At 43.2% G+C, this 288358-nt stretch overlaps 2 protein-coding genes, 3 long non-coding RNA genes and 1 pseudogene across 11 annotated transcripts; 3 read left to right on the top strand and 3 right to left on the bottom strand.

The window, feature by feature from the left end:
* Positions 1-11106: 11106 nt before the first annotated feature.
* On the bottom strand, positions 11107-127227 carry GALM (galactose mutarotase). Of its 3 annotated transcripts, none has more exons than XM_053890993.1 (7): positions 126626-127227; positions 55197-55351; positions 49665-49871; positions 43836-43917; positions 14377-14518; positions 12834-13008; positions 11107-12235 (listed from the first exon to the last, which is right to left on the bottom strand). In XM_053890993.1, the coding sequence occupies exons 1-7, from the start codon at positions 126636-126638 to the stop codon at positions 12158-12160; spliced, it is 852 nt and encodes a 283-aa protein (XP_053746968.1). In that variant the 5' UTR covers positions 126639-127227; the 3' UTR covers positions 11107-12157. The 3 variants fall into 3 exon arrangements, with proteins under 3 accessions (XP_053746968.1, XP_019302661.1, XP_019302670.1); XM_019447116.2 differs by lacking the exon at positions 126626-127227 and adding an exon at positions 64206-64631; XM_019447125.2 differs by lacking the exons at positions 11107-12235; positions 12834-13008; positions 14377-14518; positions 126626-127227 and adding exons at positions 35594-39043; positions 64206-64636.
* Positions 15366-36356, top strand: LOC109265686 (uncharacterized). Of its 2 annotated transcripts, XR_002079305.2 has the most exons (6): positions 15366-15937; positions 16129-16211; positions 20413-20918; positions 23571-23680; positions 33249-33372; positions 36088-36356. It is a non-coding gene; the product is annotated as an uncharacterized LOC109265686 (long non-coding RNA). The 2 variants fall into 2 exon arrangements; XR_002079309.2 differs by lacking the exon at positions 20413-20918.
* Positions 125888-163989, top strand: HNRNPLL (heterogeneous nuclear ribonucleoprotein L like). Of its 3 annotated transcripts, none has more exons than XM_053890991.1 (13): positions 125889-126448; positions 136524-136642; positions 141169-141406; positions 143275-143355; positions 144699-144800; positions 144886-144958; positions 149438-149509; positions 154478-154695; positions 157796-157917; positions 158395-158596; positions 159247-159304; positions 159395-159493; positions 162914-163989. In XM_053890991.1, the coding sequence occupies exons 1-13, from the start codon at positions 126257-126259 to the stop codon at positions 162967-162969; spliced, it is 1632 nt and encodes a 543-aa protein (XP_053746966.1). In that variant the 5' UTR covers positions 125889-126256; the 3' UTR covers positions 162970-163989. The 3 variants fall into 3 exon arrangements, with proteins under 3 accessions (XP_053746967.1, XP_053746966.1, XP_019302623.1); XM_019447078.2 differs by having other exon boundaries at positions 125890-126448; positions 143275-143360; positions 144704-144800; XM_053890992.1 differs by lacking the exon at positions 149438-149509 and having other exon boundaries at positions 125888-126448.
* On the top strand, positions 156888-156988 carry LOC128773726 (U6 spliceosomal RNA; annotated as a pseudogene).
* Positions 163990-250829: 86840 nt separating the features above from the next.
* On the bottom strand, positions 250830-270304 carry LOC109265704 (uncharacterized). Of its 2 annotated transcripts, none has more exons than XR_008418041.1 (3): positions 270240-270304; positions 256118-256315; positions 250830-251127 (listed from the first exon to the last, which is right to left on the bottom strand). It is a non-coding gene; the product is annotated as an uncharacterized LOC109265704 (long non-coding RNA). The 2 variants fall into 2 exon arrangements; XR_008418040.1 differs by lacking the exon at positions 270240-270304 and adding an exon at positions 256414-258272.
* LOC109265695 (uncharacterized) lies at positions 259081-262865 on the bottom strand. Its single transcript, XR_002079314.2, has 2 exons — positions 262726-262865; positions 259081-259364 (listed from the first exon to the last, which is right to left on the bottom strand). It is a non-coding gene; the product is annotated as an uncharacterized LOC109265695 (long non-coding RNA).
* Positions 270305-288358: the final 18054 nt, after the last annotated feature.

The raw sequence follows: 288358 nt of genomic DNA on the forward strand, positions 1-288358 counted from the left end.
ATTGTGATTGTCATCTTTGTGTAGCCTATCTTGAAGTCTAAAGGGGGATGGTGATTTCCAAGGTACGTGTAAAAGGAAGTGTAAGCTCTAAAACTGACAGGTTGGCAAAGAGTAATCAGAGTGGAGAGAAATAGCAAAGAATCAGATCTGGCTCTTAGCAACTGTTTGGAGACCTTTGGAAGGGAGGGTACAACGTAGTGGATGTATAAGTAATTGTATAGCTGGAAAGACCTGAAGTAAAGGTCAAAGTAACATACCAGGGGCCTGGCTGGTCTTGGAGTGTTTGGAAGGTGGTGAGAAGTGACAAACCAAAGACATGGAGTGAAGATGCTTAGGTTTCTGGTAAGCGGTAGTATTAAAGCTATTATATCCAGAACGATCTTGAAGGGAGGGTGGCAGGGAAACACCAGCAGGCAGTTTTAAAGCCTGATAGGTTTTTTTCCCCCCACACCTTACAGGTTTCCTGTTAACATTCTAGTAAAGATGTCGAAGGACATTTTGTGAGATCCACACAGCAATATAGTGCTGGTAACCCCATCTCACAGAGGAGGAAATGGGTTCAGTGAGATTGTTAATACCATTTACTGGTCTCCTATTAGAAGAAAGGAAATGTTTGAATCTTAATGTGTTGTTTCAAAGCCCTTGGTTTTCTTATCAATAAGGCACCTTATTGCTTTTTTAAAAAAAACCTTCTGGGAAAATCAGAAAATACAACCCATGATTCTACTCATTGTCGACTTGCTGATAACTTGGCTATTTTCTTTCCAGACCGCATGAGGCAAAGATGCCGGATAGAAGGATAACTGGAACGTGTGGAATGCAGTAGCCAATTAATTGTTGAAGCACTCTAGGCTGCTTCTTGAATCTAGTGCTGGTTCTTTTTCCCACAGGCCACTGGCCCAACTTACTTTCCATTTTATTTCATTTTTTGACTTGGTAATATATTCAAGGTGTATATAGTGAGAAGGCACCCTAACCCTGACTCAGCTGCCCAGTTACCTCCCCAAAGGCAACCATTGTTACCAATTAATATAGCCTGAGCAAATATGGACAGATTTTCTCCATTTCCCTTTTAACACAAAATAGATGCACCTTGTTTTCCCTCGTTTAACATTTTGGAGTTCTTCCATTATACGTAAAAATGGCACTCTTTTTATGTTGCATACTATTTAGTTCCTGGATGTTGCATAATTGACGCAGATAACTTGTGTGCCCCTTCAATGTGCCAGGTACTATTAGCCATGGAAAACAGATGAACAAAACCTTTATCTTCTGGAGCTTAAGTTCTGGAGAGACAAATGAACAAACAGGTGGGTAATAACTGATTCGGACAACAACGAGGTGGGGAGAGAAAGGGGGAATTGGTTGGTGTTGGGTAAAGGATGTCTACGGGAGGCCTCTGATAGTAACGTTTGCGCATGTGAGGGAGTAAGGCACGTCAGCTTGTGGAGATAGAGTGTTCTAGGCAGAGGGCATAGTAAGTGCGGAAACCCTGAAGTGGTTTGTGTTGGGTAAGGATGCCAGCATGGAGTGAACACTGGGAGAGAACAGGAAGGAATGGCATAGGAAGGGAGAGCGGTGTAGGATATAGATTATATAGGACCTGTGTACCTTGGAGAGGACTTGCTGCTTTTCCACTGAGTTTTTCAGCAAAGTAGCAGGAATTCGTTCCCTCTTAGTGGATGTGAGGGTTTCTGATTAACAGTAATAATGCTGTAGTGAATAGTACAATACATTGCACGTGTGACTATGTATTGGATAGACCCTAGAAGCTGAATTGCTGGGTCAAAGGATGTGTGTGTGTGTGTGTGTGTGTGTGTGTGTGTATATATATTGTTGTTGTTTAAAATTTTAACGTTTACTTAACTTTTGAGAGAGAGAGACAGCACGAGCAGGGGAGGGACAGAGAGAGGAGACATAATCCGAAGCGGACTCCAGACTCCAAGCTGTCAGCACAGAGCCCGATGTGGGGCTTGAGCCCACGAACCGTGAGATCATGACCTGAGCCAAAGTCGGATGCTTAGCGTCTGAGCCACCCAGGTGCTCCTGCATTTATATTTTTGCTAGGTATCGTTAGTCTGTCCTGGTGACAAGGTGAAGGAGTATCTTGTTTCTCTGTACCATTGCCTGCATGGTGCACATAGTGTAACCACGTGGTGGGATTTCAAGCTTTTTAATTTTACCAATCTGGTGTTGAAAAATGATGTCTCAGCATAGTTTTTGGTTTTTGTTTTAACTGTGGTAAAATGCATGTTTTCCCCCTATTCTGGAAAGTTTCCATGTATTCAAAAGTCTGGTTTAGGCTCCTTTGCTCTCAACACAGTGAACTTGCCTGTTTACTTCTCTATAGGTATGCCACCAAAAGGCTAATGGCGACAGCAGGTACCGGGCCTTGTTCTGTTTTCCTCACTGCCTAGTACTTAACACTTAAATATTTGATGAAGGAAAGTTAATGGGTGAATGAATCAATGAATTATGATCTGTTAAGCCGAGGATATAAAATTGGAACCTCCTCTCTTCTCTGAGACCTATAATCGCCATTTCAATTAAAAGCTCACATTTCCATTTAGCCACATCTAAGACTCCTGTCTGAGTCTGTCTGCGGAGGATCTAGATCCCTAGGCTGCTGTTTACAATGTCCAACTCTACTCTGCAACTCGATTGCAAGGTTTCTTTTCTCCTCATCTGGGTTCTCCTCATCAAGGAGTTCTGCTCCGAAAGGGTGTGGAAAATTTCTGTGCAGAAAGTTCTCTGCAGAGAAGGGTGGAGACTTACCTACCACCCCAAGAACTGGTGAGCTGGGGTGAGTCAGCCTATCCCAGGTAAGAAAGGTCACGTCATAAGACCAACAACAACCATTTCATCTATCAGCTGCCTAAGGTTATATCCTATCCAGCTCTGCAGGTCCCTTGGGTTGTCCTCAGTGACCAAAGCTTGCTTAAAGGTGTCTGGATGTGATCCTATACGAATGCACTGTTAAGTTTTTATTTTGGGATGTAGCAGATCTTCAAGAAATCTGGATTCCAGAAAATGAATTCTTTCAATGCCAAGGCTAAAAAATTCTGGCTGTAAAGCAAATACGTATGACAGAGATAAAGGTAGATGGGCTAGTTTATCTTGGCCATTGTCAGAAGAACCATCACCAGAGTTCCAGGGCTCTTATAATAAGAACATACTGCTTTCTTTAATGATGGCTGCACAATACTTTAATGTTTATATTCCTTCAGAGTGTAGGCTATTTATTTAGACCAGGATTCAGAAAATTGTGGCCCACAGGCCAGATCTGGCCCACTGCTTTTTTCATACAGCTAATGAGCTAAGATGGTTTCTACATTTTTGTGTGGTTGAAAAAAATTAAAAGTATAATAACACTTCATGACATGAAGATTATGTGAAATTCAAATTGCAGCATCTGTAAAGAATTATTGGAATGTGGCCAGGCTCATTTGTTTACCTATTGTTTCTTGACTTTTTGTGTTACAGTGGTAGAGGTGAGTAATTGTGACAAACTGGAAGTCCCAAAAGTTTAAAACATTTACTCTTTGACCATTTACAGAAAATGCCACCCCTGGTTTAGGTATTTATCTTTAGCTCTTCACCACCTTCAATATAATTATTTCTGCAGATCTTGGGTGCCATTACTGGTAGGGTTGCGATGGCCTTACCAAGACATACTTCTGGTCTAGGAAGATTGTTTCTCTGTGACTCATTCTTGAGGAGGTGCTTCATGAAGCTAAGGGGGCAAATTCTAGCTAAACATTTATGTACTTATAATATTGGTGAAAGCTTTTACTCTAGGGCAGTGTCTCATCCCTAGTTATGCATTAGGATCCCCCAGAAGCCTTCAAAACATTCCCGTGAAATCAAAATTGTTGAGAGTGATGCCTGAGCATCAATATTGTAACAATATTCCCTGGTGATTCTAACATATAGCCAGAATAGAAAACTATTGCTGTAGGGGTTAGTGATGCCCTCTCCTAGTTCACTAGTTACTGGACAGATTGGCCTGGCTTCTTGCTACTATAGCAAGAAAGTTTGCAAGGCTCTAATATGTATCATGTTTCTCTTTTCCTTTCTCAAAGCAAATGACCCTATGCTGGAATGGAACCTTTCTATAATGGCAGAAACGGCATTTTAATTTATGTAAATACCAGTAGAGGTCACTATGCTCAGAGAAATATTCATCTTAAAAAAAAAAAAAAAAGTAACATTCTCTTAACTGAAAACATTTCCTGTTTTCAGGAAATTTGAAGCAATATTTACTAGAACTATAGTTTTACCCAACACTAAGGCAACTCCAGGCATGGCCTCTGGTCATAATTACTGCTTCAAAGCATCTACAACTCTTCTAGCTGCATATGTAATGTTTATATTTGTTGTATCTTTCTGATGCGTTGATGCTTTTATTATGAAATACCTTTGTTTCTATGAATATTTCTTGTTTTAAAAGCTATTTTGTCTGATATTAGTAGAGCCACTCCAGCTCTCTATTGATTACTGTTTTGTATCCATGGTGGATCTTTTCCATCTACTTACTTTTAATTTTAAGCCTATTGGTGCATACAGTTTAAGCTCTGTCTTGCTTGTTAAATTCAGTCTGACAGAACTCTGCCTTTTGGGTTACTTAAGCCATCTATAGTTAATAGAATTATTGATATTTTTTTGTTTTCTTTTTTTTTTGTATTTCCTATTTTGTTTCTATATGTCTCCTGTCTTTTTCCTCCTCTTCCTCCTGTACCTGCATTCTTTTGCATTAAATATTTTTTTAGTGTATCATTTTAATCCCTTTTGATATTCTTTTTTACTATATTTGTGAGTTACTTCCATAGTTGTTATATCTTCATTTATCACAACCTACTTTAAATTAATATTCTGGCAAAATTCAGAAAGTTTGCTCCAATTTATTTCCTTTTCCTAGACTTCCTTCCCTTGTGCTGTATGTATTATAAGCTCAGTTATGCAATGTTATAAATTATTGCTTTATACAGTCTTAGGTCTTTATAGAAGAGTCGAGAAAATAAACACACCCAGTTTCGTTAACCCATATATTTATGCCATTTCTGATCGTTTCTTTCCAAGGATTCAAGTTGCTGTCTTAATTTGCTTTTGGCATGAAGGACTTCCTCCAGTATTTCTGATAAGGCAGGTCTGCTAGCAATGTTTTCATTTACTTTTGCTTTTGAAGAGTGGATTTGGGTGATACAAAATCCTTGGATTTTAAGCACTCTGTCATTCCGCTGCTTCCTGGACTCCCATTGTTTCAGATGAAGAGTCTGATGTTAATTGGTCCCCTGTAGTAATGAGTCATTTTTTTCTCTTGCTTTCAAATTTTCTCTTTGTTTTTTGGCATTCAACAGTTTAAATATTATGTATTTAGGTGGGGATCTCTTTGTATTTATCCCTCTTGGAGTTATTTGAGTTTTTGGAAGTATAGATTAATGGCTTTTGTCAACTTAGAGGTTTTTTTGCCATTGTTTTTTGAAATATTTTTCTGACCCTTTCTTTCCTCTCCTTCTTGGACTCATTACACATATGTTGGTGTGCTTGGTATGTCCCATAGGTCTCCAGGGTGCTGTTCTGTTTTTTTCAATCTCTTTTCTCTGTCCTTCAGATTGAATCATTTCTATTGATTTATCTTTAAGTTCACTTATTTTTTCTCCTGTCATCTATTGCCGAGCTTCTCTAGTGGACTTTTCATTTGTTATTGTACATTTCTTTTTTATTTTTTTTTTAACATTTATTTATTTTTTAGAGACAGAGAGAGCATGAGCAGGGGAGGGGCAGAGAGAGAGGGAGACACAGAATCTAAAGCAGGCTCCAGGCTCTGAACTGTCAGCACACAGCCCAATGTAGGGCTCCAACTCAGGAACCACGAGATCACGACCTGAGCCAAAGTTGGACGCTCAACTGAAGGATAATCTGTCTCTATTCAGTTTTTTGGTTATTTTTTAAGAAACTTTGTGTTTATTTTTAAGCTCAGTTTTCTAGGGGGTTGCCCTGTGTCTGCATAGCTTAGTGGTCAGCCAACCACCAGACAGGCACCTCAACCAGTCAGATTTCTGCCCTCTGCTGATCGATCTGTTTGTAGATGGGGAGTGACTTCAGTGTTTGGGGTGTTTTCAAGTCTGTCCTGGCTTTTACTTTTTGCTGAACCCCTTTTAAGTTCCTGTGCACATGAAAGCAGCCTCAGAGTTAGCCAGGAATATACAGCTTGGACCTCTCTGGTCTCTCCTCTGCATGTGTGCAGCTTTAGATCAGCCAGAAAGCTGCACGTTCCAACTAGATTGCAACCTCAGGGTTAGTAGAGCCACCAGGTGTCCCGCTTGCATAGCAATGTGGTCATTACTTCTATTGATAAAGCTATTATTGGATGTTGGTATCACCTGTCACTCCAAATTGAGTGAACCCCATCTTCAACCACAGGAACCTGCTGGTCTTCACGTTCTGTTTTGCCTGGACAGAACCTCCATAATGACTGAGCTGGGGGAGTAGGGAATGGTAACAGCCCTGGGTGAGAACGCCACAGTCTCCCACTGTTCCTCCACAAAGTTCAGCAATTTTCCAAACAAATACGTCTCAGATTGCTGTATGCTTTGGGCCAGTTTCCAGAGCACTAAAGTTGTTTTGCCACTTCCCCCCACCCCCCTTGGCATTATAGTTGCATTTTTGAGGAGAGGATTTGCTGACGTCTTTAACTTGGCTATAGCTGGAAGTGCTACCCAAAGCATCTGAGACTTGAATTATGATTGAGTAATGGGAGAAGTTGAAACTTGGAAAAGGATTGTACTCCTGTCATAACTGCCTACACAGCCCACTGCAAACTGGTGATCCAGTTCTTTAAGATGGTTATGACTGAGAATGGGAACTGGCCGGGGAACAGGGGGTATGTGCTGTTTCCTTTCTGTCTTCTGCTGGTAGTCCTGTATTTTCTCCTGTTCCACTTTTTGCAAACTATCCATGGATTCGTTGACATAACTTCCTTCAGTCCTTTGAGAGTGGACCATCATTGGTTACCGATAGTCACGATAGTCCAACCTCCACAGCAGGCCATCTTAGTTTATGTCTTTACAGCAACATTTGTGCAGGTGTTCAGTATTATTACCTCTTACCTTGTTAGGCAAAATGATTGGGAATTGGAAAAATGAAAATCCCACAGCGAATGATAAGAACTTATAAGTTCCATGAATTCGAAACAGGAATCCATAGATCATTGAACTGAAGTCAATGATATGCTCACCTGTGAAGGATCAAAACTGAAGAATAATTGTACTAGTCTGGTTGTGGGTAGTAGGGGGTATATGGTAAAGAAGGGATGGACTCCTGGGGGGCCTAGAGACTTTGCCTTTTCAACAAGGCTTTAATAATTGTGTGGTTATGTGGTGTTTTCATATTGAATAATACCATGTTTGTCTTCACCACCTCATATGAACTAAGTGTCCTGTTATTAGACAGTAAAGTTTTGTTTCTTGCTGACATCTTTAGTGAGTTCATAGAGACCTTGTCACACTCTACATGTCTCGTAACTATGTAGTAGGTCTTAGGGAAATCAAAGTTCTCTTTTCTATGTGTTTTTCATGAAAAGGGATAGATTGGTTGCTACCACAAAAGATCAATTTCTCTAAAATACTACTTTCATCAGATTTGTAGCTTGACATACTTAACCTTTTTATTGTCTTTCGTAAGCACAATTAATTACCAGTATCTTCTTCAACTGCCCTAAAGGTGCATATCCTTACTGGGGCTACGTAACTTTGTTTTTTAGTTTATTACTTTTTTAATGACTGGTAGATGTTACTTTATTTTTTCTTTGTAATTTATTTGTATGTTAAAAAATTTTTTTAATATTATTTTGAGAGAGAGAGAGAGCAGGAGCAGGGGAGGGGCGGAGAGAGGGAGACACGGAATCCAAAGCAGGCTCCAGGCTCTAAGCTGTCAGCACAGAGCCTGCTGAGGGGCTCGAACTCACGGACCGTGAGATCATGACCTGAGCCAAAGTCTGGCGCTTAACCGACTGAGCCACCCAGGTGCCCAATCTGTTTCTTTCTTTCTTTTTTTTTTTTTAATAATTTTAAGTTTATTTTGAGAGAGAGCATGAGCAGGGGAGAGGGAGAGAGAGAATCCCAAGCAGGATCTGTGCTATCCGCAGGGATCCTGATGCAGGGCTTGAACTCACGAGCCGCGAGATCATGACTTGAACCCAAATCAAGATTCAGTCACTTGACTGAGCCACCCAGGAGCCCCTGATCTCATCTCTTTTAATGGCCACATAGTATTCCATTGTATGGATTATTATTTATCCATTCTTGTATTGATGGGTGTTAGGTAGTTTAAAATTTTCCTTATTACCGATTAGATTGAGATAAACATCCTTGTCTGAATGTTTGTCTTTACAGATTTCTATAGAAAGGATTTCTTTTTTTGAGCAGGGCAAATCATAAAATTTTATTGAAAAACTTTTTTTTAAAAAAATTCTCAAGTTAGTTAACATACAGTGTAGTCTTGGCCTCAGGAGTAGAAGCCAGTGATTCATCATTTATATACGATACCCAGTGCTCATCCCAACCAGTGCCCTCCTGAATGGCCCATCCCCCATTTTCCCCACCCCCATCAACCCTCCGTTTGTTCTCTGTAAGTCTCTTATGGTTCGCCTCCCTGTTTTTATCTTGCTTTTCCTTCCTTTCCCCTATGATCATCTGTTAAGTTTCTCAGATTCCACATGAGTGAAATCATGTGAGGTCAGTCTTTCTCTGACCGATTTATATACAAAAGGTTTCTAAAAGTGGAATTACTAGATCGTGAGTTTTCCAAGTTTGCCAATATCGATAGATTCTGCCAAATTTCCCTCCAAAAAAGTTGCACTAATCTACATTACTACTAATGGTGATTGAGTAAAAATTCTCCATTTACCAGTACTGTATGTTATGAATCTTAGACTTTTCCCTCTGAACGGAAAAACTGGGGACTTTTTTTGGAGTGTGGTGCCAGCAGAGCATACACTGGCTTGCATTGTTACTTTTTCCAGCCAGTGACCTCTTGTGACCTCTTTTTTTTTTTTTTTACTTGAACTTTATTTTTTTAATTTTCTTTTTTATTTTATTTTATTTTTATTTTATTTTTTATTTTTCAAAATTTACATCCAAATTAGTTAGCATTTAGTGCAACAATGATTTCAGGAGTAGATTCCTTAGTGCCCCTTACCCATTTAGCCCATCCCACCTCCCACAACCCTTCCAGCAACCCTCAGTTTGTTCTCCATATTTATGAGTCTTCTGTTTTGTACCCCTCCCTGTTTTTATATTATTTTTGTTTCCCTTCCCTTATGTTCATCTGTTTTGTCTCTTAAAGTCCTCATATGAGGGAAGTCATATGATTTTTGTCTTTCTCTAATTTCACTTAGCATAATACCCTCCAGTTCCATCCACGTAGTTGCAAATGGCAGATTTCATTCTTTTTGATTGCCGAGTAATACTCCATGGTATATATATACCATATCTTTATCCATTCATCCATCAATGGACATTTGGGCTCTTTCCATACTTTGGCTATTGTTGATAGTGCTATAAACATGGGGATGCATGTGTCCCTTTGAAACAGCACACCTGTATCCCTTGGATAAATGCCTAGTAGTGCAATTGTTGGGTCATAGGGTAGTTCTATTTTTAGTTTTTGAGGAACCTCTATACTGTTTTCCAGAGTGGCTGCACAAGTTTGCATTCCCAAGTGACCTCTTATTTTTAATGGGGATTTTGCTACCTCATTACAGGTTGTAAGGGTCAGATGAAATAACTTCTTCAGACATACTTTGGGCAATCATAAAATGGCAGTCTCATCCATGAAGGAGGAGAATCCAGGTAAGATGGTAACAGGGTAAGGGGCACCTGGGTGGCTCAGTCAGTTAAGCGTCTGACTTTGGCTCAGGTCATGATCTCACAGCTCGTGAGTTCGAGCCCCACATCGGGCTCTGTGCTGACAGCTCAGATCCTGAGCCTGCTTCCGATTCTGTGTCCCCCTCTCTCTCTGCCCCTCCCTTGCTCATACTCTGTCTCTCAAAAAATGAACTAAGAAAAAAATTTTTTTAAAAGATGGTAACAGGGTAAGAACTCAATTGTCCAGAGGGTCCTAGAAGAAGGATGTGTGATGGAAAATAGGTTGTACAGGGCTCTAAACAGTAATATGGTGAGACCCCCCCCCCCCCCACTGCCTGCTCAAAGCCACTTGGGAAGAGAAACAGGACCACGGGTCCTGGGCCTCAGCATCTGTGGCTCAGGGCCCTGGCTGACTGAAGAATTTGCTGTTCACCTTTCAGGTCCTTTGTCACGGGCACAGGGAGGGCCTGTGGAAAAAGAAGTAGACTAGTGGCCAGTTTTAGTTCTAGCCCCGCGGACGTAGACGTACCTTCAAGATATCTCATGTCTAATCCCTTTGCCTCACCCAATCCCCAAAATTGGGTTGTTTGCCCATGTAGTAAACGCCAGCAGTAGAGACAGCGCTCAGGGTTTGGGCTGTCATGGTGCAATTCTACGTCATCTGTCGCTATCCGTCTCGTCTCCTCCAGAGAGACTGATATCCCTGAGGGAATACACTACATCTTTTTTTTTTTTTTAAACGTTTATTTATTTTTGAGACAGCACGAACGGGGGAGGGTGAGAGAGAGGGAGACACAGAATCTGAAACAGGCTCCAGGCTCTGAGCTGTCAGCACAGAGCCCGACGCAGGGCTCAAACTCATGGACCGCGAGATCATGACCTGAGCTGAAGTCGGCCGCTTGACCGACTCAGCCACCCAGGCGCCCCGGGAATACACTACATCTTAGACATTACTTCTTGAATTCCTTAAGACTCAGCAGAAAACTGTATACACAGTAGGTATCCAGAAAATTCGTGCTGAAATGCATTTAAAAAAATAAATGCTTCTTTTGGTTTATTGTTACTAAGGAAGTATGGGAAGCTCAGGAGGTGGCCAGTTAGGTGACTTTCTTCTAGGAAGGTGCTGGGGCTCATACTGGAAGAGCACAGTGGAATCCAGAACATACCCGACACTTGGTCAATTTCCCAAAGGTCCGTGTCTGACAGATTTAAAGATAAGCGAAGGCCTTGGGAGTCTTCCGAAGGTGCAAGTTCTGGTTTTATTTCAACTGGTTGCTAGCATATAATAGAAGATAGATTTCTTTAAAACTCTAAACCAACCACCAACCCCAACCCATCACTGATGATTCAATTGTTCAGGAAACAGGGGAGCTGCAGGCTCAACTGTGTAACACCAACGTCTTGTGCCAGGTGCACTCTACAGTCAGTCTTCAGGTAAGGCCCTCTTTCCACACGAACACAGCTCTTGTCTCCAGAGGCTTGCTTTCTTTCCCACGCCTTGCCTGGGCTGGGGCTTTCTCTACCCCAAAGGCAGAGATCAAAATTACAGATTTCTTCCTGGATATTTTGACCTGGCCCTTTGAGTCATATCCTTAGAAACAGCTAAACTCAGACTCAGACTAATGCTTCCCATAAGCGTGAATCTGGGAAGAAAGGCTGGTCCTAACAAAGGTCAGAACCCCCTGTGTCCACCAGCGATCCTGAGAGTGCTCTGGCAGACTGAAATGGAACCAAAGAGGGGGCTTGAATGTGGATACCTGATGTCACGTCTTGGCTAAAACTTCTGGTTGTGTGCCTTTATGAGGGTCATTTGCCCTCCCTAAGCCCCAGCTCCTTCACCCTCAATCATCTACCACCTTATCAGAGCTCTGTGGGAGCTCTGAATTGCTGCGCAGGGACGCGGTGGCCTGAGGTAGGGGAGGAGGACAAAGAAACGGAATGAGAGTAGGATCAAAGAAAAGAGGGGCAAAAAGGAGAGAAGAAAGCAGAAGGGTGGAGAGATGGGGCCAACACAGCAAGGGGCTGGGTGTCCCTTCCGGGTTAGGGTCAGGGCTTAGGCGAGAACCTTGGCGGTTGGATCCCCTAAACCACACAGAGGACAGAGCTGGTCATAGACTGAACCTGTAGCCAGTCACTGGGAAAGGAAATCAAGATCCAGACTAATTATTGTGAAGCTACCCTTTATATGATTTTGATTCACAGGATCACTTGTAAAGCCTCAATCTCCTCTCTGGACAGGAGATAGGCTGTTGAAGGGCCCCCAGCCTGGCCCTGGAGGTCTTTACACTTCCTTAAGCGACAGAAAACTTGAACCAAGTGGTGTGGTCATACTCCTCACCAGGCCTCAGCAGCACAGGAGGGAAGTGGGGCTGTGAAGGGAAAAACAATACAGGTTACACCTTGCCGGCTTGGGTCGTGCCCTCAACCATTCAGGATGGCTTCTGGACTGGTCTCTAGGCCAGCTCTGAGAACCAGTTGCCAATGTAACTGGTTTGCAGTGAGATAACTTGAGCCAGAATGAAAATCAACTACATTGCTGAGCACATGGTGCTGTAGCAGGACCTTGCTGTGTGGATTCACATTCTGGGGCAAGACTGCAAGACAGTCTTTTGAGCTGGTGCTTTGAAGAGCACTTTTCTAGGCAGTGGCTAGAAAAAGAAGCTACCAGTAAGCAAATAGGAAGAGAAGACAGAGAGAGCCATCTTAAAAGCGTGGTCGCAGAAGATAAGATTGAGAAGAGCAACGTTAAACTGAGTAAAGGCTTCGAAGGCAAAAAATAGAGGAGATTAAAAAAAAGTAAATGCTATGTTAGGAACTTGGCTCTGGGTTTCCTGTGTTTATCACGACTTGGAGAAGAGAACACATGTGGACTTTTGAGTCAGACAGACCTGACTTGAGGGTTGTGACCTGTGTCATACAGTGTGACCTTGGACACAACACCACTGAGAGGCTGGCCTGTAGCTTTACCTGATTGACTGCATCAGGCCAGCTCTGGGTCTCCAGGCAGAAGCCGGAGTGCTTGGGATAGACTGCTCCACTCTTGCCCTTCAGCGTGCCATCCAGGAAGTTGCCCGTGTAAAACTGGACCCCGGGCTGGGTGGTGTACACTTCCAGAACCCGCCCGCTTCCAGCATGATGGACCCTGGGGACAAAGCAAATCATAGAGGTACAAGGGCAGAAAAACTGGCCGGGACAGGTAGGAGCTGGGAAGCAGCCTCGAGACAGTAATCAGACCCAGTGACAGCAGGGACAAGATACATGGAGACAAAGATGGGAAGAGCATGATGGGAAATTCTCGCAGTCTCATGGGTGAGGCATGAGCAGGTGGTCCTAAGTAAGGATCCTCCAGTAGCAACTTCTCACTGTGATCTTGGCTTCTCTGAGGAAGGCTCACCCTGGCCAGACGTGTGTGTGTGTGTGTGTGTGTGTGTGTGTGTGTGTGTGCGCGCGTGCGCATGCGGGGGGCGGTCAGGCCGCAGAGACACAGTTGTCAGATTCCGGAGGAGCTTTCTCAGGAAGAGCTGATGCTCTCTGCTTGGCCTGGCAAAGCCACCAGCTGTGTCTTTTGAAAGAGAAGAGACGCTTGTCTAAATTAAACTGTCACCCTTCCCTGGGGCTAGAGCAGGCTGGGCTTTTTAGTCAGATCTCCCCCTGAGAACAGAGGTGCTGTCAGTTTCTGCTGGATTCACGGTTTCCTTTTTTAAAAAAACGAGGTAAAACATCCCAACAACGTAGTCAATCAAGAGGTTCTGGGAAGAGGAGGGCCAGGACTTGAATAATGGAGAGTAGGCAAGAGAGTGTCCTCCAGACTAGAGAGAGAAATGGGCCAGAGGAGAAGAGTGGACTCCATCTGGAAGAACACAGGGACTGGGGCTCTAAGGGAGAGAAGGCTTTTGAAGTTTCCATTAGAGTTGGAATCATATTCTCTGCCTTATTTAAAATCCATTTATTCTACAGACGTGCATTTGCTATTGCCACGCGTGGGGTGAGGTGCTCGGGCAGAGCTGGGGATGCACAGAGGTAGCAGGAGGAGCCGGGAGGTTAGCGGGGAGGAGAGAGTGCACACAAATGCCTCGCAGGCCAGGCTGCTGGCGGTGGGCGCCCTAGGAGAGGTGCAGCCTCTGACTTTCCATGCATCACAAACGGGGCTCCGGAAGGTCAAGGAAAGCAGAGCTGACTTCAGAGGAATTAGGGCTTCTAACAAAAGAGTGGGCCTGAAAGAACAGGCTCCGATGGGGAGAGAGGGAGCAAAGAGAGACAGGATGCCAGGTGGGAGCACAGGGTGGGCGGGGGAAGAGACAAGGCAGTGGTGGGGGAGGGGGGAGAGACGTTCGGTGGCGCTGCTCCGCGGAACAGGAGCTTTGAAAAGACGGGGATGTGGTTATATGGTCCCTGCAGCTATGGTCCCTGTAGCGTAGTAAATGCTATCAAGGTGGCCAGAGGAAAAACTCCTCACCTAGGAGGTGAGATCTCTTCCTCCCTACACAGGCAGTCAGGGAAAAGCACCTACCGTGCACAAAAGTGCTTGTCTTTAGATCCCTTCAGACAGAAATTGTGGTCAAAGCCGTGGATACGGAACTCCTGCAGGTGTTTTCCAAGCTCCACCGGCTTCCTCAGGTCAAAGGCAGTTCCTTGTACTGGAGCAACTTCTCCTGGAGGGAAGGGGCAGGTAGAAGGGCAGGGGGCTGGAGTACTCTGGCCAGGCTTTCTTGAAAGAGGACAGGGACTCGGTTTCAGGGCCTCACACCATGATCCAGGTGTTTCTGCATTTACTTAATTTTTTTTTTTTTTTTTTTTTTTTTACTTGCACAGTTGACACACAATATTGCGTTAGTTTCAGGTGTAAAATGTAGCGATTGAACCCCTCAATACATTATACTGTGCTCCCCGTGAGTCTAGCTATCATCTGTCACCATACAGAGCTGTTACAATACCACTGGCTCGATTCCTTAGGCTGTACCTTTTATTCCCGTGACTTATTCATTCCTTCCGTAGCTGGAAGCCCAATTTCCTTTCTTTAAAGGTTTTCTTTTCTCCTAGAGCTGTATCATGTATTTTAAAGGTGAATACAAATGCTCAGTTAGTTAACATAACTCTTTTTTTAGGGGTAGAATTACTTTTTCCTTTCATGTGGTCAGATGGGGAGGTTTTACGAACTTGGTTTCTACACTAGTTTCAGGGGAGAGAGGTAGCATGCAAAGTGGGTCTGAAATCTTAGGATGCTAAGAAAAATCAAGAACTTGTACCTTACCTTAAAAAGATTTAAACAAGTGAAAAGAGAACCAACTTTTAGCCACTCAAAGCATTTAGTTCTGCTTTCGTGTATTGCCAAATACTAAAAGAAACATTAATCTCCTATCTTTGGGTGAAAGTGGGCATCCTTTTTTTTTTTAATGTTTCTTTATTTTGACACACAGAGGGTGTGGGGGAAGGGCAAAGAGAGAGGGGGAGAGAGAGAGAGAGAGAGAGAGAGAGAGAGAGAGAGAGAGAACCCCAAGCAAGCTCCACACTGTCAATGCAGAGCCTGACAAGGGGCTCCATCTCACTGTGGATCTCACTGTGAGATCATGACCTGAGCCAAAATCAAGAGTTGGCCGCTTAACCGACTGAACCACCCAGTTGCCCCGAGGGCATCCTCTTCTTAAATTCAGAGCTGCTGTTCGGAAACATAGTCTTCCTGGTACATGAGGACTGGAGTCTGTAAGTTCACACAGAGCTGTGAGGATGCCTGGGGTCCAAAACACCCAAAGGGAACACAGAGGCCTGGCCAATGCCATTCTAGCATCTGGTGTCCATTGTTCAACCAAGGGAGTTTGGTTGAACAAAAGAATCCTCTCACCAGTCAGTGTTAGGAAAAATTAAGTAGCATTCTTTTTTAAATTTTTTTAATGTTTATTTTTTTGAGAGAGAGCACAAGCAGGGCAGGGGCAGAGAAAGAGGGAGACACAGAATCCGAAGCAGACTCCAGGCTCTGAGCTGTCAGCACAGAACCTGATGTGGGGCTCGAACCCACGAACCTCAAGATCATGGCCTGAGCCGAAATCGGACACTCAACTGACGGAGCCACCCAGGTACCCCAAGTAGCATTCTTTTTGAAGACATCCTTGAAAACCATCTCTTTCCTTTGCCTTGATTCTGCTTACATGAAAAAGAACTTTTGAATGGGGAATATTTGTACATGTAACCAATTTTAAAGGTAATGAAGTTAAAAGGTACAAAATACTATACAATGAAAAAAATCTCTTATCTTTGTTCCCTGAAGATCCAGTTTCCTCCAACAGAAGCAACCACCATTACTTGTTCCTCTCGCACCCTTCCGGAGAGAATACAAGGATATCCAAGCATGTAAGCGCACACCCATGCACACACACAGCAATATAGCCTGTTTCCACCTTAATCTTTCCACTCAATTTGTCTTCAAGGTTGTTACTAAATTTATTCCTACGTACTTCATTAGACAATTCTATGTGCCAATTCCTATTTCTATTTTTCCTATGATAATCTACTTACTATTTGTTTTCTGGTGTCATAATTGCAAATTTATATTTTTCTAGAAACTTATGCATCCCATCTATATTACTTCCATTTATTGGTAGAGTCGAGGAAGACAGTAACTTATGATCCTTTCAATTTCATCTCTCTGTGGTTAGTTGCTTATGCTCATTTCTTTTCTTTCCTTTTTTTTTATTTTTTTAACATTTATTTAATTTTGAGAGACAGAGACAGAGCACGAGTGGAGGAGGGGCAGAGAGAGAGGGAGACACAGAATCCGAAGCAGGCTCCAGGCTCTGAGCTGTCGGCACAGAGCCTGATGCGGGGCTTGAACTCACAAGCTATGAGATCATGACCTGAGCCGAAGTCGGATGCTTAACTGACTGAGCCACCCAGGCACCCTGCTTATGCTCATTTCTAACTTTGTGCATTGAATAGGTAGGCTGATGCTATATCTATTTTTGTGGGTTTTTCCCCCTTCCAATGAAGGAGCTCTTGGATTTATGTATTAGTACTACATTTTTCCTCCTCTTTTCAAAATTAGAATTTCTGCTTTTATTTGCATTAATTTTCATTTTGTTCTCTTGGGTTTATTTTGTTACTCTTTTTTTAATGTTTTATTTATTTTTTTTAATTTAATGTTTATTTATTTTTCAGAGATTAAGAGACAGCACAAGCAGGGGAAGGGAAGGGAGAGAGGGAGACACAGAATCCGAAGCAGGCTCCAGGCTCTGAGGTGTCAGCACAGAGCCTGACGCAAGGCTTGAACCCACGAATTATGAGATCATGACCTGAGTCAAAGTCAGAAGCCCAACCGACTGAGCCACCCAGGCACTCCTAATATTTTATTTATTTTTGAGAGGGGGGGGGGGGGGGAGAGAGAGAGAGAGAGAGAGAAGGGGAGGGGCAGAAAGAGGGAGACACAGAATCTGAAGCAGGCTCCAGGCTCTGAGCTGTCAGCACACAGCCTGACACAGGGTTTGAACCCATGAACCATGAGATCATGATCTGAGTTGAAGTTGGACACCTAACTAACTGAGCCACCCAGGTGACCCTGTTTTGTTATTCTTTTTCAAATATCTTGCATTAGATGCCTAATTCATTTATTTTCACATTTTTTGGATTAGTCAAAGTATTTTGTGCTTCAATGTTCTTCTGAGCAATAGGCTTGATATCACATGTAGGAGTTTCCGTTATATATAATAATAACACCATATTCTCATTTATTATATATTCTAATATGTATTAAGTAAATATTTCCATTATACTTAATTATGATATATTATTTACTTATTTTCTAGGTATTGCTAGTTTTAGGGTTTGAGTTCCCTTTTGATCCAAGAATTATTAAGAGTTAAAGCATTTCTAGGTCAAGCATTGGCTGTATTACTCGTATTTTGTGAAATTACCTGAGGTTTTCTTTACGGTCTCAGATATGGTGAATTTTTATTGTGAATTTCATCCTTTTTTTTTTTTAAGTTTATTTATTTATTTTGAGAGAGAGTGAAAGTCAGAGCAGGGGAGGGGCAGAGAGAGAGAGAGAATATCCCAAGCAGGCTCTGTGCTGTCAGCGCACAGCCTGATGTGGAGTTCAAGGTGCAGTTCATGCGAGGTCATGACCTGAGCCGAAATCAAGAGTCGGAGCCACCCAGGCACCTTGTGAATTCTGTCCTTTATCATTACAAAGTGTCTTGCTTTCTGTCCTGAGATCAGCCTTTACTGATGTTAAGACTGAGACCCCCTGCTTTCATTTGGCTTTTATTTGCTTGGTTTGCTTTTGAAATCTCATGTTTTCAACATTTCTGTACGACTTGGTTAATACACAGCCTTCCCTTGGGGTTTCCTTTGAGGTTCAATCTGAGAGACTATTGTTTAATAGAGGCGTTTTATGGCATTACTATGACATATACATGTTCTAAGTATTCTTAGTCTGTCATTACATTTTATGGTATGCTTTTTGTGTTCATGAATTCTAGTTGTTTACTTTTTGAAATCTTTTTACTATATGGTGTGTATATGTGTGTCTGTCTGATAAGTGAGACAGTTTGTAATTTTGTTTTAGTGGTAACATCTTTATAGAAGAAACTTCAATATAATATACGTAACCCTCTGTTTCTTAGAATTTGCTAAGCTTCTTCCTGTCTCTCTCCTCTTTGCTACCTGACTTGGGTTTCTGCATCTTTCAACTAAGAATCCAAGTAAAGTCACTTTGTTTCCCAGTAGATGGTGCTAGAGACACAATATAAAGAGCGTGCTTAAACCCTGATCACCTATTCATTTGGGAGAATGAATAGTTGTTTTTTTGGGTCCCTCAGGCCATAAGGCCGAATCCTGGATGATAGTGACCTACCTGTGTGCTACTGTCTTGTGAAGTTTGGGTGACCAACCACCTCTCACACCGATTTTTTTTTTTAATTTTTAATTTTTTTAATGTTTATTTTTGAGAAAGAGAGAGAAAGAGGGCCAGCAGGGGAGGGGCAGAGAGAGGACACACAGAATCTGAAACAGGCTCTAGGCTCTGAGCTGTCAGCACAGAGCCCAACATGGGGCTTGAACCTATGAACTGTGAGACCATGACCTGAGCCAAAGTCGGAGGCCCAACAACTGAGCCATGCAAGTGCCCCTCACACTGATTTTTAAAAAGGCAAAATGTTTCCTTATGAAAAACTTAGTCCAGGAAAAAGCAGCAGCTGTTTTCATGGGCTCAAGAAGACTGTAGTCTTACCAACTCATATTCTGAGTATTAATTTGTTATGCTTTCTTCCCTAACTTTATATGGTATTCACAGTATTTAGTTCCTTAAAGCCATACTTGACTCAAAATCTGACCCTTATGACAGTCCCAATGTAATATTGCACAAGTCAGTCAAGATTACTTATTTCTCTTGACTTCAAGGTAAAAATAAAGTCATGGAATGTTCATGAAGGAGGGTTCTAGGGTCTATTTCAGGTCTGTTTACCTGATACTGAGCAATCTACAAATCAATGTTAGCTTTTCTCTCTGTAAAATGAAGCTATTATTTGCTGCCTATATATGACATGGAAATACTCAACAAATGAAATACTTGAATGGTTTCAGGACAATGGCATAAATAAACAGGCCAAATTTGGGGATGCATCTATAACACAAAGGAGAGCCTAGAGAGGGGGTAAGACTTCGAGAATGGCAGAGAAGCCCTGACTTAAAACTGAGAAACTTCTAAATGAGATTTTTACTAAATGAGAAGAAACAAAGAGAAAGGGTTCCAATCTCTTTCCAGCCTCACGCTCTGACCTGTGGACCTCATGTATCTACTGATCAGGCACATGGAAAACTTTGGAATTTGTCCCCCAGATTCACGCCTTCTTTGGGACCTTTCTCACAGCTTCAATGTCCTCTGTGTCCCTGCTTCCCCCACATCCTGGCAAGTTGTTTAAGAATACTTACTCTCCAATGCCACTTCCTCTGTGAAGGATTGTAGCCTCCACAGCTAGAACTAATCTCCTTTTCTTTTCTTTTCTTCCCCCTTACCCCCCTGATTTCCTTTTCTACTTTGTTCCTATCACATTTTGAACATACTTTCTTCAAAACATTTGTTGTTGTTGTTTTTTTAAATTTTTTTTAATGTTTATTTATTTTTGAGACAGAGAGAGACAGAGCATGAATGGGGGAGGGGCAGAGAGAGAGGGAGACACAGAATCGGAAGCAGGCTCCAGGCTGTGAGCCATCAGCCCAGAGCCTGACGCGGGACTTGAACTCACGAACCGTGAGATCGTGACCTGAGCTGAAGTCGGACGCTCAACCGACTGAGTCACCCAGGCGCCCCAAACATTTGTTGTTTAAGACATAACCATAGGATTATATCAAGCTCCAAGAGGGTATGAATTGCGTCCTTTTTATCTTTGTACCTTCTGAGCATGAAGCGAGCCTTCACTTGATTGAAAGATGGATGGATGAATGAAGTAGAGGCAAAAAAAACAGGGCCAACTGTGAATGTCATAGCATCCTGTGACAAAGTCAGAAAGATCTAGAAAGGGCCTTAGGAATTATCTCATCCAGTCCCCTCGCTTTGCAGATGAGAAGCCTGGGACCCAGACGGCTAAAGGGACTTGCCCAAGGTGACACATCTCCATAGTGTCAAAGTCTCCAGGCCTCTCACCCCAGAGTGACTTGGTGACAGCCTTTTCCACCCCCAAGCCCTCAAGTGTTCGTGAGTTCTCAAAGAATTTGGAAAATCAATGTGCTGTTATTCTAATTTTGGTCTATCTGCATATGTGACTTTGTGCTTTGGTGCTAAGAATAGAAGACATCAAAATAGCGCTCTCAGCAACGCTGAGTGTACAGAAAATTGAAGCGGAAATGGAAAGGGTGCCCTCAGAGAGGATGTCACATCACCAGACTTTGGTTTTGAAGCCACCAGAAAGCAGAGAGAAGCTGTTTTTTTGAAGAGAATTTCTTCAGCTACTGAAGGTTGGCTGAGTGTGCATGAAGGCCTGAGCAGCAATGCCACATGCCTGGCAGATGATGGGCTCTGACCCAAAGATATGAGGTTACAGCTCTGGGGCAGACGAGCAGCCTGAGGTAGGTAGCATTTCTGCTTCCCCATTTCAAGGAAAGCCTGACTGCAGGCACCAGTGCAGACCCACCCGGGGTTACTGTCATGAATTTAGAGTGAGATCAGTCCCTGTAGGGTGGCAGCTATGGAGGGTGTGGTGGGGGGCAATGATCAGGGTTGGAAAAAAAACACACAAAAAACCAACCAACCAAACAAAAAATACTCAGGGTTGGGTTTGTTAGGAGAACAGACAGAAGAGGGAGACGGTGAGGGAGTGGAGGGCATATGCAAAGAGGTGATTCCAATGACAGACTTCTGATTTAAGTGGGTGGGGAAAGAGCTCATGAGCAGCTTAGGGGCAGTGAAAGGGTGGTAGGATCAAGGGGCTGCAGGTTCGTGTGGCATCAAAGAATTGTTGGGGCTGAAATAGACACCTTAGACAGGGACTATAGACGGCTACAATAAGAGGTGGTGATAAAGTCAAGGGTGTGACCCAATGACCACAGAAGTGAGTAACTGAGAAGGTTGGTGGACAAGATCATTGGAACAGAGGATGTCAAGAAGCTGAGAGATCAGAATATCAACAGCTTGGATAATGAAATAATTAAGGACTATGACAAGAGTGTGTTGGAGTGACAGTGAGCCAGGAATGAGGTGATGTCTGTAGATGACCTCAACAGATGTGTCACTCTGGCAACCACAGCTGCCCCATCCTTGCAAGAAGACGATGTAGACCTCATAATTGGAAACAGGACTCTCTAACATTGCAGATTTCCGTCACAGGTTGTTAAATCTTCCTCTCCCTATTGGCATTCCTGATAGAATTATAATTACCTGCCTTCTGGCAGCAAAGGAAAAACACACTGCCTTCATGAACTCCATCTGCCTTGATTCACATCTCTTATCTCACATAAGGGGTTTTTATACATATTCTATTATATAGACTTTGGCCTTTTCCCCATGACTGCTTGTGGCAGGTTGCCCTTTTCAAAGATGGCCACACCAGTATGTATCCCATTCCACAGGCTCTACTTATAATGTGATGCTGACATTCCATCACTGAGAGATGGAGTCTTTGTTCCCTCCCTTAAATTGGGAAGGACCTTTGTAACTGCTGCAACGAATAGGATGTGGCACAAGTGATACGATGGGATTTCAGGGCTCAGGTAATAAATACAAAGTGGTTTTGGCCTGGCCCTTGCTCTCTCAGGATATTTGCCCTTGGAAGTCAACTGCCATGTTATAAGGAAGCTCAAGTCACATTGAAAGGCCATCTGTGGGGTGTTCTGGCTAATAGCCCCAGCTAGGCCCCAAGGCAGGAGCCAGTATCAGCTGTCAGACATGTGAGTGAATGAGCCCCAGACATCACATCTAGAGACAAGATATGGCCTGTCTAAATTCCTGACCACGGACACAATGAAAGAAAATATATGAAGTGTAGAGTAATTTATTTATTTATTTATTTATTTATTTTTTTAATTTAACGTTTATTTATTTTTGAGACAGAGAGAGACAGAGCATGAACGGGGGAGGGGCAGAGAGAGAGGGAGACACAGAATCGGAAGCAGGCTCCAGGCTCCGAGCCATCAGCCCAGAGCCCGACGCGGGGCTCGAACTCACGGACCGCGAGATCGTGACCTGAGCTGAAGTCGGACGCCCAACCGACTGAGCCACCCAGGCGCCCCTAGAGTAATTTATTATATAGCAATAGACTGGTATACTGCCTTAGGATGTTTTCACCTCTTGGCACTTAACTAGTCTTGACAGAAGGTTAATGAAGCCCCCCCACCCCCACCCCCGTGCTTTTATTACATAGTCATAAGTGACTTTAATTGGTTCTTCCTTAAGAACACTAGTCCATGTGGGGGCACCTGGATGGCTCAGTTGGTTAAACGTCTGACTCTTGATTTCAGCTCAGGGCATGATCTCACGGTTCGTGGTTTCGAGCCCACATCTGCTATCAGCACAGAGCCTGCTTGGGATCCTCTCTCTGCCTCTCTCTCTGCTCCTCCCCTGCTCATGCTCTCTCTCTCTTTCTCTGTCAAAATAAATAAATAAACATTAAAAAAAAAAAAACACTAATCCTTGCAATTGCTTTTGAGTGGGGAAAAAACAAATACAAAGTTGTTAGTTCACGCATTTTTGAGCATCTTTTATGTACCAGGCATGAACTTGATCTCAGGGAGCCTAGAATCTGGTGAAGGAGACAGATAAAAAAATTAATACGGACAGGAGAGTATGACAAATGTGATGAGACTGGCATCCAATGGCCGCTGGCAGGGCAGGGAAAAGCAGTCCCCGGTGCAGCCATGGGGGGTCTGGAAAAGTTTTTCAAAGGTGGTGACAGGAGCCTAATCTTGAAGGATTAAGTTGGGACTGGCCCACTGGACAAGGTGCAGGGCAGAACAAGCATGGGAATGAAGTCCTCTCACCTGTGAAGTTGAGATCTAAAGTGTAGGCACAAGATGCATTTATATTACACATATCCCGTAGGTTCCCAACTCTGACTTAAGAAACAGAGTGTAGAAGGTGAATTAGTCCTTTGAACTCCCGATCAGACAGAGTCCAGTGAAATGGTTTCTGTAACATCTGGGCATGAACACTCTCTCAGTGTCTGAGGAAATTCACCTGGGGTGAATTTTAATTCAATGCTTTCAATTTCTCATCATCACAAATAGCTTGTTTCTCTGCCTGATGGCCCCAGTGCCCGACTCTCTGAGGAAACGAACAGATGGTCACCACAAGAGTCACTGAATCTCCACATTCATTCATTTTTTGGCGACCTTGGGTAAGTTTCTATGCCTCTGTAAGATTCAATTTCTTTACTTATAAAATGGAGCTAATAGTGGTATATACCTAAGACACGTATTGTGAGGTTTAATTGAGAGAAAGGTATGAAGGAAGTCCTATCTCTAGGGCAGAACCTGCACATAGTGCTCTCTGTTATTTACTTGCTCTCTCTCTCCAGAAACAGAGAAGAGAGAGAACAATGATTCATTATAGCATAAATCATTGATGCAAAAGGAAGGTGCATATCTGCCTCCGGGGAGCATTGCAATTTTCATTAAAAAAGGATTCAGGGTATTCACCACATCTATGTTTTTATATTAGCAAAAGATTGCAAGGAATCTAAAAGTTCAACATTAGAGAGTTGGTTGAATGTATGATACCTCCTACCAAAACAGCCCTCAAAATTAAAACTATAGAAGCATAGAGACATGGAAAGATAATTGCTATATACCAGTTAGTGAAAAAAGTTGCAAGCAGCATATAGAGTATGAGTTCATTGTAGACAAAAGGTATGTATGATGTGTATATTAATGGCTGGAAAAAGATATTTGTACTCGTTTTATCTGGGCTAGGCAATTATAGACAATTTTTAGTTTTTTATTTTTGCTTCTATTTTTAATTGTTCTACAATGAAAATATATTGCTCTTCTAAGGGAAAGTCCAATAAAAGTTATTTTTTTTTTTTGCAAAAAAATAAAAAAATAAAAAAAATAAAAAAGGATTCAGGGGTTTTTTGGTTTAGTTTTGTTTTTTGAAGCTTCCTCTCTCAGTGATTTTTAATCTAGAGCGGTACAGTCTTCAAAATGGTGTTTTTTTTTTTTTAATTTTTTTAAATGTTTATTTATTTTTGAGAGAGAGAGGGAGAGACAGAGTACGAGCAGGGGAGGGGCAGAGAGAGAGGGAGACACAGAATCTGAAGCAGGCTCCAGGATCAGCACCAAGCCTGACGCGGGGCTCTAACTCACTGACTGCAAGATCATGACCTGAGCCACAGTCGGACGCTCAACCGACAGCCACCCAGGCCCTCCTCAAACTGGTTTTTGAGTCACGTACTCCTTTGAGAATATCGTAAACGTTATGGGCTCTCTCTCTCTAGGAAAATGCATACATACATAAAGAATGTTCTCAGAACCTCTGAAGACCAGTCATTCAGGACTGGTTAAGAATCCCCGATATACGGGCTGGTGAATACATTCTGCCTAGACCCTACTCATCACCAAGCAAGTTGCCCTCTCATGATCTGATACTGAAATGCACATTTGGAATATTGTAGTCACATAACGTCAGGTCAAGAAATGTAGTCTGGGAGTCTACTGTCAAACTCTTCCTATAGCAATGTGACAAAGGCTTTGCATAATCCATCGGGACCTCCTTCTGGACTATTTATGATTCCTCCATATTCCTGCAGGATGTGCAATAAACTAACATGTGAAATACACAGGAGCTTGTCTTAATCTGAGCACATCAACAGCTTTCAGAAAGTGCAGGAAAGTGAAGCATCAGAGAAAGTGGAAATTGCCCCTAACGGCAGCTCAGAAAATGGGGCTATAATTAGGCAAATAGTGTCGCCCTGGGTTATATTGGGTATCAGGCTTCACGATCACCAATTACTGTTATCAACCTCCCAGGGGCATCTTGCTCACTTGTTTGGCAGTCAAACTCAATAGATGTTAGAATGGATTTTAAGAGTCAGGCAGCCTGGATTTAACTTCTTTGCTGTAAAAATTTGTGGAGGTTGCTTAGCTTCTCTGAACCTTGCTTTCCTCATCTGTAAAATGGGTATAAGAAGATTCTGACAAACATGGGATTCTGATAAACAAGATAAAAGTGCCCTGCATCCTACCCAGTCTGCAGGAAGTACTCAGTAACATAGCTGTTTTTACGGACAGTGGCCAGCGGTGATAACAGACAGCATAGCCAAGGGAAATTTGGCTCCAAACCCTGAATTCACCAATAACTTACCTGCTTAACTGTGTGCAGGTTAACTAACCTCTCCAAATGTCTGTTTCCTCAACTGAGGCATAACTGAAGCATTACACACCTATTTCAAAGGGCAGTTAAATGAGTGACGACGTGTACGTGCTTAGCTCAGTGGCTGGTACATATTAAACACGCAGAAATGGTGGCGATGGTGATGATAATGATAATAATAGTGGTTAACCCTTATGGAGCTCTTATGAAATGCCAGGACTTGATGCTCTACACACCTTACATGTATTACTGCATTTAATCTTCACCACCAACGAGGGAGGTCCAATTAGTACCTTTACACGTGAAGTCTGCAGAGGCTGAATAAATTGTCTAATGTCACAGAGCTGGATTTAAACCTAAACAGTCAGGGTTTGAGTTCATGCCTTTAACTACTTTGTTTTCCTGATTATAATGTGTCAAAATCAGTCTGTCTGTCTGTTTGTTTGTTTATTTATTTATTTATTTATATTTTTAAGAGCTATTTATTCATTTAAATAATCTCTACACTCAATGTGGGGCTTGAACTCAGGACCCTGAGAGCAAGAGTTGCATGTTCTACTGACTGAGCCAGCCAGGCACCCCAAAATTGGTCCTTTTAAACAGCACTTGTGTGTTCAATGTCACACCAACGACTCACGTCACCAAGGTCAGAGGCATTTTCTATTTCTGGCCGAAGCTCCCTCACCTGTGCCCATCACTTTTCATGGCATCCGGGGGCGTCCACTGCCCAAGAGCAGGTGCATTGCTAGGGCTGGAGGTTGATCTATGAGAACTAAGGCTACTACCTTCCCCAAATCCTCCTGGATCCACCGGGCTCAGTCTGCCAATGGTCCCTAACTCCTCTAGCCTGAGAGGACAGCCCATCTGCCTGACCACACAGAGAGAGAGTGTTCGGGGTTTGCTGGCTGATTTCAAAAGGGGAACATGTTGGAGCAGAAGAAGTTTCCTGCATGTTGTTTTGCTGCTTCACAGTAGCTTGGGCAGGCCCTAGCGACAGCGGCGTGATTAGGCAGCCCAGGCTCATGGTAGACCCATGGCTTCCTGCTGTCCTCCAAGCGCCATGAGGATCCCACTGTCATGGTTCACAGGAAGCCAAGGAGAGCACCAGGGAAGGTGGCTGGCATCCTGACACCGAAAAAGGTGGCAACTGAAGACAGTCAAATTACACTAACAGCCCGGGGTCAGAGAATAGAACCAGTAGAGAAGAGAGGAAAGAAATCAGTCCGGCCTTTCTGGTCAACTGGCAGAGTGGCAGGGCTAGGAAATGGCTTTATGTGGGGGATCTAGCCCCTGTGATCTCCATCAGTACTCCCTTTCTTGCAAATCACTCCAAAGAAACCTCCGATTTAAGTTTCAAGGCATGCCCCAATCTCCCTTCTAATGAGACCAGTGCCCCAGGCTCCCCCTGTGCAGAAATATTGACCACCACGACTGCTCAGCCTCCTGTGGTTTAGTCAGGACGTAGAAGGCCTGCGTTGGTACTAGTGGAGTCAGAAGGAAGGGAGCCTTGAAATGCAGGGCCAGCCTCCTAGGTCTCATTATCTGCAGGACATGGTCATTATCCTCTCTGGGATGTGTATTCTGCAGACCCTGCATTCGACTGGGTCTGTGCATCTGGCACTGCCTGGAGGGTCAGTTTCATAAACTATCCATTTAGGAGCTGCCCTCTCTCTGTTCTGGGGAGAATTCTGGAATGGAGACCTGGAAGGCAAGATGAGGCATGCTCACTCAGAGCCAAATACAGATATATTCGAATACAAATCACTCCCAGGCTGCCCCCTAGGCTTCTCTGACAGGGTTACAAGGCTGGTGGCTTGGGGAGCTTTGGGAGACGGAGACCTGCACTTCAGGGAACAGAAGCTGCAGGGAGTTGTCACGTGGTCTCTGATGTGTAGATGATCTAGATGAAGATATGGAAGGTATTCTCATTAGGACAGACAACACGAAGCTAGGAGGCAGACCCACTTGGGATAACAGAACCGGGAATCCAAAGTAGGGGTAAAGCACGGATTACAAGATGAAATTTGTGAATAACAGCAATAGATAGGGTTCTGCACTTGGGTCCAAAAAACCGAAAAACCAAAAAAAAAAAAAAAAAAACCACACCAAGAAACAAAAACAGAAACCAACTCTACCCTGGGCACAAAACATAATCTTCTGAGGTTCCATTTCCTTACTTGTAAAACCGGGACAACATAACCTTTATCGCGTGAAGTTGGCATGAGGATTAAAACGATTGCTGTGGGCAGGATGCCTGGATGGCTCAGTCATTAAGCATCTGACGTCGGCTCAGGTCATGATCTCACAGCTCATGAGCTCGAGCCCCGCTTTGGGTAAAACACGAGCCTCACTTCTCTCTCTCTCTCTCTGCCCCTTGCTCACTTGCACCCTCTCTCTCTGTCTCTCTCTCTCTGTCTCTCTCTCTCACACACACACACCAGTTATTGTGACCAAAGCCCTTAGCACAGGGATGATGATGATACTCATGATGGTGATAACTACCAACGACATGACTCTTCATTAAGTTCTTCACACCTAGGCAGTCTGGTTCCAGAGCATGTGTTCTTAGCTATCCTATTATACTAACTCTCATAAATGTTAAGTCTGATTACTACAATTATTACTGACTAGGGAGATGCAGCTGAGCCACAGCATGTATGCAAATGACTTTGAGGATGTGGTTGGCAATAAGTTCGACAGGAGTCACATAAAGAGTGTAATGAGGTGGTGACAGTTTTTGATTGCTGTTTGCAGTGTGGGCATCACAGGTGGAGAGGCCCTGGATGTGCAGAGGCAGAGGCAGAGGAGAAGGGCCAGAATGGCCAACTCATGGCATAAAAAGAACAGCTGTGCCTGAAGAAGAAATGACTTGGGGGCAACATGACGGCTACCTTCTAAGGCCTTGAGTCTGATCTATAGGGACCCAAGAAGTAGGCAAAGTGGGGTCAGATCTAGGTAGACGGATGCCAGCTCGATTTCAGGAAGGCCTTTCTGATGTGCTGGCGCAGGATGGACAGTGAACACCCTGACCCGGGCGCACCTGAGTGCCCGTGAGTACCACAGTCTGGGATCCAACTACTGGACAGAAGGTCTTTTCCAACTGTGACCTTCTGAGGCTGTAGGTCCATTGGCCCATGTGATGACCATAAGGAAGCAGGTTGTTTCCTTTAGGGACACACTGTGATCTCTGGTTATTTCCCTCCTCTTTTAAATCAAACTGCTAGCTTGTCTCTTCTAGGGATGCCATTGGCTGAGAGCAGCACTTTGCAGAATGACCCGTAGAAAGGCCTGGAGGTGGGAGGATAAAGTGGGGAAGGAGGATGGGGAGTGAAGGTAGCTCAGGGGCACCAGGAGGACAGGAGGGTTGTTGGGGCAGGAGAGGAGAAACGGGGGCCAAAAAAGGAAAAAGTAACTTGAGGCTACACAGATCTCTTTAGAGTCTTTTTTCTTTTAAAGTTCGTTTTATTTATTTTGAGAGAGACAGAGACAGAGACAGAGACAGTGTGAGTGGAGAGGGACAGAGAGAGAGAGAGAAAGAGAGAGAGAGAGAGAGAGAGAGAGAGAAAATCCTAAGCGGGCTCTGCACTGTCAGCACAGAGCCCGATGCGTGCCCCAGTCCTACGAACAGTGAGATCATGACCTGAGCCCTAACCAAGAGTCAGACATTTAACGGACTGAGCCACCCAGGTGCCTCTAGAGCCTTTTAAACAGCTATAGAAAGTGTGGACCCAGGGCCATCACGTGGGGCTTGTTAGAAACAGGACCCAGAGGTCCCACCTCTGACCCACTGAGTCAGAATCCGCCTAGCGACAAGCTTCCCAGGAGATCTCTGCGTGCATCAAAGGTGAAAGGCGCTGATGTGGAGAGCGTCTAAGGGAGACCCAGGCTCAGATGTGCTTACATTCATCTCAGTTTAAAAAAAAAAAAAAAGGTGGAGAGGAAGGCGGGGGCCATGGGAAGAGCGGGAGCCTGGTCTCCATGGGGACGGCCCAGCTGTGCTTGCAGCCCAGCTGCTCCAATTATGTCTGTTTCTTTATCTAGCCAGCCTCGGAACAGTCAGTCAAATCTGCATAAGGAAGCCCGGTAATGGGGCTCGTGGGCACAGGTACTCATCTGACACCTAATTAAGCCATCTTGGTATATCATCTCTACAATGCCTGTTATTATTTTAAGAAACAACATAAAGAGAATGATAATTAAAAGTAACACCCCGGGTGGGAATTTTGTCTCCATTCCAGTGGTTGGCAAGTAAAGCACCCTGGGTTTTTTTTTTGTTTTGTTTTTTTTCGGTTTTTTTTTGAGGTAACATTTCTATAAATTTTCATAGAGCACACAACCTCAAAGCTTGTCTCTGCTGCAGTTTCCCCCGATTTCTCTGCCAATGCTTTGGGTTTGTGGCTTCGTTCCACTGCTGTTTCCTTTCTTTTTTTTCTTCTCCTTTTCACTGAGCGTTTTCTGATTTTACTTGAACTTGCAATGGGGGAGGGGAGGGTGTATTGCTTCTGGATATTACATGTCATCTGAAGCATAAAATGCTAAACCCAGTTACATGTTGTTTTCAGGTGAGAAGGCAATTTTACACTTCACGGTTGGGCCCACACGAGGCATTTTCATGCAGGGAAATTTTCCATCCTAGACTCACATCAAGATGGCGCCCAGGGATTTGCTGCCAGTGGAAAGTTTGCCCACTGTCTATCTGCAGCCTTGGGCATTCTTGATAGACCTGTTCTCCAGAGTGCCGCTATCTACCCCTGGTCTTCAGGTTCCCCTGACATAGCGTCCATCAGGTCCCTGTGTCCTTTGCTACCTGCCTGGGTCCCGTGTCTACGACTTGAGCCACTTTGGTTAGTAACACTCTTACTGACCTGCCATACACCCTGTCCTCTTGTCCCTTGTACCAGACCAAACCCCACCTTTGGATCATCCCACAATCCACCTTCTCTGCTCCTGACGTGAATCTGGAGAAAACTCCCAGTAGCACCAACTGAGGCCACCACCGATTCCTGATCACAATCCTCACCTGGCATCCTTTGACAAACACTTTACTTGCCCTCAATCGTCTCCTTTGCCCCTAAAAACCCTCTTCCTTGACCCTGTATCTCCACCTCATGGAAACACCCCGTCTTCTTCCTTTCACAGATTTCTGAAAGTGTATCCAACACCAGCGGCTCCCATGAGCTCAGTAGGTAGCTTATACAGATTCCCAGGCCCCACACTAAAGCAAATCTCTGAGGTGGGGCCTGAGATTTGTATTCAAGAACGTTGTCTTCATTGGGAACTACTCATCGGCCTATACTCCCTGACTTTCCTTCCTCACTTTCAGTGGCTTCTCCAGCTGTCACAGCCTGGCTTCTACCCTCACCACTCTGTGAAACGAGGTCAGCAGGAACAGCCACGACAGCCCGCACACTCCCAGGTCTCCCCAGAGAGAGTACTCTCTGGAGTACTGATGTTCTTGGTCACTCCAAGACTTCCGGTCACCTCCTCTCTTCCTTTGCCTTCTACCTCTGACCATCTCCCTCAGCGCCTTTTGTGTATTTCTTGCACCTTAAATACTGGCGGTGTTTTCACAAGTGCATCTCGCGCTCCTTGTTGCTAGATCCTCAGAGACACTAAGAAACTTCTCGAAGCTCAAGGTGATCTTGAGAAAGCCTCCTCCTACCGTTGCCTCTTTCACTGTCCTAACTACCTTAGATTCTTCACTGCCTGTGAGCTTCTCAAGGGCAGAGACTGTTCAGTCATCTTTCCATGGTCAGTGCCTCAGGAAGCATGTAGCAATTAGGAGGCGCTCCATAAATGTTAGCTGAACTAAGTATAAGTCTGCTCCGAGTACTCGCGTGAATCAGCCTTGGGCCCATGGTGCGAAGCTCAAAGTTACCTCTCAGCCTCTTCAGAACGGGGTGACCTTGAAGGTATGAATTAGAGCCAGCCCCTGTCCAGACCTGGGGTGGGGAGGGGTGGGTGTTAAACAGCGGTTCTCCAAAGGTGGTAGTCAGAGCTCTAGCAAATAACATCTCTTCTGGCAAATTTACTTGTTGTTAGTCTCAAATGTTCATAGGAATGACATCATGCCTGGCCAAGTGCTAATTTCTAAGCTTTCTTCCTGCCAAATTTCCACCATGCTGGCTCATGCTTGCCAATCTCGTAGCAGTGATGTGTTTTCTAGCAGGGAACACAAGTATTGCTTTGGGAGTTATTCTGGAGCCTCATAAAACTGTTCTTGGGGCCCCTTTATAGGGAAGGATTCCATAATGCACCCGGTTGGAGAGTGTTATTGCTATCAGGAGAGGTCCTTACAGTTTCTGTAGTGAACATCCTTGAATACTGTCTAGGACGGACCTGTCATTGAAGAAACATCTCTAACTAACACCCCATAAGTTCCAATATCATGTTTCGGGTTTTTAGCGTCATTCAAACCCTTTCCTGAATAACACCAGTCTTATTTCTTTGAGCACGGGACCTGTACTATATTCATGGCTGTAGGTTCTCCACGCAAGCAGGGCGTATCTGTTTTGTTCAACATTGCTTCCCTGGGGCTGGCATAGCACCCGGCTATTGGTGTCAGTTGGTGATGGAGAACGGAAAAAGAAGAAACTTGGGGAGCAGACTCACAGCTGGAGGTGCTTGTCTCCAGAACTGTGGAGCTGAAGGTGACAACCAGGACACCATGCTCTGGCTTCCCACTTACGGTGAGGCCCAGGGTTCCTGCCTGCTCCTACCCTCCATGGACTGATGGCCAGGCCTGGAGTCTTGACGGCACCAAGGGCTGGTGGATATTGAAAGGCAAGTTCATTCATCTGGTCAGGCAGGAACTGGAAAGCTGCCCATCCAACCCTCACCCCTGGCTGCTGTTTCTCCTCCAGACGGAAACTTGGGGAAGTTTCTTTCCTTCTGGGTGTGCCGTCTCCTTCCTCTAGCTAATCTTCTAGTTTCCTTCCAAAACTGTATTGATGATGAATTAGCAAAATAAAAAAATTTAAAGCCACCCTGAAGATTACAAAAAGAAAAACATACTACTGCTAAATCTCTAAAACAATGGCTGTCTTTATATACAATGATACATAGTAGGATAACCATAAACTATCATTACCTTAAGAGAGGAGAGAAGACCAGACCCTCTGTGGACCAAGGTGATGTGATCAACTCATACAGGGTTTTACACAGAATTTCAGGGGCCCGTGAATCCCCTGAAGATCTCTCATCATCTTCCCAGACATACACGTATGGACCCTGGTTATGAATATCTAGGTTAGAGATTCCACGGGGTCTTTGACTCAGTGTTAGAAACTGACAGGACCTCAGAGTTCAAGTGATGTGACCCTCATCTGATGAGAGTTAGCAGATTAGGTATGAGGCCCAGAGAGTTTTCCTGGCTGACTCAAAGAGCGCACAGCTAGTGGACAGCAGAAGGGAGAACTTCACCTAGGTTTTCTGAATCCTGGTCACCCTGCAATATTGTGTTAATATGCTCTGTGGAAAACAAATGTCAAGAAGGGAGAAGAATGGAGAGAGACTGAGTATAGGGAAAGGAAGGAATATCTGTTCCTAGAATGTACAGACTGGCTATTACTGGGTTTCATTTTTGTATTTGGCAGAGTTTTCCAGCTTCGAGCCAAAGAGACCAAGCCTGAAGCTCCCTTCCAGCCCCCCTACTTCAGACCTGTAACTGAATCCTGATAGGTCATCTCAGGCAGACCGGTGAAGGGGAAGATAAGAAAGGTGAGCTCTGGGCATGTGGTCAGCTCTACACAGTGTCTGTCATTGCAAAAACCCTGGAATAAAAAGAATCTATTGTTTCCAGGAAATGGGGAAAAGATTTCTAAGGAGAAAAGTGTAGCCTTGAGGAAAGAGTAGGGGTTTATGTAGCAGAGAAGGGGGAGTTGGGTGGTCCCTGTGGGTGGGGGGGGGGTATGAGTGAGGCATGCTGGGAGATGGGTCTGGAAAGCAGCTGGCATGTGGTCCTGGAGCCACCTAAAAGGTTTTTAAGCTGTGGAGTATCAAAATAAGATTTGCATTTTAGATAGATAACTTTAGTAACCAGATGGAGGATAGATCTAAAGAGATTCACTCCCCACCCCCCCCCCCCACCCCCAGTTAGAGAGCTATTTTCCAGATTCATTTGTTCAGTCATCAATCCCAATTTGGTGAAACTCATAATATAAGCCAGGCACTGCTCTAGACAAGAAAAGTCAGTATAGTCAGGATAGTGACAATGGAAATAGAACCATATCATCAACAATACATATTGAGGAGACAGATTCCAGAAATAGTTAGAGGAGTGAAAAATCAGCAGGACCTGATGAGTAACAATGTTGGGGGGTAGAGGGGGGAGACTGTAAAGGAAAGAGGAAGAATACTGATGGGTGGTTGAAAGCAATATTATGGATTTTTAGGGCAGTGAATAATTTGTGTGCTATCGTAATGATGGAGAGATGTCATTATACATTTGTCCAAGAGTGACCCCAACTCTTCAAAGTTCAAACTATGAACTTTGGGTGATGATGATGTGTCAGGGTAGGGTCATCAGTTGTCACAAATGCTCCACTCTAGTGGGGGATGTTGAAAAAGGGGGGGTGCTGTGCATTTGTGGGGGCATGGAGATATATGGGAACTCTCCGTACCTTCTACTCAATTTTTCTGTGAACCTAAAAGTTCTCTAAAAAAACAAAAAGGTTTTATTTTAACAAATCGGCAGCACCCGATGAGTAATGATACTTGGGTGTGGGGAAGTAGCAGGAAAAGAAAGAAGACACATTCTGGTTCAGGTTTGAAACTAATATCACGTCCAACATTTTAGAGTCATATCAAATCTAAAGGAATTTTCTGTAAGAAGTCCAGAATGATTAAAACATGTAGATAAAAACAGTCTCCATTTGCACCATCTCGGAACCAGGAGGCTACTTTGGAATTCGTTATTTCTCCGGGGCAGCGGCTTAGCCCTGCCCTAGGGAAGTGATTATAAAATTGGCTGAATTGTCAGTTGAACCCCGAGAGGGTGAAATAAAACACAAAGGTTTTGCGGGCCTTTCTCCACAGCCTCATGGTAAGCCTTTCCTACCAGCATTCTAATTTTGTCAAAACGGGGTTGCTTTCATGTAATTTTAGAAGGCGCTTTCAAAAACCGAGAGCTGCAAGAACAGCAAGTGAACACAGATGGGCTGGGGGACAGAATGGGTTGGGTGAGTTTCTATAAAAATAAAAGGTATCTTTTCTCGAGAGAAAGAATAAGACAGAATTTTACTAATGTTACTTTAGAGGCAAAAGACCTAGTCAAAGCATTCTTTTTTTTTTTTTTTTTTTGCTTTCTTAATTCCTTATCTACTACTGCAAATAAAGAACAGCAAAATTAAAAGGGGGAAAAAAAAAAGCTCCGTGCTGCAAATGCCTATACAGACACATGCTTGGTTCTGCACAATGTTGTGTACATGATAATATCTTGCTGGGCAGGCTGTGCCCACACTGCCTCCAAGTCTCACGGTTCTGAAGACAAAAAGAGGCTGTGTAATATTTACAACCCTGGGAATGAATTAATCCCTCGAGAAACAGAAGGCCTGAATTTTCTCACCTGCTCGTATTTAGGGGGCTTAGTACCCGAGCAGGGCTCTGGGGACCAATTTCCTCTTGTCGCCACAGGACAGGACACTAGACTCAGGCCCCAAAGCTAAATGCCTGACGTGGCAGCCCAGAGATCTGGCACTGGAATGTTCTCTCTGTGGACATCGATCATACACTGGTCCTTCCTGGTAAATGTCTTCTAGAATTTCCACTTTTGGGAAACGACAGGGACAGTCCTGATAACAACAAATATAAACATACACTCAGGATATGTCCCAGGAACAGAGTGTGAGCCTATCCTAAGTAGTGCCAAATGCTTTACAGGGTGCAATTTTTTAAAAATTCTTTTTGTAATGTTTATTTATTTTTGAGAGAGAGAGAGAGAGAGAGAGAGAGACAGAGCATAAGCAGGGGAGGGGCAGAGAGAGAGCAAGACACCGAATCAGACCCCAGGCTCTGGGGTTTCAGCACAGAGCTCGACAGGGGGCTCGAACGCATGAACCGTGAGACTATGACCTGAGCCGAAGTCGGAGGCTCTACCGACTGAGCCACCCAGGCAGGCGCCCCCTTTTTTTTAAGTAGGGAAGAATAACTGCTCGGAAGAAGCAAAGCTAAATTAACTGCTGACGTGCAAACCCGGCCCGACAGCTTAGCTGCAGACTTTGCTCTTGGTCTATAGGTGAACCATCTCTGCAGAAGCCTTTCTGTTGGTGCAGCTGTGGCGTAAGAGAGGCACCTGTGCAGAAGGACGCCGTGCCCCAACCCCCACTGCCGACTCCAAAGTGCCCAGAACTACATCCAGAGCAGTAGCTTCAGAAGTTAGGTGTGGATTCTACTCTTTCATTCAAAATATTTTCTTCTTCTTTTTTTCTCCCCCAGAAGAAAAGCAAAGATGCTGGAGTCTTGCAGCCTAACAACACACGAGGGATATTGTTTGCCCGGAAGCCTCCAGGGATGGCAAAATGGCAGAAATTTCCAGTGGGGAAAATGTGGGGTGGGGGGTGGGGGTGCTAAATTATTTGAATGGGACCCTTTGAAGGCTTCTGCTACCCCTACACCTGCTGAGGCTTTCCACTGAGCTTTGGGAAAAGGCTAGCTTTTCATAGCAGAGTAGAGAAAGGGGGAGAATGAAGGAGGCACGTAATGCAGGCTGCTGTCTTCTGTGTTTTACTGACTGAAAGGGCTGAAGACATTTTATATGCTCCAAGTTGCCAACAGGAAGAAAGGGAGCTCGAGATTCTCAGAGGGCCCTGCCTGAGGTAGAGGTCTAAATGGAGGCTATATGTTTAAGACAAGGGGATTTCATGGTATGTGCTTGCTTTGGCTCCCTAAAAGTGTATGCCAAGGTATCCCTTTCCTTTCTGTGTGACAACGCCCGATCAGTAACAAACAAAATGGAGGATAAGACTCCACCCCTCCCCCAAACACACACAGGGGAAGGTCCCCTTTTACTGAGTACCTCGGCCACAGTATTACAACTGCTGTAAAAGAAGAGGTGCTACTTTCTCATGACAATGGGTTTTCCCTTCACCTGAAAAATTATTTACCGAATATCTATAACCAAGGTGGAAAATCACCCGCAAGGTTTAGACCTACATCAGCATTTCCCTCAAAAATAGTTTTTATAAAGGGCAAACAAAAAGAAGGAGTTGAAAAACAAACACGAGTATAAATTAATAGTCACAAAAGGAGGGGCTTGGGACTATCAAACACCCTTGTATCACAGAAAGACTCAAACTTAGAAGCAAACCTGGGGGACTTGGCACAAAGTCCAGAGGAGGCTGGATAAATGAAGGTCAGAAATCACAATTTGTCAGATGAAGCATTTGGGACAAACCCGCACAGAATTCAAAGAACGATCTGATAAAAAAACCTCACGGTTAAAATGTTGCTTCCTGAGCTTCCTCCTAATCCACCACCATAAGTTGGTCATGACAAGATTTTGCAGATGAGAAAACCAAGAACCAGAAGGACAAGAGACGTGTCGCCAAACAAGGTACTATGTTGCAACAGAGCAATGACCTCCGAGATTACTGAGGGGCACAGGGAATAATTCTGAGCTTTTTTTTTTTTTTAATTTTTTTTTTAACGTTTTATTTATTTTTGAGACAGGGAGAGACAGAGCATGAACAGGGGAGGGTCAGAGAGAGGGAGACACAGAATCTGAAACAGGCTGCAGGTTCTGAGCGGTCAGCACAGAGCCCAATGCGGGGCTCGAACTCACGGACCGCGAGATCACGACCTGAGCCGAAGTCGGCCGCTTAACCGACTGAGCCACCCAGGCGCCCCAATAATTCTGAGCTTTAAAATGGACTGTTCCTTTCCTACATTCCCTTCCTGGTCAGTCTAACATGGCCAGACACTTCTACTCAGGCTCTTTAGTCTCAGGAAAACCTCTTATGCCGGCATCTTTGTCTTCCCTCTGTCCCCCATTTTTCAATATACTTTGTTTTCTGTTTTCTATGCAGAAAAATCAAAATAAATTTAAGAGAAGGAGAAACAGGGAGGAAAAGAGAGAAGCTGTGAGACTACCTATATGAAAGGTAGACAGGAAATGAGAACACTCAACTGTCAGAACTTCTTTTTTTTCTTTTTGGCTTACTTCCCATTTCTTGACTACATGGTTATCTTGGCTATCTGTATAGTCAAGAAATTACTTTTCTTTCTTTCCTCTCCCCCCACCCCCCCGAAACCTTCTTGACATCTAACCACACTGTCGGGTCTGTAGAGTACAGGTCTAATTATAAGCAGGAATTTTAATACCAGTCTACCTAGGTTTGAATCCCAGCTTTCCACCACTTGTTAACTGCGTGATCCCCAGTTAAGTTACTTAAACTCCTTGTGCCACAGGGTCCATAGCTGTTAAATAAAAATTAACAGAACCTACCTTTTAGTATTCTGGCATGGATTATCATTTATAAAGTCTTCTCTGAAATACTAGCTATTATTATCATAAACCTTCACCTCCTCTCACAGATAGACAAACAGTATCTTCCCTTTTCTCAATTCAGCACAACCACCATCTCTAGATCCTGTATATCAATTACCCAAAACTCGTAACAGAACATGGCTGGTCTAACGGGTTTCTTGCAGCACGTCTCAAGGAAGTGGCCTTGTGGTTCAAGTCCACTTCTAGCTGAACATCCGGAAGTTTGAGACTGGACTCAGGTACACCTGTGAGTCTGCCCTGCGTGGAGCGGCCTTGAACTCCAGGCCAGCCGAGGGTCATCCAGAGCCACCCCAGGGATTGTAGCTGTACCAGAGCCTGGTGCAGATCAGACATGGCTCCAGCCAACCTCTCCAGGCCCATCGGTTTTCTGCTACCAAACACATGCCCCGAATGCTCCAGAAGCCCAGTGCTGGCCTGGGGGGTATTCCTGCTGTTTCCTGCTCTCCTTATTCTTATTCATCTCTATCCAGAACACCTTTCTTCTGGTTGCCTGGCAAATTTCCACTTGCCCTTTTGGGTTTTATTTAACTCTCATCTCCTCTATCCAGGGGTCCCCAGACAGTGCTTTCCCTCTATAACAAGTGTCCGAGTTCTACCTATCCTGATATTTTCCAGGTTAATGGATACTATTCTGGCTGACTCTCCACTAGGCTGTTGATTCCTGGCAAGCCCAGCAACATAGGGGAGGTACTTCCAAATGACCAAATGACTTTGGACTGGTCTCAGAATGAAGCCACATGCTCATGCACTTTTGGTCCGTGTTAAGAGTCCAATGAAATCTGGGCTCCTGGAGATTTGCTCTTGGCTGAAAGAGGGCCAGACATGTGAATTCTTCCATCATGGCAGTGCAGAGTGGGAGTTGCCACCCATTTTGGAAGGCAGTTCCTAAGGAAACATATACTTTGCTTATTTCTTATGGCATTTCTGAGGAAGGGGAAGAAGAAACACCCTATAATTTCAGTCGAAGTGTTTCTGGGAAAACAGACATAACCTATGTTGGGACTGGCTAGTGTATGGATAGGTAAAAGACTTATGGATTTTTTATGTGCTCTGAAGTTGTTGCAACTTATTTACTTTCATGATAGAGTTCTAATGGATTTGAAGGGTGGTAGAACTAGCAGTAAAATGTTATATTGAGAGCCTTGTAGAATCACAGAATGTAAGAGCTACAAGTGACCTTTCAGACTAATTGTTGGTTCTCAATCATGAGTCCATGGTAAAATTTTTACTGGTTCACAGAAAACTGAGACATATTTGGATAATCTACTATCACATTTCTTTTAAAAGCAAGACGAATTCAATGTAAAGTGTTGTTCTTTGTTCTGAGATTAAAATCTCCCCCCTTTTGTGGTGTTAAAATATTTTCTTTAATGGGACGCTTAGGTGGCTCAGCAGATTGAGGGTCTGACTCTTGATCTCTGATCTCAGCTCAGGTCATGATCCCAGGGTCGTGGGATCAAGCCCCATGTTGGGTTCCACACTGGAGCATGGAGCCTGCTTAAGATTCTCTCTCTCTCTCTCTCTCTCTCTCTCTCTCTCTCTCTCATTCTCTCTCCCTCCCTCCCTCTCCCTCTCCCTCTCTCTCTCTCTCCCCCCCACCTCTCTACCCTGCTCAAGCTAGTTCTCTCTCCAAAATAAATAATTAAATAATTAAAGTATTTTTCTTTATGAAAAGATGGTGATTATAAATGGCAACTTGGGTCTTAAAAAAATGAATTCAGTCTATTTCTTTTTTTTAAAGTAGGCTCCACACCCAACATGGGGCTCAAACTCATGACCCCAGGATTGAAGAGTCACGTGCTCTACCGACTCAGCCAGCCAGGCTCCCCTAGTCTATTTATTTCTGTTCCTCGTTATTACCCTGGTTAGTTTAATTTTTTTTAATTGAAATATAATATACATACATTCCCATTAGTTTTAATAGCCCTATATTTATGATTGCTTTCTAACTTGGCAAAACAAAAAGTTGGGCAACTCTACGTAAGTCTGTCAAATTATTTTCTAAAGAAAATTTACTGGTCCATAAAATTGGATTGAGTTCAATATCCCTCCTATTTGCAGAAAAGGAAATGAGGGTCTAAGGAAGTTGAATGTTAAAATGTTATGCATACATTGAAGGTCACCTAGCTAGTTAACAGCAGATTCAAGGCTACAGCCATGGTTTTTGCCTCCCAGAGCCCAGAGGGCCTGCAGCCGACCCAGCTTCACAGGTGTTCAAAATTAGTACAAAGTATAAAATTTGATCCTAAAACCACTCACAGTGCAGAACTGGGATGCACATGAGTTTTACGCGTTTCATTAGATTACACGTTAAGTTCTACTGGGCTTTGCCACAATGATCACTTACAATCACAACAAATAATCTTCCCACGGCATGAATTATGCATTTTTGTGATTTTCATCTGATCAAAACTCAATAGGACAATGTGAGGTTTTATAAATCTACACAAATAAATATGCACTTATGTCATCAGCTCCACCTGTAAGCTACTTAACTCATTTTCTTCTTTATCAGTCACAACAGAGTAGCCGCCATTTTCCCCTTACAGTTCACAACACACAGTTCCAATGTAATCAGGCTGCATCTAGGACAAGATGGACCAGTTTACTCAGCCTCACACTGAGTCATGTAAATATCAGAAGATGACACATGTTACCAACACAAACATAAGAGCCTTTAAAACCAGCCCCAGAGCTAGGAAAACCTTCAAAACTGCAATGCAAAAAAAAGTTTTGTAATGCATTTATCTTGATTTCTCATTATTATTCTAATTAATTTTATAGCCCCTGTATTTATGGGTTTCTAATTCCCGCTGTTAACTGAAGTTACCGTTTAGCATGCAGGCTCACATTCTTATTATTTTCCTCATAATAATTTTGAACTAGAGGCCATAAACACAGCCTCACTGTTTTAAAGAGAACAAAATAAAACAAAAGCCCTTACCTGTAAAGTAAGGCAGGTGTCCAGGAAAATTAAAGTCATATCTTACTTGGATCCCTGGACTATTTTTTTTTTTAAACTTCGAAATAATCTTAGACTTCAGCAAGGTCACAAAAATAGTACATCTCTGGGGGTGACTGGCTGGCTTAGTAAGTCAACAAAGTATGCAACTCAATCTCAGGGTTGTGAGTTCAAGCACCACATTGGGCATGGAGACTACTTAAAAAAAAAAGTACATCTCTGTATAACCGTCCTTTCCCTAATGTTAACATCATACACGACCATGGTATAATGATCACAACTAAGAAATTAACATTAGTACTATACTATTAACTGAACTACACATTTCACTAGAATTTCACCAGCGTTCCCACTAATGTCCTTTTTCTGACTCAGGGTCTAGTCTAGGATTCTCACATTCCACTTAGTTGTCCTATCTCCTTGGTCTATTCTGTGACCAATCTTCAGCCTTGCTTTGTCTTTCATGACCTTGACACCATTGAAGAATACGGATTAATTATTTTGCAGACTATCCCTCAAGTGGGTTCGTGTGATGCCTTCTGCTGAATGGAATGAGGTTAGGCATTTTTGACAGAATATCACACAATGTACTTTTTCAGTACATCATACGAGGAGGACACAATACATCTTATTACTGGTGATTTAAACTTGGTTATTTGGTTAAGATGGTGCCCTTGGCTTCAAACTGCTCCTATGCTATCATTCTACGTTCTTTATTAGCAGAAATGACAACCAAAATAGTAGCACACTTACACGGGGTGGGAACAGAGAGAAAGGCCTTCCTGACCTTCCACACGGAGCTGCCAGCAGATGGGCTTATGGAGGGCTGGAGCTCTGAACAGACGCCCCAGAGGATGGTACACAGGATGTTAATGCTCTGGCAAAGGGGCTCTGAGGCAACACCTCCAAGTTGCCATCAAGCAGGAGACCTTGGCCAGCCCAAGGCCAAGGCGGGCAGCCTTTCTTCCCAGGGGAATAAGGGCTGATGAGCAAGTGTTTGTGTATTTCTGGATTTCTGCTCTTCTTTTCTTTCATCCTCTACTTTTGTTTTCTTTCTTTCTTTTTAAAAATTTTTAATGTTTATTTTATTTTTGAGAGAGAGACAGAGCGCAAGCAAGGAAGGGGCAGAGAAGGAGACACAGAATCTGAAGCAGGCTCCAGGCTCCGAGCTGTCAGCACAGAGCCCAAGGCGAGGCTCGAACTCACAAACCATGAGATCATGGTCTGAGCTGAAGTCAGACGCTTAACCGACTGAGCCACCCAGGCGCCCCACTTTGGTTTTCTTTGACTAAGACTTCTACACTTACCTCATCTCTGATTTTAATGAAATCCCAATAAGAATATTTATCTACTGCTCTGGTGGTAATTACTTCAAGTGAATTTCCATAAGCTGACATGAATAGCAGCACCCCTGCCGGCCATCTTGCCATCATCCACCTGTCCCCTGGAGGCAGATGGCAGTGCACCTACAGTCTAGTACAAATCCATACCACCTAATCCTGGAGACTCCACAGGAACCAAGGTTCATTCGTTTTCTTTCTTTCTTTCTTTCTTTCTTTCTTTCTTTCTTTCTTTCTTTCTTTCTTTCTTTCTTTCTTTGTTTTTAATTGAGATATAATCCACATACCACAAAATTCACCCTTTTAACAAGTACACAATTCAGTAGTGTTTAGTATATTTACAATATTATCCCACCATCACCACTATGTAATTCCAGAATCTCTTCATCACTCCAAAAAGAAATCTTGTACCCACTGGCACTCCCCATACCCCTCTGTCCCCAGCCCCTGGCAACCCCCTAATCTACTTTCTATCTCTACGGATTTGCCTATTTGAACCAAGGCAGTTTTGATCCCAAATAATAATAACCAAGATGATCTCAATCCAGTTAACCTAGGAGATGCACACATACACCCATAAACTTTGATTCTGGCAACACCTCACCTTCCCTTTTGATACTTTAGACTCCCTATGCTACCCCATTCCCCCAACTGTGTCTCAGAGGTGACATATGCATTTGTCTTTCTCGGGGTAGAACGTTTCATCCTCCATCAAAAACCGCGTTGTGTTCTATCAGTGTCCTGCAGTGGTGAGGTAATGTTTAGGTAAATTTATCTCTGCTAAGGTGCTAAGAAGTACCAGATTTACATTTTAGCAGAGAACTTTTGCTGTCTAAGGCTCAGCCAGGATGGCCATATGACCCAGCTTGTTTAGAACTGTTCCAGGTGAGGGGAGCCTGGGTGGCTCAGTTGGTTAAGCATCCAACTTGGCTCAGGTCGTGATCTCACGGTTCGTGAGTTCGAGCCCCGCGTCAGGCTCTGTGCTGACAGATCAGAGCTTGGAGCCTGCTTCGGATTCTGTGTCTCCCTCTCTCTCTGCCCAGCCCCTGCTTGTGCTCTGTCTCTCTCTCTCTCTCTCTCTCTCACTCAAGAATAAATAAAACACTAAAAAAAAAAAAAAAAAAAAACCTTCCAGTTGATACCTGTTGCCCTGGCTTAATTATTAATAGCATCTCCTTTTCTTCTCAACAGTGTCCCGGTTTGTTTGTTTAATTATATGGTCCCCCAGCCACAACCAACATAAATGTCTAATCATGGTAATTATAGGCAATTTGGCAGGCCAACAGAGAAAATACATTTAGGTAAATGAAGTTTCGATGTTCCTCCAATCACACCCCAGCTCTGCATTGCCATAAAGATGTTTAAATTCACCAACCTGTAGGAATCAGGGTTTCATCTACAGGCAAAAAGGCATCAGCTTCTATAGTGACTTCATGGTCATAGATGTTTGGGGAACCCTGGGAAGGAAAGGTAGAGAAAGAAAAGAAGATTTAATGCTTAATCTTATTTTACTTTTTTTTAAAGACAGAGAGAGAGTGAGAGTGTGTGCGCAAGCAGGGGATGGGCAGAGAGAAAGCAAGAGACAATCCTAAACAGACTCCATGCTCAGAGCAGGAGGCCAACGTGGGGCTCAATCCCATGACCCCGGGATCATGACCTGAGCCGAAATCAAGTGTCAGACACTCAATCAACTGAGCCACCCAGGCGTGCCTATATTTTTTGCTTTTTAACTTCTCTTGCAGAAATGTTTGCAGGCATTGACAAGAATTTTAGAAATCCCACTTGACCTATGGTGATCATTAATACGTTCATTTAAGCATCGGCAGATAGGTCCTCGACAGAGCAATGGATACATTTGAAAGAAGTTTTCAAGCGTGACCCCAGCATGCATCTTCTTTTCTAAATGGAATTATGAACGTGAAAAGTCAGAGAGACATCACTGGTTTGAAAGACTTTTGGACTTTGGCTTATTAGCAGAGGGGTTTCTCCCACTCTCCTCACACATGACAGGCAAATAGAAGAGCAAGAGCTGTTGGCCCGGAACACACAATAACTGGTTGGCCTGGTATCACCTCCAGGCTTGCTAGAGGTGGGGTATCTGTCACCCTTCTCTGGCCCAGCTCCCACCCGGAGGACCCATCCTCTACCACATGACAGAAGCCTGGGAGTCAGAACTGGAGTTCCTGCTTTTGAGAGCTTGCCCATCTCTTCCATTAAAGATGCAGCTTGCCCTTGGGGCGCCTGGGTGGCTCAGTCAGTTAAGTGTCTGACTTGGGCTCAGGTGATCTCACGGTTCGTGGGTTCAAGCCCCACGTCGGGTTCTGCGCTGACAGCTCAGAGCCTGCAGCCTGCTTCAGATTCTGTGTCTCCCTCTCTCTCTGCCCCTCCCCTGCTCTCACTCTGTCTCTTTCAAAAATAAATAAATGTTAAAAAAAAATTTTTTTTTAAAAGATGCAGCTTGCCCTCCCCAGTGGGGTCAAAGATAGAGGGTCAGTAGTCAGAAGGCCTGTGGTCTATCTCCAGCTCTATTGAATGGCCCCAGGTAGAATCTCTTTCTCTTCTTTCTTTCTTTCTTTCTTTCTGCCTTCCTTCCTTTCCTTTCTTTCTCTTTCTTTCTTTCTTTCTTTTCCTTCTTTCTTTACAGAGCACAAGCAAGGGAGGAACAGAGAGAGAGGGAGAGAGAGAGAGAATCCCAAGCAGACTCCACACTGTCAGCATAGAGCTCAGTGTGGGGCTCAAACTTACAAACTGTGAGATCCTGACCTGTGCCGGAGTCAAGAGCCGGACGCTGAACCGACTGAGCCACCCAGGTGCTCCTAGAATCGCTTTTCCTTCAAGGTAAAACTGGGCCAGTAATGCCTCCACCTTTTCCAGGATTCTTGTGAAGAGGTTTAGTAAAGCCATGTTGTGCTCCTTGCAAATTGGAAAATACACGTATATGTTTCTGCTAAAAAGGATTATATTCTAATAGGAGTAAATTTTCAAGCTTCATAGCAGAAGACGTGGAAGGAGAACCAGGAGAGGGCTTTTGCTAAGTGAACGCTCAAAAATAAGCTAACCTAGTGGCTCCCAACTGGGGATGATTTTGCCATAGGGCAAAATCTGACGATGTCTGGAGACAGTTTTGATTGTCATAATTGGGGGTGGTAATGCTCCTGGCATCTAGTGGGAAGAGGCCAGCAATTCTGCTAAACACCCTACAATGCCCATCCCTGCAACAAAGAAATTATCTGACCCAATGTGTCCACATGCTCAGGTTGAGAAACCCCGAGCTAAGTCGCACTGAAAGCCCTGCTGGGTTCCTGAGAAGCAAGCAGAGGGAGGCGGAGCCCTGCGGGTTAACTGAAACAGATCCTCTAATCAGAAAGACTCAGGCCTCCACAATCAAATGGAGTCGTCCTGAGGAGAAATGCCAGGATCTTAGAGACCATAAGAATCGATGTCTAAACAGGCCAGAAATTGCTTTAATTGCACTCCGAGGAGGCTCTGGTTCTGAAGAACTGCCGTGGTCTTGTGTTCTCCCGGTGGGTACAGGCGGGCAGGGGTAGGAGTGGACGGGGGGCGGAGATAAGGCCAGGCCTCTGCCCACAGTCTCTTCCTTAGCCATTTGTTTGGTCCTGTTCTGACCTGAGAAGGCGGGTCCAGAATGGGAAGGGTCTGCACCACCACCTAGAGCAGCTCTGGACTAGAGGGGTCCCTCTCTTGCCCGGCTCCCCCTGCCGCTATCCTCTCACGCCTCGGTGGTACCACCAGCACCGAAGAGGCCTCGGGGTCTGAGGGGAGCGGAGATGAGGGAAGAGAACTGGGGACTGTTTCCTTGGTTCTATCTGCTCAGTGCTCCAGCGAAGGCTGAGGAATATTCCATTGTACGAATGTATCACAATCTGTTTATCCCTTCTCCTGTTGACAGACTTTTGCTTGTTTCCAGCTTTTTATTATGATGAATAATGCTGCTTAGGACTTTCCTTCTCTGTGTGTTTTTTAGCATTAGGGCAGGAAGCAAATGATTCCATCACATACCAAAATAAATTGCTAAGTCTAAGAGGCTAGGAAGAAGCCTGGCGGAGGGGGGAGAAGGAAAGGAACATTTATTAGACAGCCGCTCTCTTAACAGGCACTGGGTCACAAAGCAGCACCTACATTCCTTTATTAAAGGGAAGCATGCTTCATTTTATGATTCTTCTGACCTGGAATAATGCAATGACCCACTTCAGTGGAATATTACTGCTGGATTCATTTCCTTTCCAGGCTGATGAAAACCTGGCAAGAAATGCTGATCCACCAACAGATCCTGAGGCCCATCTTTGGGTTCAGTGTTGTTTTGGTTAACTTTGCTCAGCTGCTGCTAGCTCAGAACATTAACCATTTATAGAGCTCATTATGGCCTGCAGGGTTTTCTTTTTTTTTCCGTGCATTACCCCTACCACTGCCTTAATTCAGCTGTCATCACCTTTAGCAGGATATCCTGGACACTATCATACCACCCAAAAGTCATAGCAGCTCCTTTACGGACGCCCTCCTTTTTCTCTGGCAGAACCCTGCCTTGTTGATTCATCTTATGGTAGGCTGTATACTCAGGGAAAGGGCTCCCTCCCCAATCCCACCGGGCCAATCATGGTGGCCTAATTTTCTTGCTGGTGATTAGGTTAGGCAGGACATGGGACACACTTCTGGCCCATGAAATGTGAAGGAAAGTCTGCTGGGGAGCTTCTGGGGGAAGTTTTTTGTCTATTCTTTAAAATGGAGCATTAGAGATATGAAGAAAGGAATAGGTCCTTTTTTGTCTCTGGTGGTGACTATATGTAGAGGTGATTCCTGGGGCTATGGCAGCCATCTTGTGACCATAAAAGGATAAGCCTGAAGGCAAAAGCCAAAAACACTGAAGGAGCAGGGTGGAAAGGCGGAAGAACCGGGTCCTTGCTGACATACCTACCCAGTCATACTGGAACCACCGCTATTCTCATCTCAAATTCCCCGAGGCTGCTTTCATACCTCTTTGGGTAAAGTTTCAATTAAAAAACAAAAAACAAAAAACAAAACAAAACCAAACCACGTTTGCCCAGTTTTGGGTTAGATAAGGAAGGAACAACAACAACAAAAGCCCAACCAACCTGCAACCTATATACCTTTTCCACTCTTCGAGAACCAGTTCTCTCCTCCCTCCAGGTCTCCAACACTCAAACTTAGAAGTGATGAGTCAAAATTTGGCCCCAAGTAGCACAAACATACTGCTTATTAAATAACAAATAAACAAAACAAAAAGAAAATATATAAGATGAGCTGACCACTTTAAATGATCAAGTTTTGAGCTATTTCCCTGGGGACAGTTTAAGACATACAGTAGTGCTGGGGTGCCTGGGTGGCTCTGTCCATTGAGCGTCTGACTTCGGCTCAGGTCATGATCTCACGGTTCATGGGTTCCAGCTGACAGCTCCGAACCTGGAGCCTGCTTTAGATTTTGTGTGTGTCTCTCTCTCTGTTCCTTCCCCACTTGTGCTCTCTCTCTCTCTCTCTCTCTCTCTCTCTCTCAAAAATAAGTAAAAAAATGCTTTCCTGGGTAGGGTAAGAGATGATTTGAAGATGCAGAAGCCCTTTGACTCCAGGTCTCGTAAACAGCTACCCACTCTTGTTGTGATGCTCCCCAAAAGGCTGATGGCTCCCTCCTATCCTCAACCCTGAAGTTAGTGGCTATGGGTTCAAGCTGCACTCACTAAGACAGTATACAGAAGGGGGCTAACACTGAACACCCTTTTGGGTGGGGTCTGTGATCTCTGAGAGTCCTGCCACGTAAATGGAAAGAGTTTTAGTGAATGTTACATTCCCATTTTGTCTCCTTGATTGGAATACATTGGCAGGTGTAATATTTCATGCATAATTTCTTTCCTATCTCTGAATCTTTCTTTAGGCCACCTCCCACCCATTACAGAATAGGATGTCCTCAGTATACAAAAATGTGGAAAACAGTAAAAAACCACCATGATCTACTACCTATACAAACCCACTAATATTTTATTCTATTTCTGCCAGGTTCCTTTTGAGCTTATTATAAAAAGTTGGGTGTATAAGGGGCGCCCGGGTGGCTCGGTTGGTTAAGAGTCTGACTCCTGATCTCAGCTCAGGTCTTGATCTCAGGGTCATGAGTTCAAGCCCCAAATTGGCCTATTTAAAAAAAAAAAAAATTAGGGTCTTTATGCACATTATTGCAGAGGCGCATGGCTGGGCAGCTTTGGTTTTCGGTTTGTTTTTGAGATCTCAAGGAGCATGGCAGAAGTTTCTGAGGGTAAGGGATAGACAAGTTTATAATCCTCTTTATTTTTCAAGGGAGAACTTTGGAAATTACATAAGAACCAATTAATTCGTGCTATTTGAAAAGATCCTGGAAAAAAAAAAATCAGCACATCGTGCTATTTGAAAAGATCCTAGAAAAAAAAAAAATCAGCACATTGTCAGCAGACTCCTAAAAGAGTGTAAAAATGCTAGATATTACTAGTTGGCTGTGAACATCATCTTGTGGTAGGAAATCATGCCAAAGTGATTCAAGTAGAGTAGACAACAATGAGTTTTTCAGATGAAGAGGAAGCAATAGATATAGTCTACAGAGTTTAGCTAAACTTTTCCCTCTGCCTCATGTAACAGCCTCCTCAACAAACTAAAATACTACCATTAGTTGGGAATAAGGTAGTGTAGAGGGGATTACCTAAGAGGGGTGAGAGTGTCTCTATACCCCTCTTAGGGTGGGAAGTACAGCAGAGACATACGAATGTTGGTGGCATGCCTAAAGGGGCTGAGCCAGGCACATTTTTAAAGTCCCAAGGGTGGAAAGTGGAACTTAACTGGAAGTAATTTTTTGGGAGTAGGAGTGGAATGAGGGAGCAAATGTAAACTCATGTTACAGTTAGAAGAGAGGGAGTTCTTGAAACAGCTGGGTACTTGTCTGAACCTATGGGAAAGAGAGCGTTCTCTTAGTAACACAATGTACTCATTCCACCTTTCTCTGTAACTTCCATTTATTGAGCACCTACTATGAGTCAGCTGTTTTGCTAGGCATTTTTCCTCATCACCAGGTGACTCCATTGCCAGGCTAAGTCCATTCTGGGTGGGTCTATCCAGCTACTCCCCAGGTCATTCCACAAAGCACGTGGCAGGAGAGGAGAGGTAAGTCACATTTTATACTAAGCAGGAGAGCAGAGGTAAGTTCTCTTACCTGGCCTGCCAGGTTGAAATAAGAATGGTTGGTCAGATTGACCGGTGTGGTCTGACTGGCCTGAGCTCGGTAGTTGACCATAAGCTCCCCACCATCCAGTGTGTATGTCACCCAGACTTTCAACTCTCCAGGGTAACCTTCCTCACCATCTGGACTGATCCTCGAAAACTGGACACCATTTGACAGCACCTGAGGGGTCCAGACGACCTAGAAAAAAGTGTTTTCAAAGCTGTTAAGTCACTGCAATCTCCAGCTAAACGCCACATTTCAATATTTAAAGACAGTGATTCTAGGAAGAGAAATGGTTATATGATCTTTAAGATGTTGGAATAATAGCTTGGATTCTATTTTATTTTAGTTTAGTTTAGTTTATTTATTTATTTAGCTTGGATTTTAGTTGTTCTAAAATTTTGTTTTATACAGAAAAGTAGATTTTGAGAGAAAAAATTTTTTCTTTCTCTTTACCTACTCCCCTTCCCCATTCTCTTCCTCCTTAAATTGATATGTATGTGCCTATATTTTCTTCTTCCCCTTATTTAAAAGGTTATTTTTTTATCTTGGTGACCCATTCTGATAAATGTCATATAGCAATATCTGCTAATAGTATTAAAAAATGACCTTGGGACGCCTGGGTGGCTTGGTCGGTTGAGCGTCCGACTTTGGCTCAGGTCATGATCTCACGGTCCGTGAGTTTGAGCCCCGCGTCAGGCTCTGTGCTGACAGCTCAGAGTCTGGAGCCTGTTTCAGATTCTGTGTCTCCCTCTCTCTCTGCTCCTCCCCTGTTCATGCTCTGTCTCTCTCTGTCTCAAAAATGAATAAATGTTTAAAAAAAAAAATTTTTTTTTAAAAAATGACCTAAATAAGTCAGCTCCTCTGTCCCAGGGAAGTACTGTTTATGAATATTTATTAAAAAAAAAAAAAAGGGGGTGCACCTGGGTGGCTCAGTTGGGTAAGTGTCCAACTTCAGCTCAGGTCATGATCCCATAGTTCATGGGTTTGAGCCCCATGTTGGGCTCTGTGCTGACAGCTCGGAGCCTGGGGCCTGCTTTGTATTCTGTGTCTCCCTCTCTCTCTGCCCCTCCCCTGCTCACTCTCTGTCTCTCTTTCTCTCAAAAATAAACATTTAGAAAAGAAAAAAGAAAAAAAAAATTTATATAAAAAAAAAATGCTCCAAGATTCTCTATATTCCCTGGGCAGAGTTCCAAACAAATAAGAAGGTACTTGTTCTGTTAGAAAGAGTCTTACCCACAAGTCAGGAGTCCTGACTTGGGGACAAGGTTTGTTCCTAGCTCACTGTGTGATGGTGGGCAACCATTCCTGCCACAGAGGGCTTGAAAAAAGATCTTGAAGTTTTTTTCTCATTCTAGAAAATATGGTTCTAAGGGTGACAAGAAAAATATGAAGAAGGGGAGCCTGGGTGGCTCAGTCAGTTAAGCGTCCAACTTCTGCTCAGGTCACGATCTCACGGCTCATGGGTTCGAGCCCCGCATCAGGCTCCGTGCTGATGGTTCAGAGCCTGGAGCCTGCTTCAGATTCTGTGTCTCCCTCTCTCTCTGCCCCTCCCCTGCTTGCACTCTCTCTTTCTCTCTCTCTCAAAAATAAACATTTAAAAAAAAGAAAAATATGAAGAAAAGTTTTCCAGGAGTTTTTTGCTTTCGGAAATAGGAATCTGGCATTGACACAGTGATTCCCCTCTCCCTTGCCCTAGAGGCCTCAATATTACCTTTATGGAGGAGGGACAACCAGGATTTACTGAGTGCCCATGATGGGCCAAGACATTTTGCTAGAAACTTCACAGACACTATCTTATCTGTCTCAGAGCTGACTTAGGGTAGGCACCATGATCCTCACTTAGACTGAGAGAGCTGGGACTCAGAATACACTGCTTTCCCTAGCTTCTTTTGGCTAGGAAGACAGTGGATTTGAACTAAGTGGTCTGATCCTGAGCTTGTTTCCTTATTCTCTATCATCCGAGGACACAGTGTGCAGAGACCCCAGTCCCTTCATGGAGCCCTGGGGTCACTAGCCAAAAGGCCTTTTGTTGACATGAGATCTCCCTTTGTTCAGTGCTCACCAGCCACTGGTGCTTACACAAATCATTTTGTTTTGTTTTAAATTTTATTTACTTTGAAAGAGAGAGAGAGAGAGAGAGAGAGAGAGAGAGAGAGAATTCCAAGCAGGCTCCACCCTAGCAGTGTGGGGCTCGAACTCATGAATCACGAGATCACGACCTGAGCTGAAACCCAGAGTCGGAAGCTCAACTGACTGAGCCACCCAGGCGCCCCTACATAAATCATTGTGTAAGGTGAGGATTTGGTTGAATCAAACGAAATGACTGTCTTTGTAGGTCAACACAGTTGAACACTGGCAGTTTCAAATGGCTCCAACTGATACTATGACCCCATTTTACAGATGAGCAAATTGAGTTCAGTGGCATTACCTTGTCCACGCCTACCTCCCACATTCCAGGAGAGTTGAGTAGAATCCTTTCATACTTCATGCCCATTGTTTAGAGGGGGGAAAAAAACCCCACCTTGTTTAAAGTCATACGTGTCATTAGTGACATGACTAGGATTCTAACTCAGGCTTGGCAGTCTACCCCATTCCACATCTTCATTTCAATGTTTTGTTTGAATCTCCTTTTTTCAACAGAAGAGTTGAGGCCAAACACTGTCATTCCAAATAGACCTGAAAGATAATAATTCCTGAGGGCCACAGGAATGGCTCTGCCCACCCCCTCCTGGTGTGGCCGGCATTGCTCACTGCCGTTGAGTGAGCCCACATTTACCAGGAAGGGGAGTCCAGCAGGAGTGGAGGTCTCTGCGTTCACCTACGGTGAAAGCAGCTGGGATCTGAAACAAATTCACTGACCTTAGTAAAAAATTAATTTTACACCCTAGTTATCTCCCAGAAATGTTGAACTTTCAAGACACTTATAACATAAAGCTGGTTATATGCATGATTCAAAAAAGAAAAAAGAATCCCCCAAATGGAAAATTGTAGGAATAAAATATTTGAAATAAAATGTTCTTAATTTGCTACCTAGTTTTTGTCCTTCAGAGAAAGAACACAGTGGAAAGTTTTTTTCGTGGAAACCAGTATTATCAGATGAGTATAATTCTGTGGAAAATAAAATTCCTATTCATGGGAGAATATCCCAGAGCCTGAGGTTTCCACATTTCCTGAAAATTTCCATGTTTGCATATTTAGGCCTACTTATATACCATTTCTAATCCTGTTAGGTTACTCAAATTTCATCTTTTTTTAAAAAAATGTTTATTTTTTGAAAGAGAGAGAGAGAGCGAGTATGAGTGGGAGAGGGGCAGAGAGAGAGGAGGACAGAGGATCCGAAGCAGGCTCTGCACTGACAGCAAGGAGCCCTATGTGGGGCTCGAACATATGAACCATGACCTGAGCCAAGTTGGACACTTGACTGACTGAGCCACCCAGGCACCCGTCAAATTTCACCTTTAAAAAAAAATGTGTTGGGGCACCGGGGTGGCTCAGTCAGTTAAGCGTCTGACTTCAGCTCAGGTCATGATCTCGCGGTTTGTGAGTTCGAGCCCCGCGTCGGGCTCTGTGCTGACAGCTCAGAGCCTGGAGCCTGCTTCAGATTCTGTGTCTCTCCATCTCTCAGCCCCTCCCCTGCTCATGCTCTGTGTGTCTGTCTCTTAATAATAAATAAACGTTAAAAAAAAATTAAAAATAAGTAAAAAATTTAAAAAATGTGTTGAAATAAGTACAAGAAGACTTACCTATAAGCCAACAACTATTCAGTAATTGCTGAGATGAACTACACCCTGAAACAAAGCTCCTCTCATACTGTTCATGTTACTGTATGAAAGCTTACAGCTCAAAGGCTTTCAGTATCTCCACGATAACATTCCACGTCTTTCCCTACCTCTGTCTGGGCTTCGGCATCAACACAGCCATTATCTCCAGTATCTACTTACCAAACGAAATGCTATTCTTTCTTCAAGGGTGATTCAAATCCTGCCTCCCCAGTTACTATGTGTTTGTCCACACCCAGATCCTTTAGCGCACCACTGGCATCCATATTATGGGGCTTGTTGCCTATAACAGCTATTCATGTAAGGGTCTGGCTCCCTCACTCTACTGGAGTCTCAGGAACGCCCACCATATTATGTTCCCCACTTCACCGAAGGGGCTCAGTAGGCCCAGTGCACTGAAGGATATGTGTACTCACTATCTTGCTATGTTCTCATGGGGCACACATGTTAAGCAACCCCACAGAAAATACTACAGTGAAATAGAAGGGACAGGAACAAGCTAGAACAGGTGCTGTTCTGAGGCTCCTCTGAAGATCCCTGTTAGAACAGAGCTGGGCCCAACTTCCTCTGGAGGAAGCTCCATATGCCTTGTACCTGGCACATTCCAGAGACCCTCTGCCCTAGTATTGCAGGACAGAGGCTCTCTCTTGCCTTCATGCCTTCCTGGTGTGAGTGGTTCAATCATGGAGGAAAGGGGAACAGATGAGGCAATGTGGTTCTAGGCCACAAACAGGAAATTGGTGAAACGGGAAAGACAGTAACCAACTTCCTTCAGTGGGACAGGTGGCAGTAAGAGGCAGAAAAGGAGAAACTGTGACCTTTAACTGCCATACACGTTCCTGTGTTTTCTGGCTCTTCCCTGGGAAATAAACTGGGTGGTATAATTTACAGGAGAGTTAGCTACCAAAATTACCTCCCTGAAATTAGACTAGTTAGAGAGTCACTGGGGGGTAATCCGCAGACTCCCACACAGCCAGGAAGCAGGCCAGGCATTTCTACCTCAGGGAGAAGGTGTTTGACCAATTTGCTTTCCCAGCCTTATTTTTCCAGGGGTTCACTTAGGGAATAAGACTCTTAGTGTGGAAAGAGGTAACTGGGGAGAATCTGAGGTAATTTTGAGGCGTGAGGCACTTCGGTGGAAGGGTAGGCCTGGATGTGGCACCACACTGCCCAGGGAGGGGGTTGAGCGACAGTCTCAGGGGTGTGTGTTGGCCTGGGGGCACCTACAGCAGCTGTGGAGGACACCAGCGGGTTTGGTCTGGAAATGAGGGCTTCGGGTCAGGCAGCCCAAATCAGGAGTTATATGGCCTTTCATAGCCTCAGATTTCTCATTTGGTGAGAATACAGGGTTCTAGAAAGCATGGGAGAGAATAGGTGCAAAATGCCTTGTACAGTAAGTACAGTAAGGTAGGTATTATGTTTAAGCCACTTTTCTGTTGTGCCTAACGTCAACTGGACTTCCTGATCCAGACGCTGTGAGAAAGTCATTCTCCCTCTTTCCCAGGTCAAGGGCTGCCGCCCTTTCACTCAGGGACCCCTGCCTGTTCCGGTCAGATGAGCTACAGAAGGACGGGTCCTGGAACGGGGCCAGTGCCTTGACTGCCCTCGATCACTGGACCAGCCTCTTTCCCGTATCACCCATTTGCTGTAGGGCCGAGGGTCGAGCCTGGCAAATAGAAGGTATGTTTGAAGGGGCTTGTGAAGTTGCCAGGTGAGGACTGCGTCCATGCCCCTGACTCACCTTATCAAAGCCCCTGACTCCTCCATGCAGACTGTTGGGCCCATTGTTAACGGCCAGCTTATACTCCTTCCCGTCCACCGTGAATGTTCCTTTGGCAATTCGGTTGGCCACCCTGCCAACCACTGCTCCAAAGTAGGGCTGCTTTTGGAGGTACCCTGCAGGGACATGGGATGAGGGACATGGGATGAAAGTGTTTTTTAAAACTTCAAACCAAAGGTGAGGCTCACGGTGCTGCCCACCACTCTATTCATTCTTTTTCTTTTTCTTTTCTTTCTTTCTTTCTTTCTTTCTTTCTTTCTTTCTTTCTTTCTTTCTTTCTTTCTTTCTTTCTTTCCTCTCTTCTTTCTTTCTTTCTTTTCTTTCCTTCCTTCCTTCCTTCCTTCCTTCCTTCCTTCCTTCCTTCCTAGAGCACACAAGTAAGCAAGGGGCAGACAGAAAAAGAGAATCCCAGGAGAGGCAGAGAGAGAGAAATAGGGCTTGATCCAAGCAGGGCTCATGCTCACCCAATGTGGGACTTGAACTCATGAACCGTGAGATCATGACCTGAGCAGAGGTCAGATGCTTAACGACTGAGCCACCCAGGTACTCCCCCCACCCCTCACTTTCTTCTGAGAGAACCTGAAAGTAGTAATAATTTAGGCATATCCAAGCCCTCAGGGAAACACAGAAAAATGGCTGGCTTTACACACAAACTGTCCCCTTCCAAAAGTAATGCATGCTCCTTACAAACATTTTGAAAGAACTTTATAAAGCACAAAGAAATTAAAAAAAATTTTTTTTAATGTTTATTTATTTATTTTGAGAGAGAGAGAGAGAGAGTGCAAGGAGGAGTGGGACAGAGAGAGATTATCTCAAGCTGGTTCCATGCTGCCAGCACAGAGCCCGATGCGAGGCCTGAACCCACAACCTGTGAGATCATGACCTGAAGTCAAAAGTTGGACACTTGACCAACTGAGCCACCCAGGCACCCCAAAACACAAAGAAATTTAAATCATCCCAGTCTCGTCACTAGAGAGAACTACTGTTAATATTCTTATGTATATATCGCCATCTTTTATGGATATATGTGCTTTTCTTCTTCTCTTTATAAAAATGGAGTCTTAGTATACATGCTGCTTTGTAATCTGCTCTTTTCTAGGCCAACTTTTTAAAAAAGTTTAAAGAAAGCAAAAAAACCTCCCATTTGTTTTTCACTCAGAATTCACCCTCGGAATTCTATCCCCCTTTCTTATGGTTCTTTGCATCCATCCCATCTGTGTTGATACGAGAATATGCAATTCGAGCCTATGAACTATTTCTACCATGCCTGGAAGGGCTCTCAGGATATAGACTCTTAAGCATTCACCCAGGCTCCCGTTACTCAACTGGCTGGGCATGAGTGAAATATTAATCATTCTCTTCCAGGTCTTTCCTGGTTCACTCCCTTGCTAACCTGTAGGTCCTCAGAGTCCTACCCACGGACTATCATAACATCTCACACCACATTCTTCCTAAGACAGCCACTTTCTAACTACTCTACATCTAACTCATTTCATCTTCAGGATACTTCTATGAGGTAGACACCATTATTACCCTCATTTTACAGATGTGGAAACTGAGGACAGAAAAGTTGAGAAACTTGCCCCAAACACACAGATCGTTATCAAAAGAACCTGGATTTGAACATAGTCTGGCTCCTAAGTTTTTGTTCTTAATATTTATTTACCTTTGAGAGAGAGAGAGAGTGAGAGAGGAGCAGAGAGAGAGGGAGACACAGAATCCAAAGCAGGCCCCAGGCTCTGAGCTGTCAGCACAGAGCCTGACGCAGGGCTCGAACTCATGGACTCTGAGATCATGACCTGAGCCAAAAGTTGGGCGCTTAACCAACTGAGTCACCCAGGTGCCCCAAGGCAGGGTTTTTGTGTGTGTGTGTGTGTGTGTGTGTGTGTGTGTGTGTGTGTGTGTGTAACTAGACAAGATAATTCTAACCTTGCTGTGAAAAAGCAAAGGGCCAACATAGTTATAAAATTTTGAAGAAAACAAGATGAGTGATTTGCCTTATAAGATCCTAAGACTCACTAAGTTAAGGCAGTGTGGTGCTGGCCCAGAAAGATGAACAGACCAATGGAACAAAAGAGACAAACCCAGACAGGTCCTGTACCTATGAAGACCGATATGTGACAGACGTGACACACAGATCCGTGGAGAAAGAATGAAACCAAGAGTCAGACTCTTAACCGACTGAGCCACCCAGGAGCCCTGTGGGTTCTTGTTCTTAAGCATCACATTATTTGAAAAGCACAAGGCTTTCTGGTGAATTGTGCTTACTACCATCTCTTCGAATAGGCCAGGCTGACCTCTCTACCTGCTTCCCCCTCCCTCCCCTCCCTCCTCTCTGAAGCTACAGCTTTAAAACTCCTTATACCAGGTAACCAAAAGGAGTTCCAAAGGGCCAAACAACCTTCTTTGGTTTTGCTTCATCTACTTTTGTTTTATTTTTATTTTTTAAAGATTTTATTTTTAAGTAATCTCTACACCTTACAGGGGTCTTGAACTTACAACCCCGAGATCAAGAGTCACACGCTTTACCAGCTGAGCCAACCAGGAGCCTCTTGTTTCATTTTTAGTAGACTTTATTTTTTAGATCAGTTTTAGGTTTACAGTAAAATTAAGCAGAAGGTACAGATTTCCCAGATACCCTCTATCCTAACACATGCATAGCCTCTCCCATTATCAATACCACCCCCCACCATCTGAGAGACACATTTCTTTAAAAAAATTTTTTTTTGGTAATGTTTATTTATTTTGGGGAGACAGAGAGAGACAGAGAATGAGCAGCAAAGGCACAGAGAGAGAGGGGGGAGACACAGAATCCGAGGCAGGCTCCAGGCTCTGAGCTGTCAGCACAGAGCCCGACATGGGGCTTGAACCCACGAACCATAAGATCATGACCTGAGCCAAAGTCAGTCGCTCAACCGAATGAGCCACCCAGGCGCCCCGAGACACATTTCTAATAACTGATGAACTCACATTGACATATCATTATCACCGAAAGTCCACAGTTCAACAGGAAGGTTCACTCTTGGTGCACATTCTGAGGGTTTGGACAAATGAATAATGATATGTATCCATCATTATAATATCATTTTTTTACTGCCCTAAAAATCTTCTCTGCTCTGCCTATTCATCCCTCCCATCCCCTCAGCCCCTGGCAACCACAGATCTTTTTACTGTCCCCATAAATGTGCCTTTTTCAGAATGTCATAGTCGGCTTTGTATACTTTGTAGCCCTTTCCGATGGGCTTTCTTCACTGAGTAGTATGCATTTTAGGTTCCTCCCTGTCTTTTCATGGCTTGATGGCTCATTTCTTTTTAGCACTGAGTAATATTCCATTGCCTGGAGGTACCACAGTTCATTTGTCCTTTCCCCTACCAAAGGACAACTTGGTTGGTTGTTTTAGTAATTATGAACAATGCTGTGAGAAACACAGCTGTGTGTGCAGGTTTTGTGTGGACATAAGTTTTTAACTCCTTTGAGTAACTACCAAGAAGCATGACCACTTGATCATACGGTCAGAATATGTTTGGTTTTGTAAGAAGCAATCAAACTGTCTCCCAAAGTGGCGGCACCATCTTGCACTCCCGCCAGCAGTGAATGAGAGTTCCTGTTGCTCCGCTTCCTCATCAGCATTTGGTGATGTCAGTGTCCTGGATTTTGGCCATTCTGATAGGGCCTCACTATTGTTTTAATTTGTATTTCCTCGATGAGGTACAGTGTGGACCATTCATCTGCTTTTCAGGAGCTAAAACATGTGAAGAAAAGCAGAATTTTTGTTTAAAAATTATTTGGTTGTGTCTACTTTTGATTCCTACTCTGATCCATTCAACAAACGTACACGGAGTCCCCACTCTGCCAGCCACATGCTCGGCTGTGGAGACAGTGACAACTCCAACAGCAAAGCTGCTGGTTCCTGGGCTTACAAGAATTCCCTCAGAAGAGATGGCTTTCTGGCAACAGTAAACAGCCCACGGAGAGAAGCAGTACCTGCCAGTCCTTGGTTTAGATGAAGAGTTTTTAACACCAGAAACCGCTGCTCTCAACTGTCTCTGAAAAATGCTTCGGAACAAATGCATGTTATTTGTTGCAAAGATACTAATATCTTCATAAGTTACTAAGCTTTCATATCAAATCAGAATTACAAGAAGTGACATTCCCCAAATTCTGAATAGGACATGACTAAAACGCTTGTTTTCAAATGCAGAAAATACTGTTTTCCATAAAAAAGGGAAAAGTTTCTAGGTCAAGCCATGAATGATGATTTTTTTTTTTTCAATTGCTGATGGGGGGGTATAGGGTAGAGGAAAAGTCTGTCCCTTTTCTTGAGCAAAGGACTGGCCAGAGTATATTAATAAATCCTTAACCAGCCTTATGGACTTTTCCACTCCTCTAACGTCCCACGTACCCCAGCTATGCTATCCACCTCGTACCGCCCAAACTTCAGCCAGAGTGCCCTAAAAGCGTGAAATGAAAGTACCTACTATTTCCAATCTAAGCTTCTACAACCTGTTTTCGGAGGAAAGCAAACATTACTTTAATTGACAAGAACTTTAATTGCCCCCAATATTAAAAAAAAATTTCTTTTAAATATTTATTTTTGAGAGAGAGAGAGAGACAGAGACAGAGAGATAGAGCGCGAGCAGGGGAGGAGCAGAGAGAGAGGGAGACACAGAATCCGAAGCAGGCTCCAGGCTCTGAGCTGTCAGCATAGAGCCCGACGCGGGGCTTGAACCCACGAACCGTGAGATCATGACCTGAGCCCAAGTGGGCTGCTTAGCCGAATGAACATCCTCCTTTAAAAAAAATTTTTTTTTAATTTGTCCCCAATATTTTAAATATTTTCAAATAGCTGCTGGCTGTCCACATGGATCTTGATGCCCTTTTTTGCAGTATTAATCAAGCGAGGTAAAACACTCAAGTAGTGTGAAGGAAGACATTTGGGGGCAAGGGAAAGAAAGGCGATAAAAATGACGGATTGCTCGCTACAGTCAGACACCATCACAGGTGGCAGCACATTTAGTCTCATTATCCATTAGTTAAGGTGAAGAAACATGTCTGGAAAGTTAAATAACTTTAAGGGAGAAAGCAGAGATTGAAACCAGGAATCCCCAGTACTCCTACAAGGGCACTCAGGCATCTGCAAGCCTACACCGCGGTCTCTGAACCGGTCCCTTTTCCTCCACCCGCTATTGGCCAGGGTTTTCTAAAAGCACTAGGTCTATTTTTTCTATTTTTTCCATAGTGACTCCCATGGCCGTAAGAGCCGGGTGTTTGGTGGTAACTGGAGGGAAAATGAAGGGCAAGAGTGCACTGGTTGTGTGGGTAGGTTGTTTAAACCTGTGGCTTATAGGCAAATAGTCTCATCACAGATTTTGAAAGAAGTTATAATGACTGTAGGTGAGGCATGAAGAGGAAACGCATTTTTAAATATTTTAGGTACAAAAAATGGCAGAACAATTCATAGGAGGCATTAATGACTTCTCTAGGCTGTAACTAAAAGATCGTATGATTTACCTCTTTAGAATTCTACAGAAGAGAGCTCTCATTTTCCCAGGGAAAAACTGAACCAGTCTGACCTCCGGTCATGGCCATGATCCAAGCAGTTTATATAATCTATCTGGGAAACTGGAGATTGTTCACATCTAACCTGGCAGTTAAAAAGGACCACGTTTCATGGAATTATACATGCTTAGCTCCTCCCTGTGGTTTAAAATATTCTGGGGCATAGTAATGTCAAGATAACCCCTTATTCTGTCATGTCTTGTAGCTTTAAATGATTCACCTCAGTTTTGTTTACATAATACTTACACATTCAGATATTTGAAAAGAATAGACAGTGAAAATAAAGTCTCCTTCTTACCCCTGCACCCTGGCTATGCAGAGCCTCTCTTGAAGGCAATCGCTGCTGTCAATTCCCTTTTTTTTTTTTTTAAGATTTTATTTTTTTAAAAGTAATTTCTACACTCAACATGGGGTTCAAACAACCCCAAGATCAAGAGTTGCACGCTCCCCCAAGTGAGTCAACCGGGCGCCCCAATGTCACCAATTTCTTAACATGGGTTTTAATACACAAGAACTGATCAAAACTGTAGCAGAGCCCCATTTCACACTATTCTGACTGAGACAAGAATGCTCCCCGTTATGACATACATGAAGTCTTCTTTTATCTTTAGCAATATCTATCTTTGTAGAAAGAATCTACGAAAAAACTGAAAGACAGGCGTGTAGAAAAGGAACAAAGGAGCCGCTTCCAGGAGCCATGATGATGGCTGCACATATTAGAAAGTGTTACTTGATATTCCAAGGGCTTTTTTCCAACTTCTCCTCTTCTGAAAATAACTCACTTTCCTTCTAGAATAAATAATTCAATCATCTAAATTATAGCCTAGGAATGAGCACCTAGAATATTTTGGATGCTTTGATTCAACCTGGCATTATGTGAAGTCTGTGATGTATGCTAATAAGAAAATGCTATTTAACATTCTCAAGAGATGTTACTAAGATGGAGGGCAATAAAGCACACGTTAGATCACTACAATCCAAGGAGATCGATTTCTTTTTCTCCCTTTTAAGAACATTGGGGGATAATACTTTCCTCATCCAGACTGCCCCAAGAGGCACGGACTTATAGAGACAACTCCACCGTATTAATGCCCTCACAAAATCAACACTTCCATGCCTAATAAGACACCAGTGCTATGGCACTATTAGGTATTTACCCAAAGGATACAGAAATACAGATTCGAAGGGGCACATGCACCCCAATGTTTATAGCAGCACTGTCAACAATAGCCAAACTATGGAGAGAGCCCCAATGTCCATCTGATGAGCGGATGAAGATGTGGTCTATATACACAGTGGAACATTACTCAGCCATCAAAAAAATGAAATCTTGCCATTTGCGACAACATGGGTGGAACCAGAGTGTATTATGCTAAGTGAAGTAAGTCAGAGAAAGACAAATACCATACGGTTTCACTCAAGTGGATTTAAGAAACAAAACAGATGACACATGGGAAGGGGGAGAAGAGAAGAGAGGGAAACAAACCATAAGAGGCTTTTAAGGATTGAGAATAAACAGGGTTGATAGAGGGGAGGTGGGTGGGGAATGGGCTAGATGGGTGATGGGTACTAAGGAGGGCACTTGTGATGAGCAGTAGAGGTTGTATATAAGTGATGAATCGCTGAATTCTGCTCCTGAAACCAATATTGCACTGGATGTTAACTAACTAAAAAGAAAAAAAGAAACAAGAAAAGACAAGACACTGGTGCTTCCCAGCGGTCATGCCCTCAGGGCACACATTTCATAAGAATTCCACAAAGACACTTTGTATTTTAAACTCTATGTGACCCTTACATCTAAACGACCACTGATAAGGAGCGAGAGCAGTCATTGTGTGTGTGTGTGTGTGTGTGTGTGTGTGTGTGTGTGTAGAGGTGCAGAGGGAGGGCCATATGATAAGGCAGAGATGGAAATGAGGCGATAAAAGCAGAGGCTGACAGCTTAGCGTCTCCAAAGCTTTGCTGGCTCTGATATTCTAGGACGTAGGTCCAATTCTTCGACGCCACTGGGCAATTTTGCACCAGCCAAGTAATCTCTTTGTGATTCTGTGTCAGCCTGGAAAATAGTTATGGTACTCACAGAGAGAGAGGTGACTCAGCAAAATCATTCTAAAGAATCCTCTTTTGTCACTTGTCAACTCTTGCCTTGTGACTGAAGATCTGAACCCCCACCAAAGAAAACCAATACTCAGTTTTCTGTTAACTTCTAACCATGAGCCATGTTATGTATCTAAAGAACCAAACAGATAGAAGAAACACACACCTAAAGGAAAACCTCAAACCTCTTCTCTAGCAGGCTGTGCCCACGCCCCTACCACGGAGCAAAGCGTACTCATTTTCAAGCAGTTTCCTTTTGCCACCTTTATTTCAGACCTCACCTCCTGTCTAGCTACACAGTAGGGCCAAGATGGCACTGCAGACCCTTTCCTTTGCTGAGATCAAACTGCAACTGTAATTTTTTTTTTAATGCGACTATCTGGCTAATGTCTAACCCCCCAGCTAAAGTGCAAGCTCCATGAGGGTGAGGACCTTGTCTGTCTCGCTGAGTGAGTTGACTGAATGAACAGCTTGTGGATGCATGGATTAATTCATGATCCTAATTGCCCATGGAACCCCATAAAATAAAAGTTGGTCCTACTTGGGAGACCTCACTGCTAGACCATGAGTTGGTCTTCTGCTTGGTTGGTTCCCGAGCAGCCAGCCCGAGCTGGGCGCTTACACCAGACCGGGTGGCTAAGCCGTCTGTACCCACTGAGCCATGTCGAGGAGCATTTCTCAGACAACCAGGGCTCAAGGAGAATCTGATGAAGGAGAGAGGAAGTAGAGGAGACAGGTCTTAGATTGTCCTACAGAAAGAACACAAGGCAAGACCTGGAGCCACACCCCCTCTAGCCAGCTTTTTCCTCTCCTGCCCTGCATACCTGGCAGTTCAAAGATCGCTCCAGGGTTGCTGGGGTTTTATCTTACCCTGAACTATTTTTTTTTTAATGTTTAATTATTTTAGACAGAGGCAGAGAGAGAGAGAGAGAGAGAGAGAGAGAGAGAGAGAGAATCCGAAACAGGCTCCAGGCTCTGAGCTATGAACTCACGAAACTCTACATCATGACCTGAGCCGAAGTCAGAGGCTTAACCGACTGAGCCACCCGGGAGCCCCAGACCCTTAACTATTCTAAATTAAGGCAAAGCCTGAATGGACAACCAGAGACCAAGTCCTACAGCTGTTTCCATTCATGTGTCTTTTTCCGAACACAGGATGGAAACACAGTGGGTCTGCCGGTTGTAAGCACTCCTCGCGGTGATGAGGGTGACGAGCTCGGGTACTCGCCCTGGATCCTGGCCACCTCGGGGGCATATGCGGGAGGGCTGGGGACCCGGGGCCCGCCCGCAGCCCGGGACAGCATTCAACCCACCTTCCAACTCTGCAAAGCCGAGCACCACATCTGACGCCCTGCCCTGCCTGTCTTTGACCTCCAGGGCCGTAATGGTGCAGCCCCAGGAGATGATGTCCACTTTCAGCACGTCTGACTGCAGCTGGAACTTCTCCACTGTCCCTGCCCCTGAGGGCAGGTCTCCGAACACGGCTCTAGTCACCGAAACCATGGGGAAAGGGTGGGGGCGTGCAGCTACTCCCAGCCCTTCCGACTCTGCCTCCAAACCTGGAGCCGGAGAAGTTTACTGGAGAAGGGCGGGACACGGCCCAGACTCCTCCCCTTCCTTGCCTGGATTTGGGGAGTGACCGCTCCTGCAAAAAAATACCTTCTGGCGACTTTCTAAACCTTTCCTTTGCCTGAGGGCCACAGGAAGGCAAAATTTCCAAACGGGGTTTTCCTTTGCTAACTCTGGCTGCATTGCATGTTGGGAGTGGTAGTCTTTGGAAAGTGAAATTGCATTTTGGGGCCTGTAGTTTTCCTAAACCCAAATGCTGAATCTGCAGGATTGCGGGGGCGGGCGGGGTGGGGGGGTTTCTCCGGCTCCCGGTTCTCAACAGGCAGTGAGCTAGCAGTTCGTTAACTTTGGTGGCTGACTTTCAGATAAAATGCTGGAAGATGCAGAGCGCAGAGTTAGAGAAAGATGAATGTTGGGGGAGATTCTGGTTTTAAGTTAACTCGGATCCAGAGGAGAAAGAAATACAGAGATGATTTAGAGAAAGGCGTCTCTGCACACTGGATTCATTATATTTGTCCCACACAGTGAAAATTCTAGACATGTTTGTGCTGGAGCCACTGCCCAGAGGCTTTCCTGGCTGGTGGCCTGGAGTAGCAGCCTGGACAGGGTCAGGTGTAGTTACACGGAGGTGCTCAGAGGCAGCCTCTGACTTTCTTTTCCTCAGGGGACTGGGGAAGGGTCTTGAGGACATACCCCCATCTCGTTCCTGAAGTCCAGAGTTCCTTTAAAAAGGGATTGGGGGGGGGGGGGGGGGAGGGCCTGGGTGGCTCAGTCGGTTAAGCGTCCGACTTGGGCTCAGGTCACGATCTCGCTGTTGGTGGGTTCCGGTCCCGGTTTGGGCTCTGTGCTGACTGCTCAGAGCCTGGAGCCTGTTTCAGATTCTGTGTCTCCCTCTCTCTCTGACCCTCCCCCATTCGTGCTCTGTCTCTCTCTGTCTCAAAAATAAGTAAACGTTAAAAAAAAAATTAAAAACAAAAAAAGGGATTAAGGGGCGGTGGTGCCTGGGTGGCTCAGTCCGTTAAGTGTCCGACCAGCTGAGGTCATGATCTCACTGTTGGTGGGTTCCGGTCCCGGTCTGGGCTCTGTGCTGACAGCTCAGAGCCTGGAGCCTGCTTTGGATTCTGTGTCTCCCTCTCTCTCTGCCCCTCCCCACTCGCGCTCTGTCTCTCTCCCTCTCTCTCAAAAATACATAAACATAATTTTTTTAAAAAAAGGGATTAAGGGAGTATTTATTGAGGTCCCCCTAAATGTCACGTACTATACTTTTATTATTTCCTTTCCACAAGCAGAAAAAGGTTATAAGTAGGTACCGATGGGAGAGGAAAAGGCAAGCAGACCATTAAATAACTGTCATCCTTTCGAGTGCCTCAGAAGTGTGTGAGATTTTTCAAGAATATATATTTCCAGGCCCATCCCTGGAATTTCAGATTCTGTGAGTCTAGGGCAAGACTCAGGAATCTGTCTTTTTCACAGGTTTCCTGGGTGATTCTAATGCAGATTACCTGGGACCAGACTTTGAGAAGTACTGCTCAACGGTTGGGTGACTAATCTTAGATTTTTTTCCCTCCAAATAGACTCTGATGGCATAAGACTAAGATAGAGCTCCTAAAGGCCTTATAGGATTGCCAGATGAAATATAGGAGCCTGTGTACTTCTTTGCGAAATGTGTCAACTCTAGACAGTACTGGGCCCAGGAAGAGAGAGGATGCTGGAAGCCGGAAGTGTTTTACTTGATGGCCTTCATACTCCTCTGGGCTTGACACTGCTTTTGGTTCGGTTTCTAGGTACTTCAGAGGGGTTCCAACTGGACTGTGGTGGGTGCCAAAATGCATCTCTGATTAGGAAATTAGGAGAACTGGGATTGTGTTGCTGGAATCAGATGCGAATAAAACATAACTGCCTCTCAGCCCTTTCTGTCTGTCGTTTGAAGGAATACTTAGCATTCTTGCCACAAACCTCAATTCTCATTCATGAAGCAGGGGAACTGTGGTAGCAAAGGAAAAAGAGAGCTTGCAACAAACAGGCTTTAGTGAGGCGTCACACATGATAACAAAAAGACCCAAACAAGTCAAATTACAGCCTGCGCCACACTCACACAATAACCGATAGCACTCTTGCGTGCTGCTTCATCAGAAATTCTCATAAACTCTGCAATCCTCATCAACCCACCTAACATTTGCGGCTGATTCATATACAAGCCCTTTCGGCAATGCTGTGTTAGCACGGATGTCTCAGAACCTCTTCTTCTGTGGGCAGGAAGACGGCATTTTCTTTTCTCAGCCTCCAGTTCTCAATGTTCTGCCAAGCTCATGTTGTCACAGAAAGAGATGAATGCATTTGAACGGCCAAAGCCAAGTGTCACTAGGGGAGATGTTGTAGCTAGGCTTGGTGGAAAATGAAACATACCATGATGTCTCTCAAAGATGTAAGGAGTACATTTCATTTCATTTCCCTTTCACTTTTAAGGGCTGAACATATTGTCGTAAATAGGACTACCTTGTGCTAGGTCAGCCGTCGGGGTTGAACCTTGACTTTTCTTACCAAAATATCCTATTCTCCGAGTCCCACAGTGATGCTCTAAAGGAATATTTGTGCACTTGGGGCACCTGGCTGGCTCTGTCAGTAGAGCATGCAGCTCTTGATGTCAGGGTTGTGAGTTCAAGCCCCACGTTGGGTGTGGAGCCTACTTAAAAAAATAAGGTAATATATATAAAGGAATATTTGTGCACTTAAAAAGAACGGAGGAAGAAGCACCCTAAAGGGAAGGAAATATTCTCCATCTCCAAGGTTGGATTGGGTCAGAAGCCAGGTAGTGCCTTTGAAAATGAAACATCCTCAAATTTGAGGAAGTATTTCTTTTTATTTTGGGGATGAGAACTGGGGGTGAGGTCATGAGGTAAAGAGAGAAGGAATTGTGACATTGATGTCAAGAGACGTTACTTAAAGCGGCGCCTGGGTGGCTCAGCTGCCTAAGTGTCTGACTCTTCCGCGAGGGTCATGATCTCACAGTCTTGTGGCTCTGCTCGGTGCTGACAGCAGGGATCTGGCTTGGGATTCTCCCCCTCTCTCTGCACCTTCCCTGCTCACACTCTCTCTGTCTCTCTCCAAATAAATAAACAAAACAAAACCAAAACCAACAAACCAAAAAGAGGAGTTGCTTAAAGTGGGTACCTTTTCTTTCAACCTGAGGACTCAGGGTAGACAGGTAAAAAATGAGGTCAGTTTCTCTTCTCTACTGGAAGTTAGTCCCCAAAGCTGAGTGCGTGGGGAGCCAGGAATGAGGAGATCTGAGCCCTTAGACCCTGGACTCCACCTTCTCATTCTACAAAGACACTGCATGTGTACTATTCCTGGGATCTGTCAGATCTGGGGCCCATGGAGACGGCTCCAAAGCTTTAAGCTGTTGACAAGATGCCTAACTCTCTGAGCTGTAATAATAAAACCAACTCATGATATCTCACAGTTTGTCTATAAGGAGACCCAGAATAGATTCTCTTCTGTTGATAAGTTACCATCTTCCTGTTCTCTTTCTCATTGCTCTGAACTCGAATGGCATTTATTGTCAATTTGCTTCATTGGGTGCTCAACTATGCAATATCTTAGATGGTTCATTATCTGCTCAGGAGCACATTTTGTTGTTATTGTTTACTTAATGTTTGGCTCCCAAACTCCATGTTTTGACTCACAAATTTTTTGTGACGGAAACAACACTAGGTTTCAGAAGAAACCTGGGAGCCAGGGAAACCTGGAAGAACCTCTTCAAGTTGACAAGAGGCAGAATTCTTCATAGTTCAGGTCAACTCGATTTCATCAATAATTTTGGAGCAGCTGCTGGGGAAGGCATTATGGGTGCAGATGAGAAGCTGTTGAGAAAGATGGATTAAATTTTGCTGTATGACGTGCTCATTGGTCAAATATTTGAGGAGTATGTGCCAGGCACTGTGCTAAGCGCTGGCTGTACATTGATAAGTAAAACATGATCCTTGCCTTCAAGGAGCTTACAGCTTAATATGATATAATGCTCATCTCTGTCTTCCATAAAACCTGCAATAAAATCTCCAGAGTTCATTACCAGTCAATGCTGGGTGAAACAAAGCACTGGGATCGGCCTCGAAGTAGTTGTAATTTAAGGGTGGCCCAGAGATGTTCAGTCATACTGGGATTATTTTAGAATTTCCTAGAAGCAAGCACAGGAACTGGCAATTTTAGATGCTCAGTAAATAACTGTTGAATGAATACATGATACATTCATATTTACGATGCTGTAGTGGAGAATTGGCTCTGATATCAGAAAACCTGGGTCCGAAAGTCATCAGAACTTACTGGTCAGGCAATTTGTTCAACCACTCTGAACTTCAGTTTCCTCAACTATAAAATGGGAATAATATCACATGAATGGCCCATCCAATTATTATTAATTATTACTAGTAAATATAAAGTGCTAAGAATGAACTGGGCACCACGATAAGCACTCCTATGAGTCAGGCACCATTATCTGATACAGAAACTGAGACTTACCAAGGTTAAGCAACTTGTTCAAGGTCACATGGTTAGTAAGTCAGGAAATCAAGATTTGATCCTGGGCAGTTTGACTGCAGAGATAGGAGCATTTAACCACTTCCTTATATGCTGCCTGGTATTGTGGTCAATGGGGAACCTGGAGTCCAAAGCAGCCTGCAAATTTGAACACATTATGCCAGGGCAAAATGCTCATCTCCTAATTTTTATGGTAATTACAAGTTTAAAAAATTAGTTTCTGGAATTAGGTCACAATGGGCTCAAGACGGCATTGCGTTCACTTACTGTAAGTACAGAAGGGTCCAAGGAGAAGAACTAATCCTTGGCAGCCATACACTCTGGAAACGAGGCACCCATCACCTCCAGATCTATTATGTTGTCATTTGTTGATTTGTTATTATGTCTTCTGCCAAGAAAATGGAAGCTCCACGAGAGTGAGAACTTTCACTGCTATATTCTAGTAGCTAGAACAGAGCAGTGGATTGCTAAAAAATATCTGTTGATTGAGTGTTTGAATGCTGGAAAGGATGGGAAGCATCTCTCATACACAGCTGGTAGAAGTCTCAATTGCTAAAAACCACTTTGGAGGACAACTTGTCAATATGTAATCAAGTCTGTTTGCACAAAACTCAGAAACAGCCCATGACCCAGCAACTCCATTTCTTGGAATATACCCTGGATGATGTTTTGCATATGGACGTAAGAATATTTATAGCAGTATTATGTGTAAGAATCAAAATTTGGAATCAACCTAGAGTCCATCAATTGAAACATGGATAAAACAATTTTGGTATACGCATGTAATGCAATGTGACGTAACAGGAAAATAAATGCACTAGATACTCCATAGGTCCTCAGGCATAAATGTCATAATTATAATGTTAAGGAAGAAAAAAGCAGTGCAGAAGGATGCAAATATGTCATTTACATCAAATAATAAACCTTGCAAAGTAAACTAGATCTCCCTGAATTTAAGTCATTAGTCCAGGGTCATTTAGCCTGGGGGGTTATAGAGCTAGGATTTTAATCCACAGCACTTTCCACTGTATCATCCTGCCTCAGGTAAGCATTGATAGCCAGATATGTATTAGACCCCCATAGTGCTCTGGAAACCCTACTGACTGATCTTTCCTTAGTTTGAGTGAATGTTATTGCCAAGGGAGTGGCTTGGGGGGGATCTCTTTTCTCTGCCCTTCCCCCCATTTTGATATGAATAATAGATGTTTAATCAATTTCATGTAAAGCAGCTTCAAAACAAGTCCCTCATACATTCCCTTTGGCTCGATTGTGGCACCTATTTATAGAAATTCTAAAGCCACAACTGGCCTGAGCACATTCCTTGGTTTTATATAGACTGGATAAACACTTCTAGTTGTCCCTTGTGACAACAATACTTTCAAGAGTCAGAACTCTTTTAATTCCACAAGTTATAAATCAGCTCAAATTTGGCTTAGGCAATAAAGGGAAATTATTGGCTAACATAGTGAAAAGCCTGTGGACGAATCTCCCTTCAGGCATGGCTGGATCTGGGCTAAAACTACGTCAACAGAACTTGGTTTTTCTCTTCCTCTTGTTCGGTTTTCCACTGTGTTTGCCCTATTTTCAGACTGTTCTTTCTACCTATGATTTCTAGCACCTCCAGACTTACATTATCTTACAATAGCAGTCTCAAGACAAAGCAAGCTTCACATTCCCAACAGTATCAACAAAAGTCCCAGTGTTGAGTCTCACCCAGTCCTGTGCCTTCTGAACCAATTGCCTGGTGCTTGGTGTGGTTGAGTCAGCCTCACACAACACTATGGACTGGGGCGTGGGGAGGGGTGATTATCCAAGGGACAATCTAGATGCTATTCCCAAAGTGAGAATGGATGCTGACCAGGCTAAAACAAGATTTGCCCACCAAAAAGAGTAATGGGTAATTTCATTAGAGAATTGTGAATGTGTTAGAAATCAAAAATAAGAAATAAATGCACTGGGAATTCTTGTAGAGAGTTCAAGCATTTAGAATATTTGACACATCAAAGTACCTGCGTCTCACAAAGGGCTTTCAGCATTCTGTCAGTCGCTCGGTAGCAGGTGTTGCCACATCCTTGCTTCTATTCTTGTTTTATCTTTGTCGGCCTCGGTCTCCTAACTAATGTGGTAGTGACGCAAGCTTGCTTGAACCTTTCTCAACATCTTCAATTACCCTGCTGTTTTTCAAAGGACAAGAGCTGCCAACATTCGAGAAAGAATGTTAACTCGAATTCAGCCTAGCCTGAAGCAGATTCACCCCTGCCTTGTCTGAGAACAAGGCGGATCAGGGAATTGCTCTCCGAGTTCATCTGGACTCCATTCCTCATAATATGGAATCTTACATCAAAAAAGCATGGCTGAATATAATTCTTGGCAGAAAGTAACATTCAAGCACCTAAAACATCTACAAATTATCTTGCTCGAATAAATGTGGAGAATTTGCTCTTGTGAATTTGCCAACCTGATTAAGTAACCTTTGGTTTACTGCCTTCAGTATCTGCTAACCAGTCATAGTGTGATCTTCATTCTTCTATGACACTTGTTCGAGAGGTCCCAAGTAACATATACTTCTTATTTTTATAATTTCTTGCTTTTCAATGATCACATTTGGCTCAGCTTGAAAGATAAATTTCTCAAAAGATGTAATAAGCACTTTTTTTGTTTTGCCAAATCAGAACTTTGAAAAGTTACTCTTTGATTTGTTAGAATTAGGTTTGGCTGCCTATAACAGAGATCCAAAATAACAGTGGCTCAAGAGAGATGCAAGTTGATTTTTTCCCCTAAAAACAGTCCAGAGGTAGGGATGTCAGGATCTGGGATCGTACCCTACTTGCAAATTGATAAATTACTGTTTCATGGAGGCTGACAGAAGACACAGATTCCTGGGTCTGAGACAAAGGATTTCACCACTCACCGCATAGCAAGCAGCATGTGTATCCTGCTGGTGCTGGTTCCCTATGCCCTCCAAGACCCATGGAGGTTACAAGGAGGAACCAAGCTGGGCATGACACATACAGTGGGTTTGCATTACAACTGGGATCTACCACTTTTATAGTGAGTGGTAAGCAAGCCTGCTCTTTGTCTGGGAGAAGATGAATCTGCTCACTGGAAACTCAACCCCAAGAAATGGTTGCCTAAAGAGTGGTCAGGGCCTTGGATTCTTAGCATCCTCAAAAGGGGTGTTCAGGGATGCTCAAGGCCTTGGTGGATTGCTTCTCTCAACAGGTGGTCTGGGGTTAGTATGGCAGTTCTGCTCAATGTGGTCATCTGGCATGTAAGTTCCCTACAGCTTGTTGCTTCACTATCTGAAAGGTGTGGCCTGAAGTCCGCTTAGCCAAGGAGGTATGCCACCGTGTCCACATTTAGAGCAACAGGATGGAGGAGAGGAGGTGAGGACAGGGAATGTTGGAGAAGAGGCAGGCCTCTTGTATCCCCTTTGAGGATACATCCTGAAATTTCCATACGTTACTTCCCCTTATATCACATTGGCCAGAAGTTATTCACTTAATCATATCAGACTTCAGGGTAAGTTGGGAAATGTATAATCTTGTTTTCTAAAGGTTCTGTTAATGTAGTATAAAGGAGAAGATATTGGAGCAGTCTAGCACATTCTTTTCTAAAAGTTGATAATATTTCAATAAATATTTTCCAGGGACCTTGTAGGGTTGCTAAAGGTCACTTTGTGCCTCCCATTCTTTGCACACAGTGAAAATCTTGAGCCTGTGGTTTGGACGTGTGTTAGCCAGACAGCTGTGAGCACACACGGAGGATGGGACTACAGGTGTCAGGTACACTTCAGGTACTGCCCAAGGTGAGAACACAAAGGAGTCAGAGGAATTCCAGGGATCTGGAAGAAGACAGGGATATTAGTCCAGATGATGGTGCCTTTGTGAGCGTGGAGCTAAAATTCCAAGGATCAAAGTGACGAGGGCTGAAATAACTCTGCGTGGAGAGGTTCGTGTCCAGAGGGTGGGTGGTGCAGGGTGTGGTCTGTTGTGATGGTGATGAGTTTTTCCATGGAGGAAGAGCTCAAGCCACATAGGATTTCCCCTAGCCCTCCCAGAACTGGCTCCCCTGGAAGACGTGGAGAAGTCAAAGTTAGTCAGCCACATTACATGGGCTCTTTGTATCTTGAAACAGGACTCTGAGCCAAAGTTGGAGGGAGGGTTTTCAGGAGTCAGTGTTGACCCAGTGTAGTCACAGGAAGAATTTCCTGGGAGCAAGTGACTGGGCCACTACACCAAGTAGAACCCAGCTGAGGTCCCTGGGGATGACCTTGAAGCTGGCAGGTACTCTCCACTAGTTAATGGTGGCTCTGTGGTATAGCCCCCTAGTTCCTGGGGAGCTCTCTTTCATGGAAGACTTGAGCCTCTGCTCCAAGTAGAAGCACTTAGCTAGTTCATTCCACTTGGACTTTAGCACATAGGGCCTCTGTCATGTCCCTCAATTTTGTGCCACCTTTTACCAAATTGACCATGACTCCCTCCCTGCATGTGGGCAAGGCAATCATTGACCAGGTAACTTTGTCCTAACAGGGTCTTAGTAGAAGAAGTCTCGTCAAAATTTACCACATATTAAAAAAAAAAAAAAAAAAAAAGGTGAAGAATGAGGGCCCTCTGAATGGTTTCAGGTATGTCTAGGAGGTACATCAAGATGGGTGGCATTGACTGATAAAAGAGTAAGGCTTCTCTAGGAGGAGAGGGAAGACAAGGTAAGGAAGGGAGGAGAAAGATCCTAATGGCAAATACTGGAACAGCAGTGCAGCTGAGACCTCACACGTGAAGCCAGGATAGGAAAGCTTATCAGCAAAGCCTTCACCTGGACTCCTGGGGGCATATTCTGGTGGAAATGGCTGAGAGAATTGATTGTAGAAATTTGGGGGCATAAGGAAAGGCTTGATGACTGATAAATAGCCGAGAGGAACTAGGGCAAAGAATCTAGCTAGATGGGAAGGGTCTGGCAGACATGTGAACCTGGCTCAAAAAGTCAAGGGGCACATCAAAGTGGTGTCCAGCCAGAATCAAGGTGGTCAGTGAGTCCATAAAATGATTCCAGAAAATGGACTCGCACCCTGTTCTAGAGTGAGACCTTTCCCTGGCCTGTTGGAAATTGTCCACTGTCTGTGTTGTGGATTACAATCGGCAGGTCGGAAGCCTGGAGGGAAATTCGGCCCTCCTTAGAGTAGGTGTGAACAGGGAAAATTTAAGCCTCCCTTCTACTCGCCTTCAAAAGGCTCACGCTGAGGGGCGCCTGGGTGGCGCAGTCGGTTAAGCGTCCGACTTCAGCCAGGTCACGATCTCACGGTCCGTGAGTTCGAGCCCCGCATCAGGCTCTGGGCTGATGGCTCGGAGCCTGGAGCCTGTTTCCGATTCTGTGTCTCCCTCTCTCTCTGCCCCTCCCCCGTTCATGCTCTGTCTCTCTCTGTCCCAAAAATAAATAAACGTTGAAAAAAAAAAAATATTCAAAAGGCTCGCGCTGAATTTAGGTCAGAGAATTGCAACAGAATTGGCCATTTTTTCTGGGCTTAACCACATTCTATAAAGAAGTGTGGTTGTACAAGGGCCAGGTGAAGTCAGAAGATGAAATGTGACAGGGCCCCTGTGTGGTTTTTTCTGACACTTAATGTGTCATGTTTTTACATATACCAACCAATTCTATGACACCAATTGGGCGCCCAACGATTCAACTCAATTCTGACACCATTCACTTAGAGTTTGGGTCAGATCTCATGAGTCAAAGGGCTCAGACCCATAGGACTGCCTCCATGTCACACACCAGTCGCAAATGTGTACCCAGGCTACCCATACTTCTTCAAGCCTGACTATAAATGTGGGAGTTTTTGCGAGCCCCCTTCAGATTTGATAATGTGCTAGAATGACCCACAGAATTCAGGAAAACACTTTACTTAAGTTTACCAGTTCATTCTAAAGTTCCTTATAATTCAGGAACAACCAAGCAGAGGAAATGCATAGGACAAATTCTAGGGGGTAGGGGTGAGGGCTGGGGGTTGGCGCAGAACTTTCATGTTCTTTCCTGCTGTGCCATCAACCAAGTGCATGAATGTGTTCACCAACCTGGGGGCTCAATGAACCTCCCCTTTAGGGTTTTTATCAAGGTTTCACTAGGTAGGTATGGTTGATTAAACCTCTGGCCATTGATGATTGAACTCAATTCCTACCCTTCTCCCCTCCCAGGAGGTCGAGGGGTGGGGCTGACAATTCTAACCCTCTAATTACTTGGTTGATTTTTCTTGTGACCAGTTCTCGCCCTGAAGCTTTCTAGCCTCCTACCACAAGAGATTGTCTTATCAGCATAAAACACTCATCACTTAAGACACTCTTCTCACTTAAGAGAGAGTCCAAGGGCTTAGGGAGCTTTGTGCCAGGAACTGGAGACAAAGACCAAGTATTTTTTTTTTCAAGTCTTTTTTATTATCCCACAGCCCCCAAGTGGGCCCTACCACCCACTCTGTCTTCAGGGAGTAACCAGGTCAAGGAGGAGGAAACTTTGGTACACATTAGCATATTCTGGGGACCTTATTAAAAATATAGAGTCCTGGGTCTGACTCTCAGTGGCTCAGTGACTCTCAGTCACTGAGGAAGGGGCCTCCTGGGTATCTGTATTTTTAATAAACTCCCTAAATAATTCTATGCTCACTGGAATTTGAGTATCATGGAGCGAGGGTTTCCTTGAGTCGTCTCCCTCTCCTCCAATCATGCTGAGGGAAGAGCCCCAAGTCTGCCCTCAGGTTACAATCTTCCCCCGACTAAGGACAAGGAAGAATTACAGCTGAGTACAGAGGACCCCGAGGTGAGGCCAATCTTCAGGATCCTGGAGATTCTGCCTCAGGTTAGAATCAGAAATTCAGAAAAAGGAATCAGAATTAACACTGGGCAGTGCCTGCTGTGTGTCAGGCGGATGTGCATGCGAGTCTATCTGCCGGAGAGGTAATAATCCTTGTTATTCTCACGGTTGAGAAAATGGAGCCTTGGGGAAGACTATGGCTGAGGAGGCATGGTGGGTATTCAAATAAGGCCTGCCTAGCTCCACCCTCTAAGTCAAAATGGTGAGTAATGAAAAGGGAACGTGTGGAGCAGGGGTGGCTTGGTTGCGAGCTAGAGTCATGGCAGTACAGTACACGGTGTCAGTCACCCCACAATTACTGCTGTGGAAAGGGCAGCGCTGATAGGGCGGCTCTGCCCCACCCCGTGGGAAAGCTTCAGCCCATACATGTGACTTACTGAAGCGACTTACTTTCTCAGAGCCTTCCTGGGAAGTCACCATTCCTGCTGAATGTTTCCTGGGGTTTTACTGTTTTGTTTGTTGTGTTTGTTTCTTTGTGTGCTGGACTTGAATCCTTAGGGCAGAGCCCAGCCAACGGTTCTAGAAATTACCGGAGTCTCTCTGACATGAAGAGTGTGCCCTGGACGGTCCCATGGGTGGAAGGCTGCATGAGGCCTGCTGGGAAAGCAGCTCTTCTCTACAGGGTTGGTGTAGAGGCAGACAGGCTAAATATGAAAGGTGTCACCCTAGGCTTTAGGAGTTGGCCAAGGTCAAATCCAATAGTAACAGTGGGGAAACAAATAGGAGAAGGAATATAAAAATCGGCAGCCAGAGGGGCGCCTGGGTGGCTCGGTCGGTTAAGCGTCCAACCTCATCTCAGGTCATGATCTCATAGTTTGTGGGTTCGAGCCCCACATTGGGCTCTGTGCTACAGCTCAGAGCTTGGATGGAGTCTGCTTTGAATTCTGTGTCTCCCTCTCTCTCTGCCCCTCCCCCACTCATGCTCTGTCTCTCTCTTGCACTCTGTCTCTCTCTCTCAAAAATAAATAAACATTAATTTTTTTTTTTTTTAAACAGCAGCCAGAACTTTAAGAGCAGGTCAGAGGGAAGTGCACCAGGTGATGGGAAGAGGGTCAGGGATGAATCATCGAGTGAACGGCTTGGCCAATACCCCTGCACTGTCTTGTGGGGCCGGCATGGGAGCTTGGAGGAAATACGTGCACCCTGCTGGACTGTGTGCTTCTTCCACGGAGGTGCAATCCCAAGCAGGCTCTGCACTGTCAGTGCAGAGTTCAATGCAGGGCTCGAACCCACAAACTATGACATTATGACCTGAGCTGAAATCAAGACTGAGCCACCCAGGCGCCCTAAGCCCATTCTATTTCTTTAAGGCAGGAGGGGTTTCCTTTTCCAGGACCAGTCTCTAGTATGAAAGAACTGATGACAATGAATTAATAATCAAGGGCCATTTGATGAGCACAGATGGGGGCAAAGAGCTGGGGCAAAGAGTTACCTCTGGTGACCAGATGGCTGATGTCCCCCAGATTCAATGCCACCCATGGATAGCCCTGGATATAATCTGCCAACGTGGGTATGTTTGACTCTGCTTTCTTGGTGCTTCTGTACCACACCTGCATAATTTAACTTGTGTTACTACTGCGTCTTGCATAGAAGATGGATTTTCCGATTATTTTGTCCATAATTGCTCCGGGTTTCTCTGGAGCTCCTACCTACGTGGTTAGTTGTTGTTGGTGGTGGTGATTAGCTAAATGTCTAATTTGATTTAAAGCATGGTGGGGCACCTGGGTGGCTCAGTCACTTAAGCTTCCAATTTCAGCGTAGGTCATGATCTCGCGTTTCCTTGGTTTGAGCCCCGTGACGGGCTCTGTGCTGGTAGAGCAGAGCCTGGAGCCTACTTCAGATTCTGTGTCTCCCTCTCTCTGTCCCTCCCTAGCTTGCACTCTGTGTCTGTCTCTCTCAAAAATAAACATTAAAAAAAATTAAAAAAAAAAAAAAGCATGCTAATGCTGATAATTGGGTGGCTTTGGGTGGACTAGAAGATAGACTTGAGGCATATTAAAAATTTCAAGAGCTTATTTGAGTAAAAATCTACTCGGATGGGCAGCCCCAAACTGGAGGCGGTTAGGAGCAAGACTTTCCCAGAGAACAGGTGGAAGTGAAGTAAGGAAATTATTGATTGGCTATAGTCGAAAGCCAGTTGGCTGTGATTGGCCGTCCTTATGTTTCAGTTTCCTAACCTGGAGACATTTATAGGCTTAGATTTTGGTTCACTTACAGAGGCTGCCATTCAATTAGGGCCACCTCAGTGGCCTCCTTGCTTAACTAATTTAATAGGTATGTTAATATTGTAACATACCTATTACTACTGTAACTTCAGATAACCTCCCCCTTTGCCGGCTTCTTTCCCTAGTATGGTAAGCAGGTGTATGGAGAAGAGGGAGGGGTGCGGCTTAGGAGTCTGTCACAGCAGGAAAAGCCACCATCTCAGGCTGGGGGCCCTTTGCCTCCTCTGCTGCCTTGTCCACCTGTTTGCTACGTGCTGTGCTGGTTCCTAAGCTGCAGCCTCCGGCCGTTGACAGGTGGCCCTTTACACCCTTAGCAATGCCTCCTGGGAACACTGACCCCCCTCTCCCTTCCAGACTTTGCCTCCCCTCAGCTACCTCTGTGGACCCTCAGCCTCTGCTTTTTCCTCCATTGGATCCCTGCCCTGGGGGTCCACCGCAGACTCTTCAGGGGGTCTTTTCTTTATTCGGTTCCTAATCCTTTCTGAAGTAGTCTCCAGGTAGCCTCCCTACCTACGGCCCCCAATCTCTTTTTCTTTCTAAAACACCCACACGATGGGGCGCCTGGGTGGCTCAGTCGGTTAAGCGTCCGACTTCGGCGCAGGTCATGATCTCGCGGTCCTTGAGTTCGAGCCCCGCGTCGGGATCTGTGCTGACTGCTCAGAGCCTGGAGCCTGTTTCACATTCTGTGTCTCCCTCTCTCTGACCCTCCCCCGTTCATGCTCTGTCTCTCTCTGCCTCAAAAATAAATAAACGTTAAAAAAAAAAAAAATAAAACACCCACACGATCCTATCTCTCCCTGCCTTCAAAACCTCTAAGACCTTCTATATTCTGCAGGATAAAGTTGAAGAGACGTAGTCTGGTACTCAGGGCTCTAAAGGATTTGGTCTCATTCTGCTTGGTAACATCATCTCCCCTTCTCCAGCCTCACGCACCCATCTAGCACACCATGATCTTTCATGCCTCTGAGTGTGTGTATTCTGTCAGACTGGAACTTTCTTTTCTCTTCATTCTTTAGGGCCTCGCTAAAATGCTTCTCTGTGAAATGTTCTTTTCTTCATCTGTGCACAGATCTCTAGTATGGCACGTACCTTATTAGAACTATAAGGAAGGTAAAAAAAATAAAAATAAAAATAAAAAATAAAAAGTAAAAAATAAAAAAAAGAACTATAAGGAAGGTAAAATATTTTATTTTATTATTTTTTTAAATTTTATTTATTTTTGAAAGAGAGAGAGAGAGACAGACAGACACAGAGTGGGAGTAGGGGAGGGGCGGAGAGAGAGGGGGACACAGAATCCGAAGCAGTCTCCAGGCTCTGAGCTGTCAGCATAGAGCCTGATACGAGGCCTGGGCTCATGAACTGAGATCATGACCTGAGCCGAAGTTGGATGCTTAACCGACTGAGCTACCCAGGTGCCCCAGAAGATAAAATATTTTAAATTAAACCTTAAGGTTTAAGCAAAACGTGATTCTTCGATAAATTATAAAATAATTTGTACCCCAATTAATTATAAATGTTTTTTTCTGTGTATAAGAAGTATCACCTGGCCATTAAAAGAAAACCACTTCAGGGCGCCTGGGTGGCTCAGTCAGTTAAGCATCCGACTTCGGCTCAGGTCATGATCTCACGGTCCGTGAGTTCGAGCCCCACATCGGGCTCTCAGCTGTCAGCACAGAGCCCACTTCAGATTCTCTGTCTCCTTCTCTCTTTGCCCCTCTCCTGTGCACTCTCTCTCTGTCTCAAAAATAAACATTTAAAGAAAAAAACCACGTCGACACAGGCATATTTACATAATTTTTGAATAGGAAAGTCTCACAACTGGCTGGTCAGAAGTGCTTTTGGTTGCAAATCACACGACACCTGTTTGCAATAGCAAAAGCAACAGTAGGTTAGCACAAGAGGGTTTCCTTTTTCTCATAAAATGAGAAGTCCCAAACTGAGCAGTCCAGCACTGGTACAAGAGAAATGCTGACAAGGACCAAGGCTCTTTCAGTCTTTCCACCCCACCTGTCTTGGCTTATGGGCTTTTATCCTCATGCTTGTCACTCCGTGTCCCCGACTGGCTGTTCCACCTCCAGGCCTCCTGTTTGCTTTCTAGGCAGGAAGAAGAGGGAAAGGCCACAGGGATGAAAGGAGCACCGCCAGTTGCATCTGGAAAGGGAAACGTTCCTGGAAACCTTAGGTAAGAGAGTTCTATCTGCATTGCATCGGCCAGAACTGAACCATCTGTCCGCTCCTTACAGCAAAAATGCAAAATCGGGTATTTTGCTTCCTAGCGTCTTGTAGTAGGAAAAGGCAAGCGAAGAGGACCCTGTGAATGGCTTTGGGGCTAATTCTAGCGTCTGGCACGGGGCTACAGTATTCATGAGATAAATTGTAAGGAAGGATCATGTTGGGAAGTGGAGGGAGAGCGGGGTGGAAGGTTAGGATATATTGGACCCAAAATCTCTGGTGTGTATGGTGTATATTCACACCTGTGCAGCCACTGCCCAAATCTAAGGTTGGAACGTTTTCATCATCCCCAAACTAAACCCCGCCCCCTAGCACTCACTCTTACTCCTACTCCCAACCCCCTAGGACTAGGCAAGCATTATTTCACTCTCTGAGAACAAGTGTTTAAAAGGATGATTTTCTGGGGGTGCCTGAGTGACTTAGTTAGTTAAGCGTCCGACTTGCACTCAAGTCATGATCTTGGAGTTCGTGAGTTCGAACTCCACATCGCGCTCTCTGCTGTCTGCGTAGACCCAGCTTGGGATCCTCTGCCCCCTGTCTCTCTGCCCCTCCCCTGACTGTCTCTCTCAAAAATAAATTAACAATTAAAAAAATAAAAGGGTGATTTTCTGCTAGAAAGTCAGTAGAAAGCATTGTAAACATGAGCTTCCGGGTAGTTACATAGGCTTAAACATATCATGAAAGGCAATTCATCTGTGGTGGTAGAGTTTTTTGTGAAGGAAATGATTCAGTATCTCACTCGGTGAAAGCAGAATTTCTAAGCCCCTCATCCCTTTCCTCATTTTGTACGATAGATTATGCTGTTTTCTAAATCTTGTCTGTTTTATATTCCAAACTTTCTTACAGTAAGTGAGATGTTTAAAGACATAGAGTAGATATAAAGTTACAAACTCAAAATTCAAATTCAAAATCTCACTAGTGGGAAGGCTTTAATTAAAGAATACAGGGGTGGGGGGCCTGGATGGCTCAGTCGGTTAACCGTCTGACTCTTAGTTTTGGCTCAGGTCATTTTCTCACGGTTCGTGAGTTTGAGCCCCACATCTGGCTCTCTGCTGTCAGCACAGAGCCCGCTTCGGATCCTCTGTCCCCTCTTTGCCCCTCCCCCACTTGTGCTCTCTATCTCTTTCAAAATGAATGAACAAACTTAAAAAAAAAATGCAGGGGTGCCTGGGTGGCTCAGTTGGTTGAGCGACCAACTCTTGATTTTGACCCAGGTCATGATCCCAGGGTTGTGGGACTGAGCTCTGAGGGCTTTGCGCTGAGTGTGTGGCCTGCTTGAGATTCATTCTTTCTCTCTCTCTCTCTCTCTCTCTCCCTCCCTCCCTTTGCCCCTCCCCCACTCGCCCTCACTCTCCCGGACATTAAAAAAAAAAAAAAAAAAAAACCAACCCTCCCCCTCCCCCAAGGCCTGAAGAAGTCAAACAAGCTGCTAATTGATTGCGATAACTGGAGGCAGGTGCCGTTTCTTGTCTCCTGGAATGGGTGCAGCCTGTCCCACTTTAAATGCAAGAGATGATATCGTTTATCTACTGAAATGCAAACAAGCAAATGCACCTAAGACTCAAGAGTAATTGCTTTCATTCTTGTGTGCAGCATTCCCTCTAACCGTCTCGTATCTTGCTCTGCTTGGTACCTGTTGTATCTAGATGTGAGAGAAAACAGGAAATGAGGCAGGTAGTTAGCACAGGCAAACCACCATCACCTAGGGGTTCCAGGGTCAGGGCTTTCTTTTTTTCTTTCTTTTAAATTTTTTAAAATGTTTATTTATTTTTGAGAGAGAGAGAGAGAGCGCGCGCACGCATGCAAGTGGGGGAGGGACAGAGAGAGAGGGAGAGAGAATCCCAAGCAGGATCCACACTGTCAGCATGGAGCCTGATGAGGGGCTTGATCCCATGAACTGTGAGCTCATGACCTGGGCCAAAATCAAGAGTCGGATGTTTAACCCACCAAACCACCCAGTAGCCACTCCCTCCTTTTTTTTTTTTTAATTTTTAATGTTTATTTATTTTGGAAAGAGAGAGAAAGAGACAGAGTGAGAGTGGGGGAGGAGCAGAGAGAGAGGGAGACACAGAATCTGAAGCGGGCTCCAGGCTCTGAGCTGTCAGCACAGAGCCCGACATGGGTCTTGAACTCAAAAAATGGTGAGATCATGACCTGAGCTGAAGTCAGATGCCAAAACAACTGAGCCACCCAGGCACTTCCTGGGGTCAGGGCTTTCTGATCAGAGGTTTGAGGAGCTGTGGAGAAAACCAGAAAATTTGTGCCAGATAACACTGAAAAGAGAAAATCTGTGCAACAGAAGTGGGGGGAACATTTCCATGAGCCAGCTTTTGATATGGGGTTACATGTCGCTTAAAGCAGAGATCTTACCCCAGAGGACCGCGGATTTGAATGTTGTTCCTTTGGTTTCAAACACAATCAAACTACCTAGTTTCATTTCCTCTTAGTTATTTTATTTTATTTTATTTTATTTTATTTTATTTTATTTTATTTTATTTTATTTTATTTTATTTTATTTTATTTTTTACCCTTTATTACCATCATTATAGCAGAAAGACGTTTTGTACCAGTTTGCCACTAAAAGTGGTATATGGCTACATTAGCTTTATGCTTATTTTTATCTTATTTTCTGAGATTTAAATAAACCAACCGCTAAGTGGGTGCTTTAAAAACCAGTAATTTCATCTCTGAAGAAAAGATAACTCCCTATTTTAAAATCTTTTTTCCAATTTAACAAGTTTGGAAATGAGAAATATTTCCAGTTTCTAGAATTGCATGGGCTTCTCATTGTTTTTATTCTCTGCTATTTTTATTCTTTTGTTATTAAATTTTTGAAGCACGTAAAAAAAGGGTAGAGAATAATATAATAAATACTTAAATTTCAACTATTTCCTTAAGAAATAAAATGTGACAAATAAAATTGGACCTTCTGTATATCTTTTCCCTAGTGCATTCCCCATTTCTCCCCACAGGAAAAAAACTTTAAGATGTGTCTTTATAATTGTGGTACATACCCATGTAAACTTTGTTTAAAACAAGACAAAAGGCCCCAAATAGAGCTGTTGATGCTAATCCCCACATCATGAAACTGAGACAATTATAGTTTTGGCTGTCCTAGGAATGGAATCCTTTTTTTTTTTTTTTAAATTTTTTTTTTTTAACGTTTATTTATTTTTGAGACAGAGAGAGACAGAGCATGAACAGGGGAGGGGCAGAGAGAGAGGGAGACACAGAATCGGAAACAGGCTTCAGGCTCTGAGCTGTCAGCACAGAGCCCGATGCGGGGCTTGAACTCACAGACCGTGAGATCATGACCTGAGCCGAAGTCGGACGCTTAACCGACCGAGCCACCCAGGCGCCCCCCCTTTTTTTTTTTTTAAGTTTATTTCTTTTGAGAGAGAGAGTGTGTGTGCGTGGGGGCATGAGTCGGGGAGAGGGGCAGAGAGAGAGGGAGACAGAGAGGAAGAGAAAGAATCCCAAGCAGGCTCCATGCTGTCAGCGCAGAGCCCAAATTGGGGCTTGCTGCCACAAACCTGAAATCAAGAGCTGGGCGCTTAAGCAACTGAGCCACAGGCTTCCTTCTGTAACTTTTTGTGTGTTGAACTTCTATTAGTGGTTGAAGTGAAAATACGTATGTATTTATTTATTTATTTATTTCTTTTTTATTTTTTAAAAAAGTTTTTTAATGTTTATTTATTATTGAGAGACAGAGAGACACAGAGCACGAGCAGTGGAGGGGCAGAGAGAGAGAGAGACACAGAATCCGAAGCAGGCTCCAGGCTATGAGCTGTCAGCACAGAGCCCAACGCGGGGCTCGAACTCACAGACAGCGAGATCGTGACCTGAGCCAAAGTCGGTTGCTTAACCAACTGAGCCACCCAGGTGCCCCTGTATTTATTTTTTAAAAAAATAGGTATTTATTGTTGCAAGAAGAATATACTGCAATAATTGATGATTATAAGAGCTGTTAATTATATATAAAAAAGTAAGAACTTTTTAACAGTGAAGTAGGAAAGTGGGCAGCTAATACAAGTATTCAGTACATTTGCCAGACAATTTTAGGAAGAACAATAGATTTTTATCATGTCAATAAAGGGAAATCCACATAAAAATAATAATACAAGTCAGAATAATAGAGATTAGGCTATATCATAATTTTCATAATTGTACAACTGTTTGTATACTAGTATCTAAAACATTAACTAAAACAATCTTTAAGAACTCTATTTAATTTTTAGTTTTAAAATTCCATTTCGATCACGGATTGGTTAAGAAGGGTCATTGGGAGTATTTTTTTAATAATGAGGATAAATTTAAAGGAGAATGTCAATCTTGCCATCTCAAAATTTCACCAAGAGGGAAAACTCCAAAATCATGCACAATATTTATAATAAGTCATTTTGATTCAGACAGCACACAAAATTCAAAATATGAAGGAAAAAGTATTAGAGAAAAATTAGATGATCTCAGAATAGCTTGCTGTTCTGAGCTTAGATGAAAACATGTCTGTTAAACATCACACATAGTAGGGGCGCCTGGGTGGCTCAGTCGGCTAAGTGTCTGACTTTGGCTCAGGTCATGATCTCACAACTCAGGAGTTTAAGCCCCACGTCGGGCTTTGTGCTGACAGCTCAGAGCCTGGAGCCTGCTTTGGATTCTGTGTCTCCCTCTCTTTCCGCCCCTCCCCTGCTTGCACTCTGTCTCTCTCTCTCTTAAAAATAAACATAAAAAATTTTTTTTCAACATCACACGTAGTACAACAGTGGCCGCAGGAGCATGATATCACCTGACGGCACTACAGAAATGATTCTTTATGTAGTAGGATGTAATTGCTACTAAAATTAATGATCAAATAGCAATATTCTAATTATAATTTCAGATTCATTCTTGTGCCCCGGAAGCCATTCTTGGATGTTGACATTTGTCTTTGTCTTCAGCTAAATATTGATTTGAACCCATGGGCCCCACGCCAAAGTGCACGTTTGGGGCACCTCCATTCATGCTATATGTTTTAAATAGTCTTCTTCAACCTGATTTCTGACTCAACTCTATATTTGTGAGATTGGTTCATGTTGTGACATGTAATTCAAGTGATCCCATTTCACTAGAGCTGTGCAGGTTAGCACAAATTGTATGTCCAAATCATTTATCCCCGTTCCCGGGGATGGATGAATCTTGCTGCTTGCATTTGGATGCACACATATTGTCTTGTGATGGCTTCTCTAATATTTATACCTAGAAGTGGTAGTGACATGCTGGGTCAAAAGGTACTTTTTCTTTTTCTTTTTCTTTTTCTTTTTTTTCTTTCGTATGCTTTCTAAATCTTTATAAACTTGAAAGTGTACCTTTTGACTGATGACTCCCCAAGTCGCCACCTCTGATCTTGTCCTGTCTTCCGGGCATCAGGCTTCTATCTCCACCTGCCTCCTAATAAGTATTCTAATTAGAAGCTTGGATGTGAAGCTGCCATTGTATACTTGTCCTATTCAGGACAGAGCTCACGGTCTCCTCCCAGACTTTCTCCTTATAAAACACGTGTGGGGCACTTGGGTGGCTCAGTCGGTTAAGCGTCCAACTTTGGCTTAGGTCTCAACCTCACAGTTCCAGCCCTGTGTCAGGCTGTGTGCTGACAGCTCAGAGCCTGGAGCCTGCTTCAGATTCTGCGTCTCTCTCTCTCTCTCTCTGCCCCTCCCCCTGCTCACACTCTGTCTCTCTCTTCCTCAAAAATAAATAAACATTAAAAAAACATTAAAAAAAAACCCCACATGTGAGTGTCATAGTTACAAAAGCCTTAGGCGTACAAACTGTTCTTTACAAAATGTGATCATCTATTTAATGATCTAATTCTTTCTAATTCAGATGTATTTTCCTCTTGTAAAAACGTTTATATATCCATACACACACATAGACACAAACATATCAATTTTAAAACCTCATAAATACAAGATAGATAGACAGGCTGGCCTTTCCAGCGTTGCTCTAGAGCAGGGATGAGGAAATTTTTTTCTATAAAGGGCCAGATAGTAAATACTTCAGGCTTTACTGGGCCATATGGTATTCTTCACAGCTACTCATCTCTGCCATTGCAGTTCAAAACAGCCACAGAGACTATATGAACAGATAGGCGTGGCTGTGTTCTGATAAGACTTGGAAAAACAAGCAGTGGGCCGGATTTGGCTGATGAGTCATATTTGTGATCCTTTTCTAGAAGGTCCACAGTTATCACATAATAAATGATCATTTGCTTCCTGGACCACCCTATGTAGAACTGTGCATGTGAGAAGTATCTAGGCTGCAGTCTGCACATTAACAGTAAATTTGCTGAGGCTGATCCTGTGATTTAGTATTTGGGTATGGTAATTGAGATCATTTCGTGTTTTCTCTGCCTGTAACAGCTTTGTAAATGCTGTGTGTCTCTCCCAGTGAGCGCTCCCAATGGTCTTGTGTTATACTTCAGTATCAGCTACTCTGGACAGTCCTCTCCAGTCCTCTCCCAAAGCGAGTTTTTTTGTAAACTATGCAGCCTGTATCTTAAGTCGGATATTTCTTCACAAACATTCCACCTCAATTTGGCAAAAAACTGGCCGAGTCCTAAATTATGGATACAATTAGTTACGCACCATTTACTTCTTATGTGATTTTGGCAGATCGTGTAATTTTTCTGACTTTCTACTTGTAAAATGAGACTAATAAGACTCACCATGTAAGTTTTCTGCCATGATGAAGTGAGCCTATGTGTACAAGGGATCTCGTGGCCAGGCCCAGAGTTTGTGCTTACTAATAAATGATGATGAGAGTTATAGCAAACACTCACATCGCACTTGCTATGTACTATGTGCACTTGTTCACGTGCCCTGTGCCTGTAGTGACTTGAATAAACCTTACAATAATCCTACACATAGGTATCAATGGTTATCCCAATTTTATAGATGAGAAAGTGAGAGAAAAAGAGGTCGTATATCTTGGATGTAGCATAGCCTGGACTTAAAACAAGGCAGTCTTGCTCCAGAGTTGCCCTAATCATGTGGACCCCCCAAAAAGAGTTAAGAACACACTCTAATTTCTTGGTTGTTATACGGCTGCCCTGCATATCTTTGTCCACAAATTAGATTACTTCCTTAAGACTCTTGTATAGTGTCATTTATAATAGGAAATCAAAGTATGGAAGGAACCTTGTGATATGGAAGGGACCTCAAGAATTTGACACTATTTCAGTAATTCCAAGAGAGGAGAGGAAGGACCCCTCTGCATGAACTGCTGAAGACTCCTTATTTCACAGCTAAATAGCCTGGGAGTCCTTTCTGAAACATCAGGAAGGAGAGCAAGATAATTAAACTGATTCTGCATCATGAGCACTTCTGTGAAATAGTGTATGTGAGGTGTCGGATAACAAGGAAAGCATTGTGCACATATATTATGTTTTTATCATCGTGTCACTGTAGGCCACCTCCTTGTCTATAAACGGAACAAAGAGGGTCTAGGAGACAACTTTTCTCTTGCTTCCTTTTTCTTTGCATGTGGCTCAGGACCTATTAAGGGCAATTTGATACAGTGGTTGCCATGGTAAATACTTTTCATAAGAACCAAGTGATTGTTAGAAGCTCTTATAATTTATCATCGTTTCAGAGGGATTTGAATGTTCTCACTTTCTTCACTTATCTTCTTCATTTTATCTGCATCAGAATTTCTTTTTTGTTTTTAAAATTTTTTTAATGTTTATTTATTTTTGAGAGAGACAGAGACAGAATGCCAGTGGGTTAGGGGCAGAGAGAGAGGGAGACACAGAATCCGAACCAGGCTCCAGGCTCCGAGCTGCCAGCACAGAGCCCGACGCGGGGCTCGAACTCACGAGCTGTGAGATCATGACCTGAGCCGAAATTGGATGCTCAACCGACTGAGCCACCCAGGCGCCCCTACATCAGAATTTCTTTTTTAAATTTCTCTGGAAGAGACATACCTCAGTAAGGACTAAGATACAGTAACTATAGTGAAAATACATGGGTTTGTCCCCAAGAAAAATGGTCAATATGGTGTTAATGCTTTGGGAGCTTCAGGGGACTTACAGGACCTCACATTACAGTTGCTTTAAGCCAGGCAACAGATCTCAGTCTTCGACACTTGAGGAAAAAAGGGCAACTGAACCATTTCATCACAGAGGGAGCGTTTGTGAATGCTCACACTAAAAATGTGCTCAATGGTATCATAATGGAATCATACTTCATTCAGACTCTAAAAGACAAAATTTAAATACGGTCTTACAGCAGAAATGAGCTCTGCAGCTATGGTAACAGCATCTATTTCCAGGTGTCCTGGGGCTTACCCTGTTACTTGATACACGGTACGCAAAGATACCAAGATAACGAATGATCTCAAAAAGAAAAGGACTCTAACACAAAAATGACAGCAAGAGCTTGAGTTGATATAAACAGCATCGAGAAACAAGAGGTGGAGGATTTTTGTTGTAACCACACAGTCATGAAAATAGCCAACCCCACAGAGCCAAAAATGTTCCGGTGTATTTTAATCACAGGGTTGTAAGACTTGCCACATATCCTTCTAGGGAAACCTTTGCTCTTGTCTCTCAAAATCTAAGACTTCTTGCTTTCTAAGATGATATTGTGGAACATCTATTGTGGACTTACTCGGTTTTTCTTTCTTTTCTAGGATGCGTGATAATCCTGTCCATTAGTGAGTTCTCTGCACATATGTTGAACTCTCTTTGGTCTCCTCTCCCTCTTTCTGCTTCTCTTAGTTTCCTGTCCACTCTTCCCTCCCTCCCTCCCTTCCTCTCTCTTATTTTCATTTTTATTTTATTTATTTTTTTAATATGAAATTTATTGTCAAATTGGTTTCCATACAACACCCAGTGCTCATCTCAACAGGTGCCCTCCTCAGTGCCCATCACCCCAGTTCCCCTCCCTCCCACCCCCCATCAACCCTCAGTTTATTCTCAGTTTTCAAGAGTCTCTTATGGTTTGGCTCCCTCCCTCTCTAACTTTTTTTTTTTCCCTTCCCCTCTCCCATGGTCTTCTGTTAAGTTTCTCAGGATCCACATAAGAGTGAAAACATATGGTATCTGTCTTTCTCTGTATGGCTTATTTCACTTAGCATATCACTCTCCAGTTCCATCCACGTTGCTACAAAAGGCCATATTTCATTCTTTCTCAATGCCAAGTACTATTCCATTGTGTATATAAACAACAGTTTCTTTATCCATTCGTCAGTTGATGGACATATAGGCTCTTTCCATAATCTGACTATTGTTGAAAAGTGCTGCTATAAACACTGGGGTACAAGTGTCCCTGTGCATCAGCACTCCTGTGTCCCTTGGGTAAATTCCTAGCAGTGCTATTGCCGGGTCATAGAGTAGATCTATTTTTAATTTTTTGAGGAACCTCCACACTGTTTTCCAGAGCGGCTGCACCAGTTTGCATTCCTACATCTCTCTTATTTTTAGACCATTCCAAAGAAATCAGAGGCTCGGTATTGGAATAGGTACGGGTGAGCATGAGTGAGGAAGATGAAAGAAATGGAGAAGGTGTGTGTGAGGTCGAGTCATGTGGAAAACTCTGAATTATTCATTCTGATGTAATTTTTTTGCTCTCTCTGTTATCAGTAATAAGTGATGTAACTTTCAACTCTGTGTAACTATGTATTGGCATCTAGGTATTTCACACAGGTAACTTTTATATCCCTAATTAGCTTCTAGAAAACAGGGTCTGTTTTGAAACAGAAAGCTCCTTAGTCTTTCACTCTGGCATCTCTCCCCCGGGACCATCCAAGCCCACTTTTTATACTTGGCCTCAAAACTCATCTCCTCTGGGAAACTCTTACTGTTATACCCCCTTCTACTACCATCACCTCTATTTTTATTTTTAAGATTTTAAATAATTAAAAAATACAGCGGTGCCTGGGTGCTTCAGTCAGTTAAGCGTCCGACTCTTGATTTTGGCTCAGGTCGTGGTCTCAGGTTCGGGTTTGTGGGATTGAGCCCTGTGTTGGGCAGTCTGTTTGCGATTGTCTCTCTCTCTCTTTCTCTCTGCCTATCCCACGTGCACTCACTCTCTCTCTCTCAAAATAAATAAGTAAATTTAAAAAAATACAGCTAAGTACAAAATACAAAGCTGTCTCACCTCCCAGAATTGTGAGTTGTTAGCAGGTGGGCATTTTTGCTTTTTCACGTATACTTCCATGTATTTAATTTGAAGTACCTTTGATCCCCACCCGTCACCCCATTCCCATCTCGGCCTCACCCCTGCCACGACTGACCATACATTTGCTGTGAATCTTTCCACTTCATTTTTCACTTTCTGCTATTTCTTCCTTTCGTGTCATGAATGCTTTTCTTTCTTTCATTTTTCTTGGTTGCTCGAGGGCATTTGTTTTCTTGCTGTGGGATGCGGATGAGCCAAATGGCAGCTGTAACCCCCAGAGGCCGGACCTCTCTGCAGCTGGTGTGTGACTCCCCCAGGAGCCACCAGGTTTGGTGAGCAGTTTGCTCTTCCCTAAATATGGCCTGTCTTCCCCCGACTACCATTCTGCCTCTTGGCCCTTGGTACCAGATTCCTACAAGAGCTCAAATAAATGCATGATGCTGCACTTAACAACATCTGGGCCCTGTTTACTTGGGCTCTGTGACTAGAACTCCAACCTGGCTTTGATTTCCTAACTGATCTAGATTTGTATTTTTTTTTTTTTCTTGCTTGCCTGCTAGAAGTTCAAAACCAAAGATACAATCCCCCTGTATTAACAGCAAAGATCCTCATGGAATGGCTTCTGTGTATTCACTACATCATGACTTTGTTTTCTCACCATCATTTACCATTTGTCTCAATGTCTTTCATTTGTACACTTTTTTAAAAAATCCTGTATCATTTATGAATCTCTCTAAGATGCCCAACATTTTTTTTTTTTAAGTCAGGAGAATAAAAAGGAACAATCTGGGGGCGCCTGGGTGGCTCAGTCGGTTAAGCAGCCGACTTTGGCCTAGGTCATGATCTCGCGGTCCGTGAGTTTGAGCCCCGCGTCGGGCTCTGTCTGACAGCTCAGAGCCTGGAGCCTGTTTCAGATTCTGTGTCTCCCTCTCTCTGACCCTCCCCCGTTCATGCTTTGTCTCTCTCTGTCTCAAAAATAAATAAACGTTAAAAAAAAAAAAAAATAAGAAAAGGAACAATCTGCTATAGCGGGTAGGAGTTAGCATTGTTCCTGATCCAGGAAGACTCAGTGAGCTGACAAGTAACAGAAAAATAAAATGTATAATTAGAAGGGTTAATTATTTCTCATACCAGGGTACAATTAGGTGTGGCAGATAGTGTCATTTATTATTTTTCTATGAATGTTATGTGAGTTTCCTTTGCCTTGTAGTTAAATATGTTTTGAATGTATTAAATGAAATGGATGACATATGGTTTGGAAGCGTGGCTTGATCTTTCGCTTCAAAAAAAAAAAAAGAAAAAAGAGAAAATGTATATATTATCCGTTTAAATCTTGTCCCTCCTACTTTATTTGAAGGTAGAAATAATCAGGTTTCTTTTTCTCTGGCATTTTCGTGAACTGGGATTCACCTTAAGCAGGTGGCATATGTGACTAACCTGTGTACTATAATCAGGAATGCTGATACATCCCCCCCGTCCCCCACGTCCTAGGTTCCCCACCAGCCTCTTATAAGCTCTAAAATGTCAACGTCAGAGTTATGTTCCTTTTGGCCTTTAGAAGTCTTTTTTGAAATGTGAGTATCCCTTGGAAAAGTAAATCATCTTAATGAGGATTTGTTTGTAAGATGACATCTGGCCGGGAACAAGAGTTTGGAACAATATGAAACGGAAAAGTGGGAGGGGGTACTGGGAGCTATAATAGCAGCAGACGGAAACTTGCTTGTAAGTTTGTCTAGGATGATCCCCTAAGGTAACTGAGTACCCCTTTTTCATTACCCCCAGAATTTTAAGACTTCCTTCCATCCTTTCCTTCTTTCTTTCCTTCCCCAAATATGAAGTTCAAAGGGCTTTGTTCCATACAAAGAATTGTTATCAGAATTGACCAAAGAGGGGAAAGTAATTTATACCACATAGCAAATATCCCCTAAAGGAAATGTTCAGTAAATTGTTCCTCCAATGAGTCTCTGTGTTAGAATTTTTCCCTTCAGAAATTCTGATTTAAATTGTCCCATAGAAAATCAAATTATACATCTCTAGACTGTGGTTTCACAAGACTGTCAAATTTTCTAAAATGAGATTCCGCATCAGCAATGGTGGCACCAGTTTAAATAAATTCTTCTATGGGATTGTCAGCACAGCTGATAGGGTTCAGGGCAAAATTTCTGCCAAATTTTGTAAGATAACAATCAAGTACAGCATGACCTTAATAGATTCTTTTCTTATTTTAGCAAAACCACATTCTTCTCTGAGAAAGGTCAAACTCAGAGCAAGGATATAGCTGCTTCTTTATTGGTCTTTCATGAACTTGTCACTTGATATAGGTGCAGTCAGAACAAAAAGGGAATTTGCTTTATCTAGACACTTTACAATTTCATCTCAAAGTCCCTAATTCTCTGGGCCAATCTTTCGTGGGTTTATCTTGCTTTTTTTCCCCCTGATGAATAATGTGAAGTCTTACTACTTTGAAAAGTTACTGACTAATCCGAGATTTCAAATATAAATGTTTTTTCTTCCATATTGGGTGAAGAGCTTACTTAAAAGAAAAAAGAAAAAAAGGGCACCTGGGTGGCTCAGTCAGTGGAACATACGACTCTTGATCTCAGTGTGGTAAGTTCAAGCCTCACTGTGAGTGTAGAGCTTAAATTTTTTTTTCTTTGTATAACTGCAGATTTGTGCTTCCTTTTCAGGCTTCTAGAAAGCCCACATATTCATGGTTCCACCTGCTTCCTATGCTCTATCATGCATCACCTTTTCTCTCAATGTCTTTCCTGGAAACGTAGAATTTCCAATGTATTTATTGCCTCAGGGCTATAGATCATAAAATTGAGCCAGATTTTGCCAAGCAAAAGTCTTATATAGTTTTTTATAGTGCAGGTAGACCTCACTTTTGAAGATCCAAGTGCACATTTGGGCAGCAAAGATATGGTATCAGAGTGGGAGTTGGCCAGATTGAACTGTATTCAGTTTAGTCTTCAAGAAAGTGATAGCGATACCTGGAATTCTTTTTTTTTTTTAATATAATTTATTGTCACATTGGCTTACATACAACACCCAGTGCTCATCCTATACCTGGAATTCTGAGGAGACATTTATCACAGGGATATGCTGACCTCATTTTCAAAACACAGCCTAGAATTCTATCAAAACTCAGCACTAAGTCAAGCTTGAAAACACCCCATAAAAACAGAATGAAATGTATGGAGTCCACTTTCCCAAACTTTACAAAGTAACCCAAACCTCCACTGTTGCCAAATAACGCAGAGAGGTATGGGAAGTGGGGGAAGAAAAAGTCCCATGATGGGAGGCAGGAGCCTTGAACTGTCCTCTAACCAAGATGAATAGTTTAATGTGACCCCAAGCCTGTCACTTAAATGTTTTGTGTTAGTTGTTTCATCTTGGCAGACTAAAGGCAAAAGATTGGGTCAGATGACACTTGAGCCCTATTTTTTTTAAATTTTTTTTTTTTTAACGTTTATTTTTATTTTTGAGACAGAGAGAGACAGAGCATGAACAGGGGAGGAGCAGAGAGAGAGGGAGACACAGAATCCGAAACAGGCTCCAGGCTCTGAGCTGTCAGCACAGAGCCCGACGCGGGGCTCGAACTCACGGACCGTGAGATCATGACCTGAGCCGAAGTCAGACGCTTAACCGACCGAGCCACCCAGGTGCCCCACTTGAGCCCTATTTAAAAACTAATGATGCTTGGGGCACCTGGATGGCTCAGTCGGTTGGGTGTCCGACTTCGTCTCAGGTCATAATCTGGCAGTTTGTGAGTTTGAGCCCTGCATCGAGCCCTGTGCTGACAGCTCAGAACCTGGAGCCTGCTTCCGATTCTGTTTCCCTCTCACTGTCCCTCTCCTGTTTGTGCTCGGTTTCTGTCTCTCAAAAATAAATAAATATTAAGGAAAAAAAATTAAAAACTAATCATGTTCATTCTTTCAAAACAAAATAAGGCAAGAAAAATGCAGAAAAGGATAAAGACTACAGAGGTAACCCATGTAACGCATAATCCCACCTGCCCTGATAGATTAGTTAATGTTGACATAAAGAATGATTTCCTTTTACTCTGACCCCCCCCTTTTATTCACATAACTGAAACCATTGATATATACAGTTCTGTGTATACGCATTGCTTTTTGAAAAGTAGTGGTTCCAACATGTGTTGTCCTCCACAAAAGAAGGCTGGGGCAAATGGAAAAGCAGGGCATGTTCTTGGGTAGGAAGACCTAATGGTATAAATGCATTAGGGATTGGTAGTATCCATCAAAACTATAAATGGATATACATTTGGACCTAGCATTCTACTTTCCTTTTTATTTATTTATTTATTTATTTATTTGAGAGAGAGAGTGTGAGCGGGGGAGAGGGGCAGAGGGAGAGTGAGAAAATCTTAAGCAGGCTCCATGCTCAGCACAGAACCCAATGTGGGGCTCAATCCCATGACTCTGGGATCATGACCTGAGCAGAAATCACGAGTCAGACGCTCAACCGACCCAGCCACCCAGGTGCCCCTGCCAGCATTCTACTTTTAACAATGATTTCTAGAGATAAGATCTAAGAAATATTATTCATTGCAGCATTTTGTCATAATAGCAAAAAACTGGAAGCAACACACATGTCAATTAATATAGGTTTTATTAAATAATTTATGGCACAGCTACTTTGGAATACTCTACAGCTATCAAAAAGAATGAGTAAGTGCTTTTGGTCTTGATTTAGAAAGATCTTCATCAAGGTAGACTAAATGAAAAAAATCGAGCTCCTGAAAAAACGTGTGTAGTATTTCATTATGTGTGTAAAAAAGGAAAAGGACAACAATTGTCCTCTTTGACCAGGAACAATCCCCTGGAAGGCTAACCAAGAAACTACCGGTATTGATGAGCTGCGTTGGGGTTAGGGAACAGACTGGAACAGACTGGATCTGGGACAGAGCGGGAGGGAGACTTTCTACTGTGTATATTTTATACTTGTTCGGACAATGTGAATGTCTTATCTATTAACACTAATGTAAAATAGAAATGCAAAAGTGTTCTCCTTTGCTTACTAAGATGATGCTATTGATTTACCATAAGTAGGACTTTCATTTTTAGTTTAACAGTAATACATTTGCACTGAAACATGATGCCACATTTCTTCAATTCTAAGATGCATATTCTCCCATGTATTAACATTTTTCTGAAATGAGTAATTTCCCCTTCTTATTGCCCATAAATGTAGTACCATACTTTATTGTGCTATTTGGTGTTGTTGCTAGTTTTTTTTCCCCTTCATTTCTTCCCCAGGAATAAGTGTCTCACACTGTCTAATGGATTGGTAAGAAGTGTTCTGGTTTTTTTTTTTTTTTTAAGACTTTATTTTTCAAAAAAAAAATTGTTTTTTAAAACATTTATTCACCTTTGAGAGACAGAGACAGAGCATGAGCAGGGGAGGGACAGAGAGAGAGGGAGACACAGAATCAGAAGCAGGCTCCAGGTTCTGAGCTGTCAGCACAAAGCCCGATGTGGGACTTGAACCCACGAACTGCATAGACCATGACCGGAGCCGAAGTCGGATGCTCAACTGACTGAGCCACCCAGGCACCCCAAGACTTTATCCTTAAATAATCTCTACACCCACTATGGGGCTTGAACTCACAACCCCGAGATCAAGAGTGGCTCCACCAGCTGAGCCAGCCAGGCATCCCAAGAAATGCTCTGTTTTGTTTTGACAATTAGAAACAGTGCTGCAATGCTCCAGTATAGTGTGGAACTTATAAATAGAGGTTCTAGAATCACACTGCCTGGGTTTGGACTGGGCCCTAGTATCTCCAGCTGAGTAATCTGGGCAGTAACTTAGCTCAAGTCCCCTTATTTGTGGGACTGGGATTAATGACACCACCTATTCATACGGTTTAGCACCATACTTAGCATATGGCATAAGCATTCAGTAAATATTATCCTCTCTGTAACAAAAAATAATTGTTGATGTATAAGAATAAGGTCTATAGAACAGATTCCTGGAAGTGGTATTATTTAACCAAAGGGTACAAACACTTTAGGACTCTTGATAGGTATTGATAAATTGCTTTTCACAAATTTGTACTAATTTACCTGCCTATCAGCAGTACAGTGCCAAAAATGAATGTGGGTTTAATCTTTTTAAAAATTTAAGACATGAAAATATTAAGTTTTAATTTCTTTTTACTACTAGGTTGACGGAAATTTTTTTTTTTACTCTATATGTTTATCTTCTATTTATATTTATCTTGCTTGAATTTATCTATTCTCGACTTCTGTGCCATTTTCTAACATGGTCTTTGTATTTATCTGGTCAATTTATATGAGTTGTATACAGCACTGATAGTTTAATTCTGTATCATTTAGGCATTTTCTAATTGTTTCTAATTTAATTACTTTAAAAATGAATTCAAGTTACCTTTTAAATTAAAAATACGAAGATATTAAAACAAAAGAGCATATATATTTGTACAGTTTAAAGTTTAATAATAAATTGAACACCTCTGTACTCCCCACTCAGTGTAAGAAGGACCAACACTTTAGATGGCTGTGAGCAACTCCACAATCCTATTCTCCCCAAGCCCTGGGGGTGTGAAAGTTTGCATTTCATTTCCTGTTTTTAAAAATAATTTTACCAGATACTCATGTATCCCTAAATAATATACTGCTTGATTTTGCCTGTTTTCTTCTTTTTTTATTAAAAAAAATTTTTAATATAATTTATCGTCAAGTTAGCTAACATACAGTGTATACAGTGTGCTCTTGGCCTCGGGAGTAGATTCCCATGATTCATCACTTACAGTGCTCATCCCAACAAGTGCCCTCCTCAATGCCCATCTCCCATTTTTCCCACCTCCCTGGCACCCCACCCCCATCAACCCTCAGTTTGTTCTCTGTATTTAAGAGTCTCTTGTGGTTTGCCTCCCTCTCTGTAACTATTTTTCTTCCTTCCCTTCCCTGATGGTCTTCTGTTAAGTTTCTCAAATTCCACACATAAATGAAAATATATGATATTGTGTTTCTTTGATTGACTTGTTTTACTTAGCATAATACCCTCCAATTCCACCCACATTGTTGCAAATGGCAAGATTTCATTCTTTTTCATCACTGAGTAGTATTCCATCGTGTGTGTGTGTGTGTGTGTGTGTGTGTGTGTGTGTGTGTGTATACCACATCTTCTTTATCCATTCATCAGTTAATGGAAATTTGGGCTCTTTCCATCATTTGGCTATTGTTGATAGCCAAAATGTAGGAGTGCATTTATACGAAAGTTGAAAACAGGCAAAATCACTCTGGAAAATTGTGTGGAGGTTCCTCAAAATTAAAAATAGAATTTCCCCACAACCAATTTATAGCGCTGCTATAAACATTGGGGTACACGTGCCCCTATGAATCAGCACTCCTCTATCCTTTGCAGTAATTCCTACCAGTGCTATTGCTGGGTTGTAGAGTAATGCTAGTTTTAATTTTCTGAGGAAACTCCATACAATTTTCCAGAGTGATTTTGACTGTTTTCAACTTTCGTATAAATGCAATCCTACTGTGTGCATGTCTCTATGACCTGTCGTGGTGCTGGGTCTATTATATATCGGGTCTCCACTTGTAAACCTATTTCTGGGTTATCTAGTCTGTTCTGCTGGTCTATTGTCTCTGGGTTAATACCACAAAGTCTTCAATATTATAGCTTTATAATAGGTCTTAATATTCAGTAGGACAAACCTCTGCATCTGTGTTTCAGGAGTGTCTTGGCCATACTTGGCCCCTGCTCTTCCATCTACGTGCAAGAAGAGACTTGTAAAGTTCAATGGAAAAACCTATGATTCAGAATTGTACCGAATCTATAAATCACCTTGAGAGAATTGATAGCTTTATGATGTCTTGTTTATGAAAAAGACACGTGTTTCCATTTGTATTTGTGGTAGAGGCAGATTTTGCCATTTGTTTTTTCTGCGGACTTTCACTCACGGAGGTGAGGTCATGTTCTTTGGAACTTTGTGGAAATTCTCTGAGGCCTGGGTTTGAAGTGTGGTCCCAGCAAAGAGAAATTTTTTTTTGTACCTGCTAAACGCTTGGGAGTACTGGCAGTCTCGGACCACTTGAGCTAAGTTGTCAGATTGGGGGGTTTCAGGCCACAGAGGCAGGATGGATGCCCAGGATTTATGTGATAGTACCTGGTTTGTGGGTTTGGAGATCTTAGTGCTAAACCAGATGAGGATTTCCTCATCGCACTTCACTAGGTTAGTTTTTTTTTTTTTCCTTATGTCATCCATTTAGTGGGTTATCTTAGAGCATTCCAGTGTTGAGGGTTTCTGTTCTGATTTCCCATCTCATAAAAAACTCAGGCGTTTCTCCTGCAGCGCTCACACTCAAGAGGTTTATTAAAGCTCGAGTATTAGGTCACCAGGGATCAGCAGATGGCTCAGGGCAGACACTCACCACATAACTTCTCTGGCCCCCACGGATTTCCTTGGCATTCCAACCAGCTTGACCATGCATTTAGAAGAACTGCTTTTTTGTTTAATGTGTGTTTTTAAAAAAGAAATACTTTATCCAGCATTTTTAGGTGTTCTTTACTGGGAGAGTTACTCTGAATAGACAGGACGCTATCTGGCTAAAAAAGAAAGTCCATAATCACTTTTTGAATTTTCTTCTAAAATCTTAATGTTTTATGATGCTTTAACATTTTATTTATTTTTATTTTTTTGTGGTTTTATGGGTTTTCAAAAAAAATTTTTTTAATGTTTATTTTTGAAAGAGTGCTAGGTGGGAGGGGCCTTCTTTAGGCAATAGCACAAAGCCTGACATGAGGCTTGAACTCACAAACCATGAGATCCTGACCTGAGCCAAAGTCAGATGCTCAATGGACTGAGCCACCCGGGCGCTCCTGTAGTTTTTTGCTTTTATTATATTAACACAAATGTGTCATTCACCTAAGCTATGTGTCATTTTCTTCACTGCCTAGCCTGGCATTCGGAGTGGTGACTCTGATGGCCAACTGGGCTGCTCTTTCCACAATGGCTTTGAGGTTCTTGGAGGAGACACTGTGGGCAATCTCTGCACAATAAAATTTGTTGCACATCAGCAGCCCTTCAAGCTCCTTGACACTGTGGACTAGAAACTTCCGGAAGCCCCTGGGCAGTGTGTGCTTTGTTTTCTTGTTGTTCCCAATGCTTTGGCCTTTTTATTTTAATTTAACTTTTTTAAATGTTTATTTATTTTTGAGAGAGAGGGAGACAGAGTACAAGTGGGGGAGGGTCAGAGAGAGAGGGAGACACAGAATCTGAAGCAGGTTCCAGGCTCTGAGCTGTCAGCACCGAGCCCTACTTGGGGCTCAAACTCACAAACCGTGAGATCATCCCTGGAGCTGAAGTCAGATGCTTAACCCACTGAGCCACCCAGGCGCCCCTGCTTTGGCCTTTTAAATGATGAGATATTTGAGATACACAAAAGTATATGGAATATTGTAGTGAAACTTCATCCAGTTTAATAAATCAAGCGTTACTAAACATTGTTTGCTATGATTTTAGCAGTGTGGAATTCCCATAGGTAGTCACTTTCCTTCTTTCAGAATCACGTGGTAGTGAAGAACTCTGGCTCTGGAGTTACAGAGACCTGGTTCTAATCCGATCTGAAGCACTGGAGAATACACATTCTGCGAGTCTCCCCAGACCAAAGCCTCCTTTTCTGAGAACCACCCCCAGGAATGTACCCTATAATCATGTTTATACTGTGTGGTGGCCTGCCTGGACATATATGATTGGATCAGAGGAGGAAACAGGATTAATCAAATTCCCTCTCCAAATATTTAGGGCTGTTACCACCTGGATTTAAAACAAGCAAACTTGGAAGCTATGGTGGGTGGGTGGGGGCAACTATATTTGGCTCTGCACATATGGAGCAGAAGAGCCAATGCCCCCAGCATAGAAAAGAAGGAAACAGAAGGAAGAAGATGTGCAGAGAATGAAGCAAGAGACCTCGAGGACGAAAGATAGAAAGGAAGACACAGATGGACTTTTAACCACAAACATGAATTCTGGGAATTCACACTGTTCCCAGCAGATTTCGAATTCCTGATTCAAGTGCATCTTGATGCCTGATGTTCCTACCCTTGGGTTCCTGGTAACAGGAACTGTTCTTAAATCTCCTTTTTGTGTAGGAGGGGGAGCCGGATCAACTCAAACAGGTCTCTATTGCTTACAGTGTAAGAAAACCTGATTCTAACAATTATTTACCAGCTGTGTAACTTCAGGCAAGTTCTTTAACCTCCTGGCCTCGCTTTCCTCGTTGGTGAAATGGGACAGTAAGAGCACTTATCTGCCAGGGTTGCTGTAAGGATTATGTGAGTTAATAAATGTAAAGTGTTTGACACATGTGTTATGTTCTCAATACATTAGATGCTATTTTTATTACTGATTTTTTTTCCCAGTCAGGTTGTAACTATACCGAGTACAGGACACTCTGTGAAGCCACGGAGGAGGATTACGCAACACCACTATAACAGATTCAGAGCCACTCCCTGTCTTGTCACCCTCTGAAACAGAGATGTCTACCACCTAAGCACTTCCCTGAAAGTCTTGGGTCACAGAGAGACCAGAGTGAGGGCTGAGAACAGTGGCGGAGGAAGCAGACTGCTGCTGGCCCCTTGCCTTTTCAGGGAAATGGAAATCTGTGAGAGTCCTGAGGGAATTGTTAGCAGGAGGGAATGTTTAGCTTGATGGCTGCCAAAGTCTCAGAGGCTTGTTTCCTGGTTTTATTTATTTATTTTTGTTTAAAAAAATGTTTATTTTTTTAAAGAGAGAGAACGTGAGCTGGGGAAGGGGCAGAGAGAGAGAGAGAGGGAGAGAGAGAGAGAGAGAGAGAGAGAGAATTCCAAGCAAGCTGCATGCTGTCCACACAGAGCCCGACTCGGGGCTCAGTCCCACAAACTGTGACATCGTGACCTGAGCTGAAATCAAAATTCAGACACTTAACCTACTGAGCCACCCAGGCGTCCCACGTTGCTTTGTTTCAGTACAGCCCGATCCCGATTTGATGACGCTTGGTTTAGACTATTAATTGTTAAATATGGGTCATCAGGGTAATGATCATTGGTAAATTAGCAGATTGTGTTGCTGCTGACATCCGTTTCCCTAAGGAGACTCTCTATCTAGTTCACTGGCGGTTAGTGTGCCCATGTGGGACTGTTAACTACCAGCAACAACAACAACAACAACAAAGCAAAATGAGTCTTGAGAAAAGAGTTCTATCAGCACATCATTTTTAGGGTGTGCAATGAGATGATGACTTGCTATATGAATATACTGCTAAAGTGACTACCACAATGGGGTTAGTCAATACCTCTGTCGTCACCTCACAAAGTTACCTTTTTGGTTTTTTGGCAAGAACACTTAACATCTACTCTTTTAGCAACTTTCAAGTGTATAATACAGTATTGTTAACTAGAGTCACCAGTCACCATGCTGTACATTAGATGCTCAGAACTTATTCATCTTATCACTGGAAGTTTGTACCCTCTGATCAACATCCTCCTATTTCCCCACCTCCCAGCCCCTGGCAATCACTGCTCTACTCTCTTTCTAGCATTTAGGCTTCTTTAGATTCCACATCTTAGGGAAATCATATAGTATTTGTCTTTCTTTGTCTGATTTACTTCACATAGCGTAATGCCCTCAAGGTCCATCCATGTTGTGGCAAATGGCAGGACTTCCTTTTTCGTGGCTGGATAATATCGTGTGTGTGTGTGTGTGTGTGTGTGTGTGTGTTCTTTATCGATTCATCTGTGCACAGATGTTGTTTCCATCTCTTGGATATTGTGAGTAATGCTGCAGTGAACCCAGAAGTACAGATGTCTCTTTGAGATAGTGATTTTATTTCCTTCAGATGTAAACCCAGAAGTGGGATTGCTTGATCATATAGTAGTTCCAATTAAAAAAAAATTAATGTTCATTTATTTTTGAGAGAGAAAGAGAGACATAGAGAAGGAGGGAGAGAATGGAGCAGGGGAGGGGGAGAGAGGGAGACAGAATCCGGAGCAGATTCCAGGCTCTGAGCTGTCAGCAGAGAGAGCCCAATGTGGGGCTCGAACTCAAGAACCGTGAGACCATGACCTGAGCCGAAGTTGGATGCTTAACCAACTGAGCCACCCAAGCGCCCCGGGAGTTGTAATGTTTTGAGGAACCTCCAACTGTTTTTCCGTACTGGCTGTACCAATTCACATTCCTTCTGACAGTGCACAAAGCTTCCCTCCTTTTCTCCACACCTACATTAGCACTTATCTCTTGTGTTTTTGAAAACAGCCTTTCTACTCAGCCATCAGAAAGAATGAAATCTTGCCATTTGCGATGACAAGGATGGAGCTAGAGTGTATAATGCTAAGCGAAATAAGTCAATCAGATAAAGAACAAATACCATATGATTTCACTCATATGTGGAATTTAAGAAACAAAACAGATGAACATATGGGAAGGGAGGGGGGAGAAGGGAGAGGAAGAATCCACAAGAGACTCTTAATGATAGAAACAAACTGTGGGTTGATGGAGGGCAAGTGGGTGGGAGACGGGCTAGATGGGTGATGGGTACTAAGGCGGCACTTGTGATGAGCACTGGGCATTGTATGTAAGTGATGAACGACTGAATTCTCTTCCTGAAACCAATATTGCACTGTATGTTGACTAAAATTTAAATTAAAAAAAATTAAAAAAAGAAAAAGAAAATAGCCTTTCTAACAGATGTGAAGTGATATATATCTCACTATGGTTTTGATTTGCATTCCTTGATTAGCGATGTTGAGCATCTTTTCACATACCTGTTGGTCATTGCTACTGCCATTCCATAGATTGCTTTTTCATTTTGTTGATTGTTTCTTTTGCTGTGCAGAAGCTTTTTAGTTTGATGTAGTCCCACTGATTTATTTTTACTTTTGTTGTTTGTGCTCTTGGTATCATATCCAAAAAATCGCTGCCAAGAACAATGGCAAGGAACTTTTCCCCTATGTTTTTTTTTTTTAATTTATTTTTGAGAGAGGGACAGAGTGCAAGCTGGGAAGGGGCAGAGAGAGAAGGGGACACAGAGTCTGAAGCAGGCTCCAGGCTTTGAGCTGTCAGCACGGAGCCCGACACGGGACTCGAAACCATGAACCACGAGATCATGACCTGAGCCGAAGTCGGGCACTAACAGAGCCACCCAGGTGCACCTCCCCCTCCCCGTCCTGCTATGTTTTAATTCTAAGAGTTTTATAGTTTCAGGCCTTACCTTTAAGTCTTCAATCCATGTCAAGTTAATTTTTGTGAGTGGTGTAAGGGATCTGATTTCATTCATTTTCATGATTGGTTATCCAATTTTCCCAAAGCCATCTATTGAAGAGATGGTCCTCTCCCCAATGAGTGTTCTTGGCTCCCTTGTCAAATATTAGTTGGCCATTGATACATGGTTTTTTTCTGGGCTCTTGATTCTGTTCCATTAGTTTATGTGTCTATTTTTATGCCAGGACTATACTATTTGATTACTATACCTTTCTAACATAGTTTGAAATAAGGCAGGCATGATGCCTACAGCTTTGTTCTTCTTTCTCAGGATTGCTTTGGCTATTTGAGGTCTTTTGTGGTTCCATACAAATTTTAGGACTTTTTTTTCCTGTGACAAATGCCGAATGCCATTGGAATCTTGATAGGGATTGTACTGAATCTATAGATGGTTTTAGATAGTATGAACAATTTAATAATAATAGGTCTTCCAATCCATTAGCCCAGGACATCTTTCCACTTACGTGTGTCTTCTCAATTTCTTGCATCAAAGTCTTATAGATTCCATGTCCTCTTTTTTAAAAAAAATTTTTTTTAACGTTTATTTATTTTTGAGACAGAGCATGAATGGGGGAGGGTCAGAGAGAGAGGGAGACACAGAATCTGAAACAGGCTCCAGGCTCTGAGCTGTCAGCACAGAGCCCGACGCGGGGCTCGAACTCATGGACTGTGAGATCGTGACCTGAGCTGAAGCCGGTGCTCAACCGACTGAGCCACCCAGGCGCCCTTCCATGTCCTCTTTTGACACAAGGTAGTAACATTAAAAAAATCATAATTTGTGGGCGCCTGGGTGGCTCGGTCGGTTAAGCGTTCAACTTTGGCTCAGGTCATAATCTCATTGTTTGTGAGCCCTTATAGTTTTCACCTCCTTGGTTAAATTTATTCCAAAGTATTTCATTGTTTCTGATGCTATTGTAAAAGGGACTGTTGTCTAGATTTCTTTTTCAGATATTTCAGTGTTGGTGCATAGAAATACAACTGAGTTTTGTATGATTTTGTATTCTGAGCACATCACTTTTCAAAGGTTTGATACTTACCATTTAAAAACTGTATTTTGTGTCATGTATGATACATAAAATGTCCTTAAGTTGTTTTAAAATATGTTGCTATGACCATGTAAGTCTAGAAGTGTTCTCTGTTCTACAGAGTTCTCAGCTCCTCAGGAGATTAATTCAGAGGTTTACCTAGGCAAACTTGGGAATCAGTCTCTGGCACTAGGTTGTGGATGACAATAATTTTTAGCCTTCTTTTCTTAAAGCATAAAAAGTTCATAAACATCACTATGTAATGGTGATATAAATCAAAACTATTGAGGGAAAGTCACCCATAATTCCATCACCTTAACAAATTAACCATTTTTATTTTTCCATGTCGTCTATATATCTTTTAATGCTGACTAACATATCTCTTTAAATTACAAATTACTACTAATCCAAATGAAAGCTGCGTGAGCTATGAGAGATGCTTACAACGTATTTGAGGGATAGGACCACACAAGAGGTTTGATTCATCTGCCTTTAGAAACTTTTGACACAAGGTAGTAACACTAAAAAATCATAATTTGTGGGCACCTGGGTGGCTCAGTCAGTTAAGCGTTTGACTTTGGCTCAGGTTATGATCTCATGGTTTGTGGGCTCAAGCCCCACATCAGGCTCTGCACTGACAGCACGGAGTCTGCTTTGAATTCTCTCTCTCCCTGTCTCTCTTCCCCTTCCCCGCTCTCTCTCTTTCAAAATAATTAAACATAAAAAAATCATAATGTGTATACACATCTCCTCTCCTGCGCTAGATTATAATCTCAGAGAATGAATGAGGATCGTGGTTTTTGTTCACTATTGCACTTCCTGAAATACACAGTGTGTACCTTGTACATAAAGGACAATAGTAAATATTTGTTGAAAAGTGAGTGGGGCCCTCAAGATGGATGTGCAGCTACTGGAGACTGAGACCAGGAGGGGAAAGCAAAGTTTCCTGTTCTCTCAGTTTCTCCCTCGCTTGGCCAGTGACAGTCTTGCGCGAGAAGAGGGCCGAAGGGGTGGGTGTGGGGACACCACCGTGGATCTACTCAGTGTTAACTCTCTGGAGTCCCTGTCTACTCGCAGCTACCACAGGCTCTCATCTCCACTTAGCTAGAGACCAGAGAAAACCACTGGAGATCTTTGAGACACTCTTGTCTTCCATAGCAGCCAGAGATTCAAGAGGATTCATGAGGGCATAGCCAGAATAACAAATACACAGTCCCAGAAGAGGCACCCTAGGGAGTGCCCTGTGCAGTTATGGGCCTGAGGACACGATGTGAGTTGGAAATAGACAGTTGTGGGGTTTTTAAAAGTTGGTTTGTTTGTTTATTTATTTACTTATAGCATGAGCAGGGGAGGGGGAGAGAGAAAGGGAGAGAGAGAATCCCAAGTAGGCTCTGAGCTGTCAGCGCAGAGCCCAACATGGGGCTTAGGAATCCGTGAGATCATGACCTGAGCCAAAACCAAGAGTCGGGACACCTAATTGACAGAGTCACCCAGGGGCCCCTGGAAATAGACAGTTGTTAAACATGTAGCAGCACACCTGCGCCAGGACAAAGAGCCACACACGTGGAGATTTTTGTGACTAAAAACAAATAGACAAAGCCAGCAGCTTCATCAGTGATGGTTGCCTAATATCTCATATGGCCAGAGAGGAGGGAACATTTGCACTCAGAATTCATCATGTAGGGACAAGACCACGCCAGCCGTTCCCAGTAGAGACCAGCAAGGATCCCGGATACCACCTGGATCTGAGGTCCCTCTCCCCCACTACCTTGCCGTCCCCATCATTGAACCACTATCCTCAGGACATCACTGAACACCTACCCTGGTGACTGAATTATCCCAGAGACCACTCAAAAGCTAAGACAGAGAGACTTTGGATTGGCTAGTTCAACAAATTTCATATTGTAACCGAAGAAAGTAAAGCTTGACAAAGTCTCCTTGGCCAGTAGGAAATGAATTTCTATAGGAGTTGAGATCCTTGTATTTACTGAAAGAGGAGAAAGATTTTTTTTTTTTTCTACTGGTGAGAAATACTGGCCTAGACTAGAGGAGAGATACTTCCTGTAGACCTCATTGATTATGTGATCTTTGATCTTGATCTGATATACAATTAGGCTGAAAAAAATATATGTCAAACAGGATCTATTATTCTAAGTTCCAAAAATCATCATTAAATTAAAAAACAGTGTCTTGATAATAGTGCTGACAGGGGGTAGGCTAAGGTCAAGAACGTAGGCTGCGTCCATTACTTGGTGCATTTTAAAGATAGTGATTTTACATTTTACAGGCTATTTGGACCTGGCTACGTCAAAATGCTGTTTAAAAAGGCCCTGCTTCAGGGGCACCTGGGTGGCTTAGTCAGTTAGGCGTCCAACTTCTGCTCAGGTCATGATCTTATGGTTCGTGAGTTAGAACCCCGTATTGGGCTCTGTGCTGATAGCTGGGAGCCTGGAGCCTGCTTTAGATTCTCTGTCTCCCCCTCTCTCTGCCTCTATCTCTCTCTCAAAAATAAACATTTTTAAAAAATTTAAAAATGCCCTGCTTCAGACCCGTGTCTTGTCTGGTCTTCTAACCACAGTCTACTGTAACTGCTGTACATCCTTCTCCTTAACACTTCAGCCTAAAGAACACAGGAGTGGTTTCCTGGTGGCAGTGGTCACTAAGGATCTATTCATAAGCAACCAGCAGCAGTGGCAGGAGGAAAGGCTGTGCAATTTATTTTTCTTCATCACATTTTGGGGGGCATAAATTTTAAAAAGGCTAGTCATTCAGAGAGTTGTAGAAGGTGGATAATACTCTTTGCTGGCTGGACAATGTGAAAATACTGTAGTGCAGAATGGGAACTAGAAGACAATTCCATTTTTGTAAGAAGTCCCTCATATGCCTGAGATGTTACAGTTTTCTTCAAACAGTGGGAGGTGAGGGGTGTCTGGGTGGCTCAGTCAGTTGAGCATCTGACTCCGGCTCAGGTCATGATTTCATGGTCCGTGAGTTCAAGCCCCACGTGGGGCTCTGTGCTGACAGCTCAGAGCCTGGAGACTGCTTTGGATTCTGTGTCTCCCTCTCCTGCTCACACACTCTCTCTCTCATACAAATAAATAAACATTAAAAAAAAATTTTTTTTTTAAAGAGGCAGGAGGTGAGGTAGGGGACCAAGGAGTAAAGAGGAAGAGATTCATTCATTTCATCAATATTTATTGAACCCTACCATATTCCAGGTGCTGTTCAAAGCAAAGATCTTTGAACTTGGAGCTTGAGTTCCAGCAGCCTGTTGCTGAATTTTTAACTTCTCTTTATATGATAACGGCCTCGTTTTGTCACTTGCAACTGAATGTGATCCTAGTGATATGGGACTTTTCGGGCACAGTGGTGCTCACTCTGCTGATCAAACATCCTCAGAAGCAGTGACTGTAACTCGACTTTACTCTTTCCAGGGTCAAGGACTCTCTGGCTGCCATTTTCTGTTTGCTTGGGGATATTTCTTTCATATTCCAGGTTTTCCTCAAATGTCTGGCTTCCCTGGCTGGCCACTAATCTTTAAGACTGATTCATGAAAAAGCTCTTTGGGAGCTCCAGGTGCATTGACAAGGTTTATTGCCTGAAGAGCCTTGCTGTAGGGGCCCTGGGTCCAGAACCAGCCTTATTATTTGGGGACTCTCTAATGTCAGTGTCTGGAGGTCTTTCCTCTGGGACTGTCTAGTTTCTTCAGAGGAGAATCTCTAATTGAGTGCGTATGAGCAGGGGACAGGGACATACCTGACCTAAGCTAATAGGTCAGTGCTAACTTCTTACCTAATACTCCAGTTTTTAACTCAATGACTGGTCCTCACCCTGCATGTGGCTTAGTCTCCAAGTCCAGAGCTTCTTGGGTTAATTTTCCCAGAAGATAAACTTCCATTCTCCTGTGAGGTGGCATTTCTCTGGCTCCTTAGCGTTGAGAAGGGGACCTGGGACTAGAGGTCCAACCATTTTCCACATAGAGCTCACCAATCCTGTTACTTTTAGAGTCCACCTACACTTCTACCTTTTGTGGTCCAAGCACCGAGACTCTCAGTTTCTAGCTCATTATTCACTGGAAATCCCCCTCTGAGATGCTTGGATTTCAACTTCCTCTGTTCCATTGGGTTAGTTATTACTTCTTCATTCACTTTTCATCTTTTAGAAGCTTGTTGAATCGTCTTTGTTTCTGTTTCCTCTCCGATTTTTTCTTGTTGGGGCGAATACCTCTTTGCTGTGTTCTTTTACTGTTATTTTACTGGTGTTCGGGAGAAAGCACAGGTGTGTGGTCACACTAGAATGTTTTCCTTCATTTTCCCAATTGACCTCATTTTGAATCTCAGGAACTGCGATAGCAAATATCCTAATAACTGGCTGTAGGAAGGAAAGCCCCCGAGAATGGTTTAATGGGTCAGCACATCGTGGTAGGAGCTTGAATCACTTGTCAGTGAAAGAAACCCTACCTAAACAGGCCTAAGGAAAAGAATTTATTGGCTCATAAAAGTTGGGAGGTTCAGGGGGTTGAATGGACAATTTTGGTCTAAAAGAGAGATTCACGGAGGGCGCCTGGGTGGCTTAGTTAAGCGTCCACCTTCGGCTCAGATCTTGAGGTTTGTGAGTTCAAGCTCTGTATCAGGTTCTGTGCTGACAGCTCAGAGCCTGGAGCCTGCTTTGGATTCTGTGTCTCCCTCTCTCTCTGCCCCTCCCCCACTCTCTCTCTCTCTCTCTCTCTCTCTCTTAAAAATAAACATTAAAAAGTTTAAAAACAAAAGAGAAATTCATGGAGATAATCTATCATGTAGGAGGAAGAAAAGCTATCTCCATTAGCCAGTGAAGATAAAATAAGTTAAAGCAGTAAATTCAGGGCAAAATGAACATGTCAGCCAAAAGCTTTGGAGACAAAACAAGGAAAATGGGCAGGAACTGCAGAACATCTGTTTTTGTGAACACAAAGGCAAGAGGAGCCAAGCACACAGTGGGGATTGAACTTGGGATGGTTCAAGCTTCATTAAAGTTGTGATGTGCTCCTCTTTCTCCACAAGTGTTCTTTCTTTCTTTCTTTCTTTCTTTCTTTCTTTCTTTCTTTCTTTCTTTCTTTCTTTCTTTCTTTCTTTCTTTTTAAGTAATCTGTACACCCAACGTGGGGCTCAAACTCACAACTCCAAGATCAAGAGTCACGTGCTCTGTGGACTGAACCAGCCAGGCACCCCTACCCACAGGTCTTCTGACGATGGGACATCTTCTTTGTGATAATGACAAAGAGCACATGCAAAAAATTAAGTAACAATTAGCAGCAAAGCCACAGGTAGTGTAGCTAACTAAACCGTGGGAGACTATCTGGAGGGGAGTTTTGGAAGTGATTTGATCACACATAAAAGAATAATGTCATTAGGAAAATTATTTGTTTATAAAAAGTATTACCTAGATCCTGTGGGCTTGAGAGGGCTTCTAGATACTTCTAAACTGTTGTCTCTCTCCCTGACTTTGACCCAAGTGAATGAAAGTAAAGAAGCATGTGCTTGCACACTCTTACTGCCTCACCAGCTGCTTCATTGGCACCACTGCCCAGAAGCAAATCCTAGGAACCCAGGACTGGGAAGTGGTAGGAGTTTTTACTCTTGATGAGCCAGGGAAATTGATTTGGGATTGAAGTCATTGAGCCTCCTCCTCCAGAATGGATGGCAGGAGAAGCAAGGTGAGACATCACGAAGCTGGCTTCAGGCATAACTGGATCCAGTTCAAATGGTGTCATCAGGCCTGTTTCCTAGCTCTGCTTATCTCTTGCAATTTCATTCTGGGCTTCTTCAGCCCCAGATGACTATGCTCCCAGCTTAGCAGATCTAACGAAAAGGAGAATCTTTCCGAATAGTTCTGACCAAAAACTCCTGGAAGCAATTCTGATATGTTCTGCTGGGTTACATATACATCTCTGAAATGAGCAATGACACTGAAGAAACAAGGAACTCTGACTGGCCTGCCTTAGTCACTTGCACACTTCTGCGACGATGGCCATGTGAGTGAGAGTTCAGCCCCACCTAAGACACGGGAGTGGGTTCCTCCCAGGAAAGAAGAGTTCTGACATAAAGGGGAGGAATCAGACTGTTAAAAACAAGAGATGTCCATAACAGGTTCATTTGCCACTAATGGATTAGAATCTCGTCCTTGTGTGCTGACCAGCATGGCCCCTAATAGGGAGTATAGCACTCGAACATTCTAAGCTTTTGGAATGAAGATGGAACTGATTTATTCTGCATAATTTTCTTGAAAGATTTTTTTTAGTATATGTGCTGCTGAAGCGAGCACTTAAAAGGTTTTTTTAAAGTAATCTCTATACCCAGTGTGAGGCCCAAACTCACAAACCAGAGATCAACAGTCATGTGCCCTACCGACTGAGCCAGCCAGGCGCCCCTGTTCTACATAATTTTAAGTAAATTTTAATTTGGTGTGATGACCATAGCACCTGCAGAAATGATGCGATTACAGTCTCATTCTTTAGACTCCGTAAATACTAGCTTAAAAATCTGGTAGTTGTGGCGGCATTTGGGTGGCTCAGTCGGTTGAGTATCATGGCTCAGGCCATGATTTCATGGTTCACGAGTTTAAGCCGCATGTCAGGCTCTGTGCGGACAGCATTCAGATTCTATGCCTCCCTCGTTATTGGCCCCTTTCTCACTTGCACTCTGTCTCTCTCTCTCTCTCAAAAACAAATAAAAACATTAAAAAAATTTTTTTTTTAATCTGGTAATTGTGAACATGGAGACTGGCAGAGGCTAATAGCAGAGGAATAATTTGAGTAGGGGATGTGCCCCTATTGACTTGTCAATGCCCAGCCTGGCATTTCATTTCAATGTCCCCCTTTATCAAAAGTTTTCAGTCCCATTTATTGGAATTTTTTCCTCCACTAGAAAATAATTTAATGATTACCTTGTATGTAAATTATACCAAAAATAGCTACCTATGAGAAAAAATTACTTGCTTTACATTTTATTTATAGTCGACTTTTCTGAAATACAATTTTATAAAGTGAGGAGTACCTATGGAATATAAAATTGGGAATGAGTGGGGAATTTTTTTGTGGTAAACCAGCTGTAGTTGGAATGTTCTCACACCTGTTCAGCCCATGGAAACCAAAGAAGTCACATTAACAATACATGCCTATCTAAAAGACTTCAATAACTTTCCCCCATAAAATCTTCACTAATTAATTTGGGAGTTGTGAATGAGTTTCTTACATGTGCTTAGGAACAAATGTGCTCATGTTCCTGTGGTGGTCCATCTCCTGGTAGAAGTCCCTTCTTCAAAATCTATTTGAAGGAGGCACCCACCCTGTTGCTAGGACCTGCCATGTAAATTCTGCTTTTCTGCTGCTCTGACCTACAGGCACTTGGTAGGCATGATTTGCTCCATCCACTCAGAAATGAAGACAATGCCCTCAGCCCACTCTGTCCTTTCTTACCTGGGTCTCAAAACAGCACTGTGTGTGCCCAATCCAACGAAGTATGAGAAAGTTTCAGCTTCTTCTTCTTTTTTTAAAGTTTATTTATTTATTTTGAGACAGAGAGCACAGGTGCGGGAGGGGCAGAGAGAAGGAGAGAGAGAATCCCAAGCAGGCTCTGCACTGTCAGCACAGAGCCCAACACAGGGCTGGAAACTGTGAAGCGTGAGATCATGACCTGAGCTGAGACCGAGACTCAGACGCTTACGTGAGTGAGCCACCCAGGCACCCCATCAGCTTCTAATTCTAACACTTCTTTCTGCAAGGACCTAATGAGTCCATAGGAACAGGTAGGTTGGGGTGGAGTAGACGTGGAGAGGTGAGAAACCATGCCTTCCACTCTGCTCTCCCAGATTCTTGCTTGAAATCTTCTCTTTTCCTTTCTTTCTCAGCCTCCAAATTCTCCAAGGCTCCGAATGTAACTCACTGAATCAAGTGTCAAACACTCCTGTATTTGTTTATAGATTCAAATTTACATCGCAGAACAGGAGAAGGTGTGTATCAACTACCCACATCCCCACCTGTGCCAAAGCTTAGTAGGTCCACCGGATCACCTGCCTCTCAGACAGATTCCTTTTCAGAACCATGTCTTTGAGACTTGCAAAAATCATTTTAATCATCTGTACTAATGGAGCAAGGAAGAGAATGGCTGTATAAGTGTTGACAATGGTTTTTTTCTTTCCGAATCCTACAGTGTTAGAGTGGCCTACACTTTGTCCTATATTATACACTTGCCCTATTACTCAGCATATGTTCATAACTGAGGTTCTATTTCTTGTGTTCACATCCATTATATAAGACAAGTGCTGTAAAGTATTCTGCACATTAGATGCTGTAATCCCTAATACATTTTTTTTTTACATTGGGCATCGTCCAAATATTTTCAGTGAATTTCTTGTTGAAGCCAAACACAACATTAAGTTCTTACTCAAATCATAGGGATCAGTGATGAAATAATTCTCAATTCATTTTTTTTTCTTGCACAAAGTTTCTTTTGAAATCAGTGGGAATTTTGAACGTAGGCTAGCTCCAAGAAGCATTCTGCAGAATAAGAATCATTTCCAGTATTAATGGGTCATTGTGTCCTTTTGCATCTGAATCACCTATCAGTTTGGCTCCCTTAAAAATGATTTTGCAACCATCTGAGGAATTTCTTTTGATGATACGACTATAGTGGGAAGGTGAAAATTATCTCTTGCCGTTCGTAATGACATGGATGCAGCTAGAGAGTATGATGGTAATGAAATGTCAGTCAAAGACCAACACCGTATGATTCCACACATATGTGGAATTTAATAAACCAAACAAATGAGCAAAGAGGAAAAGAGAAACAAACCAAGGAAGAGAATTTTTTTTTTTTTAAACTATAGAGAACAAACTGATGGTTACCAGAGGGGAGGGGATGACAGGGTGGGTGAAATAGGTGATGGGGATTAAGAAGTGCACTTGTGATAAGCACAGGGGGATGTATGGAAGTGCTAAATCACTATATCGTACACCTGAAACTAATATAACACTGTATGTTAACTAACTGGAATTAAAATAAAAACTTTCAAAATTAACAACAAAAAAAGAAAATTTTCTCTAATAATGAAATGTATAATAATCTTTAAAGATTAAAACTCTTAAGAAGAGTTTGTGAATCATAACAGTGCTCAGTTTTATTTTAACCCTCTTAATATTTTTATTGCCAAAATATTAAAGAGAATGTTTAAAAGCTTCAATAATTTCATCACCCTGTTAAAGATGTCTTTTTAATTTTTCTTTAACATTTATTTATTTTAGAGAGACAGAACATGAGCAGGGGAGGGGCAGGGAGAGAGGGAGACACAGAATCCGAAGCAGTTTCCAGGCTCCAGGCTCCAAGCTATCAGCACAGAGCCCGACGCGGGGCTCAAACTCACGAACTGGGAGATCATGACCTGAGCAGAAGTTGGACGCTTGACTGACTGAGCCACCCAGGTGCCCCTAATTTTTCTTTAAAAAAATTTTTTTTGTTCATTTATTTTTTGAGAAAGAGAGAGAGTGGGAGGGGAGGGGCAAAAAGTGGGGAGACACAGAATCTGAAGCAGGCTCCAGGCTCTGAGCTGTCAGCACAGAGCCTGACATGGTGCTTGAACTCGCGAACCACGAGATCATGACCTGAGCCGAAGTCCGTCGCTTAACCAACTGAGCCACCCAGGAGCTCCATCTTTTTAATTTTTCTAAATTTCCTTCCACCTTTGTCCATAGGTGCCTATATTTTATATAACCACGATCACAGAATATGCACGATACACATAATTCATCTACTAAGGATTCTCAGCTAGGGGAGATTGTCCCCCAGGAGACAGTTGGGAAGGTCTGCAGACATTTTGATTGTCCCTGTTAGGGACAGGTCGGTGCTAGTGGCATCTAGTGAACAGGCTGTTCAACAAACATACTACAGTGTGTAGCTCCCTCTCAAAAAAAGAATTATCCAATCCAAAATGTCAATAGTACGGTAGTGCCAGGGTTGAGAAACCCTTGTATGCGCACACACACACACACACACACACACACACACATTATGCTTTTAACAACTATTAAATCCTTCTTTATTTTTACAAGTTTTTTATAATTTTCACTTATTTCATCCAGTTGACGATCACGATTTATGTAACGATTTCCCCACTCTTAGATATCACAACGTTATGAAAATTTTCATACAGATGGCTTCTGTATTAGTTTGAATTAATTTCTCATGAGTAAAATGACCTCAGTAAAGGGTATTATCGTTTTTAACGACTCTTAAACTTGGTAGGGGGACCTTATAAACATTAACTTTGGCAAAATACATTAATTATTATTATTAGTTTCTCAAAGCCAATTAAAATTTGCCTTTAACCAGTTTCTAATGCTGTAATTTTGTGCTGAGAGTTCTCTAGCAAGGTAACTCTAGTTTTTGTTTAATTTGACAAGGATACAAAGGCACTAACAAATTAATGAGTTGATGAATTAAAAAAATTTTTTTTAATGTTTATTTTTGAGAGAGAGAGAGTGCCAGCTGGGGAGGGGTAGAGAGAGGGGGGCAGAGGATCTGAGGTGGGCTCTGTGCCAACAGCAATGAGCCCGATGCGGGGCTCCGACTCACAAACCATGAGACCATGACCTGAACCAAAGTCAGACGCTCAACCAACTGAGCCACCCAGGTGCCTCAATTGATGAATTTTTAATAACTAGGAAATATGTGTATATGGCACAAAATTGTAAAGTGTAAAAGAATCTGTATTCTTTTTTTTTTTAATTTTTATTATTTTTTTTAATGTTTATTTTTGAGACAGAGAGAGACAGAACATGAATGGGGGAGGGGCAGAGAGAGAGGGAGACACAGAATCGGAAGCAGGCTCCAGGCTCTGAGCCATCAGCCCAGAGCCTGACGTGGGGCTCGAACTCACGAACCGTGAGATCGTGACCTGAGCTGAAGTCGGACGCTCAACCGACTGAGCCACCCAGGCACCCCTGTATTCTTTTAAGCTGTGGTTTCCAGCAATCCTGTATCCCTCCCTGGAGGGGCTAACATAGGTATGTTAGGTACAGGCTAGACACTGTCATTACCAAGAGATCCCAAACTAAGGCATAAAAGCAAAATAGAAGTTTGTCTTTCTCATGTAACAGTCTGGAAGTATGTGGTTCAGGCTGCGGAGTGGCTTTGCTCCATAAAAATCATCCAGGCACCTAGTGCCTTCGATCTTGCTGCTCTGCCATCTTTTATAGTGTTCTGCATGGTGAAAGCTAATTCAATCCCACATCTGCACTCCAGCAGGTGGGAAGGGAAAGAGAGAACATGGAGGCAAACAATATCTTTTTTAAGCAAATCATGCAGACAGAGAAGGGATTTAAGTTCCACCATCCTACCTACTCGTATTCCGCTGGCAAGAACGTTGTCACATGGCCACAGCCGGCTACAAAGGGGGCTGGGAATGCAGTCTTTACTGAGGTGGCTGTAGGTCCAGCTGAAAATGCAGAAGAGAATTGATGTTGTAGCTGTGGGTGTCTAAAAGTAAGAATCGATTCATTCCCAATGTGGCAATGATGTCAACTGGATTATGAATCACTGAATCTGTCTCAGGATTGAATTGTGGGGATGTCTGGCATGTCACAATTAGATCCCTTCAAAGAACCAGGAATACAGTAAACAGCAATCAATACAAGCCTGATTCTTCAGACCATTTCATTTCTAGATCATTTATCTTCTTTAACCCACTCTTCTCTGTCTTATATTTGAATTTCTAAGGCTGGGGCTTGGTAATCTGGAGGTCACTGGCAATCTTCCTTCCCCACAACAATACTGGGCAGACTTAATCTTTTGAAGCTGTGAACTGGGTGAAATTTATCTTTGGGGTTCTCAGCTCCTTGCCCTCCATCCCTGGGCCTACAACAGCCATGGTGCCCCAACCATTCAGGACCCCACACCACCGGTCTCGCAGGCTTGCTCTCCATGTAAGGCTATGACTACAAAATTCTCTCTTTTCTTTTCCTTTTTTTTTTTTTTAATTTTTTTTTTAACGTTTATTTATTTTTGAGACAGAGAGAGACAGAGCATGAACGGGGGAGGGGCAGAGAGAGAGGGAGTCACAGAATCTGAAACAGGCTGCAGGCTCTGAGCTGTCAGCACAGAGCCCGACGCGGGGCTTGAACTCATGGACGGTGAGATCATGACCTGAGCCGAAGTCGGACGCTTAACCGACCAAGCCACCCAGGCGCCCCTCTCTTTTCTTTTCTTACCCAACAACTACACTTTGAGGCGCTCCACTTCTAGCTGGTTGATAAGGCTGGGAGGTTGGGGACAGAGAAGGGATTTAAGGAGTGGTTGAAAGGTTGCTGCTTGTGAAAAAAACAACTCAATTTGACTCACTGAAACTGTTGCCTCACCTGGTTTGAAAGGATTAGAGTTTGTCTTACTGTCTGCAGGACACACACACACACACACACACACAGATTTTCTACGTCTAAATTGCAGATGTACACATTGGTATTTATGAAGAAACAGTTCCAAATATTGTTTTTATAAATTTCCCCTTCTTTTGTGCAAAAAACCATTGCACTCTAGAAATAATCAAGCAGATTGACTTTCTCTCCTCTCCCTACCGATGGTCATTTTGATGTCATTGGCAGAAGAGCTGAAGCCATCTTAAAGGCCTTGCTTGAGATAACATGATATACCAATACTATCTTTTCTCACTCTAAATCTTCATTATAAGAGTTGACTTGGTGATATGTAAGTTGACTACAGATATCTTTAGTTCTCTAAACTTGTTGCAAGAATAGTTGATATTTTTAAAAGATTCCAGAAAGAGCACATGAATTGGCCACTACTTGCGAAGACTCAGTAACTGACATGTTTATTCAAATAGTTCAATGCTTCCCACATCACAGTACAGGGAAAAAATATTGGTACTTGCATGGCACACTGAGGGAAGCTGGAGCCAACTGGCTTGGAGGCTGTGTGTGCCCGTGGCCTCACCTAGCTGTCCCAAGGGATGAAGGGAATCATCACCTCAGCACACCGCATTCACTGGGCAGCCTGGTGGAGGAGACGTATCTAACACGCTGCTATGCGAAATGTGGTCTTCAACATCAGCAGCAGCAGCAGCACCTGGAAGCTTGTTAGAAATGCAAAATTGTAGGCTCTATGCCAATTTACTGAGTCGGAATCTGCATTTTCATAAGATTCCCAGGTGATTTATATGCACATTGAAGTTTGAAAGCACCAATCTAAGAAAACAGATCGACTTCTTTAGGTGAGTGTGGAGGATAGGGAGGATTGCACCTGGCAGTCATTACATCCTCCTTCTCGCTTTGGAGTACGCTTCCTGTGCTGCAGTGGCTGATAAGGACAAATGACATCCTCCAGACTCTCTTGCAGCTATTATCATGGAAGTACTTAGGTTTCAACAATTAGCAGAGGCTTCCACGGAAGCCCTGGAAGGCTGCCTCTCCGCTGCCATGATCGTGGAGGCACTGTCTCTTCTGTATAGGTTCTAGCGTTCAGTCATTAGCTTTGTGACCATTGGGAAGCTTGGGGTGGGGCAGCCATTTCGCAGGTTCGGGTGATGGTTAGTATCGTAGGACTCTGGGGCTGGCTGTGGAAGTGGATTCTGGTGGCTGCCAGACAGTGGCCGTGTTGGTGCAGTTCTGCAGCTGTCAGGTCTGAGTGAGGGAGAGCACAGCTCTTTTGGTATCCTAGTTCTGAGGTGGGGTTTTGAGAATCATTCTAGTAATACTCTCCATTATTCTTAAAGTACTTTAATACCTCCAGCTTAAACTAACTGGAATGGATTCTGTTCTCTGAAACTAAACTTTGACTGATAAGAGTCTGTGTTTTCAGGATCATGCATGTATTCACTGATTTATTTAGCAAGTATTTATTGAGGGCCTTCTCTGAACAGGTATACACACACACACACACACACACACACACACACACATTATATGATTAAATGTTATATTCCTAAGAAAGTAGTTCCATCCAAATAGGGCAGAAAAATTAAAAGTTCCAATTCTAATCTAATCACTACAAAAAAATACTTCATATGTCCTCATTGTTATACTGGAAAGAAGATGGCAATTAATTTTTTTTTTTTAATTTTTTTTTTTTTTACGTTTATTTATTTTTGAGACAGAGAGAGGCAGAGCATGAACGGGGGAGGGGCAGAGAGAGAGGGAGACACAGAATCGGAAGCAGGCTCCAGGCTCTGAGCCATCAGCCCAGAGCCCGACGCGGGGCTCGAACTCACGGACCGCGAGATCGTGACCTGAGCCGAAGTCGGATGCTCAACCGACTGAGCCACCCAGGCGCCCCAAGAAGATGGCAATTTAGAGACAAAAGATTAACTTTTCTGAACTTTGCCACATGGAGATAGTAAGGACTTACCCTGTCTACCTCATAAAGTTTCCGTGAAAATCAAATAAGGCAAGATATATGAAACTGCTTCGGAAATATTAAAGTGCTATGTAGTGCTGGTTATTTTATTTGTAAGTAGTAATAATAGTAAATTTATCCTACAAACTTTTAGCTTTGGATGCTTATTTAAATTTTTTTTAACGTTTATTTATTTTTGAGACAGAGAGAGACAGAGCATGAACGGCGGAGGGTCAGAGAGAGGGAGACACAGAATCTGAAACAGGCCCCAGGCTCTGAGCTGTCAGCGCAGAGCCCGACGAGGGGCTTGAACTCACGGACCTCGAGATCATGACCTGAGCCGAAGTCGGCCGCTTAACCGACTGAGCCGCCCAGGCGCCCCTTGCTTTGGATGCTTATGATGGCACCTTTAAAGAAAACTATTTTTGCTTGCCTAATCCTTCTTTCGGTGCAAATTCTGATGTTCATGTAATGGCATTCTTAAAGATAAATCAGAGACTGACTGCTTTGTGAAAGGAATTTTCACTTTTGAAGAGGATTCACAATAGGAATTCTTTCATTAGATGTGTCTCATTTAATACAATTGGTTGATTTATGAATTTAAATTAAAAAATTTTTTTTCAATGTTTTATTTATTTTTGAGAGAGAGACAGAGCATGAGCCGGGGAGGGGCATAGAGAGAGGGAGACGCAGAATCCAAAGCAGCCTCCAGGATCCGAGCTGTCAGCACAGAGCCCAACGTGGGGCTCGAGCTCATGAACCGCAAGATCATGACCTGAGCCGAAGTCGGAAGCCCAACCGACTGAGCCACCCAGGCGCGCCTATGAATTTAAATCATACACATTTTGGTACATCCAGTGTACAAAATGAGCTTAGTTGGTTGAAAAATGTAATTATTATGATGATGATGATTATTTTATTTATTTTTGAGAGAGAGAGAGAGAGAGAATGAGCCGGGTAGGGGCAGAGAGAGAGGGAGAACAGGATCCGAAGCAGGCTCCAGGCTCTGAGCTGTCAGCACAGAGCCCAATGTGGGGCTTGAACTCACAAACCATGAGCCAAAGCCGGACGCTCCACCAACTGGGCCACCCAGACAGCCCTGTAATTCTATTTTTTAAGTGAGCTCATTTCAAATATGGGTGAGGAGCAAATCAAATTATAGATCAATCTTTGAGACATACGCATAGACATATCGTGCAAAGCTTCCATTCTTTGTTTTATGTCCGTTTTCTTGAGGTATGTGAAAGAGAAGCTTAATTCAGACCAATAAATGTCTGGTCAGTGCCTTCTCTGTACAACGTTGTAGGTGACGAAGACACAAAGATGAATGAGACAGTCATTGCCTATGCTACAGTCCAGTCCAGCATGTCAAAAGCAGCAGCCAGTCATACATGTGGGTATTGGTCACTTAAAATGTGGCCAGTGTGACTCAGAAACGGAATTTTACATTTTATTTAATTTTAACTAATTTAAATAATAGTAGCCATGTGTGACTAGTGGCCACTGTATTGAATGGCACAGGCCTAGCCAAACTCAGTAGCTGACTTGTGGTTAGGATGCATGGAAAAAACACTTTTCTTCTGTCTTAAAACAAAGGTGGTCTATTAATTTTCTGGTCTTAGGGGTGGTGGTGGGGAAAGTGCCACGATGGTTTGGGAAAGTACATAGTATCAAGGGAAACAGTTATACAATTCTGTTAAAAATCTATTCTATTTGATTCAAATGTCCCCTAACATATTCAGAATGCAACGATACCACCAGGCCAAAAAAGCTGAAGACAGCAAAAGTCAAAAAACAGGTCTAAGGGGCGCCTGAGTGGCTCAGTCAGTTAAGCATCCGACGTCGGCTCAGGTCATGATCTCATTGGTTCGTGGGTTCGAGCCCCATGTTGGGCTCTGTGCTGACAGCTCAGAGCCTGGAGCCTGTTTCAGATTCTGTGTCTCCCTCTGTCCCTCCCCTGCTTGTGCTCTGTCTCTCTCTCTCAAAAATAAATAAAAACATTAAAAAAAAAAAAGGCCTGAAAAACCTAGTTTATGTGTTATCTGTAGTATTCCTTGTCATTTTTAGAGTGGTCCCAGCATCAAAGATCAGGAAGGAAGAAGGAGTGAATTAGTAACTTACTTACTAAGGAAACTTCCCTGATGGGGTGAAGTGGGCCATTTCCAAGATATTTTTATTTTTCTCAAATTAAAAAAGACAGAAAAGAACCAAGAGCTCATACTTAACAACAAAAAGGCATTAAGAACTACTGATTACTACCAACTATTTCACATTCCACACAATTGGGAATCATCAGTAGCACCTAATACCCTTTTGTTAAGTGTTAGCAACTACGTGTTAATTTTGTTTTATCTATATTTTCATATGCAAGGTGAATTTGCTTTGACAGATTCTACTTACTCTCAACTGTGGATAGAAATGCCAGGATTTGACTCTTTTTACTTACGAAAATTATTTTTAAAGATGTGTAAAGCAGTCTCAATTCACAGGAGTTAGAAGTGGAAATAGTTTAAGTATTATTTCTAAGACTAAGTGGCTATAACAAGAATCTGAACTTTACCTATCATTATTTGGTATATGAGCTAGTTCTGTAAGGTTAATCTATTTTACTTTTGCTGACTTATCACAGATTGTTATTTATTTATTTATTTTTAAAGAGGCCAAACACGGTTGTAGTTCTAGCCCCAAAGGAGATGTGCATGATAATAGCAACTGAAAAAGAATACCACTGTGGTTACACTTGACTGCACAGTGAGCTAATAGTGCTCGGGGCACTTCCTGCGGGGTGCATCCTCTTGGAACAGTGGCTTCTTTTGACCCTAACACCCAAATGTGGATCAAATTAAAGGGACTAGCTTAGGTAACAGCACCACAGTGCCCTTTCTTGGGGATCTCTGTGAAACATGGCAGTGGTATCATCACAAACATATTCTGGATTTGACAAAGTTTCATGGGAACTAATTGATTTCATAGGAACTAATTGACTGGGATTCTCCCTCTTTCTCTGCCCCTCCCTGCTCATGTTCTCTCTGTCTCTCTCAGAATAAATAAATAAAACTTTAAAAACTTTTAAAAAATAGCAGCAATATTGAAAATTGAGTTTGGGCATGAAAAGTTCACAATTTGCATCTCTGGTTCAAATGATGTATCCATCAGAAGATTGTGATACTTTTCTCATGATTTTTGAGCCTTTTTCTATAGAAATTAAATTTATAAATGAACATTAAATTGGGGCATCTGGGTGGCTCAGTCAGTTAAGTGTCCGACTCTTGGTTTCAGCTCAGATCATGATCTCATGGCTCATGAGTTCAAACCCCAAGTTTGAGCCCTGTGTTGGGCTCTGCACTAAACAGCATGGAACCTGCTTGGGATTCTCTCTCTGTCCCTCCCCCCTTCACACACACACACACACACACACACACACACACACACACTCTCTCTCTCTCTCTCTCAAAATAAATAAACATTAAAAAAAAAAGATACTAAAACAGTGTATTATATTTGTAATTTCTTACGGAGGCGAATTGAATTTCCTTATACCAATGAAAATGGTGAAAATTATAATCTATTCACCTCTTTCTAGACATACAGCTGCATAAACCCTGGTAGAAATTAGCGAATAAGGGGCGCCTGGGTGGCTCAGTCGGTTAAGCATCTGACTTTGGCTCAGGTCATGATCTCGTGGTCCGTGAGTTTGAGCCCCGTGTCAGGCTCTGTGCTGACAGCTCAGAGCCTGGAGCCTGTTTCAGATTCTGTGTCTCCCTCTCTCTCTGACCCTCCCTCGTTCATGCTGTCTCTCCCTGTCTCAAAAATAAACGTTAAAAAAAAAAATTAAAAAAAAAAAAAGAAATTAGCGAATAAATTAGTATCATGATAAAGGACTATAAGATCTGTGTTCTGATGGCAGTAAAAAAAATGTAATAATTCAATCATTCTTCTTGATGAAGTATACTGGCTTTGGAATCAGATTGCTTGGGTTCTAATACCAGCTCTCTGGTTTACTTTGTCTCTAGGGCAGGTCCCTTAACCCTTCCTACACTGTTTTTTTTTTCTTTTAATCATACAATGGGCATAGCAATAATAATGCCTGTTAGAGGGCTTCTGTCAGAATTTGTTCACATGGCCCTTAACAGTGGTTCGCACAGTGCCTGGCACATTGTAAATGGCTGTAATTATTACTGCATGTATATTACATGTGCCTTGTTTCCTCGACTTGATTGCAAGCTTTGAGAAGGCAAAGACCATCTCATATAGTTTTCTGGTCCCTTCATCACCTGGCACAGTATCTTAAAAATTACATAGTCAGCATGGAGATTTAAAACTAAAGGGCAATTCGGGGTTAGATAAAGGACCTTGACTATCGATTTCCCCAGGGCTCCTCTGGACTTGTCTCTCACTGTAGTATAACCCCTGAATCCACTCTGAGTTGTGGCAATGGTAGTTCAAGGCTGCTTCTTACCCTAATCAACAGCGGCCAATCCAATCAAACATTTAGACAATCAGCCAAAAGACTGAAGCTATGTGTCCTGCAACAGAAATTCCAGAAAGTCATGGCATTTAGGAGCTGTTTCTGGGTTTCTTAGGCATTTCTGGCTACTGGACAGCAAGTAATTTCTTTATTTCATCTAAGTTAAACCATGCAGAGTATAATTTATGCCCTCCTTCTTTAGCTCTTCTCATGGTAGAATGATGAGCTAGCTAGCATTTTCCTTATCGAAGGACTTACTGTCACTGAACAACTCATCAGCAACAAGCTCACAGATAACCCATGGCCAACATACTGATCTATGTTTTTTAAACATGCTTTCTACATTTTTACTTCTTCAGTTTTTGTTTTGTTTTGTTTTTTTTACTTAACAGTTTGATGTGAGCTATTCATCAAAAGATGAAGTTTCATGCTGGTACATATTGATTCCTACCCTCTGTTAGTAAACAGTATAGCAACAAAGTTCAGTAAGGCTGGGTTTCCTTATGGATTGGTGTGAGACTTGCATATTAAGTTGGTATAATCTACGGGTTGGAGGTAGGTTTTGAGACTTTAAAACATTTTCACCATTACTATGAAATATTTGGAAAGTTTGTATAAGGCCTTCCTTCTGGCTCTTCTCATTCTTCGCAGTGCTCTGCCAATAATATTTCTGCTCTGTAGCTAGCACTGCAGCTCCCCCCTTTGATATTTCTTCTGTCCACTTCCATTCTATCTTAATTTAAAAAATACATTTCTAAAATTTTTTGTTGTTCTATTTTGTCAGTAGACACTTGCAACTGCGCACAAATCTGATTATAAGCTGTATGGTGCTGTGAAAAACTTGCAATTGTTTTCCAAAATGACAGGCAGTGTAAATTATAAAACATAAAATAGTATATGTTAAAGCATTGCCAGCAATAAATAAAAATGGCTTATTTGGAGGAAGTAACCTTGGAAATGAGAGAACTAGGCTGGAGGAGGAAACAATCCACATGGTTAGGAAAGGAAGAGCCACATTTAGGGGAGCATCTGAGGGACAAGGACAATGGAAACACTCAAGTGACTCCTGATCCTAGACAATCCTCCAAGGGTTAAGTCACAGAGGGCAGTTAGGTTGGGCTAGATTTTCCAGTTTCTCTCCTGAAAGATACTGGACCTTTATTTCCTAGGGATCACTCATTCAGCATTGCTGAGTACCTAACTTGTGCCAGGGGTCTGCACAGGAACTGGATTTGCAAAGATGAAAAGAGGAAAGTTCGTCTCCCAGCGTTTCTAGAACACTCTAGGAGGTTAGGTATAAAAGGGCCTTGTTGCAAAAAGAGAAAACAGCAACCAGAAGCTTGGAAGAATCCTCAGGGCTCCACAGAGGAAGTGAGCTGTGGCCTGAAGGGTTTTGATAGGCTTTTGTATGTATCTTTCAAGAATAAATGATAATGTGAAATAAACAGATCATCCCGAAAGGAAAGGGCTGGGAAGAAGCATGGCATATTATATGGGAGATTTAAAACATTTAACTGGAGCAGGAACTTATAGACCAGTCCCTTATAACTGTCAGGAAAGAAGGGTTTAGATGACAAATGAGTGTTAAGTGATCAAACTGACATTCACCCATGTGGAGCGTCTTCTTCTGACTGGCACCTTGCTAAATGGAAATGTGGGCTGCTGTTCTCGAATACCTAGTTAGGGGCGGACAGGGTGCACCCACTTTTATCAGATTTTGCACACCACATAAGGCTTCTTCCTAGAAGGCTACTTTTGATGGTTCCAAACCCTTTCCTCCCCTCAGCCTCTGTAGTTTTAAGGGCTGTGCGAGGTCTATCTGCAGGGATTTTAGAGGTTTTCCTCATTCTCTTCGGAAGAGAAGTAATAAAAGCATTTAAATTAGCGGGAGGGCGGTTAACACCCGCAGCCCTGGCTTCACTGCACGCCTCGTCACCACCCGGGTTCACTCAGCGCCTGGCTTCGGGGGAGCCGAACAACGTTAACGGCCGCCGGGCAGCAACGGCTCCCGGACAGCGCGCTGCGGACGTCGCGCGCTCGGGACTGGCAGGCCAGCGGCGAGTTCACACGGCGCAGGGAGGGGGGGCGAGGCCGAGCCGTGGGCGGCACTTGACGAACAGCCCTTGGAACCAATTGGAAGCCTGGTCGACTTTTCCCCCTGCCAATAGGGAGCGGGACCCAGGCTAAGGGGCGCTTCCCGCGGGCTGCGGCTGGATTCGATCCTGCGCGGCGGCAGCTAAGGCGGGGGCGGAGGCTCGGCCTGGGCGGCGGGGAGCGGATTAGGGGAGGAGGGAAGACCGGAAGCCACAGTCGCGTCCCCATCCTTAGATTCGCTCCCCCGGGCTGGGAGCGAAGACGGAGGAGGAGGAGGGAGAGGCTGAATGTTGGCTCCGTAATAAAGGGGAGCGGCCGCTCCGGAGCCTCCTCCCGGGGCGCCCCCTCATCCCGCCCGATCTCTGCACCCCCACTGGCTCCTGGGCGCCTGGCCCCCGCGGACGGCCCGGCAGCGCAGACCTTCGCTGAAGAGACGCGGCCAGTGGCGGGGACTGGCCGGCGGCGTCCGAGGCCCGCGCCCCGCCGCCACCCCCACCCGCTTGCCCGCCGGTCCCTCCGGCCGCCGCCATGTCCTCCTCCTCATCCTCTCCCAGGGAGGCGTACGAGGAGGACCGCGAGTACGAGAGCCAGGCCAAGCGCCTTAAGACCGAGGAGGGGGAGATCGACTACTCGGCTGAGGAAGGCGAGAACCGCCGGGAAGCGACGCCCCGGGGCGGGGGCGATGGCGGCGGCGGCGGCGGCCGGAGCTTCTCACAGCCGGTAACAAAGCGCGGCGCCCTGTCCGCTGTGCCTGGCGGCTCCCTGGGAAGCAGGGCCGAGCGGCGGGGACTCGGCCCCGGGGCCTTCCGCGCGCCTCGTTGCCCTCTGCTGCTGCGCTGACCGCGTCGGGAAGCGCCGGCTCTTTCTTCTCTTCGGGGTTTTTATTCTTTGCCCTACCTGTTTCCCGCATCCCGACCGCGAACCCGGCTCCGGCCTGGCTGCAGGCCCCGCGTGCGAGTCGACTGCCGGCCCTGAACTTGGGGAGGGTAGCCCGGCGGGGGCGGCGGGGCGGCGTTGCTTCCGCTCCCGGGGGGCTTCGGTGGGCGATAAGCTCTTTGTTAGTTCAACTCCGGCTGCTGGCCGGCGTCGGGACGCCCGGCTCCCTTCTGCCCCTGTGCCCGCAGCATCTGCGCGCTGGTCACGGTCGCAGAATGGTTGTTGCGTCGGTTCCGCCGGGGTCTCTCTTCACCTGGGTCCTGAGCAGAGCCGTAACTGAATGACAAATTACGCTCTGGAGCTCACACCCTAGTTCGCCTGGAGGTCTAATTTCAAAATTTTTACTCTTGGCAGGCATGGTGCGCATGCTTTGCTACCCAGTTTTAGGATTATTGCTCAGTACAGATCTTAGCTCTTCGGTCAAAAAAACAAGTGTTGGTAGGTGTTAACACCACCCTTATTTTCAAGTAAAACAGATCTTAAAATCACCACAGTTCGTGGACGGTTTATTCCAAATTTGCCCCACGAAAGGAAGGACTGAGCTCGGAATTGGATTAAACACACCTTCCTAGATTCTTGTTGCTCTTATCAGAAACGTTAGCTGGAGGCAGAAGGAATGTGAAAATCGTCTTATCCGCAGCAAGTAGTAACTCAGCTTCAGTTGCATGGAGACTTTAAGGAAACAAAGCAAAGCAAAAGTCTTTGCCCTTTTTTGGTGTACTTAATATGTGTTAGCGGTTTAGATGTCTTTTAAACATTTGACACATTTTAATTGATTTTTTGAAAGGAGACTTTTCCTGAAATTTAAGAAAATGTACACATATATTCTATTAAAATGTTTTTCACCCTTTATAAGAGGCCAATGATAAACTTTTTAGGTATTTGAATTTTTAAAAAATATTTATCTTGAGATACAGGGTGGGGGGGGGGGGGAGGGGCAGAGAGAGGGAGAGAGAGAATCCCAAACAAACCCGAGGGATGACGATCCGATCGGAGCTGAAATCTAGACTCTGGTGCCCAACCGGCTGAGCCACCCAGTGCCCCTAGCTGTTTGAATTTTTATATAAAAAAAATTATGGTCAGTAGTTACCAACATTAGTTTCCCAATTTGAAACTGTGACATAGGTTTCAACACATTAGAAAAAAGGAACTTTTTCTTCTTCTAAGTTAATGTTTCCTTATAGCTAGATATGTATGACTTGATTTTTGTGCCTAGGTATTTGGCATACTCCAAATGTATCTTGGGCTTGTGCATTAAAAAATGCATGTCTTCTAAATGTTTCAGTTCAAAGCCAATTCCATTGTGGAAGTTTGGAAACAGGAATATTGTAACTGATCTTTTAGAAGGGTCAGTGTATTTCTTTTGCCACAAGTCTTGAGTTTTTTGTGCAATAGCATGAAATGTCTTAAGTGTGTTGGAAAGATACCTAAATTCTTTAATGAAAAAAAATCTTTTTTGAGAAACAGATTAAACATTAAGGCAATAGATTATTTTGCATGTTGGGAAGAAAATAATATATACTTAATATATCCAAAGTGAATGGTATCTGGCAGTGGAAATAGTACTTGTCAGGGCTTGGGGAGAGTCAGGAGTCCTAGCTCGCATATGATCTGTGTGCCTTTGGGAAAGTCAATTCACCCCTAGTCTTGAGTTCTTTTAGTATAAAAGTTGAGCCTTTCTATACCTGAAGTTATAATTCAGTGATTAATGTAATGCAGCTTTTAAATTACCCAGACAGGATCTAATAAATGCAGATTGAGTTATAAATTTTAATTTTTGTTTATTTACTGCTATTTTGTTTCTCAGAGTGTGAATTGCTTTTAACAGTAGGAGCAGTGCTGCACTGTGAAATCTAATGAAGGCTTATTTTTCCTGTGTTTAAACCTTTTTCTTCATGCGATTTTTGGTACTATTTTGAAATTATTGCAACTATGGAAACCTGTACATAATAAAATTTTATTAGGATAGGCATTCCCTGGATAAAAGTTTAACGTCTAGTGCGTCATCAGCCAGAAGTATGGTAATTTATCTAACTGAAATGGTTTTGGCTCAACCTCAGTTGTCCTACAGTCCAGCCAGAGAAGAAATACTTTGTGGTCAAACTGTTAAATAACAGCAAATGCAGATTAGGTACAATGATGGGCAATCTTTTCAACTCAGTTGGAGGTTTGTCAAGTGCAAAGTAAGTCTTCAAGGATTTACATTATTTAGCTTTTGATAATTAAGTTTCCATGAGTGCTTTAATCTATTTAATCTATTAATTTAATCTATTAATTAGATGTAAAGAGGAAAGAAAGTATTTAAGAAAAGCCATGTTTCTACAAATGCTCCTAAGTTAAAGATGAATTGATCACTGTGAATGATCATGATGTGTTAAGGTGTATAGAGAAGTGAGTTAGTAGTTCAGATATGAGAAATAAGACACTCTTCAAATTTATGTCTTCTGGTACTTAGTTTGAAGACCAGAAATTCCTAGAGTGTTTCAGATTCACTGTGCTGCATTGTTGAACAAAGCTGGATTATGAAAGTGTGTGCTGTGTATTATAAGTTACTTTATTCTTGTGGAGTAAGTGGTGGTCTTAAATTTAGAAGTCATGACCTTCAACCTTCAAGATCATATGAATAGTAAATTTCTATATCTGTTTATTTTTTAGAAAGCAGCTTGACTTCAAATATTAGGGCTCTACTTGGTGAAACCAACTGAAGAATTAAATTGAGAGGTTACCTAGAAAGATCTGCTTATATAAAGATTGATATCGATAAAAATTTATGGAATGCTAATTCATTTTGGAGACTTTCAAGTTTTGTTTTTTTTTTTTACTGTCTTCTGCTAGTGAGTAAACAGGCAAATCAGATTGTTAAAGTGGCTTGTTTGCCGATGAGATGAAAATATAAGTTTCTCAATGTTTAATAGATAGACTTGTAAGATGGCAAAATGTCATGATAAAAACGTAGATCCTAGGATTTCTTAGCGATATATATTATGTGGAGGAGCTAGTTTGAATTTAAGATACACTATTATACTTTAAGGATCTGAATTACAGAGATGTATAGGAATATTAATGATGATTTATTAGATGCATACGGGATGGGGGATAAGGTGAGGTCACTTTGTTAGCTTAGTTCCCACAGGAAAAGTTTAGAGGCTGACAGTGAGCATAGTAAATACACCCTGGGGAATGAAAAAGCTAAAGGATGTGTGTGCCCTGGAGGTAAGCGCCAGAGTTTTAATTTTTAAGGCTTCTAGAGCAATAAATGTCCTCTGTCTCTAGCTATGCTGCTGTTGTGAGGATTTTCAGGCCTTGTATTAGGAAAGAAGAGAAAGGTAGTAGGTTTTGTTATCTTTTGGTTTTAACAAGTGACTACATTTCTTCGTGTTAGTACATACGATGAAAAGAGCTTTTTAATGGACCTATAAGCCCAACCAAGGCAGGTGTTTTGGTTCTGCTACCAACAACATGCTTTGTGACTTAACCTCTCTGGAACTCAACCATCATGAGGAGGTTGGATCAGATGATCACTGTGATCTCTTAATTCATCAGAAAACAATACATGAACCCCTTTTATGTGCCAGGTGCTGTTGTCTGTGATGGGGTTATAAAAGTAAAGAAAAAAAAATTCCAGGGGTGCCGGGGTGTTTCAGTTGGTTAAGCGTTGGTCTCTTGATTTCGGCTCCAGTCATGATCTCACAGTTTGTAGATTTGAGCCCCAAGTTGGGCTCTGCGCTGATGGTGCAGAGCCTGGTTGAGATTCTCTCTCTCTCTCTCTCTCTCTCTCTCTCTCTCTCTCTCTGCCTCTTCCTGGCTTGAGTTCTCTTTTTCTTTTTCTGAAAATAAATTAATTTTAAAAATTCCATATCTAAAAATCTGTGACTCTACGTCATTTAATGCCTTTTTTTTTTTTTTTTTTTTTTTTGCCTCTGAAATTGAATACACCTTTCAAAGCTTGTAGTTTCAGCCACAGCAACAATTCAGGTGAGCTTAAGCAAAACAAAAAGTTGGCCCGCGTAACTGAGAAAGCTAAGTTGTGGTCGCGGTTTCAGGCATGGCTGGATCTAGGGATTTAGATGATGTCACTGAAACTTGATTCTATATGCTCTATTTCCTCCATGTAGCTATAAAACTAGACTTGCAATTTTTATAGCTAGCAAATAGAGAATACTCTTCTCCTCTCCCCAGTGTCCATATTTATCCCTTCTGATCAACACTTTTTAGCTTCCCTAGCCCTGCAGCTAATCACTGGGCTACTTCTGAAGTTGGATAGGCATGATTGTGTGATTGAAAATACCAGTGGAGGGGCGCCTGGGTGGCTCAGTCGGTTAAGCGTCCGACTTCGGCTCAGGTCATGATCTCACGGTCTGTGGGTTCGAGCCCCGTGTCGGGCTCTGTGCTGACAGCTCAGAGCCTGGAGCCTGTTTCAGATTCTGTGTCTCCCTCTCTCTCTGACCCTCCCCCATTCATGCTCTGTCTCTCTCTGTCTCAAAAATAAATAAACATTAAAAAAAAAAAATTAAAAAAAAAAAAAAGAAAAAGAAAATACCAGTGGAATAATACAGAGTTCAGGGTTGTGTATGTGTTTAACCAGAAGAAGGGGGAAGGAGATCTGGGTAGGCAAAACCAGATAATCCCTGCTGCATGAGTAAAAAAGTAAAGGTTATTTTTTAAAAAGTTATTTGAATGGTATGGCTGTTCTTTTTAATTTTGTTGTGTTATGGGATCAAGTGTACCTGAAAACTTAGATAAGAAAATGAAAGGATTTCTCATATTTTGGATCTGGTGTATTGTTTCTTTAAAAAAAGAAAGACGAAGAGATGTGATTGTTTAGTTTAATTTAGTAAGAAAAATTATGTAGTTAACTCTAAGCATAGAGTGGGTTAAAAGATATTTTCAGCTGTCCCTTAAAACTCCTTTTTCCTTGGTCTATATGCAGTATCCAAAGTAAAAGGGAAAACCTTAAATACCTAGAAATACTGTATTCATTTTTTGGTATAATATTGATAAATTCTTTTTTTTTTTTTAATGTTGATGAATTCTAATGCATCCAGAGAATGATTACTAGAATAGAAAAAGACACTTGAAATCACATTATAAGAGGAATGACAAGAATGGTGGTGGGGCAAGGGGGATATTTAGCCTCTAGGGTATATTTAGGTGTGGTTTGAGAAATCATTACAAATAATTGGAGGTTTGTCATGTAGAAGAGGGAAATGTAGATAAGGGTAAGGGTGCCATTTAATATTTCTTTTTTTTTTTTTTTTTAATGTTTTTATTACTTATTTTTGAGACAGAGACAGAGCATGAGCAGGGGAGGGGCAGAGAGAGGGAGACACAGAATCTGGGGCAGGCTCCAGGCTCTGAGCTGTCAGCACAGAGCCCGATGCGGGGCTCGAACTCACGGAGTGTGAGATCATGACCTGAGGATGCTCAACCGGCTGAGCCACCCAGGTGCCCCAATATTTCTTGAACCCTTAGTAACTCCATCTTGCACTGTACTAGACACTTTATTTTTGTTCCATTTAGTGTAATCTTACATGATAAGGATTTTTTTTTTTTAATAGTGAAACTGAGGCTCAAAAAGGCAATTAGCTCAAGATCACTGGAGCCAGTGAACATCCAAAGATTCAAACACTGGTCTGACTTCAAAGACCATTTTGGATACAAAGCTACAAGGAGACAGATTTGGATACATACGAAGAATTTTCTAAAAATATAATGGATTGTCTCATGAGTAGTATGTTTCCTGTCACTGGAAGTGTTTAAGGAGAAGCTGGATAAGCACTTGGCAGTAGTTCTGTGTCTGGTGTTGGGGGATGAATGATTGAACTTGAGTTTGGTCTTTTTTATAATTCTGAGAGGGCAGAAGAAGGTTGTTCAGTTGCTGTTGAGCAAGTGTTATGCTGTTAAGCATGTGTTGGGCATGGAGATGTTGGGAAAACAAAAAAGCCTAATAAGGACATTGTGCCTGGCCTTTGCCAGTTTACATTTATTTTACTATGTGAAGAGGCGTTAACGGGCCCATCTCATTCCTCTCAGAAGCTTCACTTATACTCTCCTGAGCTTCCCTTCTTTTCAGTAGCGCTCAGTCTTCAATCTGCAATAGTCAAAATTAGCACTGAAAATTGGTATTATTGGAGTTTGTCCTTGAGATAACTTTTAAGGGGCTGAGAGTTTGGAATGGTATGACTAGACTGGTCGGTAGTCTGCCCAAGGGACCAAATAATGCCTCCATTATAGTTGACAGAGTTTGCCCAAAGAAGGACTAGGGTAACTAAAAAAAAAAAAAAAAAGTGTATATAAATTGCAGGCATGTCTTCGTTTGCTGGGTGCTTATTTGGAATACTGTTTTTAGTCTGACAAGTAATGGACATAAATAGATGAAGAGGGAACCTAGAAATGGAAGGACTTTGGGCTTCTGTATGAGAAAGGATTAAAAAAAAAAAACTTTGTTGAACTGGAGAAGACATGATCAAAGTGTTAATATATGACAGTGGGGCAAACAATACTCATTTATTCACCAATTTCAGACTCAGATACATAGTATGATGCTTAAAAGAGGTAACTTTAGGGTAGGTAAAAGAAGCTGTACAGATTGCAGATTTCTTACCACCAGTATAAAGCATAAGTAGAGATAAGAAAATACTGATTTAAGAAAAGTTTTAGTATTGGGGGAAAAAGGGGGTTGTGAAAATATTGTTTGAAAAGATACCATTAATATATCAGTTTTATATTTGGAAACATCCCTAGGGTTTTTTTCTTTTTTTGTGGTCCCTCAGATGTGACTCCTTCAGGTTTTTTTTTTTTTTCTTTATTTAAACTACAGATGGGAAAATTTTAAGTTCAAGAAAAGGGGACATAATGTAAAGATTAGAGAAATCTCTATGAATGGCAGGTGAATTGAGTGGAAATAGGGAAATACAGTGGATACAGGGTATGTTTTCTGCCTTGAGGTTGAGATAATCATATCTTCCCCTAAGTACCATATTGTTTGCATTTAATAAGTTCCTACTTCTGAAGAATGACTTTAAGTCTGGAGCTATTCCATTTAGGAAATGTAATTAAATAATAATATATTAAAATCAGATATTTTTGAGGGATTTTAAAATTGGTCCTGAGATCCATTTCTTTGTGAGAAGACCAATTTGAAAAATAGTCATATTTTTTTTAGCATTATATTCAAGACAGTGGCTATCCATGATGGGAAGGGAGGTAGGAGATGTATTCAACTGTTGGGTAGTGTTTTATTTATTAAAGTGGTTGGTGAGTTAATGACTATTTATATTGTTCCTCATACCTTATTATAGGCCTTAAATACATAATAAAATAATTTCCCAACTTTTTATTCTGAGAAATATTCAATTACATATGCCCTTCACCTAGATTCAGCAGTTTTTGACATTTTGCCATTTGGGATTTTATCTCCATATGTGTATATCTATATTTATATACATTTTTTCACCTAAACTGTGAAAGTTGGAGACATGATGACAGTCCATCTTTAAATGATCCCAGCTTTCCTAAGAATAAGGATATTCTTATCACATAAACATTACTATTATTATAATGTTACCTAAGGCAATAAGTAGTTCTATTACATAATATAAAATCCTATCTCTATTTAAATTTCTCCATTTGTCTCTAAAACATATTTCATAGTAGTTTTTATCCATTATAAAATGAAGACTCAAATAATGCCTTTGTTGTCTCTCTCTTTTTTAAAAATGTTTATTTTTGAGAGAGCACGAGCAGGAGAGGTACGGAGAGAGGCGGGGATAGAGGATCTGAAGCCAGCTCATTGCTGACAGCAAAGAGCCCCATGCAGGGCTTGAACTCACTAAGGGTGAGATTATGACCTGAGTTGAAGTCCTTCGCTCAACCGACTGAGCCACCTAGTCACCCCTGTTGTCTCTTTTTAGCTAACCTGAAATCCTCCTTCCACTATTTTTTTATAGTAGCTTTTTGAATAGTCTTGGCCAGTGAAGTTTTCTTTTGCACTTTTACCTTTGCCAGCAGATTTCTAGGGATGAACTGAGAGGACTGTCTTATTTCTTGACTTCTGTTGTTGTCTGATTATTTTTAGAGTAAAATTTGTTATTTATACTTTAAATATATTTAAATATATGCTCTACATTAGGTTTTAGCTATGATTTAGAACTCTTGTATAGTTGTCCATTTATGCTTAGTAGTTTAATGATGACAGTGCACATTTGGTTGTTGAGTTTCATTTAGGGAAAGAGTCTCATTTGTTAAGGTTGTAATAGTGTTGGGTTACATAGTGTACAATCAAAATGATTTATTTCAAACTTAGTGGCATGTAATGAATATCTGCTTGACTCAGCATAAGCAATTCAAATGAAATTCCAAGTATTGGATTAATATTTGCAGAGGACTAAATTTATTTGTTGAATTTGACGATAGTATAAGAGAGTAGTCCATGGTTACTTTATATTTTTAAATCAACTCTTTAAACTGTGACATAACATTTTTATTGGCAGTGCACAGGACTGTTATATTTTTCTAACAGTCTTTATAATATTATAAAGAGAAATTGGTGAGTCTTTTAAAATAGCCATAAAGACATTTAATTTTCTTAAAATAATTCTTAAGTTTTAATGATAAAACATTTATGCTTTTAGATTAGTCTGTTTGTAGGAGAAAAAACTTTTCATTTAATAGATTTTGAGTGTGTGTGTGTGTGTGTGTGTGTGTGTGTGTGTGTGGATCGTATATGGAAGTCATTTCTGAAGTGATGCAAGAGAGGTGCCTAGTGGCTAGTTGTAAAATACAGATTTTTGTCTTAATAAAACTTCAGGGGAGCCTGTGTGGCTTAGTTGGTTAAGTATCCAACTCTTGATCTCAGCAGGTCTTGATCTTAGGGTCATGAGTTTGGGCCCCAAATTGGGCTCCACACTGGGCATGGAGCCTACTTAAAAAAAAAAAAAAAAAAAAAAAGAACTTGGAAAAAAAAAAGAACTTGAATAAGTAAATGATAGAGCCATTTTCACGGTCAAAATAATACTCATACATAGTCCATATACGTGTATTTTAAAACTACCTCCTGGGTGTACTCAAAAGATACAGAGTATTCCAGAGAAGCCCAGGAAGGCTTGCATTTTTGAGCACTACTTGTTCATCAACAAAGATGGTACCTTGTACAAATTTAAGCTGTCAAGTGTGCTGCTTAAGTAAGCACAGTAGCTTTAAGTTAGTGTGGAACGAGATAACCAATTAAACAAGGACAAAAGATGATATAAAGTTTGTAATCTTTGTATTAAAGAAACATCTTAAATTGGGATTTTTTTTTTGTTCATTTGGACTACTTGAGATTTTGATATTTTGTAATGAAATTATCAGTATACGATATAATTCCAGTCATAACATACTCTGCATCTGTTGAAATTTTTTCTGAGATTTTATTGCAGTTGAAATAAGTTATTAATTTATGTTGTACTTCTTTTTATTTATTTTGAGAGAGAGTGTGCGTGCACAATGGGGGAGGTGCGGAGAGAGAGGGACAGAGAGAATCCCAAGCAGGCTGTGCACCTTCAGCACAGAGCCTGACGCGGGGCCCAAACCCCACACTGTGAGATCATAAGCTGAGCTAAAACCAAGAGCTAGCCCTGAGCTATCTAGGCACCCCTATGTTGTACTTCTTATTAAGAGAAAATACCCCCTTCTAAGAAATCAAAATTTTCATGCCTAACAATCGATGATTTTTTTTCTCAGGTCCTTTTGCTAACTTGTGAATGCAGTTTGGTTTGGAATTTTTTTTGATGTTTGCTTTTTAATGCAGAATTGAATCTACTATAGATGCAATTTAGACCTTTAAAATTTTTAACTAGAAATTATTTTCTTTTGCTAGGAGGCAGGTGGAAGTCATCATAAAGTTTCTGTTTCACCTGTTGTCCATGTTCGAGGACTCTGTGAATCTGTGGTGGAAGCAGACCTTGTGGAGGCCCTGGAGAAATTTGGGACAATATGGTAAGGACCCTAGGGACTTCATGCAGATTGAAAACAGTATAGTAAAACAAGCCTTGCTTGCTTGCTATAATATAAGCTTTGATGTTTGACCATAGTATATATTAAGTTTGCCTGTGACAGTATTTCTTTAGAACCTTTTAAGCCTCTTATTTTTTTCCTTCCTGGGATGATGCAGAGATGTATTTTTGTGGATCCATGATCACCTATCACTCCCCAGCCAGGCTATATGCAAAATGGGTAATTTCATCTTTTATCTGACTTTCAAAATGAGTCCATGACTCCTTGTTAAACACTGCTTTCATGTTTGAATGAGTTTACGCCCTTCATCTTTAGAGTTTCAGGTAGCGGTACTTAAATACTGATTTGCTGTTGTTTATTTTGGAATGTTTAAGAATTAATTGGCAACTAAAAGTGAGTAGATGAAGGGTAGGCATTATTTGCCTTAGGCGCGTGCTGCCAGGAGTTCTTCTGCAGATCATGAGAAGTCAGTGTTTTATCCTAGTTTCTTTTTGTGTTTTGTATTCACTCAGTCTCCTCCTTTCTCTTCCATAGTTAGCGTATGCTTAAGAATATTGACTCAAATGAAAATATAATCAGAAAAGTGAATGTACTGCCAAAAATAGACACTCAAAAATTCTTTCTAAATTATTTTTGGATTATGCCTGGCTGTTGTTCTCTTATTAGTATGGATAGTGTAGAGTTGATTTTATTTTATTTTTTCCTTGGTGAATACGTTGGTTAGAGGCATCAGAGACACAGTCCAAGTCAAAATACATAAACAAGGGAGAGATTTCAGTGTATTTGCTGAGATAACTTGATTGCTTCAATTTTATGGAAATTTATGTGGAGTTTTGGGTATTGAAAGGATGCATAAATAGATGGTGAGAGAGTGAGCAGAGATGTCCAACAGAAAGGAATCATTGCCTCAAAGGAATAGTAGAGTTAGGTGACACCTTCCATCATGGCATCTTTTTTAATTTCTTTGATGATCTTACAGAGAGGTGGGTGACGTGGCAAACCTGTTATCCTCAACTTATGCACCTTAGAGACCACTGTTACGTATTGTTTATTATTGGACGTACAGATTGGCGGTCCACATGGGCAAAGGAGAGTCCGTTTCTTGAAATGTCATTCAGATGACTACATCCCTATTTAGTCATTTGAAGAGGATATTGGAAATTAAGTTTGTCGGGAACATTATATATTGAAGCAAACTTAGACCTTATTTAGATTTGCACGTTGGTACTAGACTAACCCCGTGGGTTGCAGTGTCCTATGGGATTAGAAAGAGATGGTTATTTCTGGTTTATTTTTTATTTGGTAATTTTATTTTAGGCTTTTAAAGTGATTTCTTTAAAGCCAAGAGATACTGGAGTCCTGTCAGAAAACAGGTCGACGAGCAAATACTGGTGGGAACTTTAGAGCAATCATAACTATATTGACATTTTTATGTTAATTATGACACAAGAGTTGAATGTTCGGCTTTAAAGAAATAGAACTATTTGTGGAAGTTGTTGAATTATTTGAATCACTTCTTCTTTTTTTTTTTTTTTTTTTTTTTAATGTGAATCACTTTTGAGTGGCCTGTATACTTTTTGATATTTAGTCCATGGTAAAGTGTTTTATATGTGAATGTAATTCTGTTAATTTGCATAGTACATCATTCTGCCCTCAGGATTGGTAGTTTTGTGGATAAAAAAGTCGTGAAATAATTGGAACAAATTAGTGTAAAATTAAAAGTTTAATTGGCATAAATATGTGCACTAGGAGTTTTAATTGTGTGAAATGATCTTGAATAAGAGGTGGCTGCTGTTAAAACTGAAAGAACCCTGAACAGCCTCCGGTGAGGAGTAGGTGTTTTGCTTCAAAATGTTGCATTTATAGAACCTTTCTCTGTTTGTTTATTTCTTTAGTGGTGTGTGTGGGATTATAGACATGATATAGAAACTGCTCATGTAAAAAGGTGCGTCACCAAGTTCAACATCGAGTAAGTTTATACCTGAAAACTAGATGCGTAGGAAAGAAGTTGAGGAGAAACTGTAAGATGTTGAGAATGGTTGTGTCAGTCTAATAAAATTCTGTGTATTTGTTGTCTTTATTCTGTAGTATGTTCATCTGTTAGGATCAAAAGAATGTTTAAAAAGATGTACTCTCTCTTCTTCCCTTTTCCCCTTCCATTAAAGGAGAGCATGCTAGGTATAATTAGCTATATTGGTTTAATATTTTAAAACAAACCTTTTGGGACCCAATTTGTATAATAAAATCTTTTGCCTCCTCCAGCTTTTGTTTAAATATTAGTAAATGTGTTTTGAGTTATAAGTCGAAAGCACTGACCCTACCATGTCCCTTAGCCCTTTTATTTTTTTTCTTTGTTACTCTCATATCTTCCTCATTATGCTTTTCAAGATTTCTTAAAAATTACGTGACAGATAATTTAGGTGCATTCTAAAATGTCTGCAACATTCTAATTTTCCCTTCTTTATTTTCATGTGATGCCACTTTTTCACTTCTAAATCTGTGCTTCTAGCTCACTTCTTATTGTAGTTACCATAGGCAGTTTTACTAAGACCAAGTCTATGACAGGTCAATAAAAAATTTAATTTTCAACCTTTATAATTTTCTGTGTTCCAAAGAATCAAAGGGCATTATTAACATACTTACTTGGTAATACTATTTAGCTATTCAACCACCTTACATTTGTGGGAGGAGAATGTTTATTCTTTAATTTCTTTTGTTCTTTTTTTTTTTAGATTTTTTAATGTTTACTTATTTTAATGTTTACTTACTTTTAATGTTTACTCTGATAGAGACAGAGCACCAGCAGGGGAGGGGCAGAGAGAGAGGGAGACACAGAATCCAAAGAAGGCCCCAGGCTCTGAGCTGTCTGCACAGGGCCTCATGCGGGGCTCGAACCCACAAACGCGAGATCAGGACCTGAGCCGAAGTTGGACACTCAACCAACTGAGTCGCCCAAGTGCCTCCTTCTTTAATTTCTTTAGCATAGTCCTGATTCCAGGGTTTTCTGTTTTTTTGTATGCACGACTTCAGAACTTCATCAAGAAGTTTCTAAAAATAATATTTCTTTCTTGGAATTTATATTTTATATTCATAATTGATAATTCTTTATCTTACTGTTTCAATAGTTTCTTTAAGTTTGAACAATTGTGGGTGGGGAGAGGTAACAAGCCTCATAGACCAACAGATATTGATTGAATGCCTGTTACGTTGCAGCTCTGTTTCTAGATTCTGAGGATATGAAGATGAATGAGGCGAGGCAAGCAGTTTGTATTCAGTAACTATAATCTTGACAACAGTCTTTCACGTTTTATAAATGAGGAAAGGTGAAATTCATAAGAAACTACATACTATGCCAGGCTACAAAGTGGTCTGTTTCTTACTAGTAAATCATTTGCTGCTTTCTAAAGGGTAGCGATAGGTCTAGATGCCTGATTCAGAAATAGTGCTGTCACTGAGTACCTGACCTGATGTTCTTTCTGCAGCCTTCTGCTATTATAAAACCCGTGCTAATTGTATTTTAAAACCTTTTTTAAGGTGCTTGTTCTTGTGAATAGAGGACATAATATTTCCCCAACTGTGATCCATGTGCTTTGATTTCTTTCTTCCCTCCCTCTCTTCATTGCTTTCTTTTTCATTTCATGTGTTAAAATATGTTCCTCCCCAAGAGTATACAATGAAATGTAAATAACTTCACCCTCTTTGTTCACAGACAACCATGATTATCATCATCTGATGAGTATCTTTTCATGGATTCTTTAATATTTAAAAAATATTTTGGAAGAGATTATTTGTGTGAAATTTGGTTGGTTTGCAGTTGTTTCTATGTATATTTTAATTCTTTTGTTTTTTGTAAGATAAGCGAAATTTTATAGTCCTTGGTTATTAGTGTGGGCACTTATTTATTTGGAAAATTCAGTAGAGGTAGGAGTTTCTGTTGTTAAAGGTCCCATCTGCTAACTTTCTGTTCAGTTTTATCTCCGCTGGTTTCTGTATCTAGAGATTTTCTAGTATTGCTTGGGAGTGGCAGCCTGAAGAATAAACAGGGAGGCGTCATTGGTAACTGATAACAGAATTGTGCTTGAGGAAGGCAAAAGATGGAAAACCTTTCTGTCACAGGAGGATAAGCTTTCACATATGAACCATCTGCCTGGTGTACCACAGTTTATAAGAATTAACTAACATTAGGTAGGGGTGCCTGGGTGGCTTAGTCGGTTGATTGTCTGACTTTGGCTCAGGTTGTGATCTCATGGTTTGTGAGTTGGAGCCCCACATCAGGCTCTGTGCTGACAGCATGCTTTGGATCCTTTGTCCTCCTCTCTCTCTGCACCCCCCCCCCCGAATAAATAAACTTAAAAAAAAAAAAGAATTGACTAACATTGAATATAGGTAGTGAAAAATACTAATCTGTATGATTTGACACATTTTTATTAGAGTCTGCCTTTCCTTGATTGAGAATCAGTGTTAACTGAATTTATTATTTCGGTATTCCTTCCCAATCTGCCTTTCAGCTATGTTATGATGATGCCATTTAAACGGCAGGCTCTAGTGGAATTTGAAAACATAGATAGTGCCAAAGAATGTGTGACCTTTGCTGCGGATGAACCTGTGTACATTGCTGGTCAACAGGCTTTTTTCAACTATTCTACGAGCAAAAGGATCACTCGGCCAGGAAATACCGATGATCCATCAGGAGGCAACAAAGTTCTTCTGCTATCAATTCAGAATCCTCTTTATCCAATTACAGTGGTATGTATTTTAGTATGATAAACTAAATTAACAGTGACTTTGAAATTTGCCTTCAGAGTGACTAACCTACAGTTTTCTTCGCTGCCATCTAGGTATTTAAAAACAGTGTTTTTTTAAAGAATTTTTAAAATGAATCTTAATTTTGACTGTCATGTTTAATGAACAAAGAAATGGTGAGCACCAAAGGTAAAAAGGTCAGAAGTGCAGTGGTCATAATTAAATAAGCACATTTAAAAATGTTTATTATTCAGCATCAGAGTTAACTCTGTTTCTGGTAAGGAATTAGACTTGTTAGAAGTGATCCAAGAAATTTGTTTCACTCATGTGCCAGTATGTGTGTTAAGAGTGTCTACTAGGTAAGGACAGAATCCCATAGTATATAATAAAATGCATATATTATTATAAGTGGTTTTGAGATAATTTATTAAAAACCTGATTTACTTAAAATTCCCTGTTTAACTCTTTAAAAAAAGTGGTATTAACAGAATTTTTACAAAGGATTCATGTCCTGAACCAGTTAAGTTTTCTACTTCATAATCACATGATGTTTCATAATAAGCTAGTGACAAGGACACTTTATTTTTGTGACGAATAGAATATCACAGTGAGGGAAGCTTCAATTAGAATGATTCGTGGCGCCTGTGTGGCTCAGTCGTTTAAGTGTTTGACTTTGGCTCAGGTCATGATCTCACAGTTCCTGAGTTTGAGCCCCACATCGGGCTCCCTGCTGACAGCTCAGAGCCTGGAGCCTGCTTCAGATTCTGTGTCTCCCTCTCTCTCTCTGTTCCTCCCCCACTTGCACTCTGTCTCTCTGTCTGTCTTTCAAAAATAAACATTAAAAGAAAATAAAAAGTAAAAATAAAAAAAACAATGATTTCTAGTAAAGGGCACGTGGGTGGCTCCTTTGAGCATCTTACTTAGGCCCAGGTCATGATCTTGCAGTTCGTGAGTTCAAGCCCCACATCAGGCTTGCAGAGACCACTATAGATCCTCTGTCCCCTCTCTCTGCCCCTCCCTTGCTTGTGCTCTCTGGGAAAGAAAAAATGATTTCTATATGATACTGGGACATAAACTAAAAAACAAAGCATAAGATACTATTTAAATTTTGTTAGATATTATTTACCTCTGTAATATTTCTAGACTTATTAATAAGCAGTATTAATAGGTGTTTTGGGAGAAAGAATGTTCCTAATCTAGTACAAGTGCTCTGCTTTGCTTATTGTTGTATCCCTAGTACCTAATGGTGCCACTGTATAATTGTAGGTGCTCAAGAAATTTGACAGTTGAAGAATTGTTCTTAAGGGGGTTTTTAATTTCTCTCTTACTTAATTTAGGGATCTTGTTTGCTGACATCTAACATTGTATAAATGATCTTTCCTGAGTCTTTCCTCTATAGTCATTGTCCCTTGAAAAATGAATACTGAGTTGATCTATTACTACCCCTTAATAAATATTTATTACTATAATTCAAGTGATTATAATATTAAACATTCCAGAGTCACATTTGGAAAACAAACCATTAATTGATTATAGTTTTGGCTTATTTATTGTGTATTGTCAGATATTATTTTAAGTACCTGTTAAAATAAGAATTGAGGGTTTATTTAGGAGATAAAATAGGTACGAGTCTTTTTGAAATGTTTCATTATAACTTCTCTAATGTTGGGTATATTGTATAGGTGAGGAAGTAATTTTAGAAGGATAACAATTTTTAAGAGTTTAATTAGTAATGAATCAAAATGACATCTTGACAGGTGTCTTTTTAGTAAAAAAAAAAAAAAAAGCAGGGTGTAACTTTGTTGTTTTTCCAAGTATAAAATGTGAAGAAATCTTGTATGTGAAGAAATCTTGTTTTCTTTCCTTTATAGGATGTTTTATATACAGTATGCAACCCTGTTGGAAAAGTACAACGTATTGTTATATTCAAGAGAAATGGGATACAAGCAATGGTTGAATATCCTTTGATTGTAAATTTTTTAATTGATGTATATGAATGCTGTGTAATATACGTCTTACTTTTAACTGCTTAATGATATCTGGACAAGTGGTATTTATTCTCTGTTCCTCCCCCAAAATCTATTTGTCTTAGATTTAAAAACTGCAGTGCCCACAGGTAATAACTTGCTACCTAAAACATTCCAGTGCTTCATCTCATAGTGTGCTTTGTCTTTTTAATGGGAGAAGAAATAACATTATTTGATAATATGTACATCTCTACCTTTTTAAATGTATCCTAAACGGACTTTTCTGAATCTCTCCTTAAAATAGGTGGTTTGGAAGTACCAAAACTTTAGAGTCAGTAAAACTATTCTTACCTTTTTTTATTGACTCTTTTAAATGGTCAAGGTTTATATAAGAACTTTTCTTTGTTAGATATGTGATATGTTGAGTAAAAAGAACAAGTAGCAAAATAGTATGTACTGTATAATCCCATGTAAACAAAAGAATAATAACTACCCTCGCCCCACATCCTATATGTACATGTGTATGCATAGAAAAAGATAGGGATATACAGCAAATTCTTAATGGTGCTTACTTCTAGCAAGGTATTTTTGCCCTTTTTTTAAAAAACCACGTTGGTGGGGTTTTTTTTGTTTTTCTTTTTTAAACAATATATAGACTCAAGTAATTTTTGAAAACCAACAAAGTGAAGATAGTTTAATGGTTATAAAACCCTGTCTTCTCAGAAATATAATCAAATATTTGTTTTATATAACTTTGGTTTTGTTGTAATGGTTTTCCTACTTTTTTTTAAATGTTTATTTTTGAGAGAGACAGAGTGTGAATGGGGGAGGGGCAGAGAGAGAGAGAGAGAGAGAGAGAGGGAGATACGGAATCTGAAACAGGCTCCAGGCTCTGAGCCGTCAGCACAGAGCCCAACGTGGGGCTCGAACTCATGAGCTGTGAGATCATGACCTGAGCCAAAGTTGAACGCTCAACCGACTGAGCCACCCAGGCACCCCTGTTTTTCCTACTTTTAAGAGTAAAATATTTCCTGTTTTGAGATAGCAAACTGTCCTTTGCCTGGGAATGTAACCATGCTCCATTTTCCCTCTTCCTTTCAATTTATGAAGTACTTCAGGTGACTTGGAAGGATTAATGTAGATAGTTTGGTTTATTATGTTTTCTTTGGCACCCTTGATTTTGAAAATAAGTACTCCTAAAATTCATCTAGAAATTTTATTGGTAAAACATTTCTAGAAGTGAGAGTTCTGATTATTTTCAGTCCTTTTCTGAGGCAACGAATAATGATAAAATATTGGATACGTTAAACCAAATTTCCTTAATAGAGCTTATGTTTGAATCAGTCCTTTGTGCCCAGAAAGCTAAAGCAGCACTCAATGGAGCAGATATATATGCTGGATGTTGCACACTAAAAATCGAATATGCAAGGGTAAATATTTTTTCAACACTTCGCCAAAGAAATATTTATGCTTTGGATATACAATTTGAGCTTACTTTCTTTTTAATCTTAACAGCCAACTCGTCTAAATGTTATTAGGAATGACAATGACAGTTGGGACTACACTAAACCATATTTGGGAAGACGAGGTAAGTATTTTATGCATTTTAGAATGTGCTTACATCTGCTGACAAATTTTTACATGCAGTTAGATTCCTTTTTCCTGAGGTGAGCTAGTTCATTCAAATGAAAACCTTGTTGGTGAATGCTTTTGTTGCCAAAGGCCATGTAATGCTGGAAAATAACCTTGAAATTAGTGCCCCCTACTGGTATGTACGGAGTTATTTATATTTAGTTCAACCAGGAGCCCACACATACAGGCACGCCCGCAGTTCAAGGACTTGCATTTCTCCAAGCAGCTCTCTCTCTTTGGAGGAGAGGAAACTGATTCAGAATATTCCTTACAAACTGCAAACTTGCACACTGCTTCTCTATGGAAAGGACTTTTCCCCCAAGCTGGACAAGGCATTAAGAAGGATAGAGGACTCCAGCAGGCTGACTCTACACTTCATCATGCACAACATCGGCATCAGCAGAAAGCCCTCTGAAAAACTCAGACTTGCAATTCACCTTGACTGCATACTGCATGCACCATCACCCCAAGTTTTTAAAGGAGGACACTTAACAGTACTTCAGACTTGCATGGGATGAACACCATGATAGACTGTGCCCATTTATTCAAGTTGTATGTATATATTGGTCTGATTTCCCTTAAGGTTTCAGTTGTAGAATTTAAGATTTTTCACTAACGGGTACTAGAACTTTATCTATGATGTTGTAAATCTTAACGCCCATTACTGTAACTGTTTGCAGCCTAGATTCAAATTGTTAATTGGCAAATAACCAGGGCCAGATTATCAACAGGTCTTAAGAACTGCTTATGCTCAACCAATCCACACAGATATTAGAAAGAAAAGGAATAGAAAGGTGCACACCTGCTGCACCTAAGTTTACTCTTTTGGGTTTTTTTTTTCCTTAACTGTGGACATTGACTAGATTAACCTGATGATGAAAAGATGCATTATATGTAAAAGACGATCTCTGTGTGGTTTGATTTTTTTTTTTTTTTTTTTTTTTTTTTTTTTGTAAAGTGGCTGTTCATAAGTTGTCACTTTTTGTAACAATTTAAGGTTATCACTCATGTTAACTTCTGTAACTAGAAATTTTGACATTTCAAATGTAGGTGAAAGTAACATGTCTGTTCAAGGTAGACAATATTTAAACTTGATAAATCTTAAAGTAAGAGCATTTCATTTGAGATGCATTTTCACCTATAACTGATAAATGCTAGGTTTCACGAGCATAGATCTGACTGATAAAATTGTTCAACTAACTGTGTGGCAATTCTGGAATATACAAATTAAAATGTGGATCTTGTAAAAACAAGGGGGCTGCAGTATTGGCTACACCTCAACTACAATATTAGTGTTGGAACCACGTGTTGAAAAAACTCACCAAGATGAGCATATCTGTAAAAATCCACAAAGTAGGAAAAATTTTTATGGCATCCAAAATATCGTGGGCAGTAGGTACTCTGTAGTGCATGTATTCTTGCCAAAAGAAAGAAGAAGACAATGTGATGATCTTTTGCATGTTCAAATATTTAGGACTTTGGGTGATTGGCCCCTTAATTCTCAATTCTTAGGAAATCATCTTGTCTTATGCATGGGGTTGCAAACAGGTTTGTATTATAATGCAGCTTCGGCTGGACCCCACGTTTTTCACTACTCACAAATCCACTTGGCATAGGCTTAGTACAGTTGAATACAGCATTGGAAAACAAAGCCTTAGTACTCAAACAACAGAACAAGTGGTTGATGAGAAATCTCTCACTTCTGTCAAATTACAGTCAGTTATTGAACACTTTTTTTTTTTAAACTCTTTTGAAATAGCTCTGGTAACCTTCCTCTTAATGTCTCTTAAAAAACATTGTAGATATGTTTCTTATTAGTGTTCACATCTGTTCTTTTAGAAGGTCTGAAGTTTATGCAGAGCCAACTTAGATTAGTTTTTCATACAAGTAATTAGTGTCAGAAAAGGTTACAAATGGGTGAGATAGATATTTAAATAGCAAAATATAAAGAAGTAAAGTAGAATTTTACTTGGTTATGTTTCAAGGGAAAAACTCTTGTTTTCTAAATCCTTACAGATACTTGTCTGGTGGGACCATACCAGTTTACATTCTTGAAGTCTTGTGACTTCCTCTTCTACTCAAGTTGATACTGAATTGTAACTTTAAGTTTATTCATTTATTTTGAAAGAGAGAACACAAGAGACAGCATGAGTGGGGTAGAGGCAGAGAGAGAGGGAGAGAGAGAATTCCAAGCAGGCTCCACGCTTTGTGCCGGGCCCGACGCAGGGCTCATTCTCATGACCCTGAGATCATGACCTGAACCAAAATCAAGAGTCAGACACTTAACCCACCGAGCCACCCAGGCATCCTGTGAATGAATTGTAACTTTTTCTACTAAAAAGAGCTCTGTAATAAATATAACCTCATTTTTAAAAGTCCTTTTCAGCCCAAACTACATTCTAGTGTGAAAAATTCTTAGCCTGGACTCCAGAGAATCACTCCAGAAACGTTAAGCAAAACTTGTCTATGTGTACATCTTTTTGGGGAGAATGTACACAGATTCCATCAGATTTCAGATGAATTCATGAAAAGCTTCAAACTACTATTTATAGACTGATGTAATTAGTGTTTGACTCTTCTGCACACTTCTGTTTTATGTGACCTTATATTAGGTAGTTAATGCTTCAAATCCAAAGAACTATTAATAATGACAATATTCGGCTGAAAGATACTTTAGGAGATTATCTACTCTTAACTCCTTCATTTTATGAATGAAGGTTGTGAGTTTATGTAATTATCCAGTGAATTAGTGTTTAAGTTGGAATCTTCTGATTCCCAATCTCTAGTGCTCTTTCCTTTATAGGACACTGTTAACTATATCAATAAAACTGAGTGATGAAGACATTATGGTGGTTTTGGTTTAAGATTGCTTAGATCAGATGAGGAATTGTATGTAGTGTTGGGTGGCATACTTAAGTAGAGGAACATTAACAGAAGGGATTAGCAGACTGGATTGATTCAAGAGGAGTGAGACTTAAATGATGATACTGGATGCTGGAACCCGTATAATGGAAAGAAGGAGCTGTGAATGACTGGAGAAGAAATGACTGGGGAAATGGAGGGAGGATCTTAATAACTTGGAAGCTTTTGAAAGGGTCTTTGGAGAAAGACTAAGTCTACGAGGCCTCAGACGGGATAGAATATGAGTAGAGGACCAATTTCTATACAATATAAACATTAATTTTCTCATTATTTAGGACTAACTGAAAATGTAAGGGAAAGTCATGAGAACCTTGTTAATTGGTGTTGGGTAAGCAGAGGCTAGATGATTCCAACTGATAGGGATAATGTAAAGAGAATTTATACAAAATAAATGGAACAAGATGACCTCTTAGGTCCCTTTTAATGCTATGATAACTTCAAATAGGTACTTAAAATTGTACTTCTCTAGGCTGAAGTGAAAATTATTTCTCATCTCCCATAAACCTCATTTGTTTAGGTGACTAAGGATTTATAGAAGGCCTCTCTCTGAATTTTCAAAGATTAGAATTACCAGACTCTTAAGATACATTAAAAAAAAAAAAAAATCTTATTGGGTGCTATGATTTGATCAGCAAACTTTCTAAAAAGCATTGTACAATAATTTCTAAAATTTACCAACCAACATAGGAAGTGCTATTTTAGAAACTTGTAAGTAATTTTATTAATTGATCTCTCATTCTAGATTTAGGAAAATTGGCATGCCTTTCCTGAAAACATAGCTAGAATAAAAATTATCTTTTAGGAGTATTGTAGTACTCTCATCCAATAATGTAGCCCCCTTGGTTAGCTTTATCTTGGCGTATTTAAACTTTGGAGGGTGCTCATAGTCCTGCCTGGTGTTAAGGTCTATAGACAATGACCAATCCATGCTATAATATGGGCCAGTGATGTGCAAATTTCCAGCTCTCAAGTCAGTAGGTGTTTGTAAATATGTGTATATACATACAAAATACTCTGTGTTTACTGATTGTGAAACCATGTAATACAGGTTGTTGTTGGCTTATGCTGAACTTCTTGAAAGAAGCCCACTTTGAAAATGTGTTGCTGTTGAAGCTAATAGTATGATTCAGGTACTGTCTTTCAAAAGTACTGCACTTAAAGCTTGTTTTAAAGACATGTATTGGTAAAAACTTCTGTACAGTGTCAAACTCTAGCATTGTGTATGTTCACTTTCCGAAAAGTATCCATTCTTTCCTTAAATTTGAAAGTGTGATTGTATTTGGCACTTGCCAAAAAGATATTTTCAAGTTAAGTGGAATTTGTTAGATAGAATTACTTCCTTAAACTTTTGGTGTTTGTATTTAAATTGGATATGAATGGATGTTTAAAGTTAACCAGGAATCCTATTTCTTTTATGAATTGTAATGGATGTTTTGAATGGGTGTTTCCCATGTGAGAACTGTTAAGTACTTGGGTCAAAATTGTTAAAACCATGTTTCTACTTTTGTGTCAGATAGAGGAAAGGGTCGCCAGAGACAAGCCATTTTGGGAGAACACCCTTCTTCGTTTAGACATGATGGCTATGGTAAGTTTGTCAAGGCAGAAGGAAGGTAGTATAGACAAACTACTAGAATTTTTGCATTTCTGATGAAGAATAGCACATTTCTTGTCTCTATTTTTCCTGCTCACCTGACTTGGTTTATAGGGGCTTAGTCACTTATAATGTACTCCCAAGGAGTTGTCCAAAATCCTTTGTTTTCTTAGGATATTGATATATAATCCTTGAGATGAATGAGAGCTATTGGTTGGAGATTGAAAAGCTTTTTTTACCATTTTGTTTTGTTTTGGTTTGGTTTTGATTTTGATTAGTAGTGGGTTCTGGTCTGTTAGAAGACCAAAAAGAGATACTGCTTTAGTAAGTATATTTTCTTCCATTATACCAATTATGAGCAAAGAGGAACTTTGAGTAATAAAGGCAGAAAGGATGGAGTATTTGTCCAAAAGAAATATGTTTTCTTGTTAGAGCCTTAAGTCTTTTACAGTTAAGACAGTTCTACAGTTGGTATTTTGGCTTTGGCTAAATTTGTTTGTATTTAATTCCTCTTTTAAAAATTCTTAGTTTTAATGTTTGGTATATTGATAAGATTTAAGATTATGAAACCCAGAATAATACTCTTCCCCAGGAAAAAGTTAGGTATCAGACTATTGTCCTTATAGGTAGATGTTGAGAATTGCTATTGATAAGTCTTGAAACTGGTTAGAAGTTTTGTGATTTTAAATATTTTTTAGTTTTAAATAGTTAGTGACCCCACCTATTCTGTGGTTTAAAGCTGAAGTATGATGCTATTAGAAGTGGTATAGAAAATAGAAATTGCTATATTGTGTTCTCAGGATTTATCTTTGAAAAGCTTCCAGTGTTGCCTGTTTTCTGAAATGTTTTCAGCATGCCTGTGTGTTTGATCATTATTCTTAGCTGTGAGCTTAAGCTTATTCCTTAGTTTGTTTTTTTGAACTCCAGGATTTATTACGTGTGTGTGTGTGTGTGTGTGTGTGTGTGTGTGTGTGTGTGTGTGTGTATGTTCAAGTTGCTATGGTAGTCTATATGGCAGAAATGATTGAAACAATCTGTGTTCTGTCTAAACAGTAAGTGTGGTATAGAATGAAAATCTTACTACAATTATTTTAATGAGCTCCTTGAAAATTTTTCTTAGCTGTTTCTTCGATAGCATAAATATTAAATCTGGTCATATGGATGGCTCTGCTCCTGTAGTAAAGAAACACTTATTAAGAGCCCACTATGCTTTCCATAATGGAGGGTTACAAAGAATTGTAATCACAAGTTTGTAGTGTAGTTGTGGAGTATATGTGTCATGGCAGTCAGCTGAATGCTAAAAATTGTTTAAATGTTTTGCCAAAGGGGTCTAGAATAACCTGTGAAAGAATAAACGAAGGACAGAACCCTACTGTGGTAGTGTTGACACTATTTTCTTGGTATGGATTTTCAGAGTTGCTTTTCTTTGTAAAATCCATCTTACCGAAAAATTATATAAACAAAAATATGTTATGTGCCCTAGAAGAACTTTATAGTTTTAAAAACTTATTGTCCAACTCTTTACCAGTTTCATACCCCAATTTAGTGTGTGTGTGGGTGTGTAAATTTTAAAATGTAAGCTTACTTAAAGAGAGGTGTAAAATTCTTTACATTGGTAGTTAAATAGGGATCATTCTGGAGAGTCCTGCTCAGCAGGAATGGTTGTGTAGGGACCATTCTGAGCTCTGTCCATTGAAGCAGTTACCTCTCTGAGGAAAACTTGTTCTTCTTTTCTAGGGAAGTAAGCAGAATAGAGTATAAGAGGAGAGAGAGAGAAAGATGAATAAAAAGAGGTAGAGAAGTAAGGTGAGGAAATGGGAGAAAAAGTAAAGAAGATGGGAATAGGTGCTAGTGACATTGAACCTTTTTTTTTTTAATGTTTATTTATTTTTGACAGAGAGAGAGACAGAGACAGAGACAGAGCATGAGTGGGGGAGGAGCAGAGAGAGGGAGACACAGAATCCGAAATAGGCACCAGGCTCTGAGCTGTCAGCACTGAGCCCGATGCGGGGCTCGAACTCACACACCGCCTCACACACCATGAGATCATGACCCGAAGTCAGACACTCAACCGACTGAGCCACCCAGGTGCCCCAGAGACTTTTTTTTTTTTTTTTTTTAAGAGAGAGAGCGGGGGAAGGAGCAGAGAGAGGGGGAGAGAGAGAGAATCTCCACGTGAAGCTAGATGTGGGGCTCTATCCCACAGCCCTGGTATCATGACCTGAGCCGAAATCAAGAGTCAGACACTCAACCGACTGAGCCACCCAGGCGCTCTGATACTGAGCCTTTTAAAAAACATTGCAAATCACAGCTGTGTGCCTTCAGATGAGTAGTTCAGCAAAACCAGTGTATTTGCATTTTGGTGTCATATCGTAAGTGGCTTTTCTTTTATGATGGTATAGGAGAAAGAGGGAATAGAAAAGATTTAATTTTTAATTAAATTTATTCATTGATTTATTATAGCAGTATAAATCTATGCTTTCAGAATATTTTAAATTTTTTAATTTGGGGAGCCCGGTCCTATGAGATAAACTTGCAGATGCCCTCATATTTGAAAAGTATGATTTTTGCTACTTTTATACAGATTTATTTGCTGTGAGCCTAAGAAAAGTTTATATATTAATTGCTAGTGTCTTTGGATATGCTCCTGGACCAAAGATTTTAAAGTATCAAAGATGAGAAATGCTATTAAAATGACAGTAATGCCATTTAGGTAGTATTTTCCCACATAAGTGAATTTTTTAAATACCAGAAGTATTAGCTTTTTAAGGATCAAAATATTTTGCGTGAACTTTTTGTTTTATATATAGAAAGCTTTTAAAGATTTCTATTTTTTCTTACCTTCTTAAACAATATAGGCAGCAATGTAAACAGCGTAGATAACATAATTTAATCCTGATGGCTGAGGTCATAATTACAAACGTCAGTTATTCTCTTGCACTGAATTCAGTTACCTAGGGCAGTGAATCTCAGCATTTTTGGACCTTGGGGAACTTAAGTAGAGTGGAAGTTTCCACTGCCCATCTAGCACATACACACATCTTTCTACTTCCTATGAAAAAGAATATTTAGTGATAATAGTGAAATGTCATTACTGTACAAGCAAATGGTGGTAGTGTAATATGTATGGTATAACATGTATGTGTGTGTTTGCAGTAGGGGTAAGAATGATTGATATTTGACCCCATTATATGTATCACTCTAAATTAGAGGCCAAAATATGTATAGTTACTAACAAGTATATATTGATGAGCTATATTGATTGTTTTAATAAACTATCAATTCCCAGCAGGAAGAGCAGTTGAATTCCAATTTAAGGCAACACTGATAACGATGAATTGATAAGGTGTTTCTGCCTTCATGAAGTTGTAGGAATTCACACTGTATGTGTGCTCAGTGGTAGTGTTGCAGAATTGTTATGAATGGCAACTGTATTTAGAATACTGAATTCTGAATTGGAGTCCACATAAGTTCTAATAGCATGCTGTGAATACCAAGATGTAGTTTCTTAGTGACTTACTTAGTAGATGACAGTTGTCCCTTAGTCTTGGATAAAAATGAAAGTCAGTAGTATTATATACGCTTTACTTCTTGAGAAATGAGGAAAAGACTTGGGTTTTTGGATTGGTTTCTTGCACATCAAGAAGACCTTTGCATGTTACCAGAGTATGCTTCGATTATGTAATCACTAACTCAGGAGCCCTGAAGGTGTATGGATTTACGTTTCTGAGCTATATCTCCATCTTAGTTGCTGCTTTTTTTTTTTTTTTAATTGAACTACAACTAACATACACTGTTATATTAGTTTCGGTTATACAATATAGTGATTGGACATTCTATACATTATGCAGTGCTCACCACGAGAAGTGTGGTACCATACAACGTTACTACAGTGTTATCGACCATTTTCCCTGTGCTGTACTTTTTATCCCTGAGACTTAATTTTTTTTTTTTTTTGTAACTGGGAGTTTGTACTTCTTAATCCCCTTCCTATTTCACCCCCCTCCCTCCTTGCCTCCCACAACCTCCAGTTTATGAGTCTGTTTCTTAGTTGCTTCTCAGTTCTTACGCCTCTCTTCTTGCTGTTGTGAATGTGCCTTATGCCTGCTTTTAGTATCAGTTTCTCCAGACTCCGTCCTCATTCCTGTCTGTTCCATTCACTTTAGCTTTATTTTTCTTGTTACTTCCAATCTGTTATGGATGGGAAAACCAGATAAAGTTGTTTAGAACTACTCTAAAGTTAGCATGTTGATTCTTAAGAAGGATTCTCAGCGCGAGACATAGATTTATGTGTGTTTCTGTGACAACGGTTTCAGACACTCAGCCATTATTTTCTTCTGGGCTCTTGATGTTGTTTCAGATAGTGCAGGGTGCTGAATAAATGACACCTTTGAGTAGGTGAGATATTAACTAAATTAGAGGTTTAGTTTCCTAAATTAGAATTAGGGGATAAAATACTAACTAGAAAGCACATTATAGTAAAATATATTCAAGGAAGCAGCTTTTCATTGGAATTAAAGAGATGTTCCTTTTGTTATATCTGTATAGAGATAGTTTCTGAGATTTCATTGTGTATGTTACTGTATTATCCTCCAAAAGATTTTGGCAGGAGGCTTTTAAAAAACTTTTGAGGTATAATTTATACACAGCAGCCCAAAGTTTTACACTGATTTCCCCTTATTCCCACTATCTATGGCCTGATTTTGTATACTTCTGGTTCAACGATATTTTTAAAAATACAAACTTAAAGCCTGATGTATATGCAGGGGTGTGCAGGTCAATGTATATAGGATCTGATACAAAGAATTACAGATTTTATTAATCCCCACAGGTTATATTTGAATATTAACACATTTGAGTTTTCCTGGGACATACACCAAACTAGCTAATAGTAAGAGTTTACTTTTTGTGTGATGAAGCGTATCTGCTAAAGTTGTGTTTTGTTTTGTATCATTTTTATAGGCTCCCATGGTCCATTATTGCCTTTGCCAAGTCGTTACAGAATGGGCTCTCGAGATACACCTGAGCTTGTGGCGTATCCGTTACCACAGGCTTCTTCCTCTTACATGCATGGAGGAAATCCGTCTGGTTCAGTTGTAATGGTTAGTGGATTACATCAGCTAAAAATGAATTGTTCAAGAGTGTTCAACCTATTCTGCTTATATGGAAATATTGAAAAGGTAAGTTTCATTTCATATTAATTTCTTTTGCTAGGATATCTAGCAGGAAAGTCTGAAAAGGCAGTAAATACATGTGTCTTCGCCTTTTATTGGGAACATACAAGTTCTTTTAGTAGTAACCAATGTACGCTAAAAATTCATTAGGTAGGAACTTCAGAAATTGTTTTTTGTTGGTAAGTCATCAGTATAGGTTGTTGGTACTAAAAATACTTTAAAAATAGAAGTCCAAAATGGTTTAATCAACCACTAGAGTATTATAGACATAAAGCCTGTATTAATTTTATCATTACAAAGAGTTTCTGTCTAGCTTTAACATGTTGAACTGTAGAATTTGAAAGAGCAGTTACTTTCGTGGAGCTTGAGCACAAGTCATGAATTTTTAGGAAAATCCTGGATTTATATACTTGGCCTTCCAAATGCTAGAGTTCTAGTATCTTCTGAGGAACAATGTGCTTTTAGCTCTATCAGTATTTGAAACTGACCCACTTTGAAAGAATGTGTCCAAAACTTTGTCTGGAGGCTTATACTCACTCAAAAAGTAGCAAAACATTTAAATTTTATATATTTTAGAGATCTTTAAAGAGCTGTAACCTTGTTTTCACTAGGCATCTCTTTCCCTGGATCTGTGATGTTTTGTTCATTGATATAAATACTTAAAATAGTTCTTATCTTAAAGTAGATGCTAAACTGTTTTTTAAAGAATCATGGAAAATTTAACTGGGGAAGTGACCGGTAGTCTTAAGTCACCAATTGTTCGATACCCTTGCCAATTTGAGTTTCAGTACTGAGGTAATGTTATTTTTCTCTATTGTTTTAAGTGATTTTAGTGTTCCCTTTTCACTACAATAAAAAGGTATAAGCATGTGAGTCATAAATGTGTGGGAGGGGGAGCATGGCTTGAATAGTTGGTACTCTTAGTTCTTACTTGGTTTATTAATTCTGAAGCCTCCTTGATCTGAGGAAGCAACTCAGAAAATCTCTGAGACAAGAATTTCCTCAACATAACAATTTGACCACATTTAGAAAAGAAAGAAAATTCCACTTTTGGTCTAGGGCTAACATATGGGATATCTCTGCTTATGTAACTAGCCAGGAATACAGGGGATAGATTTAGCAATACTGGGAGAAGTAGTCCAGAATTTTTTCACACAGACATTTATCTTAAGACACCTAGGTGTTAGTTAAGGTTTAGGAACTGCATGTTTGATGACTAAATGGGCTTTAGTGTGTATTTTAGCCTTATCACTTAGGTTGTCTCTTTGTGCTTATCATATTTGTAGATAATCAGAATCAGGCAGTTCAATCAACATCTTCAGTATATCTTTGTCTTTTGTGTTATGAACTAATTGTCTCATGATTTAGAAACATAAATCACTTTGTGTGATAAATGCAAAATCTTCTGTGTGCTATTTGAACAATTCTAGTCCCATATCTCAAAAATTTTTAAACATTTTGTCATGATTTTTTTTTTTTTTTTAATGTTTGTTTATTTTTGAGACAGAGAGAGACAGAGCATGAATGGGGGAGGGTCAGAGAGAGGGAGACACAGAATCTGAAACAGGCTCCGGGCTCTGAGCTGTCAGCACAGGGGCCCGATGCGGGGCTCGAACTCACGGACCGCGAAATCGTGACCTGAGCCGAAGTCGGCGCTCAACCGACTGAGCCACCCAGGCGCCCCAAAAATTTTTAAACATTTTAAATAATATATTATGATACACTAATCTCAAGTTATGATAATCCTTTAAAAGGCCTATATATAGTTAATTATTCCTCACCTTTTTTTGAGATTCATGAATATAAGAGCTCCATATTTAATATATTTAGTCATTATTAGATTTGTAGGATGTTATTGGATTAAATCAATGTATAGAAATTTTGCCCACAAGAAGACAGTTGATTTCAAGCAAAGCTGAAAAGTTCTACTATAGTTGAGTTTTGTTTAAATACAGGAGCAGTATAGAAATGCCAAGATAGCCCGTTAAAAAGGATAGTTAGTTGCAAGGGTGGGTATAAATGCTATGCTGCATTTGTTGTGTAAATATGTTTGTAGTGTTCTTTTAAGGCTAACAAATAAGAAGGGAGTATATTCAAGGTATCGTGAATGTTAGTGGTACAGAATAGCTATTTTAAGGACTTTCCAAGGGGCGGGGTACTATGCTGAATAATTATCATACTTTAACCCGTCTAACCCTCATTACTACATTGTTATATATTAAAATTGGAATAATATAAGAGGATAAGTATGGCCTCTGTCCAAGATGTTATGAGAACTTGTGAAGTAAAGCCTGTGTTTTAAAGTGCCCCTAACCTTGTACAAGCCTTCCTCCTGGCAGTGCTGTCTCAAGGCCATCTTGTATTATTTCTTACAGTATCTTGAGTATTGCCTTAACAGCATTCTGAAAAGTCAGTAATTACTATTTACTTTAAAATTTTTGACCTACCTACCAGAATATAAGTTTCAAGAAGACTGTGTCTATTATGTTCACCATTAATTCCCAGCACCTCACACAGTGTTTATCAAAATATTTGAGGCACCTAGTAAATGTTTGTTGAATGAGTAAATATTGTTGAATCCTACTAGATGTTATCGTTATCTCCATTTTATAGGGAAGTCTGTGGCTCAGGGAAGTGAAGTAAATTGCCCCAGGTCACACAATAAATAGCAGAGTCAGGGTAAGCCTGTGCTCTTCTTTATTGTGCTATATAATAGAATTATAGTCTTCCTTTTTTTTAAAGCTTATTTATTTATTTTGAGAGGGAGAGTGCATGCACACAAGCAGTGGGAGGGGAGAGAATCCCAAGCAGGCTCCATGCTGACAGTGGGAGCTCAGTTTCATGACCCATGAGATCATGACCTGAGCCAAAATCAAGAATCAGACATTTAAGCGACTGACCCATCCAGGCGCCCCTATCATCTTCCTTTTTAACTGTTGAATTTTGATAAGAGCTAGGAGTGTGTAATAGCACAGCAGAATAAAGTCAAGATTCCAGGTGATCTTCTGTATTTGACATCAACCACTTAAATCAAACTATCTTTCAGAAATTCTGTTACTGTAGAAGGGAAATAAATAGTCACCTTTTTGGGATTTTGTATTTACAGGTAAAGTTTATGAAGACCATTCCTGGTACAGCACTGGTAGAAATGGGTGATGAGTATGCTGTAGAAAGAGCTGTCACACACCTTAACAATGTCAAATTATTTGGGAAAAGACTTAATGTTTGGTAATTATCTTAAGTGGTAAATTTTAAAAGTGTTAAAAAAAACTTCATTTTTATTAGAAACATTAATTTCAATTTCAGAATATTTTAATGTAATTGAGAGCACATTTGAAACTAGCACCTATAATGTTACCATTTTAGACAAAGTATGTTAGGGTCATATAATTCAGGTTTTGCTCACCTATACCTAGTTTTTAGTGTTACCATAAAACAGCATGTAAAAATGGGCAAGTTTTATGTAAAGTTTCCTAATACAAGACTGTATCTAAGCTATGAGTGATGGATTATAACTCAAACTAAATTTAAATATTCAAATAAGTGTTTAAAATATTAAATATTTAAACCACATTTAAAATAGCTACATTTGTCTTATTTGTTAAAATTGAATGCAGGCATATGTATTAACATTTCGAGACTGTCTACTTGCTGCTTTTTATCTAACAAGCTATGTTCTGTACGTTTTTCCTTCCCAACCTTTAGTGTGTCTAAACAACATTCAGTTGTTCCAAGTCAAATATTTGAGCTGGAGGATGGTACAAGTAGCTACAAAGATTTTGCAATGAGCAAAAATAATCGCTTTACAAGTGCTGGTCAAGCATCTAAGAATATAATTCAGCCGCCCTCGTGCGTGCTGCATTATTATAATGTTCCATTGTGTGTCACAGAGGAGACCTTTACCAAGGTGGGTGCTGAAATAGAGTTGTGCAGAATGTTCTGTCTTATTTTAAAATTTAAAATATTTTAGCCTCATTTTAAAGTCTTGTGCTGTTCATCTACTTTTGATGTTAATAGTATTCTATTATTTATTTGGTACTTTATAGTTCATTCTTTGGTCATTGTACTTTTCTGGCTTCCATTCTGCATTAGTCTTTTGTTGGTTTGTGGCTCAGTCTTTTTGAGAGTTGGATTGAGAGTGAGAGACCTTACTTCTGGATTCAGAAAGTTCTTTTACTATGCCTTTAAATCTTGCCCATAAAAAAATGTTATCTATCCCTACCTTTTTGCCTAAATGTAGGAAATATTTCAGAAAAGAATTGATTTTCTGGAACTCCACTCCCTACCTTAGAGACTAGATAAATCTTGGTCAGCTCTGAAAATACGTATTTCAGTTACCAGTTTGTGGTTTTATTGTATAGCACTAAATAAGTTACATAGTTTATAGAATATCACTTTTTTTAGTTGATTTTCTCCTAGAACTTACTAATCTAAAAAGTGTTTGATTTAATTCATGCATGCCAGTCTTAAATGCTGCCATAAATTTACTTTCTTAAAAAAACAGGAATATTATTATTTTGGCCATATTTTTAATGGAGTTTTACATTTCTTTGACAGTTATGTAATGACCATGAAGTTCTTACATTCATCAAATATAAAGTGTTTGATGCAAAACGTAAGTGCACATTCCCTCTTTTTAGGTTTTCTGGTTAAACTGATGACAAGCAAATAACAACTGGATTTGTGTTTCTTTGTTTTGTTTTAGCTTCTGCGAAAACACTTTCTGGGCTGTTAGAATGGGAATGCAAAACTGATGCAGTGGAAGCCCTTACCGCACTTAATCACTACCAGATAAGAGTTCCAAGTAAGTGAAATTGTGTCATAATTATTCAATAGCAGTTACTGTCAAAACATTAGTAATTTTACCGTAACACTTACTATCTTTTTAATATAGAGAAGTACAAAGAAAAAAGGCATATAAATCCCACCCCCCACACAATCCTTATGTTAGTTCCCTATTGCTTGTATCACAGATTACCACTTTCAGCAGTTTAAGATAGCAAACTGAGGGTCAGTAATCTGTGGACAGTTTAGCTGGGTATTTCTAGCTTAGGATCTCTCGAGGTTGTGGTCAAGCTGTTTTCTGGTTCTACAGTCATTTCAAGTCATGCTTGGGGACTGGGAAATCCATTTCCAAGTTCACTTACGTGGTCCTTTGCAAGTCCAGTCAAGTTACATTGGCCATTTCATGGTAGCTGGCTTTCTTCAGAGTAAGTGATCCAAAGGAAATGAGAGCAAAAACCAAACCAGAAGCCACAATGTATTTTATACCCTAATATTTGGAAATGACATACTATCATTTATGCTGTATTTTAATTGCACAGACCAACTGTGGTACAGTGTGGGAGGAGACTGTACAGGGCTATGAATACCAGAAGGGTGGATCATCGAGGCCATCTTGGATGCTGGCTCCCAACAATCCCTCTTGATGTTTTTAGAAGAAAGTAATACATACATTTATATGGTTAAAAAGCTTAAAGCACATAAGGGTACAAAATGAAAGTTAAAGGTTTCTACAACTTATAATCTGTTTGTCTTCTTTATTCCTCCTCCAGTGTATGTATATCTACATTTTAAAAATTTACATAAAATGTTTTGGTTTTTTTTTAATATTTTGAGAGGGTGCATGCATGCACCTGTGTGTGTATAAAAGTGGGGGAGGGACAGAGGGAGAAAAAGGGAGGGAGAGAGAGAGAGAAAGAGAGAGAGAGAGAGAGAGAGAAAGAATCTTAAGGAGGCTCCTTGCTCAGTGTGGAGCCAGGTACTCAGTCTCACAACTGTGAGATGGTGACCTGAGCCAAAATCAGGAGTTGGATTCTTAACTGACTGAGCCATCCAGGCACACCCACAAAATGGTTCTTCTTTGTTGTTGTTGTTAGTGCAAGTTGGGAAGAGGGACTGAGGGGGGATAGAGAGAGAGAGAGAATCTTTTATTTTTTCATTTGAGAGAGAAAAAGCAGGAGAGAGGGGCAGAGGGTGAGAGACAGAGACAGAATCCCAAGCAGGCTCCATATTCAGTGCAGAGCCCAATGTGGGGCTCAGTCCCGTGACCCTGGGATCATGACCTGAGCCGAAATCAAGAGTCGGATGCTCAACCAGCTGAGCCACCCAGGTGCCCCCAAAATGGTTCTCCTGTACATATTCTTCTTTGCCTTACTGGTTTCATTTACTATGTCTTAGAGCTATTTCTGTATCAGCACATGCAAAGCCACTTTTTTTTTTTTTTTTTTTAAAGCATAGGCATAGTAGCTATTCATGGTAAAGATGTACCACAATTTGATTTACCATGAATACTGGTTTTAATTTGTATCAAATGAAATTGTCTCTCTGTTTAATCTTTCCAAAATGGTAAATGGCCTCTTTTTCTACCATGCAAAGAACACTCAAGTATATAACTTCTGAAGCGTTGTGCTGTGTACTTTGATCCTGGATCTAAAGGGTGTTAAAAGTTTATTTTTCTAAATATTGGAAGAAAAAATATTCCTAACTTTATTAGGTATGATGAGGAAAGAAAGGAAAAATACACACTGAGGATTTATGGGTAGAATAACATCTTGAGGATTTACTTTAAAATATTCTAGCTCCCAGGGGCACCTGGGTGGCTCAGTCGGTTGAGCATCCAACTTTGGCTCAGGTCATGATTACACAGTTCGTGAGTTCAAGTTCCACGTCAGGCTCTGTGCTGACAGCTCAGAGCCTGGAGCCTGCTTCAGATTCTGTGTCTCCCTCTGTCTCCGCCCCTCCCCCACTCACGCTCTGTCTTTCTCAAAATGAATAAATGGTTAAAAAAAATTTTTTTTTATATTCTAGCTCCCAAAAAGTGTGTGGAGGGTAGGTAGATAAAGTAAGACTGTCAAATTTTGACAATTATTAAAATTAGGTGATAGAGGGGCACCTGGGTGGCTCAGTTGGTTAAGCGGCCGACTTTGGCTCAGGTCATGATCTCGTGGTCCCTGAGCTTGAGCTCTGCATCGAGCTCTGTGCTGACATCTCAGAGCCTGAAGCCTACTTTGGATTCTGTGTCTCCCTCTCTCTCTGCCCCTCTCCCACTCATACTCTGTCTTTCTCACTCTCAAAAATAAACATAAAAAATTAAAACAAAAAATTAGGTGATATATAGGGGTTTGTCATACTAATCTATAAATTTTTTTATGTTTGAAAATTTTAATTAAAAGATAAATAAATAGGAATATCTCCTCATTTAACTTTTTAGTCACAAAAGTAAATTTTAGGTAGTGAATCATAGCTTAATATTAGAAGGTTTTTATTTATTTATTTTTAAAGTTTATTTTTGAGAGAGAGATTGCAAGCAGGCTCCACCGGTAGTGTGGAGCCCGATGCAGGGCTTGAACCCATGAACCGTGAGATCATGACCTGAGCCGAAACCAAGAGCCAGACACTTAACTGACTGAGCCTCCGAGGCACCCCTCAACAGAAGTTTTTTAAAGGCTTAAAATTACATGTATATTTGAGACCTAGACAAGATAGTATATGAATTTTAAACTCCTTGGAGGCTAGAACAATTATTTATCTTTTTATCCTCTCCAGTGTCATGCACATACTTGTTATTTATAAGCTTTTTCCTTTATAGGAATGTTTTTCTTGAAGGATGATAGCTTTTAATACATTAAGATACCAGAATTATTTCTTTGCATAATCAAGTAAGGAAGAATTATTTCTGTCTAGTCTGAAAAGTTAAGGAAAAATGTATAAAATGGAAAAATTTTTGTGGATCATACTGTTTTTATTGAGTAATTTTAGAATTTAATAGTAGATCTTCTGGAACTTTTTCAGTTTATTAATATTTTCCTATACATTCCAGTCTTGTCCCATTTCCCAGCCTGTATTTGAATTGGCTTTTATAGAGGAACTGCCATTCTAATGTATTCTGCAAAGGGAGCTTTGCTGGTGAACATAAGCCTAATCCTATACTATTTATCTGTAATGATTGATTAATTCACTAAGAAGCATTGAGTTCCTCTGTGTGTCAGATAATGTTCAGCAGTAGGAATGTAACCGTGGACAGAGTCCCTGTCTTCATGTAGGTTAACTGCCGTTAGCGATGTACAGAAGTAATCTTCCCCTTTCCTTGCATAGACATTTTCCTTCTTTATGTTTCTGCTCCTGATGCTATATGAAGGTGAAATAATTGACTCTGCTAATTCAAGGTAATCTTGAAAGTTTGATGAAGTGAACTGTTAACTTTGTTTTTTAATTTTTACAGATGGTTCCAATCCCTACACATTGAAGCTTTGCTTTTCTACATCATCCCATTTATAAGAAGAGAAGAGCATGTTAGAATTTATGTTCACCTTTATTACAGTTTTAAAGCTACACTTCATTTAAAAAAATCTAAATTGTTGATCTAATGTTGCCTTGCTTCCTTTGATTTAAGATCCTGTTCTGTAATAAACAAATATTTTGCCTTGAGTAAATTTGTTGTAAAGTTAAATATTGAATTGTTTTCATTTTAAAATAGAATATCATAATGTAGACTATCTACAGCTTCCTTGTAGATTACTCAAATATATGATTTCTAATCTTATTATTTTTCTTCCACAGTGAAAATATATTTGCATTCTTAATGCTAACTATCTGCAAGTATTTTTCCATTGTGTATGAGATTAATGCAGGTGAAAGTATTGCATTTTAATATTATAGAATTCCTATTATATGTTTAGATGTTTACGTATGTTGCAGTTATTCATATTAAACATAACTTGTATTTATTAAGTATTTTAATCAAGTTTGAGAATAACATTGCACATAATGAATTTTAAGTACTAAAGATTTAGCTGATTTTATATTTCTGAAAGGCTAACAGACATGGGTACACTTGTACAGTATGCACTCAAACTTATTTAAATTGGTGTAATTTTTTTTTTTTTTTTAAGTCATTGTCCATTTGTATTGACATGCCTCTGTTTCTAGTTCCAGTTTGGAGATTTTATAAAGTTACAACAATGAGTTAATGTGTTCATCTTCATTTGTTGCATGTGACTTGATCTTGAAAACACATGTGGTGTTTGGCATTGAGATTTTAATGGAAGTTATGATTAACAGTTCCTCTTCTTGCTAACCTGAGATCCATGGATGGGCTTTAGGGAGTTCGTGAACCCCTTAATATTGGATGTAGAATTTTGGGTACTTGCATTTTTATTTTTTACTCTTGAATCCATCAGTAATATATGTATTTTTCTATATGGTGCAAGGTGCAAGGTGTAAGGATCTAATTTTATTTTTATTCCAAACCAGATAGCTATTTGTTTCAACACCGTTTATTAAACATTCTTTCTCCCATTGGAACTGTTTTTTTTTCCTTTTTTTGGAAAATAATATATCTCAAGGAGGTGTAAGGACTAAACATGGTATTAAGAGACTATAGCACACTTGTTATCAAATTCATAGCTTTTTTATAATAAAAATGTGATGTAGCCATTTTATATTTATCTTTAATAGAAGGGGAATATGTTTCATCTACCTAGAATAACTGAAGTCTATAGTTAGCAGTAGCAGTTTTGTGATCTTGAGACTTTTAAACAAATTTCCAAGTAGAAGTTCTATTTAGATCTTTTGTAAAAGTTTTATTTTGAATTTTAACATAAAAACAGTCTGCCTTAATCCATTTAGAAATGAGGCAGGGGTTTAAAACATTTTAGAGCTGTTGAATAGGAAGTTAAGATGGAAAGTAAACACACGTTAACATTTATTTCCCCTTGAATTTTAACAGCTGTGAACCAGTGTCCCTTTAGCCCTCTAAAGATCTAGAAAAATTTAAATTCAATCTAGAGGCATTACATGGAACCCAGTAAGTTATGCCAAGGGCACCTTGTGTATGAACTGTAAGTGTATGATACTGGGCTCTGTGTGTTCCTCATTCATTCGTTGCCAATTTTATGTTTACCTAACTCTACGATAACCAAATCTTTTTTTTCCCCCTCCCCTATACTTTTTACATTTGTTGCAAAATGAAATTATCTTTATTTTAAAAGGTAATTTCTGAGTTTATGTAATAGTTGTCTCCCTCCCTTTCCCTTTTCTGAAAACTAATAGTGATGTCAGCATTCTAGATTATTTTGTGCCTAAGATTTTAGGAAACAAACCCATGGATGGTGACAAGTCTTATTTAATTTAGATTTGGTTTAAATGGTATTGACTTTTAGATATGAACTCTGTCTTAATGCTCTTTCCCCAACAGAATGATGAGTAAATTCCTAAGGTGTAAAGTATTGTTAAGTTATACCTTGCTGATCTAGACACTGGTATGTCAGCCCTATACTGTTGCTATCAGTAATGTCTTTGACAGTTTACTTGGGTGTCACTACTGTTAATACCTGATACTATCTGATCCTGGAATGGAATTGGCTTTGGCAACATTCCGTATTTCCTTAGCCTTAACAACAATGTTAGATAAACATTTTTTGTGCTATCTTTCTGCTTTTAGGAGAACATGAAAGAGTAGATGCTGTAGCTATAAAGAAATAATATTAGCTTTGAGTTTATTTTTTAAGTATTGGAATCCTATCCCATATCTAAATCCCATTAAATATTAGAAAATAGATCTGTATAACTGAGTTAAGGAATATAAGCTGCCTTTTAAAATCCTCACTTTCCTGCTGAGGGTATTACCTCAAATAACATTTACGGTTGCAGCTGACATGAGACTTACGAACATCCTAGTGATTTGGTTATCCAGACTATATTTTCTAGGACTCCAGTTCAGAGAAGAAAATAAAAATTACCAAATGGGGTTAGTTACATTTCATCTTTTCTTTTCTTTTTTTATTGCAAGGATAGGTTGCTAGGTAACTGCTTTTTAGTAGTTACCATTGATACTCCATTCTTTCTAGAATAAAGAAATTTTGGCCATAGAGCATTCTTCCATAATTAGGAAGCAAAAGCACAAGGAACTTTGCTTCACTTAAAAAGTTCTTCAGGTGGGGCACCTGGGTGGCTCAGTCGGTTAAGCGTCTGACTTTGGCTCAGGTCATGATCTCAAGGTTCGTGAGTTCAAGCCCTGTTTTGGGCTCTGCCCTGACAGGAGCCTGCTTGGGATTCTCTTTCCCTCTCTCTCAGCCCCTTACCTGTGCATGCATGCCTGCTCTCTATATCTCTCAAAAATAAGTAAACATTTAAAAAAAAGAATTTTGTCAATACAAACTCTTTTTGTATACAGTACAATGAATTTCATAGGAATGCAACTACCTTGTAAATCAAGGAAAGATGATTGCAGTATTTCCGAGAGTTCTTTGCTATTTTGGAAAATTAGGTCATTGAACGATTGAGTTGACATTACATTGATATTATAACACATCAGGGTCAGTTTTCATTTGCAGCAGTCATACTCATCTCTTTGTCTTCTACTGTAACCATTCCTGAACATTTATGCTTCACAGTATGCAGGTCAGGTTTTATATAATTAAGGTTTTATGTTGTTTTCCTTCAAATATTGTGTGTGTGTGTGCATGCATGTGTGTGTAGGTAGGTGGGAGGGTAGGTAGGTATAATCAAGGAAGTTTATTTGAGCATAATGTTAAAGGTGTCAGATTGTGTGGATTGGGAACCATTGCTTTAACCTAATCTGGTTCTGGGTTGAACTGGTAAACCTAGGTTGATCCAAAGACAGTGAAGCCTAGGATTTGTTGAAGAAGGGGTAAGGAGATGCTCTCCCAAAGTCGTGTGGTCTGCATTTATGAGGTAGGCCTGGGACTGTATTGCCATTTTGCTATCTTGAGAGATACCAGCAGGTGGGGAAAAAAAGAAACAGAAGAGGATAGAACTAAGGTAGACAGCTGTGGAAACCACTGTGAGCATAGGCTACTTTGCTCATGCTCCATAGACTCCTGTCTTCAGAGTTCCCTTTTGAGTTTGAAGTCCTAGCTAGACGTTTTTAAGAATGTCTTAAGTGCCTAAATCTCACCTTAAGCCATTGTAGTGTACAAACAACACAAATGAAAGAGTACAGAGAATTGTTTGACAGGTAGCCCTGTTTTTAAACTGAGCTATTTTTATCTTTTTGCCAGTCTGGGCTTATAACTCCCATTGTATTTTCCCACTTTGAATTTTTTTGTCCTAAGTAGTACCATAAAGTTTAAACATAAGTCAAATACCTCTGGACACGTTTCTATACTGAAGCTATTCTCTGTAGGTTTGTTAGTGAGTTGCTTTTAATATATACTCAACCTAAAAATTCTCTCCGTTGTGTACTTCAATCCTTTTATGTAAATCTTACAGAATTTAATTGAATGAAGTAGAAGCACTGAATTAGTGGCAATTTCTGATTTGCAAACATACACAGCTCCCTAATATGACACAGTAATCAGACCAAAGCTACTGAACAACCTTGAAATATTTGCTTTGAGTTGATTTGATAATCTGGTTATCATTTGTTTTTTTCTCCTGAGAAACACCAAGAGAAATCAAGAGCAATATTAATTCTTTCTGGGGAATAGTTATGGATTATTGAAAGTCTGGAAAGTAAACTAGTAAATGGCCTCAAATATTGTGATTATTACCATAATTTAAGTATTAGCTAATTAGGTAACTGAATACCAGTGGGATAGTTGGGGGACTTGAAACCTGATTATAATTTAGGATTGTGAAACTTAGGTTGTTAAGATGGTTATTGAAGTGGTTTTGTTTATTTGAAATACCTTTTTTTTTAAGACAGTAGGGTGAGAAAAACGTAGATAACACCTGTGTTGCATAGTAATACTTGGCATGATTTGCAACAGTTAGAAAAGAGGATTTCGCAGGTGGTGGGGGGGGGGGGGGTGTCAGACGGTTAGAGAGCTGAAGAAGAGGAACGATTCCATGAGTAGAAACTAGAATCCTACTGATAGCCAGTCCATCTGCAGATTTTGCCTTAGTTTTGACAAAAACCATTCCAGAAATGTCGCTTGCAACAATTTGGCTTCTTGGACATTTAACTCATTTATTTTTTTTTAATATCTGTTAAGTGCATGGAATATACCAGACATTAGAAGTTCAAACAGACAGTTAGCTTTTAACAGTCAGTAGGTTAATTTGAGCTTACAAAGGAACCAATAGAAGAATGGCAAAGGTATCTTCCCAGATAGGAAACACTATTTCCTAAGTAGGAGGAACTAAAAATCAATTAGTGAATCTCTGATCTTTGAGTAATATATTTAAATCTGTTCTTTTATGAATTCTATAAAATGGAAAAATGAGGTCAAGGAGTGATTAGCACTGCGTGGGTGTGTGAAGGGCAGCGGTATGATAATTATGTTTCACAAACTAATGATGAGAAGCCCAGATACTGTGATCTGTTAAAGTTTAACAAAACCTTGTAGGGATGCTATGACCTGAAGTTCAATTTGACGTAAAACCCAGATGTTAATCCTTAAGATTCTTATATAAACAAAAAAGCCCTTTTGTTTCATGAAGTTAATTGATCTTTCTCAGTGACTGGAAGTGTTAGCTGTATTTGCCTGAAGTATTAATTGCTGTGGTAAAATGACCGAAAATAGAATAGGTGGTTGCTGGGGACTGGGGGAGGGGTGAGGGGTGAATGGGGAGTGACAGCTAATGGGTACAGGATTTTGGTGGGGGTGGTGTGTGATGATATTCCTCTGGAACTAGATGGTGGTGGTGGTTAACCAAATTGTGACGTACTAAATGCCATGGAATTGTACACGTTAAAATGGGAATAAAAAAAAGGTCTGGCCCAGCGACCCTTCAGTTTAGAGAAGGGTCAATACAGTGAGTGCGTCAGGACTTTCATGTAGCTGGCTAGATAGGTTGAGGAAGGAATGTGGGGCATAGGGGGAAAGTGGGTTACTTTTACCAACACCAGCAGAAGATGTGATTCTAGATCTGGTTTATGGTTGTATTGCTCTGATGGCCGGTCACTTCTCGTCTGTCATCCTGGACTATGGGGCAGGGGAGTTGGAGCCAGGAAAGAGCCCACTGGAGTTTTGTGAACAGTGAGCAGTTGGGAAAGAGGGTTTGGGAAAGGGAGGGATGATTCCATAAGTGAAAAGTAGAATTTCTCTGCATTCCTAAACCAGGGTAGTGCGCTAGCTGCTCAGTTCAGGTTCTGCTGGGACTCTGTCCTAAGTTTTGAGCTGTCTTCGCTTAAGGAGCTTCAGCCTACAGGCAGACGTTTATAATTCTACCCAAATTTCCTTGAAAGTTCATAGACTGTCTTATCCCGTCTACCTGATTGTATTTGGACTTTGATCCATTTGCTAACATTCATAGTTGCTTCAAAGCCTTGAGCAGTTAGACACTGGCTTATATAGAAAATAATACGTGAAACCAAAAATGTTTATGTATATAATATATAAATTTTTGCTCATGGTTTGCTCAAGAGAGCTTTAGGAGACTTATCTAAAATGAGAAGGCTAATGCATTTTGTTTTATGCGTCTGTATGATACATGATAAAACCTAAGCGTTTTCTGCCTAATACAAAATAATTGAGAGGACTGATGCCAATATCAATGACCTCAATCGTGGTAGAGCTTTTCTTGCTAAACTGTTATAAGTAATATCTACAGAGCTGTTGCCAATCCAAATTCATTGTTCTAAAAAGGCCTCATACAATTGTTTATTTAGCAGCAAGATACTTCTCAGCAAAGTGCTGTTGTTTGAGCTGAAATTTCTACCACTGGACCAAAAAGACCAAAATCGCTTCACAGCCTATTGTACCTCCTCCTGCTGTGTAATAACCCTGTGCTCCCTAGAGTTTCTGCTCTAAACGCTAGTCTCAGTTAGTAAAACCTGTTATTTTCCTTAGTTCATTTATGTTTCTGAGGAAGGTAGGACCACTTTGGGGAATTATTTCCATTATGTGTGAATGAGGACCACATGGTTTATAAATTATAGAGTAAGACCCTGAAAATGCACAGGGCAAACATCTTAGAGCCCCACCCTCAACCTACTTGCCATCAGGTGTGACACATTGGACTGAGCTGTAACTATAACCCAAGGTTGTTTAATGGGCTGTGGTGCTTTTCCAATGAAGAGCATGTGATTGTATTTGGTGCAAAGGGCAGAGACTGAGGAAGGAGAGCTGGACTGTAGTAATGGTTCCTAGGTCTAGTGTTGATACAGTGTAGGGTTTAGGCTGGGTGACGCTGTTTGCTCAAGAAAGCAGTTCTATTTGGTGGCGTTTTGTTGTTGTTTCTTTTCTGACCTAGCAGTTCTCAATTGAGGAAAGGGGCTGTTGAAATTATTTGGATAAAATCGGTAAAATTGTTCCTGAGTAACAGGCGTTTTTTTGTCTGAATTATCCAGATAGGTTTCCTAAATGGATCAAATTAATTATTCTTGTTGCCTAGTAATTTTGCCCTCGGTAGCAAATTTTTTAGTGAATAGAGGAAAGGATCAGGCTGCCTACCAATTTCTTGCATCTGGAATGTTCATGTGAAGATCCTTAAAGCTGGTATATGTCACAGAAGTAGCTTGGATAAGGGGAAGAAATTTCTATCCTAGCTTATGGGAAGCTAGCTGAGGAGATCATTGCCAAGCAACAGTGGTTCCATTCCATGGTATTCCCTAATGACATCAGCCACCTCTTAATGCGGGTTATGGGTAAGATAGATGGGGCCAGGTTATGTGATGGAGGAGGGGAATGACAGTGTTGGCATACCTGGGTATTGGGTTTGCCTTTCTAAGCTTGCAGTATGTGAGGTACACCGGATGATTCTGACTCAGAGTGGGAGCAAAGAAACACAGTAGTTAGAATTTTTATTTTGTTCCCCCCAAAGCTATGTGGCTTTGAAAAAAATCTAGACATTTGTGATCACAAGAAAATCTCACTGTGTATTGCCCATCTTGTGAGAGGGAGTGATCGTAGGCATTTTAAAAATAGCTCCATTAAGTGGGCGACACCTTACTGGAAAGACCTGGATTAGAGTCTGGACTATAGTCACACTATATCAACCAAAAGTCCTGCTGTGATCATCTTGCCAACTTCCAAAGATTCTTAGAAGAAACCTTTCTGTCCTGGCAGACAGGTGAGTGGATACAATGCAGGAAAAGACACTGTGCCTTGATTGTGGGACCTGGCTTCTTTGTCCCAGCTACTCTACAAATGAGCTGTGTGACCTTGAGCGAAGTCATTTAAGGTCCCTTAAACCTTAGATCCTTTATGTGTAAGATGAGAATAATAGTATCTGTCCTACTTACCTCACAATGAAATAATATATATAAAAATACTTCTGGTGGTAGTCCATACAAATCTTTAGGACCGATAGGGGGCACTTCCATTGGAGAGGGCCTCTGCACTGCCATGGGGCTGACACTTGGGATGGAAATATAAGCGGTCACAACCCAATCATTGTCATTTCAAATTCATGGTCAGCTGCTCCTTTGAGAATTTTTCAGCAATAAAAAAGGATTTTATAGATTAAAAAGTAGGATAGCTCAAATATAGAAAATCCAACAAGTTGATGGTTCTAATTATTTCAACCTAGTTGGACAGTTTTGTTGTTTTTTTGTTTTGTTTTGTTTTACGACTTGGCTTACTCCTACAATCTCAATAAAAGCCCTCCTAAATTATTTTTTTTTAATTTTTTTATAAGTTTATTTTGAGAGACAAGAGTGTGAGCAAGGGAGGGGCAGAGAGAGAAGGGAGAGAGAACCCCAAGCAGGTTCCTCACTGTCAGTGAGAAGCCCCATGTGGGGCTCAAACTCATAAACCAGGAGATCATGACCTGAGCCAAAACCAAGAGTAGGATGTTTAACTGACTGAACCACCCAGACAACCCCAAAAGCCCTCCTAAATTCTAAAGGCAGACAAAATTGAACTGTTTAAGAGAAGTTTGTATGATAGAATTTCACTTTTAGTATTAAATATACATAAATTACATATATTTGTATACACATGTTATAGTACATTGAGATCTCTTGCACAACCAGGATGTGGTACATATCGACCCTTTTTTTATGAATACGGAGTTTTGAAGTCATAATACTGGATTTTCACCTATGTTGGCTGTATGTGTGATGTATTTGACATAATACTCCCTTGGTCAAGCCTCTTTATCATACTGCTGGGAAATGGGAAAACACACTATAATTCCTAATGATCAATTTGTAAGTTTTTTCCAGGAACTCACTGTTATGAAGACTGATTACCTGAATATTTCTTGCTGGCACTACACGGAAATATAGAGCTGGATACATTTATGCTCTGTGAAGAAGTACTTTAACAGGAGTTTGAAAGGCGCCAGCTAGATTATAGCAAATAGTGCCCATCAATCTTAGTTTTGTTAGTCTGGATTTGATTTTTTTTTCTCAGTTGTAACATTTCTAGGCTGAAGAAAAGAGTTCCAAATTTTCCTTCCTTCCTTCCTTCCTTCCTTCCTTCCTTCCTTCCTTCCTTCCTTCCTTCCTTCCTTCCAGTGAAGTATCTCTTCTTTCATCAAAGACCCAAGATTTCTTCCATCATTTAGTTGTCTCCTTTCTGGGGCTTTTCCAGTTCCCAGATGTGGTAAGCAGAACCCTTAGAAGGAAGAGTGCTAAGGGGGAAAGACGGTAGGATTTGGAGTCAGAAATCCTGGGTTCATGGCCTCACTCTGCCCTTTATCAGCTATAATGAGCCTGAACAAGTCCTTTAAAATGGACTGAGCCTCTGTTGTTTATTAATGTATAAAATGGAGATGGAAATATCTCCTTTATCCATTTAAAAATAAATCGTCTTCGAGTAGGCTTTGGGTGCCATTTTGCAGTGACCCTATTTTTTTCTCATTTTGAAAGGGGCCATTAGACTAGTGTCCATAAGTGCAAGAGGAATCTTTGTATTTCCTTTCCCTTTCTTAGCACCTGATCCTTCGAGTCAGGGTCTGTCCCATGAAATTGTTTTCAAAGATGAGAGCTGTCTCCATTCATGCCAAAGCTACAGCTTGACCTTGCCTAACTTTGTGATCGAGAGGAAGGAGCAAGCATGCTTATCAAGGGGAAGATAACACAAATCTAAAAGGAAGTTATAATATTGAAGACCACAGAATTGAGATTAAAAACTATCTTGACAGCCTGCGGCCCTGAGTTGGAAAGAATAAGATGAAATTTAATTGAGATAAGAAAAGGTTCCTCATTTAAGTTTAATAATAGCTAACATTTATTGAGCATTTATGTATGTGAGGCACTCCTAAGTGTATGTGTTACATAGTTCTTATGATAGTTGGGATAGGTGCCAGCATTATTACAAAGATGAAGAAATTTAAAGTAACTTGTCCAAGGTTGTTCAGCCATTGGCTATTAGAACCAAATTCCAACCCCTGAGGATTCCAGAGCACACATACTTAATTGCCCACCGAGATGTCCCAAGTCCTAATCCCCAAAACTTGTAACTATGTAACCTTTATGGCAAAAAGGATTTTGCTGATGTGAGTAAATTTACTTTTATATGGGGAGAGTATCTTGGATTATCAGGTGGGACCAATCTAATCACATGAGTCTTTGAAACTGAGACACTTTTCTGTCTGCATTGAGGGAGGAGATAGGAGGAGGGATTCAAACATGGGAACAACTCGACCTGCTGCTGGTGGTTTTGAAGATGGAGGATGGAAGCCACAAGTCAAGGAATGTGGGCAGCTTCTAGAAGCTGGGAACAGCCATCAAGCTGACAATCAGCAAATGGGGGTCTCAGTGCTGCAACTGCAATGAACTGAATTATACCAACAACCTGAATGAGCAAAGACGTGGATTCTCCCCAGAACCTCCGAGCAGGAACACAGCCTTGATTTTAGCCAAGTGAGACCAATGTCAGACTTCTGATCTATTGAACTGTGTGGTAATTAATTTGTGTTGTTCAGACCATTAAGCGTGTGGTAATTTGTTATGACAAGAATAGAAAACTAATAGAGTTGCATTAGTTTTCTGACAGAAACCTGGTTGGACCTCTGGGGGCTTCTGCTGACCACAGTCTAAATACAGGTGTACCTCAGAGATAGTGTGGGTTCAGTTCCAGACCACTGCAATAAAACAATAAAGCAAGTCAAACGAATTTTTTGGTTTCCCAGTGCATATAAAAATTATGTTTATACTATAGCCTATGAAGTGTATAATAGTAGTATGTCTAAAAAACAATGTTCATACTCGAGCCCACGAAGCGCGAGATCATGACCTGAGCCGAAGTCAGACGCTCAACCGACTGAGCCACCCAGGTGCCCCTATTTTTGTGATATTCTTGATGTGGAATTTATATATTTCTTGTGAAGCTTACTTCTAGCTGTATTGTTTATTTTTACTGTGAATTGAAACTTTCATTATGTTTTCTAACTAGTTATTGCTACTATAGTGTTAAGCTATTGAATTCAGAATACTTAACCCTTATTTTCCCATTCCACTGGATTCTCTTATTAATCCTGATAATTTTTAAATTGAGTATCTTGGATTTCCCTCGGTAGACAATTGTAGCATTTGAAAATAATTGCACTTTGTCTTTTCCTTTCCAGTGTTTAAACTTGTAATTTTGTTTTTGTCTCGTCCCATTGACTTATTGGCATTTTGAGTCAGCTGTTTTGACAATAGAGACATTTTTACACAACCTAAACACAAATCACTAAATAATCTTTGTTTTTCCAAAATGAAATAATAACTAGTGCATATCAAGTGCTTATTGCATGCCAAGCAGGTTCTTTGCATTTTACATACATTAATCTACTCCTTAAAACGACCGTATGTAATAATGGCAAACTGAGGAACAGAGACACGAAGCAACTTGCTGAAGGCTGAACGAGGGAGTGGTGCTCAGATTTGAACCCAGGCATAGCCTTAACTACTATTTTATTTTTATTAAAAAATATATATATTTATTTTGAGAGGTAGAGAGCGTGCGTGAGCAGGGGAGGAGCAAAGAGAGAGGAAGAGAGAGATCCCCAAGCAGGCTCTGCACTGACAGTACAGAGCCCGACACAGGGCTTGATCCCATGTACCAAAAGATCATGACCTGAGCTGAAATAAACAGTTGGATGCTCAACCGACTGAGCCACCCAGTGCCCCTTAACTATTTAAAATTGCTTCTAAATGAATAAAACAAAAATGCCTTTCTTAATTTTTCTGACTGTAAAAGTAAGACATGCTTATTACAAAAGATTCAGTCAAATAGGTGTAAACAAAAGGAAAATCATCTCTAAGTTCACTGTCATCTTCTCTGCAGAATATTCACCGTGAGATAGAATGGTAACTTAATTTCACACCGATGGGCTTTGCATGTAGCTTTTGAGCACTTGTTTATATGCTCCTGATCCTCTGGGGGCACGTGGGTGGCTCACTAAGTGTACGACTTCAGCTCAGGTCATGATCTCACAGCTCGTGGGTTTGAGCCCTATGTCGGGCTCTGTGCTGACAACCCAGAGCCTGGAGCCTGCTTTGGGTTCTGTGTCTCCCTCTCTTTCTGCCCCTCCCCCGCTCATGCTCTGTCTCTGTCTCTCTCAAAAATAAACATTTAAATTTTTTTTATATGCTCCTGACCTGATACTCCGGATTGGCATTTCTTGGTCAAAAAGTTATTCACATTTCAAATTTTGGTGGAATTGTCAAATTGAACTGCTCACTCCAAGAAAGACTGAACTATTTTTTTTAAGGTTGAACTGTTAAACTTTGTTAATCTCACAGGTGAAAATTAGCTCAATATTATTTTAATTTTCACATTTATTGTAATGTATTTTTATATATTTTAACCATATTTCTTTTCCTTAAAAAATTTTTTTTAAGTTTATTTATTTTGAGAGAGAGAAAGTATAAGCAGAGGAGGGAGGGACAAAGAGGGAGAGAGAGAATCCCAAACAGGCTCCACACTGCCTGATGTGGGGCTTGAACTCGTGAACTGTGAGATCATGACCTGAGCCAAAAATCAAGAGTCGGACGCTTAACCGACTGAGCCACCCAGGTGCCCCTATTTATTTTCTTAGCGTGCATCCTTTTACTGATTTATAAGCATTGTTTTTGTTCTTGTTATATTGGGGCCATTCTGTCTGACGTACATGTTGCAATTTTGTTAACCAGTTTGTCATTGTAGAAATAGCGATTTACATTTTCTTATATATCTTTACAACTACCACGTATGTATTTGAAATTACTAATTACTGAGCAGACTCCACCTTTCAGCCTCACTCCTTCCGTTAGACTTAGCCCCACAGCCTCATTGGATGCAATGAAGGGTCAGGACTGCCACAGAGGGTTATTGGTAATTCAAAAGCTGTTTGACTTCTAGATAAACGTTGTGGCCTGCACCCTTGTGCAAAGGATAAACACGTTTAAATCCACACGGGACAGCAGAAGCTAGTGAATTAGAGATGTCAACAAACGTTAGAAAATGGGAAGCAAATGGACAAGTGGTAACTGACCTAGCTTATAGAGGAAAGTGCCAATAGGCATGCCAGTTTGCACAGCAGAACTCTGCCAGTTCAGGGAGAGAGGGCTCATAACAGGATGATTTGTTGAAAGACTTTAAAAGGAACAATTAAACCGCAGATTCCTTTCCATATGCTACCCTGAAAGGGGACTACCTCTTCTGTACTCCGGAAGTAGAAAGGAAGTTTATTTTTTTAAGAAATTCAACTAGAGAAGCATCAGACTTAGGAACAAAGGCAGAGAGGATGCACCCTGAAGCACAATCCTGAAAACGACAATTAAGTGAAAATCTACATGCAGAAAACTGAGACTCCCCTTCGGAACCTTGTCCTCATCCCACCCCCTCTCCCTTCTTGGAACTAGGCTCTCTGGGAAAAAGATTGGAAAATTCTTCTCTGGAGAACCTGTCCAGTCAAAGGCAAAAATCCCTACAGATTCCAACATTTTGGGGGTTTTTGTGTTTGTGAAATGGACAGTTACCCTACAGAGATGGCTAGTAGTGAACCGTGCTCGCCCATGCATGCAGAGCTCTAATTGGCTTTTTAGTGTCTTTCTCTTCAATATGAATGGATTCCCCTCTGCCCCAATCAATACTTTAACATGAAAGATAAATACCCAAATAAGCAACAACAGAGAAACCTGGAGAAAACAGACTATTCAGGGAGCAGAAGAAAATTTAAAGCAAAAACTTACATTCTTCAATAAGATTTTGCATCCCAAGTATGGGGCGCTTTTAAACAACAGCAACAAAAAAGAACAGATTTATAAAAAAAAAACCTCCCAAGAAATTTAAAAATAGAACTCAAAATTTAAAAGTCAATGAATACTAGCAACAATCAAATTGCAAAAAAATTTAAGTACAACTTACAATAGCATAAAAAATATGAACTGTTTAGGGACTAAACCTGACAAAAGATGTGTAAGACCTGTGCACTGAAAACTACAAGAAATTGCTGCAATTAAAGAAGACCTAAATAAATGGACAGGTCTACTTTCTCATGGGTCAGAAGACTCAATATAATTAAAAGGTCAATTCTTGCCAATTGATTTATAAATTTAAGTCAATCCCTATCAAAATCCCAGCAGGGTTTTTTTTTTTTTTTTCCCAATTAAAACTTACAACCTGATTCTAAAAATTCAAATGAAATGTGAAGGACCCAGAGTAGTCAAAACAACTTTGAAAAAGAACAAAATTGGAGAACTAAAACTATCTGGTTTCAAACTCAGTGGGTGGTGGTACAAGATAGAAATAGATCAGTGGGACAGAATAAAGAACGTAGGGATCTACACATACACTGATGACTATTTTACAAAGATGAAAAGATAGTTCAGTGGTGAAAGCATGGTTTTTTCAACAAATGTTGCTGGAACAATAGGATATACAAAAGCGAAAAGCAACAACAAAAGAACTTCTAATGCATATGCTGTACCACATACAAAGATTAATTCAAGGTGGATCATAGATCTAAATGTAAAAAAGAGCTAAAACTATAAACCTTGTAGGTAGGGGTGCCTGGGTGGCTCCCTCGGTTAAGCGCCCAACTCTTCAACTCAGGTCATGATCTCACAGTTTGTGGGATCGAGTCCCACAGCGGGCCCCACGCTGATGGTGTGGAGCCTGCTTGGGATTCTCTCTCTCCCCCTCTCTGCCCCTCCCCTGCTCATTCTCTCTCTCTCTCTCTCTCTCTCTCTCTCCCAAAATAAATAAACTTTAAAAAGAAAACACCTTGTATACAAAAACATAGGAGAAAATCTTTGTGACATTGTTAGGTTAAGATTTCTTAGTTGCAACACCAAAAGCACGATCTATAAAAGAACAAACTCATAAATTGGACTTCATCAAAATTAAAAACTTCTGCTCTTGGAAAGAATAAAAAGACAAGCCATGGACTAGGTGAAAATATTTGCAATGTACGTATCTGATAAAGAACTTGTATCTAGAAAATATAAACAACCTTCAAAACTCAATATAAAAAAAAAACCCAATTAGGGGTGCCTGGGTGGCTCAGTTGGTTAAGCGTCCAACTTCAGCCCAGGTCACGATCTCACGGTTCATGAGTTCGAGCCCCGTGTAGGGTTCTGTGCTGACAGCTCAGAGCCTGGAGCCTGCTTTGGATTCTGTGTCTCCCTCTCTCTCTGTCCCTCTCCTGCTCCTGCGCTCTCGCTCTCTCTCTCTCTCTCTCTCAAAAATAAGTAAACATTAAAAAATTTTTTTTAAAAAACAACCCAATTAAAATGTCAAAAAGGTTAGAATAGAGATTTCACCAAAGAAGATCTATGAATGATCAATAAGCCTATGCATAGATGCTTAACATCATTAGTCACTGAGGAAATGGAAATTAAAGCCACAGTGAGATACCACCCCATACCTATTAGAATGGCTAAAATTGAGATGACTGACCATATTCAATGTTGGTGAGGATGTGGAGGAACCGGAACTCTCATACACTTCTGGTGGGAATGTAAAATGGTTCAACACTTTGCAAAAAGTATTTGACAGTTTCCTAAAAGTTAAACCATATACCTGCCATATGACCCAGCCACTTACTTCTGGAGAAAAGAAAGAACATGTCCACAGAATGATTTGTACACAAATGTTCATAGCAGCTTTATTTGTAATAGCACAAAATTGAAAACAGCCACATGTCCATCAACAAGCGAATGAAAAAAAAAAAAATGGTGGTATATTCTTACATAGTGTCACTTCTGCCATGCTGTAAGCCTGCCCAGATTCAAGGGAAGGGAACACAGACCACACCTCTCACTGCCAGGAGTGTCAGAGTGACAATGTAAGAAGGACATGTACAATGAGAGAGATTGTTGAACATGCCACAGTGATGTATGATCCCTCGGAAATGCTAACTCTTTTTAAAGACCTATGCCACATGTCAAACTGCAAACACAAAGAATCATTGTCCCATAGCTTGGTACAGTGCTCATGTTTCTTGAAAGCCCATTAACTAGAACAATTCTGCCTCTACTTAATGAAAGCTCATTTCTGAGAGGCAATAGAATGTGTTTTATCATAAACAAAGTGTTCTTTAAGAACTTCCTGAGCTCAAAGAAATGCAGTACAAGATTGTGGCTTGAGGGTCAGATGTGAAAATTGTAGTTAGCTTAGGTCAACACTTATGGATACTCTTTTTGATAGAGTATTTCTGGTTGCCAATCATGTCTGAGCACAGACACAGATATTGCACAACTGACTCCAGAAATTGGGCCCATGTGGCTGTTAAACTAGCTCCTCAATTGGAAAATGGTAGAGAAAAAGAAATTTAACCTTCCTTTTCAATAGGGACTGGTAACCAAATGGCCTCAGATGATGCATAAAAATCTCGATTTTACCAAACAATACCTGCCAATCATGTAGTAGGATTGATAGATTTAGCAAGTCAACATTCTGCAACATCCCTAACTCAGGCAATAGTTATCAATGGTGCTAAAAGCATTAGGTGTATGGTTGATGGGAGACTGTATGTTCATATAAAGCCAAAGTGAGGCTGTACGGATTACTTCCTAGGTGCAAGGGAAACAATGTAACTCTCCCATGGTAGGATCAGAAAGTTATCACCTTCATCCAGTGGTTGATCTTAGCATCAATAATGGTAGGTCGACCAGATGGTACCTGTTTCCTGATGTGATACAGAGGTGAAGTAAACATTACCTATGATGTATAGCCAAACTTGACTCCATGAAACTTTAATTTTTAGTTGATAAGCAATATGGAAAACAGGGGAGCAAACTAATTAACAAGTATCCAGAAAAATCCAAAAGATGCCATGGCCCACAGTGCATCTAGCCTGGTCTAGTTGATAAGACAGGTTGTAAGGAAAAAAGAAACTGTTTTCAGTTTAGAAGAGAAAACTGTTATATAAAGCAATTATAATAGTTATAACCATTATAAAACGATTACATATTGATTAAACCAGATTTCAGGGATGACTGAAGAAATCTGAATATGGATTGGTATTAGTCAAGATAAAACTTCATTTATATCGAAAAGTAGGAATCGTCAAATTAAAAAAAAAAAGCCAGGTTATAAAATAGCATGTACAATATGGTCTGATTTTTGGTACGAAAAATACAGAGATATACACGTGCGAATGGATTGCCTGCACTGGAACACTTAGGAGAATAAAGGGGGTGCTCTTGCCACTTATGCTCGGACAACTGGGTCTCCCAGGTGAGCCAGGAGGCATGGCCTGTCGACAAGCAGCTGTTCTCAAACATCAAACATCCGGCAAGCAGCAGTGTGACAGAATTGCCTGGGGGGTCGGGGTGGTAGTGGAGGGAGGCATGTGTCAGGAGGACTCCTAGGCCCCATCCCCGGAGATTCTGACTCAGTAGGTCTGGAATGGGCCCAACAACTGGCCTTTTTCCTAAGTGCCCAGGTTCTTCTGCTGCTGGAACTGGTGAGGGAACGGAGCTTGCCCCACAGCAGTTTCGGTTGACATCACCACCAGGCAGGGACTGGCTGATCTTTGTGGAAATGTTTAACTGATTTTTTCTTTCTTTCCTTCTTCCCTTCCTTCCTCCCTTCCTCCTTTCTTCTCTCACTTCCTTTTTTCCTTTCTTTCTTAGTGAATCACTCGGATATCTATCAAATGGCCATTAAAGGAGACAGGAAAACACATTGGTTAGAACTGACGATAGAACTAGTTTGAGGGGCGCCTGGGTGGCGCAGTCGGTTAAGCGTCCGACTTCAGCCAGGTCACGATCTCGCGGTCCGTGAGTTCGAGCCCCGCGTCAGGCTCTGGGCTGATGGCTCGGAGCCTGGAGCCTGTTTCCGATTCTGTGTCTCCCTCTCTCTCTGCCCCTCCCCCGTTCATGCTATGTCTCTCTCTGTCCCAAAAATAAATAAATAAATAAAAAACCGTTGAAAAAAAATGTATCTTTAAAAAAGAACTAGTTTGAGTACCAGCTGTAGCACTTATTAGCTGTATGATATTAGGTACGCTTCTTAACATCTCTGTTTTCTCGTAGGTAAAATAGGAATAGTGATAGGGTTGTTATGTGGGTTAAACAAGATAATACATTTATAGCACATAGTAAGTCTCAGTAAACAGTAGCGATGCACGTCATCACTATTACCGTTATGAACAAGCCGCAAATGCACTGTGCTAACCTTGGAAGTGCTGCGTATGTTATCTTCTGCCTTTCAGATAGAGAGTGTTTCCTGGAAAGCAAAACGAACACCTCTTCCCATTCTAGCTTGGAGAATAGCTTATTGCCGCACATCTGTTCCCTGGCAGCCCCCGAGAAGTCTGCGGGACAGTTGAGCCTGAGTCTTTGGCGGATGGGAAACCTACACGGTGCATCCTTCAATGTTTTGCTCCGAAATCTCGGGCGTGGTTACCATGGAATGGAAAACTGACGACAGGGACTAGAAGAAGGTTCTCCAGTCTTTGGAACTCAACTTGTCCTTTCTGACTACATTTTGTTTCTTACCCAAGGTAAGTCTAAGGAGGCAGGATTTTCTCGGCCACGTGATTATTGCTGCCTACTAAGGGAAGGTGATTTCTTTTTAAAGATTCCTGCTGTTTTCTTAGAGGGTAGACACTTCTGTCTCTGCAGAGGCTGTGCTCCATTATTTTTTTTATTTTATTTTTTTACATTTTATTTATTTATTTATTTATTTATTTTTTAATTAAAAAAAAATTTTTAATGTTTATTTATTTTTGAGACAGAGAGAGACAGAGCATGAACAGGGGAGGGGCAGAGAGAGGGAGACACAGAATCTGAAACAGGCTGCAGGTTCTGAGCGGTCAGCACAGAGCCCGACGTGGGGCTCGAACTCACGGACCGTGAGATCATGACCTGAGCCAAAGTCGGACGCTTAACTGACCAAGCCACCCAGGCGCCCCACATTTTATTTATTTTTGAGAGAGAGAGACAGAGCACAAGTGGGGGAGAGGCAGAGAGAGAGGGAGACACAGAATCTGAAGCAGGCTCCAGGCTCTGAGCCGTCAGCACAGAGCCCGATGCGGGGCTCGAACTCACAGACCGTTAGATCATGACCTGAGCCGAAGTTGGACGCTTAACCGACTGAGCCACCCAGGTGCCCCGGCTGTGCTCCATTATTGAAGTTCCTGGGTTTGTTTCTTCCATTCTGAGACAGGAAGCAGAACATCCATAGGAAGCAAGTAGGAGTTCTGTCTCCATTTGGACTCATTTGGTGGGGAGAGGGAAGAGGATTGGTTTTTATTTTATTTTATTTTATTTCATTTTATTTTATTTTATATTTGTTTGTTTGTTTTCTTTGTTTTTTGTACCTCTTTTCTATCACATTATCACCTACATTTTTTCAAGAGACATCATTTGACATATGGTCTGATAAAATATTTCAAATAGGAATTGTCCTGAAAACCCCAAGGCTTCTGGTTACTGTGTGTCCTACCTCCCAAAGGGGTCTGACCAGCTTTGTTCAAAGACATGTGAGGGATCAGAAAGGGCACCCCAGGTATGTCCTACTTTACATTATGTAAGGCCCAGGGGCAATTTTACCCTGAAGCTAAAGAAAATTAATCTTCAGCACCCCTCACTTTCCAGGGCCTGGCCTCTTCTAAGGCACAAGGAGGGGACCTAGTGATGTGTTCCTGCGTTTGTATAAATAGCAAAAAATAAGATTTTTTTGCATCGTTTCCCATTCAAGATGATCTTAAAAATTTTTATAAGCTGTAGGCCCTGCAAATCTGGATCCATTCTTGACAAGGGTTTCCTCTCTGTCCACGCCTGGTGGATTTCACCCTTGTATAACCAGAGAGTGAACAGCTCCAGCTCCAGGCCAGGGCACATTGGAATGCCAGGGATCATGAGGAACATGAGGAGAGAGGCGCATTCACCACCCAGTTCACTGCTGGATGCAGAGAAGACTGCAAACTGGAACCAGAGCAGAAGTGGGAGAAATGAACTATAGACTCAGTATCTGGTAGAAGGAGTTCCCTTTTCAGAGCGGTGGGTAGCGAGTGGCACTAGTCAGTCGCCTGTTTCAAAGTCTTGGAGAAACATTAATAAGCTACTTTCCAATCTGCCTCAAATAAAAGTACCATTGCCTGTGCGCCGAGCCATCCTCACCCCCAAGCCCTGGAGGGGCTGTGCTGTGCAGGGGAGGGAGTCATCGATCAGTCCGAGCCCCAGGTGCTCTGCTGAGCGGCCATGGGACTTTGGCAAGTTTTTAATCCCTTGGAGCCTCACTTTGTTCATTATTTATTTATTTATTTATTTAACTTTATTTTTTATTTTTTAAAATTTACATCTAAATCAGTTAGCGTATAGTGAAGCAATGATTTCAGGAGTAGGTTCCTTAATGCCCCTTACCCATTTAGCCCATCCCCCCTCCCACAACCCCTACAGCAACCCTCAGTTTGTTCTCCATATTTATGAGTCTCTTCTGTTTTGTCCCCCCTCCCTGTTTTTATATTATTTTTGTTTCCCTTCCCTTAGGTTCATCTGTTTTTTCTCTTAAAGTCCTCATATGAGTGAAGTCATATGATTTTTGTCTTTCTCTGACTAATTTCACTTAGCATAGTACCCTCCAGTTCCATCCACATAGTTGCAAATAGCAAGATTTCATTCTTTTTGATTGCCGAGTAGTACTCCATTGTATATATATACCACATCTTCTTTATCCATTCATCCATCGATGGACATTTGGGATTTTTCCATACTTTGGCTATTGTTGATAGTGCTGCTATAAACATGGGGGTGCATGTGTCCCTTCGAAACAGCACACCTGTATCCCTTGGATAAATGCCTCAGAGTGCAATTGCTGGGTTGTAGGGTAGTTCTATGTTTAGTTTTGTGAGGAACCTCCATACTGTTTTCCAGAGTGACTTCACCAGCTTGCATTGCCAACAGCAATGCAAAAGAGATCCTCTTTCTCCGCATCCTCGCCAACATCTGTTGTTGCCTGAGTTGTTAATGTTAGCCATTCTGACAGGTGTGAGGTGGTATCTCATTGTGGTTTTGATTTGTATTTCCCTGATGATGAGTGATGTTGAGCATTTTTTCATGTGTTGGTTGGCCATCTGGATGTCTTCTTTGGAGAAGTGTCTATTCCTGTCTTTTGCCCATTTCTTCATTGGATTATTTGTTTTTTTGGGTGTTGAGTTTGATAAGTTCTTTGTAGATTTTGGATACTAACCCTTTATGTGATATGTTGTTTGCAAATATCTTCTCCCTTTCTGTTGGTTGCCTTTTAGTTTTGCTGATTGTTTCCTTTGCTGTGCAGAAGCTTTTTAATTTGATGAGGCCTCAGTAGTTCATTTTTGCTTTTGTTTTCCTTGCCTCCGGAGGTGTGTTGAGTAAGACGTTGCTGCGGAGAAGATCAAAGAGGTTTTTGCCTGCTTTCTCCTCGAGGATTTTGATGGCTTCCTGTCTTACATTGAGGTCTTTCATCCATTTTGAGTTTATTTTTGTGTACGGTGTAAGAAAGTGGTCCAGGTTCATTCTGCATGTTGCTGTCCAGTTCTCCCAGCATCACTTGCTGAAGAGACTGTCTTTATTCCATTGGATATTCTTTCCTGCTTTGTCAAAAATTAGTTGGCCATACGTTTGTGGGTCCATTTCTGGGTTCTCTATTCTGTTCCATTAATCTGAGTGTCTGTTCTTGTGCCAGTACCATACTGTCTTGATGATTACAGTGTTGTAGTATAGCTTGAAGTCTGGGATTGTGATACCTCCAGCTTTGGTTTTCTTTTTCAAGATTGTTTTGGCTCTTTGGGGTCTTTTCTGGTTCCATACAAATGTTAGGATTGTTTGTTCTAGCTCTGTGAAGAATGCTGGTGTTACTTTGATAGGGATCGCGTTGAATATGTAGATTGCTTTGGGTAGTATCGACATTTTAACAATATTTGTTCTTCCTATCCAGGAGCATGGAATTTTTTTCCATTTCTTTGTGTCTTCTTCAATTTCTTTCATCAGTTTTCTATAGTTTTCAGTGTATAGATTTTTCACCTCTTTGGTTAGATTTATGGTTTTTGGTGCAACTCAGTATTTTATGGTTTTTGGTGCAACTGTAAATGGGATTGATTCCTTGATTTCTCTTTCTGTCCTTTCATTGTTGGTGTATAGGAATGCAACCGATTTCTGTGCATTGATTTTATCCTGCAACTTTGCTGAATTCATGAATCAGTTCTAGCAGTTGTTTGGTGGAATCTTTTGAGTTTTCCATATAGAGTATCATGTCATCTGTGAAGAGTGAAAGTTTGACCTCCTCCTGGCCGATTTGGATGCCTTTTATTTCTTTGTGTTGTCTGATTGCAGAAGCTAAGACTTCCAATATTATGTTGAATAACAGTGGCAAGAGTGGACATCAAGTGTCTTGTTCCTGACCTTAGGGGAAAGCTCTCCGTTTTTCCCCATTGAGGGTGATATTAGCTATGGGTCGTTCATATATGGCTTTTATGATCTCGAGGTATGATCCTTCCATTCCTACTTTCTTGAGGGTTTTTATCAAGAAAGGTTGCTGTATTTTGTCAAATGCTTTCTCTGCATCTATTGAGAGGATCATATGGTTCTTTTCCTTTCTTTTATTGATATGATGAATCATGTTAATTGTTTTGCAGATATTGAACCAGCCCTGCATCTCAGGTATAAACCCCACTTGGTCGTGGTGGATAATTTTTTTAATGTATTGTTGGATCCGGTTGGCTAATATCTTGTTGAGGATTTTTGCATCCATGTTCATCAGGGAAATTGGTCTATAGTTCTCCTTTTTAGTGGGGTCTCTGTCTGGTTTTGGAATCAAGGTAATGCTGGCTTCATAGAAAATTAGGAAGTTTTCCTTCCATTTCTATTTTTTGGAACAGTTTTAAGAGAATAGGTGTTAACTCTTCCTTAAATGTTTGGTAGAATTTCCCTGGAAAACCATCTGGTCCTGGACTCTTGTTTTTTGGCAGATTTTTGATTACTAATTCAATTTCCTTACTGGTTATGGGTCTGTTCAAATTTTCTATTTCTTCCTGTTTCAGTTTTGGTAGTGTATATGTTTCTAGGAATTTGTCCATTTCTTCCAGATTACCCATTTGATTGGCATATAATTGCTCATAATATTCTCTTATTATTGTTTTTCTTTCTGTTGTGTTGGTTGTGATCTCTCCTCTTTCATTCTTGATTTTACTTATTTGGGTCCTCTCCTTTTTCTTCTTGATCAAACTGGCTAGTGGCTTATCAATTTTGTTAATTCTTTCAAAGAACCAGCTTCTGGTTTCATTGATCTGTTCTGTTTTGTTTTGTTTTTTTTTGTTTTGTTTTGTTTTGATAACATTAATTTCTGCTCTAATCTTTTTTTTTTTTTTTTTTTTTTTTAAATTTTTGGGACAGAAAGAGACAGAGCATGAACGGGGGAGGGGCAGAGAGAGAGGGAGACACAGAATCGGAAACAGGCTCCAGGCTCCGAGCCATCAGCCCAGAGCCTGACGCGGGGCTCGAACTCACAGACCGCGAGATCGTGACCTGGCTGAAGTCGGACGCTTAACCGACTGCGCCACCCAGGCGCCCCCTCTGCTCTAATCTTGATTATTTCCTGTCTTATGCTGGTTCTGGGTTTTATTTGCTGTTCTTTTTCCAGCTCCTTAAGCTGTAAGGTAAGGTTGTGTATCTGAGATCTTTCTTCCTTCTTTAGGAAGGCCTGGATTGCTATATACTTTCCTCTTATGACCGCCTTTGCTGCGGCCCAGAGGTTTTGGGTTGTGGTGCTATCATTTTCATTGACTTCCATATACTTTTTAATTTCCTCTTTAACTGCTTAGTTAGCCCATTCATTCTTTAGTAGAATGTTCTTCAGTCTCCAAGTATTTGTTACCTTTCCAAATTTTTTCTTGTGGTTGATTTCGAGTTTCATAGCATTGTGGTCTGAAAATATGCACGGTATGATCTTGATCTTTTTGTACTTACTTAGGGCTGATTTGTGTCCCAGTATATGGTCTATTCTGGAGAACATTCCATGTGCACTGGAGAAGAATGTATATTCTGCTGCTTTAGGATGAAATGTTCTGAATATATCTGTTAAGTCCATCTGGTCCAGTGTGTCATTCAAAGCCATTGTTTCCTTGTTGATTTTTTGATTAGATGATCTGTCCATTGCTGTGAGTGGGGTGTTGAAGTCTCCTACTATTATGGTATTACTATCGATGAGTTTCTTTATGTTTGTGATTAATTGATTTATATATTTTGGTGCTCTCACATTTGGCACATAAATGTTTACAATTGTTAGGTCTTCTTGGTCGATAGACCCCTTGATTATGATATAATGCCCTTTTGCATCTCTTGATACAGTCTTTATTTTAAAGTCTAGATTGTCTGATATAAGCATGGCTACTCTGGCTTTCTTTTGTTGACCATTAGCATGACAGATGGTTCTCCATCCCCTTATTTTCAATCTGTAGGTGTCTTTAGGTCTAAAGTGAGTCTTTTGTAAACAGCATATAGATGGATCTTGTTTTCTTATCCATTCTGTTACCCTGTGTCTTTTGATTGGAGCATTGAGTCCACTGACGTTTAGAGTACTGAAAGATATGAATTTATTGCCATTATGATGCTTGTAGCGTTGGAGTTTCTGGTGGTGTTCTTTGGTCCTTTCTAATCTTTTGTTGCTTTTGGTATATATATTTTCATCTTTTCTTCCCTCAGAGAGTCCCCCTTAAAGTTTCTTGCAGGGCTGGTTCAGTGGTCACAAACTCCTTTAATTTTTGTTTGTCTGGGAAACTTTTTATCTCTCCTTCTATTTTGAATGACAGCCTCGCTGGATAAAGAATTCTTGGCTGCATATTTTTCTGATTCAGCACACTGAATATATCCTGCCACTCCTTTCTGGCCTGCCAAGTTTCTGTGGATTGGTCTGCTGCAAACCTGAGCTGTCTTCCCTTGTAGGTTAGGTACTTTTTTTCCCTTGCTGCTTTCGTGATTCTCTCCTTGCCTGAGTATTTTGTGAATTTCACTATGATATGCCTTGCTGATGGTCAGTTTTTTTGAATCTAATGGGAGTCTTCTGTGCTTCCTGGATTTTGATGTCTGTGTCTTTCCCCAGGTTAGGAAAGTTTTCCACTATAATTTGCTCATATAACCTTTCTACCCCTATTTCTCTCTCTTCCTCCTCTGGGACCCCTATGATTCTGATGTTGTTCCTTTTTAATGAGTCACTGATTTCTCTAATTCTTAAATTGTGCTCTTTTGCCTTAGTCTCCCTCTTTTTTTCTGCTTCATTATCCTCTATAAGTTTGTCCTCTACTTTGCTGATTCTCTGTTCTGCCTCATCCATCCTTGCTGCCACTGCATCCATCCATGATTGCAGCTGTTATAGCATTTTTAATTTCATTCTGGCTATTTTTTACTTCTTTTATCTCTACAGAAAGGGATTCTAATCTATTTTCGACTCCAGCTAGTATTCTTATTATTGTGATTGCAAATTCTGGTTCAGACATCTTGCTTGTATCTGTGTTGGTTAAATCCCTGGCTGTCGTTTCTTTGTGCTCTTTCTTTTGGGATGAATTCCTTCATTTTGTCATTTTGAAGGGAGAAAAGGAATTAATGAGGTAGAAAAATTGAAATTAAAAAAATTAAAAAATATTAAAATTAAACACACACACACACACACACACACAAATCCAATAGATGATGCTAGATCTTAGGTGTGTTTTGGTCTGGGTGTTGAAAGTGGTTTGACAGATTAGAGAAATGAAAAAAAAAAAGGGGGGGGAAGGAAATTGTTTGAGAATTTGAAAAAATGAATACACTAAAATAGACTAAAATGAGATGATGTGGGTAAAATAGAATTTGAAAAAATATACACAAAAGTAGAGAATATAGTAGAAAAAAATTAAAATATTTTTAATAAAAATTAAAAAGAAATATGAATTTTTTCATTTTCTGTATTTAAGAGAAAAGAAAAGAAATGAAAAAGAGAAAAAAGATAAAAAAGAAAAAAAGAAATTGAAAATTTGAAAAAGTGAATACACTGTAGTAGACTGAAATAAAATATGGGAGTAAGATAGAATTTGAAAAAATTACATAAAAGCAAAATATATAGTAATAAAATTTAAATAAAAATATTTTTAAAAGAAATTGAAAGTAAAAATGAATTTTTTCTCTTTCTGCATTCAAGAAAAGAAAGGAAATGAAAAGAAAAAGAGAAAAAGAAAGAAAAAAAGGAAATTGAAAATTTGAAAAGGTGAGTACACTGAAGTAGACTAAAATAAAATGATGCAAGTAAAGTAGAATTTGAAAAAATTTACACAAAAGTGAAAAATATAGTAATAAAAATTAAAGACAGATATTTTTAATAAAAATTGAAAATCAAAATGAGTTTTTTCTCTTTCTGCATTCAAGAAAAAGAAAAGAATTGTAAAAGAGAAAAAGGAAGAAGAGAAAAAAAAGAAAAAAAAATTGAATAGATGAACCTGCTAACAGATTGAAGTAGGACTGAAATTGCTTCGTTTTCCCCTAGAGGTCAGTCCATGTAACTGTTTATGGTCCATAAATTAGCCGGCAGTGAGGCTTGTGTTCTTGAAGAACAAATTTGGCCCAAGTGGGCGGGGCTCGGTGTAACAGCTCCACTCTCCACTAGATGGCGCTGCTAGCCTACTGGGGTGGATTGTTGCGGTGCTCATAGGTGCGCATGCGCATGCGCATGAGCAGGAGCCGTGAAAAATGGTGCCACCCAGCCAGCCAGTCTGTTCTCCCGGATCAGCAATTGCGCGCAGGTCCTCCGTCTTCAGCTCTTGTCCACTCCCCGCTTTTTCACTCTCCATGATCAGGCCCCAGGCAGTACCTCTCTCCCAAGTTTTGTCTCAGATGCGGCTGTTTTCCCCGGCCCCTTACTTCCGAAGGACTGTGGCTTTGACCCGGTCCGCCTCTCAGCGGGAGGGCCTCACCGAACAATGGCCGAATGAGCAATGGCCAAATGTCGGCTGCACTCAGGAACACCCGCTGGACCCTGCTGCTGCCGGTGTCCCAAGACTGCGGCCCCGTGCCAGCCCGCCCCCCAAAAAGATCGCGAGACAGTGTAGCATCAGCGTTTCAGGGATTATGGAAAATTGCAACACACATCTGGCACCAGGCTTTACCCTCAATGACCTTGCCCCAGGACCAGCGAATGTGGCCGCCTTCCGGGGTCTGCTGGGACCAGGTGGCTTCAACAGTCTCTACCAAATGTCCTTCCAACGGTGGAACCGCTTTTCCCGTGTGGCCCAAGAACCTCCCGGACCCCACTCTGTTCCTGGGGATTCACCTTTCCCACCAGAGCACCGCCAGGTATCGAGCTGCGGGGTTGCAACCTTTGTTCTCCTCTTGTTTACAGTCTTAGTGGAATTTAAACCCTCCCCTCTCTCCTTTCTCCCTTTTTAGTTTAGTCCCTGCGGCTGTTTCCAATTTTCCACTTTCTCTCCAGCTGCTTTTGGGGAGGGGTGCTTTTCCCGTATGCTCCCCCCCTCCCCAGACTCTGTCCTCTCTCCACCCACAAAAGGAGTTCCCTACCTCTCACGGCTTCTTGCTCCCCAAGTTCAGCTCTTCATGTCGCATGCCTGCTGAATTCTGTGGTTCAGGTTATGCAGATTGTTGTGTTAATCTTCCAATCAGTTTTCTAGGTGTGTATGATGGTTTAGTGTTGGTCTGGCTGTATTTCATGGACACGAGACACACAAAAAGCTTCCATGCTGTTCCGCCATCTTGGCTCCTCCCTATTTATTATTTTTTAATGTTTATTTTTGAGAGACAGAGATGGAGCGTGAGTGGGGGAGGGGCAGAGAGAGAGGAGAGACATGGAATCTGAAGCTGTCAGCACAGCTTGAGCTGTCAGCACAGAGCCTGACGTGGGGCTCGAACCCACGAAGTGTGGGACCATGACCTGAGCCGGAGGTGGGCGCCTAACCCACTGAACCATCCAGGTGCCCCATTTTGTTCATCTTTTAAAACAAAGGTGTTTGACCAGGCAGCCTTGCTCTGAAAATGGAATTATTTTGTGGTGCAGAGGTTTGAACTTAAATGATTTCTGTAGTGATACAAGGGCGTTTCCACGGGAAAGTCTGATGCACGTGTTGGGAAGGAGATTGACATATGGAGAAAAATTGGACCATATGGGATTAGGAAATTAAAAATTATCTCCTCCTGCTCAGTAAACGTGCCAAATATGAGCCTGTCATCCTAAGAACGGTCTTCCTTTTAGCAAAAGAAGACATTACGAACATTTCCAAAATTAAAAGAATATTCATGTCATGTCAAATGTGTGATGTGTGTAGGCAATGATGTGTTAGGTTCTAGGAAGGAAATTTGTATTTCAGACACAGTCCTTGTTAATTAAGAGATTACAAGTAAACAAGACTAGCCCAGATGTAACAATCAGCAAACAAAGCTGATGAGAGAGAACCATAACCCATGGTTAACGCTGGACTGATTTAATAAATTATGGTACATCCATTCTATGGAATATTATGCAATCATCAAATGAAATGAACCACACATTTATATGTATTGACTTGGAAAGTCAATACATTGTATTGTATTGTATTGTCTATATGTAGAAGACATTTTGTTAAGTGCAGATAAGCAAGTGGTAAAATAACATGAAGAACATGATTGTGCTTTTGTCAAAAGCAAAAGTGAGACTCTAAATAGACAGTTCTGTTTGTAGAAGCATAGAGGGTGGGATGATCTGATAAGCTAACCTCAGCTCCTTTAAGAGCGTAGGATCGGGCAGAGGAGGAAGGAAGCATCTTAAAAAATCTTTCTGTAACTCAGTATGTTTCCATTGTTACCGTGAGTGGGTATTATAATTTTTTTAAAGTGCTTTTGTAAAGCACAAAAATGGCATAACCTTTGTCTCCCAATCTGTGGATGTATGTTGGGTCATATAATGGTTCTTTCACTCTGCAGTCCTCCCAGCTCCCACTGGATCTTGCCCAGTGATTTCCAAGCCAGCCCTCTCCTTAGCACAACATCCAGGCAGGTGTCCTCCCCGAGGGCATGCTCTCTGTGCTGGGGATCTGCCAGGGATACAAGGTAGCAGCATGTTCCCTCAGATTCCCAAACCCCAGCAGCACCTTGGCTCTTCAGGAAGGAGGAATCCCTTTCCTCCCCCTCCCCAGTCACTCTCGGCTGGGGGGGGGGGGGGGTGGTCACATGAGTGGGCCCTGCTGGGGCTCCCTATGCACATCAGCATTTCCAGGCTGGTCTCCAAAAATGCCTGCACCCCTCTACATGGGTTCAGCCTCCGTGGGGATATCTACATGTCTACAGGGAGTGCTAAGTTGTATGTTGGAGGCAGAAACTCAGCGAAGGGAGAGACCTAGAGTCCAGACAGGATTGTGGGGAGGGGACATCAAATGTGCGAACTGTAACACCAGCAATACGGAGAAAGTGGAACGAGAGAAGAGAAAGGCAGCCGGCCTCACACTATTGACTAGTCTGTGGTACGCTCTTGTTGAATAAACATAGACAATCTCACAGAACACCTGTGTCAGACAAGGCCACTCTGTAACTGTGGTGGCTTAAGACAAAAACAAGACCCATCTGTAACTGTGATCATGTCTGACCACGATCAAAAGCAAGAAATTGTCCAGGTCACAAAAGTGACCACCAAACATGCCTCTGTTCATGGGTAATATGAGTGTCTGCTGCTTCTTCATCAGTTACACCTGTAGGCTCGCTCCCTGCCCCTGCCTTCTAGATAAGAATTAAGGTACCAATCATAGCATCGCCTCTGCTTGACAACATCCTACCCCGAGCAGAGCCCCACTTCCTTGAAGCCTCTCCAGAATCACGGAACACAATCCCAAATCCTGTCATAAGCTCCTTTTTACACCCTCTTACTGAGGCTTGCAGTAGCCTTCACTGTGATGAGTCCCGAAGCCCCAGGTGACCGTAGGCGGGTCCTGGTGGCTCTTGGTTGGAGGGCAATGACAAAGGGCAGGATCCCAGGTGGGGTAGTCAGTGCCATCGAAGGCAGAGACCTAGGGGTTTTCGCCCTGCCATTTATTTTCCCAGTTGTGAGAGGTCAATTACACCATTGCACCTTCTGTGTTTATTCATGGCCTGAACGAGCCAGGTATGTGAGCGCCTTTCAGAGAACCATCTGACTGTGGCCGAGATGTCTCTGGAGAGTACTAGAAGGTGAGGATGTGTCGGTTAGGTGGGGACAGATGAAGGAATGTTTGAATTCCGGGGTGCTTTACCAATCTGTATTCTACCCTCATGGGCAACTGGTGTTGAGGGTGTGGACTTCAGGATCGGTCCTGGCTGATGTGTGACCTACAAGGTGCATGGCCTGGAGCAAGTTTGTTAACCTTTCTGAGCTACAGAGCCTGCATCTTAGGAACGAAGAGATTATCACTTACCTCACAGGCTTAAATAGAGCATGGAAATCCCTGGTACGTAGGGCAGCGGGGGCTCACCACATATGCCATTTTTTCCCCTCCCCATTAAGCGATGGACAGCCACTGTAGATTCCTGGAAGAGGAGCGGCCCCAGGAGAGTAGGAATTCTAGGAAGATGGAGCTGACGGTGGTGTGGGAGACGACCTGAGTGGGGAGGGTGCGGGCAGACCCTGGGGATGCACTGCAGGGATCGCACCAGGTTCTCACAAGCAACACAACTGTCCCGCGTGGACATGGGCAAAGAAGGAATGATGGAGGCATGCCACGCGGTGTGTCTTACGACAAGTCTTAGTGGGATAGGATAGAAGGAAGAAATGTTAACTTTAGCAACACTTCTCGAAAGGCAGCCAAACTCTGAGATGCTTGAGGCAGCAAGAGGAACGGATTCCTTCAGGGTGCAGCGGACAGCAAAGAGACGCTCATTTCTTCTTTTTTTTTAAATTAATTAATTAATTAATTAATTAGAACATTTATTCATTTTTAAGAGGAAGAGAGAGAGCACATAAGGGAGAAGAGCAGAGAGACAGAGATGCAGAATCTGAAGCAGGCTCCTGACTCCGAGCTGTCAGCACAGAGCCCGACGCGGGGCCCGACCCCACGAACTGTGAGATTGTGCCCTGAGCCGAAGCCGGACGCCCAACCTACCGAGCCACCCAGGCGTCCCAAGAGATGCCCATTTCTAACAAGTAAGTCCAGGGGCCATAACATCTTCCAGGTGTGGATTGTTGCCATGGCTTTGCAGTGACGCCGAGAGAGTTTGCTTCAAATCCGGAGGATGATGCTGTGCGCTGAAGGTCGGCTTGGGCTTTGTCTCACGTATGACTTGTTGAGCGAGCAAGGCAGACCACTCCACTTTAGCCCAATGGCAGATGACTCCCAGGAGGAGAAAACGGATGACTGACAGCAAGAGCTACATCTTGCAACCACTCTTTCCTCGCCAGCTCCACCTCTAGTCGTTCTTAAATTTTATAGTTAATAGTACCCCAGGGAGACTTCAGGCTGCTCCGTTCCTCACGTAGCAAGGAACTTTGGCACCTGGCATGTTTGTGTTAAGTAAGCAAACAAACAAAACCGCAGGCGATTTGTGACTGTAAGTTAGCTGCAGATGGTGAGAGCCAAGTCAAGGTCATAGCAAGTTGCCCCAGTGATTTGAATCATAAAGTCAATTAACATTTGTCGGGCTCCTACTTTCTCTAAGGTTGGGCCCCGAGGAAGCTGCAGATGAGCGGGCCCATCTCCTCCTTCACAGAGTCTGTCATGGAGTGAGGAGGCTAACGAGTAAACCAGTGGAGCACAAGGGCATAGGAAATGCACCTACGCCATCATGGTAACGTGGAGAAGGGGAAGATTACATTTTACCAGAAGGATCAAGATTTTAAAAGAAAAGGATTCTGATGAATTCTTGATCTCAGCCTTAGCTCATCTGCCAACAGCCATAGATATAATAGTCACCTCCTTGCCCCTCTCCTGGAGGTGTGTGAGGTTGCTGGACCCTACAAGACTCTACTGTCCTGGACCTTTATGCCTCTGGCTTGCACGATTGACAGAAGGCAGGATTCAGGGGAGAGTAAGCTACTGCTCAGCTCTATTCATCCCTAAGGAGTCTCATCCTCAAGGTGCAGAGGCCCTAGGAATTGGAGACCTATCCTATGGGGCTCTTGGAATCCCAACCCAGATACTGGAGAATAATGTCCAGGAAAAGGTGTAATAGTGCTGACTGAAAGAGAATGGAGGAAATTGGGAAGTATATACCTAGGCCTAGACACTCTCTCTGCTTGATATGATATGGTTACATTTTTTCCTGTTTTGAGAATAAGTGGAAGACAGATGCCGACTTTATAAATATAACAAGAGAAGAGCACCGCGATTTGTATACCAGTGTCGATTCAGTGAGCGAATCCACTCAGCTTCTTAAACTACAAACTGGGATACTGTATGTGTGTGGGTGCGCGTATGTGTGTGTGTTCCTGGATTCCCTCACACTTTAGTTGTAGTGTCCTCCTTTGTAGAATGGGTATATTCCCAACCGCATAGGTTCGTGAGGATTAAATAGCCTTTTTTTTGTGAGACCCCCTTATTAACAGTAATATCGACACTACTCACAAAGTCTGAGACACCCTGACGTTGGCTACTGTTATTAAGTCTACTGGAAAATAAGATAACCCTTTCCAGAGAAACTCAAAACCGTCCCAAAGCGCAGCGTGATCCTGCCTCTTATCACATCAGCGTTGTCTGTCGGTCAATTAGTGTGTAGTGACAGTGGGGCTGAGTTTCAAAAAGATACAGTTGAATGAGGACCTTATTATTTGCCCTCCTTTCTTCTGTCTCAAAGGACTCTCAGTGTAAGGAGTTTTAGGCAGATGTATTGCCTGTGTATCTTAAATCGATGGTTGAAAATGTTAACATAGTTACAAAGTGCTTTGAAGAAAAAAAATTCGTTCCATCTTCAGTGTGAAAGTGACATTGGTACTGTATAAGAAACACTCTAGGCAGACAATGGTTTAATCCCTGAAGTATTGGGTGTATATCCTAAAACCTTCAAGTGTCTGGAGAAGTGGTTTCCTTCTTAAAATGGACCATATCCTGCTCTGCGTGCCAGAAATCTGACTGTGTAATTAGGAGACATCTCCTTCCCTGACTGTGAGCATTCAGCCTGTGCTGGGTTTCCATGGATAAACAAGGAGCCCCTGGATTCTCACCAGGCGGGAGCCAGCCGCTGAAGGCAATGTTCCTTCCTTGGAGAGGGCACATCTTTTTTGAGAAGTGAAATACTTTTTAGCCAAACAACAACAACAACAACAACAACAACAACAACAAAAACCCCAAACCTGTTGCTCCAAAGTTTTCATTACTGACTCAGTATTCAGTTAGAATTTCTGTGGCAAATGCTGGTGTGGAAGAGACAGCGTCAGGGGAAATTGCACACTGGTGAGTACAACAAATGATGCATGCAGGCAATATTAAATAAATATTGAACTTTAAGAAATACCGTGTGATAGTCAAGTGTGTAGGAATGAAATAATAGGAGATCTGGGGTTTGCTTTAGAATAACCCAGCTGACTGCGGGAGGGGACATGGGGTACAGAATGAACAGAATTGGCCATGTGCTGATAATTATTGAAACTAGGTGATAGGGCCATGGGGGTTCATTACATTATTTTCTCTAGTTTTATAAACAATTGAAAATCTCCATATGAAAAGCTAACAAAGGGCGCCTGGGTGGCTCAATCGGTTAAGCAAGCATTCGACTTTGGCTCAGGTCATTATCTCACAGTTGGTGAGTTTGAAATGACTCTCTGCTGTCAGCATGGAGCCTGCTTCAGATCCTCTGTCCCCGCCCCTCTGCCCTTCCCCTGCTCATGCTCTCTCTCTGTCTCTCTCAAAAATAAATCAATAAAACTTAAAAAAAAAAAAAAGCCCTGGGGGCACCTGGGTGGCTTAGTTGGTTGAGCATCCGACTACAACTCATGATCTCCCTGGTTTGTGAGTTCAAGCCCCACATCAGCCTGTCAGCACAGAGCACACTTCCGATCATCTCAAAATAAATGTCTCAAAATCCGATCATCTCAAAAATAAATATTTAAAAAAAAAAAAAAGAAAAGCCCCAAAGGTGTGGCTTTCTCGTTTGAATGAAAGATGTTTTTAAAAATTAATAATTCATAGATGTTACATACTGAAATATACAATATAGCTAACATTACATTATTGGTGTTATGTTAGGCATTTGTATAATATTACATATATACCTATAACTTCATATATATTATGTACATATAGAATAATATAATTTATAGATATATACATATACTTTTATATGTACATATATTATTTAATATGTACATATATTAAGTACCCACACATACATACATAGTGTATCAATTCATGCAATTCCTGTTAACGACTCCATGTGTGAGTTCTATGTAAATTACCTGCATTTGCAGATGAGGCAATGGGATATGGAGATTAGTTCACAAGGTCAATAAGTAGGATTCCAATGCATTTTGATTCTGGAACCCATGCTCCTTCTTAAACAGAGCCCACTATTGCTGTTAGTATCCATGCTATTCTGTACTATCACATTGTTATCAACAACTTTCCTTACCACAGTTTATTTTTATTTTTATTTTTGGATGTATAAATCTTATAAATTATAATAAATTATAATTTATTTATTTTTTGATTTACATCCAAGTTAGCATACAGTGCAGCAATGATTTCAGGAGTAGATTCCTTAATGCCCCTTACCCATTTAGCCCATCCCCCCTCCCACAACCCCTACAGCAACCCTCAGTTTGTTCTCCATATTTATGAGTCTCTTCTGTTTTGTCCCCCCTCCCTGTTTTTATATTATTTTTGTTTCCCTTCCCTTAGGTTCATCTGTTTTGTCTCTTAAAGTCCTCATATGAGTGAAGTCATATGATTTTTGTCTTTCTCTAATTTCACTTAGCATAATACCCTCCAGTTCCATCCATGTAGTTGCAAATGGCAAGATTTCATTCTTTTTGATTGCTGAGTAATACTCCATTCAATATATATACCACATCTTCTTTATCCATTCATCCGTTGATGGACATTTGGGCTCTTTCCATACTTTGGCTATTGTCGATAGTGCTGCTATAAACATTGGGGTGCATGTGTCCCTTCAAAACAGTACACCTGTATCCCGTGGATAAATGCCTAGTAGTGCAATTGCTGGGTCGTAGGGTAGCTCTATTTTTTAGTTTTTTGAGGAACTTCCATACTGTTTTCCGGAGTGGCTGCACCAGTTTGCATTCCCACCAGCAGTGCAAAAGAGATCCTCTTTCCCCACATCCTCGCCAACATCTGTTGTTGTTAATGTTAGCCATTCTGACAGGTGTGAGGTGGTATCTCATTGTGGTTTTGATTTGTATTTCCCTGATGATGAGTGATGTTGAGCATTTTTTCATGTGTCGGTTGGCCATCTGGATGTCTTCTTTGGAGAAGTGTCTATTCCTGTCTTTTGCCCATTTCTTCATTGGATTATTTGTTTTTTTGGGTGTTGAGTTTGATAAGTTCTTTGTAGATTTTGGATACTAACCCTTTATGTGATATGTTGTTTGCAAATATCTTCTCCCTTTCTGTTGGTTGCCTTTTAGTTTTGCTGATTGTTTCCTTTGCTGTGCAGAAGCTTTTTAATTTGATGAGGTCCCAGTAGTTCATTTTTGCTTTTGTTTCCCTTGCCTCCGGAGATGTGTTGAGTAAGATGTTGCTGCAGGCAAGATCAAAGAGGTTTTTGCCTGCTTTCTCCTCGAGGATTTTGATGGCTTCCTGTCGCACATTCATGGTCCTTCATCCATTTTGAGTTTATTTTTGTGTGTGGTATAAGAAAGTGGTCCAGGTTCATTCTTCTGCATGTCACTGTCCAGTTTTCCCAGCATCACTTGCTGAAGAGGCTGTCTTTATTCCATTGGATATTCTTTCCTGCTTTGTCAAAGATTAGTTGGCCATACGTTTGTGGGTCCATTTCTGGGTTCTCTATTCTGTTCCATTGATCTGAGTGTCTGTTCTTGTGCCAGTACCATACTGTCTTGATGATTACAGCTTTGTGGTATAGCTTGAAGTCTGGGATTGTGAGGCCTCCAGCTTTGGTTTTCTTTTTCAATATTGCTTTGGCTCTTTGGGGTCTTTTCGGTTCCACACAAATTTTAGGATTGTTTTTCTAGCTCTGTGAAGAATACTGGTGTTATTTTGACAGGAACTGCTATTTTTTATTTTTAAATTGATGTGAGTGGTGGATGGGGTGGGAAGATTTTTTTTTTTTTTATAAGACTGTTCAGGAATTCTGCTGGAACTGCCTGCCCCCCTTGGCTCCAGGCACAGAGCTGGTGTGACCCAGGAGTGAGGTCGGGCGACTTGGCTCAGAGACGTCCTTGGTCCTAGGTTCCCTGAACCACCTGCCACCCAGGAGCGGCGCGCTGGCAGCCGAGTGCGCCACCTGGTGACCAGAAGCCCCTCAACAGGCTTCTCCAGGGCGCTGGGAGCCTATGGGGTGGGGTGCGCGGCCCCGAGCGGGCGGACCTGTCACTGCATCCCATAGGGCCCCCTCCTGCCCTCCGGTGGGGACGAAGCACAGGTGTGTCTGAGTCCTTGCGTGACAAGCCCAGGGCAGATGGACCCCTGCCTGATGCGTCTTATCCGGCGGTGGGAGGGCGAGCTGTCCGGGCCAGGGGAGACTCAGGATTCCCTCCAGGGGCCTGCCTTTGCAGCCCCAGCCAGGGCTAGAACCTGTCCCACCTTCGAGAAAGTGGGAATTAAGTTGAGAACAGGGTGCTTTTGCCTAAGGGTTCTTAAAATGAGCTCTTTTTAACATTTCCAAGTACTTAAAATTCATGTAGTTATGTACACCGACATAAGTATATTTCTGTGTATCCTTGCCTCTTTCCAGAAAGGGCATTAAAGTTGGAATGGTGTCACAGACTGTTCTTTTTTCCTCCCAACGGTCACCTTAGGTTTGTGAAGAACAAAATGCTGGTCCCGGGGAGCCAAGGCAGAGTAAACAGTCCTGTCCAGAAGGCATGGAAGGGCATTTGGCCACGGCCTTGAGGACCCAGGGCTCAAGTTCTGAGACACCCTGAGGCCTGCAGACAAGCCCTTCCTCCTGGAGCTGGAGGAAGATGGCTCAGCTCTAGAGCCAGAAGAGTACTTGAGGGCCTGGCAGAGGACACAGTGCTCAGTAAGGTGCAGCCCCCATTCCTGCAGGGGCCTAGGCCCCGACCGTCCCTCTCTCCGCCAAGAAGCTCAGGGAGGCCCGTGTAACCCACTACCTGCCCAAGGTGGATCTGCAGGACTTCCTTGGCCACTTGAACCTGAAGGCAATTCTCTATGGCATGTGCTCTTTTTCCTGCTGTCCGCGCCGTTCCGGGGCTGAGCACTTCCTGACGGGAGCTCTTTGCCAGATCCCTTCAGTATGCAGGGCACAGGACACGAGCTGTGTGGGAGCCATTTCCTATGCTGGCAGCTCCTGTACCAGCAGAGCCAAGGGAAAAGCAACCGACGAGGGAAGGAGGGTGATGTCCACACTTAGACTCCGACTGTAATGGAAGGCTGTGGCCCCTGGGTACCGGTGCAGTGTTGACATGGTAACAGAAGTGAGAGAACCTACAGATTAATGGTAGAGTAGGGGTTCCTTAGTCATCCTTCCTCTTGGACTTCTCCTCCTGATGCCAAACTTTGCAGGATCTAGGGTTAGCTTTTTTTTTTTTTTTAGGAAAAAGTTGTTCCTCATAGCCCATGAGTTCAAAAAGAGCCAATAGAGAAAGTGGTTCAAAAGGCAAATGCAATGTTGGCTCACATTAGTAAGCAGCACCAGGCTGTGGGCTGCTGGAGTGCACTTAACTCCTTGTTGACTGTTGGCTGTTACTCTGTTGGAAGGAGATAGAGATGGCTAGATCTCAGCCAGCCCTTATGGCTGGGCAAGCCTCAAGCACTCCTTTCCCCTGGGACTAGATCTAGGCCCAAGGCCGGTGAGAAGCCTCTCTGGGCCCCTTTATCTGGCCTTTTTCCTTGGTTGATGAGAAAGCCCGGCTAGAGGGACCGCAGCCCTTCTTGGCCTGGAGTACACCTGTAGGCGAACCATTCCGTATCTGCTTTGCCTGGCTTCCCCTGGATCCTGTTAGCAAAGGCACCTTCCCTTCCCACACAGGAGGCAAACCCTGGTCCTTTCGACAAGACCAGAGGCGTGTGCTTGCAGGAGATAGAGATGCTAACAAGGAGAGTGGAAGAAGCCAGAAGAATGTTTGCTTGATTCTGTACCCTTTTCCAAGTAGTAGCTTCCTTCTCTTCTAGGCAGATGAAAGGAGCCTTGAGCTTCCCCTTGTGGCTAAAGTGTGCTATGACTCTGGTCAAACCATCTCTGAAAGGATTCATTGTAGGTTAACGTATAGCTAATGGGGTTGGGGGGGGGGGGCATCATAGAGACAGGCCTGGGAACCAAGAGAGGATTGGAGGAACTAAGGATGTTTGGTTTAGAATAAAGATGATCTGCAAGGACCAATCTCTGTTTAAATATTTAGAACATGGAAGAGAAGGTATTTATTCTGTGGAGGATAAGAGGGCAAAATTGGGATCAAGGAGCAAGTTAGTAGGAAGCAGATTTTGGCCTCAGTATTCAAACTACCCCCCCCACCCCCCCATCATGGAGATATTCAAGCAGGTGCTGCTGACCACGTGGAGGTGCTCTGGGAAAGGAACATCCTGGCTGCAAAGTTGCCCATTCCCACCATCCCTTGTCACAGGCTTTCCGGAGCAGCCTTATTTTCAATATTCACCTGTGATGATACACAGTGACATGTCTCCGGAAACTCCAATATGTCCACATTCACTCCACACCCTCTTGAAGACATCTTGCCCTTGGAAATAGAATGAGGATGTTCTATCCTGACTTGTGGTTCGTAAACCATGGGCCAGGTGTTAGAGTTTCCTCCAGCTCTGAAGGTCTGTACCTCCACATTTATCACAGGCAATGAAGTAAACACTTTAGATCACCTGGGGACATCGTGGCGGAATGGGAGCCAGAACCAAGGATCTGACTCCTCTTTGGACGTGAGTTGAGACTCTTACAAATTCTGCCTCGAAGGGGGCTGGCTTCCCATGGTAAGATAAAAGAATCCTCTCTTGGTTTGGAATCAGCTTTCCCAGTTTTGCTCCACCCACTCTGTTCCGCAGGTCTCCCCTCCCACCCCCTCCTCCCTTTCACACATCTCCATAGTGACGGTTTTCATCTCTCATTCGGGATGCCCCTGGTACAACGTGAGATGAGGCACAGCTCGCTTCAGGGTTGAGCTGGTATTTTTCCGGAGACGAACTGTCATCTGTGTGTGTATGCACCTCTGGCAGGGACACACCCTGGTGTAATCTAATGTCCCTGCTCTGGTTGTATATCTGGAGAGTCTGCTATTGCCTTAGAGTCTGTGAGTCCTTGAGGGCAAGGGACAAGGACTCATTACTCTAAATCTCCAGGCAGCTAATAAGGTGTTACCCGCTGTGGACATTTGATAGATGGTTGGCATTTACTTCTCTTCTTCTCACGATTCCATCATCCAGGGAGATAGATAGTTTCACCTGTCGCTTCCCTTCCAAGCTCAGCTTCGGGAGATAAGGCTTCAGAAGGGAAGTGTGTCTTCCCACATACGGCTCTGTTTTAAACTTAATGTGTTTATTTGAGTACCTAGATACCATGGTGATCGGTGCTGTAGGAAGAGAGAGAAAGCAGGGAGGCAGAACAGAGAGAGGGAGCAGCCCAAACACCAGGGGGCTGGAAGCAACGTTTTGTGACACCGCTGTTTATTTTGAGCCGGCGGTATTATTTATCACGTCCTCCGTGCACACATCTCTCCCCTGGGAGCGTACACGCTGCTTGTTTCTTAGGCACTTACGTTGTATGGGCCTCGAGAGGAGGAGACACGTTGCCTTTGGCATGTAAAGGTACACATCACTGTCACCGCTTCTGACGTTTGTATGTCATTGGACCCTGTTCGGTGCACGTTCATGCACCTTACTTCCCTCCTGTAAGCCTGTGTCAGGCCAGATTGGATTCACCCTATTTTTTGATGAATTTGAGATTCAGAGACTAACTTGTCCAAAGGCACTCGACAAGTGAGTGCTCAGAGCTAAAAGCCACCTGTTTCCTAGAGCAAAGCCCCTTATGCTACGATCGGGCTGTGCAGCGGTGGGAATTCATGGCAGGCGGGACAGACCTGGTGCATTTGGGGCAGGGTCCAGGCTGGAGTGAGCTGCGTGGAGTGTGGTCCAAGTCACAGAGAAACAGCTAGAATTTCTGCATGGAGCCCACAAAAAAATGGGGCATTGGCTGCAGAAGGAATTTTGCTGATTTTATGTCTTGAGACAAAAGAAAGTGTAAAGTGTAAACGCACCCTGTGTCCAGACTGACAGCCATTGCAAAGAGCTCCCTGCAGCACAAGTGAACTCTGGTGTTTCCGCTTATCTGCCTGGACTAACCCAAACCTGGTCCCGAGACTGGTGCATGGCTGCTGGCATCCTTCCTCAAGGCAGACTAAGATGAATGAGATCCAAGATAGAATCCTGGGTGGGGGTGGGGGGGGCATGCGCCAGCCTCATTTCTATGGCCCCTTCATACGTGTCTAAATGGTGCTACTACAAGTCCCAGAACTTTTTGTCACAGGCCTTTATCTCTGCTGGGCTCACCACCCAGTGCCCTCTGCTCCCACCCTCCCACCTGGCCAGTAGTTTCTTTTTTTTCTTTTTTAATTTTTATTTATTTATTTTGAGAGAGAAAGAGAGAGAGAGAGAGAGAGAGAGAGAGAGCGCAAGTGGGAGAGGGGCAGAGAGAGACTCCCAAGCAGGCTCCTTGCTGTCAGCACAGAGCCTGAGGCAGGCCTCGAACTCACAAACTGTGAGATCATAACCGGAGCTGAAGTTGGATGCTTAACCGACTGAGCCACCCAGGCACCCTGTGACCAGTAGTTTCTACTTTACCAAATATGATCTATCCTTGGAGGTCCAGTTCAAATGTTTCCTTGGCCCCCTGCATTCCCTATTTTTGAGAATGAGCTCTCCCTCTTCTGACTGCTTATGATTCCCCTAGTTTGAGCTAGGGTTTAATGGTAAGAATCAAAGGTATTTCAGTTTAGAGAGCCCCAGTAAGCCCCCAGAAGTTGGGGTCAGCCAGGCTCCTCACCCATTATAAAGGGGAATCAGAACTGCCCTCCCACCCACCCATCTGAGCTATCTTGCCCCTCTCCCCCATCAGTCCATAGAAGAAGAGGACTGAAAAAGGAGAGGCTATTTACTCCATTCCTTGGAGCCAAGGAAGGGGGTGGGATCTAAAAGAATCAGAAAAGAACAGAGGTGTTTGTGACAAGAGTCAGGCATTGTGTTTCCGGATGGTTGTTTGCTTGGCCCAATGACTTGTTGATCTGATCTCACAGTTTGGCGTTGGGGCAAGAGGACAGGAAGGAGAAGATGCCAAAGGGATACTGTGGGGCAGAGAGGGCCCACCGCTGCCTTGAGGAGTGTGGAAGACAGAGCCATGTAGCCTCTCTCCCTTAAGATAAGGAGACACCTGCCTGTTACCTCTTGCTTCCTGGTCCAACACTGCCCGGGGGCCTAGAGAGGGGAGAGCCCCATGCATAGAGAGAAGAACAAATCTAAGCTAGAGCCTCGGACAGGCCCAGCCTATATGGAAGCCTGGAAGGGGAGGTGATCAGGTGAATTTCAGGATGGACAGGACTGAGTCTTAAACCTGAAATAATCAGAGATGACTGGGAAGCTATGGAATACAGCAAAGGAGTGATTACAGGACTCACCATTTAGAAAAGGAAGGACGCACAACCTGGATGAATGAGGGGCAATTATAGGACCAAAGATCACATTTTTGTCCCCTGACTAGTTGAGATTATTCAATAAGTTGTTTGAAATTAATTTCGTACCTGGTTTCTCTCTCTCTTTTTAAGAATTGTAATAAAAATATGTATAAGATAAAATTTACTATCTTAAACAGTTCAGTCCAGTAGTGTTAAGTATACTCATATTGTTGTGCAACAAGTCTCCACAATTTGCAACTCTGTACCCGCAAAATGACCCTCTGCTCCCCACCCCTACAGCCCCCGGTAACCACCACTGTACTTTCTGCTTCTAGGGATTTGACTTCTGTAGATGTCTCATGTAAGTGGACTCGTACAGGATTTGACTTTATGTGACTGGCTTATTTAACTTAGCATAATGTCCTCAATGTTCCTTCACGATGTGGCATGTGTTAGGATTTTCACCCTTCCATTGTACATATTCGCACCTTTTATTTTATTCGTATTGATGGACACTTGGGTTGCTTCTGCCTCTTGGCTATAGTGAATAGTGCTGCTCTGAGCACGGGTGTGCAAGTAGCTCTTTGAGATCTTGCTTCAGCTCTTTCGGATATATGCTCAGAGGGGGCATGGATGGATTGTGTTAGTCTGTTTGGGCTACAATAACAGAATACCCTAGATAAGTGGCTTAGAAACAACAAAAATTTATTTCTCACAGTTCTGGAGGGTGGGGAGTCCAAGATGAAGGCATTGGCAGATTCAGTGTCTGATGGGGATCTGCTTCCTCCTGGTTCGTGGACAGCTGTCTTTTTGTTGTGTCTCCACATGGTTGAAAGGGTGAGGGAGCTCTCTGGGTCTTTTTTTTTTCCCCTTAATTTTTTTTTTTTTAAGTTTATTTTGAGAGAGAGTGAGAGAGTGAGAGCGAGTGGGGGAGGGGAAGAAAGAGAGGGAGGGAGGGAGGGGGGGAGAGAGAGAGAGAGAGAGAGAGAGAGAGAGAGAGAGAATCCCAAGCAGGCTCCATGCTGTCAGCATGCGACATGATGTGGGGCTCAAACCCAAGAACCATGAAATCATGACCTGAGCCAAAATCAAGAATTAGATGCTTAACCGACTGAGTCCCCCAGGAACCCCTCTCTGGATCTTTTTCTTTTTTAATTTTTTAAAAAGTTTATTTATTTATTTTGAGAGGAAGAGCAGAGGAGGGGCAGAGAGAGAGGGAGAGAGAGAATCCCAAGCAGGCTCCATGCTGTCAGCACAGAGCCTGATGCGGGGCTTAAAACCACAAACTGTGAGCTCATGACCTGAGTCGAAACCAAGAGCTGGATGTTTAACTAACTGAGCCACCCAGGCGCCCCTAGATCTTTTTAATAAGAGCACTTATCTCATTCATCGGGGTTCTACCCTCATGATCTAATCGTCTCCCAGAGGCCCCAGCTCCAAATGCCATCACATGGGGTTAGAATTTCAACATATGAATATTGGGGGGACACAAATGTTCAGTCCTGTGCCTGGTTAAGATGATAGTTCTACTTATAATTTTTTGAGGAACTTCCATGCCGTTTTCCACAGTGGCTACACTCTTTTACATCCTCATCAACAGAGCACAAGTGTTCCTGTTTCTCCATATCCTGGCCAACACTTGTGGTTCTTTATGAGGTTTTTTTTTTTTTTTCTTTTTGATAGTAGCCATCTTGATGGGTATGAGTTGATATTTAACTGTGGTTCTGATTTGCATTTTCCTAATGATTAGTGATGTTGAGCATTTTTTCAGATGCTTTTTGGCCATTTGTGTCTTTTTTTTTTTTTAATTAAAAAATTTTTTGGGGCGCCTGGGTGGCGCAGTCGGTTAAGCGTCCGACTTCAGCCAGGTCACGATCTCGCGGTCCGTGAGTTCGAGCCCCGCGTCAGGCTCTGGGCTGATGGCTCGGAGCCTGGAGCCTGTTTCGGATTCTGTGTCTCCCTCTCTCTCTGCCCCTCCCCCGTTCATGCTCTGTCTCTCTCTGTCCCAAAAATAAATAAAAAACGTTGAAAAAAAAAAATTAAAAAAAAAAATTTTTTTACATTTATTTATTTATTTTTGAGAGACAGAAAGCACAAGTGGGGGACGGGCAGAGAGAGAAGGAGACACAGAATCTGAAGCAGGCTCCAGCCTCTGAGCTGTCAGCACAGAGCCCGCATTTGTGTGTCTTGTAGAAATGTCTATTCAAGTCCTTTGCCCATTTTAAAATTGGATTATTTATTTTTTCCTGTCATTGTTGAATTGTGAAAGTTCTTTATATATTCTGAATATTAATCCCTTATTAGGTATATGATTTGTAAATATTTTCTCCCGTTTCATCAGTTGCCTTTTCATTCTGTTGATTGTATCCTTTGATGAGACTTACCTCTTTTTCCCATCCAAAGTTTTTGGGGGGCAGGATTGTATTTGAGGGGGGTCTTCAGTGAATGATTGTGCAGAGAAGCAATGAACATACACTAAGAGTGATTAGGCAAGCATATTTTTTTTAAGATTTTAAAAAATGTTTTAAAATTTATTTTGAGAGAGAGAGAGAGAGAAAGAAAGAGAAAACGCATGAGTGGGGGAGGGACAGAGAGAGGGAGAGAGAATCCCAAGCAGTTTCTGCACTGTCAGCACAGAGCCTGATGCAGGGCTTAATCCCATGAACCTTGAGATCATGACATGAGCTGAAATCAAGAGTCAGACGAGGCAGGCCTGTTTTTAAAGAGGTGGGATTTAAGTTTTGATGGGCAAGGCGGGCCCCAAGGAGAGATGCGGACCGGCATTTTGCCTGTGGCCCCCTTTCCCTTCTGACGCCCTCCTTCCATCTCCTCCTTCCTGCTCAGGCGCTAGGTCCTGTCTCCACTGGGTGATACTGCAACTCAGTTCAGTTTAACAAGTGGTCCTCAGACAGCTCCTGTGTGACAGGCACTGTCCTAGGGATGACAAAGGAGAGCAAGGCAAAGCTCTCTCATGGTCAAGTGCCATCCTGCAGGGAGATGAAGAAGATGGAATTTCAGTGTAATGTGATGAGTGTGCCCTCGAGTAGTGGTTACCCACTGGAGGCAAAAAGGCCAAGGAGGGCACCTAACCTGGGCCACGGGATGCAGGAAGGCTTCCTGGAGAGGAAGTAGTCCTGAGATTGTTTGGCACTTGGTCCGGTCTGCCTGTGTTCCCCCACTCCTCAGACCCCAGGGGTCACCGGAAGAGGACGCATCTTTGTGGGAAGGGTGCTGGGGGAAGATGTAATGATCTGTTGTGCTATATTTCCCTTCTAACATGCTCACTATTTAATGATGCAAAAATGGGAGGTTGGTTAAGCATCCAACTTCAGCCGAGGTTAGGATCTCGTGGTTTGTGAGTTCAAGCCCTGCATTAGGTTCTGTGGCGACAGCTCAGAGTCTGGAGCCTGCTTCGGATTCTGTGTCTCCCTCTCCCTCTCTCCCTCCCTCTCTACCCCTCCCCCACTCACATTCTGTCTCTGTCTCTCAAAAATGAATGAATGTTAAAAAAAATTTTTTTTAATAAATAAATAAATAAAATCTTAAAAAAAATTTAAAGATGCAAAAATGGGGTGGCTAGGTGGCTCAGTCGATTAAGCATCTAACTCTTGATTTCGGCCCCGTTTGTGGGATTGAGCCCCGAGTCAGGTTCTGTGCTGGATGTGAAGCCTGCTTAAGAGTCTCTCTCTCCCTCTCTCTTTGCCCCTCCTCTGCTTGCTCTCTCTCTTTTTCAAACAAACAAACAAACAAAAAAAAAACAAGATGCAAAAATAATTCTAGAAACAATAATCTCCCTAGAAAACTAAAAGGAGCAATATATGGCTAGCAAATTTATTCCAAAAAGGAAATAAATAAAAAACGGTTTATTGTATTTAGTAACATATCATGCTTCATATGTACCAGTTACTGTTCTAAGCACTTCCTGTGTACATAACTTAATTAGTCCTTACAACCACCTTATGAGGTAGGTATTATTATCACCCCCCTTATGTAGATAGGGAAACTGAGGAACAGGGAGGTTAAGTAACTGGCCCCAAGGCCATAGAGGAGGAAGTGACAGAACTGGAGTTGGAACCTGCAGCCTGGTTCTAGAGTCTGTGTTCTCTGCCTTGAGTGGTTTGATTTACACATGCCAAAAAGTTCTTTCCACTTTAATCAACTTGATCCAACAGAATATATGTTTTAAGGTCATTCCCTTTTAGGCTCCAATTCTCACTTGCACCTTCTGAAAAGTTCACCGTTGACTTAGGTGTTTGACATATGACTCAGTGTCCTAGGAATGTCTCCCTGGAGCTCTAGATGGCACCACTTAGTTCCTGGGAAACTTACTTGAAGCCACACTTTAGAAAAAATCTATAGACATAAGGGAGAAAACAAATCTCTGAAAAAGGGTTAAAAAACCCACAACCACTTTATTATTATCACACTCAATAAAAATGATAATAATTCTTAATCTCACCTAATACTAGAGTTCAGTTTGCTTTGATTATTTCAAAACTCTCTGTTCACAGTTGCATTTGGCTGTAGGTGTCTTAAGTCTTTTCTAGTCTGGAAGAGAATGTCTTCCTTTTCATTTTTATCCGTGTTATTTGTTGGTGAAACTGGGTCATTTGTCCTGTGGAATAACTAGGAAGACTGAGAAATAAGGTTTAAGATGTCTTTGTGGCCATAGGTTCTATCCCACTGGGGTTCTTCAGTCAGAAGGCTGGGTTTTAAAGTCACTTGAAATGCTTCTCCATGTGATTATGAAATCCACTTGATACGCTGTTGGTTTCATTTGCCTCAGTTTGTGTTTGATGGATAGGCGTTGCCTTTTCTAAAGATGATTTGGTTTTTTAATACTGCAAAATATCTACATGGCTAAAAGTCAAAGTTATAAAAAAATATACAAGCAGAGAAGTTTAGCTTCCATGTCTGCCTTCCCCCTCGTTCAAATTGCCATCATTTTGCTTCCTTAGAGATCACGGTTTTTCATGAGTTTTGGCTTTATCCCTCTCTTGTTGTTTATGTGAACACATACTTGTAATCCTCCTTCTTTTCTAACCAAACAGACAGCACACTTTTCTTACCCTTTTGACCGTGTATTTCTGGAGGCCATCCTTATTCCTTTTTACAGTGGAGGAGCACTTCTTGTGTGCATATTTCAGGATGTAGTCAACGGGTCCCCTACTAATGGGCGTTCGAATTGTTCTGTCTTTGCTATTACAGATAGTGCTGCAGTGAATAACCGTGAACATATGTCATTTCACAATTTTGGTAGTTATATTTGGGGTAGGCTCCTAGAACTATGATTTCTGGGTTGAAGGGAAAAGGCTCATGCATGTTTGCTGGACATTACAAAACTCTTCTCCACAGAGATTGTATAATTTTGAATTCCCATCAACAATGTTGGAGAGTGACTGTTTCCCCAGATACTCACCAATAGAATATACTGTCAAATGTTTGGACTTTTGCTGGTCTGAAAGGTAATGAAAGATAATGAATAGGTTAAATTTACAGTTCTTTTGTTATGTGCAATGGTGAACATATTTTCATTTGCTTTCTACTTTCTGTGAAATGCCTATTCATATCTTTTGCCCATTTTTCTATCAGGCTATCTGGCTTTTTCTTCTCTGAAGTTCTCTGTTAAGGATATTAGCCCTTATTCTGTGATTTATTTTACCAATTATTTCTTCCAATTTTTCACTTGCCTTTTGATTTTACTTACGATGTTTTTATGTTACCATGGAGCCAAATTTATTCATCTTTCTGGATTTTGCCTCTCCTAGTTTATAAAATACTTCACCCATTTTTTCCTTTGATTTATATTTCATTTTTACATTTAGATCTTTGACTCATTTAGAAATATTCTGGTGTTTAGTGTGAGAAATGGATTAAATTTTCTCTCTTTCCATATGGCTATCCAATTGTATGATATGTGAATTATATCTCAATAAAGCTGTTATTAAAAAAATTATTGGGGCACTTGGGTGGCTCAGTCGGTTAAGCATCCAACTTCAGCTCAGGTCATGATCTTGCAGTCCGTGAATTCGAGCCCCACGTTGGGCTCTATGCTGACAGCTCAGAGCCTGGAGCCTGCTTCGGATTCTGTGTCTCCCTCTCTCTGTTCCTCCCCTTCTCTCTCTCTCTCTCTCTCTCTCTCTCTCTCAAAAGAAAAATAAAGATTAAAAAAAATTTTTTTAATATATTAAAAAAATTATCTACCTATATAAATGTTTGAAAGGCCATATCTTAACACTTAAACCCTGGTTGACTCTGGATGGTGGGATTATCAATTGTTTCTATTTTCTGTTTTTTCCCTGTATGAACAGATATGCCCTGTTCCATTCTCCTGTACTTAGGAAGACCTTCTTTCTATGTTATAAGTTTCAGAAGGCTGGAATATCTACTTCTGAGAAGATATAATCCAGGTCCAATAAATTTTTTTTTAAAGAAGTTTGTCCATAATCCATAAGAGCAGTCAAACAATAAGTATTTGAGTGTCTACCGTGCACACAAAACTGTGCTATTTGCTCGGGGAAATGTCAGAAAAAGTAAAATCATCTGAGTAGACATGTCTAAGAGTCAAGTCCACTAACCTGGAAGGGAGTAGAGGTCATTTAAAAAGCCAGATGAATGGCAGAGACAGGCAAGATGAATAATTCACAGGAAGGAGAGATCTCCATGGGCAGGGATGACCTGGGAAGCTTCAGGGAGGAAGTGTCTTCCAGTTAATCCTTGAAAAATGAATAGGATTTTAAAAAAAATGAGTAGGGAGAGAAGAGAGACACATCCAGACAAGGACAGTATTGTGAGTACAAACAAAGGAGAGCCCCTGAGGGTGTTCAGGGGACCAGGTAGGCAAGGTTGATCAAAGAGGGTGCTCCTTGAGCATTTGACGCAGTTCACTGTGACTGGGGAGCAAAGCTCTCTTCTCCTGAAATGGGGTGAGGCTGTCTTCAGTCACTGAGACTGGGAGCCTTTCAGAGGATCCAGTTCCATGCAGAACTCTTCCCCAGGGGGCCCCTTTCTGGTGGCAGACTGCTTGCAGATGCCGAAGGAGACCGTCAAGGTTTGGATTTGATTTTGCTCTTGATCATTCCATTCTTGGCTGGCACCCATGACGTGAGGACCTCTGAACCTGCACCCTGTGTTTACAACCTTGTCCTCAGTTACCTGACACCAGTCTCCACGGGAATTAGCAAAAGGCAGCTCCAATTTCAGGGTACATATTTCTATCCGAGGTTGAGCTGTCTGTCTTCTCCCTCCATGGACCTGTACCACATCCTCCCAGAAATAAGTGACCCACCTTCTTGTGGAATGACCTTTACAGGAAGCCTGCCTTCCTGAGTGCAGGACGAGAACTGGGACAATACACGAGGGAGAGACGAGGCTCTTGTGACTTAAACAGGACCCGCATAGCTGGTCAGGAGCCAAGTCATTAATGTGCCTGCTGATTTCCCTTTTGGAGCGATCAGGAGCTGTTTTGCTCACATCTTCCCTCCTCTCTTTTGTGTCTGGCGTCTGCCTAGATGATCAAGATGGCGGTACACAAAGCAGGTACCCCAGTACCTCCCTGTAACTACATTTCAGTGTCTCTTTCCTGGGGCAGCCACTCTCACACCTGTCTTCAGGCTGCCCTCTGCCCCCATCTCATTTTCCTTGGAGCTGGTTTTAGCCATGGTTCTACCTACAGAACTTCTTTGTGTCTATCTCAGCTCCAAAGTGTTAACAAACGAACTCAATGAATGTTGAGAGAACATTCATTCTGAGAGAAGACCAAGGGTCCTCTCGGTTCTCTGTTGAGTTCCCTGTGTAGTTCTAGTCATCTCATCCCTGACTTTGTGATTCTGATGTTGGAAATTTCTCAGAAAGCAGGAGATGCTTTTGGGCCAATGGATCATTCAAGTACCCTCATATTACACTGGATACCAAGTTCTCCATTAAGTAAAAACAAAATTATGATGGGCACCTGGGTGACTCAGTCATGGTTTCAGTTCAGGTCATGATCTCACAGTCTGTGGGTTCGAGCCCTGCATGGGACTCAATGCTGATGGTGTGGAGCCTGCTTGGGATCCTCTCTCCCTCTCTCTCTGCCCCTGACCCCCCCTGCTCATATGCATGGTCTCTCTCTCTCAAAATCAATAAACTTTAAAAAACGCCACAAAATTATGAAATCATCATGCTCATTAGCAATAAACTGAATCTTGCACACTGATGATTGGGACCAGTACTATAATCAAGATGATCTGATGCCTATTTGGTGATTATTTTATGCTTTCTTCCAGCCTTCGTTACAACTAGCCATTGAGGAAAAGTATCTTTCAATTTGATTTTTCTGTGATAGAGTATAGCTTCTGATAAGTCATAGTTTCTCCAAACTGTAGAGTAGTGGTCTTCAAGGTATGGTTGGGAAACAGCATCAGCATCACCTGGAAACTCATTAGAAAGGCAAAGCTTCAGGCCCCACAGACATATGGAATTCGAAATTCTGAGGTGGTCCCAGCAGGGTGTGTGAGAACAAGCCCACCAGGGAATCCTGATGCTTACTCAAGTCTGAGAACCACCAGTGGAGAGTAACTCATTAACCAATTAATAGTCTGTTATACCTGCTCTAGCTCAGAGCGCTGGTCTGTCCCTTTCCAGGAGGCTTCCCAGAGAAAATAGAATTCTTGTCAATCCTGTCTCTTCCCTAATCAATTTAACTTGTTTTGCCTGGAGTAGTGAGATGAGGTGGGGAAAAGGGAAACAGCCTTAGAACGGCAAGGAACTTGCTCAGCTCAGCTCAGCTGAGGGCTGCGAGCAGAAGGTGCACCTGGGATTAAGTCCCGCTGAGTTTAAACTGAGCCAAAACAGAGACACAGGCACCCTTCATGCCCATGAGGGCTGCTGGGCCCCACCATCCCGGGAGCGGGTTCCTTACTGATCTGCCCGTCTCTGTTCATCAGTGGTGATAAGAAGAGCTGCATACACATTGTTTATTGGTGTGTGGTGTCTGGTTGTAAAGTAAGTCTTGAACAGGCTTTGCAATCACAGGGATGGTCTACAAGGGTACAGCATTTCTCTTGGTTGAGAGGTGGTTAATTAGATATTATATTGGAGTGATTTCTGACCAGAGGAGATGCTTAGAATCCAAATAGTTCCCACAGATGTAGTGTTTCTTGTCAGTATGACTACAACCGCTGATGAAGCCTGGTAAAATATCAACTACCTCACTGCACTGGCTACTCATGACCCTTCAAGAGAGGTACTATTAGCCTATTTATAGATGGGGAGACTAAGGCTCAATTTATTGAGTCAATTGCCTGGGAGAAATCGACAGAATTGGTGCCTTGACTAAGCAGCCTCAAAAGCCCACACGTTTAACCACCATGAATTTCATGGGCCAGAATCTTCCTTCGTTAGTTCTCTATGAAATCTCAGCTTCTCTGCTCAACTCCATTTTCTTGTCTCTCTCTCCCATTTAGTCTCCCTCTTCTTCATTAGTTTGCTGACACTCTTTTCTCCACTCTGACTGAATGCTTTGCGTTTTGGAGGTCCCCATGGGCTGCTCTATGTCTGATCCATCCATAGTTAACCCTAAAAAATGATCAGAGGCAGAAATTTGTATTAAAAAAATTGGCGGGTGGGGAGCACCTGGGTGGCTTAGTTGGTTGAGCGTCCGACTTCGGCTCAGGTCATGATCCCGTGATTCGTGAGTTCAAGCCCTGCGTCCGGCTGTCTGCTGACAGCTCAGAGCCTGGAGCCCACATCGGATTCTGTGTCTCCCTCTCTCTCTCCTCCTCCCCTGCTCACACTCTGTCTCTTTCTCAAAAATAAACAAAGATTAAGAAAAATTTTTTTAATAAAAGTAAAAAAAAATTTTTTTTGTACTCTCTAGGGCTTAAAAAAATAATAATTTTTGAATAACACTTATTTGCTGAATGTAGGACCAGCAAGTGTATCCCTCGTAGATGCTGATAGTGTTGGGGTGGGTGGATATTGTAAGTAAACCAGCGGTTGTTGGAGCCCCAGAGCAGTAATTCTCAAGTGAGTTTGGACGAGTGGGCCACACCCCACCAAGGGGTTACATTTGAATCTGAGCCTGGCTGTGTCAAGTCCTCTCTCCCACACTGATCCTTAATCCCCCAGGGCAGGGGCCGGGACAGCAGTCTTCTCAAGAGGTCCACAGCAATACTTAAGGTTAGGTCAATTTGGGGTGGGGGGTGCCTGGGTGTCTCAGAATCCGAGCTGAGAGTGCTGATCCTTCTTGGGATTCTCTCTCTCCTCCTCTCTCTCTGCCCCTCCCTGGCTCTCGTATGTGCGCGCACTCTCTCTCTCTCTCTCTCTCTCTCTAAATAAATAAATAAATAAATAAATAAGGTTAGGCCAGTTTGGGAAATGCTGGCTGGAAGGAGTAAACTCTGTTTCTTTTATTGCTTCTCCAAATCACCTGTTTCAGAAGCTTCCTCTGGGGATCCTGAGGCTAGATTCCTAGGACCAAACCTTGAGAACACTACTCTTAGAGTGGATGCCCTCAAACTTGAGAATGTACAGAATCCTCCCAAGGCCCCACACAGACTGTGGGTCCCACTCTCGGGTTTCTGATCTAGTTGGTCAGGGACGATGTTGAGGAATTTGCATAATTCCCTAGGTGTCACTGATGCTGCTTGCCTGGAGACGGTTGGCCCTCAGCCCAGACCAGAGAGACCCTGCCTTACTTCAAGCTAAGATGTATAACAGTACTACCATCTGACATGGCCGGGCTGCCTCGTAAATCACCAGGCTTCTGTAGTCCAGAGCTCTGCTCTTGCTAAGGTCCCCCGAATGTTCTATTTGCTATTAAAACCAGGTGTTGGGAACCTCAGGCCCGAGGATTCCAGGACCCAGACACTACTCACAACCCAGACACTAAATTTGTAAATGACCACAAGGAAGTCATTTATCTTTCCCGGGCCAAATGTGCCATCTGGAAGAGATGAAATGAGAGCATAAATTCAAACACATTAATCAAAAATTCGAAGCTCAGGGTACAAATACTGGCTATTACCTTCAGACTCTGAGGAGGTGGAAGATAGTTGCTCCCGGGTCTTGGCTTTTCACTAACTTGTAGGGTGACGTGGACCCAGTGGCCAGGCTTCCACTTCTTATCAGTCAAATGCAGGGATTGGCCTGGGTTGTCTCAAAGGTCACCTGTAGCTGGAGAATTGTGGGATGTCAGTCCCAAGCCCAGCACCTGAGATTAGTTTCATTCCTATGTTCCTCACACAGAGCTTTGTTTCTTCAGGTTGTAACGTAGGTTTGAGGCACCAAATATTCCCTTTAAAGTATCTGGAATGCTTGAAGCAAGCGGGAGGAAAAAGTACCAGGGCCAGTTAACACAGAACAAAAGCAAGTGAAAACAATAAGTAAAACTCGGCCGTGGACCTCTCTCTGTAGAGTGATCCGACTTATCTCGACCACAGCAAAGCCTCAGGGATGCGGGTGAACACAGAACAAAGGGAACCAGGCGACTGGCAGCAGGCGGGTGAGTGAGCAGGCCTTCTCCCTCTCTTTCCATGGGCTGTCCACGTCACAAGGCTCTGAGTCTCACGGCCGGCCGGAAGAGGAAGGCAGGGCAGACAGCAGAATCCCTATTTCCCCAGAAGGAAACCCTGGCTCTGAGAGGTTATCTGAATTTCCCATGGTCCTCTGGACAGGACTCAGTGTGGGATCAGCTCTTTCATGAAACGAGGAAGGTGAAGAGAATGAGGGTCTCTCTCTGAGCAAACAGCCAGAGGAGTACTTGGATGGCCAGCAGGTCCTCAGTGACCCGAGAAGCCCTGGCTTGCACTCAGGGTGGAGGGAAGTGAAACAAAGACCTAGGTCTGGAACGGAATCTCTGCAAAGTTTGCTGTTTGCTGGTAGCTTGCAAGTTGCATTTAAATGGTCTACTGATTGCTTTAACATTCATTCTCAGGCCTGTTTGTTAAGTTCTTCCATTTGTGAGGGAGGGAGCAATGTCCCAAGGCCACTGTCTAGGTGGGAGCAGCAGGCTTTTAGACAACGAAGCCTGGGGGTGGGGGACAGGGGCCTGCTGCCTCATCGGCCTTAATCTGGGGAGCAATTTTTGGTTGTTGAGGAATGATATGACAATTCGGGAGATGTCATTAGAGTACATAAAGTATAAACAGCTATGGAAACTAATTTTTGCAGTGTTTGGGGACTGACTGATAGTAAGGGAGAATATTCAGCCACGATCACCTAGAAAGGCAACTGGTGCGCAATTGTATTCTAATTGTCTGTTTACTTGCCCACACCCACTCGTCTGTACCCAGACTAGAAGGTACAATTGGGTGGGGCCCATCTTTGTCTTTTTACTGATGTTGTCTCACCTTTATTAGGGCTGGCATTTACTAGTTATTTGCTAAATTAAATTACTGAATGCAGTTGATGCGATTACAAATTATTATTGCAGCTATTCATATTATTGAATTACTGATGCAATCGAATTAACTGAAAAATGGCATCTTTGGGATTACTCGGTTTCACCTTAAATCCATTTTGCAACAAAGCAGGGATACTATGTCTAATGAAGGAGTGAATAAATGAGTGAATAAACCAGCGATGAAAACAGTGAACAGAACAGGCAAACAAGAAACCAGAAACAAGCCTCTTGACGTGTCCTGATGGACGGAGGCTCTGGGCATCCCTTGCTCTAGAGCCTTTCGTGCTCTGCAGAGGTCTGTAGTTGTCCAGCCCAATTTTAACGGAGACCAATTTTAATGGATGAGACTGGGATGGTCAGTTTGATTCATACGGGAGCCACTCGGTGCTGTGCCTTGCGGCGCAGGCTGCAGCATGGGATCAGACCCAAGTCGAGCCATGTTTGCCTTCTCAGGACCCCTCCAAGGGCCCCTCCAAGGACAGCTGTCCATGCCACATGTCCCAGGAGCGCATCCTGTTTGGGTCTCACAGGACTGACAGTGTCCCATGTATCAACTGTTCCCTTGATGTAAGTCATCGCAGGTTCTTTCCCATGGCATTCTGCTCTGCTCTGTGGACAGTGGGGAGGACCCAGCTAACCTAGTCAAAGGGAATAGCCCTCCAAGAGGTGGGGACTGTCATGGTGTGAATGTCAGACATAACTGAAAGCCAGAGGAGAAGGCGTTTCTGGAAAGATGGGCCACCAATTCCTTCCTTCTATAAGGTAGTTGTTTATGTGTTAGATACCAGGCCAGGTGCTGTAGAAGATTAAATACAGACACAGATGGACACACACACACACACACACACACACACACTTTTCACCTCCAGAATCTTAAAAATGAGTGGAAGAAACCATACAAATGCATACACAGAAATTATACAAATGCACAGAAATTATAATAGGCAGTATATAAAAACAATCATTTTTTGTTTAATGATTTGTTGATTCCTGTACACAGCCTCTTTTGCCCCTCTTTTCTTCCCATTAACCTTTCTTTCCTCTCTACCTTTATCTGATTGCACTTTCCAGCTAGGTGACTTTATTCAGAATAGCAGTTCCTGGAAGGGTCCTGTGAGTCTGTGAACTATTGCTCCTGGCAATTGAAATACTTAATTTGTCATCTGAAAAAGAGAAGTCAGCACTGCCCTGGAGCTTAGCTAAAAACCATGGGGTTACCTGATGTCTGGAACTAGGTTGCCAGGAAAGGAGAAGGGAAATGACCCAGTGGGGCCAAGGTCAGCACAAACTTCCACAAAAGGATGCAGCTTTTTAAAAAATATCTTTTTTTTTTTAATGTGTGTGTGTGTGTGTGTGTGTATGAGAGAGAGAGAGAGAGAGAGAGAGAGAGAGAGAGAGAGAGAATGAGCGAGCATGAGCAGGGGAGGTGCAGAGAGAAGGGGAGACAGAGAATCTGAAACAGCCTCCAGGCCCTGAGCTGTCAGCACAGAGCCTGACGTGGGGCTCAAACTCACGGACCTTGAGACATGACCTGAGCCAAAGTTGGATGCTCAACCTACTGAGCCACCCAGGCACCCCAAAGGATGCAGCTTCTTATCACAGCTCTTCTGTAGCTTGCCTCTGACTTCAGGAAGTCGTGTTGATTCTTGGAACCTTGGTTTCTTCATTTGCATCATGGACATAATATCTGTCTATCCACCTCACAGAGTTACCCCGAGGATGAAATGGGTTAACCTACATACATGAACTCCATCCTGAGCATACAACATTGGATGTTGTGGCTGCTCATTTCAATGGGACTCACACTTCCTGGTTCACTGGAAAAGAGGTGAGATTGGCAAGTACCCAACATTCCATTAAACTAGAGAAGTAATCTAGTGATTTCCTCCCAAATCATCCAAGGACTCAAACACTTTTATCAGGCATCAACTCTGGTGTGACGTAAATGGTTTAATTTAATCATCTCAACCACCCCACAAAGGAAGTATTTTCTTCTTCCTTAGGCAGAGGGAGAAATTAAAGCTCAGAAAAGTTGACTATACCATACTTGAGACAACCCGGGGATTCCAACTCAGGTATGTCTGACTCAAAGCACAGTCATTTTTCACTGTGTCCCACTGACTCATAGCTTTGATGCATATGGGAATAAAACCTAGGCCTTCCCTTTAAGACCCTATATACTCAAGTAGGCCATGGAAAAATGAGAGAGGAGATGATGGGATCTCTGGAAAAGTTACCTCACCTCAGGACTGTTTTGTGGAGATAGCTGAGGGCTGATGAGAGGCCTGTGTCCACTAAATGGGCATCACCTTTTTGTCCTGTCTGTCTCCAGTATCTACTTTGGATGACCTTGAAGCCAATGGTCCACAGAGCTCATCTTCCTGGCCTCACCTAGGTTTCTGGAAACCGCTCAACTGCCCTCCAGCAGTCAGGCCAGATGGACACTGGAGGTGGAACCCGGTTTGGGAACCGCTTGAGAGCTGAGCAGGGGTGGGCTGGGCGAGGGGCAGGCTTCACTCTAATTCCCTTTCTCCATGCAGTGCTGCCTCTTCCTTCTGGCCTGGTTTCTGATGTCCCCAAGGCCTTGTCAAGTAGGGAGAGTAGAAGGACAGAGTGGATGTGGCCAATCAGGAAACGACATCCCGTAATCAGGTCATGCAGGCAGTCCCCTGTCTAACCCGGCTGGCTCGGAGCCTTTAGCCTGGGGATCAGTTTTGTAATAGGAAAGCTGACTTCCAGCTAGGCCACTCTGTCTAGATCCTTGTTTGATCTAAACAAGCACAACAGCAGTCTGGCGGGAGAGTGCTGTCTTGCTGGCAGGTCTCCAGAAGGGGGCGTTGCTGTTTCACCAGGGAAGTCAGCAGAGGGGCATTGCCCCCCTTCTTGGACTGCTTAGGTGAACCGAGGGTAAGAGCCTGCTGATGGACTTTCCTTGGGTACAGAGGATCCAGATTTTCTAGAGAAGTGTAAAAAAGAGCCTCATACACTTAAGAGAGATGCATCAAGTTTGCACAATAGAAGATCATTATACAAAAACCAGTGTGCATTTTTATGACCAATCACCATTAGAAAATACAAGTGTTTAAAGCTAACATTGAGGGGCACCTGGGTGACTCATTCGGTTAAGTGTCCGACTTCGGCTCGGGTCATGATCTCACAGTTTGTGAGTTTGAGCCCCATGTCGGGCTCTGTGCTGACAGCTTAGAACTTGAGCCTGCTTTGGATTCTGTGTCTCCCCCCACCCCCACCCCCCTACTTGTGCTGTCTCCTTCTCAAAAATAATAAATAAACATTAAAAAAAATAAAGCTAACATCTAAAAAAGAAACAAAAACTATAAGGGAGCAGAAATCTAATTATATATATGCATGATCTTTATGGGGAAAATGATAAAACTTCACTTATTCAGGTATTCTTTGATAGATAAGGTGTTCACGATACAAGGATTCACCGTCATTTCAATTCCTTTTTTTTTTTAATGTTTATTTTTGAGAGAGAGAGAGAGAGAGCATGAGCAGGGGAGGGGTAGAGAGAGAGAGGGAGAGAATCCCAAGCAGGCTCTGCACTGCCAGTGCGGAGCCTAATGCGGGGCTCGAACTCTAGGTGTGAGATCATGACCTGAGCTGAAACTAAGAGTCAGACACTTAACTGACTGAGCCACCCGGATGCCCCCATTTCAGTTCTTCCTAAATTAATCTCTATGTGACACCGAATAAACTAATAAATACCTAATAAACACTATGTGACACCAAACCAAATCCAGGCACGGGTGTGTGTGTGTGTGTGTGTGTGTGTGTGTGTGTGTGTAACTAGACAAGATGATTCTAACCTTGCTGTGAAAAAGCAAAGGGCCAAAATAGTTATACATTTTGAAGAAAACAAGATGAGTGATTTGCCTTATCCTGGGACTCGCTAAGTTAAGGCAGTGTGGTGCTGGCCCAGAAAGAGACGAACAGACCAATGGAACAGAAGAGACAACCCCAGACAGGTCCCATACCTGTGAAGACTGATATGTGACAGAGGTGACACACAGATCCATGGAGAAAGAACGAACCATTCAGTCAATGGCACTGGGAATCTGGTAATCCATACAGGAAAACAAAACCAACAAGAACCCATCAAATTCCAGGTTCTGGAAAAGTTTGAAAAGCAGAACTTTAGGACTTCTAGGAGCAAATACAGAGAACTTTCAAGATCACAGAGCAGGCAATAATATCTGAAAACACAAAAAGAATAAGCCACGAAGAAAAGTAGTAGATGATGCCAGTAAAGAAAAGTTTGATGGCATTAAAATGGAAAGTTTCTCATCAAAAGATGCCATAAGGGAAAAATGAAAAATAGATGAGCACAAACTAGAAGGTCTTGGCGGTGTGGCAGCCATAGGAGTGTGCTGCTCAGCCTCCCTTCATGGGAGAGGCACCTGCCAGATGTGTGTCTGGAGGACAGCCTGTAGCTACTGTACCCTTGAGATTCACCACGGATTTCAAGTTGAGCCTGTGCTCTCCCTGGCTTGATCCCCACTAAAGACTGAGCATGGCTGGAGAACGAGAGCTGAGCCATTCCTGCCTATTGGGCTCATCTAAAAGGCAAACTCTCTTCTAGGGCTCATTATCCAGGCAGTGACTTTCTCAGAGCTGCCCTACATGAGAGTCTCTTCCTACCCAATCCTCCCTTCTTCTCTCTCCCCCTTTCCAGATATCAAGATCTGTGTTGGTATCTGAAGCCTCTCCCCAACCACTCCCATCCCACACCCCATTGCCCTTCAGAAACATTAGCCAAAATAATTGTCTTTCACTTTTATTTTTTTATGTTTTTTTTACTTATTTAGAGAGCCCAAGCGGGGGAAGGGCAGAGAGAGAGAGAGAGAGAGAGAGAGAGAGAGAGAGAGAGAGAGAAGGAATCCCAAGGAGGCTCTGTGCTGTCTCTGCAGAGCCCAGTGTGGGGATCCATCTCACAAACCTTGAGATCATGACCTGAGCTGAGCTGAAGTCAAGACTTGGATGCTTAACTGACTGAGCCACCCAGGTGCCCCATCTTGCACTTCTAATTCCCTCTTGGTATCTGCTTCTTGGAGGACTTGAACAGATTGTAAATGACAAAAGACTGGTATCCAGAATGGGTATGAAAACCAAACTATAGACTGATACAAGTCAATAGAAAATCAGGTGAAAAATATGAACAGGTAGTTCACAGAAGAAATCTAAAAGGCCAATAAATGCATGAAAACATACTCGACCTTAGCAGTAGTCAGGGAAACGTAAATTACAGCAAACCACATTCCATCTTATGCTGTGACATCATTGAAACTCCAGAACATTTGCGAAGTACTGGGGAAGATATGGAGCGACAGGAATACGTGCGGTTGGTGGAAGGGTGAATAGATGTGGCCATTTTGGTAATAGTTTAGTAATTACAGTACTTACTTAGTAAAGATGAGGACGTGCTCACCCATCAAGTCCACACAAAAGACTCTCCTGTGTGGGCATGAGGAGTCTTGTAGAAGAATATATTGCAGACTTATTTGAGAGAGGAAAAGACCCCAGCCTACCTAAATGTCCACCAAGAGAAAAATGGATGAATGCCTGGTGGGCTAGACATGTGATGGTATATCACACAGCTGTGATAATAAATACACCAAAGCAAAAATTTCCATATGTAATGGAAGTGAAAAGCTGAGTTTGGGCTGTGAAAAGTTCTAATAATATTTATTTTAAGAAAGTTAAAAAAAAAAAACAGAAAGAGAGAAAGAGATACTTGTTTATCCTCTGGTCCATAACTGAGTTGACAAGTACTTTTGACATAATTTGTCTCGGCCACACTAACTTGTGAAGGAGACTATGATTTTGTAAGTCTTTCATTTATTAAAAACAGATGGAAAAGGGTCATTGTTAATGATTTTTCCTCATCAGCTGTTGAAGTTGCTAGAAGTTTGGTGGTACTCTCTTAAATGTCTGCCCACCTTTTTAAAAAAATTTTTTTTAATGTTTATTTATTTTTGAGAGGGAGCAAGAGACAGAATGTGAGCCAGGGAGGGATAAGAGAGGGGGAGACACAAAATCTGAAGCAGGCTTCAGGCTCTGAGACTGATGCGGGGCTCGAACTCAAACCGGGAGATCATGACCTGAGCCGAAGTCAGATGCTTAACCGACTAAGCCACCCAGGCACCCCTACCCACATTAAAAAAAAAAAAAATGTTTATTTATTTTGAGAGAGAGAGAGAGGGTGAGCAGGGAGGGGCAGACAAAGAGGGAGAGAGAGAATCCCAAGCAGGTTCTACACTGTCAGCGGGGAGCCCAATGTGGGGCTCGAGCTCACGATCCGTGAGATCATGACCTGAGCCGAAATCAAGAGTCAGACACTTCACCAAATGAGCCTCCCAAGCACCCCAAATATCTGCCCCCCTTGAGTGGGCCTGGCATGCAGGGGTACAAATTGAAGGTGAGAGGTATGCAGAGGGGCCTCCGGTATGGGGAGAGGTGAGGTAGGAGTGGGAGGGCGGTGGGCCCCCAGGAGTGCACCCCTGGTCTAGCATAAGACTGACAGTCCAGCTGACAGTCCTCACGGGTGCCGTCCTGGAATTCTGACTACGTCGCAGGAATCCAGCTCTGGCTAGTGATGAAATTACAGACGGCAGGGTCCAGCCCTGCCTATGTGACCCAGGAGGGGAAACCTCTTTTCTGGATCCTGGCTTTGGAAAACCTCCCGGGCCTCTTTGCCAGGGCCTTGTCCCTAGTTGCCTTCCGGATCTGAGACTGACCGACAAGCGCTGAACTGTTTACTGGCCCCTCCGTGTCCACAGGAAAGTGTCCCTCCACTCACTTGTCCACCACACCTTCCATCTGAGTCAACAACAGGTACAGTAGCCCCCCTTTGTCTGTGGTTTCAGTTACCGGAGGTCAGCCTCCGTCTGAGAGCAGATGATCCTCTTTCTGGACGTAGGGACAGAAGCAGTAGTTGCCTCACAGTATGCGTCACAACGCCTACATCATTCACCTTGCTTCATCTCGTTACGCAGGCATTTAATCATCTCACATCATCACAGGAAGAGAAGAGTGAGTACAGTGTAAGATATTTTGAGAGGCCACATTTACATAACTTTTATTCTAGTATATTGTTATCATTGTTCCATTTTATTGTTAGCTGTTGCTAATCTCTTACCGTGCCTAATTTATAAATTAAACTTTATCATAGATATGAGTGTGTAGGGAAAAGCACAGCATACATAGGTTTCAGTATTATCTGCAGTTTGGGGCATCCACTGGGGGCCTGGGAATGTGTCCCCACAAACAAAGGGAGCTGCTAGGGCTGTACGTGAGCTCCTGGGACCCAAAGACTTTTTAATCAAAGGGCGTGTTACTTTTTTATTTTTAAAAATCTGATTCAGAAATATTTATTGAGTCTTACAACGTATGTGGGGACAACACAGAACAAGATGCCCTCAAGGCATACAAAGCTCAGAGGAGAAGACAGACGAGCGGACAGGCAATTACAAGCCATGAAGTAAGGCTGGGGCAGATGAGAGCAGGGCTCCACGTGTCCCCTGGATCCCTCTCTGACCTAAACCTGGAAGTCTGAAAAGGCTTCTGGGGAGAAGACAGAGCCACCGGGACCGAAGTGCCACCACCCAGCCAGGTGCTGTGTGTGGGGGTTGGGGTACAGTGAGGATGACTGTTAGGATGGCACAGAGAGAACCTTCCAGACAAAGTAGATGCCCAGGAAAAGCTTGGTGGCAAAGAGCAAGGGCAAAATGGAATCATACGGCCAAGAATGGTTTCGAGAGGGGAACATTGGTGTCAGGGAGGTTCGGTGAGAGACGGAATGAAGGTGTCCTTTCCTGCCAGGGGGCCATGGGAAGAGGTGCCCTTCCCTTCCTTCTGTTTCTCTTTCTTTCCTCCTCCTTCTCTCCCTCTTTTCCTCTCCCCCTCATTGAATACTTCATGATTCGTCTGTGCATTGACAACTTCTGGCGGCTCCAGATGAGAGGGGCTGGTGACAGGGGTGTTGAGGAAGAGGTGTGTGGTCGGTGGAATAACTGCCCAACTGGCAGAAAAAAGAGTTCATTCCCTCAGCCTGGAAGCTGTGAATGTGTCACCTTAAAGGCAAAAGGGACTCTGCAGATGTGATTAAATTAAGGATCTTGAGATGGGGAGATTAACCTGGATTATCTGGGCGGGCCCAACGTAATCACAAGAATCCTTAAAAGATGGAAGAAGGTCAACGTCAGACGGAGACGGGAAGAAACTGCACCACTGGCCTTCACGATGGAGGAAGGAGCCAAGGGCCAAGGAATGCCGCGGCCTCTAGAAGCTGGAACACATCACGGGGATGGATTCCCCTTACAGCCTCCGGAAGGAACGCAGCTGGGCTGACACCTCAATGTTAGCCCCGTGACACTCACTTTAGACTTGTGACCTCCGGGAACTGTAAGATAACAAATGTGTGTTGTCTCAAGCTACTAAGTTTGTAGTAATTTGTGACAGCCGCTACAGGAAATGAGTACGAACTAAACAGATTCTAGAGTGATTTAGTAAATAATTTGCTTAGAGAGAGGAGGTGAGGGAGAGGTCTCAAGGGGTTTCTGGGTGTGAATTGGAGAGGAGGAGTGGTCATCCCAGATCACTTTTGGACACATTAGGTTTACTCAAAGTCCATGGGGGTTCAAGGTAAAGATGTCCAGTAAGTAGTTGTCTTCCTCATGGGTGCAAATGGGCAGATTTCTGTTCCGCCCTCCTGGATTCTCCCTGTGATCCCCGGTTATGCCCTCCCAGACACAGCAGGCCATGTCTTAAAAATGTTCCTGGGCTCCAGCTTCTACTCCTTCTTCAAGTAGAGCAGCCCCCTCCTATGGTCGGGGGCGTTAGGGTCTGCACACAGCCGTATTTGCATGGCAGCAGTTACCCGGGCCATCTCAGTGAGGCTGGTTCTCCTGAGCAGCCTCCCCACCGGCCCAGAAAGGTGGCAATGCTAGCTGATTGTCAGAGCCACCTCCCTGGCTACCCTTCCCCCCAGCCCTTCCCTGTCCATTCAGTCCTGACCCGTTCTTATCGTCACTCTGGTTTTCCTGCTCGGATGTTGGCCCTGCAAGAAGGAGGCAGCCATCTTGACTCTGCTTTTGGCATTTGGGCCTTAGCTTAATGTTACTGTTTCAGGGGGTGCCTGGGTGGCTCAGTCAGTTAAGCATCCGACTTCGGCTCAGGTCATGATCTCACGGGTCATGAGTTCGAGCCCCGCATCAGGCTGTGTGCTGACAGCTCAGAGGCTGGAGCCTCTTTTGGATTCCTTGTCTCCTCCTCTCTCGGCCCCTCCCATGCTTCTGCGCGCTCTCTCTGTCTCTCAATAATAAATAAATGCTACTGTTTCAGGATTAGAGGACCCAAGCCTCAATCCCCAGCTTTTGCACACACTGTACTCTCTGCCCGGAATGCCCTTCTGGAAGAAACCACTGGGTCTGCCTGCCTCAACTTTCAAAGCACTTCTGCAGGAATTTTGTACACAGATGATAGTTTCATTTTATGTATCATACGGACCGTAAAGGACTGTATCCCTCTTCAGGACCTCAAGCTACTTGTGCACAGGGACCCTGATTTATTTATTTCAGGATCCCCAGCGCCTAACAGGGTATGTGGTTCAAAAAATGTTTTTGTTGAGCTGAACTAAACCCTTCTGGATTGCATCTTTATGTCTCCACTCTGATAGCTAGGTGAGTTTGCACCAGCGGGTGGATTTTTTTTTTCCTGACAGAGTGCACTAATTAGCAACAGGTGAAGAGCAGTGCTCCAATCCACGTGCTCCACTTACATAACAGCCCCTTCTCCTTGGTTAGCTGTCTGCAGGCGTTATGCAAAAGCCCCAGTTGCCTTCTCCTCTCCACTTGCCAGAGGCTGCAGGGATCACTTAGATCTTGCCCCCCCCCCAGATAACTGTCTTTGGCCTCCCTTATCTTGTTTGAGGATGTGAGCCAGGCTTGGCAGGTCTGGAACCCAGAGGAGAGGACCGCAGGGGATGTGTGGCTTGGGGGACCGAGGGGGCAGTGCCTAACAGTGACTGACTGTAGCTGAGTCTCCGGGGCTATAAAATGCCATTTTCCCTGGAGTGCGACAGGGAATCAGTGTTGAGAACTGCTAGAACAATTGACCTTGAAAATGACAAGGAAATGGGGAAGCGTATGAGCAACCTCGGGGCCTTACGTGCTGCCCTCGGGGCCGTTATTCCCAAAGGGAAGGATGAGCTGGTGCAGGTCTGAAGGACACTTCTCAGTTGCCTCACTCCTTCAGGCGGCTTTGTTTGGAGAGAGGGAGCCTAATGCGGCTGGAGCCCTGTCCCCTGCGTCTCTTTGTTCACTGTGCTGCACTTCCCCAGCCTAAGAGGAAAGGTTGATCTAATTACATCCTGGCCCTGCCTTTCGGCCTCCTCACCCCCAAAGTTAAAGTAGGAGACTCATGAATGTGCATGATATCCCCAGAAACATTGAGCCACGTGTCATAGAAACCCTGTACATTTTTGCAAAGAACTTTTTAAAATGTTTCTTTATTTATTTAGAGAAAGAGAGAGAGCGGGGGGGAGAGGCAGAAAGAGAGAGAGAGAGAGGGAGGGAGGGAGGGAGGGAGAGACAGAATCCCAAGGAGGCTTCATGCTGTCAGCACAGAGCCCGACGCGGGGCTGGATCCCACAAACTGTGAGATCATGACCTGAGCTGAAATCAAGAGTCAGCTGCTTCATTGACGGAGTCCCCCACGTGCCCTGCAAAGAACTTTTAAATACAAAAGCCAAACATCAATCAATAAACAGCAAAAGGGTGAAATATTCGATGTTTTCATAGTTCAGTGGACCTGCCATTTTGCTAAAGTGATGGTTCTCAAATGAGCCTGCGTCGGCCTGACTGTCACTGGAAGGGCTTGTTACAACACAGGTTGCCACCCCAAAGTTTCTGCTGCCTTGGGTCTGGGGTCAGAGCATGTGCATTTCTAACAAGTTCCAGGTGATGTTGATGCTTCTGGTCCAGGGACCCCTGCTTTGAGAACCACTTTTTGGTTTTTTTTAAGAGCTAAAGAAACTTATTTAGAGAGAAATTAACAATAACACTTCATCGTCCCCTCTGTGTGGTAGATCATCCTTTCCAGAATCATCCAAGGTTGAGGAGAAATGGCTTTTCTAAAGGGGGTGCTTGGGATTCATAGCCTCTCCCCTCTTTGGCTCTTGCGACGCCCGTCCCACAAGGGACGGCTGTAGCCGTCTACACATCCAAGCTCTTGATGCACAGCTAAGTGAAGACGAATGTCAGGGTGCAGTACCTCTAAGAACCTGGGATTTGGTGGTTAGAAGCCTCAGGTTGTGTTAACCAAAAATACTGCTGAGTTATCTCCAAATCTTTCTAGTTTCCTGCTCCTCTCTACTCTCTCAGCCCCGGCTTTGAGTCTTGTGTCTTCTACCACAGCCTTGTTCTCTGTGAACAGTCTTCTTTCCCAAGAACATGTGTACTTCCCTGTAGAAACTGAGTTATTGGTTTTGTCCTTAGTTTCCCCAGGTGAGTCAAGATCATTTTCTGCTTGACTCTATGTCCACCCTCTGTTGTGACTCCGATATCATTCTCTCATAGGCTCCAACAGCCTCATCGTCCTTCCACGGGCCTTCCTGAGCTGGACTTTGTCGCCTCTTCCTCTTGAGATGACAGCATCTTGCCTGGCTCCCCCAGAGAATTCTCATCCCTCCCCCAGCAAACCCCCAACTGCTGTGGTCTGCTTCAGACCCCTTTGCAGTGTTGGGAAGGCTCTCTCTCTCCCCTGAGGCAATGACATCACTCAAATGCAACCCCTACCCACCCCCACTCCCCTAGGCTGGGTTGCAAATTTGGTGGAGGGAGGGGATTGGAGGCGTGAAGTAGGGGGTAGAAAGGCGGGAGAGGTGGAGATCGTTTGCTGATGAAATATTTATCATGGGGAAAGTCAGATCTTTGTTCTCCTTCCCTTATACTTAAGAAAATGCAATTCGATGTTATTTTTATTTGGGGTGAGTTTCCTTAATTGGTTCTGTACTTGTGGTCTCTAAAGGTCTATATTGGGCTCTGACCACCACTGTTGAACCATCTTATCTGTGACCAGATGTGTGTTTTAGTGAGGAACTTATACACTGCTTAGCAGGTTGTTTTGGTTTTATTCTGGTTGAAGCACAGAATGAATTATGCTCTTGTGATTCCGGGGGCCTTAGCAGTACAATAGGATTCTTAATAGTAGTATCATACCTCATGTAGACTTCACTTCAGAAAATCTCTTACATTTCAAAAAAAAGTGTTTTTGAGGTTGGAAAGATAACATGTGCAACACTTTTTTGGTCCCCATAGAGAAAACCTCAATGCCTGTTCTCCTTACTTGCGTATCAAGAGAGTAATTCTCTCCGAGGGGAAAATGACATCAGTCATATGACGGCCTGACGAGTCAACGCAAGACTCTCGGGCGTCTTCTCTTCTAATCCACAGCCTCTCCGGTACTGCACGCTGGCGTCCTTGGTGAAGCTTGAGGATGGACTGTGCATTTCTTACCTCTGATCCCATGGAACAATTGTGAGGACTCAAGTTACGAAGGGACTGTGGAAGCCGGGACAGCAGAGTTCAAGGTTTGGCTTGAGATCTGACTCCAGGACAAAGGTCTTGTGCCATCTGAGCAAATACCAAGACCTGGTCACTGTTGCATGTCATTCTTGGCTCACATCTGGGAGTTAAGAAATCCAAAGCCAGCGCCAGAGAGCTGTCATTCTGGCTGGACATGACATGTCACTGACCGACACCGCAGCTGAGTGTGGAAACCCAAGCAACAGCTAACCAAACACAAAAGAGTCTCTCAATGTGCCATGGTCACCCTCTCCCGGGTCAGTCCTCCTGCTCCGGAGGGGATCTTCTGGGTTTCCCTGGATGATCCTTTCTGGCAGCCTGAATTATCACCACCGCAGAAACAGCAGAGCAATCCGTGGCAAAGACCCGGCCCTTTGCCACGCAGAGTCGTCAGCCTGGGCCAGGCCCCCAGAATTTGGGGCTTGCTCGCTCAAGTGGCTTCCTGGGAAATGGCAGCATGAGGTCACAGCAGGCTGGGTGCCCGCCCTCCCGAGTCCCAGGCCCACCAATGGGGTCAGTGACTGCTGCTCCCGATAAAGGGCTTTGCTGAGAAGAATAGACTATGTTCTGGAATAAAACTCCTTTTAACTTTTCTACCTCATTCTGAACTCAAGGAGGGAGTTCAGTTTTCTAGAACCAGGGAGTTTTCTAGAACCAGGAAAAGTACAGGCAAAGGAAAGGTTGAGGAAGTACTTCTTTAAAGGTCTTGACAGCAACAATAATTCTCTGCTCCTTCCCAGTGGAGTTCTCCAGGCCCTGAGTTGTTCCTCTTTGCGAGGCTGTGATGTGTGTTTGTTAATGCTCTCCGCTGCGGTAGGGCGTGTGCCAGGGAAATCACAGAGCAAGGGTTCTTCCCGGATACCACAAATGGAGCAATCCAGATGATTGTGGGACAGGTCATTATGGTTGTCTTGCTTTTCTGGGGGGGGTGGTGGGGGGAACCGAGGTTCTTGGGCCGGAAGGAGTTGCATGAGGTCCCACAGTAGCAGTGCAGAATAGAAGGCCACGTGCTTGCTCTGAGGGAGGAGTTGTACTGGACCCGGCAGGCTTTCCTTCCCAAGGCCTAGGCAGGCTTTCCCCAGTGCCCACCAAATGTGCTTCTGGCCAGAGGAATGTGTTGTTCGTAATATCAAAAGACATTAATTGAGCATTTACTATAGGTTATGCACTGTTCTAAGTACTTGACATGCATTAACTTAATTAGCCCTGTGAAGCAGGTCCTATTATCATCATTCCCATTTTATGGATGAGAAAACTGAGGCACACAGAGGCTAAGTAGGCCTTGTAGGAAGTGCCAGAGCCGTGATCTGAACCCAGTCAAGACTAACTCCAGAGCCAATGCTCTTAATTTCCACATTCTGCTGTCTCACGTCCTTCACTGTCTGGGTATTAAGGACAACTGTTTATACAGCACACCGTGTATACTTAAGTAGGTTCACGTACACGATCACATTTGATTTCTTTCTACAACAGCCCTCAGAGGCAGGTAGACTGAATAATATCCTCAGATGCTGGGGAGACCAAAGCAGAGGTCAAGCACCTTTCCCAAGGTCACCTTACTAGTTAGTAATAAATGAACTACTCAGGGTCCGGATTTTGAAGAAACGTTTGCTCCATCGACCCACAAGGAATTAACCTACATATTGGATTAGGAAGGAGCAGTCATGCCCAATCCGAATTCAAGGTGTTGGGTGATTTACTCCCCGGGACTTCCCCATCGCGACCATGATGCACTTACAGAATAGAATGGAATAATCGCTTCTAGGTGCTTTTGTGTTCCAAGGACAAGATGGGCCTGGCTCTCCTCAAGTGATGAATGTGAACCAGAAGCCTGTGAGAGGAAGTGAGGAGTCCTGGAAAGTCATGTCGATAGTGTAGAGCTGTGCTTTGTCCCCGGGCTCCTGGAGCTGGCCTGTGGGGTTCCTCTGAAGGAGAACAACGGCCGGGCCTTGTTTAGGGGCGCTCTGTCTTACTGCGGTTGCTCTAGCATGTCGTCCGTACGAACCTCACACTGGTCCTCCTGACGCAAGAAAGTCTGATGCTCTGGCCACCATCAGTCAGGAGGGCCGCCTGCCCCCTCCCTGCCAGCTAGCCTGGTCCAGTGTGTGGACTGCTTTTGGCATCTGTTCTGTTCTAGCTGGTTCCTGGTAGACACAGTTGCAAGACCGATTTCATTCAACATGCAGGACACTTCCCAGAGTAATGTCACCAAAAGAGCCTTGTGGGCCCCCTTCCTTAGAGGGGAGCCTACGGTCTTGCCAGGCAGTAACCACCAGTGGCCTGTTAAGCACAAGGGTAGGGCTAGAAGAGACCGTAGAGACTGCCTTTAAATTTTATCCAAGGCCAAGTTTAGCGAGTCAAGACATTTGCTTAGGGTCACTGGAACGGCTCCTGGCAGAGCTGGAAGCAGAGCCTGGCTCCGACTCCAGGTCCAGCACACTTCCCACTGCTCCCAGGAGACGTTAAGGAGGAGTCTGCATTCTGCTCTGCTGGACGCTTGCTAAGTGCTGCACGGTAGTTAAAGAAAACAAAACAAAACAACAAAAAACCCCCCAGGACTTTCTCGGGTACGAACATTTCCATATCTTCTCTCCCCACCCCAAATCCCTGCTGTCTACTTTGACGCAGACTCGATATAGAAGGGGTGAGCAGGCATGAGGAAACCCCACGCGACAGAGCCAGGAATCTGTCTGCCAGAGGGAGAGATGTGGGAAGAATCAAGCAGGTGGGCAGGTATCAGACACCACGTGTCTGGGACATGGTGGCACTGCCACCCAATGCTGCCCAAGCTTCCTGGCACCGTCTGCCCCCCTCCCCCCACCCCCTCACACACAAGAGCGATGATTCAGCCAGAGGGCACACTAAAACCTGTTAGGCATGGAACACCAAGTAAACAGCCCCTAGGAATTTCTCTTACTTGAATTTCAACTTACTTACTTGGGAGCATCTGTCCTGTCTGGTTGTGGGGGAAGGGAGAGTGGAGGTGGGGAAGGCTTAGGTTACAGTGTCCTGCCGAAAGGAGCCTGCAGGGTCTAGAGAGGTGCGGAGATTCCCAAACACTGTTCCCAGGATGTCTGCTGGGGGTGTTGCAAGAACAGAGGGTGGGGAAAGGGGACACCGAAGAGGAAGCTTAGCCCCTGCGGCCGGCTGCTCAGCTTCTGTTGGCTTTAATAACAGTGGATTCTGCCTAAATTTGTTTTCAGGTGAAGATTCTGTTGCTGAAACTTTTTAAGAAGCACTGATCTAGTGGGAAGGCATAGGTTGGCAGACAGCAAGGTTTTAGGCTCACGTTTCCCCCAGCTTCGGAGTAACCTGCATCAAGGCTGCTCAGCCCAAGAGCCAGACCTTGGTCACTTCCACCTCAAGGAAGGCTCACCTGGGCTGTGGCAGCTCAGACAGGCTATCCTCCCTCAGAAATGTCCTCAGACTTCTACCTGTGCTCCCTCACTGCCCTCTAGGGTCTTCCACTCGCCCACCATCCTATCCCTAAAGCCTTTCTGGGATGAGCCCAAAGCGGTGACACTAACTGAAAAGATAAAAAGGATGATCAAAGATCAAGGTGCTATTCTCGCATAAACTGACAAGGAAGAAGAGAGACTGGGGGTGGAGTGAGGGAAAAGGCAGGAAGAGGGATGAGGAATCCTGAGCTTGTAAACACTGTCAGGGCTACTTTTAGCAAATAAAATTTCCTATCTAGTCAAACAAGCTTCGTAGATCCAGGAGGGAGGGAGGGAGGGATGCGGAGAGTTTGAGGCAGCTCCCGCTGGCTCTGGTTAGGTAAAGTACACTAATTAGATGGAGTGGGAAGCCAGAAAAGACGTAATTACTCATTCGATTCCGAACGAGGCTCATTGAACCAATGGGAAACTTGCCACAGTAACACACCCTATTGGAAAGGTCAGAACCATCAAATGCAAACTGCGGGGCGGCTGGGGAGAGTACTCTGACATTCACCCGAAGACTGACAGGTCTCCATAAAAAGGACGGGCACCTTTGCTGACTGCTGAATTCCCAGCATGAGCTTGCTCTCCAAATTCCATGACGAGCAAAATACGCCGCCTCGCCCAAGTGCCTCCTTGCTGTTCTGTGCAGTTATCTACAAAAGGAACAGTGACTTTCAGAACAACATTCCCTGTGCAGTAGGTGTTTGACAGGGGCGGATCTTAGGAGACTTGGGGAGCGGTGATGATGACGGAGAAGAGAAAGATAAAGAGAGAAAAACAATAAGGTTATATACAGGTTAGCAAAATCCAGATTTTTTTTAAAGTACTTTTTGGAGAATACCAATACTCCAAGAATAGAGGTTATAAACAAAAACCAAAAAACAACAGGCCTAAACTTTCCATTCAGATTCTTAGGAACAGATGGATTTCAGCTCAAGGGGATGATAGCATAGTAATTCAACTCCCTTGTCCCCATGACTAAAAATAAGGATGATTAAAGAATGGAATCTTAGCTCTCTGTCATCCCAGACAGCCAAGCCTTGTCCCTGGACTTGTAAATCAAGCAAGCAAGCACACTGGAGAAAAATAATTGCCTTTATAAATATTTTGATAGTTATTCACCCATTATTAAGGCAGTAAGGTTGAGGACCACAAGGTCACTAGTTGGTCCCCCATTGGGTCCTTCTCTGGCCAGCTGCTTTCTGGGTGGGTCAGAGTACATGCTCGAAATGACTCCGAAGTCATCTGGCCGCTCTTAGGCCATGTGTTCTCGCATCTTCTGTAGCTGGTAGAGATTTGCATGTCCTCCAGAATTTCTCAGGCTGGATCTCCAAATGCCTTCTGCACGATTTGGAATGTCATTCTCATCTCACAACCTGTTCTCTCCAACCAGGGATTTCTCCCACGGCAATTACTGCATTTACATCAGGCGCTCACATTGCCACAGCTGTGAGAGCAGACAGAGTCAGTGGACAGGGGACACTGTCACTTCAGCTACTTCTCAGACATGGCAAAACAATTCCAGCAAACAAGAGAACCCAAAGAATGTCTCCCTTGTGGGGGCCAGTCAGCGAGACACATGAATCCTTAGGGGCAAGGCTCAAAGACTTCTGAATAGGGTCAAGGCCAGTACTATGGCCAAATGGGACAGTAAAAGACTTGGGCTCAGACGGGGAGAAGGAAAGGTAACGGACACAAATACATCCTGAGGTCCCAAGCTGGGCCAACTAAAGACAGGTTGTACACAAGACGGATCTCAATTACCTTTGGGATTCCCCTATGTTAAGTTCTCTGAGACTTTGAAGTTACAACAACTACAGGGTGTAAATTGCTCTGTGTTATATTTGCCTTCTATTAGAATCATACAGTTTATGATAGTCTTTGGCTTATGTAGGTTGGCTATTACCAAACTGCATAGAATTCCATGAAAGTTAAGGACATTTTTATTTAAACCCTCCCAGAACCCCATGTAGGGATCTACACACACACACACACACACACACACACACACACTTTGCAGGACTTTACTATTTTCTAGGTTGAGCCAATATTTCTGTTGTCCCAGGAGAAAGAAGGGGATGGGGTGTTAATGATATCTGTATTTACCTGAGTTGGTATAGATTTTTTTCAGGGTGTGCCTCTGGCAGTGGAAACTGGGAAATCAAACTTAAAAGGAAGAAGACAAGTGACCCTGCCATCTAGAAATCTCAGAGACAGGTAGCACAGAGTGAACTGGTGCTATTGCTGTGTCCAAGGCTTCCTCTTGGCTCCAATCATCCCAGAGAACCCGGAAGAGCAGGATTCTACCCCATCTCCACCATAATCCTGAAATAGTGATACCGATGGGTGGGCTGACCCCATGGGCTGCTCCAGGAGGAAGTGAGCTCCTACACATCGCCAGTGAGGACCATGGATTGGATAACAAGGATGTTCATGAGACACGGTGTGCTGCAAAAAAGCCCGATTTAGAATCTGGGCTCCACCATCTACCAGCTGTGTAATCTTGCCTGTGTGCCTTAAACTGTCTGGGCCTCAGTTTCCTCATGTGGCATGATGATCAGAATTGTCTAAAGTGGGTTCTTACTCTAGACTGCTTGGACAGTGAGCCTGCGGGGACCAGGTGGGAGATTCCCACTACCTCCCCAGGGAGACACAACATCTCAACTTAGCCCGTGGGTTCAGTCATACTTTCCCTGACAGGAGGGTCTCTAATATCCGATGGATCCCAAGATCTGGGCAGTTGGCATTCTTGGACAACTCCTAGAAACAGCTGGCAAATCCAGACCACCTGGCACCACTGTCAAGTGTGTTTTTAGGCTTGTGCTATTTAGGAGAATGGGTGGATCCAAGGGATGGCTGGCTTCACGTATTTTGTAGATCCTTGCTTGATTCATCTGCCCTTTCCCTGATACAGCATATTTCTTAGCTCATGCCTCTGACGTCATGGAATTTGCCTTGGATCCTGGTAACAAGGACCCATCTTGCGTGATACATCATTTGCAGAAATGGGGTTAGTGTATTAACCTTAAAGGACTGTGGTAGAAATTCACTCACAAGCCAGGTCCAGAGGCAACAGCCTGAATAAAGGCATGAAGTTGTGCCTGGGCTTGCATATTCAGGAAATCTAAATATTGAGGTAGTTGCCAGCAGTGAAATGAATATTAAGAGATTTCACCTTATTGGATAAAGCTCGCTTGGTTCACCTATCTTTCCTAACTTCCCTTTATAGGCAAGTGGGCTCATGACTCCTGTATGATGCAAATCAGCTTCCCAAACTAAATACTTACATTAAATTGTTCACTCTTATGGGGCACCTGCATGGCTCAGTAGGTTGGCTCGGATCATGATCTCGTGGTTCATGACTTCAAGCCCCACATCAGCTTCTGTGGGGACAGCTCAGAGCCTGGAACCGGCTTCAGATTCCGTGTCTCCCTCTCTGTCTCTCCCCCACTTGTGCTCTGTCTCTGTCTCTCTCAAAAACAAAGAAACATTTAAAAAAATTTCTAAAAAGTAAAAACAAAATAAAATAAAATAATAAATCGAGTTCACTCTACCAACACTCTGGCAGAAGTTCCTGCCCTGGGACCTGAGGTATATGGTTATGTGTGTAGTCATAGGGGTGTAGATGCTGGTGTGAAAATGAGAGAAGGGATATGGAAGCATAAAACCTGTGGGTTCTCACATCTCACTGCAAGTGCTCTAGAGCCGGCCCAGCAGGTGCTAGCTTCTTGAGGTCTCTGTCCCACCCCCACCCATACCAGAACACAGCCTGCCTTTCCAAGGATTAGTTCTCTTTGCTGCAAAGGCATGAGAAACATTAACACCAAGAGCACCTGTTCAAGACCTGTTCTATGTTGGTGGTGGGGCGGGGCAGGGGGGGGTTGGACTTCAGCTGCCTGATGGAATGACCAAAATCCTGGGAGAGCACTGTCTGCAACAAATCCAGAAGTTTCCCCAGAAACTGCTGGTGACTGCAGCCCTTCAGGCTGGCCTGGGTGCCGGGGAAAATAAAATCCAGAGGGATTTTGAAAATGTCGCATCTCTTAGTCAGTTATGGATTGGGTTTTTTGTGTTTTGTTTTTGTCCTTGAGTTTTCTACAGCTCTTTGAATTTGCCCCAGAATGAACAATTATAGTAAACATCATTTATTTTTTGATGTTTTATTGAGATATAATTCACATATTATATAATTTATTCATTTAAAGTATAATTCAACAGTTTTGGATATATTAAAACATTAATTTTAAAAATTGTAAAATATAGCATAAAATGTGCAATTTTGGGGGTGGCTCAGTCGGCAGAGCATCCAACTCTTGATCTTGGGGTCATGAGTTTGAGCACCACATTGGGCATGGAATCTACTTAAAGAAAGAAAATGGGTGCCTTTGTGGCTCAGTCGGTTGAGTGTCCAATTTCCGCTCAGGTCATGATCTCACGGCTCATGAGTTCGAGCCCTGTGTCCGGGCTCTGTGCTGACAGGTCAGAGCCTGGTGCCTGCTTCGGATTCTGTGTCTCCCTCTCTGCCCTTCCACTGCTTGCACTCTGTCTCTCTCTCTCTCAAAATTAATAAACATTAAAAAAATTTGTTTTAAATAATAAAGAAAGAAAGGGCAATTTTAAGAAAGTTTATTTATTTTTTAGAGAGAGAGAAAGAGAGAGAGAGGAGCCAAGAGAGAGGGAGACAGAGAATCCCAAGTAGGCTCCATGCTGTCAGCATAGAGCCCGATGTGGGTCTTGACCTCACTAACGTTAAGATCATGACCTGAGCCAAAATCAAGAGCTGGACACTTAACTGACTGAGCCACCCAGGCACCCCAATGAAGTGCAAATTTTAAGTGTAAATTTAGGGGCAGTGATTACATTCACAACACTGTGCAATAGGAAATCCCTAATTTCCAAAACCTTTTCTTCACCCCAAACAGAAACTCTGTAATCATTAAACAGCAACTCCCCACCTTCCCCTCCTCCCAGCCCCTGTAGCCTCTAACATACTCTCTGTCTCTATGAAATTTGCCTGTTCTAGATATTTCATAATAAGTGAAATCATACAATAGTTGTCTATTTGTATCTGGCTTATTTCACTTCGCTTAATGCTTTCCAGGTTCATCGATGGCATAGCATGTATCAGAACTTCATTCCCTTTTAAGACTGTATAATGTTCCATTGTACACATATACCATGTTTTGTTTATCCAGTCATCTGTTGGTGGACACCTGGGTTGTTCCCACTTTTTGGCTATTGTGAATAATCCTGCAATGGGCAGTTGGTGTGCAAGTCTCTGAGTCCCTGCTTTCAATTCCTTTGGATGAATTCACTCTTAGGAGTGAAATACCATCCACTTTTAACTTCCTCCCCCATCCTGGGTGCTTACACCAAGCCAGCAAATTAACTCTGATCCTAAAAATAGACAGAGATTTAGATGTTCTAGGGCAAGCTGACTGCAGTGTGGCCACATAGGAGTACCTGTGTGAATCCTTTGTCTCTTCAAAGCCACAAATGCTGCCGCTGCCTCTGTTTGCAAATAGCCAAGCCTGGTGGATGGCAGTGTGTGGGGAGGTCAGATACTCTCCAGGGGGCTCCTGCTGCTTACCTTCTCCCCCTTCTCCCTGAAAGAGCAGAAAAAGAGAAAACACTCCATTGTCCCTGAGAAGAGTGGCCCATTTAGGACGAAGGAGAGAAGAAATGGGCATATTGAATTTTTTCCAAACGGCAGATACCGGGGTAGGGGCAGTTGGCTTTATTTTATCCTCTGGAGTATTATTCCATTTTATTGATCAGAAAGTTGGCTCAGAGGAGGTACCTCACTGACTCAAAGACCCAGTGGCAGAAACCAGAAATGCAAAACTTTGAAAACCCAGGCAGATGATGCATCCTGAAAGAGGCACACACAAAATGCTGTGGGAGCTCAGGACAGGAGGAGGCCACCACTGTGTGGGGGGCTGGGGGGGGTTCACGGAGAAGGTGGGCCATGAAGCTGGACCATGAAGGATAATTTTATTTGCACAAGAAGATGGGGTGGGGGCAGCAGGAATGGATGCTGTGGAAAAGTATGGATGTTGTTTGGAATCCTTTTCTGTTAAACCTGGTTGAATCCACAAGTCCAGCAACTGCTGTCCTAGACTCTGGTGCTGCCAGGGGTCTCCTGGGAGGCAGAATCTGAGATGGAGGGGTAGATAGAGAGCAGGGAGTTTACCGGGGAATGCCACTGGGGTCAACACCAGGGGGAGGGAGCGGAGTGGCAGAGCGGGAGGTGGGACTTCGATGAAGGCAGTCCCTGACCTGTCCCAGGATGGGGGGGCGTGGCCTTTCTCTCCTGCAGTGGTCAGTCATTGGATAGGGCTGCCCTTGGAAGGAGCGCGTGACCTTGAGTGAGGCAGTAATCTTCAACCAATATAATCCTCAAAGGAGGTGGACAGCTGAGGCCTATCAGCTGACAACTTTTGTAGCATCTGGCAGAGTCAGCTTTCCATTCCCAAAGGGGGATCCGATGACACATCACAGGGTCCCCGTGCACTGACTCCCTGAGGGTCTCCTTGCCCTGTTGTGCACTCAAGGCTGAGGACCATTAGATTCCTGGGGCCCCTTGTCTCTTCTCATTTACGCAACAGTTTAAAAAATAAATCAACTCGAGTGTGTTGATCAGCTCATTTGTGCAACATCTTTGATATTAGACAGGAAAAGGAATGTATACGTTCTTATTACTTTGTTTGATTAAAAAGAATATGTTAATTCATCCAAAATGCAAAAATTTAAATATATATTTGAAAATATAATAATGCATTTGTAATATTTTTTAAGACTTTTTTTTTTTTAAGTAATCTCTACACCCAACGTGGGGCTCAAACTCACTACCCTGAGATCAAGAGTCACATGCTTTTCTGACTGAGCCAGCCAGGTGCCCCTGATATTATTACTTCTAAATGGGATGCCCCAGGAAAATGTTAAGATCCCTGTAACCTTTCAGAGCAAAACTAATACATCCCCAGCCCACCGGGGATTCAGAGACAGGAGTGGTTTTTATGTCAGTGAAGAAAAGAGAAGGCGGCAGCTGTCCATGCTGTAGCCCTAGCTCCTCCAGCTGCTCACATCTCTCCATTGTCTCTGGACTTTCTCACTTCAGTGTGAGTGGTTAACTCTTAAGGAGCTGGGGTACTAATCTCAATGAACCAGTGGCTGCCTCCTGCATGTTCAGGGGAATGATCAGAATGGTCTTGGAAACACTCCTGTGTGTTCCCCCTCCCACCCCCCACCCCCCAATGACAATTAAAATAAACTTAAAAAGAGAAGATATTGGCTCATGTACCTGAAAAGCCCGGAAGGTTTCAGGAGTGGCTGAAACCAGGGGTTCAAAATGTCATCAGATCCCAGTCTCTCTCTGTCTCTTGGCTTTGCCTTATCTCTGTTGGCTCCATATTCTCAGACAGGCTTTTCTGGGGGTAGCAGCTTCAGATTTTTTAGGTTCATGCTCAGCTGGAAAGAATAAGCCTCCTTTCTAGGAGCTTGGGCCAAAGTCCCAAGGTTTGATTGGCTCGAACAGCCCTAACGCATGTGTCTGCTTGAGTCAATTACCGTGGCCGGGAGAATGAGGTATGCCGATTGTCATGTGCTGTTCCTATGGACTCAGGGATCGACACCCCCCTGGCTCCCACGGTGAACATATGCACTGAGCCAATTAAAGTTAAAGCTATAGCCTGAAGAAGAGTGTGGCAGACACAGTGGGTGGCTGTGGCTGCTCAGGTGGGGTTGGAACTCAGTGTCTTCCTTCCTTCCCCTGGTGTGCCTCCCTACATCACAGGTGAGTAAGAGCTAACAATGACACTTCCCAGACTCTCTTGCAGCTAGAATTTCCGCTGTGAGTTGATTCTGCCTAGTGAATGCTCGTCTATGAATCTTGAGCCTCTGAAATGAGATGGAGCCAAGATCCTGCAGGCAAATTTGGTTGGGATGTGTTTGGTTTTTCTGTAACAGCCAGAGCAGAGATCTCAGCGCCTAGTCTCTGGTCTTGTGGGTGTCAAGAGGCAGCATGGGCCATCCGTGGAGCTGGTGTGGACCACAGCAGACGTGGCATAGTCAAGGAGCCGGAAGCAGTGCTGGCGGCTTCCTGATCATGGCCATGGCAGTGTGGTTCTGGAGCCTGCTGCTTTCTGAGCACAGACGAGGCATCAGGGTGACTGTAGGGTTCTTTCCTGAACACTCAACCCAGAATCTGCTTCTTCAGGCTTCACAACAATTTTGTTGGCCAATTAATACTCTGGAACAAATTCTTCTGATTCATTTAGCAAGAATTAACTCCACTCTCAGCACCCAAACTCTCGCCAACCCTACAGATGTCTCCTCTCTGCTGCTGCCTTGCAACCCCACCCCCTACTTTTTTCTTGCTGGCGGTGCTCACTCCCACTAATGATGCTGAAAACCTTTCTCAGCCCCTGTGCAGCTTGTTCTGTGTTGAGCGTGAGGAGGGGAGCATTCCCGGACAAGTTTTCTGCCCTAATGACAGAAATGCCCTTGGAGACATTTAAGAAATATCTTCCCTCCTGCTTTTGGATGTGGTTGGGGGAGAACGTGCTATGCGGTGTTGAAGCAGCCCTTTTGCCACCCTGTGGCAATCAGCCCGAGGACAGAAGCCAACTGATGTGCCACTAAATTAACAAATCTTGAAGTTGGAACTCATATGAGAATTTTCTATTGTTTAAGCCACTTTCAGCTGGGTTGTGTGGCTGTCTGCAGCTGGAAGTGGAGAGAGAGAGAGAGAGGGAGGGAGGGAGGGAGGGAGGGAGGGAGGGAGGGAGGGAAAACGAACAGAGAGGCAGTGGAGGAGGACAAATTCTAATTCTGCTAATGTCCCTTGCAGAATTAACAGTGCCTTTGGGTGTAGGCAGGAAGCCACGGTTTTCATTTTTGGGAGAGACAGACACTGATCTTTTGGCTTGTTTAGTGCAAGGTCCATCAAGCCTGACAGAGGGGAGTGGCGGCCACTCCTCGGCTGGTTGGCGTGCATGGTCCTCCGCCCACTCCCCATTCTCATTTACGGTTTATAAAGTAGTGTAGCGCGTGTATCTGCTCCCCCGAGCTTTCTTACGCCTATTTTTATGGGATCTTTACAAAAATTCGTCCAGGCGGCAGGGCAAGTAGTATTCGTCCTGCATTTCTAATGACAAAACTGGGGCAGGGACTCGAATCGCCCGGCCAGCCTCTCGTAGCTGATTAAGGGCGGCACAGATTTCCTGACCCCTGCTCTAGTTTGATTTCTACCGCGCCACATTGCTGCCTCTAAACTTTGGCGGAATGATTTGCGGGCAAACAAAATTCAGTGCCCAGCGGGCAAACAGCCTGCAGATTCACCCTCTTTGCTCCCGAATGGCAAAGGGCTTGAAGGGTCTCCCTGGGACCACATCATGCTTCCAGCCTTTTGTGCTCAGTAGGGGCTGGCGACCGTTTGCAAAACTGTTCGCAGTTTGGCTCATTTGTTAGCCAGGAAGAGAAACATTGAGCTCATTCAAGTAGGCTCAGTTGGGGGTGAGTTTGGTATCGACCCACACAGAGCAATGAGGAAAATTGCACAGAGATGCAGGACAAGGGCCACCCGGGGCCAGAACTCACAGAGAAGGGGTTGGAGGGTGGTCTGGATCTTGTCTGGCTCAGCGGACCCTGTGGTGGGTGTCAGTGACATGTATTCCAGGCTCTTCCTCCGTGTGACTCAGTTACCCTGTGTGTCTGCTTTTCTGTCCCGCCATTGGCTTCCTCGTTGTTTCTCTCCTGGGTCACTCCTTCTTCTTTTTTTTTTTTAATGTTTATTTATTTTTGAGACAGAGACAGAGCATGAACGGGGGAGGGTCAGAGAGAGGGAGACACAGAATCCGAAACAGGCTCCAGGCTCTGAGCTGTCAGCACAGAGCCCGACTCGGGGCTGGAACTCACGGACCGTGAGATCATGACCTGAGCCGAAGCCGGCCGCTCAACCGACTGAGCCACCCAGGGGCCCCTTGGGTCACTCCTTCTTGACTCTGGCCACTCACAACCTCTTTGGCCTCCTCTAAACCGCTAGGAGAAGGGGACATTCAACAGAGCAGGGGTGAAGACAGCACTAGGTGGAAAATGAAACTCTTAGGGCAATACCCAACTGAGCGAGGCCGCCTCGCCCACCGCTGGCGTTGCCGGGAGAGGTGGAGCGGCCCAGCCATCTGTTCACACAGGGCCTGGGGTCCTGGGTCACTGGCCAGGCACAGCCTCCTCATGCCAGTGAACAATGGTGGTGGGGGGGATGGAAAGAGTGCGGGATCAGATGGTCTGAACACCCAGGGTGCTGGGCCCAGCCCTTTGTCAGAGGGCAGTTTCTATTGGCAGGGCTGAGGCTGGGTAGGAACCATGAAACTTGTCTAGCATAATCCCCTTTGGGGGCTCTAATTTCAATGATCCCCTCAACAGTGGAATCCCCTGAGCAGTTGTGCCTTGGCCAGACTCAAGAATGAGCTTTGAGGATGGATTTTGTTTCTCAGACCACTGCCCTGCATTACAGCTGAGTGAGACACAAGCTTCCCCACTCGGGCCTTGCTTCATTCTCCGTTACGTCCCCCGGGCTGACCTAAGTGAGGGCCTGGCCCACAGGACAGGCCAAATCGTTTGGGAATTTTATGGATGACCTCACTGCGGTTCTAACTTCATTTGTCTGAAGGGAGACAAATCAAAAGGAGGGCTTACTAACTCTCCTTCTAAATCACATCCAGCCTTTTTTAGCCCCAGACAGCTCCGCGTTCAACATTTTCTTCCTGGTCCCCAAACCACTTCATTCTTGGGCTTAGCTTTGCATGATGGGTCAGTGTGGTTGACTATAAAGATGGCGGGGGACACTCTCTTCCCTTCCAGGGTTGGTCCCACAAAGTCAAAGAGCTTACAGACAAACTGTGAACCTAAATGAGCATGAAATCCAATAGGGTTTGGGCCCTAGATGGAATTAGACTATTTTTAGATGAACTATTTTAATAGTATCCCCACCTGCTTTGCATTCATAGTTTTTATGCTTCTCTTAAAATTTCATTTGTCAATATTCTGTTTCATTTAATTCTAAACTGCCTCTCAAGGTGTGATGTAAGCACTTGGCCTCTGAGGGACTGGGGGACCACCTCCTGATGGACGGGCCAGCTCTCTTGCTGCCTTATGTTAGAGACCAGCTTAACTTGCTCATCAGCTTTGCTAAACTTCCTGTTTATATCTTGGTACTTGACGCTAAGTCCAGAAGTAAAACTAAGGTGGGGATGTTGGTACTCAATATATGCTTTTGGAATAAATAAATGACTAAGAAAATGGAGGAATAGATGAAGCCCTCTGTGGCACCTTGTGTCTCCTTTCTGGACCCCTCCCCCCATCCATCTATTGGTGGCCTCCACCCTTGGAGGCCACTGTCCTCACAGCACCACCAGCTGACTCCAGGCTCTCCCCTTTCCATACGATCCAGGCCTGTCCTCCAGGATTCTGTTTTCAAATGGGATTCTGGGAGAATAGAATGGTTAACCCAAAGGAAAGAATCCTCTAAGGGTAGACTTCCAGACATCGGCAAACTGGTCAGAAGACAATGTTAGTTGGGAGTGAGGTGCGAGTGGGGGACAGTCAGGAAACTTTTCTGGAATCCCAGCTCTGTAAGTCTGGCCCTGGATATCTGAAATCCAAATCCCATCTAGTGGAAGCAATGATACTTGTTCTTATCCGACCCTTTCTCTGGATGACCTAAGCAAAAGGAACAATATATTTGCAGAGAGCTGTCCCTCATGAGAGTGAGTGGAAGAACGAGAAGATACCAAGTCATTGGATTGCAGTTTAGATTACAGGACATGTCTGCAAAATTTTAAAACATTTTAAAACTAAGATGTACATGCTTACACGAAGGTTATCCTATACCGGGAGGAGGTCACTAGTTTCTGTGCTTTCTTTAGCTTTGTTTTTTAACAAAAACCAACCCAGGGGCACCTGAGTGGCTCAGTCGGTGAAGCGTCCAACTCTTGGTTGCCGCTCAGGTCACGATCTCATGGTTCGTGGGATCAAGCCCCCTGTCAGGCTCTGTGCTGACAACATGGAGCCCTGCTTGGAATTCTCTCTCTCTGCCCCTCCCTGCTCACATGTGTGCTCGTGTTCGTGCTCTCTTTCTCTCTCTCTCAAAATAAGTAAGTAAACATTAAAAAAAAAACCCAACTTGCATGGAAATTGTCTTCAAGTCACCCCGGGGGATGCATAAGAAGAGTATTCTCTTAAATCTTCATTAAAAAAAATTTAAAAAGGAGGGGATTCCTCAGCATCATGAGTCTCAGGCATTACTCTTTGCAATAAAGAACTTTTAAAAATAGCTTTATTGGGATGTAACTGACATACAATAAACTGCACATATTTAAGTGTACATTGTGATGAGTTTTGAGGTATATATTCATGAAACCATCACCACAGTCAACATGTGAATACATCCATCACCCCCAAAAATTCCCTTGTGTCCCTTTGTATTTCATCTCTCCTGCCCTATGGCCCCATCTACCCTGTCCCAGGCAACCGCTGGTCTTTTGTAGCAAATAAGCTTCTTTTTTTTTTAATTTTTTTTTTTATTAAGTTTATTTATTTTTGACAGAGACAGAGTGCGAGCATGAGCTGGGGAGGGACAGAGAGAGAGGGAGACACAGAATCCGAAGCAAGCTCCAGGCTCCAAGCTGTCAGCACAGAGCCTGATGCGGGGCTCAAACTCACGAACCATGAGATCATGACCTGGGCCGAAGTCAGACGCTTAACCGACTGAGCCATCCAGGTGCCCCGCAAATAAGCTTCTTTTCTAAAAATTAGATTTTCCCTAAAAGGCTGAGAATTTTCCAGCTCTGGGGATACGGTCACGAAGGGAGGTCCTCAAAAGAAGTCCAAGGCAGTTCTCAGCAGGTGCAGCACTGTGGGAATAATGTGTAGCCTCCGCGGAAGGTAATATTCGTTTGGATCTGTAAATCCTGATATGGCTTTTGAAGGGTTAACCACATGTATTTATATTTTATGTTGCATTTTATGATATTCTGTGGTTGGAATTGACTCACCCGAATTAACCGTCCAGTTCTACAATTACACATTAAAGCCATTATCTGTGAAAGTAACAGTCCTTGTTTCTATGACAATGGTGTCATTTGAGAAATTCCAAACATCCTTCAGGACATAGTTTTTCTTTCCCACCTCTGTCTTCTATGAGAGAATCACTCCCTCTTCCCCTAAACTTGTTTCTCATGCCCCGTTATCGCATCTGTCACCAGTTTGTGTCCATCCTGTCCTTGACATGGGGGCAATTCCATCCCACTCTTTCCGTGTCTTCTGTCAACCTCTTAAGGGACCATCTGTCTTTCTTGCCTGCATTACTCTGGACCTGTGGGCCCCTTCAGCCTCTTCACTGATTCTCCTGCTTCCAGTCTCTCCTTCCTTTTCATCCTCTGTGTATCAAAGGATCTTCATAAAAGGCATATCTGATCAAATCATTCTTCTGCTTCAAATATTTAAATTTGCGACTTTATAGTGTGGCCCCATCGACCTGTCCAGAGCCTTCCCACTCACTTCACTACTTCCCCCAACTCAGCCTGCTTTTTGGGGGCTGCAACCAGGAAAGATTTTTGATAGTGTTCCAGAGAGCACAGTGGCACCACATTTACTCCCAATTCTGTCCTCATTTCCTGAGACTCACCTTCCAGTCATACCAATTTGGGATCCCTGGAATGTAGCATCCGCTCTCCTGCCCCTATACCTTTACACAAGCCTGTTACTTCCTCTGCTTGAAACTCTCCCTTCCTCCTATTCTGGAAGATTTTTCATGCTTTCTTTCCTCTGCAATGCTCTTACTACCATCATAGCCCTGACCATTGTGGATAATAATTTTTTGATTGGTCACTACTCCTAAGGGGCTTAGGGACCATCTGTATCTTTCATTACAGAATCTCTGCATTTGGCATTTACGCTTGTGAATGGAAGGAATCAATGCAACTTGTCTTATCCCTAAATCGACAACGAATAACTTTTAGGACTGTGTCACTGGTGAGGAGGATTTAACAAGTCGGATATTGGGGACACCTGGGTGGCTCAGTCAGTTAAGTGTTCGACTTCGGCTCAGGTCATAATCTTGTGATCCATCAGTTCAAGCCTCCCACATCGGGCTCCGTGCTGACAGCTCAGAGCCTGTAGCCTGCTTTGGATTCTGTGTGGCCCTCTCTCTCTGCCCCTCCCCTGCTCATGCTCTGTCTGTCTGTCTGTCTCTCTCTCAAAAATAAACATTAAAAAAAAATTAAAAACAAAAATCCAAGTCAGACATTGGTACTTGATGGAAAGTATTTGTAAGCCTGATACTTAAAATGCTGTTCCCTTACTGTTTTTTTCTTTGCCAGCACCTCCCTTCTGACCTGCCTCACTCTCTTACTTCCTTCAGATCTCTGTATTTTCATTAGCAAGACCTTCCCGGACCAGTCCCTATGGAATAGTAATAACCCACCCCCAGCAATCCCTATTTTCCTACATCTTGCTTTCCCCCTTCCGCCTTCATACCTATCACTGTCTGACACACCTCTTACCTGAGTATTTGTTTATCGTTTGTCTATTTGTCACCATTGGAATATAAACTTCGTGGGGGCAAGAATTTTTCCATTTTGTTCCCTACTGCATCCCTGGTGACTGGTCTAGTGCCTGCCACATAGTAGGTGCTGGTAGATATGCACTGAGAGATATGTGCATAGAGAACAGCACGTGTTCATATGCAGGGACGGTGGCCAACTGGGGTCATAGGGTGGTTTAGAGAGTTTCAAGAATGCAAACAGCCTCTTTCAGGCTCAAGCAATATAAAAAATATAGTATAAAAAAAAAGTTCTCATCCTGTGTCTGGAATACTAATCGTGTCTGTGAAGAAACAAGATCAGAGCAAACAAAGAAAAATGAACTCTAATAAATTGGAGAAAGAGAGAGGCTCGGCCACCCCAGCCTTTTGATGCTACAGCAGATCTTTGGTATTTGCTCTAAATTCTGTAAATCAACTGCACTGACCTATGAGAAGAGACAATGGCAACAACAAACTGAGAGCCGGGGTTTTATATTAAGAAGGAACCCCAAAGGTTATGGACGATTTCACTGAGATTCAGCTCAAACTCACAGGAGCTTTGAGCTGGTGTTTCGTGGGCCCGGGTCTGGTCTTCACCCTCTCCCGTCTGCAGGGCCCAGGGCAAGTGGTTCCCTCCTTCTGGGTCACCAGCAGGGGAATGAGGGGGCTGGTGAAAACCGATTTCCAAGGGCTCATCCACCTACAAAGTTCTGTGATTCTGCATCTTGACAGGGTTTTTAACCTGTCCTCATTAATGCAGAGATTCAAAGATTCAATTAACCAGGACAGTAAATTCCCTGAGAATTCTGCTTAATTGGATTTTTATTAAAATAGCCCCCAATTTTGTTTATTGCATTAAAAAAAAAAACCAAAGTATTTTTTTTTTGTTATTTTACATCTGTGGGGAATGTAAAAGCATTTAACTGTGACAGCTAGAAGTTTGGCTAGAACTTATTCAATAAAGCAGAATTTCCAAACATTTTTGACAGTGACCCATGGTTAAAAAAAATAAACCTTCCACATCACACACACACACACACACACACACACACACACACAGTAATAAAAATTTTGCAAAACAAGGCTTCATCTTCCCGTATGATACAGTGTGGCATTTTCTATTCTATTCAGAAAATGTTAGTTGATACACTAATTGATTTCATTATTCCCATGAAAAGTTTAGACTCAAAGTTCTATGGGCTTCTACCTGTCTCTTGAAGAGTTGGGTGTCTAGGTAATAAAGTGTCCAAGATGTCCCAGGGCTGTCATTTTGACAGCTGTCCTCTACACTAATGCTGAGGGAACTCTATAGCCACTTGACTGACTTTACATTTTAATTTACACCATTGAAACTGTCTTTGGCATTTCCTGAGAGGTGATCCAAGGAAGTAGAGAGAAAAGAGCAGGAAGAGGCATAAGAGTTTCTGACTCCTAGCCTGGGTTGTTACTACCTGGCTGTGTGACCTTGGATAATTCACTGAACCTCTCTGAACCTTAGCTAACTTCAATCACGAGAGTGCCTGCCCTATCTACCCCACAGGCTGCTTATAAGAATTGAAAGCCACAAAACACTTTGAAAAGTAGAAAGCATGATATAAATAGGATGCATTATTAATAATACCCTTTTTGATCTTAAGTGAGAATTTTAAGTGTTTCTGAAACAGATGAAAAATTAAGTGAAGCTGGAGTTTTCGGGGAAAGATTTGAGAAGAAAAAAGGGGTCCCATTACCCTTCCTGAGGTTTATTTCCCTCATGATGCCAATTTCTCTATGTCTCTGTTCCATCTTTGGTTCCTTTCCTCTCTCCCTCCCCCTCCTCCTCCCTCCATTCTTTCTTGTCTTCAGATTGTGAAAGGTGTCTTCATGTCTTCGAAAGTTAATTCCTCCTTTCCTGACTCAAGCAAATCAAGAAGGGCATCTGCATTCGGGCTGGCGTGTGTCTGGGAGTAAGGAAACGAGTGTGGGGTCACTGGTGGCACACAGGCCCTCCGGGCCTCCCTTCTGTGGGCAAGGTCCTTTACTTCTGTGCTCAGGTAGAAGGGCACAGATTTCCAATAGATGCTGCCTATGGTCTTCGTCCTGTTATGACCAGAACTTTTATGATCAGAGAGGATCGGCCTCATGAAGGACATCAAAGCTTGCTAACTGAACCAACTAAAATGGTCCACAGTGATTCATTCCTACCTTTCCAATGAGTAACAAAAGAGGAGGCAGATGAATCAGAATTTCAGATATATTTTACATCCCCACAAGTTACACGTATTCCATGATGTAAAAGTCTGGTGTGCCAGAACGTAGAGATGCTCCAGGTCTTAGAGAGGTCCCCAGGTGAATGAGCAGTATCATGTATCCTAAAGAGACATGCTAAGGCTTACTAAAAGATATCTTCAAAAACCCTAGCCTATCATCCTTTTTCAGCCCACATTCAAGAAAAGGAGAAAGTAACAGAGAAATGGATGAAAACAGTTGGCCCAGTGGGCAGGGTGCTATGTGCTTCTCCTCCCCTCCTGTGTGACTCAAGCCAAGTGATGGGAGTTTGAAAAACATTAACATGGAAGACGGTGCAACCGTAAGGGGAAATTGACATCTCCCATTGTCCCTCTCCTGCAGCTCAGTTGAGATGTGGCCACGTGCTGCTACTGGAGAGACCTTGAGAAAGTTCTTGGGGGCAGCTTACAATTCCTGCATATGGCGGACACCAGTGGAAGGGGAGATCTGGCTTGAGTTGCCCTGAAAGTTTTGGCCCAAGAAGATGACCTATAAGAAGAAGGTGGCCCCAGCAGAAGAGGATTCTATCAGTGTGACTTTGGAGGAATGAGGAGGAACTAGAGAGCAAACCCACAAAAGCCCTTTCTTTGAGGAAGACCCCGTGTTTGGGCACTGACCACACAGAGCTCACCAAGGGCAGATTACAACGGCACCAGCTGAATAAGACCTTTTGGCCCATTTACTGTTTCTCCCACCACAAGCTCTCTCACCACTACCCAGGATAAGCCTGGGCATCCTTACCTTGGATATATGGTCAGGGGGAAGCAGAGAGAGAGACAAGTGCAGAAAGAATGCAGAGTGACCATTGAATTACTTCTATCTCTTGTCTGCAGTTGGAGGTTCGGGATGGAGCTGGAGATGGGATGTACTTTAAATTTTTTTTTTAATGTTTATTTATTATTGAAAGACAGAGAGACACAGAGCATGAGCAGGGGAGGGGCAGAGCCAGAGGGAGACACAGAATCCAAAGCAGGCTCCAGGCTCCGAGCTGTCAGCACAGAGCCTGACGTGGGGCTCAAACTCACAAACCGCGAGATCATGACTTGAGCCGAAGTCGGACGCTCAACCGACTGAGCCACCCAGGCGCCCGGAGATGGGATGTACTTTAAACTGGACGTGAGATAGATGTCTTGGTTTCGATCTGACGGTGCCTTTTCCAGATCTGAAAATGATACAATTACTTAACTGTGAAAGTGGCTGGGACGCGCATAGGCCCACTTGAGCTGTCATTTGGGGCTAGGGAGAGGGATCCCCGGATTGGGGTTAAAAGGTAATGGTGAGAAAGAATAAAGTTGTTTTCTCCTTGTACCCTGAGGAGCCTGGGTCGCATAGTAAATCCATTACCCCAGGTAGTTGTTATCTTTCCTTCCTCACCAAATATCCTGTAGGGCTCATTAGAGGGCCTCTCTTTCCCCTTGGATCCTGAAATCCCTTTAACTTGTATGGCATGCTGGCTGGGGCTGTATGACATATTGTCATCTCAGTTGCTCTCAGCCTAATTCACCTTTGTGAGAACTGCCAGTCTGGCATGAAGGAGACTGCCAGGCCTAACTCACTCACCAAACATAATGGGACATGCGGTAGCAGGAAAACACGGAGAACCAGCTGGTGAAGACCAGATTCTAGCCCCAGCTTTGTAACTAACTAGGTGGCTTTAGATAAATTACTTAACCCCTCTGGACCCTGGTTTAATCCTCACACAGGTGAGAGGTCACATCAGCTCCAGCTTTGAAATTCTACTTTTGACATGTTTTGAGTTTCCTTCACTTCGTCTAGCTTAAATTTTGAGTCGCTAGGAGATAAAAATTAATACCAAGTCCCACAATATTTACACCTAATATGTACCAGGTGTTTTCACAGATGTCAGCATATGAATCTTCCAGCAGGTATTATTACCCCTAATTAAGACGCAATTTAAGAACAGACTGAAGGCCACAGAGTAGAAGATGTTTGCTCACTGCCATTGAATTAACAAGAGACATAACAGTGGTTTGAATCCAGGCCTTCTGATTCCAAGGTCAGTGTTCTTTCTACTCACAGCTTTTGTTAACTTACAGATTATTTGACTTATTTAATAGGGTTCTCAGTCTGGGCTTGAAGCCGAGAGGGAGGTAATGAGTCCTACTCGTTTTCAACTCCTGCAAAACACATCCTCCCGGATACACACTCATCTCTTCTTTTGACTGAGGGAGGAAAAGAAGGGAGAGAGAAGGAGGAGGAATGAGAATGATGTGTGATGCTCTCAAGTGGGAGTAGGTAACTAAGACTCACAGAAGTACAGCCTTCTTTTCTAACCCCATCGTCTGGCTTCCACATCATTCATCCACACCTGAGACGGCCAATCCTGAGCCAAAAAATATCATTCGGTAAATATCATTCATGCATCAGTGTTCATCGCTAGTACTCCTTGACCTTGGTACTATATCTCAGGCCCTGGTTCTGTATACCAGTTACTATATACCTTGCCCTATATACCAAGCAGTCATGGGACTGCTTGGAGGCTGGGACATAGAGAAGCAGAAAGGAGGAGAGAGAAAACAGTGAAATAGTACACTTGGCCCCCTCTCTCTGACCGTTAGGATTCCCTTTTCTGCTTTGAGCCAGAACTAGAGTGTCCCCCTGTCCCCACCCCAGAGCACTCACCGTCTGTGACCCACTGTCCTTTTCTGGATTTTGAGCTGCTTTGAGTGCAGGCAGGAAGCTATAGAGGGAAAAATAACGGCAAACTCACCACCAGGACAGTGGTATTTTGAATCCCTGTCTTCCCCCACCCCGTCCACCTGCTACTGTTTACTTTTCTAAGTTCTCAAATACCTGCTCCCCACAAGCAGTGGAAGCGATAGAGCTGTTCCAGTCTGAGTCAAGAAAAGGGGCTTTCACACTCTCCCACCCTCATTTATTGGCTAAGGGCCATGGGATCGGGGGGTTAAATGGCCAGCCACTTTCAGCTCCTCCGGTCATGGGGAAAAGGGGTTTCCATAGCCTGGAAGGAGCCCTGTAAAGAGAGAGAAAACATTGAAGGGAGGGTGGAGAACCCATCAAAAGAGACCTGAGAGAGTCTTGGAGGAGCGCCAAGATCATCTACCACAGGGGCATGCCCAGGTTGGGCAGATCCCAGAACCGACCATGACCAGGTGACCCAAGAACACTCGAGGTGCTCATCTAGGAGTGAGGGGTGGGGCCGCCCGATCTGTTCCATCCACTCCTGACACCGCGATCGTGACTTAATTGTGCTTCATGTCCACCTTCGGGTTGAACTAAGATGAAATGCCTGCAAAGAGCTTTCAATTTCTGCGGTAAAATAATTTAGAAGCCCCTCTGGCTTTTAAAGCAATTATTGCTGGATCGAATGTTCCTCAGGAGACTCCTGCTATTTCTTAGAGCCCTTTGCTCAGTGCTTCCTCTCGTCTCCTTTTATCAACGCATCCCCGACTGTCCGAGCTGCTGTCAGACTTGCTTCCTGGACATTTGCTATTTAGCTGTTTTCCCCTCCACATGCGTGTGGATTCTATTTGGATGGGGGAAAATAGCCTTCCTGGTGGTGTCACGTGGTAATTCGAATGCTGTACCACAGAGGAAAACCCCTGGTAAAGAGGGCCTGGCAGGCCTGGTGTGAGATCAATGTTGAGACACGTGAGGTCATGACCGTACCCCACGCAAAACCACTGAGTGGTGTTGAGAAAGACTGGAGTGACCTCTTCCTACAATAGGTGACTTCCGATCTCCCATTTGCCTGTAATTTTTTGCCTGGTTTGGTTTCGGTTCTGGTCTGGTGTTTGTACCAACACAAATCCAGAGGGCAGCCATTCTTCAAAAATATCCGTAAAAGCCAGCTTTGCAGTCCAAAGGTCCATCTTGATTCCAGCTTTCTGCGGCTTATGAGGGCTGAAGTGTGGAGTATTTATTTTCTTTCCAGACATGGAAACACAGTTCCAATCTGCTCGGGCAAAATGGAGAAGCCAAGAATGAGGCCGAGTAACCTTGTGGAAAGGGCAGGAGGCACGCAGCCAGGCTCCGCATGGTCGAATCAGGGACCAAGGAGCTGCCAGGTTCTAGCTCCTATTCTTGTTTCTACTCTGTTTCTCTGCTCCTTGACTCAATCCTCTGTCATGGCAGACCTGCTTCCTCCCAAGCCGGTGAAGAGGGTTGCTGATGGATCGTAGGTTTCCCATTGGAGACAGAGTGACTTCCTTTACTGGTTCCAGGATGAAAAATTCCAGAAAAGTCTTTGATTCTCCCATCTTGCATGTCAGGGCTTGCCCCTCCTCCACCCTGGACAAGTCAACTGGGGAGATGAGGTTCGTGGAAGAACATGGAAGCTCCCGAGGTAGAGGTGTGGGCGGAGAAGGGCAAACCATTCTTTCATCCATCCATCCATCCATCCATCCATCCATCCATCCATTCATCCATCCATTCAACAGATTTTTGTTGAGCAAAACATGGAGACTGAGTGAGGAGCCAGAGTCCTCACTGGCTGGGGAGAGGTGACCCAGAGGTCGGTAGATGAAGGTGAAGAAATAAGGGAAAGGGCACCTCCTGCTCAGCAAGGCACCAGAAGTAAAAAGAAACGAGGCGCTTGTGCCAGAACGTAACTCAACTGCTCCTTCGCAACGAAGTTCTGCTGCGGAAAAAATGCCAGTCCAGCCACACAGTGCACTTAGTAATGTAGTTGCTTCATGTTCTGGTGCAAGTCCCTTAACTCACTGTAAGGCAGTGGCAGTCTGGGCACCAGCAGCGGGTCTGTGGATCATGCCCTGAGTAGCTGTGCCCTCGGGAATTCTTACACATGTTCCATAGGAGCCATGTACAAGAATGCTCCTAACAGCTTTGTTTATAATAACCAAAAAAGGTAACAACCCAGATGTCCATGAACAATAGAATAGAGAAGTAACTGTGCTGTGATCAGACAATGGAATCCTATGTAGCAGACACAATGAATAAACTCTTGCTACATATTTCAGCATGGACGAATTTCAAAAATACCGCGGAACATAAAGAGCAGAAAGACTATAATTACTGAGTATTCAGAGGCGCATGGGTGGCTCAGTCGGTTAAGTGTCCAACTTCGGCTCAGGTCATGATCTCGTGGTTTGTGAGTTCGAGCCCTGCGGTGGGCTCTGAGCTGACAGCTGAGAGCCTGGAGCCTGCTTCAGATTCTGTGTCTTCTTCTCTCTCTGCCCCTCCCCTCCTCGCTCTCTGTCTCTCTGTCTCTCTCTCATAAATATAAACATTAAAAAATTTTTTTTTAATTTTTTAAAAATCAGTATAGATTCATCGTATGAACTTCAAAAGGCACCATTAAGGCACCATTAAGTAGTATAGTGGTAATATAGTAATATAGTGGTTAGGGATCCATTATAAATCGATTAAAACTGGGAAGAAAAGCAAGGGAGTGAACAACACATGTGTGGGGTTGGTGGCTTGCCCGGAAGGGGGTGGGGGTGAAGAGCCAATTGGGAAGGGGCGAGTACACAAAGGGCGTCAAGGTATCGGCCGTATTCGAATTCCTTGAGTTGGGTGGTATTGTGTGGGTGCCCGGCTTTATTTTTATTCTTTGAACTGTACATATATGCCAGGCACACCTTTTTTGTAAGGACCATCTATTTCACAGTGAAAATATTAAAAAAATATATTTAGTCAAAGCCAAATTTTCCTCCCCTCCCCAGGCCAAAAAGGTTGAAGTTAGTGTGGGCGAATGGTATGAGCCTCAGAGGAAGGAGGACTTTTCCAAATATGGTGCCTTGAAGATCTAGCATGGCGTCAGTGAGAGAAGAGAAGGGTAAGCAACTCCCTGCCCACCTGCCCTGGGTACCAGCCGCTGGACTGACGTGTCCTGCCATGCCTGCTCACACGGCCCTGGGACCTCCCCTTGCCCGCCTTCTAGGCCTTTCTTCCCGCACCACAATCCTCAGGATTTAGCCTGTTTGGCTTTTCTTTTCCAAGCTGTCACGGCATATTCCATTGCTTGCCGCTTTCCCACAGCTGCTCGCTGAGTAGGACTCAACAATCCTAACTTTTCCAATTTTTTGACCCCCTGCCCCCCAAACAAGGGCACAGATCCATTGGGAGGTGAAAGTGTGAGAGCATGTTGGATGGTGTAGAAATCTTTTCTAACACCACTTCCAAAGTTCGTTCACTCACTATCTGATTACCTTTTTAGGGAAGGTTTATCATTTGCCGGCTGAAGTTTATTTTAAATTCTGTCTGGTTTGCAAACACATTCTTTGTCGACAGCTCTGGTTTGAAATGTTTGGGCACACTTTGCTCTGGGTAAAACACCATTGTCAAGTCTCTTTTAAATCGCTTTTGTTAGATGGTCTTTCTGGCCCCGCACGTTGGCATCCAGTAACCTTAGAGACATAGAAACTTTGAGTTAGAAGGGACCCTGGAAGTCCCCCATCCAACTTCCCACCCGAGAAAGAATTCTCCTGAAGCATTCTCTGCTCACCAGCCTCTGAGAGCTTGCTTTTTAAGGGCCTTGCTGGAGGGACAAAGAGTCCCCTTACAGGTTACAAACTCGCTGTAAAACTTTGCATCTGTTTTCACTTTGTCATCAAGAATCAGTAGTCAGCACGAGCAAGTCCAAGTTTGCTAATGGAATTAAAATGAACGCGGACTCGCAAAACTAGTTCCAGAGGTCCAGCGGGCCCTACATTGGTCAAAGACACTTTTAATCTGCTTCATATAATCATATCCTGGATTAGGAGAGACTGAGGAACAACAGAGAAACTGGATCTATCCACACACTTGGAAATAGGGCAGGGAAGCCAGGGGGATTTGGTGAATCGCTTGAGAGTCCTGTGTGCACACTCTCCTCTGTCCCTTTGTCTCTGCTTTCTTGCCTCCTTAAAGGTACAGAAACAAATGTAGATGGTGCCTTTCCTCCAAGAGCCCCTGCTGAGGGGCGCGGGTCTGCTCTGTCTCCCTTCCTCTCCCCTCGTCTCCTGAGTCGCTGGCTGCCTTTTCCCATTAAGCTGGGCCCACCCCAGTTTCTGAGCCCACCCAGAGACGGTGTGATGTGTGTTGATAGTTGCCTTTTCCACCTGTCTCCCCACCTTTTGTTCTGCTCTGCTAGAGCTTGGAAACAAGCCATGACCCCGGCTGCCACCATAGTTAAATGGGTTTGGGCCCTGAGCCATGCTGGGACATTGATGGCACAGGTCCTTCAGGGTGAGGGAAGGAAGCCAGCCTGGAAAAGGCTGGAATTAACTAATGGAACAGAAGGGTTGTTCCATGCCAGAACCCCTATCTTACACAAGCTGGTGAATTTCTGGATAAAGAAGGGAGCTGAAGATGCTCCTTAAGAATTGGGGATGGGAAGTCCAAGCACGGGAGGGCAGGGGACAGTTAAGGGGGCGGACCCAGTCATGCATGCAAGATGCAGTGGGCCCGAGGAGCTCAGGCAAGGTTGAGAAATGGTGCGTGAGTCCTGATGGGTGGAGCAGGGCCTTTGCCAAAGGAGGTTCACAGACCCGGGGACACCAGAGCCTTCACAGCAGGATGTCGCTGGCAGAGCCCAAGTGGGCGGGAATTCAGGGACAGGGGTCAGCCCATGCCGCAGGGGCAGACTACAGCCAGGCAGGAGGTCAGGGCCCCAACTTGATGGTTAGGGAGGCCAGCGTGCCCCAACAGGGAACCAGAGGCTCCTGCCGTGTTGGCACCACTGGCATACCGGGCCTAGATACTGGCATGGGGCTGATGCGTTAACAGACCTGCCTGGGGCCTGTCCGAGGAGGCGGGGGTGACTTCCCCGACTCGTGTGTGACAGAGGTGTGGCAGGAGAAAGACCAGGGGGTGGGTGGCTGACTGGGAGGTGGATTAGGAAACGCCATCTGCATACCATAGAGATTATTCAGCCGATTATAAAACCAAAGCACACCCCTTCAGCAGTCAATACGGGCACCAGGTGGTTTGCATGAGGGAAGGGGAGGGGAAAGTCAACGCTGGGGGAGGGGAAGGAGGAGAGATTTGCACAGATGCTGGGCAGTGCCGAACTCTGGCCTCCTCTCCCAGGCCAGGGGGACCGGCAGCAGGCAGGGGCTGAAGGGGCCATTTTCTCAGGATCTCAGGGAGGTGGAAGCCGTAGCTGTGTGCTTTGGTTTTCAAGTTAACTTGCAGGGATACTGAATGGAGGAGGGGCATTGTCCTGATGCTCCGGTACAGCAAACCATCTCTCTTGCGTGTGAGGATAGCAGAAAGGGGAGCTCCATGATGGTCCCTGCTCCTTTGGTGTCATGGAAACAGCGCCCCGGGCAAGAATACCCAGTATTCCCAGAGGGCAGTCTGAGAACCCAGGAGTCTCCCTCCAAGACTCTGGAATGCCAGGGGGACTTGGGAGGGGCTAGAGGGCCTGCATCGTGCAGGTGGAGGCAGGAGCCACTGAAGTTCCCGAGCCACCTGCTTCTTTGGCTGGGTAGGGACCCACAGCCCAGTGAGCCCTGGGAACACTAAGCTTTGGGAGCTGATGCTACAAAATGCCAGGTAAAGCAATGGAGCATTTCAATATCCACCTTTTAAACAAATTCCTCGCCTCTTTTAATTTCATAGAGGTTTTCTGAGTCTATAGTTACCTTGGTCCAAGGGTAAGCACATTTTTAAAAATTTTTTAAAATTTTGTTTCATGTTTATTTTTGAGGGAGAGAGAGAGGGAGACAGAGTGCGAGCTTGGGAGGGGCAGAGAGAGAGAGGGAGACACAGAATCTGAGGCAGGCTCCAGGCTCTGGCTGTCAGCACAGAGCCCAACGCAGGGCTCGAACTCGCGGACTGTGAGATTGTGACCCGAGCCGATGTTGGACGCTCAACCGACTGAGCCACCCAGGCGCCCCGAGCACATTTTTTTTTTTTTCTGTCAAGAGCCAGATAGTAAGTATTTGCAGATTTGTGGGTTATATAGTCTCCGTTACTACTGCTCAACTCTGCCCCTGGGGCATGGAGGCAGCGGCAGACACTACATCAGCTCATGAATGGGATCCTGTTCTAATGAAATTTGATCGGTGGGCACTGAAACTGGAATTTTATATAACTTTTTACAAGTCACAAAATAGCCTTCTTTTAATTATGTCACTAATCCAAAAATGTAAAAAGCATTTTTAGCTTGCCGAGTGGAGAGACAGACTGTGGCCATAAAACAATTTAATCCCTATGGCGGTGGGAACTGGCTCACGGCCGGGTCCCCAGTGTCTAGCACAGCGTCTGAGGTAGAGTAGGTGCTCAATAAATTTCTGTTGGAGGAAATGTACATACTTGACGTACAAGGAAACCACCGCTCAAACAGGTTAATCGACTCTCTCAAGTGCGGGGCTAGTACTCAAACTTGCATGGTGTTTGGACGGTTGCAGAGTTGGGTGGGTAGTAGTTCTTCCAAGTCCTGTGCTCCTTCTACTGAATCACAGCTTTAATCTTTGCAAAAAAAAAAAAAAAAAAAAAAAAAAAAAAAATCAGCACATGGAAGTTCACAGAGGTTGGAACTGGAAACTACCTGAGGCGTAAACTAACCAACACGAGAGATCTTGTGGTGTCACTTTTCAACATGGCCGAGTTGTAGAAACTTGACTTTAATTCCTCAGCTGTTTTCTTTTTTTAAAGTCTAGGGCCCGTGCCACGGCCAGTCTGCCTTGGACAATGGCTGTGAAGAAAAACGTTAGGGGCTCTGCAAATATTAAGAAGTCCCCTTGAGGCCTGAATCATATGTAAGTTCTTCAGATTGGGCATTTTCTCAGAATCACAATTTTGTTGGTGTTGTCTTAAAGTTTTTTTAATGTTTATTTTTGAGACAGAGAGAGACAGAGCGTGAGCAGGGGAGGGGCAGACAGAGGGAGACACAATCTGAAACAGGCTCCAGGCACTGAACAATCGACACAGAGCCTGACGCGGGGCTCGAACTCACAGGCTGAGAGATCATGACCTGAGCCGAATGCTTAACCGACTGAGCCACCCAGGGGCTCCTTTTTGGTGTTGTTTTAAACAATGGCTCTGTGTAAGCATGGTGGGGGGAGGCTACAAAACCTATAAAAATCCAGTTCCCTGGTGGAAAAACTGGTTCTTCAAAGTTAGCCTAAGTCAGTCTGTATCCCCACCTGTATCGACTCCTACACTGTTTCGACTTAAGTCTCCGTCTTAATTACTACACTTCTTTTTTTCTCACTCCCATGACTCACTCCCACACTCCATTCTCACTTGGCCTCAAGCCTGCCGGCTCTTCAGGGCGTGTGGTTAACCACAAACCACCCAGCATTCCAGGATGCATGTCGGGACACACTGTCCTGTCTTAGAACCCGCACCCATGTTTTGCCCTCAGCCACTGGTTTGGGTGGACTCATATACTGCAGGCTCTGCTGAGGCCTTGGCCATGGGCTGGGCACCACTGTGGTGCCTCCCTTGGGTGCTGCCCTGATAACCAGCAGCAGCAGAAATGGAAACTGGAGTGAAAAGCTCTTGCGCAGCCCAAGGGAGCGGTGTCTCAGGACGGGCAGTTGACCGAATTTCCCGAGGACTCTCCTTCGGAGGCCTCGTATCTGACCGGTTATGATGGTTCTCATACTAGGAAGTATAATTAATGTCAACTTAAGACCCCGCCCCCATTTTTTTTTTTTAAATAAAAGCAATATACAGTCCGTGTGGAAAGTTTGAAAATATTGATGAGCACAATGAAAATAAAAATCCACCTATAATCATTGTACTCAGAGATAACCGCTATTAAATACTTTGTGTATTCATAATTTTCCAAACATATTGCAGTGCTGTTTTGTCACTGGATTTATATTCTGTCACCTGATAATACGACACGAACACATTTCCATGTCATTAGGCATCTTTTTATAATATGATTTTTTATTGTTATATTGGATTCCATGATAAATGTGGCACAGTATATTTCATAAACACTGACTGTTCAACATTGAGGTTTTTTCTGGTCTTTCATGCCGAGATGAACATCCTTAATTATAAATGCTTTTATGCATCTCTCGCTGCTTCCTTAGGATTTATTTCTATAAGTGGAATTAATTAGGTCAAAGGCTGTGCACATTTTTAAAGGCCAGATTGCCTTCTAGAGATGATCCAATTTTTGCTCCTACCAGGAGTGCAAAAAGTCTGTGTTCCCCAATGCTTGCTAACATATTTCGGATATTTAATAACTTTTCATTTCATTGGTGGAAAACAGTATTTCATTATTGTTTTATTTTCTTAGACAGACAACTGAATTTGTCAGTGTGCTTTTCAGCTATTTGAACGCAAGTAGGATTCCTCTTGGAAGGTGGAAATGTGCTCTGGTACCCAGCAGCAGGGGTTATTTGAATAAAGTAACATTGAGTGGATGCACAGCATATGAATGAGAAGCAAAGGGAGAAAGAGGGAGAGGGTGATGACCTTCTAGAAGAGTCTCTTGTTATTTAAAGAGGTTAGTGATGTTCTCATTTCTTTTTTTTCTTTCTTTTTTTTGTTTTTAATCTCAAGTTTGTTTCTGAGCAGGTAATACACTCACATAGTAATTCAAAAGATACAGACGGGCACACAGTGAAAATTCCTTCCATCTGTGCCCTCAGCCAACAACGTTCCCCCTCCCTGGAGGCAATTATATTAACAATTTTTATGGAGTTCACAACAGCCTTAGTCCCTGGACCAGTAGCAAAATAATCACTGGGGAACTTGTTAGAAATGTAAATTCTCAGACCCCACCCCAAAGTTTCAGAAAGTTGTGAGGGGAGGTCCAGAAATCTGTGTTTTTAATAAGCCCTCTTGGTGATTCTGGTCACGCTGAAGCTTGTGAACTACTACTCTAGATATACTCTATGCATATATATACAAATATACATCAATTCCCCCCCCCCCCTTTTTACATGTGTTTTACATTAATATTTTTGGAGATCACAGTCCCCTTTAAAATATTTGTAATGGCACATACAGTGTTGAAAGTTTTGCAAATACTTTTAGGGAGTTCACAGTCCTTTCATGGACTTGATATTGAGGACTTTTTTTTTTTTTAATGTTTATTTATTTTTGAGAGAGACAGAGCATGAGAGGCAGAGGGGGCAGAGGGAGAAGGACACACAGAATCTGAAGCGGCTCCAGGCTCTGCGCTGTCAGCACAGAGCCCCATGTGGGGCTCGAACTCACGGAGTGAGAGATCATGACCTGAGCCAAGTCAGCCGCTTAACTGGCTGAGCCACCCAGGCGCCCCGATATTGAGGACTTCTATTGAGTAGGGAGAGGTGGCAAATGAAGCAAGAGATAAGGTGTATTTGGAGAAATGGTGCATTCTTTGAAGGGAGGGTCAGGTTTAACAGTAAAGAATGGAGTGAGCAAAACAGGTTTAGAGTAAAGGCACTTTTTAAAGTGAAATTTGCATATATTCAATGAGCTATTCTAAAGCATACAACTCAGTGGCATTTATTGCAGCTACAGTGTGGTGCATCCCACCGCCTCCCTCTAGGTGTGAGGGGAACTTTGTCCACTTTGAAGTCAAGTTTCCTTGAGAGGAGAGTATTCAGGACAGCCAAAGGTGGAGTATGAGGCCGGGCACCAGAGGAGTCGAACGAAGCAGGTGAGCGCAGGGATGGTATCTTGAGGCAGGGGGGTGATAAGGCAGTCAGGGAATCTGGAGTCTGGAAGCCCAAAGGAGATGCACACGGCAGGCTGGTGAGGTGGGGGCCGGGACGAATTGCTGCTGGAACTCATGGATAGGTGGGGAGAAGGACCAGGTTAACTGAGAGCCAAAGGTACAGGCAGCCCACTGCAGCACTAGAAACATGTGCACACACACCTTGCGGAGGTTCAATGGTCTTACTCCAGCATTCCCAATGGGGTGGTTAGTGTGGCAGCCGTCCTGTCCTCCCAGGACTCAGTTTCAAGCTAGAAGAAAGGGAGCAGAAAGGCACTATTCTTTCCCACACCTCTCTATGACGCGGGAGCCCCAGAAGCTCCACGACCGATTACTCCTTACATCCCATTGGCCAGAACTGGGTCACATGCTTATCCTTAGACCAATCGCCATTCATTCCCAAAGCCCAGCCCATTGTCTCTTGGACAAAGCCCACGATCTGTTAGCGAGGGAAGACAGGTGAATGGCTGTTGCAGGGGTAACCAGCTGCATCTGAGGCAGATCTCTGGGGTCCCTCCTAGCTTAATTCAGTGGGTTGAGGGGAGAAGAACGGAATTTACCATGTAACAGGGGAGATGAGACCAAAAGGAAATATACACGAGGATATAGATAACAAAGACTAGGAAAGCAGAGGCAACCAATGGACAAAGACAGTGAAGTCCAGTGGAGTCAGTGTGGCATGGGAGTTTGAATAATCTTTATTTATTAAAATGTTTAATAATATTTATTGAGTTGTGTGACCTTGGACAAGTCTGTTAACCTAAGTCCATCTTCTCATGTGAAAAGGGGACTGACTATAAGATTTCACTCTTAGATATTAATGTTGCAGTGAGGTGCAGTGAGAGGGCATTTGGCCAAGAGAACCAAGTATATCAATGAGGTAGACATATGTCATACCTTTTTGATCATTTCATCCTTTGTGGAGTGCACACCCCATCTTCTTGCCACAGGAGAAGATCAGATACTTGCTTTCCCAGCCTCCCTTGCTGCCAGGGGGCCAGCATATGAGCCTGGTTTATTTAGTGGGACACCCTCCCCAAAGACTCTGAAGTTGATTATGTAAGGAGCAGGTGCTGTGTGAACCCATTTAAGTGAGAGTGGCAGCTGATTGGCCCATTTCCTAGATGGTGTGGACGAGATTCCCAGGGCAGTGTCCGTGGCCCTAGCTTGGGGATGTTGAGGGGGGGTGAGCTGGAGTGTCTGAACACAGGAGTGGCAGAAATGGTGTCTCCCCGGGACCACTTTTGTGGTGTGATTTAGGGTGTTATTCTAGCTGTTTCTAGGCTTGTTTCTTTAGCCCTCTGAGAGAGTCTGTGAACTACCTAACATTCTTCAATAAATATCTTTTCTACTTAAATTAGCCAGTTTGGATTTCTGTTATTCAACTGAGAACCATGACTTCTTCAGTCACCTTTCCCAGTGAAAACAAGAAAGTGGGGTACCAGCCATTTTCCAAGGAGATCAAGCTTCAGGCCAAGACTGACTTCTTCTTCTTCTTTTTTTTTAATGTTTATTTACTTTTGAGAGAGAGAGAGTGTGTGTGTGTGAACAGGGGAGTGGCAGAGAGAGAGGGAGAGAGAATCAGAAGCAGGATCCAGGCTCTGAACTGTCAGCACAGAGCCCAATGCCCAGCTTGAACTCACGGACTGCAAGATCATGACCTGAGCTGAAGTTGGATGCTTAACCGACTGAGTTTCCCAGGCGCCCCCAGGAATGACTTCTTGACCAAAGCAAGTCGAACCGGGAGAAAGTAAGAAAAGGAGGAGAGCTGGATCTGGCTTTTTAAATTTTTTTCTTTCCCAATTTGGACTTAAGAAACAGAAGAAAATGCCACTTATTCTGATATTCTGAGACTTGTAACCAGGCAGAGTGGCTCTTCCCACTAACAGACTAACACAGTGGCCGATAAAACACCCTCTGGGAGAGCAGCACTCCTCTGAAGGCAGAGAGTGACGCTACCTCTCCGTGAAAAGGACACTCATGTTCCCTCAGAGACCAACATTCACCTGCAGGGTTGGCTTGGGGCTGTAATCGATGCAATGCACTTGGCCATCTGTAGGTCCTGATTCAAAAAAATACGTATTGAGTGCCTGCCATGTGGCGCCCACTGCTCTAGGTACTGGGCATACAGTGAACAAGGTGGACGAAAATCCTGCTTTCCTGGAGCTTACGACCTAGTGGGAGAAGACGATAAACACATAAATAAAAAGTAAGTTATGTCCAAAGGTAGAGTGTTCTGTGGGGAAAAATAAAGCAGGGACAAGAGCTAGGGAATACTGTGGGGGGACTGGGATTGGGGAAAGCATACATTTGGTTATCATGTCCAAGAAGGCTTCCCTAAGACGGGGGCATGAAGGTAGCGAGGGACTTGGTAAGAGATCAGTTATTACTAAGGGGGTGTTTATGATGCTGTGCATTCCAACCCTCCCCTTCTCCCCACCGAAAATACCTGTCAGACACAACCTAATTGTGGGGACTTTAGGCGAAACACGGGAAGGAAATTCCAGGCCATTGTGAGTGCCTCATGCTCTGGTGGGTAGAGGTTAAGAGCTTCCTTGGGTGCCCTGGGCCACCAAGCTGAGAGGGGTCAGCTGGGCAGGGCTTCCCCAAGGAAATGACTTCCGAAAATAGGAATGACAATCACTCAGTCCCATCCAGTTGGCAGGCAAAACCCTGTTGATAGGCTCTGGGGCTTTACTGAAGGCAGATACCCTTCCTGATGAGAGAGGAAGACCCATCTTTGCATCAGTCTTTCCGCCCCAAGCAGTAAATCTACATGTGGCCCTGAGAAAATGTACCCAGTCTTAAAACAACAAACAAGCAAACAAACAAACAATTAAAACAAATTAAATACAAATACAAACAAACAAAGCCCCACTCTGGATTCTCTATCTGGAATTCTGATTCCCTCAGAGTCCTTACTTGCCAGGCTGGGCCTTTTACTTCCTTTCCAACCAGACTCCTCTTTTTAATACAACAACCCTGGGCTATAATAGCCCGCTCATATTCATCCACCGCTCCACCCCCCCACCCCCCCAACCTCTTCCCCAAGCTCTCATTATCACTATGATTCCTAAGAGACCACGAAACTATAAGGGAGAAGCACAGTAGATTTCCCCAGGACACCGATGGAAGGGAATAAAGAGAATTGCGGGGTTATTGGGGCCTTGCAGATTTTTATTACTAAGGGATTCTGTGCCTTAGAAACTCTATATCGTAGGCTTTTGTTGCTGTCAGGAGTGATGCTTTTTACACACCACTGTGCACAGAAACACGGTCTGACCTATGGTATAACAAATCCAAAGTACCAAGCAGCCATTTGTAACAAGATTTTAATGTATTTTCTCTCATTATCCAAGAGGAACCTTCCCTATGAGTACTCGCTCTCCTCGGAGTCTGTGATGGGGGTCAGAAAGATTGCAAAGAAAGAATACACCCCTGGATATGTCTTTTACTACATTCCAGAGACTAATTTAATGTCTTCCCTGCCAAAGTTCTTAATTTCTTTGCCTTGCACATGGTTATTGCCGGGGGGGACTATGTGGCTTTTGAGAGCCTTTTGAAAGGAATAAAAATTGAGATGCAAATAGGTGTGATGCATCTTTTTTGCTTTGCAAAATTCCTATATGCAATCTAACCCAGTCCTGCAAAGCAGCAAGATCTAAAGAATTTGGATTTAATGCCTCAAAAACAATAGGTGGCAGGTATGGGAAATGAGTAAGTATTAAACCCATGTCTCTCCAATCTTAGACTACATATATTTCTTGGGTACTGATACCCATAAGCAGTAGAAGTCATATTCAGCTAGTAAGTTGAAAAAAATATCCATGCATCCACGCACAAATATTTACTGACTATCTAAGAATGTAGAAAGACTGTGCTGACCACTGGCTCGTAATTGGTGTCCTCAAGGAGCTTGACATTTTGGTGGGAGCAGCAGGCAGACAACCGACAGAAAGAAGTAAGGGCAAAACAGAGGAGGAAGAAGTGTGGGAACCTTTTAATTATTTTTTTCTTTTTTCTTTTGTAAAATTTATTTCTTTATTTTGAGAGAGACAGACAGTATGAGCAGGGAAGGGGCAAAGAGAGAGGGCAGAGAGAGAATCCCAAGCAGGCTCTGTGCTGCCAGCACAGAACCAGATGTGGGACTTGAACTCATGAAACTGAGATCATGATCTGAGCTAAAAACCAAGAGTCAGATGCTCAACCGACTGAGCCACCAAGGTATCCCGGGGGAATTTTAATAAGCAAAGATGTTCCTTTCTTGATCTTCCTTGTCAGTAGATAATGGCTGTCAAAGGGATATTATGCCCGTCCCATCCCAGAGTCACAGCACGTTAGTGGGCCATGTGTTGGGTACCAGCTATGTGCCACACATGTGCTACAGTCTTTATATACGCTCTCTCATTCGATTGTCACATAGATTGTAGGAAGTGAGTACTATTGTTAACTTCATTTTACAGATGAGGAAACCGAGACTCAGAGAAATTAAGTAATTTGCCCAGGATCACATGACTGTGTATCGCAGAAGCGATCTTTACAACTGGGTCCAAGACCAAGTTCTGAGGATTAGCCGTTGGTGGTCTAATTCTTCATCATTGCAAACATAGTCACAGTAAAGAGCAGTGGATAACAATCTGTAGTTCAAACACTACTGATGAATGTTGTTGGTCTCTGGAACTGCCCAGAATAGGTGTCCTAAGCCAGGGGCTGAGGACCTGAGGACTAGAAACAACTGTAAGGGACGGGAGCAATATGTCTATTCAGTACTCTCACTTGAAATTAATGACTCTTTAGACTTTGATATTTACTACCGTGTTTTTGTGTTTCCTGGGGGAAAGCAAAGGTGAGCCATTTTGTAGTAATTCCTCTAAGTCTTCAGACTCTGGCAGCACAAGAAAAATAGCAAGGAGAAGAGACCACACCTTCTGCATGATGAACTCATAAAATATGAGCTCAGTTACCTGCATCATTCTCTTAAAGGCACAGCTGCAGGATAGCTTGAGCTGCATTGGTTTGGAAACCCTCAAAAGTGGGCCAAGACCTTCAGTCTGGTTTTGGAATGGGTGTTATTCCTAACCCCCCTCTGCAGGGAGAGGGCGGGTCATGAAGACTGCAGTTGCAGGCTTTGGACAGATGAACCAACCAAGATGGCGGCACTGCCAGTCATGGGCAGAAGGCATGGAGTGACCCTGCCCTCCTGCCTCCTGGGCCCTCCTGTTGTGTACCCTCTTTCCCAGGCTCAAAGATGTGTCCTGTGCTAAGAGGAAAATTGCAATATAGTTTGGCTTAGTTGTCACTGAGGCAACACATAAAAGACAAACTGCAGTAAAGGCAGCAAGTGAGGCCTAGAAAAATCTGATGATACAAATTAATTTGAGAGCTTCCAGTAAATCCTGTCTCATAGGGCTAATGTCATACTTTATGGTCAGTCTTCTGCTCTCAGCAGGGAAAAGGACCTTCTGGCTTGCCATTTCCTCTCTCTAGTCTTACTCTGTGTTTTCCCAGTTCCTGGTAAAGTGCCTGCCACATAAGAGGAATTTAGTTAATGGCAAATCCATCCAGAAGGAGGCATTGGGGGAGGCTTTGTGTAGGATGGAGCATGTCCTAGAGAAGGGAGGAACTGCTGGACGGGACCTTAGATGCATCCCGAATCCTACCATGGTGTCAGGCCGCAGGGGAGGCCCAATGTGGACTCAGAATGTTTCGGAGCTGGAGTCTGCAAGGACTTCATGTTGAGGTAGAGAAATTCTACAGCTAGATCCGGAGGGACGGAGGTAAGAACCTCCTTCTAAAATCAGAGTGGAAGGAGTACAATCTGAAGAGATGGCTGATATTTTTCCCTGAAAACTAAAATGGTGTATATCGAGGACCCAATCCAGCAATGCTGGAGGTTGAACTTAAGGGCTAGGGCAGAAAGAAGCTGGCCTTAAAGAATAGTATCAGGCCAGGCAGCCGGATGGAGAACGAATTCTGGAGGCTTCCAAGCATCATCCTGAAGAACACATCCACCCATCTGAGTAATGGGTGCTATAGAAACACTCTGGATGCCGGCATCATGTTCTTGATTTTGGCTAACTTCTTTTTAACCTGCCCTTAGTATGATTTCACGGCACCCTATATCTGCCGTGGCTTTCAGGGTTTCAAGCCGGGCTGCCACTCCACAATTCCTCTGGGTGACTTCAAGTTGACGGTCTCCGAGGAAGAAAGGCTTTCCTATCTGGGGCTTTCCACCAGACCTCATTTTCAAGAGGGTGACAGTCCTGAATGTAGGCCCTCCAAAACTGAACCTGCCTGAGAGTGATGACGGGCTGGGCCAGCCCCACCTGCTTGCCCTTGTCCAACCTGTATATCTTCTCCTACAGTAATTGCATCTTCTAGAGAACAGCCAGGAGCTTCCCGCAGAGCCAAAGCCTCAGGGGGAATTTTGCCATGCGGTTACACGCTCTCAGGGTCCCAGGGAGGAATGTAGCTTGTTTGGAAGGTGTTTGCTGTCCAGGCATCAGCAGAGACCTCGGTAAATCTCCCACTGACCCACTGACGTATGTGCGGCCAAGAGGGGCTTTTCCCTTCCCCCTCTTTCCCATGATTCTCCTTACCCCCTCCTCTGTCCCCCTCAGCCCCTGGATACAGAGCCTTAACTTGAACACCATACCTGCCACAGGGGAACAAGCGTGCAGACAGACTGTTCCGGATACAATTATTCCTTCTAGTTTCAGCAAGGCTGCCCTCAAGCAGAGATCTGACTGCTGTGCTGAGTCAAGCTCTCTTCCTTCAGCTGCCAGCTCAGGCTCAAAATCCAGACTTCTTGCCTGGCCGTGTGTGTTAAGGGGAGCCGGGTGACTCTCAGATATACCAGCTCTCTCACAGTAGGGGGGCCGGAGGACACCGCCGAGGCCTACGTGTTTTCCCTTCAAGTTGCCACAGCCCCCGAAACTGCTATGAATCTTCCAGCACTTTCAAAGGTAACCCCGCGGGAGGACTAGGATAGCAAGCCCCCACCCCCCACTGGTGCACGAGAGTGTATCCATTCATCAGAAGTTTCTTCCTAACACCCAGCTAAGAGAGATTCCTGGAGGGAGAGGTGCTTCTGAAAGATACTGGTTGCCTGAGGAGGTGGGGAGAGGGCCTCACCCCGGGGGGAGTTGCCCAGATGACAAGGATAAGCCTCACTTTTCCTGGGCAGGGCAAATTCTTGTCTCTACCTTTCACTCCCCGCCACGGCTCCAGGCCCCTTTGAGGGAACGCCCTAGAAGCCATTCTCAAAGTGCGGTTCCCAGCTTTGTTCGGGAAGTCTTCTGCGCGGTCTGCAGACCGGTTCAAAATGCACGCGTGTACTTCCCGAGTACAACAGTCCACCCTCGGGCGTCACCCGTCGCCGTGGCGTCAAATCTGAGGTGCCCTAGGGTAAGCGGGGAGAGGGGGTCCCGGCATCCTGTAAGCATCGTCATCATCATCATCACAGAACATTCCCAAGATTCATGAATTCGGCCTTGACACGCATTCATTCGGCCAACTTTCCCCAGGTATCGTTTCTCCGTGTGCTGGGTTAGGGCAGGAGACAGAATAAGAAGACAGTGCCCTTGCCTTTCAAAAGAGCCTCTTTACAGTTCTCTGCATTCTGACAGAGGAACGCAAAGGTGCTGTGGGACCCAACCCATGTCTGCAGAGCTTACCAAAGATCTTCCCGGAGCAGCCGGCTTTCAGCAGACTTGTGAAGCAACGGTAGTTTACCACGCAGACGAGAAGGAAGACTTCCCAGGAGGCACCATGCCAAGACCTATTTCTGGGAACACGTCAGAGAAAGTTGCTGAACTTTTTACTCCTTCGTTCAGAAGCCAGATTTTTGAAGGGAGCAGCATCGGGTTGAGACCCAGTCTGAGATCTATCCTTAGAGAGATCTTTGGACATTTGGACATGGGGGAGGGATGGGCGTCCTAGGCTGAGGTGCCAGCAGCATCAAGGGCGGTGGGGAGTGGGCCATTCGGTTCTGAGTATAAGAAAAGGCATAGGGAGGAGTGGGGCTGGAATTGGAACTTCTCACCCCTCGGCCAGTCAACCACCTCGTCCTATCCATTCCATCTCTAAATGCAGTGAGTCGGGGCAGAGATGAGCACTCAGGTCTTATCTGTCCTCTGCTCTCAGTCCTTGTTGCCCCTCCCCAGACCCTCATCATTGCTCTGCCTTCCCTCTCAACTGCTGTCCCCGCCTCTGGCTTCTTTCCCTTCCCATCCATGATCCACACCCCCATTAGGGTTGCCTTCCTCAAAATGCAAGTTGTTCTTTGCCATTCTTCTGCGTAGACCTATCTCAGTGTTTCACCATCATTTTGGGGTAATCCCCAAGCCTTAGAATGCCTTGTATCATAAGGCCCTTTGGGATCCAGCCCCTGCCTGCTCCCTAGCTCTGAATCCACTGCTCCCACATGGCACCCTGCTTTAGATACACCCAACTACATAGGCTGTGTCGCCTCATGCCTTCAGGCCTTTGCACATGCTGTTCCCTCTCCCTGGAAAACCCTTCCACATCTTGTCCTCTCAGCAAACTCCTATTCATCCTTTAACGTGGACTCAGGTACCACCTCCCTCAGCCTTCCCATGAAGACTTAATCATTGCCATTACTCATCTCTATTTATATTGTTACTCTTATCAACTCTGTGGCTGGAATGAGCCCCTCACAGTAGGATCTTCTGCCAGACGCTGAACATCTTTAGGGCAAGAACTGAGTCTGATGCCTTCCCAGCTCGGGCCCCTAGCACAGGGCTGGGCTCATCCTGGAACAAAATGGAACAGATTGCTGAGTCAAGTTACACCGGGGTGCAGGGGCCCTCTGCTGTGGGTGCACTGCCTATCACCTGAGGAACTGTAAAATGCCCATGTCCTGGCCCCATCCCATCCCGCAACCAGGATCTCGGGGGGGGGGGGGCATGATTTGGTTTTCTGTTTTTTTAAAGCTCCCGTGAAGCCAAGCTTGAGAGCCACTGGTGAGGCAAAGAGGAGGAATCTGGGGATCAGGAGACCGGAAGCCCAGACCACCACTGAGTCATCCTGCGATCTTGGGCAAGTCAGTTATTCCTCTGGCCTCGTTTTCTCATCTGTAAATTGGGAGTTCCAAAGCAAAAGCTTCCTAAGACCCATTCCACATCACTGACGTTTCCTGAAACATCATTAGGCCTCCCAGGTTAGGGCGCGTGCTGGGCACCTGGCTTGGTTCTGCTCTTCTCCCGACCGGTGAGGGGAAGACTGCTCATCCCTCAGCCTTTCCCGTTCTTCCCTCCACCAAGTGTCCTTCCCCCCTTCCTTTCCAGCGGTCCCTAGCCTCAGGAAGCAGCTAGGAGCAGTTGGGGCCGCAGGTGGGCTCCCAGCCCATTTCACACCGCTGAGCTGAAGCGGGATCTCGGGAGCCATGGGCCGGGGCCACTTTCAAATCACCGGAGATGATTTCTTTCAGGAATAAGTGTGCTTCACACACCACTTTTTCTTTTCAAAATCTCAGGCTTCTCTTTGGAGAGCACATGTACAAGGATATAATTAACAGTGAACTAGAAATATAAATGGTGTTTCCCTGGTACTTAGCTGACGGATCCGGAGGAGCGGGACTCTGGGTGGGGAAGGTCACTGCTTGTGAAACTCGGGCTTCTCTGCTGGGCGTACGGAGATTCTCCAACAGTTAGTCCCTGAGCATAAGAACGGCCTCTTGCAGCCCCTGCAAACAATTTCTATCATCGGCAATCCGGTGTGTCCCGATCACAGACGAGACTGTGTCGTGTGGTAATAAGCGAAGACCGAGCCCACGATGCCTCCATTTTCATTAGAAATAAATCATGTCAGCCTGTCCCCACAGTCAGTATGAATTTGATGTGTTGCAAATAAAAGCAGCTCTAACTTGAGCAGACACCATCCATTATCCTGCCATCTGTTGTGTCCCGGTTTCCATTTCAGGATAACGGAAAGATAGGGCTTTCTTGAAAGCTTGGCACTGTGGGTGCAGAGGAAAACACACTGCCTTCAAAGGATTTTATACTGGGTCTCCCGGATTACATACCATGAAATCAGCCTTGGGTCTGTATAGTCCCCAAATTGCTGGGTTTTCCCATTTTGACTATTTTGTGTCCTTCGTGATGATTAGGGAGGAGGAATAAAATCACTTTTCCTTTCTCACTTATCTGCCCCTTTTAAGGGTCATCAGTTCCTAACCCTGGCTGTGCATTAATTTTCTGGGGAGCTTTGGGAATGTCCTGATGCCAGGGCGGCCCCCATCTTTCCAAGATTTGGATTTAATTGCTTAGGGTGGGCTCCGGGCTCCTATAACTTTGAAAAGTTCCCTAGGTGATCCTAATGCACAGTCACGGTGAGGACCACTGGGCTGAGCAGTGCGGAGCTTGGTCTGCCCTTGTTGTACAAAAATAATTCACAGATGTTGAATACGCTCTCGCGAATCTTTTTTGTTTCAGATTCAACACTTATTACACCATGGAGGGCAGACACTATGTGTCATATGGTTCTACCTTATGCTTTGGAGTTGACCTCTCTCCAGCCCATCAGTCTCCAAAACCTGTTTCTATCCTATTTATTCGTTTATCTGTCCCATAAGTACGTATTGTGCGCCTACTTTGTGTGAAAGGGTCTTGGCTGGCATGTGTCTTTACTAGTCTCCTTTTCAGTGTTTTGCCCAAGTGAGTGCTTACAGACTCTATGTGCCCCCAAATTACCAGGGAGAGATAAAAAATGCAGATTCCTAGGTCTCTCCATTGAGTTTGAATTTAGTAGATAGAGGATGTAGCTAAACTGATGCTATTCATTCTAAATAAGCCTCCGGGGTGTTCTGAGACAGGCAGGGTGTTTACCCTGGTTTGTCTTCCATAGCGCTGGCAGAGCGATCTTTCTAAAATGTAATTCTGTGTCACTCCCCAGTTTAAGATACCGGAATGTCCTCCCATGGAATATAAGATGGAGCCATATTCCTCAGTTAACAGGAATCACCCGTTGTGATCAGCTCTGCCCCGCTTTTTGGGTTGTGCTTCTGCCTGTTCACGTCTCCAGGAACCTGTGTTTCTGTTCTGCTGAGTACTCACTGTTCCCCAAACACTCACCTCTGTGCCTGGAAACTTGTCTGTTCTAGTCCCTTTTTTTTTTTTTTAACTTTTATTTTATTTATTTATTTTTTTAGTTTATTTATTTTGAAAGAGAGAGAGAAGGGGGGAGAGAGAGAGAGAGAGAGAGAGTGAGCAGGGCAGGGGCAGAGAGAGAGAGGGGCACGGAGAATCCGAAGCTGGCTCTGTGCTGACAGCCAAGAGCCCGACACGGGGCTCGAACTCATGAACCATGAGATCATGACCTGAGCTGAAGTCAGACGCTTAAAGCACTAAGCCAACCAGGCACCCCTAGTCCTTCCCTTTTAAACCAGACCACCCCACCTCGCGGCTGCCTCCAATAAACAGGAAGCTCTGTCTCTTCTCCATCTCCTCTCTCCCTCTGTTCTGCCAGCTTCTGACCCTTTGACTCTGTTGTCAACTGACCTGGCCTTTGTCGGTGATGACCTCCCAGCTCTCTAACGGGCTTGGCTGGCCCTCCTCTCTGGCTCTCCCTTCTCCTTGTTTCGCTTGACTTTTAGGTTCACGGCCAGCTTGCCTGGCCCATGCCCTGGAGGGACCCATTTTGGCTCGGGTGAGCAGGGATTCAAACACATTTGCTTTTCACCTGGAATGCCCTTTCCTCACTTCTTGGCCAGCGGAGCTTCTCAAGACTTCGCTTCAAAGCCACATCCGCATAGATACGCTTTCCAGTGTTCCCAGGAAGAATGAGTGGCTTCTTTCTCTGGACTCTCCGGGGACTCTGGGCACACTTGGAACTATCCTTATCACACTCTTGCTGACCTACCACTCCTTGAGGCCGGGAACTTATCTTAATGGACCCGCTGCTGTGCCGGATCTTCAGTGAGTGCTTCTTAAATATTTGCACAATGAACAAAGGCTTTCTGACTTCTCCTCTGCCTCAGGTTTACATTCTGGGCTCCAGGTGCTGGCTACCTAGGGAATGCTAACCACAAATTGCACATCAGTAACAACAAAGTATAGAAATGCGCCGATCCTAATCGGGCTGTGCGTCTTCCTTCCTGGGCTGGGTCATTCAGATCTCTTAGGTGAATTTATGGCCTTATTGCTCCAGGATTAATTGCCCTATGTCCTGCACACTTTGACACTCCTGCTCCACATCACCCAACCTTAGGAATTAGTTCACCTTCTGAGAGTTGTGCACTGAGTGGTAGTCCCAGATGAGAATTAACCTGAGTCCCTCTGCAACTTGTTAATAATTATAAGCAGGGAGAAGCTTAGCAATGCTTCATATATGTATGTTAAAACCCAGTACGTAATCCTAACAGATAAATAATGCAACCCTTATTCTCACAGTGAATTTCAGCTTTTTCGTTTTATTACTCACCTCACTGGAGGCTGACCTGTGAAAGTATAGATCCGTGTTAGGACAGGTTATAGTTTATCTGAGGGTTGTTTTTGCTGGCTGGGCTGGGAAGAGCTCATTATAGGAGTTTTGCTGTGACCTGGTCCCACAGCATGGCCTCTAAGGACAGTGCTGGGCTATAGTCAGGCTCCAGTGGATTCTGTAAACTTTTAAAAGTCATGAGGGGTGGGGGTGGCTGGGTGGCTCAGTGGGTTAAGCAGCCGACTCCCGGTTTCGTCTCAGGTCGATCCCAGGGTTGTGAGATCAAGCCCCGAGTTGGGCTCACCTCGGGGCATGGAGCCTACTTGGGATTCTCTCTCTCTACCTCTCTCTCTGCCCCTCCCTGCCTCTCTCTCTCTCTTAATTCTCAAAATAAATAAACTTAAAAAAAAAAAGTCATGAGGTGTGTAAAATGTATGCCCACCTCTCCACTTGAGATGCAGTACAAACATGAGAAAAACACAAATGATGACCAGCATTATCTGGTACCAGACAATAACTGGATATTTAGTGACAAGGACTAACTGTTGCTTAGAAATTGGAATATTCTCCATTAAACAAATGTTTACTTATTTATTTTGGAAGAGAGACAGAGTGCGCACGAGCAGGGGAGGGGCAAAGAGAGAGGGAGAGGGAGAATCCTAAGCAGGCTCCACCCTCCACGATCCTGGGATCGTGACCTGAGCTGAAATCCAGAGTCAGACACTTAAGCAACTGAGCTGACCAGGCGCCACTATTCCCCATTTCTTTAAAGTAAGCACAATTCCATGCAGAAACAACTTTAATGATACCTTTTCGTTTTATAGGCATTGTCTCGTTGAATCTCTATAGCCAGGTATTATAAACTCTGTTGGTAGGCAACGAAAATAAAGTTAAGCATTTTGGCCAAGATCACAAGAAACGTGGACGTTGCAAGTAGGTTTCCAGCTCTAAATTTTAATATTTTCTACACAGTGTGGGGTTCTGTTGGTGGAGCAGCCAGAAGTGCCAAGCGAACGGCTGTGGCCAAGGTCATGGGCTATATGCCCAACTGGTTCACTTAGCCACATGGAAAAAAGGACTATATGTTTCATCATCCCTTCCAGTACACGTGGTTTCAAAAATATATCATTGGTGTTTCAGGTGTTTCAGGCAATCAAACTTTACTGAATGTCTCTTTTATGCCAAGCTCTGTGCCTGGTGCCAGAAATGCAGTCTTGCCCTCAAGAAACTCAGACTTTTTTTTCTTTTTTCTCTTCTTTTCTTTCTTTCTTTCTTTTTTTTTAGAGAGAGAGCATGTGTGGGCACCCAGTGCAGAGCCTGACACAGGGCTGGATCTCACAACCATGAGATCATGACCTGAGCCAAAATCAAGAGTTGGATGCTTAACCTACTGAGCCACCCAGGCGCCCCCAAACTCAAACTTTAATAGCAAAGACAAACAAGTAAATACAATGTGATAAGGACTTTGATAGAGACAGGTGAAGCATCTCTAATTCAGAATGGGGGTTGATATTGGTAAGAGTTTCCAGGAATCTTCTGACCACACAAATCTTGGACACTAGTTAGCTAGCCTAGTTGGAGGCAGCCGGGGAAAGGCATGACAAGAAGAGGGGACAGCTTGTGCAGATGTGCATTGTAGTGAAACAGCATGGGCAACACAAACGTTCTAGCATGGTGAGAACTTGGCATAGACAAGGTGAGGTGGGAGAGGTGGGTGGGGTCTAAACTGAGAGTGCCCTTGGGGCCCTGATAAAGAGTTCAACTTTGTCTTGACTGTTTTAATCAGTCATGAAGGATTTTAAATTCAGATGGGGGTGTATATTTCATAAAGTCCCCTTGGGAAATCATATGGAGGAGGGAGAGTTGGGGAGCAAGCCTGGATAAAGAGCCCTGGATGACCCAGGGTGCAGGCAGGAGGGGGAAACGGGGAAGGCATCGCAAAGGGACATCACGGAAGACAAAGTCGAGCCAGCCTCATGACAAGGACTCTGTGTGCCATACTAGGTGCTCATCATGCATTGTCTCAAATCATTGTCAAGTTAACACCAGGAAGTGCGTGTCAACTACCCTCGTTTACAGATGGTAAACCTGAGGCTGCATGTCACACAGCTATCAATATTGGAGCAGGTGTTTGAACTCAGCCCTTAATTAACTCCAGAAACTGTGAGCCTAACTCCTCCATGATAACTGCCTTTTGTTGAGGACTGGCCTCATCCAGAATACCGAACGAGGTCTTTGTCTAAGACACAGGGCCTCTTCAGACAGGGCAGCTCAATTGTTTTTTTCTCTATTATACAGTGACAGAAAAGGGATCTTCTGTAACACAAGGCAATAATTGGTAAGGATTCCACAAGTGGCTGATCTAAAACAGACTGCCGCCTCTATCTTTTGACACGGCTGGGATGCACCAGGGAAATGCTTGTTTTTGCTAAGTGGGACTGGGAGATTGGTAGAGCTCAGGAACAAGACAGGGTGATAACCCCTACTTCGTCTGACCAACTGTGAGAATTCCCTTCTTGGGGGGCCGGCATGTCTTCCTGTGACGCGCCATGCCCTCACCGGCATCAAAAGGCCGCAGTGGAAGCCGCCATGTCACAAAGTGGACCAATGAGCGCCTTCTGAAGATTTAGAGTGCAGTGAGGTGGATGTCTTCCTTCCAGTGGGTGAAGCTGCAAAATGAAATAGTCCGTGGGGGCAGCCACACATAAAGTCACAGACAGGTGCATACAGTCTCTCTTAGCCAGAGCACATGTTTATACCAGGTCTGCAGCTGTTTTCAAAAGGCAGACCTGCCTTAGCGTGGCTTCTTAGTCTCTGAGGCCTGACGGGTAAAACAGGTTGGCTACTTCTGGTTCTCTGTTATAGTTGGATATCTGAACAAGCTGGGATTCTAGGAAAGGTCCAGTAACTGTTCTTTCTGGTTGTCATAACTGACTCGTCTTCCATTTCTGTCCAACCCTCTATGTAAGAAACTTGAACCTGCCCAGTGGAGGGGCTCACTGGTGCCCAAATGCTGGGTGTGGTACAGGGAAGCTTCAGGATTAGTGCATGCCCAGTGCAGACAGTCAAAAGCAAGGAAGAAACTAGATCGTGTTCTCCAGGGGCCCAAGAACAAGGCACAAAACCCAAGAGATCTCTGTTTGTTTGTTTGTTTATTATTATTTTTTAATGTTTATTTTATTTAGAGAAGGAGAGAGAGAGCACGAGCAGGGGAGGGGCAGAGAGAGGGAGACAGAGAACCCCAGCAGGTTCTTGGTACTGACATTACAGAGGCCGATGTGGGTCTCTACCCCACGAGCTGTGAGATCATGACCTGAGCTGAAATCAAGAGTCAGAGGCCCTACCAACTGAGCCATCCAGGTGCCCCTCAAACAGTTTAGAAACCAAAATTGAGCAAGGGGTCAGAGCCAGATAGAAAACAAAGGCAGACAATCTAAGGAAGTGGCTGCCAATGGGACCAGTGTGCCCAACTCCCATTTATTGGTCTCTGACTTGTGTGCGTAGGTCTATTTAGATGAAAACACTGGTTACAGATGGGCAATTCTAGCAACCATTCAAAGATTAGGTTACCTGATGTACAAGAACCATGGGTTTAGGGGAGGACCTTAGGTGTGTCCGAACAGGGGAGGCACAGAGGAATGTCAGGTTAAGCAGGATCCTTAGCCCCAGGAAGCCCTCTGCTTCTCCTTTCCTTGACTTTGGAAGATGCCCAGCCATGAAATGGAACACAATCAAATACTCTTCCATTCTATGTCAATTTGTGTTGAAGTGACAGGGAATTTCATACAACATCTTTATTTATCCAAACATTTGACTAGTGTGGGTGAAGATAAGTAGCATTATCTGGGCTCTCTGCAGAGGCTCACCAAACATAAATAGACACAGTTGCCTAAAAGCATGATTTTTGTTCTAATAGCTGTCTGGGACTCACTAATCAAGCCAGTTGAATAAATAATGCCTCTCTCTGACACTCACTTTATCAAGCGTGATGTCTGCGTGCCTGTGTCTTCTCACAAAGAACTGTTTGTTTTTTTTCATGATCTGAGCAAATAAAGTACAGAAATGGTTATTGAACCAACAAGCCTAGGGGCCCCGTGCTGCTTTCTTGTGGGGAAGAAGCCAGCCGGTTGCCCCAAACAGCGATGCGAGTCACTCTGGGGGTCTAGAGAAATGGGTGTGGCCATCAAAGGAGAGTCAAAGTGAGCCAGTGGGAGGTGGGTGAGGAACTCACTTAGTGAGCCCTCACTTCCTATGTGGGAAGCAGACCCTTGAAGTTCAAAGCCTAGCTCCTTTTGTTTTACCATTGCTGTCAAGATAGTTATTTAATAACTTGAATCAGAGGGAAGGAAGGTAAGGTTTTTGCAGTGCCTAGAAGTTGAAAGACATCCTTTGTTTTATAGTTGTGAGTAGCAGAGAATGCAACGGAGACCATGGCCGACTCCCCTTTCAGCTATGGAGAAGTAACGGCCGGTCAATGATTCGACAGACACCCGCTTCTCGTTTCCTTTCCTCCAAAAGGAGGATACGGAACAGGTAGCAAGGAACACCTCTAGATCCTCCCTCGAAGTCTTTCCCCTACCTGGCAACAGGGCCACCCGGCCGCTGGGCGGACCTTTCCACACGTCGGATTACACCACGATCTTGAGTAGAATTCTTTGGGGGCCCTCATCCCCTACGAGACAAGGTCCACACTCAAGCTGGTGTATGCTTAGCTCACATCCGAATATAGTCCTACCTGCCTCTTAGCCTCAGATCTCTGGTCCATCCGTAGATGGTTCTGAGATCACAGTAGGCTCTTGCCCCATATGCCTATGTGCATGCTGTCCCTTATCTGGATTGTTTCTTAGTCCGGTTGACTGATGTCTACTCACCCTTTAAGACCCAATTCAGAGGCTGTTACTGAGAGGCTTTCTTTTCCCTGACCCTCCTGACCCTGTGCCCAGGAAGACCACTCTCTTCTGGGCTTCGCCTTGCCCACACACAGTCCTTTATTATCTCAGGCAGTACTTAAGTGTCACTTGAATGTCTCCAACTCACCTTCACAGTCCCCTAGGCCTCACTAGGTTGTGTGCACAAGTGAGGTCGCATTAATACTTAAAGCCAAATCTGACTGGCTGTTTATCCCTACCAGGATGGTGGCAGGACCTCAAGTCCCCTTTCTGGGTCCCCTTCCATCTAATCTTTGGGTGAGGTCTCAGGTGAGGTCCCGCAGTTCTGGGGGAGGCCGCAACTACCCTGGCTCCTGGAGATGCTGGCGTCTGGGTACCACACCAGCCCAGAGGTTGGTCACACACTTGTCCTTAATTCTACCCCACTGACAGCTCTGGGAAAACAGGAAGGAAAATAGAGACTCCTCTGCTTGGCTTCTAGCCAGCCCACAGACACAGATCTGTTCCCGGGTTTCCTTTTCTGTTCCCGTTTCCAGGGGCTTGCCCTGTCAAATGACAGAGGCACCTCCTAGCCCACCCCTCGTGAGCCAGCTTCCCTCATCGCCACTGGCAAGGCTACCTATGCCCACAGCTCTAGCAGGCAGTGTTTTTGTAAAAAGTACAACATGAATGGCACCCCCTGGAGTTGTCCAATAGCTCTGAGTGGATCTGCTTCCCAGGCTTCTTGGGAAACTGGGTCTACAGTAAAGCCAGAAAGGCTACAAAGTTCCTGCCTCTCCCCCGTTCAAGGCCCTCCTTCCAAGCTCTCACTGAATATTTTAGCTTTTGCCTCTTCCCAGCATGCTTGACAGTGGGGGAGCCTACCCTGCACCCACAGATTGGGGTGCCCTCTGGGGCCTAGTTATCGAATGCAATATAGAGTCCATGTCCGACTTCTGTTACACAATTTACGTGCCTGTCTCCCAACTAGGCTGTGTACTAGGTTCTGCATCGTTTTCATCTTTATATCCCTGGAATCCAGCCACCGTCAGTAACTGGTGAGTGAGCGGATGAATGAAAAGCTTTAGTTCTATAAGGCATCAGTAGGTGATTACTGAAAACTTGCCAGCTCCCCATGTGTTGGGCTTTTCCTTTCATCTCCCTGTGGCTTCCCTGAGACCCTGACCATGACCCCGTCCATTCCTTCCCACCACCCCCGCACCTGAGCCAGGTGCGGCTTAGCCTGGTGGTTCTCAACCATTGGATGCACATTAGAATCACCTGGGGAGATAGAAAAATATTCCGATGCTCAGCCCCCAACCCAGACCAGTCAAATCCAGCGTGCAGCCGGGGTTGAGAAACTCCACTACCAGCCTCCCAGAAAGTCCCCGGTGATGTTCTCTGAGGTGGCAATGTGTTCAAAAGCAACACTTGGTGTTCACAGCACTCGGCATCCACAGTGCACATGGAAAGTCCAGAAGAGAGTAAACAAAAAAGCAGGAAGGGAATAAAATAATGTTTATGCTCTGGATAAGAGCTCTGTCGTAATACACGGGGCAGCTATCCTGGGAATCTGCTGTGAAATCGACAGAAGTAGAAGTAACCAGACATTACTTCTGCCCTGGGACTTTGGTCCTGCAATCAACCGTTGCCCAATCTTCCATGGATCTTTCAGTCACCGTGTTCTAGCGTGTGACGAATGCATGCCTTCCCTACTGGTTACAGCACAGTAGCATCCACTGTTCACTTACCCCCCATTGAAGCCCAGGCTGGCCACCATCCTTGTCAGACCCAGGTGACCTCTAGCTTAATTGGCACTGGTGTCCTCCCAAGAGGTGGAGCTGAGGTCGCAGCTGATTCCTCACGGCCTTGCACCCACTTTGGGGGCAGCTGGGTAATTGCGTAACCATTAGGGCAAGGAGGCCATTCCCTGGGGCTGCGCCCACTGACTTCAGAGCCAGTGAAGCAACTTAATTGTGAATTTTCAGCCGCCACTGTGGCTGTGAGCCCCTGGAGCAGTTTCTACTTGAAAAAGTGCTCACCGGCTCTGTCATCATGACCCCCTTTTCCTCGACTTCCTTTTGTCAGGAGCCAGAGACTTAATTAAAAACGCTTAACCTTTTTTGGAAAAACTTGCGGTCATTTTAATGGGAGCTCCTGAGTTGGGTTCTGTCCAGAGAAGCAGGTCAAAAAACAGTTCCCTATTATTTCTCGGGATCATAGAATGTCAGAGGTGGAGTTAGAGCTCACCTGTCACGGAAGTTCTCAAGCGTGGTAACACGTTGGAAGCGCCCGAGGGGTTTTAAGAAGTACGGCTGAGTGGGTCGGACTAATTAAACAGCACCTCCAGGGACCGGGGCTCAGGCACCGGTGTTTTTAAAGCCCCCTTGGATACTAATATGTAGTCAGGGTTGAGAACCATTCGCTAATTAAAATTCCTTTATTTTTCATTTGAGAAAATGAGGGCTGAGGTGTTGGGAGGCAATTCTGAGCTCTTAGCCCTGCTTGGATGTCCAGTGTGGCCAACGAGTCAGAGTAATAAACAGCCATCAGGCAAGTTCTGCTCTTTTCTGCCAAGTAGATCTCTCTGGACCACTTGCCTGCTCTCCCTTTACTTTCCCCTCACTGACTTTACATTTCTAAGTCAGAAATCTCAGAAGTTCTAGAATCTCTCTTCTTTCTAAAGCAGAGGCTGCCTGGTCCAGGACCACCCAGCAAGTGGCTGTGTCCGGGGTCCCATTTGCTGTCCTCATTCGGGAAACTGCGGAACTTGAGCCCTCACCAGGGGGCTGTCGGAAGGACTGTTCATATTTAGTCCTGTTTCAAAGCTGGAAGTTGTGACATTTAAAACTGTAGTGGTTGTAACTTGAGGAAAGCTCGAAATGTGGGGGTTTTGTTGACCCCCTTTTACTCTGTAGGTGCGAAATCATTGTGACGATACCGCAGGGGTGGGGTAGTAGATGGGGAGGTGGTAACTGGGCTGGGACTGGGGTGAGGCAAGCAAAGGGCCCAGGGGGCAAAAGTGAGGGAGGTGTTTATTCTCAAGGTTGTGTAAGGGCCTCCTTCAAAAGTGTGCCCTACGCACCTCATTTACCTCATTTGCGTCACCCTAGACCTGGCTCTGAGGCAGGAACGGTGAGGGCAACGAAAGAGGGAAATTCTGTCTTAGCCAAAGAGCTCATTCTAGAATCTATTTCACGTTAAATATAATTGGAATGCTAGTCAGTCAGTCCTAACCTGCCTTAGGCACCGAGTCCAGCTCAAAGATCAGTGACTCTCCAGGCAGGGAAGCGGAGCTGAGAGGCACCCGAGGATACTGGGGTTCTGCTGAGGAAAGCCCACCTTGGCTCCCTTCTGGCCGTGGCTCGCTCAGTCTAGCACCTGCTGCACCAGCCCTGTGTAGCCTCTGGGCCAAGGTGGCCCCTGGAGAAGCCAAGCAAAGAGACTCCTCAGAAGCAGCAAGCCTGAATATTTCATTTGTTATTTTCGTTCCTTTGACTTGAGAAGTAAATTCAGAAATAAGCCTGGATCTGGAGGCTTTGCACCTCTGCCAGAGTGCAGCACAAAACAGTCACACTGATCAGGGCGTGGGAAAGTCTCTCCTCTCATGCATAGAAATGCTCAACCTCTTGTTCCTCTCTGGTCCCAGAGTCTGTGGTTGGAGGCTTATACTCTCTGTCCAACGTGAGCTGCAAATTCCTCAGGCATTTAGCACACTGAGGCCTATGGAACATTCCTGAGAGCTGGATGCCTGCCCTACCCCTGGAACACATCCCATCCAGGCACATCGGGCATCCCACCAGTTCTGAGATATGTGCCTAGACCTCTCTCATCCAGAGAGGATGCTCTTTTTATTGTCTGCATTTGATAACTACTCATCCCGTGACTTTTCCTGTATTATTAAATGCATTAGTGCTCAGCATGGAATCACTGGTGAAATCTGGATAAAGTCTGGAGTTAATAATAAAAATGTAGCATGTCGATGTGTTGGTTTGGACAGAAGCACCCTGGCTAGGCAAGACGTTAACATTAGGGGAAGCTGGGTGAGGGATTGCGCAGGAGCTCTTTGTGCTATCTCTGCAAATTTTCTATCAGTTGGGAATTATTCTGAAATCCAAAAAATATTTTAAAAAATGCGTTAGACGTTTTATCCTGTAGCACAGTGGAAAGACTGAAGCTTTAGAGTGAGAATCTCGACCCGACCACTCAGTAACTGAGAGCTCTTGGCCAAGCAAATTACCCTGGGTCTGTTTGGCCGTGAAAGGCAGATATGTGCTATGTGCTCAGGATTGGACTTGCCCACTGAAACTGGTCCTCCTCCTCTTGTACAGTAATAGAACCTGGCTGGCCACCTTGAAGTTCATTATGGTCAGGTAGCTGTTCTGCCCGGAGCCAAATACCTGATCAGATTCTGGAAGCCGGCAATGGGACTGACTAATGCTGAACACACCTGGCTAGGGGAACCCACATCAGTGAGGCTGCAGGGGAGTTTGGGTAAGAGTGGTTGTGGCTACGGTGTTTCATGTTAAATCACCTGGGACCCGTAAGGAAACCCAGATGCCTAGGCCACACCCTGGACCAGGAAACTCAGAGGCTCTGAGGGTAGGACCTGGGCTTTAATATTTTCTCAAGCTCTCCAGGCGACTCCAACACACATCAAAATTGAGCACTAGTGAACAAAGTCCACTCTTGAGCTTCTGGATAGTACGCAAACCATGCTTTTGGACTTTAGAAGGTGTTTCCATATCAATCAATAATGGGTGTGTTTGGGAATGCAAAACACGCTGAATGAAGTCTGGAATCTCACACTAAAGGGCCTGATGTAAGAGGATTTAGGAAGTTAAATTTCCTCATTCTGACCCCCTTCCAACCCTGCTTCACCCTCTTCTCATTGTCTAGAACCAGCGTGACTTTTCCAAAGGATGAAATCACCATTCTTTGAATCACTGTTTTCTGGATCAGGAAATTAAGTGGGCTTTGGTAAGGCCTTAGAGAGAGAGGAGAATTTGTGCAGTCAAGAAATAATTTTTACCAAAACAAATGTGACCATTTAGAAAAGTACTCATACGACTTGTATGTGTCCATACTAGTTGGAAAAATACAGCAAAGTGCAAAGAATAACATTTAAATCACTCGTATCAATTTCAGAGATATAAATCATTAACATTTTGGTATATTTAGTTCCCCTTTTTTATTTACATAAAAGTGGGATAATGGTGAATATAAAGTATTGTACCCTACCTTACCACTTATTATTAGTGTTTTGCACTAAATATTGTTGAAATCCTGATTTGAGTGGCTACATAATATTTTATCAAATGGTTGTTTCATATTTTATGTAACTGTTTTTTTTTTTTATAAGTGCCATTCCATATTTTCCCTTTTAAAATTTCCTTTTAAATTTCCAACTGGGTGGCTCAGTTGGTTAAGGGTCCGACTTCGCCTCAGGTCATGATCTCATGGTTCATGAATTCAAGTCCTGCATGGGGCTCTGCACTGACAGTGTGGAGCCTGCTTGGGATTTTCTCTCTGCTCCTTCACCACACTCTCTCTGTCTCTTTAAATATATAAATAAACTTAAAAAATCCCTTTAATAAATTTATGTGTTAAATGGCTACCTTTGGCCAAATGCCTTAAGATTTCCTGTGTGTGTGTGTGTGTGTGTGTGTGTGTGTGTGTGTGTGTGTGTGTTTGAGGCTGCTGCAATCATCTGAGCACTTGCTTCCTTGCACAGCAAAAATCTGCTCAAGCATATTGTTTGGGAAAGTCTTGCTTGTTTTCTTAAAGAGGTCTGGAGGCCCTAACAAATACCTACGGCTTCCTTCTATTCATTTCACATATTTTGGTTCAAAGATTTCATAACTCCATTCTCACCCTAACTATTCCCTAGGGCATAAGAGAAAAAGGAAAATATTTTTTAAAGGGCAAGGATCGTAGTCTTTTGTTGGCATGTTCCCCAACAAAGCCCTGTGTACACTTAAGGCTCTGTATAAATAAATGACATAAATATAGAGCTTGTGGGGGAGGGTTCTTGCCTGCTGTTTTTCTGGGGCCCAATGAAACAGTTTCGTTCATATGTTCGTGAACTGAGGCTGCTTGTGTTTTGAGTTGGGACCAAGCAGAGACGTATTTGAGTGTTTGAATTAGACCAAGTCGAGACATGCAGATATTGATTTTCACACATGACCTCATTTGAGAATTGGGGGAAGAAGATGATGAAAGATGAAGGGGAGAAGAAGAAGAAGAACAAATACAAGGAGGGGATGAAGTTGCAAGGGCCATAGAAATACCATGGCTTAATTTCCTGTGCATCCAGTTCCCTGGAGATCCTGTTAAAATGCAGGTTCTGATTTAGTAGGTCTGTGTGGGGCCTGGGCCTCTGCATTTCTAACAAGTTCCAGGTGTGGTTGGCGGAGCCACGCGGCCCTCACTTGAGAAGCTCGGTCTTCATGCGGGTTGTACCATTTTAGGACCAGTGCAAAGGCGCTCTCTTTCATTGTCGCTATTCCTATGTGCTGGTTCTCTCTCACTTCTGCTACCTCCTTGATCACTGACGATGCTCTTTCGTGTTCATGTTTTACAAAGGTGCCTCAACGCCGAATGGGACTTGTCTTCACTCTCCCTCTTTCCAGCAGCTTCTCTTTCCCAGCCACCATGATTTTCAATTTCTCCATCTCATCTCCAGCCCTTTCTTGGCTTGAATCACTCATTCAATTCTTCTGTCCTCCTCCCTCTACCAAACCTGGGTTTATTTCTCTAGAGATTTTCATGCACAGTCTTTGCCCCAAGAACGCCTTCCACCTTTTCTTTCTCGTCCTATCTCAGAACAAAATTGCAAATGGAATTTCCTAGCGGTGGATGAGTTTAGAGTAGACCAAACTTGTAGCCTTAGTGGACAGCTTTTGTTCAGCTCCCAGTTCACTTCTTTATGAAGTAATGTTCACCACAATATATGGTTTCTAGAAAGTCTGCAGGAAGACCGGTGTTTTCCCTAGAATGCAGCTCCTAGTCACCGTGGTAAATAGGCATATTCAGACTTGCAGTCAAAGAAGGTCTTTAAGATTCCCTTTGGATGAGACTAATCCCAAAGGCTGCCTAACCTCCCTATAAATAAGAATTTTACAAGGCTTATTGCCCAAATGTTTGATTCTCCTGGCTGAAAACAGTGGTTTGAGTGTGAGTCACTGACCACACATCGAAATGCCTGACACCATCCCTCCAAACCCACTCGGGGCCAGTAAACCGTGATTAAGCTTACAGAGCTGAAACAATCCTTTCCAGACCTAACTATGCATTTCACTCACAAAAACTTATAGCTGTTTTGGCAGTAACCTCATTATATTGTTCCATGGTGTGTCCGTTCAGAAATAATACAATGTTATTTAAAGGTTGGCTTATACAGCATTCTAGCAAATGGAACTATTAACTGGTATTTCCACAAAGTTATGATATAATGGTAAATGACGTTTGTAACGAAGAGCCCAAAGCACTTGCTGCATGCCTTCTGAATCATAAAAAAAAAAAAAAAAAAAAAAAAAAAAAAGATGTGATTTTTGCTCAATAATTTTGGGGGTTAAATATATTTGGAGTTTACTCTTGGGGAATTGGCCAGGTATACCTAATGATATCTTATGTTGGCAGACCAATTTGCCGTTTACCCAGTATTTTACACAAGAAAACTTTATAATCCACAGTATAAAGTGGAAGGAATTGAGACGAAGTGACTTGCCCAGAGTCCACAGAAGGTAGTAAGTGGAAAAGCCAGGACCCGGGATCCAGGTCTCCTGTTTTCTTTTATGATGGTTCTTTACCTGATTAATCAGAACACCCACTTCTCTTTGCAACCACTGATGAATCAAGTTAACTGAATGTTATCCTGAGTCGAGAGCAAGACTGTACACTAAGGAGACAAATTTGGTTTTACCTCCATGTACACTTTGATAGAATTTGTGTGTCCAAAATTCACATAGGACTTGCTCTCTAAAGTAATTTATTTAAAGCTGATATGCACCTATTACTTTATCTTTTCTTCTCACATTGTTTGTGAGTTGAACAATGTTTGTGAGTTGAACAAGAAAAAGAAAATGGCTTGTTATGTCAGAGCCATACTCAATGTCAATTCAATTTGATTCAACAAACATTGGTGAAGTATCTGGTGTATGTCATGCAGAGTGCTGGGCACTGGAAGTAGGGAGGCGGACAAGACATGGTCACCCCCACCTGGAGGGATTTACAGACTTATAAAATCAGTGAGTCTAATAAAGTGGTGAGGAGACTACCATAGTGGCCCAAGGAGGGAATGGTCAACTGGGGAATGCAGGTTGCTGGGGGGCGGGGGGATCTGATTCTTTTTTTCGTGGGGGGATCTGATTCTTAAGGATGAAGAAGCAATTCCTAGGCACCAGTGTGGGCAGAGATTATTCCAGCATGAGGAAAGCTGACACATGGTCAAATAGTTGCTAGATCAACCCAGTCGCTAGCAATCT

This window comes from Panthera pardus, unplaced genomic scaffold (assembly GCF_024362965.1).
Source record: "Panthera pardus isolate Hobbes unplaced genomic scaffold, ASM2436296v1 HiC_scaffold_26, whole genome shotgun sequence".
Taxonomy (NCBI): Eukaryota; Metazoa; Chordata; class Mammalia; order Carnivora; family Felidae; genus Panthera; species Panthera pardus.

Bases quoted from the DNA above. Each gene is read 5' to 3' on its own strand.
- HNRNPLL (XM_053890991.1), top strand. From the start codon at position 126,257: ATGTCCTCCTCCTCATCCTCTCCCAGGGAGGCGTACGAGGAGGACCGC. The intron at 126,449-136,523 runs GTAACAAAGCGC...TTCTTTTGCTAG, and splicing joins GCCGGAGCTTCTCACAGCCG to GAGGCAGGTGGAAGTCATCA. The intron at 144,959-149,437 runs GTAAGTATTTTA...CTTTTGTGTCAG, and splicing joins ACCATATTTGGGAAGACGAG to ATAGAGGAAAGGGTCGCCAG.
- GALM (XM_019447116.2), bottom strand. From the start codon at position 64,395: ATGGTTTCGGTGACTAGAGCCGTGTTCGGAGACCTGCCCTCAGGGGCA. The intron at 55,352-64,205 runs GTGGGTTGAATG...ATGTCCCTGCAG, and splicing joins CGGCTTTGCAGAGTTGGAAG to GGTACCTCCAAAAGCAGCCC. The intron at 12,236-12,833 runs GTAAAGCTACAG...TTCCCTTCACAG, and splicing joins GGCCTGATGCAGTCAATCAG to CCCCACTTCCCTCCTGTGCT.